General features: G+C 40.5%; 1 protein-coding gene across 1 annotated transcript; it reads right to left on the bottom strand.

The window, feature by feature from the left end:
• Nucleotides 1-313: 313 nt before the first annotated feature.
• On the bottom strand, nucleotides 314-163,831 carry LOC126176775 (sodium channel protein Nach-like). The gene is made up of 10 exons (XM_049923945.1): nucleotides 163,551-163,831; nucleotides 153,008-153,214; nucleotides 143,374-143,533; nucleotides 143,093-143,241; nucleotides 113,417-113,561; nucleotides 93,725-94,001; nucleotides 72,609-72,662; nucleotides 15,136-15,307; nucleotides 14,907-15,013; nucleotides 314-569 (listed from the first exon to the last, which is right to left on the bottom strand). Exons 1-10 carry the CDS (start codon nucleotides 163,724-163,726, stop codon nucleotides 361-363), a joined length of 1,656 nt encoding a protein of 551 aa, XP_049779902.1. The 5' UTR covers nucleotides 163,727-163,831; the 3' UTR covers nucleotides 314-360.
• Nucleotides 163,832-243,793: the final 79,962 nt, after the last annotated feature.

Below are 243,793 nucleotides of genomic sequence, written 5' to 3'. Positions count from 1 at the left end.
TGGACTCTTTAAGTTGTGAAATGATTGAAGGAGTATGGGAGGAAGGGTTGCTGAGAAATAATTATTGGGTTACAAAATATGAGAGGTACACTCATTTCTTGGAATAATGTGGTGGTGAGAAGACAGAAGAAAAACAAGTATAGCAAAGTGCTTCAAATATCACTTCTGTATCTTGCATCCAGTAAAATATTGCATTTCTTTTAACATCTGGAAAGCAGGTTATTATGTGCTAGATGCTTAAATCAATGAAAAGATTAAACTCTAAAATTGTTTATTTTTACATACTTTATCAATATTAATTCACATTCTTGTACTTAAAACTAAGATATTTCTAAAAATTTGGTCACTAGTAGGCAGCACTCAAGAAAGTGATGTAATGTGCATGGAATGCTGGTTCTGTTTATGATGTTTATATGTAAGGCACTTTTCAGCTGCTTGTGTTGGCTTCTTGTTAGATTTGCGTTGTGAAGTTAAATGAAAGAAAATGCGCAGTGTGAAAAAGTAAACTATCTCAAAACCATTAATCAGGCTAAATCCCAGCATAAGGCCAAGTATTCCACCCACAGTAGCTGTTGGGAAAAAGATAATACAGGAACATGAGATCAGTGGTAGTTCTTCTTTGTTTAATATAAGCACACTTTAAAATACAAGATGATAAATTAAATGAGAGAATTGTTGCAAATAATATCATTAAAGATGCAGTGATGAAATTTCCGTACAAACTGTTCAGACTTGCAAAATCTTCAATATAATGAATATGGTACACAGTGGCAGTTATGTTCATGACAAGTAAGAAATCTGGTTTCGGGCCTCTGTCTACTGCAAATGTCCACTTGTCATTACAAAATTACTCATTATGACAAGTAAGGCTCCAACTACATACTTCTCAAAAAGATTTTTGCTTAACCCTCACTTGCTTGGGCTATGCATGTTTTGTACAACTTACATAACCTTTCCTTCATGTCCAAAGACGCTTTTTTCCATGTTTAGTGAACTTTTTATTTTATTTAGTTATCATATTTCTTTGTTGGTAACCTTTTACCTGTCCCCAGTCATCCTTTTTGTTTATTCATCATGCTTTTCTCAGCATTTAGTGATCTATTTTTCTTTGGTTATCTCTCTTAATTGCTTTGCAATCCACTTTTTTTAGACAGAAATCCACGTCCATGGTCAGTCTTCTCTCTTTATTCTGCAATAATTTTTTCCTCATTTATCAATGAATTTTCCTTTTTCGGCACCCTTTTTCTGCATTTAGCAACAATCTCCCATTTCTTTTCAGTTGTATTTGCATTTCAATAGTATTTTCAGTACATTTAGACTCTCTCTCTTGTTACAATTATACTGTCTATTTACTGAACATCTGCATAATTAGGTCAGAGCAGGGTAGAAGATGTTGAATCGAACTAAATTCTCAAGTTAACCATAGGTCATAAATACACAGTCCTGGAGTGACAGCTTGAAAATAACTATTGAGCATATCTAGTAGTGTGATTTTGCCCAATTAAGCTGCTGATTTGTTGTGCTTTGATGGATGTGCTTCACTGCACTTGTTGCCATGTGCTGTACTGGGTTGTCATCATCATGAAAATGTACACAAACTAGCTATTTGATAACCACATTTTTTTTAACAGAGCTGGGGGTGTAAGAAGATGGCAAGCTGAACATTTCTCAAACATAAAACCATCAGCAGCCAATATCTCTAGGCCTGTGGATGACTGCTTGAGGGAAAGAGATGTGTTTGACCCAAGAAAGTCAATACAGGATAGCAAAGAACAGTGAGAACTCTAGAACTGGATGAAGATGTACCCCAGCATTCATCCAGAATCAGAGTAACAGTTCACAAAGTCTGTGTTACTCTTTGGCTTGTTTGGAATCAAACAAAGGAAAATGCTTTACACCCTTACTGTGCACAAAGGATCATACCTTTGGAAGTAGAATGTCATCCTATACGAGCAAATTTTTGTGTCTGGGCATTAAGGCACTGACAGCACCAGTGTCCCAACAACGTGAATTTTTCCTACTTCATCTTGTTTATGTATGAAGCTATTTTTACTAGGGAATCAGTATTTAATGTCAACAACCATCACTGGGGAAGGGGGAGGAGGGTGGGGTATGAAAGTTTCCATTACATTTCAGAACATGGTGACCTTGATTGGTTTCCATTGAATGTATGGACAGAAACTATCAGTGACAACTTGCTTGGACCTCTCCAATGAAATAGGACACAATAATTTACAATTTTTGCAAATGAAATTGTCCAAGTTGTTGGGAATCATTCCTCTCCACATGCATCCAAGGATGTGATTCCAGCAGGCTGCCGCAATCCCACATTCGACTCTGACAATTGGCCATCAGTTGAATTAAGTGTTTGGATGCAGTTTGCCTAGTTTTGACTGTTCAGTTAAAATCATTATCTTTGGATAATTTAATTAGTAACTGCAGTCCTTAAATATAAGCTTGAGCAAGTTAGTTTAAAAGCACACACCTCTGCGCATTCATCATTGATTGGCTATGGTGCATTTCCAGCCTATGGTTATATGGCAAATTTTGCTTAATTTGATGTCTTCTTCCCTGTATTGACCTTATTATCAGGTTGTCTTGTTGTTAGTTGAATACAGTGCAGTGCCTCTCAAATTGTGAACAGAACAATGCAACTGAAGTACACTGCTCTCTATATCAACATGCTTCAAAGCACTATATCAGGCATGGACAATATATGCTATGTCACTTTATGGCAACTAGATTTTTCATCAGGGGAATTTCCAACTGAATTGGCTTGCACCACATTGGTGTCATCAAAAGATTTAAAACCTGTATTGCATTGTTCACTCATGCTCAACAACACCAGCTGATGACTACTCCAACAAATTATGGCTCTTAACTACTCTGAGTAGAAGGCAACAAATTTTGTGCTTGGTTTCTGTGTCAACATTAATGACATCCAGTCATCTCTATATGATCAAATTGACTTCTAGGTGGCCATTATGAACACCAGAAAAAACATCCAGTGCCATGGTGATTGAAGATATTGAGCAAGGGAACACCTGAAATGGAACCCAGATCATTGACATCAGGTTCTCTTCACAACTGATTGATTTGTATGATACCTGAAATCATCATGGAAATGAGGGGAACTAGCTAGGTACTCTCACAACATCTCAGGCATTAAGTCCCAAGAGTTAAACAGGGAGGTGCCCCAATCATGTTTTAGCCTGGCATCATGTATGGATATCATATTCCAGGAGGCAGAAATCAACCAAATGGAATAGCCTGTGCTGTGTTTGAAATGAACCCAGTTGAGTGTGCTTGGGATTAGTTGAAGCTTGTAGTGTGTCATTCCAGAAACCTTCCTTACCTACGGGGTGATAAGGGAGAGTTGACATCAAAGGAAGGGGTAGCCTTGAGTATCAGTGTCTCAAGCACCTTCTAGATGGCATGCCAAAAAGGATTCAAGAATGTTACTGTGCACAAAGTGGAGCTACACATTATGAATGTTACACAGCAGCAAATTTTTATCTCACAGATGGACAACGATATCTACTTTCAAACAAACTGCCTTCATTTTGGATAAGATTTTGCTTTTATTTCTATTTCATATAAAGTTACTTTATACACTCCTGGAAATGGAAAAAAGAACACATTGACACTGGTGTGTCAGACCCACCATACTTGCTCCGGACACTCCGAGAGGGCTGTACAAGCAATGATCACACGCACGGCACAGCGGACACACCAGGAACCGCGGTGTTGGCCGTCGAATGGCGCTAGCTGCGCAGCATTTGTGCACCGCTGCCGTCAGTGTCAGCCAGTTTGCCATGGCATACGGAGCTCCATCGCAGTCTTTAACACTGGTAGCATGCCGCGACAGCGTGGACGTGAACCGTATGTGCAGTTGCCGGACTTTGAGCGAGGGCATATAGTGGGCATGCGGGAGGCCGGGTGGACGTACTGCCGAATTGCTCAACACGTTGGGCGTGAAGTCTCCACACTACATTGATGTTGTCGCCAGTGGTCGGCGGAAGGTGCACGTGGCCGTCGACCTGGGACCGGACCTCGGCGACGCATGGATGCACGCCAAGACCGTAGGAGCCTACGCAGTGCCGTAGGGGACCACACCGCCACTTCCCAGCAAATTAGGGACACTGTTGCTCCTGGGGTATCGGCGAGGACCATTCGCAACCGTCTCCATGAAGCTGGGCTACGGGCCCGCACACCGTTAGGCCGTCTTCCGCTCACGCCCCAACATCGTGCAGCCTGCCTCCAGTGGTGTCGCGACAGGCGTGAATGGAGGGACGAATGGAGACGTGTCGTCTTCAGCGATGAGAGTCGCTTCTGCCTTGGTGCCAATGATGGTCGTATGCGTGTTTGGCGCCGTGCAGGTGAGCGCCACAATCAGGACTGCATACGACCGAGGCACACAGGGCCAACACCCGGCATCATGGTGTGGGGAGCAATCTCCTACACTGGCCGTACACCACTGGTGATCGTCGAGGGGACACTGAATAGTGCACGGTACATCCAAACCGTCATCGAACCCATCGTTCTACCATTCCTAGACCGGCAAGGGAACTTGCTGTTCCAACAGGACAATGCACGTCCGCATGTATCCCGTGCCACTCAACGTGCTCTAGAAGGTGTAAGTCAACTACCCTGGCCAGCAAGATCTCCGGATCTGTCCCCCATTGAGCATGTTTGGGACTGGATGAAGCGTCTTCTCACGCGGTCTGCACGTCCAGCACGAACGCTGGTCCAACTGAGGCGCCAGGTGGAAATGGGATGGCAAGCCGTTCCACAGGACTACATCCAGCATCTCTACGATCGTCTCCATGGGAGAATAGCAGCCTGCATTGCTGCGAAAGGTGGATATACACTGTACTAGTGCCGACATTTTGCATGCTCTGTTGCCTGTGTCTATGTGCCTGTGGTTCTGTCAGTGTGATCATGTGATGTACCTGACCCCAGGAATGTGTCAATAAAGTTTCCCCTTCCTGGGACAATGAATTCACGGTGTTCTTATTTCAATTTCCAGGAGTGTAGTTTCATAGAAAAATCCAGGATGGAAAGTAACTATATTATGAGAAGGAAAGTGGTTACTCACCATATAGCAGAGATCCTGAGTTGCAGATAGGCACAACAAAGAGACTCTCACAATTATAGCTTTCGGCCGTTAAGATCTTTGTCAACAATACATGCACGCGCGCGCACACACACACACACACACATGCACAAGCGAGCGATGGCACGTGCGCAAATGCAGCTTACACTCATGACTGCAGTCTCAGGCAACTGAAACCACACTGTGAGCAGCAGCACCAGTGCACGATGGGAGTGGTGACTAGATGGGGGTAAGGAGGAGGCTGGAGTGAGGAGGGGAAGGTATAGTATGGGGTGGGGGGGGTGCCAGACAGTGAAGTGCTACAGGTTAGACTGAAGACAGGGGAGAGGTGGGGAGGAGGCGGGGAAAGTAGCAGAAAAGGACAGACATGAAAAAAAACTGGGTATGGTAATAGAATGACAGCTGTTAGGGAATAGGGAAGGGGCTCGGTGGGTGGGTGAGGTGAGGACAGTGACTAATGAAGATTGAGGCCAGGAGTGTTACGGGAATGTAGGATGTATTGCAGGGAAAGTTCCCACCTGCGCAGTTCAGAGAAGCAGGTGTTGGTGGGAAGGATCCATACGGCACAGGTTGTGAAGCAGTCAATGAAATGAAGGATGTCGTGTTTGGCAGTGTGTTCATCAACAAGGTGGTCCTCTTGTTTCTTGGCCACAGTTAGTTGGTGGCCATTCGTGAGGACAGACAGCTTTTTGCTTGTCATGCCTACATAGGATGCAGCACAGCAGTTGCAGCTTAGCTTGTAGATCACATGACTGGGTTCACAGGTAGCCCTGTCTTTGAAGGGATACTAACCACCAGAAGTACCTCCTCTTCGACAGCTGCCACCCGTGGTTGTCGCATCAGCAGTGACAAGCAGTCTCTCTCGAAATCTACCGAGGGTCTCTCTGATCGTAATTATCCAACCAACTTTTTACGAAAACAAATCTCCCGTGCCCTATCTTTCCAATCTCCCACTTCTGCAGCCACAGAGGAGCATTCCCCTCATAACTCAGTACCACCCAGGACTGGAGCAACTGAATTACATTCTCCACCAGGGTTTCGATTACCTCTCGTCGTGCCCTGAAATGAAAAATGTCCTGCCCACTATCCTTCCTACCCCTCCCACAGTGGTATTGCACCGTCCACCAAACCTACACAATATACTTACACAACCCCTGCTCCGAATCCCTTATCTCATGGTCATACCACTGTAATAGATCTAGATGCATGACCTGTCCTATACATCCTCCCTCCACCACCTACTACTCCAGTCTGGACTCAACGTCACCTACCCTATCAAAACCAGGGCTACTTGTGAAACCAGTGCAGATATAAAGCTGATACAATATGTTTTTGAGCAGTTACTTTAATTTTACATCACATAAATAATAATATGTGGACCCCAATGAGTAAGTCAAACATGTAAACTGTAAAATGACCTTTGTTACCCATTGTTAAAGCTATCAGTGGCTCAGTGAGGAGTTCAATACACAGCAATAAAAATGTTTTATATTTGTCCTATAACATAAAATGTCTGACAGGTAGCAAAGAAAGTTTTGAATCCAATTTAAAATCATTTCTCTTGGATAGTCCTTCTATTCTACTAAAGAATTTCTACTTAAAAACTGGTAGCCAGTAAAATTTTTATATATGTATATATATATATATATATATATATGGCTGAAAGCAAGAGGAAACTACAGACATAACTTTTCCCAAGAGCATACAGGTCTACTACCTGGATAAATGATGATGGCATCCTCTTGGGTAAAACATTCCAGAGGTATAATAGTCCCCTATTCAGATCACGGGGCAGGGGCCAGTCAGCAGGATGTCATTATCAGGAGAAACAAAACTGGCATTCTATGGATCAGTGTATGGAATGTCAGATGCCTTAATTGGGCAGGTATACCATGTGACCAAAAGTATACAGACACCCCCAAACACACACGTTTTTTTCACGGACTTCAAACATGGTCAGGTGAGTGGGTGTCATACGTCTGTATGTGAGATTTCCACACTCCTAAACATCCCTAGGTCCACTGTTCCCAATGTGATAGTGAAGTGGAAACATGAAGGGACACATATAGCACAAAAGCATACAGGCTGACCTAGTTTGTTGACTGACAGAGACTGCTGGCAGTTGAAGAGGGTTGTAATGTGTAATAGGCAGATATCTGTTCAGATCATCACACAGAAATTCCAAACTGCAACCGGATCCACTGCAAGTACTATGACACTTAGGCAGGAGGTGAGAAAACTTGGATTTCATGGTCGAGTGGCTGTTCATAAACTACACATCAAGCCGGTAAATGCCAAACGATGCCTTGCTTGCTGTAAGGAGTATAAACATTGGACAATTGAACAATGGAAAAACATTGTATGGGGTGATGAATACGATACACAATGTGGCAATCCGACGGCAGGATGTGGGTCTGGCAAATGCCCGGTGAATGTCATCTGCCGTTGTGTGTAGTGGCAACAGTGAAATTCAGAGGCAGTGGTGTCATGGTGTGGTCATGTTTCTCATGGAAGGGACTTGCGCCCATTGTTGTTTTGTGTGGCACTATCAGAGCACAGGCCTGCATTGATGTTTTAAGCACCTTGTTGCTTCCCACCGTTGGAGAGCATTTTGGGGATGGTGATTGAATCTTTCAACATGATTGAGTACCTGTTCATAATGCATGGCCTATGGTGGAGTGGTTACACAACAATAACATCCCTGTAATGGACTGGCCTGCACAGAGTCATGATCTGGATCCTATAGAACACCTCCGGGATGTTTTGGAATGCTGGCCTCATGCCAGGCCTCACTGACCAATATCAATATCTCTCCTCAGTGCAGCACTCTGTGAAGAATGGGCTGCCATTCCCCAAGACACCTTCCAGCACCTGATAGAAAGTATGCCTGTGAGAGTGGAAGCTGTCATCAAGGCTAAGGGTGGGCCAACACCATATTGAATTCCAGCGTTACCGATGGAGATTGCCACAAACTTGTAAGTCATTGTCACCTCGGTGCCCGGATACTTTTTATCACGTAGTGTAGGTCAGAAAAAGGAAAAGAGAAATGAGCATACGGTGTTAGTGGCCAGGAGTTCCCAGGTGGGAAGTTCGGCCACCAAGTGCAAGTCTTATTGAGTGTGACGCCACATTGGGTGACTTGCACATCGACACTGGGGGTGAAATGATGATGAGGACAGCACAACACCCAGTCCCTGAGGGGAGAAAATCTCCCACCCCAGCTGGGAATCAAACCCGGGCCCCTGTGGGTGGTAATCCAATGCGCTGACCATTCAGCTAATGTGGGGACATTTAAAAAGGAGATGGATAGCTTAAAATTAGATATAGTGGGAATTAGTGAAGTTTGGTGGCAGGAGGAGTAGGACTTCTGATCAGGTGAAAATGGCTCTGAGCACTATGGGACTTAACATCTGAGGTCATCAGTCCCTTAGAACTTAGAACTACTTAAACCTAAGGACATCACACACATCCAAGCCAAGACAGGAGTCAAACCTGTGACGCACGGTGAACAGCATAGTGAATGCATTATTGTAGAGAAGATAGATATGAAGCCCACACCCACAGCAGTAGTACAGTTTATATGACAACTAGCTCTGCAGATAATGAAAAGATTGAAGAAATTTATGATTAGATAAAAGAAATTATTCAGATAGTTAATGAAGATGAAAATTTAATAGTCATGTTGTTGTTGTCTTCAGTCTTGAGACTGGTTTGATGCAGCTCTCCACGCTACTCTATCCTGTGCAAGCTCCTTCATCTCCCAGTACTTACTGCAACCTACATCCTTCTGAATCTGCTTAGTGTATTCATCTCTTGGTTTCCCTCTACGATTTTTACCCTCCATGCTGCCCTCCAATGCCAAATTTGTGATCCCTTGATGCCTCGGAACATTTCCTATAAACTGGTTGCTTCTTCTTGTCAACTAGTGCCACAAACTCCTCTTCTCCCCAAATCTATTCAATACCTCCTCATTAGTTACGTGATCTACCCATCTAATCTTCATCATCCTTCTGTAGCACCACATTTCAAAAGCTTCTATTCTCTTCTTGTCCAAACTATTTATCGTCCACGTTTCACTTCCATACATGGCTACATTCCATACAAATACTTTCAGAAACGACTTCCTGACACTTAAATCTATACTCGATGTTAACAAATTTCTCTTCTTCAGAAACGCTTCCCTTGCCATTGCCAGTCTACATTTCATATCCTCACTACTTCGACCATCATCAGTTATTTTGCTCCCCAAATAGCAAAACTCCTTTACCACTTCAAGTGTCTCATTTCCTAATCTAATTCCCTCAGCATCACCCGACTTAAATCGGCTACATTCCATTATCCTCGTTTTGCTTTTGTTGATGTTCATCTTATATCCTCCTTTCAAGACACTGTCCATTCTGTTCAACTGCTCTTCCAAGTCCTTTGCTGTCTCTGACAGAATTACAATGTCATCGGCGAACCTCAAAGTTTTTATTTCTTCTCCATGGACTTTAATACCTACTCCGAATTTTTCTTTTGTTTCCTTTGCTGCTTGCTCAATATACAGATTGAATAACATTGGGGAGAGACTACAACCCTGTCTCACTCCCTTCCCAACCACTGCTTCCCTTTCATGCCCCTCGACTCTTATAACTGCCATCTGGTTTCTGTACAAATTGTAGATAGCCTTTCACTCCCAGTATTTTACCCCTGCCACCTTTATAATTTGAAAGAGAGTATTCCAGTCAATATTGTCAAAAGCTTTTTCTAAGTCTACAGATGCTAGAAACATAGGTTTGCCTTTCCTTAATCTTTCTTCTAAGATAAGTCGTAAGGTCAGTATTGCCTCACGTGTTCCAATACTTCTACGGAATCCAAACTGTTCGTCCCCGAGGTCAGCTTCTACCAGCTTTTCCATTCGTCTGTATAGAATTAGCGTTAGTATTTTGCAGCTGTGACTTATTAAACTGATAGTTCGGTAATTTTCACACCTGTCAACACCTGCTTTCTTTGGGATTGGAATTATTATATTTTTCTTGAAGTCTGAGGGTATTTCGCCTGTCTCATACATCTTGCTCACCAGATGGTAGAGTTTTGTCAGGACTGGCTCTCCCAAGGCCGTCAGTAGTTCCAATGGAATGGGCCTTGTTTCGACTCGGGTCTTTCAGTGCTCTGTCAAACTCTTCACACAGTATTGTATCTCCCATTTCATCTTCATCTACATCCTCTTCAATTTCCATAATATTGTCCTCAAGTACATCACCCTTGTACAGACCCTCTATATACTCCTTCCACCTTTCTGCTTTCCCTTCTTTGCTTAGAACTGGGTTTCCCTCTGAGCTCTTGATGTTCATACAAGTGGTTCTCTTATCTCCAAAGGTCTCTCTAATTTTCCTGTAGGCAGTATCCCTAATGAGATAAGCCTCTACATCCTTACATTTGTCCTCTAGCCATCCCTGCTTAGCCATTTTGCACTTCCTGTCGGTCTCATTTTTGAGACGTTTGTATTCCTTTTTGCCTTCTTCATTTACTGCATTTTTATATTTTCTCCTTTCATCAATTAACTTCAATATTTCTTCTGATACCCAAGGATTTCTACTAGCCCTTATCTTTTTACCTACTTGATCCTCTGCCGCCTTCACTACTTCATCCCTCAGAACTACCCATTTTTCCTCTACTGTATTTCTTTCCCCCATTCCTGTCAATTGTTCCCTTATGGTCTCCCCGAAACTCTGTACAACCTCTGGTTCATTCAGTTTATCCAGGTCCCATCTCCTTAAATTCCCACCTTTTTGCAGTTTCTTCAGTTTTAATCTACAGCTCATAACCAATAGATTGTGGTCAGAGTCCACATCTGCCCCTGGAAATGTCTTACAATTTAAAACCTGGTTCCTAAATCTCTGTCTTACCATTATATAATCTATCTGATACCTTCTCGTATCTCCAGGATTCTTCCATGTATACAACCTTCTTTTATGATTCTTGAACCAAGTGTTAACTATGATTAAGTTATGCTCTGTGCAAGCTTCCTCTTTCATTTCTCTCCCCCAATCCGTATTCACCCACTATGTTTCCTTCTCTCCCTTCTCCTACACTCGAATTCCAGTCACCCATGACTATTAAATTTTCGTCTCCCTTCACTACCTGAATAATTTCTTTTACTTCATCATACATTTCATCAATTTCTTCATCATCTGCAGAGCCAGTTGGCATATAAACTTGTACTACTGTAGTAGGCATGGGCTTCGTGTCTATCTTGGCCACAATAATGCGTTCACTATGCTGTTTGTAGTAGCTTACCCGCACTCCTATTTTTTTTATTCATTATTAAACCTACTCCTCCATTACCCCTATTTGATTTTGTATTTATAACCCTTTATTCACCTGACCAAAAGTCTTGTTCCTCCTGCCACCGAACTTCACTAATTCCCACTACATCTAACTTTAACCTATCCATTTCCCTTTTTAAATTTTCTAACCTACCTGCCCAATTAAGGGATCTGACATTCCACGCTCCGATCCGTAGAACGCCAGTTTTCTTTCTCCTGATAACGACATCCTCTTGAGTAGTCCCTTGCCCGGAGATCCAAATGGGGGACTATTTTACCTCCGGAATATTTTACCCAAGAGGACGCCATCATCATTTAACCATACAGTAAAGCTGCATGCTATTGGGAAAAATTACGGCTGTAGTTTCCCCTTGCTTTCAGCTGTTCGCAGTACCAGCACAGCATGGCCGTTTTGGTTAATGTTACAAGGCCAGATCAGTCAACCATCCAGACTGTTGCCCCTGCAACTACTGAAAAGGCTGCTGCCCCTCTTCAGAAACCACACGTTTGTCTGGCCTCTCAACAGATACCCCTCCATTGTGGTTGCACCTACGGTACGGCCATTTGTATCGCTGAGGCACACAAGCCTCCCCACCAACGGCAAGGTCCATGGTTCATGGGGGTAGGTTAACAGTCATAGGGGACTGGAATTGCATAATAGGACAAGAAAGAGAAGGAAAATTTGTAGATGAGTATGGACTGGGGAAACTAATGTAAGAGGAAGCCACCTGGTAGAATTTTGCACAGAGCATAATTTAATCATCACTAATACTTGATTTAACAATTATGAAAGAAGGATTTATGTGTGGAAGAGATCTTGGAACCAGATATTTCCAGGAACAGATGTGGACTCTGACCAACTTATTGGCTATGACCTGTGGATTAAAACTGAAGAAATTTCAAAAATGTAGGAAACTAAAGAGTTGGGCCCTGGATAAACTGAAATAACCAGAGGTTGTAGACAATTTCAGAAAGAGCATTAGGGAACCATTGAGAAGAACAGGGGAAAGGAATACAGTAGAAGAAGAATGCGTAGCTTTGAAAGATGAAATAGTGAAGGCAGCAGAGGATCAAATACATAGAAAGGACTAGCAGAAATCCCTGGATAACACAAGAGATATTGAATTTAACTGATGAAAGGAGAAAATATAAAAAATTCAGTAAATGAAACAGGTGAAAGGGAGTATAAATGAGATTGGCAGGAAGTGCAAAATGGCTAAGCAGGAATGACTAGAGGGCAAATGTAAATATTTAGAAGCATATTTCACTAGGCGAAGGACAGATACCACCTACAGGAAAATTAAAGAGATCTTAGAAGAAAAGAGAAGCATCTGTATGAATATCAAGATGGAAAATGAGTCTTAAGCAAATAACAGAAAACTGAAAGGGGTTGGAGTATGTAGAGGGTCTATACAAGGAACATGTACTTGGAGACAATGTTATAGAAATAGAAGAGGATGTAGATGTAGATGAAGATGAGATGGGGGATACAATATTGCAAGAAGAATTTGACAGAGCACTGAAAGACCCAAGTCGAATCAAGGCCCCGGGAGTAGGCCCCGTTAGAACTACTGATAGACTTGAGAGAGCCAGCCACGACAAAACTCTTCCATCTGGTGTGTAAGATGTATGAGACAGGTGAAATACCATCAGACTTCAAGAAGAATATAATAATTCCAACTCCAAAAAAAGCAAGTGGCAACAGTGGTGAATATTATTGAACTATCAGTTTAATAAGTCATGGTTGCAACATACTAATACAAATTCTTTGTGGAAGAATGGAGAAACTGGCAGAAGCCGACCTCAGGGAAGACCAGTTTGAATTGTGAGAAATGTAGCAATGCGTGAGGCAATACTGACTCTATGACTTCCCTTAGAAGATAGGTTAAGGAAAGGCAAACCTATGTTTACAGCTTTTGACAATGTTGACTGGAATACTCTCTTTCAAAGTCTAAAGATGGCAGGAGTAAAATACAGGGAGCAAAAGGCTATTTACAACTTCTACAGAAACCAGACAGCAGTTATATGTGTCAAAGTGTATGGTGGGGATGCAGTGGGTGAAAATGGAGTGGGACAAGTTGTAGCTTATCCCTAGTGTTATTCAACCTACACATTTTGCAAGCAATGAAGGAAACAAAAGAAAAATTTGGAGTAGGAATTAAAGTTCATGGAGAAGAAATAAAAACTTTGAGGTTTGTTGATGACATTGTAATTCTGTCAGAGACAGCAAAGAACTTGGAAGAGCAGTTGAACAGAATTGGCAGTGTCTAGAAAGAAGGATGTAAGATGAACATTGAGAAAAGAAAAATGAGGATAATGGAATGTAGTAAATTAAATCAGGCAGTGCTGTAGAAATTAGAATAATAAATGAGACACTTAAAGTAGCAGATTAGCAGATGAGTTCCACTATTTAGTCAGCAAAATAACAGATGATGGGCAAAATAGAGAGGATATAAAATGTAGCCTGGCAATGGAAAGAAAAACATTTCTAAAGAAGTGAAGTTTGTTAATTCTGAGTACAGATTTAAGTGTTAGGAAGTCCTTCCTGAAAGCATTTGTGTGGAGTTAGTCATATATGGAAGTGAAACATGGATGATTAACACTTTACATCAGAATAGAATATAAGCTTTTGAAATGTGGTGCTACAGAAGAATGCTGAAGATCAGTTGGGTACATTATGTAATGAGGAGGTATTGAAGAGAACTGGGTAGCAAAAAAAAGATTTTGGCACAGTGTAAATAGAAGAGATGAGTTGGTAGGACTCATTCTGAGACGTCAAGGGATCACCAGTTTAGTACTGGAAGGAAGTGAGAGGGGTTGGGGGGGGGGGGGGGCAGTAAGAATCACAGATCACAGGTGCATATGTGTGTGTGTGTGTGTGCGTGTGTGTGTGTGTGTGTGTGTGTGTGTGTGTGTTTCCACATCACTTTGATAAAAATGAAATGTGTAACTAACTAACTTCACTTTCTTTCTTGAAATTTTTCCTCTTTTATTTTTAATTTAACACATAAAAACAAACTGAAATCTACAACCAGTGACATATTATTAAGCAGTCAAATTTTATTCACATTGATTGGCATTTATCAAGGTTTAATTTCTCATCTTAAAGTACTTTTAGTTTCCGACATGATGAGCTGCTATCCACCTGAGTAACATTATTGTGATGCTATAGCAATGTTTATCATCTGTAAATTAAATCTGACACACATTAATCGGACTACATTCAACCCATACTTAGATTTGTGGCTGATTGTGATGTCAGTTTCATTTTATTTTCTTGTTTTACTTGGGCACAACCAGGTCAGACTCAAAATGCTTGTTTCCAGTGGGATACATCTAATTCCTATTAATTTGCTTTTCCAAGTCTACATTTGTACAGTCTTTGACCTTTTTAGTATTTATTTCAGTATATCTAATTTTTTGTGCCACACAGTAATGTTTTACGCTCTTCATTTAACTAAGTGACAGATTTGCCAACTTACCCACAAAAGCCTGCCATTCAAGGAAGATATCTGTTCGATATTCATTAGTTGTAAGATCTATGAAGAATATGTGGATGATACTGTGCCTTTCAGGACTCAAATTTCCACTGTAAAGTAAAAATGCTGGTAAACACTACAGTGAGTCATGATATATGAAATATGTAAAAAACTAAATACTAGAAACATCAAAACAGTACAAAAAGAGCTATACTTCTCTGAAAGAGCTTACAGGAGTAAATTTGAAGAAAGCAAACTGTTTGTTGAAATAGCATTGGTTGTGGTCTCAACAGTATAAATGAGACTTGAGCAATCTGGCAAACAGTTACATGGTTCATCATTATATTCAATGTCATATTTTATTGTTTTGTCATATTTTCCTCTGTGAATGGCTTGAAGTACCTCTGAAACAAATACAATACAATGAAAATCATTATAAATGTGCAAGCAAGTGAAAACATAATGTTATTGTAGCAGAAATGAAGATAGCACTAAAAATAGTAATTGAAAGTACAAGGCAGAATGACCATAAGTATAGAAAGGACAAAATGCTACTCACTTAACAATTCAAGTTTGCTAAGTTAGTTTACGGTCAGTCTGTAGCAGTTCTTCTTCTTCTTTTGTGAAAGTTGAGAATGTCTCTACAGTCAAATGTATTATTGTGGTTCATGCACAATGTTTCAGTAATATTTGAAAACATTAAAAGCATACTAAAGTTCACTCAGATAAAATGCAGAATCTGTTGAGATGCAATGTAACAACACAATTCTTAAAGTCCAAATCACATAGTGCCACAGAATAGAACATGTGTAACAAATGCATCAGTGTCAGCAGTATATATAAGGATGTAATCTTTGGTGCACCACAGGGAAACATGACTGGAATGCTCACGTTGTCAACACATAAAAACACACTTGTTAAGTGAGCAGGAATTTGAGATTGTTTTTCACCACTTCTGCTGTACATGAAAAAGTATTAAGACTGCCAGGTAATTTAGAATACTACAGTAAAATCTAGTTACATGCAGGATTAAAAAGGGTGCTACACCAGTACTGAGAATCTCTCTGATTTTTGTGAAAAATGTTACATCAGCGAGTTATTTACACACCAAAAAATGTGTTGCAACCACAATACCCATCTACATAAGTTTTATAAAGTGATATAGTATGGGAGACTACAAATGGCAGAGGCTGCAAAGCATCCATTCTAGCTGTGTGCTGTAATTCTGTTCTGCTACCAGGTTGTCAACCTTGATGCTGGCCACAATTTGGCAATGGCCATTCATTCAGGTGGACAGATGGTTGATAGTCATGTCCACATATAAGATGGTGCAGGAGAAACAGCAGAATTGATATGCGACTGCTTCCATAGGTGACACCCTCTCTCCTAGGATAGAATATGCTTTTAATGATACTGGATTATGGTGTGGGTCGTAGAGCAGATTCTGTATCTGGATCTTTCCCTGGCTTGTAACACATGTGACAAGTGATTGCTCCTGTCCCCATTTTTGAGTGTCAGTAATTCAGAGCTGATTCATTCCACACCACATCATATGTGAGACACATGTCCATCAGTTCCTCATTGCTGCACTCCAGGATAAAGCTAGAGAATTACTGTCTGCTATGTAAAGCATCACTATAATTCTTATATATTTTGTGCATGAGGTGCTCCATGCCTCTTAAGCACTTGGAAAAGAAGAAAATCATCACCATGAAGATGCCTTATTATTTTATTTATTCAATTACTAGTTTTGATAACATTGTCATCCTATTACTAAAACATCTAAATTCAAAAAGGTTACACACATTCCATAAGTGGCAATATCTAAAAACAATTTTTTTTAAGTTTCAGGTTATCTACAAATATAGATACTTACGAGATATTTGTACTGCTTTTGAATCAGGATTTTGAGTTAACATGTCATCTATGATGATGATATTGATGATGATAAACTAGTTTTTGAATAAATAGTCACTTTGCAGCTTCTCGTCAAGTGTGTCTTCTCGTTTCATCTATTTGTATTTTTATGTACTGGTCATTTGAATGTCTGTAATTGACTACTTATTCCTCTTCAAAAACTCCTCAATGGACAGAAAGAGTTGCTAAGGAAGTACAACTTTATTCTACATCAAGTGAAAACACTTCTGCTGTCTGTAAGACATTTTATTTTCATGGACAGATTATCAATGAATTTTATGGCAGTGTATTTCACTACTTCCTGTGTTGAAGTTAGATTCATTAGAAGGAAGTGCAGATGCTTTTCAGTTCTGTGATTGATTTAGGGAATATCTCTATTAATCTGAAGTTGCAATGGCTTCGAGACAACAAATGTCACCAGTGAATAAATGTAAGTGAATCTGTGGTTAATATTCCTAATTGTTTATACAGATTTCTACATGAAGTACATGTGTAAATGTTGCACTTAATTCTAATTTCCTTATTTTGCACAGTGAATACTTTCTGCTTAAATTTGGAGTCACCCTGTAATCTATATTATTAATTGACTAATGGTTCATGGTCCCAGTTGTAGGTTGCCTATCCAATGTCTTCCAGAGGCAACAAAAATTGCATTTTCAATATTTCATATAATTTTTGACCAAATTTAAAATGCTATCATAATATACTCATCAAGATGTATAGTTTTAATAAAGATTTAACACAGTAAGACAAGTATTACATTTAGAAACTGTGTATAAGTTTTGAGGCAGTGTAGCTCATTACATGCAAATTACTCTGACTAAATTCATCCTATTTAAGAAGGGAAGCATTTAGTGTCTTCCCAAAAACTTTAAACATAATTTCAAATCTTAATGAACTTTTCTCTCACATGCATGCTTAATGTCAAATATTTTATACATCATCTCATTAGTAAAGTAATCAGGTGTCTGAAACTTTCTTACATGGGGGAAACAGCTATGTACAGATATCAGTGAATAAAAATGGGCAAAATTTATTAACGTAATCAGTTCTGTATTACCAAACCTGGCAATTTTTCTTATGAAAAATATAGCTGAATCTACACACTTTAGTTGGGCTATTACATGCTGTACCAGTCCAAGTTTTCATTATTATGTACACTTAGGAACTTAAAATTTTCTACCCTGCTTATTATTTTTTGTTGGTACTCTAAAATGATAGGTACAATATTTCTAGTAGAACAAAACTGAATGAGCTATATTTTTCAATGTTCAAATCTATTCAACCTGAAAAAAATTAATAACTTAGTGGCATTTTCATATAAATACTTTTTACAAAACATCTGCAAGAGCATGAACAAGAGCTGCCAAGGAACATAGATAATCAACAACTTAATGACATCTAAGAGTAAAGAGCATCTAGGGATATACATTGATTTGCAGTTCATAATAAAATATTTGCTTTTTTGCTCTTTACCATATTCCCCTTCCGCTGCCAAATATTAATGGTACTTTCTCCTGAAATGGCCACAGAATCCAGTTCATACGATGGTTGATGGAGGAGTAGGTAAGTCTGCAAAGTCTGTTGTGAAATCATCAGGCATCTTGTCCAGTTAGTTGTTGCAATGTCAGTGGTGCAGAAAACTGTTTTAATGTAGCAATGGAAATCTGGTGTAGGTAGCATTGATATAAACCTTAAATGCCTCATCTTTCCACTAAAAACTGTATAGAGTCCATCATATCGTGACTGTAGGGGCTCATGCATGACAGAGACCAGTTTGCATGTCCAAACAACAGAAAAAAATGAATGGGTGGTGAATATCATGCTCCCTTGGTGCAACTGGCTTAAGTTGGCAAAAGGTATGAATGTAAGTATTGAACAAAGTTTTACAACTTAATAAAGTGAACAGGCATAATGTTGAAGAATTAATCAGGTACCTGAATTGGTTGGCAATAGCCCAGTTCTGCTGTTGTAGTGTTATAAATCTTCTTGGTGGTAGTGCAAAGACCCAGTAGGACAATAGATTGTGTTTCTGTCCTGCTCTGTGATTTGCGACGTCTTAAAGACATTTTTAATTGGCTGTATAAATGCTCAACCAAGCTGTTTGTTGCTAGGTGATAAGCTTCAGTCAGAATATGCTACATGTCTAACAGTCAGGACTCTGAGACAGGATGAATCAAGGACCAACGAGATTACCTGTTGACAAAAATTCACTATCACAAAGGTGGTGCACTTGATGTGGAAACATTGCAAAACAATTTTATGTTAAATGGGATTGTTGGACACAATAAAGCTGCAAAATGGATGAGTTTGCAAGGAAGTCTTGTTGTTATGTTGCTGAATCAAAGTGAGCAAGTCCAGTCATATTTGTTTGGAATTGTGTTTATTCAGAAAAGTGTGTCTGCCAACGTCCCAGTCCTCTGTCAAAATGGATAATATGAGTCACAAATGATGCTATATAATTGATACGTAACACTTGTTGTGCCAACGTCTTGTATATCCACTGACACAAAGCATAGATAAAGCCTACTTATAATGTTTCAAGAACCGGTTTTAAATAATGACTCTAGGAATATACTGTAGCCCTTTATACTGTATATTGTTTCAATGGGGATCATGAATACAAGATTAGATTAATTACAGCATGCATGGAGGCATTTAAACAGTCATTCTTCCTGTGTTCCATACGTGAATGGAACAGGAAGAAACCCTAACAACTGCTACAATGGGAAATACCCTCTGCCATGCACATCATAGTGATTTGGAGAGTATAGATGTAGATGTGAATAGATTAGCAGCTTGTGATCAATGTAAATTGTTGTCCTTCAAGCTTATATCAGAATTTATTTATGAAAGCAAAAGCTACATATGACTTGCAGTCATATTTTGACCATCTCTGCATTGAAGGAGACAGTTTTTGTTGGAAGAGTGCCAAGGGATGACATTGTTGCTTTGCCTGTTGCTGGGGTGCACCACTTGTTGCAGTTTTAGGTGTGTCAGCAATCAAAGCAAATGGCACTTGCAGAACGGCGTATGCAAAAACTACAACCTCTGTGATAGCACTTGTTAAAGATGTTTTCCTGCTTCACTAGGCCATTACAACTTATTTCCTGGTTCCAATGAAACCTGTAAGAAATTATTCAGTGGAGTGACACACAAAGTGAGTGTTTGCACATGAAGTAGTAGTTAGTAAGTAGCAAGGCTGAAAAATCATCACAACTCATGAACTGTTGTAGGCTGTGGGTAGTTGGTAATGGCTTCCATTCTGTCTTTTAGCAGCAAAATTCCTTATACATTGATGATGTAACACAGGAATTGAACTTCTTGTGCTACAAATATGCAATTTAATCAGTTGATGACATATCAGCGTGAATGACGGTGTTTCAAGACTTGTTGTAACTGACACAAGGGTTCAGTGTCACAGCTGGACATCATAATAAATATCAGTAAAGATGTAGCAGAAGGCAAAATCATGCTTGATTTCATCCCTAAAGCACTGGAATGTCTATGTAACATTGTATAATCCAGAAAGCCCCCTAGTCAATTCAAATAAGCTGAATAGATTACAGACAGTGGTCATAGGTACCTCTTCTTGGGCAAAGCGAATCTGGTGGAAAGCAAGTATGCGTTCTGTTGCTGAGATGGCACGTTTGCTAAGGAAAGTTAGTGAGAATTGTTCAACAAGTAGAACTTAGTACTGACCAGTAATTGTTCTTCTACTTAAACTGACAGTTGTCATAAACAGGTTGCCATCTATCGGTCTTTTTTGGAATGACATGGAAGGGCATGGCCCAGCTGCAGTGAGAGTTGATGAGTGAGCATAAAATGTGGTTGGATATGAAGTGACAGACCTAGGATTGTTAAAATGTAGTACATTGTCAAATTCTGTGCAGGGAGTGGGCAGCTGCTGAGAGGTCTCCTGGAAGTGTCAAAGGAATTCCAGATATAGAGAACCACCAGTGATTACACACACAGCTGTATTTCTACAGTGCATAAATAGCCATAGCTACTCACTTCTGGTTTTATCAAGAAAGTGATGGTGGGTAAAGTCTAAAGCAGTTTGTAAAAAAATAGAAAATCTGCTTCAAGAATGGGGTATTCAACATCTGCCACTATGAGCTGCCACACAAGCTCATTGCAAAAGCAGTGGTTCAGTGAGGATGTGACACAGCCATTTGTCTTGATTGTGAACACCATGGCAACATAAAAACAGTTGAGAAGATGGATACATCAATACACTGGCACCTGTGTTCGCTAGAAACTGCAATTTTGTATGATGTTCAGTGACACACAGTTAACAGCTGCTATTATTATCAGTTACCAGACATGATTCCCATCTCACATTGTGGCAGGAATCATCAAGCTTCTGAGATAAATTGCCTATGGTACCCATGCATTGTTACAGTTGAAGACAAATACTGGTGTATTTTCAGTGAGCATCGGCACTGTGGTGAACAGCTGCAAAGTCATGCTTGAAAAGCAGCGACTTATTTGATTTGAGATGCTCATCAGTTTATGCTTTTAATGTGCCCAGGGCACTGTCTGATTGGGGAAAGACAACTGCAGCACATAGAGACAGAGGTAGCTTGGTGATATTCTCCACCATTTGTGCAATGGCATCAGGATTGTCAATGTCTGTGGTGAATATTCTTGTGTATTAGGTTATAAGTGCAACAGCCAGCTGTTTAAGAGAATGGCTTTATCAACAGTATTGTCCACCAGGGTCTAAAGGCAATGCAGCAGTTGGAAAGGATTGTAATTATCTAACTCATCTATGTGGACTATCTTTTCTAGTCATTTGGCTTCAGACTGGACAAGTGTTTCATTAGTGCATATTTAATGGCAACGTGTATGTATTAGTCTCAGGTATCTTGGACTTCAGTGGCATGTCCTTGTTTAGAACAGCAACAACATAACTATACTTGGCTATGTCAGAAGTTATTTTACTGTCTGTCCCTTCCCAACAATATGTGGCTTTAGGCTTATTGTAAATGGCACTAAAGTCGATATTTTCAAGTGTTGTCTAAAAGCCTCCTCTGTTTCATCATTAATCACATAACACTCCCCACCCCCCAGCTCGCCACTTTTTGGTGGGTTTGTGATTGGCTACTACAGGGCCCTAGCCATTGTAACATTTTTCCCTTCCATGCTGCATGTCTATCCTATTGCTATTCTTCCTCCCCTCCCTTGGGGAACATGTCTGGGGTGTTATTGGGAATGTTCTGCATTATCTGTCACTGACATAAGAACAGTCTCTCCATTGTTTTTTGCTCTCTTTTCCTTTCTTTGTTTCCCTTCTCCTCTCGTTCCTCTGCTTTGGCATTTGAGGTTCCTCTTTTTCTTCTTCCTCCCTGTGCGCTCCTGAAGGTTGGCCCATGCATCTAACACATGGTGACTGGGTAACACATAATTCCCAGCCCTGGATCGACTGGTAGGGTTTGCACATACCCCCTGGTACAGGCCAGGCCAAGGGAAGGGTGATTGCCTGAGCTGCAACCTTCCAAAATTGCTGATTGGTTACTCTGTCAGGTGTTCAGGAGGTGTGAACAATCACCTAAGTCAGGTGTGCCCCCTTGTGAAAGGGGCCCCCAGTTGGAAGGAGTGTGCCATCTGAGGCACTGGCAATCATGGAGGATTTTCTTGCAATGAATCAATCATCTTCACAATCAGTGTCTACAAAACATAAACACAATGAGGCTAATGATTCAAAGACCCTTCCCACTGCACCACAGTTCCTCCTGGTTTCACGTACTGTAGACGGTCAGCCCTTCACCATGGTAAATCTGTTTATTATTCAGAAAGGTGTTGATGCAATTCATCCTGCTCTCATTTACCGAATAGCACTTTGCCTTTGGAGAATAGTTTTGATTCTCAAGCACAACAACTGCTTGCCCCCCTCATTTCTCCATGGCTACCCTGTTCATGTCGAGGACCATAGAACTTCGAATTCTTCCCATGGTCTTATTTACACTTGGCCTCTCAATTGTCTAACTGAGGCCAAAATCCAATCTTACCTCTCTGATCAGGGTGTCATTGCCATCTGTCGTGTAATGAAAAAGGTAGATTCCTCCTGAGTGCCTGAGCTGTGGTAAAAATTGCTGTTTTGAAGAGTGTGCTGCAGCGCATTGTGTGAAGCAGTCACCCTCTGTTTCTGGCGGTGGCGCCACTGTGGCAATCGCAGCCTTGGTGTGTCCCTCTGGTGGGAAAGGGGAAAGGTTGTCTGTTCACGTGCATTTAAGGGGTGCTATGAGCTAGGCGGTTTGCCACTTGGAGTGAGTCTGGGTCAGTCTCGCGTCACCAGTTGCTGGTCTGCCTCTCGTTCTCATTTGAGTGGCAGTTAGTGTCTGTCTGTCGTTGGAGTGCCAGTATGCCTGTCATTTGGATCAAACTTTAAAGCTAGCAAATGAGAGTCTTGCCACTCCGCCAGTTACAGAACACAGCTAGTGGTCACCCGGTCAGGGCTGAGTTCCTGCATCTGAGTCTGCGCGTTAGGCCGCCGGTCTGCTCGAGTTGCTCGGGCAATGGTCATTGGCGGTTGGATCGATCGGTTGGTCGGTCGCGCACTGAGACACAAGATGACTTGTCCGCCTTGAGCGTCAACGCATGTGTGGTCGCCACATGAGTCCAGTGGGCCGCACTGTATAGCGAGGGTTAGTGGCTTTGCGGTCGACACGAGAGCAACAGGAGTCAACCCTTGACATCGGGCTGGCCAGTGCAAGCTGCAACGCTGTGAGATGGGTGATCAGCGTGCATTCCTGCGTCTGTTGTAATGGCTAGCAACAGATGGTTTGGGAGAGCATTGCAGGTGCTGTGGCAGGTCTTCACCAGACATCACAGTTTATTAGAAGTTAAGTGATTCATGATATGTTGTTTCATTTACTTGTTAAATTCTACTTGTTTCTTTGTCAGCTTGCTCGTCTGTCTCCTGTCCACATTTGTTAGGCAGTTATTGTCTGTCTGTCTGTCTGTCTGTTGGTCTGCCATATGTTAATAGCTGCCTCTGTCATGTTTGTTGGATTCGGTGTTAACGAACTTATTCCTTGAAGTGTAATGGCCAAATTCCTGAAATATGTTTTTATCTTGCCTATCATCTTGAGAGGCGGTATATGTGTAATGTAGAGCATGTTTGTATATTTTATGTAAGACTGCATTTCATCAGTTTTTATTTAAATGGTCATTTTAGTATATAAAGTTGCCACCCTACCACCGTAAGAGTTTTTTTTTAAACTCAAGTTGCACCTTCGGTGGCAAGTTAATTTTTCTAATGTTAGTGTTTTGTACCATTTCCATCCCTCCTAGGGGATGCATAGTTTATGTGCTTGTGTGAGTTGTTAAATTTTTTAGTTTAAAGTAATCTGGTGTGTTGCAGATTTGCACCAGTGTAGTCTTTCAGAGGTTGTTGTGAGCAGTCGTGACTACGGCAGTGTCAAATTGGAGTGGTAAGGTTCTCAGCCCAAAAGCTCATACTGTCAAAATTTGTTCTTTCTGCCTCTGAATAAATTGTAACTTGATATTTAGAGGGTGCTTTCTGATTATAATTTTAAATATGTTTAAAAAAAAAGGGGTGGGGGGGGGCTTTTTGGAATAAAATTTTCATTTGTTGAAAGAAATTTAATTTGTTTTCATCAGTTACCCACTGGCAACTACTTCCACGGTCACATAGTATGATTAAATGTGTTAATGTTCTTGCTGAATTGCTAGTAAATAAAGCAAATTCTTAAGAAAAGGTTTTGAAAGTAAATTCATGGTTCATTACTGGTAGCAGAGCATAGTCAGCATTCTTGTTACTACTCTTTGCATAACTGACGGAATTATAGTTGTGCTTATTTTATAGTTTAGTAATATTTCGCTTTGGCCAACTCACTGTTTAGCTGCATGTTTCAGGTTGTCAATTCAGCCAGAGAATGTCCAGGATTCGGCCTGTTGCACAAAAATCAAATATTATATGAGTTGTGCATTCATAATATAAACTAACAAGGCACTGTTCCTGAGTTGCTTGCGAATTTAAAAGATGCCTTGCTCAATCCGGTCAAATTTCACCAGAAGTTATTGGTTCCTTCCCGACAGCCATGGCAGCAGCAGCAGGAGAGGTCAGTGAGTTCCAACAACATTTAGAATGGTTTTGTGTTGATCATCTGAGTCATAAGCAGTTAGGTAGACTATGCACGCATTTGGTGCACGTTTTTAACCGGGTCTGTGATTTAGAACAACTTGCTGTAAACGAGGCTGATCATAAGGAAGTGGTTGAGTTGCAGTGAAAGGCGGCTGCATTGCAGATTAGGTTAACTGGGTTAGAGTCTAGCTTTGAAGAATCTAGTGGGCAGCTCCAAGTTGATCTGGCACAAACAGGAAGCAAACTAAATAACCTAAACCATGGAATTGAATCTAACTTGGAGTTTTTCACAAAGCTACCTAACCCGATTGCACTTCTGTTAAAGGATGTAGGAGAATTAAGTGTAGAATCGTTGACGAAGATACAGGAAATTCTGTGATTACTGGTTTATTCTGAGCAGCATTCCTGTGCTTTTCAAATATCTCACTGCACCCTGTTAGCTCTGCTATACCCGTTAGCAAAGGGGAAGTGTAACAAATTCATTTCTAGAGCTCTTTCTGAGGGGTTCTTGTTACGACAACTTAGGCCACTAATAATCGCTGAGAGACTCACAGAGGGCTTTACGAAACATCTGGAATGTCAGTATATTTGGTAGGTGCAGGCCGCTAGTGAAGATTTGTCAATGTATGTGGAAAGGGTAAGGGTAGCTTTGCAGGCCTTGTTAAGTGATTTATCGGAAGAACAAGTAGTTTTGGAAGGGATGGCAGGCAGCTGCTGACAAAATAAATTTTATATTCAAGTCACCCCCAAAGACCTGGAAAGAACTCTCTGTTGTTGTTACTTCTGCATCTGCACTAAAGTTAAGCGACGACTCGAGGAATGTTAGTGTGTTGGGACAAGCGAAGGAAAATTTTGGAGTGGAGAAAGATCATCTGAGTACCGTATTTACTTGAATCTAAGCCGCACTCGAATCTAAGCCGCACCTGAAAAATGAGACTCAAAATCAAGGAAAAAAAAAAATTCCCAAATCTAAGCCGCACCTGAAATTTGAGACTCGAAATTGAAGGGGAGAGAAAAGTTTTAGGCCGCACCTCCAAATCAAAACAAAGTTGGTTTATTGTAATATGAGACACAATTTAAGTCAAATTAATGACGATACAGCTACAGTAGTTTGGTTCAAGTCGTAAGCTTAGCAGTTAAGCTTTACCAGGTAGCCATTGCTGTGCGTCAGGCGCTCTGTTCATATTTATACGGATACCCTATCTTTTTCACATGCTTCATCTGGTTCGAATCGCTTGCTTATTTTTCTTTGATCTGATAAGGGCCGTTATCTTTGTTATAGGTGCTTACGTCACGCTAAGCTGAAAATGCATTATTGTACTGTGTCATGCATTGTTTGTCGCATTCTGATAATGAATGTTTACGACCTTTTGCCGCTCGCGGCATGGCTTGCTTTTGTACGCACTGCCGCCACTTACAAGTTAAAAAAAAAAAAAAAAAAAAAAAAAAAAAAAAAGAAAAAAAAAAAAGAGGAATTGTCTCATTAGCAGCGAAACAATGGCAAGAGCAAGAGACTGCTATTTGTTGTTACTTACACTGCTGCTTTCTTTGATAATGATCAACAAGAACCAAATAATAGACTGCGTATGATAGATGTTCCGAACGAGAGTTTAGCTAAAATTTTTCTCCATTTGAAAATCTTTGCAGACGCCTCTTTTGTACATTACATTCTGCACAGAAATTAGAGTCATCTTAGATTTAAAAATCTAGTCAACTGCCGTGCTTCATTTCTGATCGTATCACTATTAGGCATAAGAATAATACGAATATAAACATGACATGATATGTATATTCTTCCACATTTGCTGTTGTCTCTCACTAGTTTCGTAGTTCATTAGGCAGACAAGATTTAAATGAGATAGCACCAAACACAAATGAATACATGGCAAAATGTTTACATTCATATTATTCTTATGGTGAAGAGAATACTGCATGTGACTCACAATTCATAAAAGTTCCTATTAGCAACCATCTCTTCTCACTGGTAGGAAAAAATTCAGAACGTAGAGTTGGCCATATTGACAAACATCCCAAACTGTCTTGCCAGTCGGATTTTCGTAGTACATTGGAATCCTGCTACATTTGAAGATGAACAATATGGAATTTGTATTTACTTCATTGGATAATGTATGAAAATGCAAAGGTCAAAGCTTGGGGCGGAGAAAAAAAGCTCGTCTTCCACCTTTTTTTTTTTTTTTTTTTTAATTTATTTACTAATGCAGAGGCTTTGGCACCAGTATTTATCTTTGGGCCTGCAAAGCATGCCTGTGTAGTGCTACATATATTCGATGGCAGAAGTTAGTTGTGGCGGCACCTACCATCATTTTTCAGAACTTCCACTTACTTTTTGCACTCGATTCTAAGCCGCAGGTGGTTTTTTTGGATTATAAAAGCCAGGAAAAAAGTGCGGCTTAGATTCGAGTAAATACGGTAGTAATTATCAAGGTGTACACAGGAAATGTTTTCAATGTGGGGATAGTACGCATTTGGTTAGGAGTTGTCCGGTTTCATGTGGGACAAGAAATACTAAACGACATAAGGACAGATGGCACGTTTCTGGTAGCAACTTATTGTTTAGCGAGGGGCGTGCTATAGTTGCCAGTTCCCGGTTACGCCTACCTTATATTTGTCTTAATTTGAATCAGGAACCTCTGTGTGCTTTATTGGATAAAGGTAGCACATATTCCTTGCTTAATGAGGCTTGGTTTCTGGAATTTGGCAATCTTACCAAACTGAGACCTGAAAAGATCCCTTTTCGGAGATGTCGTACGGCCAGTGGTCAGGTGTTGCCTCTGGGGGGGTGGGTTAAGGGTAGTGTTACCATAGGACAGTTTTGGTGGCGAATGACCTTTGCTCTAGTTGCTAGCTTGCTGGTAAATATGGTGCTGGGTTGTGATTTCATTTCTAAAACTCAACTAGTTTTGGATTATTCTGGGGGTAAGTTTTCTTTTAAATTTGCATCAAATCAGAAGTTTGGATTTTGTGAATGTCAAGCGGCGTTAACATCCACGCCTCCTTCCTGGTCAGTCACTCCTATTAATATTGATCTCTGTCATCTTTCTCCGCAGCAGGGCCAACAGGTCCATGAGTTGTTGGATGCATTTCCTGGCTTATTTAGTGATAAACTTGGGGTAATGAATAAATTATAATATGATATTTGTTTGACTGACAATATTCCAGTTGGACAGTCCCCATATCGTCTCTCACCACCTAAGATGAAAATATTGTGGGAGAAGGTACAGAAGATGTTAGATCAAGGGGTTATCCATCCCTCAACTTCTCCATATGCCTCTCCAATATTCTTGGTACCGAAGGATCATGGTAGTGATTTCAAGGTGGTGGTAGAATCCCGTCATTTAAATGAAAAGATGATTTTGGAATCAGTCCCATTGCCTGATCTACACAATTCCTTTACTTTGTTTTCAGGTGCGCTTTGGTTCATGGTTCTTGACTTAAATCAGGCTTATTACCAGCTCCTGTTGACAGAGGAGTGTAAACATGTCACAGCATTTTGCACCGATTGGAATCCATTTGAATTCAACCAGGTGCCCTTTGGCCTGGCCACCGGAGCTGCTGTTTTGACTTGTTTATTAGATAGTATACTGGGTGAACTTAAACTACACTTTGTCTGTAATTACCTGGATGACCTTGTGGTATACAGTAAATCATTTGAAGAGCATTTGAGTCATTTGCACCAAGTATTTACTAAACTTCAGCAGGCTGGTCTAACCATTAAACTCTCCCAGGCCACACTTGTGAGGCCCCAGATTTTCTGCTTTGGCCATATTGTTTCAGGCAATGTGGTTCGGATCGATCAAGATCGTACTAAAGCCTTGCACGTTCTCCCAGCACCGACTGATAAGCAGGGAGTCGCTAAGTTCATTGGTATGGCAAATTATTTCAGGAGGTTCGTTCTGAATTTTGCGGCCTTAGCTGCCCCTTTGAATCATCTTCGTAAAAAAGGAGTTAAATTTACTTGGGGTCCCACCCAGCAGGCGGCCTTCGAACAGATCAAAACTGCCATTGTTAATCCACCAGTGCTTGGGGTGCCTGATTTTGATAAGCCTTTTATAGTTCAGATGGACATGTTGAGTGCGGGTGTGTCAGCCGTCTTAATACAAGAATGGCAAGATCAGCGGCAACCTTTGGCGTATGCCTCACGCCGTTTGAATGATGCTGAGGCAAAATACTCAGTCTATGAATGTGAGGCCTTGGTGGTCCTATTTGCATTAGAAAAATGCCGGTTTTGCCTTGAGCACAAACCTTTTTTGCTGGAGACTGATAACCAAGCCTTGAGTTGGGCCTTGGCTAGGCCACATAAGACCAGTCGGATCACACATTGGGCCGTGAGAATCTCAGCCTTTAAATTTAAGGTTAGGCATATCAAGGGTTCTGAGAATGTGGTCGCTGATGCCCTCAGCCGGATGTTTGACCCACCATCCGATTGTTCGGAGGAGCACCACCAGGGCCCACTTCAGGGTCAGCTTTTGGCTTTGGGGGAAGTACTCCAACTGTTTAGTAATCTCAAAGAAAACCGGGAACAGGATGTTGAATTGGGTTCCATCAAACAGCAGATTAGGTCAGGTGAGGTAGTTGAAGGTTACAGCTTGAGGAAAGGTATTCTGTGTAAGGCAGTGGGTCGAGAGCAGCAAATCCGAATTTGTCTGCCACAAATATTAATCCAGCCAATATTCCAGTATTATCATTGTTCTTCAGTGGGAAGTCACTTAGACACATATAAAACGATTCAGAAAATTAAGCAGTATGTGACCTGGCCTCATCTTGAGCGTGACATTAAGAAATTAGTAGCCGGTTGTCATTTGTGCCGGGCCGCGAAACCTAGCAATGCCCTATACCAAGGTCTATTGTCTTCGGAATGTGAAAATTATCCGATGAATCGTCTTTATATCGATTATGTGGGTCCGTTGCCACATTCCAGTAGAGGGAATTTGTATATTTTGGTGGTAATTGATGCCTTTTCTCGCTTTACTTGGCTTATTCCCAGTAGAAGTAATACTACCAACATAACTATTTCTCACCTTACTAACATCTTTTTGATCTTTGGGCCTCCTAAGAGCTTGGTTAGTGATAATGCCCCTGCTTTTGTGTCAGATAAGTTTAAGGCCTTTTGTTTCAGGAATGGCATCAAGCACATAAACATAACACGGTATTATCCTCAGGGGTCCTTTGCTGAATGTGTGAATCGCAACCTAAATTCAGCTTTAATAATTTACCATCAAGTTAAACCGAGTAATTGGGATACTAAATTACCCTGGATTAATTTTGCGTTTAACACTGCGGATCATGAGGCATTGAAGATTTCTCTGGCCTCTCTCTTATTGGCCTATCCTACCAATTCGCCTTTGTCTAACGTATGGCACATCCAAGACTTACTTCCTGAGCGGGTATCCCCAGGGTTAATTAGAAAGAACTGGAATCGGGCTTGTCTCAATATAGCGGCTGCCCATGGTTGTCAAGCCGTGTGGTACAACCACAATAGGCATCCTTATCAGAGAAAACCGGGTGATCAAGTCTATATTAAGAATGTTCAGGGTCGAGGAAGGATGAGGGGCTGAGTAGGGAAGTTCAAACCCCACTTTATAGGTCCATGCACGGTGCTCTTTGTGTTGGGGCCGGTTAACCTGTTAGTCAGACATGATCAGACCGGTAGGGAATATTGAGTCCATTTGAGCCAGGTGAAGTCTCAGGGTTTGGGCACCTGTTTTAGTTTGAGGGGAGAAGGTTGAACTGTGGTAAAAATTGCTGTTTTGAAGAGCGCGCCGCAGTGTGTTGTGTGAAGCAGTCGCGCTCCGTTTCTGGCGGTGGCGCCTCTGTGACAATTGCAGCCTTGGTGTCTCCCTCGGGTGGGAAAGGGGAAAGGTTGCCTGTTCATGTGCACTTAAGGGGTGCTATGAGCTCAGCGGTTGGTCAGTCAGAGTGAGTCTGGGTCAGTCTCGCGTCACCAGTTGCTGGTCTGTCTCTCGTTTGCGTTTGTGTGTCAGTTAGTGTCTGTTTGTTGTTGGAGTGCTAGTATGTCTGTTGTTTGGATCAAACTTTAAAGCCGGCAAATGAGAGTCTTGCCACTCTGCCAGTTACAGAATGCAGCTAGTAGTCGCCCGGTCAGGGCTGAGTTCCTGCATCTGAGTCTGCGCGTTAGGCTACCAGTCTGCTCGAGTTGCTTGGGCAATGGTCATTGACAGTTAGATCGATCGGTTGGCCAGTTGCGCACTGAGACACAAGATGACTTGTCCGCCTTCAACGTCGACACAAGTGTGGTCACCACGTGAGTCCAGTGGGCCGCGCCGTATAGCGAGGGGTAGTGGCTTCACGGTCGACACGAGAGCAACAGGAGTCAACCCATAACATCGGGCTTGCCAGTGCGAGCTGCGATGCCGTGAGACAGGAGATCGGCGCGCCTTCCTGCGTCTGTTGAAGTGGCTAGCAGTGAATGGTTCAGGAGAGTGTTGCGGGTGCTGCGCCAGGTCTTCGCCAGACATCACAGTTTATTAGAAGTTAAGTGATTCATGATATGTTGTTTCATTTACTTGTTAAATTCTACTTGTTTCTTGGTCAGTCTCTCGTCCCCAGCTTGCTCGTCTGTCTCCTGTCCACATTTGTTAGGCAGTTAGTGTCTGTCTGTCTGTCTGTTGGTCTGCCATATGTTAATAGCTGCCTCTGTCATGTTTGTCAGATTCTGTGTTCACGAACTTATTCCTTGAAGTGTAATGGCCGAATTCCTGAAATATGTTTTTATCTTGCCTATCATCTTGAGAGGTGGTATACGTGTAATGTAGAGCATGTTTGTATATTTTATGTAAGACTGCATTTCATCCGTTTTTATTTAAATGGTCATTTTAGTATATCATGTTGCACCTCCGGTGGCAAGATAATTTTTCCAATGTTAGTGTTTTGTACCATTTCCATCCCTCCTATGGGGTGCATACTTTATGTGCTTGTGTGAGTTGTTAAATTTTTTAGTTTAAAGTAATCTGGTGTGTTGCAGATTTGCACCAGTGTAGTCTTTCAGAGGTGGTTGTGAGCAGTCGTGACCACAGCCGTGTCAAAAGGGAGCAGCATGGTTCTCAGCCCAAAAGCTCATACTGTCAAAATTTGTTCTTTCTGCCTCTGAATAAATTGTAACTTGATATTTAGAGAGTGCTTTCTGATTATAATTTTAAATCTGTTTTTTTTAAAAGGGGGGGGGGGGGGGGGGAGGGTTGGAATAAAATTTTCATTTGTTGAAAAGAATTTAACTTATTTTCATCGGTTACCCACTGCCAACTACTTCCATGCTCACATAGTGTGTTTAAATGTGTTAATGTTCTTGCTGAATCACTAGTAAATAAAGTAAATTCTTAAGAAAAGGTTTTGAAAATAAATTCATGGTTCAGTGCCCAACCACACTCTTTTTCTTACCTTTGATAGAGTGGTGCTTCTGTCTAAGATCAAAGCATGCTATGAAATTGTCACAGTCCGGCCATAAATTCCAAACCAGTGTCCTCATTTCAACCACACTAGAACATCTTGTTGACACCCAGCCAAATGTGTCACCTGTGGTAGGGGTGCGTATGAGTGTGATTGTCCGCCTCCTTCTCCCCAATGTATCAACTGCAATGGCAGCCATGCTGCCTTCTCTCGGGATTGTTCCGTGTATCTTGATGAGCGGACTGTCCAAGAGATCTGGGTAAATGAAAAAGTACCTTACCCAGTTGCTCGCAAGTTATTGGCTAGTCGCAAACCCTGCATTCTCCTGTGTTGCACTTATAATTCTGTTCTTGTTACCCCTCGCTCCATGAAGGATATGGGCACATAGACATGCTACCTCCAGTTCAGCTCTGAGGTGGTGAAATTGCCAGTGTTTAGGTAGCATCACCATCCTCCAGTCCAGCTGTGCAACAAGCCATCAACTCTCGCCTCAAGGGGCAAAGCCACCAGCTAAACAACCGGTAGGCCAGAAAGGACAGAAGGTGTACTCCTGTGAACACTTCCTATGACCTCAGCTCGGCTGGCCTCCATGTAGCTGGTGTGCACCACCAACCATTTTTCAGTGTTTGACTCCACTGATCAACTGCACAAGCAAGCCGGTGCTTCTGTGGACACCATGAAACAGGATCTCCCAGCTTCTGTGCCCTGTAATAGCAACTCTTCACAGGCTGTCACTCGGTAGTGGCCAAGGTGACTCACCTACATCTCTCCCTCATCCTGACTCTCCTCCAATGGAACATTCACGGCCTTTGGTCCCACAAAGAAGATGTATGGCTGCTTGTAGCACTGCAGCATCCTCTTGTACTCTTCCTTCAGGAAACAAAATTGTGCCCTGACGACCACTTTGAGTTTTCACATTTCTTACCAGTTCGTTCTGACCTTCCCCCTGAGGTTGGCATTCCATCTCATGGGGGTGTCATGCCGCTCATAAGGGATGACATTCATAGTTAACCCATCTCCCTGACTGACCATCTTCAAGCTTATACAGTTCGCCTTCTCCTTCCCCACCTGACTTTTACCCTCTGTACCATTTATGTCCCTCAATTATTCGATGTCACCAGGGCAGACTTCCTTCAGCGTATTGGGCAGCTACCTCCCCCATTCTTGCTACTCAGTGACTTTAATGTGCATCATCCCCTTTGGGGTTCTCCCAGGACCTGTGAGAGAGGTGCCTTCTTTGCTGACCTTCTTAACCAACTTAACCTCTTCTGACATAACTTTGGTGCACTCACTTTCCTTTCCGACTCCTCACACACCTATTCCCATTTGGACCTATCCTTCTGCACTGTCCCACTTGCTCATCATCTTGAGTGGTCCATTTTTTCTGACATCTACTCGAGCGACCATTTCCTGTGTGCTATCCATTTGCTGACTCCTACCCCATCTGCGTGCGCACTCAAAAGGCAGCTTACTAAGGCTAGCTGGCAGCTTTACTCCTCCCTAGTGACCTTTGAAAAACAAGATTTCCCCAGTTGTGATGACCAGTTGGAATATCTCACAAATGTTATCCTTACTACTGCAGAACATTCCATTCCTCACACCTCCTCTTTACCACATTGTGTCCCAATCCCTTGGTGGACTGAGGCACACTGCGACACAATTCGTGCACAGAGATGTGCTCTCTGCATTTTTAACCATTGTCTTACGATGGCAAACTGTATCCATTATAAACAGATGCAAAGTGTTATCGCATTCTTCAGGATATCAAAAGAACTAGATGGATTTCATTCACCAGTTCTTTCAACAGTTCCACCCCTTCCTCTGTCCTGTGGGTCAACTTCCGATGGCTCTCTGGAACCAAGATCCATTCGCCAATTTGTGGCCTGACAGTAGCACATGATGTTATCGTGGACCCTACTGCTATCTCCAACACCTTGGGCTGCCATTTTGTGGACATTTCGAGCTCTTCCCCACTATCACCTTACCTTCCTCCATGGGAAATGAGTGGAGGCGGCTCAGGCGATATCCTTCTCTTCTCCGAATTGTATTACAAGCCACCTTTACTATGAGGGAGCTAGATCATGCTCTCAGTTCATCCTGACCCTCTGCCCCAGGGCCAGATGCTGTCCACATTCAGATGTTGCAGCACCTCTTAACAAGTACAACCACATCTGGGCAGAGGGCACATTTCCTGGACATTGGCATGAAGTCGCCGTCATACCCATAACAAAGCCTGGTACAGACAAAAACCTTCCTTCTAGCTACCACCCCACCTCTCTTACCAGCTGTGTTTGCAAGGTGAATAGAATGTATGATTCTTGCCTGGCTGGTATGGTGACTTGAGTCTCGCAATTTACTGACAAATGCAGAATATGGATTTCGAGCATGGCGTTCTGCAGTTGACCATCTCATTACCATGTCCACTCATGTCATGAATGGTTTTTTGCAGAAATCCCAGACTGTGCCCATGTTTTTTGATATGGAGAAGGCCTACAACACTTGCTGGAGAATTGGTATCCTCTGTACTCTTTACATGTGGGGCTTCTGTGGCTGCCTGCCCCATTTCTTGGGGAATTTTTAAAAGTCCGAGTTTTCAAGGTGCTTGTGGGTTCTGCCTTAGTGGACACCTTTAGCCAGGAAAATGGTGTGCCTCAGGGTTCCGTCCTGAGCGTCGTCCTCTTTGCTCTCACCATTAACCCTATAGTAGCCTGTCTCCCGCCGGGCATCTCCAGTTCCTTTTTAGTTGACCATTTTGCCATCTATTGCATTTTGCATTTCTCCACTGACCTGTCTCACTGAGCGGCATCTTCAGCGATGTCTTGATTGTGTTTACTCCTGGAGCATCAACAACGGCTTTCGTTTTTCCACTGACAAAACTGTCTGTACGAATTTCTGATGGTGCAAATGGTTTCTCCCACCACTGTTACACCTTTGGCCTGTTTCCTTCTGTTCATTGCCCTTCTGCTCATTGAAACTACAAAATTCCTGGGGCTCATGCTCAATAAGAAACTCTCTTTGTTCTCCCATGTGTCTTACCTGGCAGCCCGCTGTATGTGGTTGCTCACTGTCCTACATGTCCTCAATGGTGCTTCCTGGGGTGCCAATCGAACCACCGTCCTCCATTTGTATTGGTCCCTTGTCCGTTGGAAACTCTACTATGGGTGCTTCGTTTATGCATCTGCACGTCCATCCCTCTTATGCTGTCTCAACACCGTTCACCATCGAGGCATCCATTTTGCCACTGGCGCCTTTTACTCTAGGCCGGTTGAGAGTCTGTATGCTGAAGCTGCTGATCTACCACTGTCCTGCTGCCGTGACTTTCTCCTTAGCAGGTACGTATGCCATTTGTCTGTGATGTGTGGCCACCCATCCTATGCCTCCTTTGATGATTCCTTTGATCACCAGTATGGGGCACATCCCTCTTCTCTGTTACCTCCTGGAGTCCGCTTTCGTCACTTGCTACGGTGGCTTAAGTTCACACTACCTGCAGCTTTCCCGGTGGGTGTGAACTCATCACCACCTTGGCTTCGTGTAGTGGCCCATGTTAACCTTGGCCTTCATTCACTTCCTATGGACACTACTCCCGCCTCACTCTATCGCCTTTAGTTTCATGACCTTCAAATGGAACTTCGTGATAGTACCTTTCTATACACTGATGACTCTTGGACTGACTGTTGGGTCAAGCTCTTTGTCCTGTATCAGGCCATGGAGTACATCCAGCAACACAGCCTTTTCAATTGTGTCCTCTGCTCAGACTCACTCAGCACCCTTCAAAGTCTATGTGTGCTGTACACCGCACATCGCTTAGTGCAGTGGGTCCAGGAAAACTGTCACTTGCTCACTCTTGGTGGAGCCAGTGTGATGTTTCTGTGGGTTCTTGGTCAAGTCAGTCTGCCAGGAAACGAGGCTGCTGACGCTGCTCCCAAGGCTGCAGTCCTTGTACCTCAGCCCACTAGTTCCTATATTCCTTCCGACAATCTCTGTGTTGCCATCTGTCAGGAGGTGATGTCCCTTTGGCATCACCAATGGTCCTCCCTTCATGGAAATAAGCTCTAGCTTATTAAGCCTCTCACAGAGGCTTGGATGACCTCCTCCCAGCCCTCCACTGGGAGGAGGTCATTTTAACCAGGCTGCGTATTGGGCACTGCCTTTTCAGCCATCATCATTTGATAAGTGGCGCTACCCCAGCAGTTTGTACACAGTGCGCCCAAGTTTTAACTGTCCGCCACTTCCTGACGGAATACCCTTTTTTTAACCATTTATGCTCCTGCTTGGGTTTGCCACCTGAGTTATTGGCTGTTTTAGCAAATGACATGCACGCTGTCAATCATGTTTTCCTTTTTATCCACCAAAGCAATATGGCAAAGGCCATTTAATTTTTAGTTTTTGGACCTCCGTTTCTGTATGGTGTCTTTTTTAGCCCTTTCTCCACATGCCTGTTTTTTTGCTGTCTTCTCTTGTGTCAATTGGCACTGATGTACAGTCGTTTTTGAACTCCTCTGTCTTCGTGTTCCATAGTTTTGACTTGGGTGCATTGTTTTTTGCATCCTAAAACAAAACAATACAAAACAAAACCGAACCTAACACTTTTCTTTAACTGTTTGTGGCCTGTAAATATAAGTAAGTTACATAAAGTAACTAACTGTGCATAATGATCTGACAGTCCATTTGTCACAGGATAGGCATGTGTTTGTTTAACTTTTGTTCATAGCATATCTTAATGCCTTTAAAAAATTTACATCAAAATTACCCTAATTTTACAACCACTTCTTTATATTTGCCACACAACATGGTTAGGCACCACTTTTAACATTGTTTTGAAAGAGGGCTATATAAATTACAGAAATTTAATTAAGGAATAAATATACTGAGAAACAGCGGTTGGTATACCCAGTTCTTTGATCAACATTTTAATAGATTTTCTTGGATTGACACACAAATAATTGGTATTATACACTTTTGGACCTGGAAAAATGTGAAGTTAATTTGATGGGTTGCCCTAAAAACATATATTTTATGACATTTTAGAAGTACATGGAAATGGAAGATTTGAATATATTTGCAAAACATGAGGAAGAATTTTTCAACGTAATGTTCCTAGGGAAAATCATCACACTGTTGTAACTAAAATGACAGCATCAATAATTTTTCATCAGCATGCATTACAGTCAATGAGAAATAATTTCCATGCAAAAAAAAAATATACTTAATGTACAAGCAGTTAAGGTAAATTAAAAGAAATTGAAGATTTAATAAACAGTAATATTATGTGTCACTGAGCATATCAGGAGGCCTTCTGAAGAAGAGTATGTTGTTTTAATATAGTTTACATTGGAGGATCACCTCTTGAATCAGATTCAGTGTTGGAGTGATCTGCATAATTATAAAAAATGATACTACTGCTTTGCCACTGTTTTTGTGCTATTTAAATAGTACTCAGAAAGACATAGAACTGTTTGTAGTAGAACTCACAGACCTTACCTTTTAGTAATACTAGTTCACACATCATTGTCTGCCAAAATTAACTTTTTTTTTGGGATTTGGCCTCAGCAATAGAAAATTGACTTAAAGAAAATCTTTAAGTATCTCAGTCTCGGGTAATTTCAATATAAATTTTCTCTCAGAATACAGTAGCTATTAACTTTAAGAAAAATTATGAAATGCTATGACCTTGACCCGAAGGCTAAACCTTCAACTAGTCTAATCAACCACATTATACCCTATCCCAATAAACTAACAAGTAACGTGGATTGCATTGTATATTTTGTAAACTTAGGATTCCCTGACCCTTGTGCATTAATTATATTACTAATGTTACCAATGGTCAAATGACAACTCAAAGAAACTAAAATCAAAGCAGAAATGTTTATGGATATACATTACACCTCTGTCTACCTCATATGCAAAAGAAAACTGGCGGAATGAGTACCAGTTTCATTCCGTGGATAGCAAATTTGAAGTTTTTTTCAACATTCCTTCATGTAACTTTGACTACCACTTCCCTTGGCAAAGTAGGAGTACATGCATCATTAGGAAATCCTCCAGACTACATCAGCAAGAAGAGACACAAACATCCTCACTCAAAAAGGATTCTTTTGAAAATTAGTGAAGTTTTCAGTCTTACTTATGTACCTGCCAGTAGCTCAACATTGTACTGTTAGTTGAGTAGGGTGGTCCACTTTGCTCTTGGCCACGATTCTGTGGTGGCTGTTCATCCTAGTGAACAACTGTCTGGCAGCCATACCAATATCAAAAACTGAGCAACGATTGCACCAGAGCTAGTATGTGACATGGATGCCCCTGCGGCAAGGGGTTTGGGATTGGAAGTGGCATAGGGATGAAGTAGGATGTTGTGAATATTGGTTGAAAGATGGAACACCATTTTAGGAGGTAGTGAGAAGGATCTTGAGTAGGATGTCCATAATTTCAGGGCATGATAATCTTTAATAAAAGCCTTGATGAAGGTTGTGGATCAGTTGCTCCAGTCCAGGGTGGTATTGCGTGATGAAGGATGTGCTCCTTTGTACCTGGTTCTTGGGTGGTGGTGGGAGGATTGGAAGTATGTGAGGATTTGTCAAAGGAAATCTGTTCATGGACTGGACTGAGGGATAGTGCCTCTCTGTGAAGGCCTTCAACATACAGGGCAAGGGACCTCCCATCACTGAAGATACAAAGTCCCTGGGTGGCCAGGCTGAATGGGAGGGATTTTTTTGTGTGGAAGAGATGGCAGCTGTCAAACTGCAGATATTGTTGCTGGGTGGTGGGTTTAATGTGGATAGAGGAGCGGATGGAGCCATCAGAGAGTAGGCGTTCAACATCCCAGAAGGTGGCACTCGTGAGTTGAGAATGACCAAGTGGGTGTCTATGGCTGTGCCGCAAATTTGTTCACATAGCTTCCCTTCAAAGGACATGTAATTGTGTGTTAGGATACAGTTAGCAACGTGTATGACAAATGAGCTACTGGGTTTGGAACTGGAAGGATGCTGGTAGGGGTAGTGTTTAATACTAAGTTTAACCATGTTGGAATTTTTGAAGACCTACTCTCCTTCTTGTGATCCCTGCAACAAAAACACTTTTTGTCACCAGTCCCGTCACCAGTCCCTCCAACCAAAGCCAACCAAATCCCAAAACTGTACCCTGCCTCTCCCAGTTCATACCACCATGCAACTGTGACTCCCTCCTCCCACCTAACCACCTCCTGGTCATCTTCCAGGAATTCTTTACCACCGATGTGGCCTCACCACCCTTTCCCAGGTCTCTTCCTAAGAACATCAATGTTTCAGCAGAAGAAAGAACATGCATAAAAAGCCTGAAAACAAATCCTGATGTAATTTTTCCACCTGCAGACAAAGGTTCCACCAGTGCCATTATGTATCATAGTGACTACCTGGCAAAAGTCCTCTGCCAATTGCCTGACTCCTCCTCCTATAAACTCTACCAGAATGATCCTATCCCAAAAGCCCAACATAACCTCCAATCCATGCTTAAAGGCTTAGGCCTCCTCAGAACCTCTCCCCTAAATCCCTCTCCCTCCTCACCCCTACAATACCCCACAAATCCACCTTCGTCATGCTCCCCAAAATCCAGAAACCCAACAATCCTTCCCACCTATTGTATCTGATTATTGTGCTCCCACTGAAAGAATTTCAGTCCTCGTTCAACAAACTCTTCCAACCTACTGCCCAGAATCTAGTCTTCCTCACCAAAGATACCAGTCACTTCATTCACTGATTCTTCGCCATCCTCACTCCTTCACCTCCTGAATCCTTACTCATCACTGTTGACACCACTTCCCTAAACACCAACATCCAACATGCATGTGGTCTAGCCACTATTGAACGTTACCCCTTTCCCAATGTCCAGTCTCTGAACCCACTACTTCATTTGACACACAACTAACTAACCATACCCAAACACAGAATTACTTCTTCTTTTAAGGGAAGGTTTACAAACAAATCTGCAGCACAGCTATGGGCATCTGCATGACACCTCCTGTGTCAACTTGTTAATGAGTCATCTAGAGTAACCTTCTTAGCCTCCCAAAACTGCATATCTCTAATCTGGTTCAGGTTCACTGATGATATTTTCATGATATGGACTCAGGGCCAGGGTATCCTATCTTCTTTTCTTCACGACCTCAACACCTTCTCTCCCACTCACTTCACTTAGTCCTACTCTACCCATCATGCCACCTTCATGGACGTTGACCCCTCCTCATTGATGGCTCCATCCATCGGTACTGCCCACATTAAACCCACCATCCACCAACAGTACCAGCATTTTGACAGTTGTCATCCCTTCCACACCAAACAATTCCTTCCATGTGGCCTGGCCATCTGGGGACTGCACATCTGCAGTGACTGGAGCTCCCTTGTCCTGTATGCTGAAAGTCTCATAGAGGCCTTGACAGACAGGCTGTATCCCCCAGACCTATCCACAAATAGATTTCCTTTGCCGTGTACCCACACACTCCCAATCTTCCCAGCACCCCCAAGAACCAGCTACAAAGGAGCACTCCGTTCCTCACCTGTACCATCTTGGGACTTGAACAGCTGACCCACACCCTTTTTCAGGGCTTTGATTATCTGTCATCATGTCCTGAAATTAAGGACATCTTATCCAGGATTGTTCCCACTCCTAAAGTGGTTTCCCATTGCCCATGCAATGTCCATAACACCCTACTCCATCTGTAAGCTGCTCCCAATGCCAACCCCTTGCCACAGGAATCATATTTTTGTGGAAGGCCCAGGTGCAAGACCTGCCCAATCCACCCACCTAGCACATCCTGTTCAAGTCCTGTCACAGGGTTATCCTACCCCATCAGCAGCAATGTCATATACCAGCTCTGTTGCAATCCCTGCTCAACTTATTACACTGAAGCACCAAAGAAACTTGTATAGACATCCATATTCAAATACAGAGATATGTAAACAGGTAGAATACGGCACTGCAGTCAGCAACATGTATATAAGACAACAAGTGTGTGGCGCAGTTGTTAGATTGATTACTGCTACTACAATGGCAGGCTATCAAGATTTAAGTGAGTTTGTACATGGCATTATACACTCCTGGAAATTGAAATAAGAACACCGTGAATTCATTGTCCCAGGAAGGGGAAACTTTATTGACACATTCCTGGGGTCAGATACATCACATGATCACACTGACAGAACCACAGGCACATAGACACAGGCAACAGAGCATGCACAATGTCGGCACTAGTACAGTGTATATCCACCTTTCGCAGCAATGCAGGCTGCTATTCTCCCATGGAGACGATCGTAGAGATGCCGGATGTAGTCCTGTGGAACGGCTTGCCATGCCATTTCCACCTGGCGCCTCAGTTGGACCGGCGTTCGTGCTGGACGTGCAGACTGCGTGAGACGACGTTTCATCCAGTCCCAAACATGCTCAATGGGGGACAGATCCGGAGATCTTGCTGGCCAGGGTAGTTGACTTACACCTTCTAGAGCATGTTGGGTGACACGGGATACATGCGGACGTGTATTGTCCTGTTGGAACAGCAAGTTCCCTTGCCGGTCTAGGAATGGTAGAACGATGGGTTCGATGACGGTTTGGATGTACCGTGCACTATTCAGTGTCCCCTCGACGATCACCAGTGGTGTACGGCCAGTGTAGGAGATCGCTCCCCACACCATGATGCCGGATGTTGGCCCTGTGTGCCTCGGTCGTATGCAGTCCTGATTGTGGCGCTCACCTGCACGGCGCCAAACACGCATACGACCATCATTGGCACCAAGGCAGAAGCGACTCTCATCGCTGAAGACGACACGTCTCCATTCATCCCTCCATTCACGCCTGTCGCGACACCACTGGAGGCGGGCTGCACGATGTTGGGGCGTGAGCGGAAGACGGCCTAACGGTGTGCGGGACCGTAGCCCAGCTTCATGGAGACGGTTGCGAATGGTCCTCGCCGATACCCCAGGAGCAACAGTGTCCCTAATTTGCTGGGAAGTGGTGGTGCGGTCCCCTACGGCACTGCGTAGGATCCTACGGTCTTGGCGTGCATCCGTGCGTCGCTGCGGTCCGGTCCCAGGTCGACGGGCACGTGCACCTTCCGCCGACCACTGGCGACAACATCGATGTGCTGTGGAGACCTCACGCCCCACGTGTTGAGCAATTCGGCGGTACGTCCACCCGGCCTCCTGCATGCCCACTATACGCCCTCGCTCAAAGTCCGTCAACTGCACATACGGTTCATGTCCACGCTGTCGCGGCATGCTACCAGTGTTAAAGACTGCGATGGAGCTCCGTATGCCACGGCAAACTGGCTGACACTGACGGCGGCGGTGCACAAATGCTGCGCAGCTAGCGCCATTCGACGGCCAACACCGCGGTTCCTGGTGTGTCCGCTGTGCCGTGCGTGTGATCATTGCTTGTACAGCCCTCTCGCAGTGTCCAGAGCAAGTATGGTGGATCTGACACACCGGTGTAAATGTGTTCTTTTTTCCATTTCCTGGAGTGTAGTTGGCACATGGGTGATGGGACACACCATCTCTGAGGTAGTGATGAAGTGGGGATTTCCATTTCACAAGTGTACCATGAATACAGCAATCTTGTAAAACATCAAATCTCTGACATCATTGCAGCTCGAAAAAGATCCTGCAAGAATGGGACCAATGGCAACTGAAGAGAATCATTTAACATGACAGAAATGCAACCCTTCCACAGATTACTGCAGTGTTTCAGAAGAAGGCTTTGGCCTAAAGCTTGTATATAACAAACAGTCTTTTCATTTTGCCTGTCTGCAGCTCAGTGTGTCATCTTTACGGTGAGCAGCACTCTATGCTTTTCATAATATTGCCAAAAAAATCCTAGGTTTTAAATATTGTAATTCCTCCAAAACAACTAATAGAATTTTGAAGAGTGCATGTGTACATTCAGTAGATTGACTGGCAGCACACACTCACATTACTGAATTTACTTAGCACTTGTCTCGTAAATATATGATCATACATTCACATAAAATAACTCTTTACTACACTGTGTCTCAATATTTTTTAGTGCCTGAGACATCTCTTACTAGTATCATAACTATAATTAGAGCTTTGTGGTACTTGCTTATGAAAAGTAACATTTCCTAGTCAGATGTCTTTTGATTTGCATTATAACAGCAACAATTATTTATCATTGCTGTTACTAATAAATAAATATGTAAAAAATGTTTAATATTGAAGTATTGGCCTTAGTGCAAAATGTAAACAAACAGCATTGTTCCATTGTCACATGACAATACCAGATTGAATCAGTTGAGTCACTAGCAATGCAAAGATCTGTATTAATGATGATACAGCATTGTGATGGTCTCATTTAACTCCACTTTAAGCAGGGAAAGAAACATATTTGTATGAATATTTTGAAAAATAGCAAACATAAATATATTGAAATATAAACATATAAATTTTTACATGAATTCGCGCAGGCAGAAGACAGAAAAGTGTTACCCACTGTAATTGTAACACTACCTTATAAAAATGCCTCGATTCCTAAAACTGTTGTAAAATAATGGTTGAAACTGTGCACCTAAAATATAGTCATCCACAAATATATAATGCTATTAGCCTTTGCATGGGTAATTTGTACTGATATTTAATGTTCTGTGTTCATCTAATAATAATTTTGTGTATTAATACCAGTAGAAGGATTTGAATATTATAATGCAAAATGGGCAAGAAAGAATTAAGTAGTTGTTTTGATGAGCAATTGCTGTTCCAGTTCATGGAATATATTAAAATAAGAATGATTGTAATGAGAAAATATAATAATATGTGACAGAATCAGTGTGCACAGAACTGTATAAAGTATTTGGTTTAAGTATTTATTGTTATTGTTGTGGTCTTCAGTCCTGAGACTGGTTTGATGCAGCTCTCCATGCTACTCTATACTGTGCAAGCTTCTTCATCTTCCAGTACTTACTGCAACCTACATCCTTCTGAATCTGCTTAGTGTATTCATCTCTTGGTCTCCCTCTACGATTTTTACCCTCCACGCTGCACCCCAATGCTAAATTTGTGATCCCTTGATGCCTCAGAACATGTCCTACCAACCAGTCCCTTCTTCTTTGTCAAGTTGTGCCACAAACTCCTCTTCTCCCCAATTCTATTCAATACCCATTTAATCTTCAGCATTCTTCTGTAGCACCACATTTTGAAAGCTTCTATTCTCTTCTTGTTCAAACTATTTATCGTCCATGTTTCACTTCCATACATGGCTACACGCCATAAAAATACATTTAGAAATGACTTCCTGACACTTAAATCTATACTCGATGTTAACAAATTTCTCTTCTTCAGAAACGCTTTCCTTGCCACTGCCAGTATACATTTTATATCCTCTCTACTTTGACCATCATCAGTTATTTTGCTCCCCAAATAGCAAAACCCCTTTACTACTTTTAAGTGGCTCATTTCCTAATCTAATTCCTTCAGCATCACCCAGCTTAATTCAACTACATTCCATTATCCTCATTTTGCTTTTGTTGATGTTCATCTTATATCCTCCTTTCAAGACACTGTCCATTCTGTTCAACTGCTCTTCCAAGTCCTTTTCTGTCTCTGATAGAATTACAATGTCATCGGCGAACCTCAAAGTTTTTATTTCTTCTCCATGGATTTTAATGCCTTCTCCGAATTTTTCTTTTGTTTCCTTTACTGCTTGCTCAATATACAGAATGCATAACATCGGGGAGAGGCTACAACCCTGTCACACTCCCTTTCCAACCACTGCTTCCCTTTCATGCCCCTCGACTCTTATAACTGCCATCTGGTTTCTGTACAAATTGTAGATAGCCTTTCACTCCCAGTATTTTACCCCTGCCACCTTTATAATTTGAAAGAGAGTATTCCAGTCAATATTGTCAAAAGCTTTTCTAGGTCTACAGATGCTAGAAACATAGGTTTGCCTTTCCTTAATCTTTCTTCTAAGATAAGTCGTAAGGTCAGTATTGCCTCACGTGTTTCAATACTTCTACTGAATCCAAACTGATCGTCCCCGAGGTCAGCTTCTACCAGTTTTTCCATTCGTCTGTATAGTATTAGCGTTAGCATTTTGCAGCTGTGACTTATTAAACTGATAGTTCGGTAATTTTCACACCTGTCAACACCTGCTTTCTTTGGGATTGGAATTATTATATTTTTCTTGAAGTTTGAGGGTATTTCGCCTGTCTCATACATCTTGCTCACCAGATGGTAGAGTTTTGTCAGGGCTGGCTCTCCCAAGAACATCAGTAGCTCTAATGGAATGTTGTCTATCCCCTTGTTTCGACTTAGGTCTTTCAATGCTCTGTCAAACTCTTCACCCAGTATCATATCTCCCATTTCATCTTCATTTACATCCTCTTCGAGTTCCATAATATTGTCATCAGGTACCTCGCTTTTGTATAGACCCTCTATATACTCCTTCCACCTTTCTGCTTTCCCTCCTTTGCTTAAAACTGGGTTTCCATCAAAGCTCTTGATATTCATGCAAGTGGTTCACCTTTCTCCAAAGGTCTCTTTAATTTTCCTGTAGGCAGTATCTATCTTACCCCTAGTGAGATAAGCCTCTACATCCCTAAATTTGTCCTCTAGCCATCCCTGCTGCTTGGCCATTTTGCACTTCCTGTCGATATCATTTTTGAGACGTTTGTATTCCTTCTTGGCTGCTTCATTTACTGCATTTTTGTATTTTCTCCTTTCATCGATTAAATTCAATATTTCTTCTGTTACCCAAGGATTTCTACTAGCTCTCGTCTTTTTACCTACTTGATCCTCTGCTGCCTTCACTACTTCATCCCTCAAAGCTACCCATTCTTCTTCTACTGTATTTCTTTCCCCTATTCCTGTCAATTGTTCCCTTATGCTCTCCCTGAAACTCTATACAACCACTGGTTTAGTCAGTTTATCCAGGTCCCATCTCCTTAAATTCCCACCTTTTTGCAGCTTCATCAGTTTTAATCTACAGTTCATAGCCAATAGATTGTTGTCGGAGCCCACATCTGCCCTGGAAATGTCTTACAATTTAAAACCTGGTTCCTAAATCTCTGTCTTATTATTATATAATCTATCTGATACCTTCTAGTATCTTCAGGATTCTTCCATGTATACAACCTTCTTTTATGATTCTTGAACCAAGTGTTAACTATGATTAAGTTATGCTCTGTGCAAAATTCTACCAGACGGCTTCCCCTTTCATTTCTTACCCCCAATCCATATTCACCTACTATGTTTCCTTCTCTCCCTTTTCCTACTCTTTAGTTCCTGTCACCCATGACTATTAAATTTTCATCTCTCTCCACTACCTGAATAATTTCTTTTATCTCATCATACATTTCATCAAATTGTTCATCATCTGCAGAGCCAGTTGGCATATAAACTTGTACTACTGTAGTAGGCGTGGGCTTCATGTCTATCTTGGCCACAATAATGCATTCACTATGCTGTTTGTAGTAGCTTACCCGCACTCCTATTTTTTTTATTCATTATTAAACCTACTCCAGCATTACCCCTATTTGATTTCGTATTTATAACCCTGTCTTCACCCGACCAAAAGTCTTGTTCCTCCTGCCACTGAACTTCACTAATTCCCACTATATCTAACTTAAACCTATCCATTTCCCTTTTTAAATTTTCTAACCTACCTGCCCGATTAAGGGATCTGACATTCCACACTCTGATCCGTACAATGCTAGTTTTCTTTCTCCTGATAACGACATCCTTTTGAGTAGTCCCCACCTGGAGATCCAAATGGGGGACTATTTTACCTCTCGAATATTTTACCCAAGAGGCTGCCATCATCATTTAACCATACAGTAAAGCTGCATACCCTTGGTAAAAATTACGGCTGTAGTTTCCCCTTGCTTTCAGTCATTTGCAGTACCAGCCCAGCAAGGCCATTTTGGTACATTGTGAAAAGTGTTTATAAACGAATGATGGTCTGGTATATGGATGTTAATTTGGCTAGAGCAGTGTGTCACATGAAAAATGCAGGACAGAGAAACAAGACAGAGCCTTTTGTGTGCTTCTTGGAGCCATCCAGGTAAGGTGGGCTAGAGTGGCATGGGGCCACATGTGTGTTGATTCCAAGGCAGGATCAGGCCTATAGGAGTTTTCAGAAGCTAGTCTTCAGTTTATAAGTTTCTTGCATTATATAAGTTTATTGCATTATATATCTTGTGTTGCTAGTCATCAGCCATGGCCGATGAGATGCAGAAACTTTCAAGTGAATGCAAATCAGAGGATATTGGGAGCGATCATAGTAGCCCTAGTATCCCAAAGAAGCATAGTTGGGTGCCAAGAAGTGAACTCATTCAATTATTGAAAATATTGAGTGAGAAATTAGTTGAAAGTTTAGATTCAAAATTGGAAAATGTAGAATCTGGACTAGAGGCAAGTATAAAATCCGAAATTGCTGGTTTAAAAATTGAATTTCAAGATACAATAAATGAAGTAAATCACAGGTTTGAGATGGTGGAGAGCAGATTAGAAAAACTTGTAAATAAACTAAAAGTCATGAAGAAACTGTTGAAGGCATCACCAAACAAACAGACAAAATAGAAAAGGAGCTGTGAATCAAACTAGAGACTGTAGAATCTGAACTTCGGAGATGAACTGAAGCACAGGGGAAGTAGTGTAGGAAATGCTGAACTAGAATTAATAATAATAACTGGTAATGAAAAGTTAAAAGAGAAGTAGCAATTATTCAAGGGAAGACAGACAATCTGAAGAAAACCATAAGTAATGTAGCAGCTGGGTGGGCAGGTATGAGAGGGTGGCCCATGGCAATTGGTAGTTCTATAAAGCCATTCAGTGGTGAAAATGTGTACCATGCAGTAGATTTCTTGGCTGTGTGTGAAGATAGCTTTATAACAAGGATGAGTGAGGAGGCAAAAGTAAAGTTTGTAAAGAGAGAGCTGGAGAGACCATCTCAGACTTCAGTTAACCAATACACGGAGGAATTTGTGAACTACAAGAAATCTGAAGCAATGTTCTTGAATAAATAGTGGGTTCAGGCTAATCAATTAAGATCGCAAGATGACTTCTTAAATGGGCAAAATTACACAAGTGGTAGAGAAACTATGAGAGAATTCTGCATGAGGGAACTCAACCAACTGTGGAAGTGACAAGTCGATAGTCGACAAGACACTGAGAGATTCTCTTTGCGAGTGGGGTTCTTTGGAGGACCGACCAGTGTTCGTTTCCTGCGTTAACGTATGTATCTATTCTGTTTGTGTGGTACAATAAAGGTGGTCGTTCACAGTATAAATTCCACACAAGTGTTTTCTTTTATGTACTGAAATTATTCCTACATAAGTGGTGACCCCGTAACTAAGCAGTGTGACAGTAGGCAAGTTTCTCTAGATATTTTCCGCGACCTCTCGTATCGACATGTCGTCTGCACAAAACATCTACCGTGACACCGACAGCATCATCCAAAATATCAAGAAGGAGCTCGACACGATGCAGCAAAACCCTCAGTTCACAGTGCCATGGACGCCTACATCTCAAACCGACTTCGCCCACGATGTTACGTTCCCAACCACGCCGCGTGTGCCGGCAGGTCCCATGCCGCCGCCACAGTATATTGCCTCGCACAACCAGCCTGCAGGACACACCGATATCAGACCAAAAGTGCTCCCGTTTTCATCACCCGCGTCGGTACCGCTCCCACGAGTTTCGCATTTTCCATTCGCCAGTGATCGTGGGCCACCCGCGTCGCGGTTTTAAATTCGGCCCCCACCTTTCATTCCCGAGCGTGCGGAAATTTGGTTCACTATTATGGAGAACATTTTCGTGCAGCAACGAATAGTCGACAATTTTGAACAGTTCACACTAGTGATATGCAACTTGGACCAACGTGCGTTGTCAGTGGTATTGGATATAATTATGCGACCCCCACCACAACAAGCCTATGTCACTCTCAAGACGGCTTTAATTTCACGTTGTACAAAACCTGTGTACCAGCGGATAACACAGCTCCTGTACCACGAGAAACACGGTGACAGGTCGCCTTCAGACTTTTACCGGCATTTACGTGCTATGGTGGACCCTTCCGTGTTCTCAGACACATTACTTTTGCACATATGGCAACAGCAGTTACCTCCGCAGGTGGGCTTAACTTTAATTGCTTACGAGGGCCGGCCATTAAGTGAGTTGCTGCAAGTGGCCAATAGAGTGCACTCCCTGTTTGACTCGCGTGCCACAGTGGCCGCCGCCGCAACCACCTCGGCCAATGACACCAGCCGAGCACGGCCGGAGCCGGTTGACGCGGCGCATCCAGCTTGTGCTGCCATGACCGCATGATGAGCGCCGGACGCGCTGAAGATTTCCGATCTCTCCGCACTGCCATCGATCAGCTGACCGCCCAGCTGCAACGGCTAGAGCCACGCGACGTTGTGGTGGCTGACACACACACGCGTCATCGCCAGCCGATGCGCCCATCGCGTCACGCAAACAACAGCACTGGTTATTGCTGGTTCCACCAGCGCTTTGGCGCGCAAGCTACGAAGTGTAAGGTGCTGTGCTCGCACCCAAATGCACCCCACGGCCTGCTTTAGGCGCAGCCGATCGTGACAACAAGCAACTGCACCTAAACTCACAGACGCATGGAAGGGGAACACCCCCATTTCAACACGGTACTACGTTATGCAGATCGACGCCCCCCACAGCTGTAAGGTACGCTGCTTCACAAAGACTTTTCGTTCCCGATCGCTCTACAGGATGGATGTTCTTGGTTGACACTGGCTCAGATGTCAGCACTCTGCCTGTAAATTTCTTCCCTTCAGACAAACGCACTGAAGAGACCACTTTGAAAGCAGTCAACGATTCAGTCATCCACACATATGGACAAAAAACACTGCCAGTGGACACTGGGCTACCAGGAAAATGCAACTGGACCTTCGTTATGGCCGATATCGACCAACCTATACTAGGTGCTGATTTCCTGGCAAAACATGCATTGTCCGTGGATTTACACAAGTCACAACTCGTCCATTCTGCCAATGGATGGGTTATTCTGGGAATACAAGGACGTCCGACCTCTCATGCATGCCAAAGGGTAGATAACCTCAGTGCACCCACCTGGGAGGACACCATAGCAATGAAGGAATCTGACTGGCAGATGGCTCAAACAACATCAAAACAGTTGACGACACAACAACAGGCTCCTGCTGTTTCAACCACAAAGGCGACACCCAAACCACAACAGGGAACAAGAAAGAGCAGAGCGAAGCATGAGACAGTGCACCACATCCATACAACTCCAGGCCCACCAGTCTCCTCACGTGTTCGCAGGCTTGCACCTGATCGCTTGTGGGAAACCAAGGCCATTTTCAATGAGATGCTACAGGAAGGAACTATACAGCCATCCAACAGTCCATGGTCCTCTCCTCTGCATCTCGCCTGTAAAAAGAATGGGTCATGGTGCCCGTGCAGTGATTATAGAGTTTTGAATGCCTGAACTGTTCCAGACAGATACCCTGTGCCACATATACAAGATTTCACCCATTCACTGGCCGGGGCAACCATATTCAGTGTTTTGGATTGCCGTAAGGCTTATAATCAGATCCCAATGGCAGAGTAGGACATACCAAAGACTGCACTGACAACCCCATTCGGACTGTTTGAATTTTTGGTGATGCCATTTGGACTGAAAAATGCTGCCCAGACATGGTAACAGTTCCTAGACAACGTGCTAAGAGGACTACCATATTGTTTCGCCTATTTAGACGATATTCTGGTGTTTTCGGGGAATGTTTCTGACCATGAGAAACACATAAGCGAGGTGCAAAGCAGGCTTAGTGCTCATGGAATAACACTTAACAAGGACAAGTGTGTGTTCGGGGAACCCGTGGTAAACTTCCTGGGTTATAAAGTGTCAGCTCAGGGCATTTCCCCACTGCCAGAGAAGCTGGAGTTGTTGCGTACCCTACCATGGCCTCAAAACTACCATGATCTCCGACAATTCCTAGGGATGATAAATTTCTATCGCCGCCACCTCTCCGGAACAGCAGCAATCCAGATGCCACTGAACAATGCCTTGGCCGGACACAACAAAATTGGCAAGCGCCCACTCCCACGGACACCCGAGATGGACTCGGCTTTCAAGGCACTGCAAAACAGCCTTCACAACGCAGTGGGGCTTGCACACCCTGCACCAGGAGCCCAGCTAGCCCTAGTAGTGGACGCAAGCCAAGTTGCAATCGGTGCAGCACTGCACCAGAGAGTGAAGGGTCACTGGCAGCCACTAAGTTTTTTCTCACAAAAACTACAGATGAGTCAAACTCATTGGAGTGCATACGACAGGGAACTCCTCGCAATGTATGAAAGCGTCAGTCACTTCCGCCCGTTCGTTGAGGGCAGGCAATTCACCATATACACCGACCATAAACCTCTCGTGGCAGCTTTCCACAAAGACAGCGATTCATGTTCCCCCCGCCAGGCCCACCATATAGAGTTTATATGCCAGTTTTCGACAGACGTGCGTCACATCCATGGTGCCGACAACATTGTGGCAGACTATTTCTCACGTATTAATGGAATAAGTCCAATGTTGGATTACTCTGAATTGGCAAGGGCTCAGGCTTCAGATGCGCAGCTGCAGTCCTTGTTGGTGGACCTGTCCACTGGCCTATGTTTACAACTTGTAGACGCCCCCCTGCAGCCCATGGAAGGTATGGTGCGACACCTCCACGGTTAGACCACGCCCATACATCACCCCCCAGTTCTGACGAAAGGTATTTGACAGCATTCACAACCTGACACACCCGGGAACCAATGCCTCAGTGAAATTAGTGACGGATCTTTTTGTGTGGCCTTCAATCAAGAAAGATTCATGGGAGTGGGCCCGCAGCTGCTATCAGTGTCAATGTAGCAAAGTGGGACGCAATGTTCACGCTCCAGTAGGACAATTCCCAAACCAAACGGCATGTACACATTGACTTGGTCGGACCCCTCCCCCCTTCAGAAGGTTACAGGTACTTGTTTATGGCAGTGGATCGTTGCACACGGTGGGCAGAGGCTACACCAATCAGGGACATTTCTGCAGAGACTACTGCACGGGCATTCTTGGAAACTTGGCTGGCTCGTTTTGGGTGCCCATTTTTCGTTACCACTGACCAAGGATGACAGTTCGAGTCAACACTGTTCCAAAAACTGTCAAAACTCTGCGGCTTCCAACAAAACCGTACTACTAGCTACCACCCGGCCAGCAACGGTTTGGTGGAAAGGTGGCATCGGACTTTAAAGGCGGCCCTGATGTGCCACGAGGACTCATGGACTCAAGCATTGCCATTGGTTTTGTTGGGGTTACGGACCGCATTAAAAACAGACATCAATTGCTCCTCGGCAGAGTTGGTATATGGAGAACCACTCCGTGTTCCAGCAGAATTCCTTGCATCAGTTCCTCTCCCAGGTGACACACAACTACCCCATCTCTTGCAACAAATGAGGAAGCAGGCAGAGACGATACGTGCAGCCCTGACGTCTCAGCACGGCACACACCCAGTGTTCATACACAAGTCCCTCGATACTTGTTCCCACATCATGCTCCGCACAGACCTGGTACGTCATTCGTTACAGCCACTGTACACTGGACCATACCAAGTGCTAGGACAGGACACACACACAATGGATATCCTACTCCAGGGAAAGTCGACCAAGGTTTCCATTGAGTGAGTGAAACCCGCTTGGACAATGACAGCACCGACTACAGTCTCACAGACGACTTCAGACACAACTTGCAACGAACCCACACCTTCCGCAGAACCAGACACCTGTGACCCATGGGAGCCCCACACCAGGGGACCTAATGCAGCAACGGAATCATCAAGCAGCACCCACACGCGCACTATCCGCACTCGGGCAGGCCGAGAGGTGAGGTTTAAGTACCCCACCATACCGGGTGCTCCGCACTTCGGGGGGGGGGGGGGGGGGGGGGGGGGGGGGGGGGGGGCTGTCTGGGAGTGACAAGTCGATAGTCGACAAGACACTGAGAGATTCTCTTTGCAAGTGGGGTTCTTTGGAGGACCGACCAGTGTTCGTTTCCCGCGTTAACATATGTATCTATTGTGTTTGTGCGGTACAATAAAGGTGGTCGTTCACAGTATAAATTCCACACAAGTGTTTTCTTTTATGTAGTGAAATTATTCCTGTGGTTCATGGTGTGGGTTCCTGTAGTCATGTCCTAGTTCATGAACCACGGGCAACGTATGAGTGGCCAAGTAAGTGGTCCCGACAGTCGGGATACCAGTTACTTTGGAATAAGGCTGGGCATCTCGGACATATTCTGAGTCATGGTCACCTTTGTGCTCATACGGCAAAGACTACCAAATCCACCGGTTAGTCCCTCAGCCATTAGGGGTAAAACCCAATGGGACTCGGGGCAAGTAAGGCTAGCAACCTGCTTCCCTGGTACTTTAAATATGATGCTGGCAACAATCAGAGCAAAATGCCTCGGACCTTTGGAGGTGACGGAGTCCCACCTCTAACTGACAAACCAGGGACTCCTAAGGTAATGAGATGGGGAGCTATTAATATCAATGGGGGCTACTCTGGGAAGAAGGTAGAGCTGGCAGAGGCTGCAAGTAAGATGGGGCTGGACGTTTTAGCTGTTAGTGACATTCGGGTAAGGGGTGAGAAAGAAGAGGAAGTGGGAGAATACAAGGTCTACCTGTCAGGAGTCAAAGCAGGAATAGCACAATGGGGTGTAGGGCTTTACATCAGGAAAGAAATGGAACCCAGCATAGTTGCAATAAGGTATGTAAATGAACAACTGATGTGGATAGATTTGACAGTGTCTAGCAAGAAAATTAGGATTGTGTCAGTATATTCGCATTGTGAAGGGACGGATCGAGATAAGATGGATAGTTTTTATGAGGCACTCAGTGATGTAGTTGTTAGAGTAAAGGACAAGGACAGTGTTCTGCTCATGGGTGATTTTAACGCCAGGATTGGAAATCGAACAGAAGGGTATGAAAAGGTTATGGGTAAATTTGGAGAGGATATGGAGGCCAACAGGAACGGGAAACAACTCTTGGATTTCTGTGCCAGTATGGGCTTAGTAATCACAAACTCCTTTTTTAAATATAAGAACATTCACCGGTATACTTGGGAAGGCAGGGGAACCAGATCTGTCATTGACTATATAATAACAGATCAGGAATTCAGGAAGGCTGTGAGGGACACACGTGTATTCAGGGGATTCTTTGATGACACTGATCATTATTTAATCTGCAGTGAAATTGGGATTGTCAGGCCGAAAGTGCAGGAGGTCAGGTCCATATGTAGGAGGATAAGAGTGGAGAAACTTCAGGATAAGGAAATCTGGCACAAGTACATAACAGCGATCTCAGAAAGGTACCAGTTAGTTGAATGTAGTCAATTACAGTCATTGGAAAAGGAATGGACAAGGTACAGGGACACAGTACTAGAAGTGGCTAAAGAATGTCTTAGAACAGTAGTGTGTAAAAGTAGGATGAAGCAAACAGCTTGGTGGAATGATACAGTCAAGGCAGCCTGTAAAAGGAAAAAGAAGGCGTATCAAAAATGGCTACATACCAGAACCCAGGTAGACAGAGAAAGTTATGTTGAAGAGAGAAACAAAGCCAAACAGATAATTGCAGCATCGAAGAAGAAATCATGGGAAGACTTTGGAAACAGGTTGGAGACTATGGGTCAAGCTGCTGGAAAACCATTCTGGAGTGTAATTAGCAGTCTTCGAAAGGGAGGTAAGAAGGAAATGACAAGTATTTTGGACAGGTCAGGAAAACTGCTGGTGAATCCTGTGGATGCCTTGGGCAGATGGAGGGAATATTTTGAAGAGTTGCTCAATGTAGGTGAAAATGCGATCAGTAATGTTTCAGATTTCGAGGTAGAATGGGATAGGAATGATGATGGAAATAGGATCACATTTGAGGAAGTGGAAAAAATGGTCAATAGATTGCAGTGCAATAAAGCGGCTGGGGTGGATGAAATTAAGTCGGAACTCATCAAATACAGTGGAATGTCAGGTCTTAAATGGCTACACAGGATAATTGAAATGGCCTGGGAGTCAGGACAGGTTCCATCAGACTGGACAAAAGCAGTAATCACACCAATCTTTAAACATGGAAACAGAAAAGATTGTAACAACTACAGAGGTATCTCTTTAATCAGCGTTGTGGGTAAAATCTTCTCAGGTATTGTTGAAAGGAAAGTGTGAGTATTAGTTGAGGACCAATTGGATGAAAATCAGTGTGGGTTTAGGCCTCTTAGAGGTTGTCAGGACCAGATCTTTAGCTTACGGCAAATAATGGAGAAGTGTTATGAGTGGAACAGGGAATTGTATCTATGCTTTATAGATCTAGAAAAGGCACATGAGCGGGTTCCTAGGAGGAAGCTATTGTCTGTTCTACAAGATTATGGAATAGGAGGCAAACTTTTGCAAGCAATTAAAGGTCTTTACATGGATAGTCAGGCAGCAGTTAGAGTTGACGGTAAATTGAGTAGTTTCAGGGGTAAGACAAGGCTGCAACCTGTCTCCACTGTTGTTCATATTATTTATGGATCATATGTTGAAAACAATAGACTGGCTGGGTGAGATTAAGATATGTGAACACAAAATAAGCAGCCTTGCATATGCGGATGACTTAGTTGTGATGGCAGATTCGATTGAAAGTTTGCAAAGTAATATTTCAGAGCTAGATCAGAAATGTAAGGACTATGGTATGAAGATTAGCATCTCCAAAACGAAAGTAATGTCAGTGGGAAAGAAATATAAACGGATTGAGTGCCAAATAGGAACAAAGTTAGAACAGGTGGACGGTTTCAAGTACTTAGGATGCATATTCTCACAGGATGGCAACATAGTGAAAGAACTGGAAGCGAGGTGTAGCAAAGCTAATGCAGTGAACGCTCAGCTACGATCTACTCTCTTCTGCAAGAAGGAAGTCAGTACCAAGACTAAGTTATCTGTGCACCGTTCAATCTTTCGACCAACTTTGTTGTATGGGAGCGAAAGCTGGGTGGATTCAGGCTACCTTATCAACAAGGTTGAGGTAACGGATATGAAAGTAGCTAGGATGATTGCAGATACTAGTAGATGGGAACAATGGCAGGAGGGTGTCCACAATGAGGAAATCAAAGAAAAACTGGGAATGAACTCTATAGATGTAGCAGTCAGGGCGAACAGGCTTAGATGGTGGGGTCATGTTACATGCATGGGAGAAGCAAGGTTACCCAAGAGACTCATGGATTCAGCAGTAGAGGGTAGGAGGAGTCGGGGCAGACCGAGGAGAAGGTACCTGGATTCGGTTAAGAATGATTTTGAAGTAATAGGTTTAACATCAGAAGAGGCACCAATGTTAGCACTGAATAGGGGATCATGGAGGAACTGTATAAGGGGGGCTATGCTACAGACTGAACGCTGAAAGCCATAATCAGTCTTAAATGATGATGATGATGATGATGAGTGAAATTATTCCTACACAGCTAATACATTTAGATAGATCCTTAGGGGTACTAACAGAAATATCAGCATTAAAATGTATGAACAGGTGGTGACAGGCAACTTTCTATTTTGGTCATTTGAGCAGCGTGACAATGACAGGGACTGGAGAAACAGGCAGGAGAGAGAAGAAAGAAACCGTTTGGTGTCTGGAATGTGATTGAGTTGATGCTGTAAGTTCACAAGTAATATGGTAGTGATAAATGAAGACATTTATGTTCCAGTATATTAGTTGTTTGTGTGTAATAGGTTATGTATATTGACGTATTGTTAGGTGTATACTTGTAAGAAATGTTGGAGAAATTATGGTCTGTGTTGGGTAAATGTAACTGTTATTTTAGGGGTTTGTTCAGTAATTGTAGGCAGAAAGCTTGTGGGGAAATAGGTTGTTTCTTAATATGGTGAGGAAAATTGTACACACAGCTTGTGGCAGGTGCATGGGGGTGGTGCCAGTAGTGAGCTGGCCAAAATAAATAAATAAAATGTCACAGCAGGGCAAAATATCTGTAATTTGAAAAAATATTGATATAATTATAATTAGAAAATATATTCAATGAAATGGAATTTAATGTTTTCTGGGTGAATTGGCACATAATTTACCTGCTTAAGTAGAGTATTTATGAATTACTAAGTCTGTGGGTGTGATTAGGTTCTGAGATTGGTTGACAAGAAATTTGCATTTGTTTGTAATTTATCCATGCACTTTGCTCTGTGCTTCAAGATCTTTCACTTGTTAACTGATAAAGTGAACACGTGGTAAACCATGGAGGGTTTCAATAGTCTAATCTGCTGGGAAGCCATGGTGTCACAGTTACAGGCAACTTTTATTTTGGTCATTTGACATTTGTCTGTATATGGCTTGCCTGACATGGAGGACAAATCACTGGTGGCTGTGCTTTAATGTGAGAGAGATGGTGTGCTAATGCACAGATGGAGCTGGAATTCAAGGGGGTGGGGGTGGGGATCCTTGCTGCGGCAGCAACTGGAGGACTGCAGTGAGTGCATAACCAGTGAAGTGATGCATAACAACACAGAGAACTGAAGATAGGCAGTTCCATTCAAATTTATTTGATTGATGACCATAGAGACCAATTATTGAAATTATAAATGTGTTTAGAAATTAGAGATCACTTACAATTTAGATGTATACTTGCTTGCATATCTCATTTTAATGCCAAAATTTTTGCCACATGAAGTTCTTATCCAGGTTTCAGCACAGTTTATTTGAACTCACATTTGGTTATTTATATGTACAGTAGTAGAATGAGTGTGGAAGTTTTGGTGCTACTTCTTGTAGCCATCACAGATGTGGGGGTATGTAATGTAATAGGTGCAACTGTGTACCTAATCATCCGCAAATACATAGAGCTATTAGCCTTTGCATGGGTAATTTTTACCAATATTTCGTTTTCTACATTCATTTAATAAAAATTTTATGTACTAATACTAGTAGAAGGATTTGAATTAAATAATGCAAAAAGAAAGAATTAAGTAGTTGTTTTGATGACCAGTTGCTGTTCTGGTTCATGCAATATATTAAAATAAAAATATAATAGTATGTGTCAAAATAAGTATACAAAGAACTGTGTAATGTATTTGGTTTAAGTATTTGTACATTGTGAAAAGTGTTTATAAGTGAATGATGGTCTGGTATATGGATGTTAATTTGACTAGAGTAGTGTGTTGCATGAAAAAACACAGGACAGAGGTGCAAGACAGTGTCTTGTAGTATGGGTGCTATGTGGGTAAGGTGGGCTAGAGCAGAATGGGGCCACATGTGTGTTGATTCCGAGGTAGGGTCAGGTCTATAGTATTGTTCAGAAGCTAGCCTTTGGTTTATAAGATTGTGAGCTGTGAACATAGTGGAATTACAGTGACTGATGTAGTGAACTGTTATTGCCTGCCATCCACTGTACTAAAACTCTTTACAGATTCGATTGGACCATTGTGTGTAGGACCATCATTCATAGCTAAGCAAGTTTCTATGAATAAAGCAATGATATAAATCTAATTTGTGCTAAACATACATTAATATCCATAATTGTTTATTTCATTGCACAATTTACTCTTATATATCTGCATTTCACTGACTAACCTCATAGGCCACCTTAATAATTGTTTGTGTAAGGGCATAAAGCAATGGTGTGCAACAAAACTCCTGTGTAGATGTATCATTTAGCAGGTTGAGCACTTGCCCCTGCTGAATTACTAGTAGCAGTAGCTACCACTAACCACTGATGACGTCACTGGACTCGCATTCGGGAGGACGACGGTTCAATCCCGTCTCCAGCCATCCTGATTTAGGTTTTCCGTGATTTCCCTAAATCGTTTCAGGCAAATGCCGGGATGGTTCCTTTGAAAGGGCACGGCCGATTTCCTTCCCAATCCTTCCCTAACCCGAGCTTGCGCTCCGTCTCTAATGACCTCACTGTCGACGGGACGTTAAAACTAACCACCACCACCACTGATGACGTTGCACTGTATAAGGCTGTAATAATAATGTGACTGTATAACTTGCTGTCAATCAGTTAATAACAACAACAGACATCAACATATTGGTAAATGTTTTGTTGGCCACATCTTGCCTCCTCAACTTGCTCCTTCTTGTTTTGTGCACTGGCCCACCCTATGCTGTCAGTCTGCTAGTACCATGTAGTAGTGCTATTCATTGACTAATGAGTTAGTGGTCATTCTTCACATTTTAGTGTTCCTATTAATACTAATTTTGAAAACAAATATTACACTTCTTAGACCCCCCAGGGGGGCCACAGTCCTTTTGTGGGTACATGTGTGGCGTGTACTGGGCCCCGAGCTATTGCAGTCTCCTTTCCTTTCCTTTGAAGGCTCCATTACCACCCTGTCCCTGTCCTTGCTCCTTTGTCCCTGCCCCTCTTTTCCCTCTTAGTGGACTTCTTTAAGTCAAACTGACTATCCTCAAGGCTTTGTTTTGGTCTGTGCTATTGTTTAGTTTGCTGTTTCCATGTCCTTTTCAGCGTTTTTGGTCCCCTTGGGGTTTGATCTCTATTTACAAAATTTTCCATTCAGTGTGAGCCATTTGGGGATGAATTCCCTACCTAGCTTCCATGGTGCAGGTTCCTCTCCCCCTCACCTCCCCTTTCCCTTTGCACCCTGGCCCCCCTCCTGCTATGTCACCAGCACAGTAGCTAGTCCATGTTGTGGAGCTATTAAGTACCCACTTGGCTGAGCTCCCTGAAACCACAGGGATCACACTACTAGTACCTGAGCTGTTAACACCTCGTGTATGCCCAGGAGTCGATGCTCATTGTTTTGGGGCACCAGAACTCCCGGCAATGGCTGCCGTGCCAGATGGCCCTTGCTGTGGCTGGGTGGCAACCACAGAGTGAGCCCCTGATTGGAGTGGGTGGTACTAGGGTGGACGCTTGCACATGAAGTGACAAAAGCTTCACCATCCTGGCCATTCTGTGGCCGTCTCTAAGAGTGGTAGCAGATGTGACACTCCTTCTTCTGATCCTTCGGCCTTCCCCTCCGTGGCCACCCCCTGGGAGGAGGGGCAAGCTCGCCGGCTTGGATTGAAACCTTTTGCTCAGTACCTGGTTTGTACCAGGATGGATGGCGGTAGTTTTGCCACGACCAAGCCTTTGTTTTTCATGGAAACGATTGAAGATAAGTATGGCAAAGTTGAATCGATGAGTAAAATGCGGGTCCAGTGCTTTGCTCATCAAGACAGCTTCTGCTGCCCAATCTGACACCCTGCATGCTTGTGACCATCTCAGTGACTTCCCAGTCTCTGCTACACCCCACCAATCTTTGAACTCAGTACAGGGCATTATTTTCCACAGATATCTTCCTCTGCAAACTGACGAGGAGCTCCGTGATAACCTCGAGCGGCATGGAGTTCATTTTATCCACTGTGTGCAGCGAGACCCTCCAACCAATCACATCGCTACTGGTGCCTTTATCCTGGCCTTTGTCCTCCCAGAGAAGTCAAGGTAATGATGTATCAGTGTGATGCAAAATGTTGTATTTCCCACTGATGAGCTGTTTTAAATGCTTAAGGTTTGGACACATGTCTTCCCACTGCACCACTGATCCCCTCTGTTGTGACTGTGGGCGCCCCCTCCATGAGGGGAGTGCCTGTGCTCCCACGCCAATGTGTGTAAATTGTAATGGACAGTATTCTCTATGCTCGTCTACATGCCAGGTGTTTGTGAAAGAAAGAAGGATTCAAGAGTACAAAACCTTAGATTGGATCACCTACACTGAGGCTCATCAAAAATATAACCAGCTCCACCTCTACTTTTGCTTCAATTGCATCCATTCCCCCTCCTACCCCCTCCTCTTTCAAGCCCCACCCCATTTGCCCCATGCCTTCAACCTCCTCCTCCCCCCTCTCCGACTCCACTCCCCCTCCCCCTCAGTACCCATACCCACCCCTTCAGGTGCTGCTCACCCTCCCCCGCCGGAGAAGTGCTCCCCTCCTTCAGCAGCCCTCCCTCCCGGGACTCCTCTTCCCGCCCCCCCCTTCCCCCCCCCCCCCCCTCGAAAGGCGATCTACTGCTCCACATTGGCAGCATGATCCACAGCCGGTGGGTGCCAAGATTGTCCTGTGTAATACCATGCCTGTCCTCACTGAAATCTGCCCTTCTCTTCCTTCCCAAGAGAAGAAGCAGAAATGCAGGAACAAGGGCAAGGTCCGTCCTGTGCCCCCTGAGGTGCAGCCTCCCCTCTAGAGTCAATGAACCAACGTAGTCTGACCCCACCTTTCTTACTCACCCGCCCTTCTTGGGTTCCACACTTTCTGTCAGAACTGAATTGGCCCCTTGCGGGCACCTTGGTCTGCAAGGACATTGTTAGTAAATGGGTTCCCCTCCATACCACTCTGGAAGCCATTGCTGTCAGGGTCCATCTGGCCACTCCAATAACAATCTGTAATCTTTACCTCCCACCTGACAGGCCACCCCCATCCCATGCCCTAACCACCCTTCTTCAACAACTCCCTTCTCCCTTCCAGTTATTAGGGGTCTTTAATGCCCACAACCCTCTTTGGAGTAGTCATACGACTACTGCCCTGGGCAGGACAGTTGAAGTTGTTCTGGCAGGGCTTGACCTCTATTTACTAAACACAGGCGCTCCCACACCCTTTAGTGTGGCACACAGCACTTTCTCAACCACTGATCTCTCCATCTGCAATCCTGGCCTTCTTCCCTCCATTCAGTGGGGTGTCCACAATGACTTACGTGACAGTGACCATTATTCGATTGTTTTGACCTTCCTACAGTGTCTCTTGCTCCGTCACCCTCCCAGGTGGGCCATATCTAAGGCTGATTGGGGTGCCTTCTCTTCTGTTCCCATCCCCTCTATATTGCCACACGTCAGTATTGATGAATCTACTCAGACCTTGACTGCCTCTGTCCTTTCAGCAGCTGTTTCAGCAATCCGTTCTTCTTCAGGTTCCCCCCACCGGAAGATGGTCCCTTGGTGGACTCCGGAAATTGCTGCAGCCATAAATGACTGCTGCCATGCTCTTCAACACTTCAAGCGGCACCCTTCTACTGCTCTTCTTCTGGTCTTTAAATGATTCTGTGCCCGGGTTTGCTACCTAATCAAAGTTCAGAAATGAATTTGCTGGTAACAACATGTAGCTGCCATAGGACCCCACGCCCCCTCTTCACAAGTCTGGGCAAAACTCCAGCGAATTTTTGGCCACTGTCCTCCCGCCAGGGTTGTGGGAATTTCTGTGCATGGTGTTGTCCTTACCAATCCGGACTTTGTGGCAGAAAATTTCACTCAACACTTTGCTCAAGCTTCAGCATCGGCTCAGTATCCACCCACGTTCCTTCTCCTGAAAGAGCATTCAGAACAACTGCCTTTGTCTTTTGTTTCTCGCTGCTCATAACCATATAATGCCCCTTTTAGCAAGTGGGAATTTGCCAGCGCCCTTGCCCTTTGTCCTGATACCGGATTGGATACATAAGCAAATGCTCCAACACTTATCAGTGGCTGGCCACCGTCATATACTGACCCTCTTTAACCGTCTGTGGGGTGAGGGAGTATTTCCTACCCAGTGGCAAGAAAGCATTGTTGTTCCAGTGTTGAAGCCAGGGAAGCCATCACTTCAGTTGGACAGCTATCATCCAATTAGCCTTACTAACACCCTCTGCAAGCTCCTTGAACACATGGTGAGTAGATGGCTGTTTTGGATCCTTGAATCCCGCGACCTTTTGTCATCAACTCAGAGTGGTTTTCGCTGTGGCCACTCTACGGTGGATAACTTGGTCCACCTGGAGTCTGCTATCTGGTCAGCTTTTGCTCATCAGCAACACCTCCTTGCAGTCTTCTTTGATCTGCATAAAGCCTATGACACCACCTGGCACCACCAAATCCTCACCACCCTTCACGAATGGGGTCTTCGTGGCGCTCTGTCCATTTGTGTCCATAACTTTCTTTCTTGTCACTCTTTTTGGGTCCAAGTTGACTCCTCCTACAGCTCTCCCCATCGGCAAGAAAATGGGGTTCCACAGGGTTCCATGCTGAGCGTCCCTCTCTTTCTCATAGCCATTAATGGTTTGGTGACAGCTGTTAGGCCGACAGTGTCCCTCTCTTTGTATGCTGATGATTTTTGTATCTACCTCACCTCCTCTGTAATGGTTGCTGCAGAATGCCATCTACAGGGGCAATATGTCGGGCCCACTCATGGGGTCTCTCTCCCAAGGCTTTAAGGTTTCGGCGGCCAAGACTTGTGTCATGCATTTCTGCCGTCACCGTACAGTCCATCCCCATCTGGAACTGTTCCTTGATGGCCAGCCCCTCAAGGTGGTGGACACCCATCACCTCTTGGGTCTGGTCTTTGATGCCCGGTTGACATGGCTCCTTCACCTTTGCCAGCTGAAGAGGACGTGCTGGTCCCATCTCAATATCTTTAGATGTCTGTGCAATACCACCTGGGGTGCAGACCGCTCTGTTCTCCTGCGATTGTATCAAGCGTTGGTCCAGTCTCGTTTAGACTATGGAAGTCCTGTCTATGGTTCTGCATCACCTTCAACACTGCAGATACTAGACCCCAACCACCACTGTGGGGTCCGACTTGCGACTGGTGCCTTCCGGAGTAGCCCGTACTTATCCTTCTCGCAGAGGTGGGGATTTCACCACTGCGAGTTTTGTGCCAGCAACAGCTGATATCTTCTGTCTTGTGGGCCCCTACCACCATGGCACAGTGCATCAGCGCATCCCCAGGTTGCGGATAGGGGATATGGCCTTCAGATATGAAGGGTAGCTGTGAATACAAAAAATAAGCAGTCACGGACAGCCGGTGGGGAGCAGGCGATGGCATGATGAACTATCCCTGTTCTTCTTCTCTTACTGTCAAATCTATACATCAAGAATCAGCACCATTAATGGGCATGGGTCCCTTTGAAATAAAATATTCTGGAGGTAAACTAGGTTCCCACTTGGATCTCCAGGCAGAACCTACTTCGAAGAGATTCAGGCCGAAAGGAACTTTCAGGTTGGGAACATGGAACGTTAAAAGTTTTAACAGGCCAGGAACGTTCCAGACATTATTAGATGAATTAGATAGATACAATGTAGACATTACAGCTATTCAAGAAACTCGGTGGCAGGGGGAGGGTAGCATAAAGAGGGGTAACTATACATTTTTCTATGGAGGTGCGGAGGCTCACAGTTTCAGAACAGGTTTTGCAGTACAGAGAAAAGTGCTTCACGCAATCAGAGATATATGATTCATTAGTGACTGACTATCAGTTATAGTGTTGTCTGGCAGTTGGAATAGACTAGTAGTAATTAATGTACATGCACCAACTGAGGACGCTGAAGAAGTTGTTAAAAATGGCTTTTATGAAGAATTAGATCAACTGCGGGATGAGTTCTCCTCGTATGATACAAAATTAATCATAGGTGATTTTAATGCAAAGATAGGGAAGCATTCCGGCCAACAATTGGGAAAGAAAGTTTGCATAACATTTCGAATGATAATGGCACAAGGGTGGTTAATTTTGCTGTTTCAAAAGACATGATTGTTGAGAGCACATATTTCAGAAAGAAGGACATTCATAAAGCAACTTGAGTCTCCCCGGATGGACACACCCGAAACCAAGTTGATCATGTTCTTGTAGATTGGAGGTGGCACACCAGTATAGAAAATGTTAGGACTTTCAGGGGAGCAGACTGTAATTCTGATCATTTTCTTGTGGTTGCCAAAGTTCACCAACAGCTATCTACAGCAACATCAAGGTGTCACAATGCAGAACTTGTTAGGTTTGACACTGACAAGCTAAATGATGAAAACTTTAGAAGATAGATGATAGAAATTTCAAATAGGTCTGATGCTCTCAGGACACATGAAGATCAAGACGAGGATGCAAATAAACAGCGGACCACTGTGAGGAATAATATCAAAGAGGCAGCGAAGGTCACAATAGGTACAATTAAGAAGAACAGGAGGAAACTGTGGTTTGATGAGGAATGCAGGAAATTGGTAGAGGAAAGGAGAAAAGCACGATTAGATTGGGATAGAATGGGAGACAGAAAACATCAGGAGTTCTTGAACATGAGAAGGGAAGTTGGTCGTAGGATACGGGCAAAGACGAGGGATTATTTGAACAATTAAATTAAAAAATGGAAACAAACAGTAAAACAAAAACATTAGGGAACTTAACCTAGACATACATGGGTATAGGAAGGGGTTCAAGGCTAGGACAAATGCACTTCAAGGGAATACCGGGAGAATAGTGACAGACCCCAGTGCTATATGAAGTGAATGGAGGGCGTATTTTGAGCATCTACTAAATGTACACCAGGAAGCAGGAAATGAGCAGGCATATGAAATACACACAGCAGAACCTCAGATACCTGAGCCAATGTTAAAGGAAGTAAGAGATGCAATCAACAAATTGAAAAACCATAAGGCACCAGGATCAGATTGCATAACTGCAGAATTAGTTAAAAATGGGGGCCAGAAATTGCTGGAAGTAGTTCACAAAGTGATAACTAAAGTATGGAACTCAGAGATGATACCTGAAGAGTGGCAGGAGTCAATTCTGATCCTAATTTTTAAGAAGGGTGACAAAATGGATTGTAGTAATTATAGAGGGATATCACTATTACCAGTATGTTCCAAAATTTTCTCGAATATTCTGCTAAGTACGCTTACACCATATGCAGATAAAATTGTGGGGGATTACCAAGCAGGCTTTCGGAGGAACAGATCAACTATAGACCAAATATTCACCCTGCATCAAATTTTGGAAAAGAAATGGGAATACAATAAACCAGTTCATAATCTTTTCATAGATTTTACAAAAGCATATGATTCAGTATTGCAATCAAAATTGTACAGAATTCTTTTGGAACTTGGAATACCAACGAAATATGTTAGACTTATAGAAGCGAGTTTGAAAAACACAAAAGGTAGAGTACGCATGGGGAAATTGGAGTCAGAAGAATTTGTAATAAAGAACTGACTTAAGCAGGGAGATGCCCTGTCTCCACTACTTTTTAATTTAGTCCTAGAATATATTGTACGAATGGCAGCAGATAACTCAGAGTGTGTGAAGTTAAATGGAAATATTAAGATATTAGGGTATGCAGATGATCTAAACATCATTAGCGATAGGAAAGAATCTGTAACAGCAAAAGCGAATGCGTTAATCAAGGCTAGTGAAGATGTAGGTCTGAGGATAAGTGAAGACAAAACTAAATACCTGGTTACTACTAGAATGCCAACAGCACCAGATCAGGAAATGTTAAGAGTTGGAGACATGCAGTTTGAAAAAGTGAACACATTTAAGTATCTAGGCGTGGACATCACTTTGAGAAATGAGATTGAATCCGAACTGAAGAAGAGATTACGGGCGGGAAATGCGTGCTACTTCTCACTGAATAGATTACTTTCATCATGGATATTGTCTAGGAATTTAAAGATTAGAATATATAAAACTATTATTCTACCAGTTATTCTGTATGGGTGTGAGACTAGGTCTCTCACTGTGCAAAATCAAAAGCCGTTTCGAGTATTTGAAAACAAAATTTTGAGGAAAATTTTCAGAGCAAAAAGGGATGACATTAGTGGGGAGTGGCGAAAGCTGCATAATGAAGAGGTTCACAAACTCTATTCAAGCCCTGACATAATCAGTATTTTAAATCACGTAGGCTGCAATGGGCAGGTCACATAGCTCGAATGGATGGGGGTAGGGCAGTGTGCAGAGTATTGCTAGGGCACTTATAGGGAAAATGTCCTGTGGAGAGACCGAGGCGTAGATGGGAGGACAATGTGAAGACTGATTTGAGGAGACTAGGTATTTAAGGTGAATGGAAGGAAATAGCCCAAGACAGGGACAGATGGCAAAAATACGTTGCTGTGGTAATGGACTCTCGAGTCCGGTATGACCAGTGAAAAAGAAAGAAACAACTGATATCTTATGCGCTCTGCATTCACTACACCCCAAAGCACCCTAATTATGGTCTCCTCTATCCAGACACGGAGATCACCCTGCCGCAGTGGCAGCCACATTGTGGGCTTACCATGGCTGTCCGCATTCAGTCACTCTTTTCTGAGCTCCAGCAATTGCCTTTACCACCTCTCTTCCCCACTCACACACATACCCCTCCATGGTGTGTCTCTTTCAATCGATTCAAAGGACTCTGTCCCTCTGATGGCTCTATCCCACCAGTTCTCTCGTCTCCTCAGTTCCTTTCAGGGTTCAGAAGTGATTTGTACTGATGGCTCCATGGTTGCTGGCCACACTGGTTTTGCTTACACCTATGTGTGACACACAGAACTTCACTCCTTGCCAGATGGCTGTAGTGTTTTTACTGCAGAATTGGTAGCCATCTTACGTGCATTGGACTATATCTGCTCCTGCTCAGGACTATCCTTCACTATCTGTAGTGACTCATTGAGCGGTTTGCATGCTGATGGCCGGTGCTTCCCTCGCCACCCATTGGTCATTGCTATCCAGGACTCCCTTTCTCTCCTCACTCAATGTGAACGCTTGGTGGTTTTCATTTGGACCCCAGGCCATGTTGGGATTTCTGGCAATGAACTTCCCGATCAACTGGCTAAATTAGCTACTACCAGGCTGAACAAGCTCAGGGGCAATGAAGGATTCTACAACTCCATGGCGGTCCTCCTTACAGGCCTCTCATAGGGCCTCTGTCATCCTTTGCCGGCTCCGCATCGGCCATACTTTTTTGACTCACCATTATCTCCTCCGTCATGAGAACCCCTCTCTCTGTCATTGTGGATCAATGTCGACTGTGGCTCACATCTTATTGGACTGCCCCAACTTAGCCACCCTACAATGGACTTTAAACTTTACAGAATTGCTACCCCTGGTGATGGCTGATGATGCCTCAGCAGTGGATCTCGTTTTAAGTTTTATTCATGATGGGGTTTTTATTGCTTTATTTAAAGGAGGGGCCTTCCACCTTATCGGTGAGTGGAGGGGATGGCAGGCTTTCATGCTCCCCCCTCTTCCTGACTGGATTGGCTTCAACTGGGCTTGGTGGTTCATCCCAGCCCTCTGCCTTCCCTCTCCTTTCCTCATGAAGTCTGTTATGTGCTGAGCACCTCTCTTGTCTCCTGTGCTTCTTCCTTCATGCCCCTGTCATTAGTCACTTTCTTTCCCTCACCTCGTCTTCTGTCCTTTTCCTTCCTTCCTTGTCAATAGTTCATCATTTTATGGATGTTGTAGTTCCCTCTTTTAATATGAGATTTTATCGGTTTTTGTTAATCTCAGGTCGGAGGGACAGATGACCATGTAGTTTGGTCCCTTCTCCAACCAACCAACCACTTCTTGGAACACTGGCAGACATACTGATGGAAGATGTGGTACTACCAAAAAGTGTCATTACATCTGTTTCCAGCAAAGGTGTTGCCAGCAGGAAAAACACAGCATATCCAGCTTGTCTTGTATGCTGATGATGCAGCAATCTTCTGCTACATCACGAATTCCAGCACTCTCCAACGTCAACTGCATTTGCCTCAAACAACCTGCACACCTAAGCCTTCAAGTGGTGCCATAAATTCATTGCTACCAAAATGCAATTCTTGGTAGTTACTCACTATGCCATTGCTATAGTGCTGCCAACCATCAACAACACAGGCAGCCCTGTTCCACAGAGTGACATTGTGGGATTTCTTGGTGTCACACTAGCCTGCCATCTAATGTGGCACCAGCACAACTGAGATATGTCAAGAATGAAGTCAGCAGTTGGCTCTGCAAGGTGCACCCATTACTGAATCTACTTCCACCCTACTGCCACACCTTGGTGTCACAATGTACAAGATGCTGCTCTATCCTGTATTGGAATATATTGCTGTTGTGTGGGGTCAAGCTGCTGAAATTCACATACAGACAATAAAAAGAGTGCAGAATTACACACCAAAATTGGGTCTGCACCTATCTAGGACATTTGTGACAGTTCAGCTGTCCTCTGGCAGGGAATCAGTTGTCCTCTGCCAGCTGCGCATTGGCCATACATGGGTAACACATGGTCACCTACACCATTGCGAGGACCCACCTCTGTGCCGCTGTGACTCCCAAATGACAGTCATCCACCTCTTGCTGGACTGCCCACTTTTAGCGGCTCTTCAGCAGACTTTTAACTTCCTGAGCTCCCTACCTTTGGTGTTGGGTGATGATGCCTCAGCAGCAGCTTTAGTTTTAAGTTTTATCTCTAACAGTGGGTTTTATACTTCTATGTAGGTTTTAGCGCATGTCCTTTGTCCCTCTGTGTCCTCCACCCTAGTGCTTTTAGGATGGAAGTTTTAATGTGTTGCAGAGTGGCTTGCTTCTCCTCTTTATTCTCTTGGTCGGCTAGCCACTGTAATCTACTTTCTTGTTTTACTCTCTTCTGTTTCTAGCGTCTCTGTTTTTTCTTGTCCTCTTTTGTTTCTTTTAGGGTTCATTGCCTTTCCTTTATTCTTGTGGTTTTTCCTTTCTCTCCGTTTTGTGTTACATGTCTTGTCTGTTTTATTCTCACACTTGTGGCATTGTTTTATTAGGAACGAGAGACCGATGACCTGGTAGTTTGGTCCCTTCCCCCCTCTTTTAAACCAACCAATGAACAGTTCAGCTGTATGAAATGGTTGAGACCTCATGCCGAAGGGACTATCTTCTGCGAGAAAATGCAGTGATCACACAACGTGAAAAATTCATGTGCTAGGCTGAGAAATTCATTGTGGTATCCATTCAAAATGTCTGCAACAGCTAACTGCATAGGCAGTTGCTACTGGTCCGAGGAAAATTGGCTAAACAAAAAGACTATCACACCTGACATTTACAAAAAATCAAGAAAGAATAGGAGAAAAAAATATATACAAAGCAAACTCCAAAAACAGCTAGAGAATTACACACAACTCTCTGAAGACCCATCATGTGCATGCATGCTCACTCTCATTGTCTGCAAATCAGCCAACTCCATGTTCTGATTTAAACTGACAATTGCCTAGACAAAGAGATGATATTTATGGATTTTGCTGGATAATGAACTGGAATGCTCTTACTGTTCTGCAAGTCAACTATGCCTCTTTGTGAGATTGCTAAGAGTGAAGTTACGCTTCAGCATATATGGACTGTATACTTAGACAGTGTAGTGAACTAACTAGCCATTGCTGTGGTTTCCACCACTGTCTATCAGTATCGCCACACCTGTCTTTCTATCCAAAAACTTATCTGTGTTCAATTTATTCAGCATGAATGGTGAATTATTTTTGAGAATTCTTTTAATTTACTTATGTCCAGAACAACTGTTTTATATATTGTGAACGTATTTACTTTTTCATGTTGCAGTGTACTTATACAAGTGTAATAAATACCTGCTGCAATAGAAGAGATAGTAACAAAAGCGCTTGACTACTTTTCACTGCTCTGTTGAATGCACACACGAACATCTGCTATTAATTTTTTTTTTCTTTTTGTAACTAAAAACAAAATTGATGTCTGCCATTGATAATGGGCACAGCTTGAAATGTGACAAAAAGAATATTTGTTTGGACTACACAGTGCAAAATCTAAATAGCAAATAACTGCCAAAACCCCATAGGAATTGCAACTGACACTTGTAGGAAAGACATCTAGGATAACAATTTTCCTGCAATAATGGCCAATATTCAGGACTTACAGGACTTTAGATGTAATATAAGGTAATTGCTAATAAAACTCCGCTTTTATAACATATAGGATAACTATCTTTGACTAAGGTTTTCAAATATTTCTTGGTTAGGAAGCTTAGTGTTCCTTATTTGTGTTCTTATTAACATTTTTAATTATTTCTTCTATATGCTCTTTTGCTATACACTTTTTTGCAAACTGATGCCTGGTGCACTATACAAAACACTCCTTTAACGTATGCTTTATTTGATTCTCTGTTATGCATATTTGAATCTGCTGCAGTTTTTATTCTCAAATTCAACAGTATTATGAATACAATAAATTGCTACTCACCATAAAGATGACACACTGGGTTGCAGACAAGCACAATTAAAATACTGTTCTGCACTGAGCTTTCAGCTGAACCTTTTTCAGAAAGGAAACACACACACACACACAAATCAGAACATTTCAAATAAACATGACCACTGTCTCTGGCTGGAGCAGCTGGAGATAGTGGTCATATGAGGTGTGCTTGCTTTGTGTGTGTGTGTGTGTGTGTGTGTGTGTGTGTGTGTGTGTGTGTGTGTGTGTGTGTGTGTGTGTGTGTGTGTGTGTGTGTGTGTATATGTGTGTGTGTTGAGGGGGGGAGGGGGGGGGGGAGCTTACAATGCAGGCTCTTTTCTTATCAAAACACCAATATTCCATTCATTATTGTATATCAGTCCAGCACATGAATGCACGAATAGTGTAGTGGTCCAGTTCCAGGATCATTTCCCATGCAGTGGGCAGCTGACATTCCCAGTTGTCTAGCCATTGGTCATCACCCCTATGGATCTGGATGATATACAGGAGGCCCCCAGTCTGCACCAGGTCTGTTGTCAGATCACAGCCTGCTCTGGAACTGGCAGCAAGCCACAAGTCCGAACCTCCATTGCGTACAGCATGCACTCCAGCACTTGCCCCCCCCTCCCCTCCACCACTCCTCCCCCTGACACCAGTCACGATGGTTCCAGTCTTATGGTCCAGTTCAAGGGCGGAAGGCAGGCATATGACAAATCACTCGATATAATACTATACACATTTGTCAAGTTCACTAGTCATGGCATGGAAGGATACATCTGCCAGTGCCTGGTCACTTGGCAAACGCACACAGATATTTAATGGCTACCACAGACCATCATGCAGTCACTTGTCATCCAGCCTCAGTTTACAGCAAGTTTTTTAGTGTATATATTGACAATGACCCTGCACTACTTTCTCCTGGACAGTGATTAGAATTTTTTTTTTTTTTTTTTTCCCCTATTGACAATGTGGGACTATCACATGGATTTGCCTGTCTGCCTAATGTATCACTGTCTTTACTCACTGTTCATCTGTCCATTCTATCTGCCATTAACAAACTGAAGGCACGTGGCTGCATGGAAGTATGGTTCGTATCTGAGAGCTTCACAGTTGAACTTACAAACAGTGATTTCCAGCACTGTCATGTGACTTATTCAACAACACACATTCAGAGCACTGTACTGGCCATCAGGTATCCAGCTCCAGAAGTCTCTCATTTTGTGCATTTGTGCAGGAGTCAAGAACTATTTATTATCTTCTGTAATTTAACTGTAAATAAGTTGTGCTTAAGAAAACCAGAGTTGTTGAAGAAACAGACTTACAACAACTTACTTCTGTTTTTTGACAAGCATGGAATATCCAAGAAATTACATGTTCTTCTAGTACCTGTAACAAACAAGTAAATAAGACAGTCAATTAGAAATGACTTCTGTTTGGGAATAGATTAAAATATGTTTCTACTGCATAGGGGCAAATGTGTATTCATTTTTAAAATGTGTTTGCTTTTCAGTATAATAACCACACACTACGACATGTACATTTGTGACTGTGCAGTCAGATTCCTGCAGCAAATGGAGCATGCACGAATGTTGAAGATAATACTTGTAGTACTTCAATAATAAAAATTAATCTAACCTGAATGAATAAGATATTGGCAGCCACTGAATATTTTTGTATAGATGCTTTTGAGGTAACTAGATACTGGCAGTCAGATCTAATTTAATTTATAAAATCAAAGAAAGGAACAATGTGTTTCTGCAACTGTCTGCCAATCAGGTTTGTTCAGCAAATTTTTGTAAAAGTATTAAGCAAATTAAATACCTTAGAACCCAAATGTTAATATTTACTTTCAGGTAGTTTGACAAAAAATGCTCATACATTCTTATCAGAGTGAAGAGAAGGAGATACAAATATTAGTGAATACTACAAACTTCAGGACTGTACTGTGATTTATCTGAACAGTTAGTGTAAGTTACTTTGTAATATGTAATATGTGTGGATGGATATGTGTGTGCGCGAGTGTATACCCGTCCTTTTTTCCCCCTAAGGTAAGTCTTTCCGCTCCCGGGACTGGAATGACTCCTTACCCTCTCCCTTAAAACCCACATCCTTTCGTCTTTCCCTCTTTCCTGATGAGGCAACAGTTTGTTGCGAAAGCTTGAATTTTGTGTGTATGTTTGTGTTCGTTTGTGTGTCTGTCGACCTGCCAGCACTTTCATTTGGTAAGTCACATCATCTTTGTTTTTAGATATATTTTTACTTTGTAATTATATGAATATAACAGAGGGAAACATTCCACGTGGGAAAAATATATCTAAAAACAAAGATGATGAGACTTACCAAACAAAAGCGCTGGCAGGTCGATAGACACACAAACATACACACAAAATTCAAGCTTTCGCAACAAACGGTTGCTTCGTCAGGAAAGAGGGAAGGAGAGGGAAAGACGAAAGGATGTGGGTTTTAAGGGAGAGGGTAAGGAGTCATTCCAATCCTGGGAGCAGAAAGACTTACCTTAGGGGGAAAAAAGGACAGGTATACACTCGCACACACACAAATCCATCCGCACATACACAGACACAAGCAGACATTTGTAGAGGCAAAGAGTTTGGGCAAAGAGTTTTGGCTCTGCCCAAACTCTTTGCCTCTACAAATATCTGCTTGTGTCTGTGTATGTGCGGATGGATATGTGTGTGTGTGTGTGTGTGTGTGTGTGTGTGTGTGTGTGTGTGTGTGCGAGTGTATTCACTACCTGAATAATTTCTTTTATCTCGTCATACATTTCATCAATTTCTTCATCATCTACAGAGCTAGTTGGCATATAAACTTGTACTACTGTAGTAGGCATGGGCTTTGTGTCTATCTTGGCCACAATAATGCATTCACTATGCTGTTTGTAGTAGCTAACCCGCACTCCTATTTTTTTATTCATTATTAAACCTACTCCTGCATTACCTCTATTGGATTTTGTATTTATAACCCTGTAATCACCTGACCAAAAGTCTTGTTCCTCCTGCCACTGAACTTCACTAATTCCCACTATATCTAACTTTAACCTATCCATTTCTATTTTTAAATTTTCTAACCTACCTGCCCGATTAAGGGATCTGACATTCCACGCTCCGATCCGTAGAACTCCAGTTTTCTTGCTCCTGATAACAACGTCCTCTTGAGTAGTCCCCGCCCGGAGATCCGAATGGGGGACTATTTTACCTCCAGAATATTTTACCCAAGAGGGCACCATCATCATTTAATCATATAGTAAAGCTGCATGTCCTCGGGAAAAATTACGGCTGTAGTTTCCCCTTGCTTTCAGCTGTTCGCAGTACCAGCACAGCAAGGCCATTTTGGTTGATGTTACAAGGCCAGATCAGTCAATCATCCAGACTGTTGCCCCTGCAACTATTGAAAAGGCTGCTGCCCCTCTTTAGGAACCACATGTTTGTCTGGCCTCTCAACAGATACCCCTCCGTTGTGGTTGCACCTACGGTACGGCCATCTGTATCGCTGAGGCACGCAAGCCTCCCCACCAACGGCAAGGTCCATGGTTCATGGGGGAGGGCGGGGGGGGGGGGGGGGGGGGGGGTGGGGGGGGGGGGGGAAGATGGAGTATAATGAATAAAATATTACAAAGTCAGTGTGAGCATGGTGGGTGGGTGGAGGATCTGAGGGTGGCCTTTTTAAGTTTTTCTTGACTATCTCAGAAATTGCAGCATCTAGTAAAATTGTTTAAACTATATTAAATTTCCTACAAAAAAAGGCTTATTCGTTTTTACTTTAGGACTAATTGCAGGGGATGGAAAAATTGCAGATTGTTAACAATATTAATTTATTGGCGTGAAATTAATGTCTATTGTTAAAAGTAGTGGGTTAAGAATGAACATCAAATGCATGTACCACACATGACAGCAGCAGAATAATGTTAAAGGATAAATTGCGTTCTGGGGGTGTAACAGGATGGAAAGGCGGGGGTGGAGGTTACAAGCGTGAGGGAAAGGAGGTCACCAGATTGTGGTCATGCACTGCCCTCCTTCATAGGCTTGCAAAATGAAGATCGAGCAGGCAGTTCCTCGTTCTCTGTACTGCATTTGTCACAAAAAGCAACTACAGGCTATTTCACAAAGTTATAATGACCCTACCACAGCTCACCTTTGGAATCACTGGTGATCAAGTGCACAGACACTCCCAAAGGGAAGGTTATTTATTTTCCACAAATTGTCTTAACACTACATTGAATACAGATGAAGTTGTTGTGGTCTTCAGTCCAAGGACTGATTTGATGCAGCTCTTCATGCTACTCTAAACTGTGCAAGTATTTTCATCTCTGAATAACTACTGCAACCTACATCCCTCTGAATCTGTTTACTGTATTTATCTCTTGGTCTCCTTCTACAATTTTTACCCCACATGCTTCCCTCCAGTACTAAATTGGTGATCCGTTGATGCCTCAGAATGTTTCCTACCAACTGATCCCTTCTTTTGGTCAGGTTGTACCCCAAATTTCTCTTCTCCCCAATTCTATTTAGTATCTCCTCATTAGTTGTGTGATCTATCTATCTAATCTACAATGTTGTTCTGTAGCACTACATTTCAAAAGCTTCTATTCTCTTCTTGTCTAAACTGTTTATTGTCCATGTTTCATTTCCATACATGGCTACACTCCATACAAATACTTTCATGAAGGACTTCCTGACATTTAGATCTATACTTGATGTTAGCAAAATTGTCTTCTTCAGAAATGCTTTTCTTGCTATTGCCAATCTACATTTTATATTCTCCCTACTTTGACCATCATCACTGTTTTGCTTCCCAAATAGCAAAACTCATTTACTACTTTAACTGTCTCATTTCCTATTCTAACTCCTTCAGCATAAGCTGATTTAATTCAACAACATTCCATTATCCTCATTTTGCTTTTGTTGAAGTTCTTGCTATATCCTCCTTTCAAGATACTGTCCATTCCATTCAACTGCTCTTCCAAGTCCTTTGCTATCTCTGACAAAATTGCAATGTCATCATCAAACCTCAAAGTTTTTATTTCTTTTCCCTGGACTTTAATTCCTACTCTTAATTTTTCTTTTGTTTCCTTTACTGCTTGCTCAATATACAGGTTGGATAACATCTGGGATAGGCTACAATCTCCCTTTTGTGCCCCTCGATTCTTATAACTGCCATCTGGTTTCTGTACAAATTGTAAATAGCCTTTTGCTCCCTGTATCTTACCCCCTGCCATCTTTAGTATTTGAAAGAGAGTACCCCAGCCAACATTGTCAAAAGCTTTCTCTAAATCTACAAATGCTATAAACATAAGTTTGCCTTTCCTTAACCTATCTTCTATGAGAAGTCATAGGGTCAATATTGCCTTGCGTGTTCCTCCATTTCTCTAAAATCGAAACTGATCTTCCCTGAGGTCAGCTTATACAATTTTTTTTGCATTCTTCTGTAAAGGATTTGTGTTAGTATTTTGTGGCTATGACTTATTAAACTAATAGATCGGTCACTTTCTTCTTGAAGTCTGAGGGTATTTCACCTGTCTCGTACATCTTGCTGTCCAGATGGAAGATTTTTGTCATGGCTGGCTCTCCCAAGGCTATAAGTAGCTCAAACGGAATGTTGTCTACTCCTGGGGCCTTGTTTCGACTAAAGTCTTTCAGTGCTTTGTCAGATTCTTCAGGCAATATCATATCTCCCTTCTCATCTTCCTCTATGTCCTCTTCCATTTCCATAATATATCCCTCAAGTGCATCTGTCTTGTATACACCCTCTATATACTGCTGCCTCCTTTCAGCTTTCCCTTCTTTGCTTAGAACTGATTTTTCCATCTGAGCTCTTGATATTCATAGAGGTGGTTCTCTTATCCCCAAAGGTCTCTTTGGTTTTCCTGTAGGCAGTTTTTATCCAATGCCTAGTGATATATGCTTCTATATTTGCACATTGGTCCTGTAGCCATTCCTGCTTAGCCATTTTGCACTTCCTATTGGTCTCACTTTTTAGACGTTTGCATTACCTTTCATCTGCTTTGTTTATTAGCTTTATATATTTTCTCCTTGCATTGATTAAATTCAATATCTCTTGTGCTTCTCCAAGGATTTCTACTAGCCCTAGTCTTTCTACCTACTTGATCCTCTGCTGCCTTCACTATTTCATCTCTCAAAGCTACCCATTCTTCTTCTATTGTATTCCTTTCCCCTGTTCTTGTCAGTCAACCCTAATGCTCCCTCTGAAACCCTCTACAACCTCTGGTTCTTTCAGTTTATCCATGCCCCACTGCCTTAAAATCCTGCCTTTTTGCAGTTTCTTCAGTTTTAATCTGCAGTTCATAACCAATAAATTGTGGTCAGAGTACACGTCGGCCCCTGGAAATGTTTTACAATTTAAAATCTGGTTCCTAAATTTCTGTCTAACCATTTTGTAATCAATCAGAAACCTTCTGGTGTCTCCAGGTCTCTTCTCTCACGATTCTGAAACCAAGTGTCAACTGTGATTAAATTATGCTCTGTGCAAAATCCTACCAGGCAGCTTCCTCTTTCATTCCTTTCCCCCAGTCCATATTCACCTACTACTTTTCCTTGTCTTCCTTTTCTTAGTATTGAATTCCAGTCCTCCAAGATTATTACATTTTTGGCTCTCTTAACAATCTGAATAATTTCTTTTTCCTCATCATACATTTTCTCAGCCTCCTCCTCATCTGCGGAGCTAGTTAAACATGTACTACTGTGGTGGATGTGGGCTTTGTGTGTATCTTGGCTACAATAATTCATTCACTATGCTGTTCATAGTAGCTTATCCATGTTCCTATTTTTACTCATTATTAAACCTACTCCTGCATTAAACCTATTTGATTTCATATATATAACCCTGTATTTACCTGACCAGACGTCCTGTCCCTCCTGTCATTGAACTTCACTAATACCCACTATATCGAACTTTAACCTCTCCATTTCCCATTTTAAATTTTCTAACCTATCTATCCGATTAAGGGATTTGACATTCCATGCTCTGATTGTAGAACACCAATGTTATTTCTCCTGATGACGATGTCCTCCTGAGTATTCCCTGCCTGGAGATCTGAATGGAGTACTATTTTACCTCAGGAATATTTTACCCAAGAGGATGCCATCATCATTTAACCATACATTAGAGCTGCATGCCCTCAGGAAAAATTATGGCTGTAGTTTCCCCTTGCTTTCAGCTGATCACAGTAGTAGCACACGTGAGGTCCAAGGCGCCTTGCCATGGTTTGCGCGGCTGCCCCCGTTGGAGGTTCGAGTCCTCCCTTGGGCATGGGTGTGTGTTGTCCTTAGCGTTAGTTTAAGTTAGATTAAGTAGTGTGTAAGCCTAGGACTGATGGCCTCAGCAGTTTGTTCCCATACCACAAATTTCCAAAGCACTAACACAGTAAGGCTATTTTGATTGATGTTACAAGGCCAGATCAATCAATCATCCAGAATGTTGCCCCTGTAAGTACTGAAGAAGCTGCTGCCCCCTTCAGGAACCACTGGCCTCTCAACAGATACCCTTCCGTTGTGGTTGCACCTACCATACAGCTATCTGTATTGCTGAGGCACACAAGCCTCCCCACCAACAGCAAGGTCCATGGCTCGTGGGGTGAGGGGGTGAATACAGATATGAGTTGCTAGTAATACAAATGAATGAAAAGGGTATGGGCAGATCTATATAAATCTTTGCACACTGTTCTACACTGCTTCAGAATTCTTAGTCCTAGTCATTCTGTGTGCCAGTTGTAGCATTCTTTTGAGAAAGATGACTTCCATCATGAGTGCTGCATGCTTTTCAGTTTACAGACAGACTATATCTCCCAATCATTTCCTGTCCAATTCTGTTACATAAGTAGATAAAATAACTTGAGCTGATGTTATGTAGTGGAGTTATTTTCAACATGCTGAGCTAAGCAAGCACCATTGTTCAGGGCCAACCAGCAAAATGATTTTCAAATATATTGTTGTAGTGCTCTTCTGGAAAACCTTTTTTTTCCAGGTCATGAAGAAGGATGCAATGATTAATAGTTTTGATCAGTTAAATGGCCATCTTCAGACATTTTGTATTTAAGCCAGTACTTTTATTTCTGTTCATCTGCTCATTGTCCAGAATTAAATGCACTGTGCCTTTATATGTACCTGTTTACCCTTTTTATATAGCATTTCTAACTGCCTCAGACACATGTACTACGTCAAGGTCAGAACCTTCAGTTTTGTATATTTTCTGCTGTTTTTCAGACAAAAACACTGACTTGCACTTAAGTGTAGCCAGTAGCTAAAAGAAGAGCTGAATCTCTACATCAAAAATAAGGAAGACCCTAAGCCATTATGTGAGTAGCCATCAAAATGATTTTGTTGTACATAGTAGTAGCGTGCACTTCTAGATGGAAAGTTACCCCAGTCTCCCTTTCTTCTTCTTTCGTACAACTCTAAAACCCATGAAAGTACAGACCTATTGCCATATGAGATGATATATGGATGGAAAATGCCAACACCATTTGAAGTAATCAAACCACAGGTAGGAAAAAATTATAAACCAGTAAAAAATTTCTTGAGAAAATTTTGAGAAGTGTGGAAAGAGATAGAAAGAGCTTACACTTTGACAACAAATAGAAATTTTCTCCTCGACATCACCTTCTAGTCTATAGAAGAATTTTTATCATTGTAATGAGTAAAAGGTGGTGAATAGGAATTATTAACTCATATCTGTAGCCTTTTTAAATTGCAATTTGAATGTAAAATGACACATTCCACTTTATTATGATTTATCATGGAAATGATCCTTGAAACAGGAAACTAACTAACTACACTCCTGGAAATTGAAATAAGAACACCGTGAATTCATTGTCCCAGGAAGGGGAAACTTTATTGACACATTCCTGGGGTCAGATACATCACATGATCACACTGACAGACCCACAGGCACATAGACACAGGCAACAGAGCATGCACAATGTCGGCACTAGTACAGTGTATATCCACCTTTCGCAGCAATGCAGGCTGCTATTCTCCCATGGAGACGATCGTAGAGATGCTGGATGTAGTCCTGTGGAATGGCTTGCCTTGCCATTTCCACCTGGCGCCTCAGTTGGACCAGCGTTCGTGCTGGACGTGCAGACCACGTGAGACGACGCTTCATCCAGTCCCAAACATGCTCAATGGGGGACAGATCCGGAGATCTTGCTGGCCAGGGTAGTTGACTTACACCTTCTAGAGCACGTTGGGTGGCACGGGATACATGCGGACGTGCATTGTCCTGTTGGAACAGTAAGTTCCCTTGCCGGTCTAGGAATGGTAGAACGATGCGCTCGATGACGGTTTGGATGTACCGTGCACTATTCAGTGTCCCCTCGACGATCACCAGTGGTGTACAGCCAGTGTAGGAGATCGCTCCCCACACCATGATGCTGGGTGTTGGCCCTGTGTGCCTCGGTCGTATGCAGTCCTGATTGTGGCGCTCACCTGCACGGCGCCAAACACACATACGACCATCATTGGCACCAAGGCAGAAGGGAATCTCATCGCTGAAGACGACACGTCTCCATTCGTCCCTCCATTCACGCCTGTCGCGACACCACTGGAGGCGGGCTGCACAATGTTGGGGCGTGAGCGGAAGATGGCCGAACGGTGTGCGGGACCGTAGCCCAGCTTCATGGAGACGGTTGCGAATGGTCCTCGCCGATATCCCAGGAGCAACAGTGTCCCTAATTTGCTGGGAAGTGGTGGTGCGGTCCCCTACAGCACTGCGTAGGATCCTACGGTCTTGGCGTGCATCCGTGCGTCGCTGCGGTCCGGTCCCAGGTCGATGGGCACGTGCACCTTCCGCCGACCACTGGCGACAACATCGATGTACTGTGGAGACCTCACGCCCCATGTGTTGAGCAATTCGGCGGTACGTCCACCCGGCCTCCCGCATGCCCACTATACGCCCTCGCTCAAACTTCATCAACTGCACATACGGTTCACGTCCACGCTGTCGCGGCATGCTACCAGTGTTAAAGACTGCGATGGAGCTCCGTATGCCACGGCAAACTGGCTGACACTGACGGCGGCAGTGCACAAATGCTGCGCAGCTAGCGCCATTCGACGCCCAACACCGCGGTTCCTGGTGTGTCCGCTGTGCCGTGCGTGTGATCATTGCTTGTACAGCCCTCTCGCAGTGTCCGGAGCAAGTATGGTGGGTCTGACACACCGGTGTCAATGTGTTCTTTTTTCCATTTCCAGGAGTGTAAATAACTGCCAGAGCCCTTGAGTGTCAAGAAAGAGTGGGACAATGCAATGCTAAACTACAAGAATATCATGAGAGTCAGTGGGTGATTCTGACAGATCCGTATACCTCAAAATATTAAACAGAAAGATTTGTCACCCAGTACAATTGTCCATCTTGGGTTGCTGAGATGACCTCACCAGTGAATGCTAGTCTGCAGTTGCCAATGCATGTGACCACTGTGCATGTCAGACTTATTCATCCTTTCAGAGGTGCAACAAATTCATTGCCACTGGTAACAGCAGTCCTCCCAAAAATGAGAAGGAGGAGGTACGAAGTACAAGGACAAACCTGACACATCCAAGCAATCTGCATGCATAATTTCATATGCATTTAGATCACAGAATAAGTAGCAGTATGTGTCATGTACCACAGAAACCAAAGTGTATGGGCTCTTGATCAACTGGTAAGGGAAAATGTGATATCCTAGATATTAATTATGAATAATAATGTATGTGTTGTGTTGTGAGGAGGGGGGGACTGACCAATGAAAAGTTAGTGGTTAAGTGTCATTGTGTGGTAGAGTAAGAATATTTTTGGGGATGTCATGTCTATAGTTCTCTTAGATTAACTTACTGTATTGACTGGGTAATTCAGGAGTTATTGTGTTATAAAGGAGCATCACATGATGTGAGTAGAGTTTTTTTATATTTATTTTGTGGGGAATAAAGACAAGGGTGTTATTTGCAGATAAAGGATTTGGACTGAGGAAGGGCAGAATTATTATGGCTTCCTTCCTCCAGGTAATATCATCAATAATGATGACTTTGGGGTGCATCATAATTCTGGCAGTGATGCACCTCTACAGCTGTAAGGGGCTGAGTGACTTGTAGCAGTGACCACTGGAGCGAGGAGCATTTTTCTCCAGGCAGGAAGACATAATCCTAACCAGCCACCAGAGGATGTTAAAACTTACTTATAATGTATGACAATTGGGAAATATGGTACAAAGGCTCAAAGAAGCTTCCTTGAAACTACACCTTGAAGCTGGGAAGAAGAAGCATTAGGAGAGATACAGGAAGAACATTGATTACTGCAACTCTCCTATGAATGTCTCTGGGACCAATTACAGCAAGCTGTGGACTTGGTGCCACACAAATTGAGGCAACAGAAGAGGAGATCATTAAACATGTGATGCAGATTACAGAAAATAGAATTTGGGGCCACAAACACCAATGATATATGGAAACTTGACAACACACTTATGCATGTACAGAGGGAGACAGAAGGTACTAAAAATCTGATGAAATTACACACAACACAACTAACAATGCTAGAGCAAGGAGTTCTGTACAATATCAGAATACCACAACAACAGAACTAACAAGATATGTAAATGTAGTCACCACTGTGTTGAATTGAGATTTAGGTATTACACAGATCCAATTAGACCTACAGATACCAAGTTAGCTGTAGCAAGACTTCTGCAAACACTGGTCACCAGTGTAAGGGATACCTGGGCTGAGATAGTGGAATTGTGCTAAGCAATACACCACACAATGCATGGGCAACTAACACTTATCCTGTTACCATCAACATAGCTTCAGGATGGCCTTTGTAAGGTCGAGATGATCTGCCAGCTACATCAGAGCTTATTACTCCTCAGGACAAAAAAAACCTGTCACTATTCTAGCACCTCACAACAGTAACAGTCAACACTGACACCTACATGTGCTAGCCCAGTTTCCAATAGCAAGCACCAATGCCTGATACAAGTGCTATAAATTCTCCCATACTCAATGAGAGAGGAGAGTGGGAAAATTCATGCAAGTCAGAACAAATGAGGTGCTACTGATTTTGTCAGGCGGTAAAACTAGACCCTAATATCAGCAGATGAAGTTCATCACTGCCATTGAGAGCAAGTCACCATATGCCTATCCCATTTCATTCAGACTGCTACAGAAGCGTAGTAGATGTACTACCTGCCTAATACTTGACCTACCTTCTAAATTATCGGGACAGGCTAATAGCAGTGTATGAAGGGGCATATCAGGGCTCAGTAAATGCTTCAGCATCTACAATATTGCAATAATTACAACCATAAAGTCATGGCAAAAGCATTTAAATCTCAGGTGCCATCTTGATTGTGACTCTCATCTGTGTGGCCTCTCACTATCTATGGCAAAAAATAACCAACCTCCTGTACACTATAACCCAACCAAGTGGGTCACCATTAGAAAATAATTACTGATTTATTATACCAGTTATTAAACACTGTTATTCAGGCTGGAATAGTCAAATAGAAACCTGAATGAAAATGTACACAACTGTAGAAACATAAGATATATATTGTTAGCAATTTTCAAAAATAATACCAGTCTGTGATCTGGTGGACCAAATCTTCCAATGAGGGAAGAAGTGTTGCACCACTGCCTTTCAAATTGACATCTGACACCTGTGGCCAAATGAGCAGAAAGCTGTCAGCATATTTCTCTACCAGAAGCTAAAAAGAGGCCAATATTACATAACAAACATCTCCATCCTTGCAGAAAACAAGTCTGTTTGCCACGCATCTAGCCTCACTAAATGCTGCTGGGGCTGGAACACTTTCAACTCACCAGAGAATATTAGTGCAAATTATAACAGTGGAGACCTGGATTATGCCACATGTGAGCATGGCACTGCACTGCTTCTGTGGTCTTTGCAGTCAAAAATGAGTTCTTGTCATAGCAGGGTGGTCAAGCAGCCATAAATAACACCCACTCCATCCATGCAGTGTTTCTCATCATCTGCAGCCTCGCCAGTTGTTAGGCCTGATCTGGATCATTCTGTATTACTTCTACTAGGCACTGGCTCTGCTAGATGTGGGTCTGTGGCCTGCGCCTAGTCCTGATGCTGAGTGGAGCTGAAATGGTGCCTACCAGCTGGGAGCCATCTGCTGTATGCCTTTGTATGGCTTAAGAGGCCTACTTGGGCTCCATAGTTTCCAGCACCAGGCATCATCTGCACCTGATTTGCAGCTGAGCTGTCACCTACCCTACCCTGTGTCTAAGCACTCTGCTAACAGAGGTTTGCATCTGTGGGCTGCTGGTACTGCATCCTACACCACCAGTCCTTGGTTTGCAGCCGTGCTTGGGTACTTTCTGCACTGGGCCCACTGCTTGTTGGTAATGCATTTGCACCAAATGGTGTGACTGTCTTAGTTCGAAGTTTGCTGCCACACAATCATTGTTATCTGCCCAGCCTGGTGCAGCTCTATGCACCTGCTGATGAGCTGACTTGGCTCCTGCACCACATTGTGCCTATACATCCTTGTAACTGTGTGCACAGGCCACTCCTGCTCCTGCATACTGAGCTAAGCAAGTGTTACTATCCAGGGCCAGTCAGAATTGCTGGGCACTAACCCAGCAAGACAATGCCTTCAAATTATGGTCAATAAAATTGTTTTATTTATCACTGCCCTCTGTGATCCCATGACAACAGAACGTCTGGTTCTACGAACTTGCTACCCTGGCAACCATCGTCCATCACCTTCATGAGCTGGAACTAGTCAATGAATGCTTGAGTCATCCTGACCCCACTACATTGGCATAAGATTACTACAGACTACCATGGTGTCACCACTTGGTTGGATCTATTTATCATTAGCAAGCAGAATGCAGAATACAATTGGCTCAGGGCTTGCTTGAGCAAATGTGATATGATCTGTGGAGCAAGTGTGTCATTAGTTTGGCTATGGTTTTATGTTGTGGACTCTATTTTCTCCTAGCCAGAGCTCTAACATGGTGTAGACTGGCTTTTGTAATATGGACTTAAAACAGTTTGCATGGTTTCTTAGGAGCATTCAGTGTAAGTCTCTTGTTGTTAGTAAACTGGGGCAATTTCCCACTAATTTTGCATGTAACTACATTTTTATGAAATTTGTGATGAAGCAAGGTGGAATATTTTTAATTCCCCTCTTGTTTTGCCATCTGTCTCCTTAAATTTGTTTTTTCTCTATGAACTAATTACCATTAACACACATACATGAGTATAAACTACTTTTTCATAAAAGGGAAAGATTGACCCTTCGTTTTAAAGAATATAACACCAGATCTAGTTCTGTGCTTAGTTTTATGTATGGAACTGATTTTCTAATTTATTTGGACTATTCCTTGTTAGTATCATTTGTTATAGGGTGAAATCAGTAAGTGTTTCATAACTTAAATTCTGTTGTTGACGTATAAACAAATATAAATTCTGTACTAAATATAAATGTTTGGAAGACTAAATACTAGTAATCTTAAAGTATCTGTTTGGCTATATTCAAAAACATGTTAGTAAAGTCAGCCCTTAATTAATTCCAAAGTAATTAACAGTTTTGTCACAAGTATTGTTTACATAACTATATTTGTTAATTTCATGATTTAAACAAATAATTCAGCTTAACCCTTATAGTAGAAGAAACTGTTAAAAAAAAAACAGTTTTCTAATGTATTTAATGAGTTAAGTTTTAATTGTAATTTCTATAAATGTAACTTTAAACAATATATAGTTTCAGTATCTATTATTGCGATGATACATAAGAGCCCGAATTTTGCTCATGAGAAAGTTAGTGCACCGCCAAGTTTCAGACAAGTAACCTGTGCTGGTTAGAACAACAAAAATGCTTCAAATTAACTTTGGAATATGTGTTAAACAATTAGGCCATGTGTAAAAACAGTAACGGTGTCTGCTCCAAATGTACTTGATTATTCTTCATCAACTGTGAACTTTGTGGTTAGGTTTTACTGGTTGTAGATGTTCACCAGGGTACTATTGTAGCAGTATGTGGATGTTCACCTGCAAGCTATTAATGAGGCTTATGGAAAGTTAAAAAATAGTGCTCTGGCCATATAAATGTGTCTTTGGGAGTTGTGAAAAGTGAAAGTAAAAGACAGTGAAATGCAACTGTGCATCTATCAGCTACATTATTTACAGTAGTCAGTGTACAAATTACAACCCTATATGTCAGCTAGTACGTCAACACTGAGGACAACAAATGAAGAAATAAAAGCTGGTGGAACCGCTACAAATTGGAGATGACTTGGGATGCACGATGGACCCAAATGGAACCTTCATAACATATTTGTACCTACAACTACTAACACAAAACGTGCAGTTGTCAAGAGCTAATGATGTATATATTACAGGCACTGCAAGCATGAGCAAATGTAGTAGGTGCATGTCCTGGGCTGCCTGTGTTTATAGCTTTTCCAGTATTTAATGAACAATGTGAGGAGTAGGACACTTACCGCTTTCAGGTTGTCATATTTTTGATAAGAAGAGACAGAAGGCCATGTTATTTTCAGGAAAGTGTATCATCCAATACAAAAATTTAACCATTAATGAACCCAACAAAACTTGAATTGTCTAGAATATTTTCTGTATTGCAAGAATGTCTTACAGCGAAGAAACATATTATTACAGACAGAACAGAATTTTGGCAATGGAAAAGGGCCCTAATCAATTGTATTTAGACTCAGCTATTGACCTACATGGATTAAACTGAAACTGAAATGCCAAGTGTTTTGATCAGGGAAATCATAATGCATTTTAGTTCTGACTTAGAAGTGAGAAAAGACTGCCTGTATGACCTCACAAACAACCACACCTGGGCGATGGGCCATGTCAGAGGCAGCACTGCTGCCCAGCTCTAAATGTTGCTTCTTTCATCATCCATGCAGTGTCTGACATGCCACAAGTGCGGTGTTGTAATAATTCTGACACAGAAATGTCCCAATCTATGGAAGTGACAGAAGTGTAGATTTGTCAGGATGCAACCCATCAAACATACTCAGAGGTGTTTATAGGCAAACACCTGTCAATACATCTGAGTCCTGTTAAACAAATCTACTTACATTGCAGGCAGCCAGAACAAATCTTTGGCCATATGTATGTCATAACGTGACCTTGCCAGGAAGGTTTCCAATTTCACTCACTCACAACCAAGTGGTTGGGACAGATTTTTCCATGCTTTTGGATTTATGATTCATAAAATAGCAAAAGGACTAAAATGCAGCCTGTGCAAGCGTTCTTTCATGTGACTGGCCTTGACAGATTTGCGGTTGAACCTCATTACCAATTAACTTGAACAAATGAAAGATTAATTTGTGGTCATTATGCTCAAGGAAATGACATCCAGCTTCTATATGAGATTCTGAAGAATACACGAAACAGATAGCTGTACCTTAGGTGCAACCACAACGGAGGGGTATCTGTTGAGAGCCCAGACAAACGTGTGGTTCCTGAAGAGGGGCAGCAGCCTTTTCAGTAGTTGCAGAGGCAACAGTCTGGATGATTGACTGATCTGGCTTTGTAACACTAACCAAAATGGCCTTGCTGTTCTGGTACTGCGAATGGCTGAAAGTAAGGGGAAACTACACCCGTAATTTTTCCCGAGGGCATGTAGTTTTACTGTATGATTAAATGATGATGGCGTCCTCTTGGGTAAAATATTCCGGAGGTAAAATAGTCCCCTATTCGGATCTCCGGGCGGGGACTACTCAAGAGGACATTGTTATCAGGAGTAAGGAAACTGGTGTTCTACAGATCAGAGCGTGGAATGTCAAATCCCTTAATCGGGCAGGTAGATTAGAAAATTTAAAAAGGGAAATGGATAGTTTAAAGTTAGATATAGTGGGAATTAGTGAAGTTCAGTTGCAGGAGGAACAAGACTTTTGGTCAGGTGAATACAGGGTTATAAATACAAAATCAAATAGGGGTAATGCAGGAGTATGTTTAATAATGAATAAAAAAAATAGGAGTACAGGTAAGCTACTACAAACAGCATAGTGAACGCATTATTGTGGCCAAGATAGACATGAAACCCACACCTATTACAGTAGTATAAGTTTATATGCCAACAAGCTCTGCAGATGACAAAGAAATTGAAGAAATGTATGATGAGATAAAAGAAATTATTCAGGTAGTGAAGGGAGATGAAAATTTAATTGTCATGGGTGACTGGAATTCAAGAGTAGGAAAAGGGAGAGAAGGAAACATAGTAGGTGAATATGGATTGGGGCTAAGAAATGAAAGAGGAAGCCGCCTGGTAGAATTTTGTGCAGAGCATAACTTAATCATAGCTAACACTTGGTTTAAGAATCATGAAAGACGATTGTATACATGGAAGAACCCTGGAGATACTAAAAGATATCAGATATATTATACAATGGTAAGACAGAGATTTAGAAACCACGTTTTAAATTGTAAGACATTTCCAGGGGCAGATGTGGACTCTGACAACAATCTATTGGTTATGAACTGTAGATTAAAACTGAAGAAACTGCAAAAAGGTGGGAATTTAAGGAGATGGGACCTGGATAAACTGACTAAACCAGAGGTTGTACAGAGTTTCAGGCAGAACATAAGGGAACAATTGACAGGAATGGGGGAAAGAAATACAGTAGAAGAAGAATGGGTAACTCTGAAGGATGAAATAGTGAAGGCAGCAGAGGATCAAGTAGGTAAAAAGATGAGGGCTAGAAGAAACCCTTGGGTAACAGAAGAAATATTGAATTTAATTGATGGAAGGAGAAAATACAAAAATCCAGTAAATGAAGCAGGCAAGAAGCAATACAAACGTCTCAAAAATGAGATCGACAGGAAGTGCAAAATGGCCAAGCAGCAGGGATGGCTAGAGGACAAATTTAGGGATGTAGAGGCAAAAAAGGGGAAGAAGAAAGGTGGAAGGAGTATATAGAGGGTCTATACAAGGGCGATGTACTTGAGGACAATATTATGGAAATGGAAGAGGATGTAGATGAAGATGAAATGGGAGATACGATACTGTGTGAAGAGTTTGACAGAGCATTGAAAGACCTGAGTTGAAACAAGGCCTCCGGAGTAGACAACATTCGATTAGAACTACTGACAGCCTTGGGAGAGCCAGTCCTGACAAAACTCTACCATCTGGTGAGCAAGATGTATGAGACAGGTGAAATACCCTCAGACTTCAAGAAGAATGTAATAATTCCAATCCCAAAAAAGCAGGTGTTGACAGATGTGAAAATTACTGAACTATCAGTTTAATAAGTCACAGCTGCAAAATACTAATGCGAATTCTTTACAGACGAATGGAAAAACTGGTAGAAGCCGACCTCGGGGAAGATCATTTTGGATTCCATAGAAATGTTGGAACACGTGAGGCAATACTGACCCTACAACTTATCTTACAAGAAAGATTAAGGAAAGGCAAACCTACGTTTCTAGCATTTGTAGACTTAGAGAAAGCTTTTGACATTGTTGATTGGAATACTCTCTTTTAAATTCTAAAGGTGGGAGGGGTAAAATACAGGGAGCGAAAGACTATTTACAATCTGTACAGAAACCAGATGGCAGTTATAATAGTCGACGGGTATGAAAGGGAAGCAGTGGTTGGGAAGGGAGTGAGACAGGGTTGTAGCCTATCCCCGATGTTATTCAATCTGTATATTGAGCAAGCAATAAAGGAAACAAAAGAAAAGTTCGGAGTAGGTATTAAAATCCGTGGAGAAGAAATAAAAACTTTGAGGTTCGCCGATGACATTGTAATTCTGTCAGAGACAGCAAAGGACTTGGAAGAGCAGTTGAACAGAATGGACAGTGTCTTGAAAGGAGGGTATAAGATGAACACCAACAAAAGCAAAACGAGGATAATGGAATGTAGTCAAATTAAGTCAGGTGATGCTGAGGGAATTAGATTAGGAAATGAGACACTTAAAGTAGTAAAGGAGTTCTGCTATTTGGGGAGCAAAATAACTGATGATGGTCGAAGTAGAAAGGATATAAAATGTAGACTGGCAATCACAAGGAAAGCATTTCTGAAGAAGAAAAATTTGTTAACATCGAGTATAGATTTAAATGTCAGGAAGTCATTTCTGAAAGTATTTGTATGGAGTGTAGCCATGTACAGAAGTGAAATGTGGACGATAAATAGTTTAGACAAGAAGAGAATAGAAGCTTTCGAAATGTGGTGCTACAGAAGAATGGTGAAGATTAGATGGGTAGATCACATAACTAATGAGGAGGTATTGAATAGAATTGGGGAGAAGAGGAGCTTATGGCACAACTTGGCTAGAAGAAGGAATTACACTCCTGGAAATGGAAAAAAGAACACATTGACACCGGTGTGTCAGACCCACCATACTTGCTCTGGACACTGCAAGAGGGCTGTACAAGCAATGATCACACGCACGGCACAGCGGACACACCAGGAATCGCGGTGTTGGCCGTCGAATGGCGCTAGCTGCGCAGCATTTGTGCACCACCGCCGTCAGTGTCAGCCAGTTTGCCGTGGCATACGGAGCTCCATCGCAGTCTTTAACACTGGTAGCATGCCGCGACAGCGTGGACGTGAACCGTATGTGCAGTTGACGGACTTTGAGCGAGGGCGTATAGTGGGCATGCGGGAGGCCGGGTGGACGTACCGCCGAATTGCTCAACACGTGGGGCGTGAGGTCTCCACAGTACATCGATGTTGTCGCCAGTGGTCGGCGGAAGGTGCACATGCCCGTCGACCTGGGACCGGACCGCAGCGACGCACGGATGCACGCCAAGACCGTAGGATCCTACGCAGTGCCTTAGGGGACCGCACTGCCACTTCCCAGCAAATTAGGGACACTGTTGCTCCTGGGGTATCGGCGAGGACCATTCGCAACCGTCTCCATGAAGCTGGGCTACGGTCCCGCACACCGTTAGGCCATCTTCCGCTCACACACCAACATCGTGCAGCCCGCCTCCAGTGGTGTCACGACAGGCATGAATGGAGGGACGAATGGAGATGTGTCGTCTTCAGCGATGAGAGTCACTTCTGCCTTGGTGCCAATGATGGTCGTATGTGTGTTTGGCGCCGTGCAGGTGAGCACCACAATCAGGACTGCATATGACCGAGGCACACAGGGCCAACACCCGGCATCATGGTGTGGGGAGCGATCTCCTACACTGGCCGTACACCACTGGTGATCATCGAGGGGACACTGAATAGTGCACGGTACATCCAAACCGTCATCGAACCCATCGTTCTACCATTCCTAGACCGGCAAGGGAACTTGCTGTTCCAACAGGACAATGCACGTCCGCATGTATCCCGTGCCACCCAACGTGCTCTAGAAGGTGTAAGTCAACTACCCTGGCCAGCAAGATCTCTGGATCTGTCCCCCATTGAGCATGTTTGGGACTGGATGAAGCGTCGTTTCACGCGGTCTGCACGTCCAGCACGAACGCTGGTCCAACTGAGGCGCCAGGTGGAAATGGCATGGCAAGCCGTTCCACAGGACTACATCCAGCATCTCTACGATCATCTCCATGGGAGAATAGCAGCCTGCATTGCTGCGAAAGTTGGATATACACTGTACTAGTGCCGACATTGTGCATGCTCTGTTGCCTGTGTCTATGTGCCTGTGGTTCTGTCAGTGTGATCATGTGATGTATCTGACTCCAGGAATGTGTCAATAAAGTTTCCCCTTCCTGGGACAATGGATTCACGGTGTTCTTATTTCAATTTCCAGGAGTGTAGTTGGTAGGACATGTTCTGAGACATGGAGGGATCACCAATTTAGTATTGGAGGGCAGCGTGGAGGGTAAAAATCGTAGAGGGAGACCAAGAGTTGAATACACTAAGCAGATTCAGAAGGATGTAGGCTGCAGTAGATACTGGGAGATGAAGAAGCTTGCACAGGATAGAGTAGCATGGAGAGCTGCGTCAAACCACAACAACAACAAGTAGAGTCAAGGAGAATAGCACCTGAGAAAGAAAAGGTATATTGTTTCATAACATCGTAGGATGTCTCTTGGAATCACAAAATCTCTTCTCCTTATGAGTTCTTAACACTGTTCTGAATGGACAAATGAAGTTTTTTATGGACTAGCTTCACCTAGAGACTCTGTGGAGAAGCAGAGAATATGTTTCATTAAGCAGTTAGTGGACTATGAAAGGTGAACTGAAACGTAAATAGTGTAGACAAAAGTAACCATTGGAGTTAAAGTGTAGTAGTGTATATCAGTTATCATAGTGTCTATTCCCAGGATTCATGCATAGTTTTCAGGAGCAGTTAGTGACTAGAAAATACAAACTATAGAGACTTGATGTTCCTAATAGTGTCTGAGTATGGTACTACCTATACTTCATCGTAGCAGCACCAAGCTAAATTTGAGGACTGAATTTTTCTAAGGAAGGGAGTTGTGGTGTGGCACCACCATGATATCTGGGAAATTCAGGACACAGTGTTCCAGTTGTTGTCCCAAATGCACACAGCTGACAATACAGCATACTTGCCAAATCACGACACATAACATGAATGTGTGGCAAGTTTCATAATGGTCCAGGCACTGTGGCAATAACTGACATTTTGAGATATTTCAGTGGCATTTGGTGAACCATGTACAAGACTTTAACCATAACAAGACTTGTCCACCCCTCCAGGCTGGCATGTTGAAACAGCTGGATTTTGAATTGGCATCCACTGTGTGCTGACTACTGCCAGAAGACCCCCAATGTTCTTCCTACTGGCTGTTGCTGCTGCTGGGTGGGGTGAGGGTAAGACCTATGTCCTCCTAGTTGAAGGGCTGCAGAGTGCCTGCAAGCATCCAACACTAATTTTAGATGGGTGGAACATAGCTTCCCCACCAGCAGCATAACAACAACATAAGGCCTCTGCATCTGAAATAGCACTGCTGAGGTATGCTGACTGCATCTTTGCCACACTGCTTTTCACCATCATGGGCTGCATGACTGCCCATGGAACATGGGTGCTATGGGTCAACATCAGGCCACACTAAAAGATTAGGGCAACACCTGTAACTACTGTAGCTTGTTGTAGTGATAAAGAGTTTACACACACACACACACACACACACACTGCCTATCTTGCTGCAGCCATCTTCGCCTCCAAAGGAATCCCATAGCCCTTAATAACACATCGAACCACAATTCTGAGGTGGGAGTCCCATTGCCCTCCTCACCATCAGAACTTCATCTTTTTCAGCTCTCTGTGTCAGTCATTGCATTCTGACCCACTACATTTTGGTGTCCAATGTGAGGCCCCACCAGTCCACTACAGGACTTATGATCAAATACTTTCATCATTTTCAAAAATTTTGGAAAAAAACAGCTTCATTCATGAATATCCAACCTTTCCTTCATAATCATACTTAATCATAACACATATTTATTTATAAAAATACTAAATTAAAGTGAAAAGAATAGCAATGTGCATCTGAAGGACATATTAAATATGTCTTACCTGTAGTTGGATAATGATATGAATGGCATCCACACAATGCAACTGACTTATTCTTTTGGCATTCTGTGAAACAATTGTGGTAGGTGTACATTTTCATCACCTTTGAAAATCCTTCATCTTCAAATTGACAGCTGCGAACTTTGATTGGCATGTCTCTCACGGAATCCGTAGCATATGTCTGAATTGCTGAAATACCAGCAAACACTTGCATTCCAACTGATATTACAACTTCAGCAGCTGCTCCACTGGGATATGCAGCAGGATTGTGGATTAAAATCTTGCAAAAAAGACAACAGATTATTATAAGAGATTATAAGATAGATTTCTATATTAAATTTTTTGGAAAACAAAAGTATAAAAAAATTGTGTGGTTTCAATCAATACAGATCAAATATTGTGTGTGTGTGTGTGTGTGTGTGTGTGTGTGTGTGAGACCCCTAGCTCTGGAATTCTGGAGAAATTTCAGTCAAACTTGGTACACAAATGACTTAGTACCAGGAGACAGTTACTATTAGGGTAAGACATCTCTAACTCACCCTCTGGCATGTAAGTGTAGCTCTGAAACTGGGGAAATCTCAACCAGTCTTGGTATGTATGTGCCTTACTATCTGGAAAAAAAAAAATACACTGTTGGGGTAAGATAACCACAGCATCTTGAACAACCTATTAAATTTTATGTAGGTAACATGGTGGAGTTTGAGACTGACTTAAAGATTTTTCTGAAGGGCAATTCCTTCTACTCAAGGGCTGGCCATGGTGTGTTGTACTTCACATATGCAGCATATCTGGGCTGCGGGCAAGCTGAGGCCCGGCCTGTGACTTGGCTTTGCTTGGTCCTTCTCAAAAGTCCATGGAACAGTGCAACATTTCATTTAGCATTGTAGTGTGACATTTTTTTGTGGCACAATCATACTGTCAGCCTTGTTTAACCTTTTGCTATTTGTCCATAGTGTGAAAGACATTCACAGGTACTGTGGTTGTTTGCAAAAAAAGAGGCAATCTAGCAATTTATCTTTGCAATTCTTTAAAATGAATGGAAATGACAGAAGAGAGGGATGAGAATTCTCAGTTTGCATAAGTGAAAGGTGCTACATATTTGCTGTGAAATGACGTTACAATACAATGGATAATGAATTTAAACACTTGGTTGACAATGAAACAGCAAAAAACTACAATGATTGACAGACGGGATTCATTGTTCTGGCCATCAAAAAGCACTTTGTGCTAAGTTTGCAGGCCCAGAGCATGTGAAGAAATTGGTGGTACAAATAGTAAAGCTTCTGAAGTCACATGGATTGTTCCACAAGCAGTTGCAACACTTTCCAATGGAATTGAATGAAAAGTATGGATACTTCATCTATTACTGCAAAGTACAGTATGTGATCAAAAATATCTGGACACCCCCAAAAACAAGTGGAAATGTGAAGGACACATACAGCACAGAAGTGTACAGACTGACCTCGTCTACTGACTGACAGAGACTGCTGACAGTTGAGGAGAGTCATAATGTGTAATAGGTAGACATTATCCAGACCTTCACACAGGAATTCCAAACTGCATCAGGATTGACTGCAACTACCATGACAGTTAGGCGGGAGGTGAGAAAACTTGGATTTCATGGTCAAGCGGCTGTTCATAAGCCACACATCACATCAGTAAATGCCAAACAATGCCTCGCTTGGTGTAAGGAGCATAAACATTGGACGATTGAACAGTGGAAAAATGTTATGTGGAGTGGCGAATCATGATACACAATGTGCTGATCCAATGGCAGGGTGTGGTTACACTGAATGCCCTGTGAACATCATCTGCCAGCGTGTGTGTTTCCAACAGTAAAATGTAAAATTCAGAGGTGGTGGTGTTATGGTGTGGTCATTTTTTTCGTGAAGGGGGTTGTGCCCCTTGTTGTTTTGTGTAGCACTATCACAGCACAGGCCTACATTGATGTTTTAAACACCTTCTTGCTTCCCACTGTTGAAGAGCAATTTGGGGATGGTGACTGCATGTTTCAACACGATCGAGCACCTGTTCATAATGCACAGCCTGTGGTGGAGTGGTCACACGACAATAACATCCCTATAATGGACTGGCCTGAACAGAGTCCTGGCCTGCATCCTATAGAACACCTTTGGGATGTTATGGAAAGCTGACTTTGTGCCAGGCGTCACTGACCAACATCAATACCTCTCCTCAGTGCAGCACTGTGTGAGGAATGGGCTGCCATTCTGCAAGAAACTTTCCAGCACCTGACTGAACATATGCCTAATAGAGTGGAAGCTGTCATCAAGGTTATGGGTGGGCCAACACCATATTGAATTCCAGCATTATCGATGGAGGGTGCCATTTTCAGCAGGTGTACTGATACTTTTGATCACATAGTGTATATTAGTTAAGTTAAGGGGCCTGCCTGGAGCATTTTTTTTATTTATTTAAAAGTCGCTATTGTTGAATTTATGGACAAAGGAGTGCAAGAACAAGAATTAGGATATCTGGAATTGAGTGTAGACTTTGAATTTTAAGTGGACTTGGCAGCACACTGCCCACAGTAAGACATTCCATAGTAACTTCTTTCTGATTTGATGAGGATGCATTTAAAAAGAAAATCATTTTGGAGAAGAGACACATTTTGACAGAGACAGCCCAGCTCCATAAACTCACCGGCATTAAAGAAAACACAATGTTTGAAGAATCCATTGTGGCCTTGAAGGAATTACAAAGATAGTTTTATAAAGATTTTGAGGACACTGTCAGTCTTACATCTGTTTCTGAGTTGTTTTCAAGACCATTTGCTGTTTCAGTTGAAAGTGCCACTGTGCATGTGCAAATGTAACTGATTGTCCTGCAAGAAAATTCCAGTTCTGATGAGAAATCTTTTTATATTAATACTGTCCAGAACATCTACATTGTTTTTCTCAGGTAGAGTTTTTTAAGTCTCCACAATGAGACTGCAAAATTGCTTCAATTTTTCAGTCAACATATTTGTGCGAAAGACTTTTTTTTCGATTATAAAACTAAATAAGTCATGATTATGTGACAACTTGAGTGGGAAACCCTGTGAAGTTGGCTGCATCTGTTCTTATGCCAACCATCTGTATTAGATAAAAATTATATTATGTCTTCAGTGCACCAAAAAATAATTAAATAATATTGAAAATTTCATTTGTTGAGAAATATGAAATATAAAACCAAGTAGTATGTAATGTGACTGTACTGCCATTTAAATGTGGGACATTCATAGTTTTCCTCTCTTCCCCCTCCTTATGCTCAGACAGTGTGACTTGGCAGTGGGGAACATGTGAAGCAAGGCTGAGAGGTTTGACACTTGCATCCGGGCACAGCCCACAAACCGAAATCTTGCCTGGCTCTGTTTTATTCCATTGAAGAGCACCTTCAGAGAAACTCTTGAATTCAGTGTTTTAGGTTATTTTACAGTTAGAATTAGCGCTTTAAAAGAGTAATATAAAGCAATTTCACTACATTTCAGTTAAATTAAATGTACATCTTGGACTTTTGTCCACATCCCAGTGACCATCCTCTGTGAGATCCACTGAATATAACTGCTTCAATGTTTGGCAGTGGGCTGTAGGTGTGAAGGTGGTGGCATGTAAAAATAATCAGAAACAAAGAATATTAGTGCTAAACACACAGTTTCTTGTGTTGTTAGGCTGATTGGTGCTTGTCCTGATAATACATAGCATGTGATTTGGAGTGTGTGTAGGACATTTAGTGTTAATATTCATGTTAGTTTAGGTGTGGTGAGGGTGCTTAGCCACCTAGTGTTCATTATGGCTGACATAAAGCAAACATGACAAGTATTGCATTAAAAGATGAGAGTGTTGCTTTCCAAGAATGTTTTTTTAGGGAGAGTCAGAAATACAAACAGTGGCATGATTTGGTATTCACCCCAGCAATGCCAGATACCACTGTAGGTAACAGCTAGAGTATGAGGAGTGGGACAGCCAGAGAGCACACAGGCAACACCACCTAGTGTGCTCCATTCTTCTCTCTGCAGAATGCATCACACAGCTACCTGGTTATTAGCACACCATTATAGGGGCAGATTTCAAACACTATTGAACTTTAAAAATTACAGAGGAGAAAGGAGTGTAAGCACAAAAAAGGCCAGGAAGACTATGTTACCAACTTCTCTGTACGCACACACATCTCAGAGAGAAAATGAAACTGAAGAGGAGTCACTCACATCGTGACTCCTTCCTCCACTGTCATTGCCGCAGGCCTCAGTATTCAGACAGGGTGAGAACTGAATATATCTGTCGCCTGGTAGCCTGTTGCAGATGCTGACTTCACTAGTAACTGGTGAGAAACTGCTATTGTGCTCAGTTTTTTTATATAGGCCCCTCGTGGTCTCGTGGTAGTGTCCTTGCTTCCCGGCGAGGTCAGGGATTTTTCCTGCCCCGAGATGACTGGGTGTTGTGTCGTTTTCATCATCATCGTTCATCCCCATTACGGTCGGAGGAAGGCAACGGCAAACCACCTCCATTAGGACCTTGCCTAGTAAGGCGGTGCGGGTCTCCCGCGTCGTTCCCCTGTGCTCTGTAAAGAAGCATGGGACTTCATTTCCATTTTTCCATGCTTTGCACAATTGCTTAATGGCCAAGTGTTTAAGAGCAAAGGCCCTGAATTGTGTATGTAAGTGGGTGTATTCTAGACAAGGCTGGAATTGTCTGTATATTTTCCTGGTAGAATTTTCAACATAACTACCGTCAATAACTTAATGAGAGAAAACTCTTGAAGAAGGCATAAGGATACTCATTTTCCTAACCTTAGTGGCATAAGCTCAATCTTCAGTTACCTTTGTGCCAGATAATGAATGTTCAAACAGTAAATCCATTTCTATAACATTTCCCGACTCATTGTTTGATCTCCTTTAGCTATCCTTAATGATATGACTACGGCTACCAAAGTCAGCGGGTGCCTGGTAAATAAAGAAGAGTGAACTAGGACCAGAGTTGATGTGCAGTAGAGTTAATATTTCATTTCTTCCAGCTATTCACTGGTGCAACATCAGTTACAAGGAGCCAAAGATTTACGGGTGTTAGTAAGCAGGCAGGTACATCACACATTCACATGAAATGTCACGATCAAAATGTGGTTAAATACAGCTATCTGCATTAGTCTAGTCCATGTCACCTCTGCATAACTACTGCAACCTATATCCATTTAAATCTGCTTACTTAGTCACACCTTGGTCCTCTTCTACAATTTTTACCAGTTACATCTCCCTCTCTTAGCAAACTGGTGATTCCTTAATGGCTCAGGATGTGTCCAGTTAATGAATCCCTACTTCTAGTCAATTCCACCATAAATTTCTTTTCTGCATAATTTGAGTCACCATCTCTTCATTACTTACCCAATATGTTTATCTAATCATCAGGACCCTTCTGTAACACTTACTTCAAAAGTATGTATTCGCATCTTCTCTGAATCATTTACTGTCCCTGATTCACTTCCGTATGTGATTACACTCCAGACATATGCACATAGAAAACCCTTCCTAGTACTTCAATTTCCATCCAGTGTTAACAGATTACATTTTCTTTCTATTGCTTGCCAGTCTGCATTTTATATTATCTGTGCCTCAGCCATCTTTACTTATTTTGATACCCAAGTAGAAATTCACGTCTATTACTTTTAGTGACTCATTTCCTAATGCAATTACTTTAACAGCATCTGACGTTGAGGTAACTATTCTATTCCATTATCCTTGTTTTACTTTACTGTGTCCTGATTAGTCCAGTCAGTCAAGACACGTTGTCACAATTTTTTCCATGGTGCTGGAAGGGAATGTCATGAACAACATATTAAAAATCTTGTCAGTGAGGTGAAAGCATTGTGGGGCAGGTGGATTTAAAGATATCTTTTTTATGTTTTTCTCGAATAATTCAAAACAATGGTTCCTAGCAAAAATGTTTCCAGTACAAAATTAAAATACATTAAATTTCCTGCAGAAAATGTCCAATTCATTTTAAACCTGGGACTAACAGTTTCCCTGCTCAAGGGATGGAAAAATCACGGATTATTACAAATACTCCTGTAAATAGAATAAAATTAAAATTTATTTTTAAATGAAGTAGGTTAAAAACAATGTGTGTACTACATCTAAGAGCAGGAGAACCATATTAAGGGATAAATTGTGTTCTGTGACTGTAACAGGATGGAGGAGAGAGATGTGTGGTAGAAGTGTGAGGGAAGGCAGGTCACTGGATTGTGTTTGTGCACTTCTCTCCTGCATAGGTCTGCAAGTGAAGGCCAGGCTGGTGATTCCCCACTCTACCTACCCTCTACATGACAAGAAGCAACTACAGGGTGTTTCATAAAGTTTTACTGGATTTCTGCAGTGTGCTTTATGAATCACTGATGACATAGTGCATAGACATGAGTGGGGAGTATTTATTTTGTACAATGCATTAAAGCCACATGGAATGCATTTATAAGTTACTAACAACACTAATGCTAGTAATTCATATGGACAGAACCTACATAAATCCCTAAACATCGTTCTACAGTGCTAGAGGAGAAATTGATTCTTAATAATGTACGTCAGTTATAGTGTTCTTCTGAGAACAATTTGAGTAGATTAGCACTAGTCAAAATTTTTTGTTAGTGTAGATTAAAGAGGTAGATATCAGAGGCTGCTTCTGCCTGTTAATGTGTAACTTGACTCATTCCACATCCATGAAGTCTACTCTCCTTCATGATGGATTTATGGAAAACAATGTGTGAATGAACAAAGCAAATGGATTAATCAGGGAAAAATCATTTTTGTGTATATATTAATGCCATAACATAACCACAAAACTTGATGTTTGTGAACTGTGCTGATGAGTGATGACACATCAATGATTAGCTGATGTTGTACTGAACTGCTAGCAGTGCAAAATAATAAAGAGAACTTTAGTCTGATCACGGAATATCTAATTATGCAAAGCAATAAGACACCTGTGATGAAGCTCTTGTAAAATTACAACCAGTGTCAACTGGACATAAATATTAAATCACTGACTAAAGCTGAGACATCTTATAGACATAAATTTCTAGACATTGTAAATAACAAAAAATGTGAGGTCATCTACATGAGTGCTAAAAGGAACCCGTAAAACTGTGGCTACCTGATAAATCAGTCAAATCTAAAGGCTGTAAATTCAAGTAAATAACTAGGAATTACAATTACAAACCACTAAAATTGGAAAGAGCACATAAAATATGTTGTGAAGAAGGCAAACCAAAGACTGTGCTTTACTGGCAGAACACTTAGAAAATGTAAAATCTCTACTAAAGTCTGCCTACACTATGCTTGTCTGTCCTCTTTTGGAGTACTGCTCTGCAGTCTGAGATCCTTGCCAGATAGGATTAATGGAGTACATTGTGAAAGTTCAAAGAAGAGCAGCACATTTTGTATTATCACAAAACAGGGGAGAGAGTGTCAACTGACGTGGTACAGGATTTGGGGTGGGCATCATTAAAACAAAGGAATTTTTTGTTAGGATGGAATCTTCTCATGAAATCCCCATTACCAACTTTCTTCTCCAAACCTGAAAATATTTTTTTGACACTGGCCTACATAGGGAGAAACAATCATTATAATAAAATAAGGGAAATCACAGCTGACATGGAAAGATATGGGTGTTTGTGTTTTCCACATGCTGTTCAAGATTGGAATAATAGAGAATTATTGTGAAGATGGTTCGATGAACCCTCTGCCAGACATTTAAGTGTGATTTGTGAAGTATCCATGTAGATACAGATGTCCATGAATTTAGGACCAAGGGAAACCATTCCTTGAATAACAAAAGTACTGGGTCATCAAAAGGTATACAAAAAAGAACGAAAATGTGCTACCTTTTGGAAACATCCTTTAAAAAGCTAGAGCCCCTCCTCCCCCCCCCCCCCCCTACACGCACCAGCTCAACACACAATGCCAGAGGTGTGTCAAGTGGGGTGGATAGAGGGGGAAAGAAGCAAGAAGCAGACACGGGAAACAGAGGGAGGGGTTGGGAATTGTTAGGGAGTGGCTCAGAGGGAGGCAGTTTGTGTGCAGGATAGAAATGCTGGAAACGGAGGTAACAAGCTTATGGGAAAGAAATGCAAAGTACAGGCACCGGAGCCAGTGAGTTCATGTAGAGCATAACGATGAGGACATGAAGGCATGGAATGGGAGTGGGTGACACAGCAAAAGGGGAGGCGGGCTGTTGGCGTAGGTTAGAGGAGACTAAGGCCAGAAGGTTTTGTGAGAGCAAAGTATGTGTTGCAAGGATAACAACTGTCTGTATGGTTCAGAAAAGCTGGTGCTGCCAGGAAATGATCCAGATGGCATGAGTTCTGAAGCAGCCACTGAACTTGAGCATGTTGTGCCACACTGTGTGTTGTGTCACTAGGTGATCAACACTGTTTTTGGCCATAGTTTGGCAGTGGCCTTTCATTCTGGTGGACAGCTGGTTGGTAGTCAATGCACAAATAAAACGCTCTGCAGAAACTGCAAATGAGTTGGTGTATGATATGGCTGCTTTCAAAGTAGCCCTGCCTCTTATGGATAGGATAAACCTGTGACAGGATTGAAGTAGAATTTGCTAGGTGGGTGAATCAGGAAGGTCTTACACCTAGGTCTTCCATTGGGATATGACATCTGTGGCAAGGGGTTGGGAGTGGGAGTGGGTGTGGCATAGGGATGTATGATGATGAGTAGATTGGGTTTGCACCAGCACACCACTTTAGAAAGGGTGGTAAGAATCAGAGGTAGGATCTCCATCGTTTCCCGGCATTATGATAGATAGTCAAAGCCCTGGCAAAGGACATGCATCAGTTGTTCCAGTCTGTGGTGGTCTTGTGTGATTGGGGTGGGGGTGCTCCTTTGCAGCTGGTTTCTGGGTGTGGTGGGAGGAAGTGGTATGTGAGGAGAAGGCACAGAAGATCTTTTTGCAAACTAGGTGTGGGAGGTGTTCATGTGTGGAGGTTTTTGTAAGACCCTCAGCGTACTGGGCAAGGGATTTCTCATCTCTGCAGATAAACCATCCACAAATGGCCAGGCCAAATGGGGACTTTTTTTATGTGTAAGTGGCAGTAGTGGTCCAAATGCAGATAGTGTTAGTGGTTAGTGGGCTTTGGATGGACAGAGGCATGAATGGAGCCATCAGAGGAGTGGAAGTCAACATTCAGGAAGGTGGCACATTTGGTCGAGGATGACCAGTTGAAGATGCTGCAGGAAAAGGTGTTGAGGCTGTGGAGAAATGAGATTAGGGTGTCCTGACGCTGTGTTCAGATCATGAAAATACCATCATGAACGAGAACCAGACAAAGGTTTTGGGGTCTTGGGAACCTAGGCAGGTTTCCTCTAGACAGACCATAAACTAGTTGCACAGGAAAGTAACATGCAGGTTCTCATGGCTGTACTGTGGATTTTTCCCCCCTCAAAGGAGAAATCGTTGTATTTGAGATTATAACTGGAAAGGTGTATAAGGAATCAGGTTGTGAGTTTCATGTCAGAAGGGTGTTGGGACAGGTAGTGTTGATAGTAGCAAGGCCATGGGCATGAGGAGTGTTGGTGTATAGGGAGGTAGCATCAACATTGACAAGTAGGGATCCAGGTGATTATTGGTATGATAAAAAGTTGCTGAGGGAAGTGGTTTGTATCTTTGATGCGAGAAGGTGGGCTGCAGGAAAATATTTGGAGGTGCTGGTCAACATGAGTGGAGATTCTTTCATTGGAATCACAGAAATCAGCTACAATGGGGCTTTCAGGACTTTTTAGTTTAGGTGTTTTTTGTTGCTTGGGTGTTCAGGGTCTTTGTGGAGAGGAGGGAGATGGATTCAGAGTATAAATTCTAGGATGAGCCTAAGGATTTGACAAAGGGTTGGAGGTTTTGTTGAATTACTGGGATGGGATAACTGTGGCAGAACTTCTAGGTGGAGGAGTCCAATCTCTTTCCACCTCTATCCACTGCACCCAGCACAATCTCTCATCTCAGGTTTTTGCTGTACTGCAATCCTGGCAATGTCTGTTTAGCCAGTACAATGTAGCTGCACAGGTGTTCATCCGTTGAGGTACTGGAGACAATAAATTATCCAGGTAGTTAATGCACCCCAGCAAGGAGGACATGAGTTGCTGCAAAAGTTGTTAGAAAATAAAAAGGGCAATAGTTATGCTGAGTGACAGGAAATGGTATTGGTATAACCTGAAAGTGGTTTCACTACAAAGATATGTTTGGAATTGTCATTCAGAGGCAGTTGGAAGTAGGGGTCTGACAAGTATATTTTGGAAAAATATTGGCCCCTGGAATGCTGAGCTCTAAGAATCCATCAAGACAGGTGAGGGACAGATATTGATAATAGACTGTGAATATACAGACTTCTTCAAATCACCACAGAGCCAAAGGTTGCCAGTAGGTTCTGCAACAATGTCCAGAAAAGGCAGGTGTGACAACAGTCAGGGGTGTAAATTGATCAAGTTCTGATTTGACTTGTTCCCATGAAGGTGTTGGGATCAGGCAGGCATGAAAAAAATGGGGGAATGCCATTGGTTTCATTGTGATATAAGCCTTCAGATTGGTAGCTCACCTTAATCCTTACAAAAACAGCGAAGAAAATGCCAAGTAGAGCACATCCAGTTGTTGGTTTGGAATTTGATCCAATACCAGATGCACTTCATCAGAAACAGAGAATCCAAAAATTTTGAAGGTGTCTGACCCAGATAAATTTTCAATGTTGGCATCATCCACCACTAGAAAGGTCAAAGGCCAAACAACAACTTTATACACTACAGGAGTGGAAAACTGTCCCGTTATGAGTATTTGTTTTTTGTTGTAATTCAGCAGCAAATGAGAGACAGGGGACAATGCTTGTGCTCCAAGACCCACATAGGTTTAAAAATTTAAGAAAGTCACTGTTGCACCTGTATTTACTTGCATTTTTAACATCTTGTCCATAACACGTACTTCCATAAAGAGGTTGTTTGGTGATACCATCACTTGGGAAACACTGTTTATGTCCAGTGAATGAGAATGAGAGTTGCACACAGATGCAGTATGTCCCATTTTTTACAACGGTTGCACATTGCCCATTTGGGCATGCGGCATGCTCATGTTGAGTAAAACAATAAGGTGAGGAGGAGAAGCAACAGCAGCTACTTCACATCAAGCTTCTATATGATTTCCTGCTACCCTAGATACTTAAAAAGACTGGGCAATGTTCAAAACCTCTGTGAGAGAGGAATTTTTCCATTTTAAAGTGTGTTCATGAACTTCTCTATCAGGAGTCGAGCTTATTATACCATCATTAACCATCAAATCAGCTTGTGAATCCTAGTAAGCTTCAGTAACAAATTGGCAATTGTGGCTAAGCCCCTGAAGTTCCACCATCTAAGCTTTGTATGACTGTTGTAGCTGCTTTTGACAACAGTATAACTCTATGCAGCAGCAATAAACGTGAGTACATTTGCAGTGATAAGTAGAGAGCAACTGACACATTTCATCAAATGAGAGATGGCAGTTTCTTAAAGAGGAGCTAACTGACACAAAACATAATAAACGTGAGGATAAATTCGTGATAGAAAGAAAGCCTTACACATGTTGGGCTCAGAGACACCAAATGCTTGGAAACGTTGCTGAAGGTGTTTTTCACGTACGTCCCAATCTTCCGTAGCATCATCATTCGGAGGAATCAGTGGGTTTTGCATCAATGTTGTGAACCATAATACAGCAAGGATGCTGCCAAATTATTTAGTGCCAAGGAGAGAGCCTACTGCTTGTTTTTTGAAACCTTGCTGCTGTTCAACAAGAGTTTGAAGAATTTCTTACACTGACGTATTGGCCGTAGTGAACCATCACATGAAACGTACCGAGTAGAATACTGCACTCATCACCAAAAATATTGTAACATTGCACAACACAATATCAGAATTTCCACCAATTAACTTTTATTCCCCTTTCACATGAAGTGTATACTGAGACACTGAATAAAATAGTGATCAGCACAAATGCACTTAACCCAGAAGTACATTAAGTCACAATCTAACAGTGAATCTTACATTAGTCAAATCAACATCAGTCTGCCCAAATTCCTGGTGCACTGGCTCATATAAGGCTGTTTTGCAATGCACAGTTGCCTCTTTAGGCTGCCTGTGGAGGCAGTTGCCCTTTAATTATGCGTGCTCATGGTATTGGGTCACAAAAATATGCTAGATAAAGGAGAATGAAGACAGCAATAAAAAGAGCTTATATGACCTACTGTGACATCAAAAGAGGACTTAGCATAAACATAAACACCACAGTACACTGGTTATATAATGTAATTGGATAGATAAAAAAAATTTACCCGCCAAGTGGCAGCAGGAGAACACACACAGGAAAGAATGTTATACCTATACAAGCTTTTGGAGCCAGTGGCTCCTTCTCCCGGCAGAAGGGTTAAAGTGGAAGGAAGAGGGGTGAAGGGGAAGGACTAAAGAGGTTTAGGAAAAGAGGTAGATTTTGGAAAAGTCACCCAGAACCGCAGGTCAGGGGAGACTTACCGGACGATATGAGAAGGAAAGACTGAATCAGCCTTTCCTTTTCATCTTGTATAACATTCTTTTATGTGTGTGTTCTCCTGCCACCACTTGGTGAGTGTTTTTATATCTATCCAGATGCATTATATTGTCAAAAATTTACTATTTTCATTGTTACACTACACTGGTTGTACGCCAAAACAGGAAGTCTGACACAATTATGCAACAAATTAGCCTTTGCATAAGTAGTTTATGTTACTGCCATTTATTTATTTATTAACAGGAAATCCTAGTACTGTAGTGAATGTATCATTTGACTAAAGCAGTAATGTAAAACATGTAAATTAAATTGTGAACTTGATTAGATTCCAGCAGTTCCAGTTCATAGTATCAAATACTTATCCAAATGATACAATTTCAGGTATATAGGAAATTAATCTGTGTAATATTGGAATTCAAACATAATGTAAAAATTTTATCTCAAGTGTTTAATATGAAGTATGTCCAAAAAATGTGAATAATTTGGAATTGAGATATAGAAGTTAAGAGCTAATATGACACAAGTAGCGATCATATGGCCAAGCTGAGAAATAAGAGAGCAGAGATGGTCTAGTGGTCTTTTGCCAGTATCCTTGGCTGGTGTAAGAAATGAGTAGCAAATAGCTGCTGGTGAGCTTGTGATAACATGGTAGGCAGTTTGAATTTATTCATTTACTGTAAAAATACTTTGCAGTTGTGGAGACATGTTTTATTTGTTGTGATTTAGAATTAACAACTGTATTGATGTTTATATGAGACTCTGTTAACACAATAGACTGTGTAAACTAGATAAATGTGGGGAATTAACCTACATTAGTGAGTTTAGAGTACTTGACCATGCCATTGGTCAAGTAAAATATTATCTGTATAGGAACTGCTTTGCTTTGCTAAAATCATGTTTAATTATTTTGAATATTAGTTTCTGTGCAACTACCAACTGAAGGAAATGTTTCTTGACTGTAATGAAACTAAAGTTAAGTCAAAAATTGTTTGAGGATACATGACTACTCAAATGGACCATTCTAAGTTTATTTGATGTTCCATATTTTTGCTCTAAATTGCTAATTGACTGTTTGTTAGGCTGGGTTATTGTTATTGAATTTAATAGGTCACAATGCAATGGTGCACAACCAGCCCCTAGTTCAAAAGTTGAGCCATTAAATGTGTTAAATAGTTGTGTGCCTGCCTGCTGGTACTTGTACCAGATACTTCACCATAGGTTGGTCTCATCAGCAAGCAGTCAGCAGTAGCAGATAACATTATACAACCAAAGGCAATCTAATCCCAACATTGAATCCTGTTGTGACCTTCCACTCCTCCCACCTAACTATACCCAGGCCACATTCCAGAAATATTTTACCTCCAACTTGGATTTATCATCCTTCCTCAGGTCTCTTCTCAATAACAAAAACATCACAACAGAAGAAAAAAAGCCATTCATAATACCAGACAGCCCCTTCTTTAATCATCCTCCCTGCAGACAAAGACTCCATCACTATCATCACAAATCAACCTCCCCCCCCCCCCCACTCGTGGGTCCGGGGCTAAGAATAGGCCTGATGAGGTATTCTTGCTTGTCGTGAGAGGTGACTAAAAGGAGTCTCACATGTTTCAGCCTTTATTTGATGGTCCCCTGTGGGGTTTGACCTCCATTTTTCCAAATTTCCCCAAAGAGCGAGCCAATTGGGGAAGGGCACCTTACATGGTGCATCATGTCCATTGTGCACTGAAATCTTTAGCCCACTTTAATATCGTGGATTTGCAGTTTCTCCAGCTCTTGGGTGAGGACACCTTCCCAGGTGCCTTTTCCTCCATCCACTGTGCAGTGTCTTTTTCTGTGCTGGCAATGATCATGGACTTCTTTGCACCTCACATCCAGCACAGTAGTCAGTTCATTGTGGTGGGGCCGCCATGTACCATGTTTGTTGTAGCCCCCTGACTACACAGGGATCACTCTGCAGATGCCTGCGCCGTTAACTCCCCACATATGCCAGGGACTAGATGCCCATCCCCCTGGGGCATTGGGACTCCCAGCAATGGCCATTCTGCCAGGTGGCCTTTGCTGCAGCTGGGTGGCACTCATGGGTCAGGGTGGCATCAGGGTGGATGATGAGCCATGAAGCATGCTACATCATCACTTGCTGATGATCAAACACGAGAAGTCTCTAAGGGTTCCAGGTCTCAGTTTAATGCACGGCAGTATGACCCCAAATCACTTCCCTCCCTGCCCACACCATGGGAGGAATGCAAGGCTATGGATGGCAGCAAAGCTTATTCACCTTGTTACCTCATATGTATGAGAGTTGGGAGAATCCTTTGTGCTGATGAAGCCTCAGTTTTTTGTAGAGCATTTAGAGGGCAAGTTTGGGGAGGTGGAGGGATTGTCCAAAATGCAATCTGGATTGGTCTTGATAAAAACAGCATCCTCTTCCCAGTCATGGCCATTACTCACCTGTGACAAGCTAGGGATGTTTCTGTTTCCATCATGCCCCTTAAGAGCTTAAATATGGCCCGGGGTATTATATTCCATCGGGACCTTCTTTTGCAGTCTGATGAAGAGCTGCACACTAACTTAGAGTGACCAGGTGTTCATTTTGTTTGGCGCATCCATCGGGGTCTCAGTGACAATCAGGTTGCCACCGGTGCCTTCATCTTGACCTTCGAGGGTGACTCATTACTCAAGAAGGTCAAGGTGATGGTCTACCACTGTGATGTAAAGCCATATATTCCTCCCCCAATGTGGTGCTTTAAGTGCTGGAAGCTCGGGCATATGTCTTCCCACTGTACTTCCAGCATCATCTGTCGAGGTCGTGTACAGCCTTCACATTAGTACTTCATGTGCCCTGCCTCCCATCTGTGTCAACTGCTGAGAGCACCATTCCCCTTGCTTGCCAGACTGCAGGATTCTACAGAAAGAAAGGAAAATAATGGAATACAAGACCCTGGACTGACTGACCTACACTGAGGCTAAGAGAAAATTTGAATGCCTACATCTTGTGTGTATGACAACCTCTTACACCGCTGCTATTACAATGGCTCTAGCCCATCAGTTCTGCCATTTACAGTTGGCTCTCAGTATCGTAAGACTCCACCTGCCCCCTTGATGGAGGGGGGTACTTTTATCCCTGTTGCTCCTGCACCACCTGCCTCAGGAGCAACACAGCAACACCTCCCCCCCCCCCCCCCTTCCACAACCATTGGGGACATCAGTCCCTACTTCTAAGCTGGAGAAGCATAAGTCTTCTTCAGCTCATCTTAATAGCAAGGGGTCCCTTGGGTCCTTGGGTCACTCCCTTCCTAGGTTCTTACTAGTGACAAAGCAGACACCCGCCAGTGGCTAAAGCAACCATAGGTACCTGTTCGTAGTGCTTCACAGTCCTCCTCAGTTCCTGACACTGAATCAGTGAAGCCCTCCCAGCCAGAAAAACCAAAGGAGTGCCAAGAGAAACCCAAAAAAGAAGACCGCCAAGAACCCAAACATGTCAGTGGCACCCACACCACTGCTACCTACAAGCTCTGCATTTGAGGATGAGGTGGAGATTCTGGCGTCCCCTGAGAACCTAGATCTCACTGGACCCTCAGACACAATCGATGTTGATCAAATGGGTACTCAGTCAGTGGCAGCAGGTGACTCTGAGGAGTAAACTGCCTCCCTGAGCATTTCAGGCCGTCCTGGCCTCATGATAACATCATCCCCCAGTGGAACTGCTGTGGTTTTTTCCACCAACTGGCTGACTACGACAACAGTTATGCTTGACAACTGCTTTCTGCATTACCCTCTAGGAAATCTGGTTTCTGGCAATGTTTACCCCTGCCGTTAGTGGCTATAGTGGTTGTTACAAGAACCATAGTGAATATGATAGAGTGCCACGTGGCGTTTGCATCTGTGTCCTGAACTCGATATATAGTGTCCCTGTGACCCTTAAAACTCCAGCTGTGGCTGTCAGGATAAGGACGACACAAGAAATAACCATCTGCAACGTCTGTCTTCCTCCAGATGGTGCAGTACCCCTGAACGAATTGGCTGTACTAATTCATCAACTCCCTAAACCTTTCTTACTTCTGGGAGATTTTAATGCGCATAATCCCTTGTGGTGTGGCACCACGCTTACTGGCTGAGGTAGAGATGTCGAAAATTTACTGTCTCATCTTGACCTCTGCCTCCTAAATACTGGAGCTGCCACACATTTCTGTGTGGCTCATGGTACTTACTCGGCCATTGATTTATCACTTTGAGCACAGGACTTCTCCCATCTGTCCACTGGAGAGCCCATGATGACTTGTGTGGTAGTGACAACTTCCCCATCTTCCTTCACTTCCCCAGCATCATGCCCATGGATGCCTACCCACGTGGGCTTTAAACAAGGCAGACTGGGAAGCTTTCACCTCTGCTATCACCGTTGAATCTCCCCCACATAGTAATGTGGGTGTTATCATACCAACTAAAGATTGGTGTTTGGCCTTCTCTTCAAGGCCTCCACACTCCCTCCATTTTAACTCTCTCTCTCCCTTTCTTTGCATTTGTTTATCTTGGTGTTCATCTTTTCCCTTCCTGTGTTCATCTCACCTTGTCTTTTTGGGCTGGACATTTTAATCTGTTGCAGAGAGGCTGTCCCATCTTCTATTATTCATGTGATCTGCCAGCCCAGACCATCTGCTCTATGGTTTTAATACCTTCCTCTAATTTTCCATGTTGTGTCTGTTTTCCCTGTTTTTGTTTGTTCCTTTCATTTTCTCTTTCGGCATGGTCCCCCATTCCTTTTTGCCCTTCTACTTTCCCAAACATACTTTTGGTGCTGTTTTATCTTGAGCCTTGTTTGTGGCAGGAAAAAGGGACTGATGACCTTTATACCATAAACCAACCAATCAACCAACAAATCACAGTTTGACTCCTCCACAAGAAATCTCTGCTATAGTGATCCCATCCCAGGAGCCTAACATAACCTGTAATCACTGTTCATATCCTTAGGCTTATCCCAGAACCTCTCCCCTGGACCCATCTACCTCATCATCGCAACACCCTCCCTTACACCCCTTCTACATGCTTCCCAAAATGCATAAACCCAACAATTCCAGATGACCCAATGCAGCTGGTTTCTGTGCTCCCACTGAAAGAATTTCCACTCGTGTTAGCCATCACCTCCAAGCAATTTCCTGTAGCCTAGCCCCCCACACCAAAATTGCAAACCATTTCCTTCACCGACTCTGGCCCAGCCCCATCCCATTACCACCTGCACCCCTACTCATCACTGTTGATGCCACTTCTTTATACACCAACATCCCTCTTGCCCACGGCCTTGCTGTTTTCAAACACCTAACTAACATCAGCTGACTCAAAACTCACTGCCACTTTCCTTACACACCTTACCAGTTATATGCTTACACACAACTACTCCTTTGAGGGAAAACTTATGTAAACAAATACTTGTCACAACTATGGGCACCCAATTATATACTTACACACAACTACTTCTCCTTTGAGGAGTATATAGAAACAAATCCTTGTCACAACCATGGGCACCCACATGGCCTTCTCCTATGCTAACCTGTTTATGGGCCATCTATAGGGAACCTAGCTAGGCTCCCAAGACCACAAACTCCTTGTCTTGTTCAGATTCATTGATGATATCTTCATGATCTGGACCTATGTCCAAGGTACTCTTTATCCTCATTTCTCCACAATCTCAACAAGTTCTTCTCCATCATTTTCAGGCTGTCCACCTCAACCCAACATGCCACCTCCCTGGACATCAACCTCCACTCCTCTGATGGCTTCATTTATACCTCCGTCCATATCAAGCCCACTAACGATCAACAATGCCTGCATTTTGGCCACTATCATTGCTTATAATGTTACATATCCCTTACCATCAAAATGTTTGTAGATATATGGAAAGTAAATATCCTATGTTGAACTAACTATTCTTGTGTTGCCAACATTTATATAATTTCATAAGGGCAGAAACATTGTATTAGCAGATAAATTTTTCCTGCCTTGCTATGGCTGTCTCATTGTCTAGGGTGGCAGTTCCTTTTTAACCTTTCCAATTAATATGTTCAAGGTTTTTTTTTTGTTTTGTTTCAATAAAAGTTTCTGGAACATTGTTGCTTTTTACATCTTCAATATTTATTCATAAATTCTTGACACTTTCTACAATGCCATTTGTCAAGTAAACACATTGTGCAACATTTCAACACAACACAAAGCACTTCATAGTTAGAGTACCAATCTCAACAATAACTAAAACTAATATGGTGCATCTGGTGCCTAAAATTGCTGTAAGTATTACAAACCTACCTTCCAGATCCTTCTAGAACAGGAAGTAATTCAAATGAATTTTATTATGACTGTCTTAATTGAAATTACTTTTCAGGTGTAATTTACATAATGTTTTCTGGAAATAATTATTTACATAAATATTTATGCCTCTAATAATTAATAATGAAAGCTGCAGATTTTGACAATATAAAAACTATCAGTTTCCTGTCTTCATATAATTATTGACTGAATTATTGGTAATAAAATTAGAAATATTGAAAATGAAAACAGAAACTTTTGTTAGTTTCACTGTAAAATGGTTTTCGACTCATTTAAGCTAACAACTGTGATTACTAATTTTCATGGTTCAAGATCGATGTTGCTAAATGCAGTTATATCAAAAATAAAATTATGTTATCAGAAAAATTGTGTTTTGGTGGTCAAATATATGCAAAATTATCTTTAGATATGGATTAAGTATAAAAATTAACTCAAGTCAGGGAGAAATTTATAAGGAACTGATCATTTCAATTGAGGTACAAAAATTCTGAGGAGATAAGATTCATTACACCCTTCTGCACCAAAAAATATTTCTGTTAAGCCTGGCCACCTGAAGGTGGTATATCTACAGAGATGAGAAGTTCCTTGCCCAGTATGCTGAAGGTCTCACAAAGGACTTCACAGATAGGCACCCCCCATATGAAGCCCACAAACAGACAGTGGTACTTATGGTACTACTTGTTAGCAGCATGTGGTGCATAAAAAAAACACAAAAAAGATACAGTGATGGGGACTGATCATTACTATCTTGAGACTTAACATTTTCTTCTGCCCCATCAACTGCTGCAACATTAATAACACAGTTTTGTAGCACACAAAATATTTGTACCGTTACCTTCACTCCTTTTGAAGCAAGAACTGTTGAATGGTATTCATGTGGCTGGTTGTCCAGAAGAAGAGATAGTCCCATTTGAAAGCCACAAGTACTTGTCCTTTGGACTTTATCTATGTTTCCAGTTACAGGCACACTTTGTTGTTGGCTGAAAGATTGAACACTCTCTAACGTCTACAGTAGCTATATAATAAATTTTCTGTGAAAATTTATCAGGATTATTAATTCACACACAAAATATATCATCTGCTTCTCTTAAGGGACATCACATACTTTTTCTTTGCTATTTCTCAAAATAATTTCAGTTTTGTTCTTGTAGTGTTTAAGTGAAGTTAGCTCAAATAAAGATTGCTCATCAGGAACAACATTTAATGTCCAATGTGAACAGAAAAATCTTGATTTCATTATGGAAAAAGTGTGTTTTAAACTGTAATTTTATGTGTCTGATTGACAGAGTAACCAAAAATCAATCTGATATAACATTCTCTTACCAATATTATTGATTGTGACAACAAAACTCAAAAATAATCTGTGTTTCAAGGAGTGACCAAGCATGTTTGCTGTGCCACCTCGCACTGACTTCACATCTTTAACACACACTAGTGTGACTAAAACTTGAAAGCAGCACTGATTGATTGATCTTTATTTTGTCCCATTTGATTAAATTATGTACAGAGTGTGTACTTATAATACAGGATGATTCAAGTTAATCTAAAGTCTTGAAATATTCAGCCTACATATTAGAATATAAAGTATAAATTGGTAAATGTAATAGTAATATTACATTTTTCTCTTGATTTATATTTATGTCTTATGCCTCCCCCCCCCCCCCCCCCCCCCCCCCATGTTTTCTAATGTCATGTCATCCTTCTCATTGACTTCAGTATTACTTATAAAGAGGTTGAAGAAGAATCAACAATGTACAGATTCTTAAGATATGCCACACTTAATGGCCCTGATTACAGATCTGCATCCAGACTTTGTAATCTCATGCTGCTTTCTGTTGCCAGGCTATGATTTTATCCAATGTTCTGAATATCCACATAAGTTTTTCAGTTAGCGCTGAATGGGTGATTGTGTCAAAAGATTTACACAAATCCAAAAATGTAGCAGATACTGAGTTTTGCTAGTCTAATATTTTTGCTAGAGATTCTGTTAGGCTTGTGATGACATTTCTGTATATTTCCCTTTTTGGAAGCTGTGTTGTGCTGAAATCAGAATACTATATTTCTCTAGAAATGTTATCAATGTACTGTGTGTAAGCATCTCAAGACACTAGTCTGCAGTTATTTGGGTTTCTTGTGTGTTGACACTATTTTGCCTATTTTTAATTTTTCTGGACATTCTCCTTCTGTGAATGAGCAGTTTTCTGTACTTAATGCTGATACAGTTGTGCCATCAATGAGGTCGACACCAGCATCGATATACGTTTGTCTCTAGACTGTGCCGACCGTTCCACTTGCTCCGGGAAGCAGTAAACAAGCAACTGAGGCATCACCACCTCTTCCCGCGGTCACGTCCCCTCCTGCAACTGAACCTGCTGTGGCCACCGAACCTCGGTCACTGCCACTGGCAACGAACTTTCTGCAGGAAATGCAACCGCACTACCCATACTGTTACTTCCACACACGGTTTGGTAAGGTGGCACGGAACTGCAGACTACACTGCTACTTCCAAACGCCAATCGCAGGTAGGTTCGGGTGCCGCCTCCTGCGCACAACAGGACAGGCACCTCCAGTGCTCCATTCTGTCTGGGAACGACCAGATAATTGTGGATGACTTTACATTAAAGATATTTCATCAGGATACCTTTTCCTAGAGGACACAGGCGCCGATGTTTCATTGCTGCCCAAGTCCTTAGCCTTGTCGAACATCCGCCCTCATCATACTTCACTGCAAGCCGTGAATTCAACTAAACTACAATGCTCGGGTTCAACTTCACATGTTGTCTCACTCTCCGCAAACTGCAAACTCGAGAGGACTTTTTCAGTGTGTGAAATTGATGAATCTATACTAGGCATTGACTTCTTGCGACACCACAAATTTTCATCGGACCTAGTGCAAAACACCGTGTTTCACTATCCGTCCAAGACTCATTTCCCCTGTGCTCCGTCGAGCACCCCCCCCCCCCCCCTGACGGATCCTACCCCACCCCTCGCAGACAGCACCTCAAACTATGCAACTTCAGCCCTGTGTGCCACCGTGTGACCACTACTGACAACACAAACAGTGCACTCGCACCTAGTGCTTCGCCCGCGACCGCTCTGCCACAGGCCGTGCCCTTGGACAATGGACTCACTAACGGTTCACGAGCTCTACTGAGCTCACCTGACCTTGGTGCCACTGCTTTGGGCTGGCGGCCATCTTGTTGCATTGACTCCTGGAACACCTTGACACTTTGCTGCCTCGGCTCCCATCGGATCCGCCAAGTGGCTCCAAACACCACGACCACACCTCGCCTGCCCTGCCTGCCACACACTGTAAACAAAGTGCCTCCCGCACCACTGGCAACATTTCCGTCGTCACCAACAGCACGGTTCACAAACTTCTCCTCATGCCAGGTCCCCCGATCTCCAGTAAACCATGTCTACTTTGTCCTGAGCACCTCTCTGACCTTAAAAAGCAGATTTCTGAACTACTAAGCTCCGGCATCATTGAACCCTCTGCCAGTAGCTGGTCTATGCCCATACATATAACACCCAAGAAAGATGGGTCCTGGCGCATGTGCGGGAGACTACCGTCGACTAAACCCACGAACAATTATGGACACCTACCCCATACCCAACATTGCTGACTTTACCAGTTCCCTCGCAGGTGCGACCACGTTCTCTTTCATTGATTGCAAATGGGCCTACCACCAGATCCCCATGGCACCTGAAGATATCGAGAAGACAGCAATCACCACCCCGATTGGGTTATTTCAGTTTTGATTCATGCCCTTCAGCCTGAAAAACGCAACCCAGACCTGGCAACGCTTCATCAACGAAGTGCTATTCGACCTAAAATTCTGCTTTGCATATCTTGATGACATTCTTGTGTTCAGCTCCACCATCAAGGACAACATTCGACATGTGCAAACTGTTATGAACACTCTCGTGGCAGCAGGCATCATGACCAACTAGGGCAAATTGCAGCTACATCAACCTGCTGTCACTTTTCTTGGTTTTAGGGTCTCTGCCGACGGCATTTCACCGCCCCCTGAGAAGGTACAAACAATACTAAATCTACCCAGATGTGCGTCATTCAAAGAGCTCTGATGCTTTCTGGGGACGTTAATTATTATTGGTGACATCTGCCTCAGGCTGCGGAGATTCAGGCTCCACTGATTAACACCTTGGCAGGCACCCACACTTCTGGATCTCGGCCCGTTCCATGGACCCCTGCTATGACTCACTCTTTCACTGCCCTCAAAAATCTTCTTGCCGAGGCCTGCACCATCATGCATCCTCATCCCAATGCACAGCTTTTCATCACCACAGATGCGAGCGATACTGCCATTGGCGCTGTCCTTAGCCAGACAATCGACGGCCAGACTTTGCCTCTGCAGTTCTTCTCACGCAAGCTCACCAATGCACAATGGAAATATTCTGCATTTGACAGGGAGTTGCTCGCAGTCTACAAAGCATCACGCATTTTAAGACTGATGTTGAGGGATGCCCTTTCTATGTTTTAACAGACCACAAACCCCAGGCTGCGGCCATTACAAACCCGCCATCTGATCCGCCTCCTCGCCACTTCAGATACATGGACTTCATATCTCAGTTCACCACCAATGTCAGTCACATAAAGAGCACTGACAATATAGTTGCTGATTTCCTTTCATGAGTCGACGCCGTTCATTTGCTGTTAGACCTCTCTGAACTGCCAAACCTCCAACCCACTGACGAGGACACACGAAACCTGATTTCAGACTCTACCTCTTCACTACACTTCGTCCGTACCACCTTCCCTGGCATTTCTGGTGAGATCTGGTGCGACGATGGTACGGGCACGTTATGCCCCCTCATCCCAACTACGCTCCATTGAGCGTCTTCAATGCACTGCATAATTTAGCCCATCCTGGTGTTCGTGCGTCCACCTGCCTCGTTGCGGATCGCTTTGTGTGGAGAAATGCCAACAAGGACTGCCAGCAATGGACACACTCCTGCGTCGCGTGCCAACGCTGCAAAGTACACAAGCACACTTAACCCCCCCTTCGGAGCCTTTTCGATTTATCCTGGGCATTTCCAGCATATTCATATTGACACTGTCAGCCCTCCCCCCCCCCCCCCCCCCCTAACGGCTTTCGTTATGTTCTCTTGTCTATTGACTGAACAACTCGGTGGGTCGAGGCTGTCCTCCTCCCCAATATTATGGCAGAAACTGTTGCTTGAGCTTTCGTCAAGTTATGGGTATCGCGTTTCGGATGTCCAGCTATCATCACGACTGACCAGGGCAGACAATTTGAATTGGCCCTGTTCAACGAGATTTGTAACATCTGCGGCATCCGGCGCATCCATACCACGGCATATCACCTGCTAGTTGACCGGTGGCACCGCACTTTCAAGGTGGCTCTTCGATGGCACGACTCTCTATGGACGGAGGCCCTTCCCCTTGTGCTACTCGGCATTCATGCGATCTATAAAGAAGACCTCAAAGGCATAATAGCCGAGTTCGTATATGGCCAGAACATTGTTCTCCCTGGCGAATGTGTGATCCCTTCCGCTTCTCTCTCTCAGTCTGTCTTACCTTTCTTCATGGACCACATTAGACGCCACTTCATCAACCTCCATATCCCTCTGCCTGCCAGCTACTCCCACCCTAAGGTTCACGTCCTGAAATCTCTGGACAATTGTGAATACATCATGCTCTGAGATGACACTGTCCGTGCTCCCCTCCAACCTCCATATACCGTCCCGTACCGTGTTCTCCGGCGCTCAGCCAACACCTATGACATCCAGATAAAAGATTCAGCTGTTACAGTCTCTCTCAACAGACTTAAGCCTGCTCATGTTGAGCCCGCTTCCACCCCCCTTCACTGTCATGGCTCACAATGCTCTGACCATTCCCTCCACATCAGACTGATACACTCGGTCGAGTGAATTCCAGCTCCAATCGTCGAGCTCTTCTCCAAACTCACCCTCTACTCCAGTCTCAAGAACTCTATCGAGTGATCACATGCTCCCCACGTCGAGCTTACCTACAATCACGCCCTTGTCGACGGGCCCTTCGCCGGTCCCTGCGACCTCTCCCCCGTCGCCTGCCTCGCCCTGCCGAGGTTTCTCATGCCTCCCCCCCCCACCCCCCATCTTGAATGTACCCTCGCTTGAGGTGTTTGTGCCAGTCCTCCCGGACATAATCCATGACATCTCTATAATACTACGCGACGATACACTGTTCATTGTGTGTTTCCCTTCATCCGGTGCTCATGACACAACCTCCGCCATTCCCTGCCACCTGGTGAAATGTGTTCCCCTCTCACCCGACATTGACCTGGACATGCTTTGTGTGTTTGCCACTCCCACCGAAGACATCATCGTTATCGCTCCATTCCACCCGCAAACTGCCAGCCTCCCTGTTGCCACACGACCAGCACACCAAGTACGACGCCCGGCGCACTTCAACGACTTCCAGGTTTGGTGGCTGAGCCTTCCTTCATGACATCTACCCATGCAGCTCCCCGATGATGCTGTCGAGCTGACCATGGTCCGGCTTCCGCGGAACACCCCTACTGACGCCTTGGTCAGCCCCCCCCCCCCCCCCCCCAGGCCTCTCAAGAGTACTCCGTACTGCGATGAGGTCGACACCAGCATCGATATACGTTTGTCTCTATACTCCGAGCATCGTCTATGGACGCTAAGCTAAGATCATCTTTGCTCTCTTCCGTCATGTCCAGTTCTTTGTAAGCCTTTGATGTGTTTAGGTGAATAAATGAACTACCGCAAAATGGGAGTTTTGTTTGGTGTAACCGACCTGAACTTCCTCCTCTCAGTTATTTCTTCACACTCATACTTTATTAGATAATTTTATATTTCACCATCTCTTGCATAATTCTTGGATTTTAGCTTTTGAAATATTTTTATGATTTTTTTTTTATATATTTTTTATTGATTCCATGAACATGAAGGGAATGGTTGCCCATGTGTTCTAGGGCATACTGATACCTGATCATTTCCTTCACACTTTAAATTTTGTACAGCATCCATAACATTGTTGTTATTAGCAATTTTTGTTCCATCAGTAACTATTGCGTTCTCAATTTTCATTGATGTGATAATATTTATGTTATTTGCAAACTTTTCTCTGTATTTTTAAATGGCAAATGCTCTGTGGAGCTGATAATACATATATTCATTTTCATTACAAAGCAATAACATATATGAGGGCCAAGCACCTTTCTCTGTCTGACTGAGTTAGTATCCACAGGCTTGAAGATGAGGCCCATAAGTATCTATCACTGCCTCATCAGCTACCAGCAAATGGTATGTGGAGATTATGGCCTTCACTGATTCCAGCAAGTCTCCTATGATGTAGTTACAAGGTCTGAATAGTTATGAACTGCCAGTGTTTGTAATGAGGTTCATTATTGCATGGAACTGCATTCCACTAGAGACCTGTGCTACTAATATGAGTCTTACTGCTGTGAAGATTCTGTCACTCTTAATGCTGTACAACAAGAATAGGATGAAGCAGTCAGTGGAATGTGTTAATAGAAGCTTCAAAAATTGTTTAGAGGAATAGCGTATCCCTACATGTGTATAACTGATGTGTTACATCCCACTCAGTCACATCATATGCAGCTTGGTTAGCATCCAAATACTTCCAGTAGCAAACTACATATATGGCTAATTTCCAGAAGAATATAATCTCACCATAGTTGTAATCATTGCATCCAAGTGATTTACAGTTCACTAATTTATTCATCATATTTAGAGTTAACTCATACAGCAACAGGAAGGGCATCCAGCCATCCCTTAAAAATTAACACGCCAAATCCGGTTAACCATAACAGCAGACTCCGCAAGCCAGGATTAATGCTTGGAAAGAGAGATTTAGTGTTAACTCACAATGAAGGGGACTCTTCAGTGACATGGACTCAAGTCAAGATAGAAATTAACAAAGTGAAGCAGCTATTAGAAACAGTATTAATAATTAAATATCATTAACCACTACAACCTTTTTGTGCTTATTCGAATTAAATTCACCACAGTAAAATTATCAGCAGTGCCACTGTTATGAAAATAGCTACTGCTATTTGAGCTACATTAAATAGCTGCTGGTTATCTTCTAATATTAGTTTACCATTAACATTATCATACTGATATTTGTCAAGCAACAGCAGCTTTCCTTTTGCCATATGAACAGAGCCCTCTTTACTATAAGCATTGCCAGTTGTCAGGCAGCTAAAAGGAATCTTCATTCTGAACCTGCTGTTCCCCATGTCAAGTGGAGGCAAATGCAAAAGGATAGGAGTCCACTATGTGTCAGCAGCTCAGACATACAGAGAATAATGGTACCCCTTAGTGAAATGGCAGCAAAGGACAAGAAGGAACACCAGGTCCACTCAGTGTACTTGCCTGGGGGCCTCATTCAACATGTTGGGCAGCCACTGTGGGAACAGTGTTCAACCAACTGCAGACTGAAGTGCACATGGAACAAATAATGCCTTTCCTCTGTGCTCTGAGATCACACTTGGATCATTCTAGTGGCTGGCAAAGAAGGCTGAGAAGACCAGTCTTGCACACAGAGTTGAAATGAAGCTCACAATTTCTAGAACTGTCCCCAGAACTTACCATGGGCCCATGGTTCTGAGACAAGAATTGAACCAGAGACTTTGAGGGTTCTGTGGCAAGCATAGCTGTGACTTCTTGGACTTGCTCCATAGGTTCTGAACTCTAGGGTCCTAGTAAATGAGTCAGGGTGCACTAAACATCAGAGGTTGCTACCCAGGCAGCTGTCTGTGTGTCGTGTCCAAATAAGGCTTTTGTAGATTAGGCATCTTTCAATCCGATCTAGAGAATGGCAGCTGTAGAAGCCTTGGCAGTATTGATGTAAGATCCAAGGGGATGTCCCCCACAGGCAAGAGTATTAAAATCCTAGTAGTAAACTGCCAAAGCATTCATGACAAGGCGCCAGAGTTTTAATCATATCTGAAATGCAGTGAAGCTCTCGTAATAGCAGGTGCAGAAAGGGTTAAAACCTGAAGTTGACAACAGTGAGATTTTTGATGAAAATATAAGTGTACATGGAAAGGATAGGCTAATGGGAAATGGAGGTAGTATATTTGTCACTTGGTCACAATAGACAAGAAACTCAAATCCAACAAGATGTAAGTTGAAACTGCATTTGAGAATTTGGGGCAAGACTCAGTATCAGGGGTAAGCATAAAGTTACAATTGGATCTTTATATCCACCACCAGACTCACCTTGTGATGTAACCAAAAACTTTAGAGAAAGCTTCAGTTCACTGGTATGTAAGTTCCTCAGTTGTAGAGTAATCCACTGGTGAAGATCTTAATCATTCAGCAGTCAGTTGAGAAAGTTACAGTTTTGTTAGTGGTGGGCATGAAAAGACCTTATGTGAAACACTACTATATGCCTTTCGTGACCTGACCTCTTTGAGGATCTCTACTGTGAAGCAGGTATCAGTGACCATGAGGCAGTTGTAGAAACAATGATTACCCAAGTACAAAAGGCATCTAAACCTAACAGAAAGTTCAGAAACTAGATAAGAAAGCATTAGTGTCGTATCTCAATGAGGAGCTTGAAAATTTTAGTACAGGACAGGAACATGTAGAGGAACTATGGCTCAAGTTTAAAAGAATACTTGACCATGTGCTGGATAGATATGTCCCCAGTAGAACAGCTCATAATGGGAGGGACTATTCATGATGCAGAGTCACTATAAAGAAACAGAGTTTACTACATAATAGATGTAAAACAAAATACGGGGCTATAGATATGCTGGATGAAACACATTTGGCTGTCAATGTGTGAAGCCTGTAGTGACTATCACAGCAGAATATTATGAAATGGTCTTTCACAAAACCCAAAGAAACTCTGGTTGTATGTAAAGACTGGTAGGGGCACCAAAGTCATCGTCCAGTCATTCATGAACGACACAAGAACTGAAATTTAGTGTATCAAAGCAAAAGCAGAAGTGCTCACCTCCATTTTGAAATGTTCCTTTACAGAGGAAAACCCAAGAGAATTGCTCCAATTTAATCCACACACAATTAAAAATATGGTTGATATAAGTATTAGTGTCAGTGGCATTGAAAAAAGCTGAAACAATTGCAACTGAATAAAGCTCATAGCTCAATGGAATACCTATGAGATTCTGTACTAAATCTGCTGCTGGGTTAGCTCCTCTTTTAAATATAATCTATTGTAGATCTCTCAGACAGAAAATGGTTTCCAGCAGTTGGATGAATGCACAGGTCACACCCATCTACAAGGTGGGTCATAGGAGGGACCCAAAAAACTACTGTCCAATACCCTTGACACAAACTTATCATAGAATCTTAGAACATATTCTGAGCATAAACATAATGATGTACCTCAAACAGAATAACCTTCCCACATGCCAACCAGCATGGAATCAAGAAATACTGATCATGTGAAACCCAACTCGCACTTTTCTAACATGTCATACTGAAAGCTTTGGATCAAGGCAGTCAGGTAGACATAGTACACTGAAGCACCAAAGAAACCGATGTAGGCATGCGTATTCAAATACAGAGATATGTAAACAGGCAGAATACAGTGCTCCAGTCAGTAACTCCTATATAAGACAACAAGACAAGTGTATGGTGCAGTTGTTAGATTGGTTACTGCTGCTACAATGGCAGTTTATCAAGATTTAAATGAGTTTGAATGTGGTGTTATAGTTGATGCATGAGTGATGGGACACAGCATCTCTGAGGTAGTGATGAAGTGGGGATTTTCCCTTACAACCATTTCATGAGTGCACCGTGAGTACTAGGAATTGGGTAAAACATCAAATCTCCAACATCACTGTGGTTGGAAAAAGATCCTGCAAGAACAGGACCAATGATGACTGAAGAGAACCATTCAACATGAAAGAAGTGCAACCCTTCCACAAATTGCTGCAAATTTCAATGCTGGGCTTCAACCAGTGTCAGTGTGAAAACCATTCAATGAAACATCATCAATATGGGCTTTTGGAGCCAAAAGCCCACTTGTGTATCCTTGATGACTACACAACACAAAGCTTTATGCCTCACCTCAGCCCATGAACACTGACATTGGACTGTTGATGATTAGAAACATGTTGCCTGGTCAGACAAGTCTTGTTTCAAACTGTATCGAGCGGATGGACTTGTACAGGTATAGAGACTACCTCATGAATCCTTGGGCCCTGCATGTCAGCAGGGGACTGTTCAAGCTGATGGAGGCTCTGCAATGGTGTGGGGCATGTGCAGTTGGAGTGATATGGGACCCCTGATACATCTAGATAAGACTCTGACAGGAGACACATATGTAAGCATTCTGTCTGATCATCTGCATCCATTCCTGTCCATTGTGCATTCCGATGGACTTGGGCAATTCCAGCAGGACAATGTGACACCCCACACATCCAGAATTACTACAGAGTGGCTCTAGGAACACTCTTCTGAGTTTAAACAGTTCCGCTGGCCACCAGACTCCTCAGACATGAACATTATTGAGCATATCTGAGATGCCTTGCAAATGCTGTTCAGAAGAGATCTCCACCCCCTTGTACTCTTAGGATTTATGGACAGCCCTGCAGGATTCATAGCGTCAGTTCCCTCCAGCACTACTTCAGACATTAGTCTAGTCCAAGCCACATCGTGTTGCACCATTTCTGCATGCTCGCAGGAGTCCTACATGATATTAAGCAGGTGTCCAGTTTCCTTGGCTCTTCAATGTATTTCTCAATTTCTGAAATCTGTGTGACTCAGCACTACATCTATACTTAATATCAAAAGTTCAATCATCTGGGATATCAAGTGAAATTTGTGACCAGATAGAGACTTTTGGTAGGGAAGATGCAGCAAATTATCTTGGAAAGAGTCATCAACAGATGTAGAATTAACTTCTGGTGTTCCGCAGGGAAGTGTGTTGCTTTTAATGTTGTACATTAATGATGTTGTGGATGATATTAATATTAAGCTCTGTCTTTTTGCAGGTGATGCAGTTATCTATAATGAAGTACTGTCTGAAAGAAGATGCATAAATATTCAGTCAGATCTTGAAAGATTTCAAAGTGGTACGAAGATTGGCAATTGATTCAAATGTCCGGAAATGTAAAATTATGCACTTCTCAAAATGAAAAACTTAGCATCCTGTGACTATAAGATTAATGAGTCACAGCTGGAGTCAGCCAACTTATACAAATATTTGGATGAATAACTATATGGGGATATGAAGTGGAATTGACACAGTTGTGGGTAAAGCAGGTGGCAGACTTCAGTTTCTTGGTAGACTACTGGGGAAACACAGTCAATCTACAAAGGTGATTCTTTACTATTCACTCATGTGACCAATCCTAGAGTACTGCTCAAGTGTGTTGGACCCATACCAGGTAGGACTAATAGGGGATATTGCATCTTATACATAGACGGGCAGCATGAATGGTCATAGGTTTGACTGAACCATGAGAGAGTATCACTGAAATAAACTGAACTGCATGAATCTTGAAAATAGATATAAGCTCTTTTGAGAAAGCCTGCTTACAAAGTTGCAAGAATTGCCCTTAAATGATGACTCTAGCAATATACCACAGCTCCCTATGTATTGCTCCCACAGGGCTTGTAAGGGCAAGATTAGATAAATTACAGCACACATGGAGGCTGCTTCCTGCACACCATATATGAATGCAATGGGGAAAAAAGCAAATAACTGGTATAATGAGACATCCTTTTGCTATTCACTTCACACTGGTTTGCAGAGTATTGATGTAGATGTAGATGTAGAAGTATTGATGGCGTTATGCAGGCTTAAGTGGAAAAACATTATTTGTGGACACTTTAATATCAATTTGCTGCTTCAAAGAAATTAAAGAATATTCAAAAACTGTTTCTCCACCTGATGACTTAAAGATAATGAGGCTACAGACAAAGTAGCATGTCACTCTTTCCATAAACTTTCCAGTATTTATGTTAGACGAAAATTTATAATATCTTTTAAACTTGTCAAAAATAATATTCAATGAGAAATCAATCTCCATTTGAAACACTTAGGTAACTAACTCTACACATAGGTTAGACTGAACAGTATGAAAACTTACATGAAAACGGTACACAAACAAAACGAGTCATAAACTTCCATCATTCAACATTGAAGCATTATCAGGCAATAATTTACACATACATTCATAGGTCTATTACTAGCAGGAAGATGGTATAAAAACCATGATGTTGCAAATGATTGGCAGGTAATTCATTCAAATCATACAGATATCTGAGTCAGAGAAACAACACGAGAAGATCTCCACAATATCTTCTTGCATGGCATTTAGCAGTTGAGTTTGGCAACATAGTTCAGGCATTTAGCAACATAGTTCAGGCATCCAAAATCAAATACATATCAGAAACCATATGATTCTTAGGATGAAATCACAAAAGTAAAAAGAACAAAAAATTTAATGTACATAAAGCGTATGGAGTCACATGTAACAGGTACAAGATGAAATCAATATGCTAGAATATAAAATTAAGACATTACAACATTGTAATTGAGCCTGAAGCATTGAGGCAGATTATCAAATAAGATATATAAAAACAAGAAACAAAATTAGCCAGAAAAATTTTCAGGCTATATTGCACAGGGGAAACAAGAATGGAAAGAAAATCTTAAATACACACATCAAAAAAAGTTTTGCATCACCCTGGTTCCCAGAACTCCTGAAGATAGGCATTGACTGTGTATATTGTATTACAGACACAGAGATGTCACTAAACCCACCCAAAGATGCAAACAACCATGCATGAGCAGTGCCTATTAGATGGAGGGGGTCCGACAGCCGCTCGGTTCCAGTCATTCCACCAGGAAGGAGGTACACGGCTCGAGTTGTCTGTAGTTCAACCATGCCTACACAGTCAGTACTGAAGTTTGATTGCATCTGCATTGTTACTTTGTGCCAGGAAGGGCTCTCAACAAGGGAAATGTCCAGGCGTATCGGAGTGAACCAAAGCAGTGTTGTTCGGACATGGAGGATATACAGAGAGACAGGAACTGTCGATGACATGCCTCGCTCAAGCTGCCCAAGGGCTACTACGCAGCAGTTGACCACTGCCTACATATTATGGCTCAGAGGAACCCTGACAGCAATGCCACCATGTTGAATAATGCTTTTCGTGCAGCCACAGGACGTCATGTTACTACTCAAACTGTGCGCAATAGGCTGCATGATGTGCAACTTCACTCCAACGTCCATGGCAAGATCCATCTTTGCAACAACAACAACACCATGTAGTGTGATACAGATGGGCCCAACAACATGCCAAACGGACCGCTCAGAATTGGCATCACATTCTCTTCACCGATGAGTGTCAAATATGCCTTCAACCAGACAATAATCGGAGACGTGTTTGGAGGCAACCCGGTCTGTTGAATGCCTTAGACACACTGTCCAGTGAGTGCAGCAAACTGGAGGTTCCCTGCTCCTTTGGGGTGGCATTATGTGGGGCCAACACATGCTGCTGGTGGTCATGGGTGGTGCCATAATGGCTGTACAATAAGTGAATGCCATCCTCCAACCGATAGTTCAACCATATTGGCAGCATGTTGGTGGAGCATTCGTCTTCATGGACAACAATTTGCATCCCCATCATGCACATATTCTGAATGACTTCCTTCAGGATAATGGCATCGCTCGACTAGAGTGGCCAGCATGTTCTCCAGACATGAACCCTATCGAACATGCCTAGGATAGATTGAAAATGGCTGTTTATGGAAAATGTGACCCACCAACCACTCTGAGGGATCTATGGAAAATTGCTGTTGAGGAGTGGGACAATCTGGACCAACAATGCCTTGATGGATTTGTGGATAGAATGCCACAACAAATACAGGCACGCTTCATTGCAAGAGGACATGCTACTGGCAATTAGAGGTACTGGTGTGTACAGCAATCTGGACCACCACCTCTGAAGATCTCACTGTATGGTGGTACATCATGCAATGTGTGGTTTTCATGAGCAATAAAAAGGGTGGAAATGATGTTTATGTTGATCTCAAATCCAGTTTTCTGTATAGGTTCTTGAACTCTCAGAACTGAGGTGATACAAAACTTTTTTTGATGTGTGTATTATATAAAAAGTTGCAGTAAGAAAGGACTCAAAATTCATAGTCCTATTGTTAAACAGTACAATTTTATAGTTGCCAGAGGGATTGGTAAAACTTTCCCTGTGAAAGGCAAGAGCAACAATTGTCTCAAAACTGACAGAGACTTTCAGGAGTAGTTCTGATAGGAGAGATCATATGGAACAGAATTAGATAGAAAACATTCACCAGTCAACAACAGCTGATGGAAACTAAATATTAAATCTAATAAACCATGAATGGTATAATAAGTTTCATCAAGAAGATGAATAAATTTAAGAAAAAATCACATAAGCTAATTAAACAATATTATGAAAAGGTAAGTTGCCCCTCACTGTATAGTAGAGACGCTGGGTCACAGATAGCTACAAAAAAAAGACTGTTACAGAATAAGCTTTCGACCAAAAAGGCCTTTGTCAGAAATAGACACACACCACACATGCACACACAAGACTGCAGTCTCTGGCAGCTGAAGCCACTCTGTAAGCAGCAGTAGCAGTGTATGGTGGGAGTGGCAACTGGATGGGTGTAAGGAGGAGGCTGGGGCATGGAGGGGGAGGGACAGCAGCGTAGGGGTGAGGGACAGTGAAGTGCTGTGGCGAGTGTCCAGGGACAAGGTGGAGAGAGGTTACGGCAGCTACATGCAATCAGGAGGTCAGACAGAGGGAAGGGGTGTGGTGAGGGGGAGGGTGGGGGGTAGTGGAAAAGTAGAGAAGTAAAAAGCCTGGGTTGGTAGAATGAGGATTGTGTAGTGCTGGAACAGGAGCAGTGAAGGGGGTGGTTGGGTGAGGACAAAGTCTAACAAAGGTTGAGGCCAGGAGGGTTACGGGAACATAGGATATATTGCAGGGAGAGTTCCCACTGTACAATTAAGAAAAGATGGTGTAGGTGGGAAGGATCCATATGACACAGGCTGTGAAGCAGTCATTAAAATTAAGGATGTTGTGTTGTGCAGCATGCTCAGCAACAGAATGGTCCACTTGTTTCTTGGCCATAGTTTGTCAGTGGCCATTCATGTTGAGAGACAGCTTCTTCATTGTCATGCCCTGATAGAATGTACCACAGTGGTTGCAGCTTTGCTCATAGATCACATGACTAGTTTCACAGGCAGCCCTGCCTTTGACATGATAGCTGATGTTTGTGACCAGAATGGAGTAGGTAGTGGTGGGAGGATGTATGGGACAGGTTTTACATCTAGGTCTATTACAGGAATACGAGCCATGAGGTAAGGGGTTGGGCATGGGTGGTTCAGGGATGGACGAGTATATTGTGTTTGGTGGACAATGGAGTACCACAGTGGGAAGGGGGGGGGGGAGGATAGTGGGCACTTCTCATTTCATGGCACAATGAGAGGTAGTCAAAACATTGTCGGAGAATGTAATTCATTTGCTCCAGTCCTGGATAGCACTGAGTTATGATGTGACTGCTCCACAGGAGATTTGTTTTTGTACAAGGTTGGGATGATATTTACAGTCTGTGAAGGCCTCAGTGAGACCTTCAGTATATTTTGAAAGGGACCATTTGTCACTGCAGATGCAACAACCACTGGTGGCTAGGTTGTATGGAAGGAACTTCTTGGTGTGGAATGGGTGACAGCTGTCACAGTGGAGGCGTTGCTTTTGATTAGTAGGTTTGATATGGACAGAGTTACTGATGTAGCCATCTTTGAGGTCAACATCTAAGAAGGTGACTTGTTGGGTTGAGTAGGACAGATGAAGCAAATGGGAGAGAAGCTGTTGAGGTACTGGAGGAATGTGGATAGGATATCCTCCCCTTTGATCCAGATCGCAAATATGTCATCAATGAATCTGAACTTGTTTAGGATTATGTGTGCTTAGGAAGGATTTCTCTAGATGGCCCATGAATAGGTTGGTACCATGTGGGTTCCCATAGCTGTAGCATGGATTTGTTTGAAGATAATACCTTCAAAGAGGAAGTAATTGTGGGAGAGGCTGTAGCTGATCATGGTGACTAGGAAGGAGGTTGTTGGTTTGGAATCCAACAGGCATTGGGAAAGATAGTGTTCAACCGGTAAGGCCATGGGCATTAGGAATGTTAGTGTAAAGGGAAGTGTCATCAATAGCAATGAGCAGGGCACCATGTGGTAAAGGGACAGGAACTGTGGAGAGTCGGTGGAGAATGTTCAAATGGCTTTGAGCACTATGGGACTTAACATCTGTGGCCATCAGTCCCCTAGAACTTAGAACTACTTAAACTTAACTAACCTAAGGACAGCACACACATCCATGCCCGAGGCAGGATTTGAACCTGTGACCATAGCGGTCGCGCGGTTCCAGACTGTAGCACCTAGAACCGCTCGGTCACACTGGCCAGCTGGTGGAGGAAGTGGTTGGTATCTTCTATATTGGAGGGTAGGTTCCGGGTAATAGGCTGAAGGGTTTGGTTTATGAGAGCAGATATTCTGTCAGTGAGGGCACAGTAACTGGCCACAATGGGGCATCCTGGGTTGTTGGTTTTATGGACTTTATGAAGTATGTTGAAGGTAGAAGTGTGGGGAGTGGTAGAGGTGAGCAGAGAGATGGTCAGTGGGGAGAGGTTCTGGGATGAACCTAAGGATTTGTGGAGAGACTGCAGATCCTGCTGGATTTCTGGAATGGGGTCACTGTGGCAAGGTTTGTAGGTGGATGTATCTGACAAAAAACAGCAGTGGTGGAGCCTTTGTCCACAGGTAAGATTATAAATTCGGGATCCCTTTTAGATGGTAGACTGTGATTCTTCTCTCAAGCCATAAAATTCCCCTACTATGCAATCCCAAATTCCTGGAATCCATAACACACATAGAAACTCTTGCCCTCCATGAACTAGAGCAACATACACATTGCCACCTCAAAAAACTCTTCACCCTCTCACTTCCTACTCCCACTTTGAAGCACGACTGTCCACCAGCTTTACAACAACTTCCAAACCTCCCCCATGTCCCCTCATGGCTGACAAACCCTGTCTTGCAGACCTACTACATTTACCCCACCACCACACAGAACCCATAACCTAAACAGACCTGAAACACAGTCATGAACCTTTCCTCCAGAAACCTTACCCCCACAGAAATATCAGTCCTTTCCAAAGGCCTCGCCATTTGCCCCACTCCCAAATTCAATCATGCAGGACTTGTTAAAGAACTTCTCTCCTTCTCCCGGTCCCTACACTGGAAACACCTTTCCGCCACCAACCCTACCAGTCAGACTCAACCAGAGACCAATGTTGAACCCAGCCTGTCTCAATTCACTCTTCCATCCAACTGTGAGCCACCCTCACTGCCCCCAAATCACCCCCAGTTAACATTTCAATATTTCTTAACCTCGAACCTTGCCTCACCATCATTCCCCAAATCCCTCCACTTGCAACTAACCTTACGTTTGCAGAAAGAGCCACAGTCTACCATCTAAAAACTGTTACCAATCTCATAATCCTACCTCTGGACAAAGGCTCCACCATTGGTGTTTCGAACTGCAAGCATTACCTGTCAGAAGGACTCCTCCAGCTGCCAGATACAGCCATCTACAAAACCTTGGCACAGTGACCCCATTCCAGGAATCCAGGAGGATCTCCAGTCCCTCCTCAAATCCTTATGCCCATTCCAGAACCTCTCCCCAGAGTCCATCTCTCTGCTCAGCCCTACCACTCCCCACACTTCTACCTTCTATGTGCTTCCTGAAGTCCATAAACCCAACCTCCCAGGACACCGACTGTGGCCAGTTACTGCTCTCATAGACCAACACTTTCAGCCTGTTACCCAGAATCTACCCTCTGATATAAAAGATACCAACCACATCCTCCACCAACTCTCCACAGTTCCTGTCCCTTTAAAACATGGTACCCTGATCATCACTATTGATGTCACCTCTCTTTACACTGGCATCCCTAATGACCATTGCTTTACTGCTATTGGACAATACCTTTCCTAATTCCCAATGGATTCCAAACCAACAACTTCCTTAATAGTCACCACGACCAACTATATCCTCACCCACAATTACTTCTCCTTTGAAGGCATTACCTAGAAACAAACAATTCCAGGGTACAGCTATGGGCACCTGCATGGCACCATCCTGTGCCAATGCCGGAAATGCATATCCTCCTATTTCCATCTATTGTACTATAAATTTGTTTTCCTTATTTTTGTTACCTGAATATATAACATTTCTGTGTCTTCGTATATTGTAATTGTTTTACTATTTGTATATATATATTTATGCATTTATGTCAATATATAATGGATTTGTTTCGTAAATATTATTTGTATTTTTATGCTGGGTCTTGCCTAGGGAAAACTGCTATCGAACGATTACATCGATAGGTCGTGTGAAGAATCAAAATGTGTAGGATCTTTGGTAGTGTTAACTCTGCCGCGTGGAGCGCGAGCAGGGAGAGTCTGGGTGGAGTAGAGAGTGGAGCAGGTGTGTTGTGTGAAGCTCCCGCGAGTTGCCGCACTTTCAGGGTTTGGCAGCATGTAATTGCGCTTGACTTGCGATGATAGTTTCTGACATGGTGTCGCGGACGGGAAGCATTAGCTGGCGCACATCATGAGCCCGTTTCGTCCGGTGACCGTGTCGAGAAGAAGGACCGACCAACATCCAGCTTCTGCAACAGCGACAGCCGACAATGAGTGACTGTCGCCACCTCCTCGATCGATGGCTTCAAACCTTCAATCAGCCAACAAGGAAGACTGGAAGCACATAAAGTTTTAGAACTGTATGCCAGACCTCAGCTTCTCAAACTTTTAAAATTGTTGCATCACAAAATTACAGCAACTTAGCATGAACGTTTGTTGCTCATTGTCCCAATTGCATTACCAAGCAGGGTCCCTTCCTTTTCCGGAATGAACCCGAGTGTCGTTGAAATTCAAACGCCAGCATCATTCTATTTCACTGCTTTAATTTCAAAGTTCAGTTAAGGTATTCATAGCTGGTTACAATATTAAGATTACACAAGCACAAATTAAGAGTGCGAGTTTTGTTACCGTATTTTAGCTTACCTGTGACTGCAGCTCAGCTTGGTACGTACTAAATTTTACTATTGTTAATTGTTCAGAATCATTTAATTCATCTTTCAAAGTTAAATCTCTTATTTCTAAATTGCATAGATTCAAGTAGCTTTTGAAATGATTGTTGAGGTAGTCCAAGACTAACAGTATTTTACTGAATTTCGATGTGCTTCAGAAAGAAAGCTCACTATTAACTTCAGTCACTAAATTAACTTTCGATTTTCCAGTTTTATTAATTCTTTTGCTAAATTAAGTCAGAGTGTAGCGAAATTTATTACTTCTGACAAACTTTCAGTTTTCACACTACACGTGTCAACCTTCAGTTGCCACGATTCTAGTGCTAATTATATGTGTAATAACCTTTCTTTTTCAATTACTATACTAATTGTCCTTAGGACTGGCGACTGTAATTTCCCCCAAATCTCAAATATCTAATTACCGCTAGTTAATTGTTAACGTAACGGCCGCATATTTACTTTCTTTATTAACTTTACCCCTTTTCAAAATTAATTTCCACCAGTTTCATTTACATTTTTCTTTTCATTTAGATGTAACCCTTTCCTCCCTCTTTACCGACAGATTAACTTCGGTGACGATTGCTTTTCCCAAATTTACATTAGGTACACGCGGTTTAAATTTTCACTGTCATTAAGGTCGAAAAGTGAGGGGGAGGTTACACGTGGCGACCTCATGACAGCACAATCTTTGAATTTGAGGTTGTTCTGGACACGAATTTTGCATTGTGCAAATCTCGTAACAAAGTACTGGTTACGAAATGGCCGATACGTCAGCGAGAATATTAGTGTGAGGAATCCTAATTAGATTTGAGATTTGGCATTTATATTGAAAATTATTAAAATGAGTGAAGGCAACAATTGCCAAAATTTGGTAGACTTGGATAAAGAACAATCGGTCGAACAGTGGGAAACACGCACCGCGGTACCCATTGTTCAGGGGCAGGCGGCTAGCATGAAAGACGCGACCGCCGAAACGCAACAAAGAGCAGGAATGGAATTCCAAACTTTAGAAAATGTTTCGGAATCGGAAGTGAAAATCAAATCTGAATCCCTTGATGACGAATACGGGGGGACAATTAAAGAGGAAGCCGTTATGGAAGTAAAACCGGTAGTTTCCGGGAATTTAACTGATTTATTGAATATTTTGATTAACGAAATCAAGAGTCAATCGCCAGAAATTAAAGCTCTGTCTGCCAAGCAAGAAGCTCAGTCTGAAAAAATTGAACGAAAGCTAGACAATCAGAACAAAGCTATTAATGTTGTTAACAACAATGTTGGAGTTGTTAACACAAAAGTTGATAAAATCAAAGAAGATATTGTTGTGATTAATACCGAAATCGGTAATCTTAAACAGGAAATGATAGGCGTTCAGGCGGAAATTGTGAGCATAAATACTCGTTTTTATTCCGAAATTAGCAGAATCGAGAAAAGTGTAGGAGAAGCAGTTGCTCCGATCATCAAGAATAAGGTGACGGAACAAATTCAATTAGTGAAAAAAGAGGATCAACAGAAGGTGGAAACTTTAAAGGCTTTAGTGTCCGAGGTTGATGCTAAAGTGACGAAGCAGGCTAATACCTGCGAAGAGAAAAAAAGGGAAGTAGAAACGCTTGTGACAACTACTTGCCAAATAATTACGAGAGTTTCGGAATTAGAAAAGAAACTTGACGAAAAACAGAGCTACGTGCCAATCTGTGCACATAGTTCAGAATTGTTGACGAAAGAGGAGCGGTTCGACCCCTTGAAAAAAGGCAGTATACATCCGACGGATTTCATTAAAAATTGAAAAAGAGTTTTACCTAGATCATGGACTAATGAGAGGAAGATTAATGCGGTTATTGACGTGTTGGCTGGTGATGCCAAGCGTTGGGGCTTAAACCTCGACATTACAAACCTGACTTTTGACGAATTTAAAAATTTGTTTCTGGCTGAATACTGGTCAGTGCAAAAACAACAAAGAGTCTGGCGCAAATTTGTCGTATCCAGGCCTTTCGATGCGAATTCGCGCGGCTCGATGAAGGAGTTTTGTGAGGGCTGGATCCACAAGTTGGAATATTTGCGTAATCGCCACACAGAATCCGAAATAGTTTGGGAACTCTACAAGAAGCTTCCAGACGATACAAAACGCTATGTAGGAAGCAATTACAGGACAATCAATGATTTCCTGGAAAGAGTTGAGGACGAGGACAATTGGCGCAATAATCGCGACAGTGGTAGAGGCTGTGGTAACAACAATGGGTACCACAGCAACCAAAACAACGATAACTATGGAAATAATGCATACCGCAATCTTGGCAGCAATAACAATAGTGGTTCGGGCCGTAATGACAATCGGTACAATGCAAATAATAACAGGAATGATGGAAACCAGTATCATACTAGCGTGATACGGGCTTCGCAGAATAGTAATAATGCCAGAGGGCAGAGGGTGTGATCAGCCGCCTCAGCAGCATCCGGGGGGCGTATCTGCTGGGACGAGACAGGGAAACCATTAGCCGTGCCGGTGAGGGGCCGACCGGGCGTGGAGAAATTTTGGAGGCCCAATAACAAGAGAAAACCCAGGTGTCGTCGTTATGAAAATTCCGTATGGAATAATCAACGGTGGTAGAGTGTGCCAGTGTTAAGAGAAAGGAGTGCGCCCACAAGTAGTAGATCAGCTGTATACACGGCAGTAGAAAATACATTCACTGTCAGTGAGAACAATTTAAGTAGTGTTCCAGAAATCGATTATAAAGTGGCAGCTGTAATACCCACAGCGGAACTGGAGATTAAGTTTAAGAATGATTTGCAAGTGTTGAGAGAAGATCAGATGTCGGATAAAATGTCCGTCATCGAGCGAGGGGATGCAGAGAGGGATGAGGTCTGGTTAAGGCAGTTCGGTCGCTTATACGACGAACTAAGAGATTATAGGGGCCTGTATGGGAGAAGTGTTTATGGGGAGCGCGGGCAGGATTTGCCGCATCTCGTCTCGCAGGAAGATAGTGTTTGTGAAATGATAGGAAGTTCTGGCCCTAACCGGCAGACTTTACCAGAAACAGTTGATGTTAATGGGGAGCACGAGCAAGATTCATAGCGTTTCGTCCTGCAGGAGTTAGATGTTGAAGTAGTAGTGGAAAGTTCTGGCCCTAACCGGCAGACTTTACCGAAAGTTATAGTGGTAGGAGTAGCCGACCCATCCGACACAAACCTCCAGTTTAAACATTGCGAGAGTATTAAGGAGAAAGACTGCGAAAATTTTAGTGATAGCCGGACACGATTGGTAGAAAAGCACATAGATTACAGCGTGTATGAGGTTAGAGCTGACGTACGGTCAGATGATAGCAGTGTGGGTTGCGTAGATCTAGAGGAAGTAATTGCAGATACTACTGGGCACATTTCTCCAGGTAGATTGGCAGATGAGATCAATCTGACCAAAGAGGAATCAACGAAGGTGACAATTAGTGAATTGATAGCAAAGCAACACTCACTAGTTGACGAGTTACAGGAAAAGGTTTCGGTATTGGAGGCGAAGCTACAGACTAAGCCTCAGGACAAACGTGTTGAAATTAAAACTGTATGTGAACAGAGGCTGAAAAAGCCGCCAGATAAGCAAGATTTAGGATCAAAGCCGGATGGTTTTTTCTGGAATGACCTGGATACAGACGAGGATTTACTGTGGGAAAATAAAGAAACAGTCGAGGACAAGTGTAGACAGATAGTAGTGTCTGTTAATATGCACGACCTACCACTAAACGTGTTGATTGACACCGGTGCAGAATTGAGTGCTGTATCTGGGAAAATATTTGAGTTACTGAAAGACAGACCTGGCATCGTAGTTATGCCAGTAACAGGAGTGAAAATTATCGGTGCTACTGGGAAGGCCAGTAAACCGGTCACAAAACAGATTTTTGTCAACTTCGAGATATGTGGGGCACGATTTGAACAAGAGTTTGTCATCGTGCCAGACTTAACTATGGAAGTAATTATCGGGTTAGATTGGCTATTAAAGTATCGTGCAGTGATTAATTGCGAAAGCAAAACTTTGACATGTACGTCACAAGATAAAACAATAGTAGTTAGTTTTGACGAGGCAGGAGACGGTGTGCATAGGCAATACCAGCCTATACACATTGTTAACTGGCCAGATGGTATTGACATAGGTATGAATCTGAACTACTGTAATGTGAAGAATCTCGGCATTGACAATAATGTAGAAAGTTAATTGGAAAGTATTGTAGACGGTGTGTCAAACGTAACACACGAACAAAGACGAGGCCGACTTTCCCGTACCTATTGCCATCACAACCATAGGGCATGGGACAAATATGAAGCAGAATTTAAGAGAATTATGAACATCTTGAGACATGAATCGACGGGATTTTCTCCAGAGGAAATCCTGTTGGATGACAGAAGTAAAAGTTTAGTGGAAGAGATAATCAAATTCCGCCACGGATTAACATTAGTATTAGTGTGAAAAAAGATCGTTTGTGAGAAGTAATGAAGCTAAAAGCCGATGCTCGCATACGTCATCATGACGCTAAAGCGTGTTTTGCTAAGTTTGCAATCGGAGACTTAGTACTTGTAAAAGCTCATGAGAAATCGAGCGAGATAGACCATGAAATCTCCAAATTTAAGTTTGTTTATAATGGACCATATAAAGTCATTGGTATACCTCACACAAATGCTTATTGCTTAGAGTATCCAAGCTCTGGAAAACTATTAGGTATACGGAACATTGTAGACTTGAAATTGTACCAACCTAGGATCGATTAATACAACACAATGGGTAATTTGTACAGTATGTAAAACAGAGTGTAAGATTTAACGATTTGCTAGATTGCCATGCTTTTGACTGACCAAGGTCATTAAAGAAGTTGTAATTAATAAGTAATTAATGTTGATTAAATGATTTAAGAGTTACTGAATATTAATCAATTTAAAAATCCAAGCTGCTAGTTTAAGTTTTCAGCTGAGTCACAGTATATTAAGGAATGTAAATATGCTTTTGTAACTAACTGTCAGATTTCATGAATGTGTGTTTTACTAGTCATTGCCGATGTACTTAGACGCTGTTTTAAGTTTCAGGCTAGTACATGCGTGTGATGATGGACAGTGTTGAGTTATCCACTGTGATAGTATTAAGGGACTCCTTGAGATGACTCAGGAGTGAGTTTTTCCTAAAGAATTCCGTGAAACGGACGTTCTGGAAATGCCGTTACACAGGCGAGTGAGATCAAGCGTGCCGCACAGGCGGGTGCAACAATACTGGCAAGGCGGAGCCGTTGTCGGCTCTTGTGTCGCTGTCGGCTCTTGTGCCGCTGTCGGCATTCTTTGTACTTGCGAGTATGGAAGGCGGAATTGTTTTTCTTCCTGGACAGCTGAAAGAATTCTACTGTCAATATTTATGGTTTTTTCGATCTGCTGAATATTATTTTCTTGTTTAGCATTAAGTGGACTCTCATGGCGAGAGTATTAATTATGAAAAGGTTATATAAAATATGTATTCTATGTAATTAATAATTAATTTGCGTATTTTGATCTACCTGTTTTTATGACCATGTACTCTGATTAATTTTGTAAATCATATTCCATTTCTTGATAGTGTTACGGATTTTGACGATTTTGGAATAGCTAAACCATTTTCTATATTTTCTATGAATTTTAATATGTTGTCAACCTGTTTTATTTTGATCAAGATGACAGAGTGGAATAAGATTAGGAGTGTCTCCAATCAATTATTATCGTCTAAAAATTGGTTTATGGTTAATTAGGCGAATGCTAAATTTTGTTGATGTTTTGAGCATATGCATTTCCGCTGTTTCTTTTTTGGGACATTTTCTGAGTCTGTTTAGGTTACACGAACATCCTCAGACAATGTGGGGCACGTGTAACGCCGGAAATGCATATCCTCCTATTCCCATCTATTGTACTATAAATTTGTTTTCCTTATTTTTGTTACCTGAATATATAACATTTCTGTGTCTTCGTATATTGTAATTGTTTTACTATTTGTATATATATATTTATGCATTTATGTCAATATATAATGGATTTGTTTCGTAAATATTATTTGTATTTTTATGCTGGGTCTTGCCTAGGGAAAACTGCTATCAAACGATTACATCGATAGGTCGTGTGAAGAATCAAAGTGTGTAGGATCTTTGGTAGTGTTAACTCTGCCGCGTGGAGCGCGAGCAGGGAGAGTCTGGGTGGAGTAGAGAGTGGAGCAGGTGCGTTGTGTGAAGCTCCCGCGAGTTGCCGCGCTTTCGGGGTTTGGCAGCATGTAATTGCGCTCGACTTGCGATGATAGTTTCTGACATGGTGTCGCGGACAGGATAGCTGGCGCACATCATGAGCCCATTTCGTCTGGTGACCGTGTCGAGAAGAAGGCGTGCCACATCCAGCTTCTGCAACAGCGACAGCCGACAATGAGTGACTGTCGCCACCTCCTCGATCGATGGCTTCAAACCTTCAATCAGCCAACAAGGAAGACTGGAAGCACATAAAGTTTTAGAACTGTATGCCAGACCTCAGCTTCTCAAACTTTTAAAATTGTTGCATCACAAAATTACAGCAACTTAGCATGAACGTTTGTTGCTCATTGTCCCAATTGCATTACCAAGCAGGGTCCCTTCCTTTTCCGGAATGAACCCGAGTGTCGTTGAAATTCAAACGCCAGCATCATTCTATTTCACTGCTTTAATTTCAAAGTTCAGTTAAGGTATTCATAGCTGGTTACAATATTAAGATTACACAAGCACAAATTAAGAGTGCGAGTTTTGTTACCGTATTTTAGCTTACCTGTGACTGCAGCTCAGCTTGGTACGTACTAAATTTTACTATTGTTAATTGTTCAGAATCATTTAATTCATCTTTCAAAGTTAAATCTCTTATTTCTAAATTGCATAGATTCAAGTAGCTTTTGAAATGATTGTTGAGGTAGTCCAAGACTAACAGTATTTTACTGAATTTCGATGTGCTTCAGAAAGAAAGCTCACTATTAACTTCAGTCACTAAATTAACTTTCGATTTTCCAGTTTTATTAATTCTTTTGCTAAATTAAGTCAGAGTGTAGCGAAATTTATTACTTCTGACAAACTTTCAGTTTTCACACTACACGTGTCAACCTTCAGTTGCCACGCTGCTAGTGCTAATTATATATGTAATAACCTTTCTTTTTCAGTTACTATACTAATTGTCCTTAGGACTGGCGACTGTAATTTCCCCCAAATCTCAAATATCTAATTACCGCTAGTTAATTGTTAACGTAACGGCCGCACATTTACTTTCTTTATTAACTTTACCCCTTTCCAAAATTAATTTCCACCAGTTTCATTTACATTTTTCTTTTCATTTAGATGTAACCCTTTCTTCCCTCTTTACTGACAGATTAACTTTGGTGACGATTGCTTTTCCCAAATTTCCATTCGGTACACGCGGTTTAAATTTTCACTGTCATTAAGGTCAAAAAGTGAGGGGGAGGTTACACTATTCATGGGCCATCTAGAGAAATCATTCCCAAACACCCATAATCCTAAACCAGTCACTTGGTTCAGATTCACTGATGACATATTTGCGATCTGGATCAAAGGGGAGGATATCCTATCCACATTCCTGCAGTACCTCAACAGCTTCTCTCCCATTTGCTTCATCTGTCCTACTCAACCCAACAAGCCACCTTCTTTAGATGTTGACCTCAAAGATGGCTACATCAGTAACTCTGTCCATATCAAACCTACTAACCAAAAGCAATGCCCCCGCTGTGACAGCTGTCACCCATTCCATACCAAGAAGTTCCTTCCATACAACCTAGCTACCTGTGGTTGTTGCATCTGCAGTGACAAATGGTCCCTCCCAAAATATACTGAAGGTCTCACTGAGGCCTTCACAGACTGTAAATATCATCCCAACCTTGTACAAAAACAAATCTCCTGGGCCTTGTCTTTCCTATCTCCCACCACGTCCCAAAGTCTCACCGACTGGCCACAGAAGAGCAGTCACATCATAATTCAGTGCTATCCAGGACTGGAGCAACTGAATTAAATTCTCCGACAATGTTTTGACTACCTCTCATTGTGCCATGAAATGAGAAGTGCCCACTATCATCCCCCCCCCCCCCCCCCTCACACTGTGGTACTCCATTGTCCACCAAACCTACACAATATACTCGTCCATCCCTGAACCACCCATGCCCAACCCCTTACCTCATGGCTCGTATTCCTATAATAGACCTAGATGTAAAACCTGTCCCATACATCCTCTCACCACTACCTACTCCATTCTGGTCACAAACATCAGCTATCACGTCAAAGGCAGGGCTGCCTGTGAAACTAGTCATGTGATCTATGAGCAAAGCTGCAACCACTGTGGTACATTCTATCAGGGCATGACAATGAAGAAGCTGTCTGTTGACATGAATGGCCACTGACAAACTATGGCCAAGAAACAAGTGGACCATCCTGTTGCTGAGCATGCTGCACAACACAACATCCTTCGTTTCAATGACTGCTTCACAGCCTGTGTCATATGGATCCTTCCCACTAACATCATCTTTTCTTAATTGCACAGTGGGAACTCTCCCTGCAATATATCCTATGTTCCCGTAACCCTCCTGGCCTCAACCTTTGTTAGACTTTGTCCTCATCCAACCACCCTCTTCACTGCTCCTGTTCCAGCACTACACAATCCTCATTCTACCAAACCAGGCTTTTTACTTCTCTCCTTTTCCACTACCCCCTACCCTCCCCCTCACCTCTCCCCTTCCCCCTGTCTGGCCTCCTGACTGCACCTAGCTCTCATAACCTCTCTCCATCTCATCCCTGGACACTGTGTGTGTGTGTGTGTGTGTGTGTGTGTGTGTGTGTGTGTGTGTCTGTCATCTATTTTTGATAAAGGCCTTGTTGGCCGAAAGCTTATTCTGTGACAGTCTTTTTGTTGTGCCTATCTGCGACTCAGCATCTGCCCTATATGGTGAGTGGCAACTTTCCTTTTCATAATATTGTTACATTTTATCCTGAATTTTCCATTGTCTGATAAGCTAATTAAATTCATTTGTGTTCCTGAAGGTTGACACAATGGAGTAAAAATAAATAAATAAATAAAATTATTAACTTCTTCTAAATTCATGAATATTCTACTTAAAACATCTAAATTGTCTGTGATAATTTAGGCAATATTTGATATGTGAATCGTTGTTGCTTTCTTATGACATATTACAGCTACATCTACATCCATACTCTGTAAACCACTGTGAAGTACTTGGCAGAGTGTGAAGCATAACAGTCTAATTGAAATTAACTTAAACACATAAATTTAGCCATGAACAGTAATTTCTGACATAGAGGTGTGTGAAAATAAGTACTTGTGAAAAAGTTACGAAGAAAATAATTACAGAATCTTGATTACACTAATGTGTAGAAGCCCGTTAATTGGTAGGAACATCTTATATGATATGAATCTTCTGTAATTAGTAAATATAACAAGTGTATTGTTAACATTTAACACCTAAGCATTTATACGCTATACAATTAGTATATAGACTAGAATTCACTCATGTGTTTAATATATAAGAATCTAGGTAATCATTGAACAGTATAATTTGTTTTAGGATGAGAGTTTCAATTGTTAATTAATGAAATAATAATTTTAAATAATGTCGAGGATTGTTCGGGATTGTTAAGAAAGTATAAATACTAATTGCCATGTTGGCATAGGGAGTCAGTTTGGTTTTAGTTTTTGAGCAGTGAGCATGTAGCTGCTCCTTTTGTATTGTAAGTATTGTCTGCCTTTGTATTAATATTTTAATTTTGTTTTGAAAGTATAATAAATGTATTTAAAACATAAGACAAGATTAATTTTAAATTTAACTTTTCCGAAGTTAAATGTTACAGTGACTGTAAATGTACTCAGGACCACGACTGCAGCAGATAAAGAGTAACGATGATCAACCCCATTATTATAAGTAATCAGAGAAAAGTTATAAGTGTATTTTCCATTGTAGCATTTATTTAGAATACGAAATGCCATAATTTTTGGACATATAATGTAAGTTATTAATGAATTCATGCCATCAAATTTTTAAAAACTTTTGTATGATGGGGACAAGATTAGACTAATTAAACTGTGTGCATTGGGCATTTATACAATCCTTTGCCCTACACTCAGTAAATGATACAATGGAAAGTAACCTCTGCCATGTACTTCACAGTGGTTTGCAGAGAATGGGTGTAGATGTAGCTGTAATAGTCCATAAGAAAGCAGTAACACTGATTCTCATATCAAATTATTACAGTGCTGTTCTGCATATCAGTAAATGTCATTTACATAAAAACTCTTTTAAGACTGAATACTGCACAATGAAACAAGTCTCTTAAAGAAAAAAGAGTGATTTACTTCATAACTTCTTCCAGATATCCATTGTAGTTGAATGAACAGCAACGCCCTTCAGTAGTTGTTATATCTTGGAACATCTTATAGCAATTATGTACAAAGCGTCCCTTCCATGTGCAGTTAGCAATGAGTTGCTTGCACTGTGGAGCTAGCTGTAATTTTAATTGTATATGAGTTTAGATTATAAATATTATGTAAGTTTTTGTAACAAAAGTGTATAAATAAAAGTACATCTGCATAATTAAAGTTTTTGCTTTTTAATTGAGATATATATAATTACTTACGTATTTGGTTAACATTCTGATTGAAATATTATTTGCATCAATTGTCTCCTGTAAGTTAATCAAATCATCTCTCTGCTTATAAATATTTGGGTTTAACAGTTGTGTTACTATCTGCAAGTTTTTGAAAATCTGTTGATGTGTCACGTTTTTCGGTAATACCCTGAAGAAAATGGACAATTAAGAACAGGTGCTAATTTGAAGACAACAGATCTAAAAGAAACAAATGGTCGTACTAAATCTCATAAATATACTTAAACTAGAAAGAGTTAAATGTAAAACAATCAAAATTAACATTTATTTCAATATTTAGCAGCAAAAAAGGTGAGTGAAATACCAAAAAAGGTGAGTGAAACACCACATATGCTGCAAACTGCAAGTATCTAATAATAAACATAAACAACATCAAGTATCTACATAATAATAATATTCTGATTAAAAGGGAGAACACAAATTTGCAATCAAGTGTGTAAGGAGACAAAAATGACATTTATGTAATTCTGGTGTTTTCATTGATCAATGTCATCATTGGTAATGCAGTGGTGGATACAGAAAAACCTCAAGGAAGGGGTGCTAAAGATATCTTGAGCTACTTTTTCTTTTACCATAATAAAAAATAATCGAGTCACATGCAAAATTTAAGAAAGTTTTACTTAAACAGTTTATACACATATACAAGACAATGCCATCGTGTTGTTGTTGTTGTTGTTGTGGCCTTCAGTCCTGAGACTGGTTTGATGCAGCTCTCCATGCTACTCTATCCTGTGCAAGCTTCTTCATCTCCCAGTACCTACTGCAATCTACATCTTTCTGAATCTGCTTAGTGTATTCATCTCTTGGTCTCCCCCTACGATTTTTACCCTCCACACTGCCCTCCAATACTAAATTGGTGATCCCTTGATGCCTCAGAACATGTCCTACCAACCGATCCCTTCTTCTAGTCAAGTTGTGCCACAAACTTCTCTTCTCCCCAATCCTATTCAATACTTCCTCATTAGTTATGTGATCTACCCATCTAATCTTCAGCATTCTTCTGTAGCACCACATGTCGAAAGCTTCTATTCTCTTCTTGTCCAAACTATTTACCGTCCATGATTCGATTCCATACATGGCTACACTCCATACAAATACTTTCAGAAATGACTTCCTGACACTTAAATCTATACTCGATGTTAACAAATTTCTCTTCTTCAGAAACGCTTTCGTTGCCATTGCCAGTCTACATTTTATATCCTCTCTACTTCGACCATCAACAGTTGTTTTGCTCCCCAAATAGCAAAACTCATTTACTACTTTAAGTGTCTCATTTCCTAATCTAATACCCTCAACATCACCCGACTTAATTCGACTACATTCCATTATCCTCATTTTGCTTTTGTTTATGTTCATCTTATATCCTCCCTTCAAGACACTATCCATTCCGCTCAACTGCTCTTCCAAGTCCTTTGCTGTCTCTGACAGAATTACAATGGCATCGGCGAACCTCAACGTTTTTATTTCTTCTCCATGGATTTTAATACCTACTCCAAATTTTTCTTTTGTTTCCTTTACTGCTTGCTCAATATACAGACTGAATAGCATCGGGGAGAGGCTACAACCCTGTCTTACTCCCTTCCCAACCACTGCTTCTCTTTCATGCCCCTCGACTCTTATAACTGCCATCTGGTTTCTATACAAATTGTAAATAGCCTTTCGCTTCCTGTATTTTACCCCTGCCACCTTTAGAATTTGAAAGAGAGTATTCCAGTCAACATTGTCAAAAGCTTTCTCTAAGTCTACAAATGCTAGGAACGTAGGTTTGCCTTTCCTTAATCTTTCTTCTAAGATAAGTCGTAAGGTCAGTATTGCCTCACGTGTTCCAGTATTTCTACGGAATCCAAACTGATCTTCCCCAAGGTCGGCTTCTACTAGTTTTTCCATTCATCTGTATAGAATTTGTGTTAGTATTTTGCAGCTGTGGCTTATTAAACTGATTGTTCGGTAATTTTCACATCTGTCAACACATGCTTTCTTTGGGATTGGAATTATTATATTCTTCTTGAAGTCTGAGGGTATTTTGCCTGTTTCATACATCTTGCTCACCAGATGGTAGAGTTTTGTCAGGACTGGCTCTCCCAAGGCCGTCAGTAGTTCCAATGGAATGTTGTCTACTCTGGGGGCCTTGTTTCAACTCAGGTCTTTCAGTGCTCTGTCAAACTCTTCACGCAGTATCGTATCTCCCATTTCATCTTCATCTACATCCTCTTCAGTTTCCATAATATTGTCCTCAAGTGCATCGCCCTTGTATAGACCCTCTATATACTCCTTCCACCTTTCTGCTGTCCCTTCTTTGCTTAGAACTGGGTTTCCATCTGAGCTCTTGATGTTCATACAAGTGGTTCTCTTATCTCCAAAGGTCTCTTTAATTTTCCTGTAGGCAGTATCTATCTTACCCCTAGTGAGATAAGCCTCTACATCCTTACATTTGTCCTCTAGCCATGCCTGCTTAGCCATTTTGCACTTCCTGTCGATCTCATTTTTGAGACGTTTGTATTCCTTTTTGCCTGCTTCACTTACTGCATTTTCATATTTTCTCCTTTCATCAATTAAATTCAATATTTCTTCTGTTACCCAAGGATTTCTACTAGCCCTCTTCTTTTTACCTACTTGATCCTCTGCTGCCTTCACTACCTCATCCCTCAAAGCTACCCATTCTTCTTCTACTGTATTTCTTTCCCCCATTCCTGTCAATTGTTCCCTTATGCTCTCCCTGAAACTCTCTACAACCCCTGGTTCTTTCAGTTTATCCAGGTCCCATCTCCTTAAATTCCCACCTTTTTGCAGTTTCTTCAGTTTTAATCTACAGGTCATAACCAATAAATTGTGGTCAGAGTCCGCATCTGCCCCTGGAAATGTCTTACAATTTAAAACCTGGTTCCTAAATCTCTGTCTTACCATTATATAATCTATCTGATACCTTTTAGTATCTCCAGGGTTCTTCCATGTATACAACCTTCTATCATGATTCTTAAACCAAGTGTTAGCTATGATTAAGTTGTGCTCTGTGCAAAATTCTACCAGGCAGCTTCTTCTTTCATATCTTAGCCCCAATCCATATTCACCTACTACGTTTCCTTCTCTCCCTTTTCCTACACTCGAATTCCAGTCACCCATGACTATTAAATTTTCGTCTCCCTTCACTATCTGAATAATTTCTTTTATTTCATCATACATTTCTTCAATTTCTTCGTCATCTGCAGAGCTAGTTGGCATATAAACTTGTACTACTGTAGTAGGTGTGGGCTTCGTATCTATCTTGGCCACAATAACGCGTTCGCTATGCTGTTTGTAGTAGCTTACCCGCATTCCTATTTTCCTATTCATTATTAAACCTACTCCTGCATTACCCCTATTTGACTTTGTGTTTATGGGGGGGGAATGCCATCTTATGATACAAAAAAGTTACAAGTTCCTTAAATGATGAATTTTATGCGCCTATTCTTTCTGGAAAATTGGTTAATTACATCGTCAATAGGATAATCAGTGTCAGGGTGAGTGTTCAACAGAGCTAAGCCATTAAGTCGATCATCCTCCATTGTCGAACTCAGCCATGTGTTAGCTGTCTATGTGCGAGACAGAAACATGTGAAATACGATGACGCGGATGCGCATACTACATAGGAAAGTATAAGTACTCAATAACTCGATTCAGTTGAGTTGACTGATGAAAGAAACAAATGAATAGCGTGCAGAATGACTGGCAGGGGTGGTGTGGGTGGCAATGCAGGCAGCCCTGCAAAAGGGAGAAGCAGGGAATCACGCACGCTGCGTGCATCCCATATGTATCTACCACTGGTGTAATGTACAAGAGGATTTTATACAGAAATCTGACACAGTAAAAAATTTACTTACTCACACTATAGTATTACATATAGCTTAAGTACATATTTCATTTTATGAAAGAAGGTACCACACTCAGTCTTAACTTATGTTTATTGTAGCAGATCTAGATTTTGGTCAATGAGTGACCATCTTAAATGCAGCAGGTAAAGTTAATACATTTGAACCATTATTTTGCATTTACTCAATGTAATTTGAACTCTTGGCTTGTATAGTCCAAATGGGTCTATGCCAAATAATGGCTGAAATGTGTTAACTTTATCGGTTGCATTGAAGATGCTCACTCAGTGACCAAAATCTATATTGCTACAATAAACACAAGTTGTGACTGATTGTTGTACCTTCTTTCACCAATTCTTAACTTACTTACTAAGTTTCACACAATAAACGAATATGGGACATACATAAACATTTCCTAATGTTGTTAAAAGTAAAATGTAAGTTGAACACCATTTAGCTACTTGCATACTCATTATATATGCAAGACTAGGCTGAGGAGAGTGGCTATGAGGGTACCTATAAAAGTCCACAATTCACATCCCAGTGCCATTACATTATCTTTCTTAGAAGTCTTAAGCCCCAGAATATTCTGCAACAGTAGAGAAGTAATTTCATTTCCTCATTACCAGAAGGTCGTAAATTCAGAAATTTTAATAATAATGGAGATTCTAAGATGCAAATAACCTAATAAAAATGACGTAAGACAATTACTCACTTGCAGATGACTGCTGAGCAAAACATAAATACATGAAACAAATCACATTTTGGTCCTTCACTGTTTTCATACCCTAAGTACAAATACACACACACACACACAACATCACAGCATGTTTGTGAGTGTTGTCTAAGAAAAAATAGCTAAGGCTTGAAATATAGTGGACTATTTTCATTTCTGTTTCTTAGTTCAAAATTAACGTAAAAAACTCATGTATTAATGAACTTTGAGATTGGAAAGGAATATTTACTTAGAAGTCACTGAAACTGGAACAGGGTTGAGACACTCAGTTATATCCCCATCTTTCACATTTTTAATAAGTTTCTTCAGGGAGAGTAAGGGGGAAGACACAAAACAAGAGAAACTAAGAATGGCTAGGATGTTCAAGCACATTTCTCATGTTCATATGGCTTGGAGCAATCCTCTTTTTCTCCCCATCCCCTGTGTGAGCAATTCTTTTAACAAAAATGTTCATTCAGCAGAAATGAGAAGTAAGAATACTGTGTAAAGTAAACAATCATACATCTGACAGAAGCCTTTCTAAGATCTCGGAACTCTTACACTAGGGTGTCCATTCGTCCCGTTTTTCCCGGGACAGTCCCGTTTTTTACCTAAATGTCCCGCTGTCCCGAAACTTTTTTGGGGACGCTCAAATGTCCCGTTTTCTTTTTTTTATGATTCCGCTTGGCTAGAGTATTTTACGCTACTGGTTGTTTGACTTGCTATTAACTGCGCAATTATTTACGCTAGGGAGCGTGTGATGACTTTCAGCATACCTCAAACATGTACCGAACTGTCAAAAATCGCAAGTAATTTTAAACGAACTATAGATTACGAATAACAACGAACATTCTTCTCTTCTAAATCGATCCACTGAATCCGTCCTTTCGGTCCAGAGATACTCTACACCACTGATACTTGCTCGATTCATTTTTGTAATGACTGATACATCGAATCATCTGGATTTGAAGTTGGTTCCTCTCCTTCACCCTGAATGTGGCATCACGGTGAAAGTGCTTGAATTGGTTAATTTAGCTGGAGAAACTTCAGATTTACTTCAGAATTATGTGCTGGAGGTTTTAAAGAAATATGATCTTGAGGGAAAGGTGATTGCAGTTTCTGCAGACAACACTAACACCAATTTTGGTGGTAAGCAGAGGAAAGGAAAAAACAATTTGTTCTATAAACTGCAACAGAACACAGCCAATAATGTTTTAGGTGTTGGCTGTCCAGCAGCACATTTAGTGCACAATTCCATACAAACTGGCTCAGATTGCCTACCCATCGACTGCCAATTAATTGTAAACAAAATCTACCAGCATTTCCACATATATACAGGAAGGGTTGAATCTCTGAAGTCATTCTGTAAGTCTACTGAAACTGAATACAAAACTGTACTTGGGCACACCAATACAAGGTGGCTATCTCTGCTACCAACATTGGAAAGAATTGTAGAAATATTTCCTGCTTTGAAATCATATTTCATTTCCCTTGATAAGTGTCCTGTTATCCTTAAACAATTCTTTGATAACTATGTGTCTACTGTTCTTCTACATTTTCTTGTTAGCCAGCTAAAACCTTTCTCCACAACAATTAAATGTATTGAGAAACAAGAAATCACAGTAGTGCAAGTTTATCAAGAAATAAACAAATTATTGGGCAAATTACAATGTAGAAAATCTGAAAGATATCTCACATCCTTTGTACATGAGACTCTAAGGAAGCTGGAAGAAGAGGGTGAAATTACTGTAGAATGATTTCATATTAATGCTGACAGCTTCTATGACTCTTGCATTGAGTATATTAAAGAATGGTGTTTACCATTTCTCACACCTTTTAAAGCATTTGACTGGGTTATTACTGAAAAGGAGCAGTTGAAATATATTCAGGACTGTTGTGGTTTTGTTAAAAGTATTGTACCAATTTTTCCTGTTGATGAAGACGAACTGTTCGATGAATTTTCATGTGCACAGAACTTTATAAAAAGTGAAGAAGGAGACAAAGAAAGTGTTAGTGCAACGTGGTGTAAAATATTTGCTTATTTCAAAAGTAAGAACATTAACATGAAAAACATGATTCATTTGGTGGAGTTTTGTCCAGCAATTCCTAGGTCAAATGCTGCTGTCGAACGTGTGTTTTCGTTAGTGAACTCTTTGTGGTCAGATGAAAAAAACAGAATGAATGTTGAAACAGTGAGGGCCTTGCTCATTGTCAAAACACACTTTAATGGTGTATCGTGTACTGACTTTTATGATACAATTTCAAACAAAAATGCACTTCTTGATAAAGTACATAAAAGTGAAAAGTACGGTGGTAGTGTGGCAGAATAATTGTAAAAAGTGATTTGGGATCATCTGAATGCACGTTGTAAAGGTAAACTTGTATGAGTATTAAATTTAGTCAATACAATATTTATGTCCCGTTTTTTTTCTTCATTGACCCAGGTTTTTCTCTAATTTATTTTAAATGTCCCCTTTTTCAATGAAAATGAAATGGACACCCTATCTTACACTCATTTCCCAATATTTTTATCTGAAATGGTTTTTGTTGTTGATAATAAAAATCATTTTCAATAGCACTCTGATATACATAGTCACAATTTTCATGTAGACATGTGTAGGGTTCAGAATACAGTTATATACACTGGTAAAAAATTATTTAAAAATCTTCCATCTGACATAAACCAAAAAAACAAGAATGCCTACCAATTCAAAATAAAATTAAAAACATATCTCATTAGTCACTCTTTCTACAAATCATCTGCATATCTAGATTCAGTAATTGAGAGTTTCTGTTAGCTGCAGACTAGCAGCAGTGTTTATTATAAAGATATATGACAAGTAATAATGCACTATAACAGGAGTCAGTATTTATAAATGTAAAAATATTTTCTTTGAAAAATACAAATGTATTCCAATAAATATTAAGCTAAATCAAACAATGGAAAATCCACACACACACACACACACACACACACACACACAAATGCAGCTCATACACCTACATGACCACTGTCTCTGGCTGTCTGGGCCAGACTGAAAGTAACTATGCATGATGGGAGAAGCAATTTGAATGGTGGAGGTAAGAAAATGGCTGGGGTGGACAGGGCGAGGGACAGCATGGTATGGGTGGGGTACGGTACAGTGCTGCTTGTGGGAGGGTACAGGGCCAAGAAGGAGAGAGGGTAAGGCATGTAGGTGTAGTCGGGAGGTCAGACAGAGGGCGAAGGGGAGAGGGGGCGCAAGAGGAGATGAGACAGAAAAGGAGAGAAGTAAAAATACTGTGAATGTGCTTGTTGAGTAGAAGGCTATGGTGTGGGAACAGGGAAGGGGCTAGGTTTGTTGAAGGAAAATGTCTAGCAAAGGCTAAGGCCAGGAGGGTGACAGGAACATAGGACATATTGCAGGGAGAATTCCCACCTCCACAATTCAGAAAAGCTGGTGTTGGTAGGAAGGATCCAGATGGCACAGCTGTGAAGCAGTCATTAAAATGAAGAACATTATGTTTGGCAGCATGCTCAGCAACTGGATGGTCCAGTTGTTTCTTGGCCACAGAATGTCAGTGACCATTCATTAGGACAGACAGCTTGTTGGTTGTCCTGCCCAAGAAGAATGAAGCACAGTGTTTGCAGCTTAGGTTCTAGGTCACACGACTGGTTTCACAAGTAGCCCTGCCTTTGATGAGACAGATGATGCTTATGACTGGACTAATGTAAGTAGTGGAGGATGTATAGGACAGGTCTTACATCTAGGTCTATTATAGGGATATGAGCCATGAGGCTAGGGGTTGGGAGCAGGGACTGTGTATGGATGAATGAGGATATTGTGTATGTTCAATGGGTGTCAGAATAGCATGGGAGGAGTAGGACGGATAGTTGGTAGGACATTTTTTCATTTCAGGATACGACAAGAGATAGTCAAAACCCTGGCAGAGAATGAGAGTCCATTGCTCCAGTCCTGCATGTTACTGAGTCATGAAGGGAATGCTCCACTGTGGCCGAACACAGTGGGACTTTGGGAGGTGCTGGGTGACTGGAGAGATAAGGCACAGGAGACCTGTTTTTGTACAAGGTTGAGTGGCTAATTATGATCTGTGAAGGCCTCACTGAGACCCTTCGAATATTTTGAGAAGGACTGCCAGTCTCTGCAGATGCGATGGCCGTAGGTGGCTAGGCTGTATGGAAAGGTCTTCCTGGGAAGGATTTGGTGGCAGCTGTTGAAGTGGAGGTATTGCTGGTGGTTGGTAGGTTTGATGTGGATGGAGGCAGTGATGTAGCCTTCTCTGAGGTTGAGGTCAACACCAAGGAAGGTGGCTTGTTGGTTTGAGGAGGACCAGTTGAAGTGAAAGAAAGAAAAGCTACTAATAGCAGATAAACAAAAGCTATATAAAAAAAACTTAGAATTCAGCAGCTTTTCTCAAAGTTGCAGCTTATGTGCTAATTTGTTCAGTTAAACTTAGGTGACATTAGTGTGACTGACTCATTCTATCCCTGAAGGTTCCACTTCTTAATGGTATCCATGGAACATGTAGGATAGATTACACATCATCATTGCCTTTAATTTCATTTCATTCTGCTTTCATGAATTTTATGCAACAAATTCTAACTAATGTTAAATCCTCATCTAAGTTGTGCCTAGCTCTAGCCTGTTTACATAAGTCTCCTAGTTTTCAGACTTTTGCGGTCAGCCCGTTCCATTTCATAACATCTTTTTCCTCTCCCTCTCTCTCTCCCCCTACTTGATGCCACTTTCATGTCAGGTACTTTAAGTGTAATTGCGTCATGCAACTGATTGCAAAGGGTACATGTACTGTGCAGCATCATGTTTGTGTTGTTACTGATAGGGAAGGGATATCATCTGCTGCCTGCTTAAAGCATGTGTCTCTCAAACAGTACCACACAAACGTCACATAAATTAACTCTCTTACTTCCACTTCCACATTTCATTTGAGAATTTAATAGCATAGAAGTGACCACCTGGTCAGTAGTGCTACTGAAATTATAACTGACAGGAAAAGTTTTCAAAAGATTTGATATTATGATTACATTTTTTTTGACAGTTCCAGAGCCCTGGAACGAAGCACTTGATTGGTGTTGCATATGGTAACTGCAGGGAAAGGTATATTCCATATTGGATAGTGATCAGTTTCTAGTGTTGTTAAAGTAGGATGCCGTTCACTTAAATACCATGCTACATTGACCATATATGCAGCTGTTATGATGGAGAGGCCAATGACAGTTAGCCACATAAATCTGAAAAATAAATGAAAGCATAATTACATTTCTTTCTATTAATTGCTTATTAATTAAATCAATGACTGATTCAGCATCCAGTGTTTAACTGCCAACTTAATTAAATCAGTAATGTGTGAGATTCTATATTATAATTGGCATTGCATGACAATAACATTTGCCTAAATTTTTCACAAATCAGAATTGTTCAATAATAGTAAGTATTTACATACTTTCAAATATTTTTTCTTATATCTAGATACTTTCGGTATTGAAAATTGCCCACAAAAGATAACATTAACATGACAATGGATTTTTACAAAGTTGAACATGAAGTATAGCTCTTTCTAGTTGGTATTTTTGTTTGTAATCACTTCAAAAATCCAAGTGAATGCCAACATGTTCATCATATTATACAGGGTGTTCATTTTAACTGAAAACATTGAAATATCTCAAAAATTACACATCAAATCGAAAAAAGTTATAGTTCCAATTTGTTTGTCTCGGAGGCTGACATCCAACAAATACACTACATGCAGTTCAGAACTTGTAAGGGGTGTCCCACGAGTATGTGCCTGACATACGATGACAAGCAGATAGAAGAAGTGGACAGCGTTAAATTCTCGGGATTGCAGCTTGATAATAAATTCAACTGGGAGGAGCACACCACAGAACTGCTGAAGTGTCTAAACAAATCTCTATTTGCAATGCGAATTGTGTCAGACATAGGGGATATAAAAATGAAAAAGCTGGCATATTATGCTTACTTCCATTCCATAATGTCATATGGGATTATTTTTTGGGGTAATTCATCAAGCCAAGCTAAAGTTCTCTGGGCACAAAAACATGCATTAAGAGTTATATGTGGTGTGAACTCAAGAACATCCTGCAGAAGTGTGTTTAGGAATCTAGGGATACTAACTACTGCTTCCCAATATATTTGTTCCTTAATGAAATTTGTCATTAAAAATATATCACTTTTTCAAACCAACAGCTCAATTCATGGAATCAGTATTAGAAATAAGAATAACCTTCACAAGGATTTAAAGTCACTTAGTTTTGTACAAAAAGGTGTGCATTATTCAGGAACACACATTTTCAATAACTTGCCAGCAGCCATAAAAAGCTTAACAACCAATGAAATTCAGTTTAAGTGAAGTCTAAAGGATTTATTGGTGGCCAACTCCTTCTACTCCATTGATGAATTTCTCAGTAAAACCAATTGATTTGTGTGTATATATGTAAGTACAATATAACTTCTGTGCAATTTCAGTGCAGTAATGTTTTCATTGTAAATAAGTATTACAGTAGTTGTATTACACTTTTATTACCTTATAAATAAATATAAAATCTTTTTTATTTTAAATTCAGTGCATTAGTATTTGTAAAATGACTCTTTCATATAGTGTTCATTAAAAAATGATGATAATTCCACTTGGGACCTGTGGAATGGTACATTAGCCTATTTGTTTTAGTTGTAAATATTTGTCATGTATTGTCATTTTTCTGACATGTTCTACATCCTGGAGGACCTCCTAATTACGGATCAATCAGAATGAAAGTAAAATCCATCCATTCATCCACACTCGACCCTTCACCTCAACCTACATCTGTATGTGGGTGGCAGATGGGCAACTTTGAAATCTTCATTGGAAACCGTCATTCGTTAATTGGAGATTACAATTCAACAGCAAACTCTACATAAGTTTTTCCCAAAGCATTTTCTTTGTTTTGCCATGGATGGTGCTGCAATTAGAGGAATAGAAATGGGAACACAACCCTAATTTATGAGGTGCCACTCAATGGCCATTGAATATTCAATGGCATGTGGGACTCCACCTCCATTCTGTGAGAGTAGGACAGGCTAGAATTTTATAACTTCTAATTGGAAACCCCATTTGCAGTATTTTGTTCCTCTGATATATTGAACATGGGAACATTTGACACATGACCATGGCCATGTAGTAAACTACAACGTATCATAATAGGCAATGCACTGTGACTGGAGCTCACGTATCATGCAGAGGTAGAAGAGATAGAACAATACTTGAACAGTGTTCATTGCCTGCAAACTACCTATCATTTGGTGAACAGATGAGCAAGTGGACGATGAATGTTACAACCACAGAGGAAGAAATTCAATTCAATTCAATTCAATTTATTAGCGTCCTTGTAGTACATCATCAAAATGACATAGGACTTGTCAATAAACATTACAATTTAAAATACATGTACATGAAAATTTATAATTGAATTTACTTGTCACTTAGATATTACAATTTTAATAGAACTATAAGAACATTAACATAAAAACACACAAGTAGGATAAACACGTACAAAAAAGAAAAAGAAAAAAAAAAGAGCTAGTGGTTCTCACATCAAATATTATTTCCATTCTTACATTAACACTGTTTCACACTTTCATAGAAACAGCAAATATTTAAATGTGAGCAATTACACATATTTATTATGTCAGGGAAATATTAACTGCACTTTTATTGTCAATGATTCATAAACTCTTCAATACTGTAAAAACTATTGCTCAATAACATGTTTTTTAATTCCCTTTTAAATATGTGCAGTTTTGGTATTATTTTTAGTTCTTTGGGGGGAGCACTGTAGAGGATTTTGGGTTGGTATAGTACACTTTTGTGATACATAGCTCTTTTATGAATTTCTCTGTGGAAATCATTCCTATTCCTTGTTTTATAGTTGTGAAATTCTCTGTTTAATGTAGAAAATTCCTCGTGTTCTTTTAAGAAACATATGCTTTCATTATTGTAATTTTGTTGTAAATTAATGACATATTCAGAAGAATGTGTCTTGTGTATTGCACAAATAACTTTAATCATTACTGTTTCTTTGTACATGTGCAATGTACCATTCGATGTTGAATAAAGCTATTATTATTATTTCTTTCTATTCTCAGACGTTATGTCTGGTCAAAAATGGACAGTGACGCGGACCTTGATCAAGCGTGACTTCCTTTTAACTGTACGGTATATGTTATATTGCATTTAGGAACTTTCGGGTCATTGAACATGTATCAATAATTACAGATTTTTGTAGTTGTATATATATGTTTGGATGTAGCTGTATTGCATTGATGTACTGGTGGATATTGTGAGGTATGACTCCTGTAGTTGATAGTATAATTGGTATAATGTCGACTTTATCCTGATGCCACATGTCCTTGACTTCCTCAGCCAGTTGGATGTATTTTTCAATTTTTTCTCCTGTTTTCTTCTGTATATTTGTTGTGTTGGGTATGGATATTTCAATTAGTTGTGTTAATTTCTTCTTTTTATTGGTGAGTATGATGTCAGGTTTGTTATGTGGTGTTGTTTTATCTGTTATAATCGTTCTGTTCCAGTATAATTTGTATTCATCATTCTCCTGTACATTTTGTGGTGTGTACTTGTATGTGGGAACGTGTTGTTTTATTAGTTTATGTTTTATGGCAAGTTGTTGATGTATTATTTTTGCTACATTGTCATGTCTTCTGGGGTATTCTGTATTTGCTAGTATTGTACATCCGCTTGTGATGTGATCTACTGTTTCTATTTGTTGTTTGCAAAGTCTGCATTTATCTGTTGTGGTATTGGGATCTTTAATAATATGCTTGCTGTAATATCTGGTGTTTATTGTTTGATCCTGTATTGCAATCATGAATCCTTCCGTCTCACTGTATATATTGCCTTTTCTTAGCCATGTGTTGGATGCGTCTTGATCTATGTGTGGCTGTGTTAGATGATACGGGTGCTTGCCATGTAGTGTTTTCTTTTTCCAATTTACTTTCTTTGTATCTGTTGATGTTATGTGATCTAAAGGGTTGTAGAAGTGGTTATGAAATTGCAATGGTGTAGCTGATGTATTTATATGAGTGATTGCTTTGTGTATTTTGCTAGTTTCTGCTCGTTCTAGAAAGAATTTTCTTAAATTGTCTGCCTGTCCATAATGTAGGTTTTTTATATCTATAAATCCCCTTCCTCCTTCCTTTCTGCTTAATGTGATTCTTTCTGTTGCTGAATGTATGTGATGTATTCTATATTTGTGGCATTGTGATCGTGTAAGTGTATTGAGTGCTTCTAGGTCTGTGTCACTCCATTTCACTACTCCAAATGAGTAGGTCAATATTGGTATAGCATAAGTATTTATAGCTTTTGTCTTGTTTCTTGCTGTCAATTCTGTTTTCAGTATTTTTGTTAGTCTTTGTCTATATTTTTCTTTTAGTTCTTCTTTAATATTTGTATTATCTATTCCTATTTTTTGTCTGTATCCTAGATATTTATAGGCATCTGTTTTTTCCATCGCTTCTATGCAGTCGCTGTGGTTATCCAATATGTAATCTTCTTGTTTAGTGTGTTTTCCCTTGACTATGCTATTTTTCTTACATTTGTCTGTTCCAAAAGCCATATTTATATCATTGCTGAATACTTCTGTTATCTTTAGTAATTGGTTGAGTTGTTGATTTGTTGCTGCCAGTAGTTTTAGATCATCCATGTATAGCAAATGTGTGATTTTGTGTGGGTATGTCCAGTAATATTGTATCCATAATTTGTATTATTTAGCATGTTGGATAGTGGGTTCAGAGCAAGACAGAACCAGAAAGGACTTAATGAGTCTCCTTGGTATATTCCACGCTTAATCTGTATTGGCTGTGATGTGATGTTATCTGAATTTGTTTGGATATTAAGTGTGGTTTTCCAGTTTTTCATTACTATGTTTAGAAACTGTATCAATTTAGGATCTACTTTGTATGTTTCCAATATCTGTAGTAACCATGAGTGGGGTACACTATCAAAGGCTTTTTGGTAATCAATGTATGCGTAGTGTAGGAACCTTTGTTTAGTTTTAGCTTGATATGTCACCTCTGTATCTACTATAAGTTGCTCTTTACATCCTCGTGCTCCTTTGCAGCAGCCTTTTTGTTCTTCATTTATAATTTTGTTCTGTGTTGTATGTGTCATTAATTTCTGTGTGATGACTGAAGTTAATATTTTGTATATTGTTGGTAGGCATGTTATGGGGCGATATTTAGCTGGGTTTGCTGTGTCTGCTTGATCTTTAGGTTTCAGATAGGTTATTCCATGTGCAAGTGTATCAGGGAATGTGTATGGGTCTGCAATGTAACTGTTAAATAATTTAGTTAGATGTGAATGTGTTGAGGTGAACTTCTTTAGCCAGTAATTTGCTATTTTATCATTTCCAGGGGCTTTCCAATTGTGTGTAGAATTAATTGCTCGGGTGACTTCATGTTGCAAAATTATCACTTCAGGCATTTGTGGTATCATCTTGTATATGTCTGTTTCTGCTTGTATCCAACGTGCATGCCTGTTATGTTGTACCGGGTTTGACCATATGTTGCTCCAGAAGTGTTCCATGTCTGTTATGTTTGGTGGATTGTCTATTTTAATGTGTGTGTTATCCATTGTTTGGTAAAATCTCTTTTGGTTTGTGTTGAATGTTTGGTTTTGTTTCCTTCTATTTACACTTTTTTTGTATCTTCTAAGTCGTTTGGCCAATGCTTGCAATTTCTGCTTTTTTTCATCTAATTGCTCTATTGCTTCTTGTTGTGAGATTTTACCTAACCTTTTTCGTTTTTTGTCTGATATTTCATTTCTTATAAATTGTGTTAGCTGTCCGTTGTCTTTTCTCAGTTTTTCTATTCTGATCTGTAGCCTGTGTTACCATGCTGGTTTTGTGGGTTTCTTCTGTGTGTTGGTTTGTTCTGATCTCTGCCTAGTGTGTATATTTAGTGTAGTGAGTGCTCCTATATAAACCAGTAGTTGTAACTCTTCCATAGTTGTGTTTTCATTTATTTTGTTGTGTATGATTGTGTTGATAGTTTTTATTGTTGTTTCGACTTGTGGGTTATTTGGCGGTCTATGCAAGAATGGTCTAATGTCTGTATTTGTGTCTTTGTATTCTATATATGTCAGCTGAAATTTCTCTTCTATATCTAACATGTGTGTCTCTTTGTGTTCTATTTGTGCTTGTTCTGGTGGCTGTCTTAAGATTTCGTTTTCCTCTGATTGTTTAATTGATGCGTGTTGGTCTTTGTTTGTTTGCTCTGGGATGTTTGAGTCCATTACTGTATTTTCTTCTTCTTCTGATTGCACATTATTTTGTTCCAGTATTTGTTGTACTTGTTGTTTGATGTTTTCTAATTCTGACTAGGGTATCCTGTTATTTTTTATTATTACACGGATCTGATCAGCTAGTCGTTGTTCTGTTAAAAATTTTAATTCCGGGTATCTGGTAATAAATGTTGTGTATACTTGTGATCTGTATCCAGTTGTGTTGGTTCCTAGGTTTGTTGCTTGGTAATAACAGAACATGAGGTGTCGATTAACTTCATCTGACCATCTCATCCTCTGTCTTTGTTTTCCTTCTAGGGTGGTTGCAGGAAGCATATCCTGCAAAACACCTCTATTTGGATTTAAATCATTTTCCAGTTGGCTAGCAGTGTCGTTACCATTGTGGGCGGGCATAGGGTTCAAGCGTCGCCCCCGACCATGACGGCGCTTGTCCGAGGCTTCTTTAGTTCTGTCCTGAACCAAGTAATCACACTAAAAGGGGGGTTAGCCCTATTAGTGGTTTGTTCTTTTCGTCGCCTTTTACGACTGGCAGAACATACCGGAGGCCTATTCTTTTCGCGGGCCTCCACGGGAATTATTATTATTATTATTATTATTATTATTATTATTATTATTATATGTATAAGGATGGTAGTGTCATGATTTTTAATTCTTTGAAAGCATGCCTATAAGAGTCTCTATATCCTATACCTTTTATTATTCTGACTGCCTTCTTCTGTAGTCTAAATGAATGTTTTGTTAGACTGTTGTTCCCCCAAAACTGTACACCATATCTTAATAAACTGTGCATGAATGAGAAATAAACACATAACACTGTTTTAATATTACATGAGCTTTTAAGCATTCTAAGTATATAACATGTTTGACTTAATTTTTTGTTCAATGATATTACATGCTTTTCCCAACTTAAGTGTTCATCAAACCGTACTCCCAAGAATTTAGTGTATGATGCTTGTTCAATCTTACACTTACCCAGTTCTACTGTAAGGTTAGTTTTTATTTTATTTGTAATATGTCTGAAGTTAATCCACATCGTTTTTTTGGCATTCACAATGAGCCTGTTTTCATTGAACCATTTGTCTGCTTCGTCTGTTGCTAATGTGACTTTTTCCTGTAAGTCAGCTTCACTATTTGCTTTAACAAACAAACTTGTATCGTCAGCAAACAGTACTGCCTCTGCTTCAGATAGTTGACTTGGTAGGTCATTGATAAATATTAAAAACAGCAATGGCCCTAATACAGATCCCTGGGGTACTCCGTACAAAACTCTCTCGAATCTTGATGAATATGTCCTATCTGCATGACTTATCTCCACCTTCTGATACCTGTCTGACAGATATGATTCAAACCATTTGTGGGCAACTCCACATATCCCACATAGGCATATAACTTCCTAAGCAGTAACTTATGGTCAATGACATCAAAGGCCTTTGATAAGTCTAAAAACAATCCACAATTTAATTCCTTTCTATTTATGGAATTTAAAACAAGTTGCAAAAACCTGAAGATAGCTGTTTCAGTTGATTTATTTTTACGGAAACCATATTGCGCATTAACCAATATTCTCTTCTTAATAAGAAATTTGTATAGTCTATGATACATTATCCTTTCCATTATTATTTTTGAGAAACCTGACAACATTGATAAAGGCCTAAAGTTACTAATGTCATATTTATCACCGTTCTTGTAAAGTGGCTTTATGGTTGACATTTTAAGTTTTGATGGAAACACCGCTGTCTTAAAAGATTCATTTACAATTTCAGTGAGATGTGAGGCTATGTTTCTTGCACTTTGCTTAATGACTTTGTCAGGAATCCCATCACACCCACATGACATTTTATTTTTTAAAGTATTTATAGCATTTAGTACCTCTGATTCAGTTACTGGATAAACATGTCATTCATGGGGATTTTTACCTTGCTATTGGAATTGCATTTAGTTTTAATTAAATTTATGGCTATATTTGTGAAATGTTTGTTAAATATGTTGGCAATCTGAAGTGGGTCCTTAACAGTTTTACCCTCACTTTTAATGACAAAGCTGTTATCTTTTCTTTTGTGTCTACCTATATTTTTATTTATTACCTCCCAAGTTGACTTCATTTTGTTGTTACCTTTCTCAATATATGAATCATTATCAAGCTTCTTAGCTGCAATTATTACTTTCTTGTACAGGCTTCTATAACATTTCACATGTGCTTTCAGTGCTACATTCTTCCTGGCTGATTTATTTAACTTGAAATGGTATTGATTTATGGAGAATGTAGGAGAAATGTTGTGGCTGCTGTTGCCTTCTATGCCAAGTATTTTGAATTGAATGCTCACCATCATTTTTTCCTCACACATTTGTGAAAACCTTTATGTCTAATGATAGCATCCAGACTGGCAAAAGGAAATGAAGCAAACATGTTACAGGAGAAGCTAATGAAATAGCTGTACAAGAAGCAATGTGCCACAACCCACAGATAGGCACACGGCAGTTACACTATGGTCCCGATATGTCCATAAGTAATACTGACACAAGTATCATCCATACCATATGTCACTGCATCAAGAACTTCATAGCGCCAATTTCCATAACCATGCAGTGTCTTGTGGATGGGTATATCAACAAATTCAAATGACTCTCACTTTCTTTTCCAGGGTACTATTTTCCCACGAGTCTAAATTCACAAAACATGTTAGCATTAACTGGCATAACATGCATTCCTGGAGTGTAGAGAATTTCCACTGGGCACAGCAAGTTGACCAATAGTGTCCTTGGTTGGTTAACATATGGTGTAGCATCATGGGGAATAAATTCATTGGTCTGTATTTTATCAATGTCACATTGAATGGACACAAATATCAAATGTTTTTGGAACAGGGGCTACCAGTACTACTGCAGGCTGTTGCCCTGGATGTTCAACAACATATATGGTTTCAGCATGATGGTTGCCCAGTGCATTATTCAATTGAAGCACAGGAAGTTTTAGACTGTGTTTACACTGGTCGGTGGATCAGCAGAGATGATCCTATTAATTAGCCCACTCAGTCACTGGATTTGATGCCACTGGATCTCTTTCTGTGGGAGTACTTAAAAGATAAGATGTACCAGCAAGTGACAGTAGGCCATGAAGATATGATTGACCACATTATAAACACGTGATGACATTCCTGCAGATATGCTTCTGTCCTGTATATGGTCATTTGAAGAATGGATCACTATGTGTATTGAAGTTGGTGGTACTATGTTTCAACACTTACTCTAAGTGGAAAAATAGAGTAGTGTTCACATCAAGCCACAGTGGCACCTCAAGTAGTCCCCTGTTCAATATATTGGAGGAATACAACATTGCAGCCTGTCCTACCCTCACAGCATTGAGGTGGGACTTCACATCCCATTGAATATTCAAGGGCCATTGAGTAGCATGTCTAAATTATGATTGTGTACCCTTTTCTATTCTTCTGATTACAGTGCCATCTGTATGAAATGAAGAAAACACTTCAGACAAAATGTATGTAGATTTTGCCATAGAATCATAATTTGCAATAAAAAATGGGGATTCTCATTGGAGATTTCAAAGTCACCCCCTCCACCCACGCACAGAGTAGTGGGTGGAGGGGGGGGGGTGTCAAGTGCAGTGTCATTGGATGTCACCTTTTGAGACAAACAAATTGGAATTATGACTTTTTTGATCCAATATGTAGCTTTCAAGATATTTCAATGTCTTCAGTTAAAATGAACACCTCGTTTAATAAACAACTTGCTTCTAAAAAACTCAGTACTGTGGTAGGCTTTATGAATTGCCTACAGCATCTCAGCGCTTTGCACACCAACTTTTCATGATCATGAATGACATTCTATAGAATATCTGTGGATATTTTAATGTGTACTTTTATACATTTTAATGTAAACTAATTTGCACTTCAAGCATCCAATTGTCTGACACATAGTTTAAGCTACTGTGCAATATTTTATTACATTATGTTCATTTGAATTCATATCTGAAGAATACAAGTTAGGAAGCAACAGTTAATAAGATCAATACTTTAAAAATAAGCCACTGATGGACACTGACATTAAAACTGATTTAATTCTCAAAAAATTTTCTTGGAATTCTAAGTAATACATAATGCCATAGTGTATAAAAATAGTGTTGGTATGGAAAAATTCCATTAAAAGGTATTATGTAATCAGCAAGATACAGTTGCTTCTTTCTAATGCCAATGCCAACAAATAAATAAAACACATAGATGTGAATGGTTTATACTTGCTTTTCCAACCAGTGTTGATGTTGCAAAACAAGGTATTTATAACCATGCTGCGCAGTACAATTGCAAAAATCCCTGACCCACAGTATTATCCACTTTTTAAAATCCATTGCAACATTAGTATTCTGTTCACCATCTCTCTGCATTTTTAAAATTATATCTTTTTTCATGTTATACATCAGCACTGTGAAGCATGAAAATTATTTCAATGATTCACATAATTTGTGCTGTTTATTAATTTACCATAACAATGGGAAATACAGTCTCATTATGATATTATCTGTTACAAATATGCCACAAAATGGAGGAAGGTAAACTGGTTAAAATCCAATGCTAAGTACAGCACACAACAGTCTGCTGCAGTAATCAATAGTCAAGAGTTTAATTATTAATTCATTACACATGCTCAAATGCTGATGGCCTTTATAGATTACCTAACAGAGACATGAAACCAGAAATGAGAATCCTGTAAATAATATACTGCCATATTCTTAATACTAACATTGTTTTAACACTGATGATCTTGAACTGTCATTAAATATGCTTTATGATCAATACATAGGTAACCAACTGTAAGAAACCTTCGAGGTAAAAGCTAAAACCTGTTGTTAACATGTAACACTATAATCTTCCATTACTTCATAACACATGAAAAAAGTCTGACATAGCATTTCACCACAATTGGCACTATTCAGATTGCTGTGTAACTGAATTACAGTCATGATGCAAAATTATGTAATGTACAAAAAAAGAGCAACAGATCCTTAAGAGCACTTAAAAATCAATGCTGACTGTTGAAATCCCCAACCATAAGCTCTCTTCTCCGAATGTTAGAAAAATAATAAATACATGGCCCTGCAGCAAATAAGTGAAAACTTAGATCTGGAGATACAAAATAGGCACATGGGAGGAACGCAACATTAGTTATGGCCCACATTGTTCAATGACTTTTTACTGTAGAGGAAATTAATAAATGATGAAAATATTTTGTGACTTTGTCAAAAATTATGTTTATGTAAACCATAAAGAACTGAAAAAAATTCTGCATTATAGTATGCATGACATTAACTCTTGCATAAGTCACAGCTTTTCTATCAAAGATAATCTAAAAAGACTTAATTTATTCGTTTTCAACCAAACACAAATGATCCATTACTGAAAGAAAGAAATATTTGGGGTCATATAGTGCGTGAAACATTACGTACAAAATTTTTTGGAGTTTCTTGCAAAATAATCTAATATGTAGGAAATACAAAGAAAAACTATACATGTATCTCAGACTCATATCGTATATTTTGAACTTACATGAAGCTCTTCCATTCTGTTGCCTTGAAGGTAAGGATGTTGGCTTATTTTACATGCTTTCACCCCTTTATGTACGGATTTATCTTCTGGGGAACTGCAGCTAAAGTAAAAAAGTATGCATTTAGCCAAAGTTACCATACAATTACCAAGCGAAGGAAGAAACCAAACATCTGGCATGGACTGCTTGAAAACTCTTGGAAGTCTTATACTCACTTAACTGTAAATTTACTCTTTAATGATTTTGTAGCTAACTGTGATTTAGGCACACAACTACAACATAACATGGCAAAATGTTTTCATATAGACTTTTTCTTCTTGGCTATGGTTTACTTTTAGTATTAACAATATTATGAAAATGTAAGTTGCCACTCACCATATAACGGAGATGCTGATTCACAGATAGTGTGAGCGTACAAGCTGAGGCGGGAGTTTAGAGTGGCAGTTTCCTGCCACAAAGTGCCAACTCACATCTCTGTGTCACGCTTAGTTCTGTTTTTATTAATTTTTCTCTGGCATATAAATTTCTCCAAGTGTGCAAACACAAGCATATGTACCCCTGCCAAGTGTCCACTTGGATTTTTCCAAGGCCATGTAAACACTAGCTGCTCACCATGGCCCCATAGCAACTGTCAGCCACATGCTCTGTGGCAGAAAACTGCTGCACTTAACTCCTGCCACAGCTTGTACGCTCACAATAGGCACAACAAAAGACTGTCACATATAACAACTCAGCCTCTCCACTATATGGTGAGTGGGAACTTCCCTTTTCATAATATTGTTACATTCCATCCTGGATTTTCCATTGTTTGATTTTCATATTTAGTATTCTGGTGCAAAGGGCTTCAACAAAGCACGTCTGATATAGAGCAAGAAATTGAGAATCCATCTACATTCAAAATATAACTACAAACATACCTAGTTAGCCACTCCTATGCATTATGATTATTTAAAGTCTATAACTTCAGATTCTTGTTAGGTGTTTGGCAAAAAGGATTGTAGGATTGTTCATTTCCAAAGTGTTCCACTCTTAAATCATACCGGTTTGTATTATTTTATGGAAGATATCAATGTGTTCAAGTAGCTGTTGAAGTAATTGTACAGCACTACAATCAAACAACATGAATCACAGATAGTATTTAGTGTAACTGAGGGAGCAGCAACGTGTTCTGAAGTAACATTTTGACAGTAAATTTTACTATGTTAAAATTACCTTGAGTAAGCACTGTTAGTGAGCAGGTAATTATCAGTGTAGTATCTAACAGCTGCTCCACATTATTGTTGTACAGGGTGGGTCTGAAGTCTTTGTACAATTATTAACATTTATTTTACAAAAACTATGGGTTTTGAAAATTTGTGATTTGTAACAAATAAAAAACAAATCACAATGGTTTTGTTATGATGTCAATAAGCTTCAATATGTGCACCATTTGTTGCTCAAAGAAGCCTAATCAATATTCAATTTCATGCCATATGTCTAACAACATTCCTGATGTAACAGCATCAAATGCATCCATTATCCTTCTTCTTAATGTATCCAGATCAGGTATTCATGTAGCATAAAATGAGTCCTTTACATAGACCCACAAAAAGAAATCTAAAGGCATTATCTCTACTGATCTTTGTTTTATCAACAAAATTTTTAACCCCAAAGTGACGGAGCACAATCTTGTTGGAAAATCAGTCAAGCTGCAAATCCTTCAGTTGCAGTTTTACAAACTGCTCTAGCATATCCAGACATATGTTACCTGTCAAAGATTTTTCAACAAAAAGAAAGAGCCAATTTGTTGTGCATTAAATTGCACCAGACATTTATTTTAGGGAAATCCCTAAAGTGATCTAAGGCAACATATGGATATTCCAGACCACATAACCTCACACTGTGCTGTTTAACTTTACTAATATGTGGAAAGTAGCCCCATCTGAAAAACAAATTCATTGAATTACTTTCCTATAGACAGAGTTTACAATCAAGTAGAATTTTTAAAGGATATCATATTCACTGTCGACTGCAGAAATTATTTATTTCACCATTGCAGCTTTGGCCTTTGGGCCACATTCAAGTGGCACTACAGAATTCATTGAAGGTACTCATTGCTGGTATCAATTGAAGCCAATATCTCAGTCACAAAAGCTGATCGACATGCCCCGTCATATGATTGTAAGTGTGCCTCATCTGGAACTTACATGCATATAGATGCAATGTATTGCATAGAATTCTTTGAATTGTGCTCCTAGGAATCCCTAAGTCACCGGATATTCATTGAGTGGATTTGGGAGGGCTCAATAATAACACTTGTTGCGCAGCTCCAACACTTCATTCTCTGACTGAAGGCCACCCTATTCACGGAAGACCCAACACACTGTAAGTCTATTTAAGCTTCATGTAGCATACAACAACACTCTTTCTATCTGGTGCTTTGGTACCATATTGTCCTTAAAATTTTGCTGCACAGTGATTAGAAATTTTTTATTGTGATGCCATAGAACACACAGTGTCTACTCCCATGTGACACCATTTTACAACAAAAGCAATTACAGTGCTCTCTACTCAGCTTCTATATGCAACAAAGATATGCAAACAAACTTGATGATTTAGTCTTTCATTTGTCACAAAGAACACAATTTGAAAGTTCTACAGTTTTTATAAAATAAATACTGAAAATAGTACAAACACTTTAGGCCTGTTTACAGCATTTGACACCTCACATATTGTCCACCATGCAACCACAACATTGGCTGCTAATGGCAACAGGGGCAGGACTGTAGGTATCCAATGACGAGCACAGCATAAGGCAATGGAGTGTAGTTGAAATGCTTAGTTAACAGGTAACTCACAACAGTGCTACAGTGCTCATGGTGTTGGTGTTGATACAAAGCAGAGCAATGCCAGTGATAAACAAAGCAAACATCATATTATACCTGCAGCAAGAGTAGCAACTTGATGTTTTGTCAGACAGGAATCCAAGGAATTCCACAGAGTGAGAAAGAAGTAGTAGATGAAATATTAATTTTTCTGCAAGATGAGTCAGTGGAATGAGTGATGTTGTATATGATTGACTGTGCTGACAATGTACATGAGAAATACAGTGGTAATGATACATGCTTACAAATGAATTGAAAGAGGTGTCAAGCCATGTAGTTCATCATCCTTGTCAGATAGGGAGCCACAAATTCTATCTCCAGTGAAACATAGTAAAGCACAATCATGTCCAAGGAGTGGATACTAAACATAATTACATACATGGAAGATCATCCATAGCACAGTACGGAACAATTATGAACATATTTGAATAAGTCCGCAGCAACATGATTGTGTAGTGTTTAAGATAAACTACAGATATTCAAAGGAGGACAAGACATACCTGTTACAAGGACTGGTGTTTGCACATTTCAGTTATGCTCGGAACAATTAACTAGATGTGCATATAATGTTATGCACATCGAACCACATGCAAACATAGGTTACAGTGATTTTGAGGGAATCAGTGGGTGGTTGCTTAACTTGAGACAGTACTACAGAAATGGAAGACATAATATAATGAAATTTTGAACAGTGCATCAATTTGATGATGTGGCTCAAATTTTGGAGATGAGATAAACAAACTTATCCAATTGTTCAGTAAAGAATTTGTTTTCAACTCTGACCATTTGGGATTTGAAGAGGAAATGCATATGAAAGGAACCCTGAAAATTAGAGGTACCAAGAGAGTCATATCAAGATCAACTAACATCAACACCTTAATGCATTCATGTACAATTATGATGACTGTTAATCTGCATCTTAAGTTGGCTGGAAAGTTATTTATTGTGCTGTGAGAAGTTGGAGGTGCTCTGCTTCTATGGTTCCTTCTTATGTTCATTATCTTGCAAGGGAAGTAGGGAATATTCACATCACAGCAAGCAAGAGTGGGAAAATGGGCATAAGAGAACTACAACTATGATATGAGCACTGCTTTTAGTCAATAGCTTGTCAAAATAACTTGCTCTTGTGTGATTTCTGGTCTGTCAGTTTACACCATCTGGAACCACTGGTCAAATTTGGCTTCTGGAGTTTTTACTTTTCTGTGCCTATAAAATATATTATCACACTATGTGCAGCTATGCCTTAAAGGATAGTCAGTTTCATTATAAGCTCCATGACAGACTGTTTCACATTTGGTTGCATGTCATCACACTCCATCAGTTCCTCCATATGCATTTTTTAAGAGTGGATACCTAACTGAATGCCCTGCATGGTTTGTAGCTCCCAAGGAGTTCACCTTCAATCTTGATGGTGCAAACCTTTGCGATCACTGTGGAGCATCATTTTTCACTTGATGTCATGGTGCAAGTTAATGGTTTGCTTTGAATGTTACTTGTATATGAGCAATATCCATTTTTGAAGTGTAATATGAACTTCCCATAGAAAGGTGATCTCTGCACCTCCTAGGCATTCATTTACTGTTGTCTTCCTGATGCACATGGTGAGTCATTAGCAGCTAATATTTTTCCTGTCATAATTGTTACCCCAATATTTTCAAATGACTCTTACTACAGATTGAACGTGTGACCTCATGCCAGCCGGAGTGGCCGAGCGGTTCTAGGCGCTATAGTATGGAACCACGTGACCGCTACAGTCGCAGGTTCAAATCCTGCCTCGGGCATGGATGTGTGTGATGTCCTTAGGTTAGTTAGGTTTAAGTAGTTCTAAGTTCTAGGGGACTGATGACCTCAGAAGTTAAGTTCCATAGTGCTCAGAGCCATTTGAACCATTTTGTGACCTCACTCTCAATGGATTCCTTGTTGGATTATTCTTTTAGATCAAGAAGAAGAAGCAGTGTCATCACCAGCAGAAGAAGGAGTGTCATCACCAGCAGAAGAAGCTGTGTCATCACCTGCAAAAGAAGAAGCTGTGTTGGAGATCACACAGGTGAGATACGGGAAGGAGAAAGAACAAAGAAGCAAAAAGATCTCAAGAAGCAGGATTTTTTGTACCATCAGATAAAAAGAAAGATGCCACAGAAAACCAAAACACCAACACAAATATTTTCAATATAAGAATCTTGCAGCATAATGTACTGTACACATCCAGTAAATTAGAACAGATAGAAGTACTAGTAGCTGCAGAGTTACCACATATATTTATTATGTCAGAACAAGGACTGAAAGGAAGTGAAATTAATGTTTACAAAATACAGGAATATAAAAAAGTTGCTAATTTCTGCAGCTCTGAACATAATGGCAGAGGGGTGGCAGTCTATGTGCACAGTAAAATAGAGGGTATCATTCCGTGGTCAAAAGACAACCATACAGAAATACCATTTGAAGCAGCAGCAATACTGAGACAAACCTTCAGTTTGAGAAAGAAACCAAAAAACATATTTCTAGCTTATTACATCAGCATAAACAGCTATTGGTTAAGAATTTTCAACAGTCAGCAGATTATTTAACTGTACCCAATGTGAAATGTCAGCTATCTTTATTGCATCAAAATATTCGAGGACTGAGAAATAAAATTAATGAATTAATTATCTGCATAGATGAACTAGAGTCTTCAAACCCAGCTGACATAATCTGCCTCTCTGAACATCATGTGACTACTGGTATAGAACTTTTAAGTGTTACAGGGCTTAGGTTAACATCTCACTTTTGTAGATTAGAAATGGAGAAAGGAGGAGTTGCCACATTCATCAGGAACTGTTATAAATTTAAGAACATAGTCATTATTAATTTTGCCTAGAACAGCATATGGAAGCATGTGCAACAGAAGTAGAATTTCACAAAAAATCCTTCATAATATTAAATGTATATCAAGCACCTGCAGATAACTTTAATCTGTTCATAAACCACCTTGAAGCTGTACTGGCCCATTTAACAACCAAAAACAAAGAAATAATGGATGCTGGTGATTTCAATGTAGATTTCCTTAAAGACTCTCCCAGTAAGAACCTATTTGACATAGTAACACTATCATTCAACTTAATTCCCACTGTTAAGTTCCCCACCTGGGTAGCCAATTGCTCACAAACAGCCATTGTTGGTATCTTTATAGAAAAGTCTAATGAGCAAAATTATATTACAAAACCAATAGTCAATGGCCTCTCAGACCATGACATGCAGCTCCTTCTGTTAAATGTGAATACTGAACAGGATACAAAATCTGTTAAATCTGACCTCAAGAGGGTAATCAATAAGCCAAAACTGATTATTTTAGGCCACTCCTCAGAGACATTCACTGGACTGATGTTTACAGTGCTCATGGCATGAATGAAAAATATAACACTTTTGCTAATAAAGTGCTTATCTTATTCGAACACTGTTTTCCCCCAAAACTTACCAGGGTTAGAACAAAGTCTACAAAGAAGCCATGGATTACTCAAGGAATAGGGGTATCGTGGAAAACAAAAAGAAAACTGTATCTGTCAATCCTAAACAGTTCCAATGTTGATGCTATAGCACATTACAAGAAATACTGCAAAATATTAAAGACATAATACGGACATCAAAGCAAATATATCACAAGGAAAAGATAATCATATCAGATAACAAAATAAAGACTATATGAGATATAGTTAAGGAGGAGACTGGTAGAACCAGACATGAAGAGGAACAAATAGCATTAAGAGTAAATGATACATTGGCGACAGACGTGTATAGTATAGCAGAACTTTTTAACAAACATTTTATAACTGTTACTGACAAGATGTGTTTGTCAGGTTCTGTAAATGCTGCTACGGAATACCTCAAACCAGACATTTCAAGTAAATTCCATAATATGAATTTGACCCTCACTACCCCAGCAGAAATAACATCCATCATAAAATCTTTAAAATCAAAAACATCTCGTGGGTACAATGAAATATCAATAAAGTTAATTAAAGAATGTGATTCTGAGTTAAGTAACATATTAAGCTATCTGTGTAACCAGTCATTTATCAGTGGAATATTTCCTGAATGGTTGAAATATGCTGAGGTTAAGCCACTATTTAAGAAGGGAGATAAAGAAATAGCATCAAATTTCCATCCAATTTTACTTTTGCCAGAATTCTCAAAATTTTTAGAAAGAGTAATGTACAGTCGGCTTTATAACCATCTTATCTCAAATAACATTTTGTCAAAGTCACAGTTCAGATTTCTAAAGGGTTCTGGTATTGAGAAGGCTATCTACACTTACAGTGAAAATGTGCTTAATTCATTAGACAAAAACTTGCAAACAACTGGTATATTTTGTGACCTGTCAAAGGCATTTGACTGTGTAAATCACAATATCGTTTTAAGTAAATTAGAATAGTGTAACAGGAAATGCTGCAAAATGGTTCAAATCTTATATCTCTGGCAGGAAACAAAGGGTGTTATTAGGAAAGAGACATGTATCAAGCTATGAGCCATCATCCAACTGGGAACTAATTACATGTGGGGTCCCACAAGGTTCCATTTCAGGACCCTTACTTTTTCTTGTGTATACCAATGACCTTTCATCAGCAACATTACCAGAAGCCAAGTTCATTTTGTTTGCCGAAGATACAAACATTGCAATAAATAGCAAATCAAGTGTAGTCTTAGAAAGGTCAGCTAATAAAATATTTGTGGACATTAATCACTGGTTTCTAGCCAATTCTTTGTCACTAAACTTTGAAAAAACACACTACATGCAGTTCAGAACTTGTAAGGGGTGTCCCAAGAGTATATGCCTAACATACGATGACAAGCAGATAGAAGAAGTGGACAGCGTTAAATTCGCGGGATTACAGCTTGATAATAAATTCAACTGGGAGGAGCACACCACAGAACTGCTGAAGTGTCTAAGCAAATCACTATTTGCAATGCGAACTGTGCCAGACATAGGGGATATAAAAATGAAAAAGCTGGCATACTATGTTTACTTTCATTCCATAATGTCATATGGGATTCTTTTTTATGGTGATTCATCAAGCTAAGCTAAAGTTTTCCAGGCACAAAAACATGCAGTAAGAGTTATATGTGGTGTGAACTCAAGAACATCCTGCAGAAGCCTGTTTAGGAAACTAGGGATACTAACTACTGCTTCCCAATATATTTATTCCTTAATGAAATTTGTCATTAAAAATATATCACTTTTTCAAACCAACAGCTCAATTCATGGAATAAATACTAGAAATAAGAATAATCTTCACAAGGATTTAAAGTCACTTATTCTTGTACAAAAAGGTGTGCATTATTCAGGAACACACATTTTCAATAACTTGCCAGCAGCTATAAAAAGCTTAACAACCAATGAAATTCAGTTTAAGAGAAGCCTAAAGGATTTATTGGTGGCCAACTCCTTCTACTCATTTGATGAATTTCTCAGTAAAACCAACTGATATATATAACTTCTGCACAATTTCAGTGCAGTGATGGGTTTGTTGTAAATAAGTGTGTGTTTGTGTGTGTGTGTGTGTGTGTGTGTGTGTGTGTGTATGTGTGTGTAAGTACAATCTAACTTCTGCATCAGTTCAGTGCAGTAATGTGTTCATTGAAACTTCCTGGCAGATTAAAACTGTGTGCCGGACCAAGACTCAAACTCGGGACCTTTGCCTTTCGCGGGTAAGTGCTCTACGAACGACTCACGCCCCGTCCTCACAGCTTCACTTCTGTGAGTACCTCGTCTCCTACCTTCCAAACTTTACAGAAGCTCTCCTGCGAACCTGGAGAACTAGCACTCCTGGTAGAGCACTTGTCCGCAAAAGGCAAAGGTCTCGAGTTCGAGTCTCGGTCCGGCACACAGTTTAAATCTGCCAGGAAGTTTCATATCAGTGCACACTCCGCTGTAGAGTGAAAATTTCGTTCTAGAATGTGTTCATTGCAAATAAGTATTTAGTAGTTGTATTACACGTTTACTACCTTATAAATAAATAAATAAAAAACTTTTTTATTTTAAATTCAGAGCATTAGTATTTATAAAATGATTCTTTCATATAGCATTCATTAAAAAATGATGACCATGCCACTTGGGACCTGTGGAATGGTACATTAGCTTATTTGTTTGAGTTGCAAATATTAGTCATGTATTGTTGTTTTTCTGACATGTTCTACATCGTGGAGGACCTCCTCACTACGGATCAATTGGAATGAAAGTAAACCTAATCTACAGACAACATATTATGGGGGAAAATGGATGATAATAGGTATCTACAGATACCAAACAGTCAGATAAATGGCATTCTAAAAGAGTTAGAAGTACTATTAGATAAAGCTAGCAGGGAATTCCTTATATAATTGTAGCTGATGGCCTAAATATTAACACACTAAAAGACAACTGTTCCAAGATCTGATTAAAACTTATGGACTTTATTTAGCAGTAGACAGTCCCACAATGTTGTTGTTGTGGTCTTCAGTCCTGAGACTGGTTTGATGCAGCTCTCCATGCTACTCTATCCTGTGCAAGCTTCTTCATCTCCCAGTACCTACTGCAACCTACATCCTTCTGAATCTGCTTAGTGTATTCATCTCTTGGTCTCCCCCTATGATTTTTACCCTCCACGCTGCCCTCCAATACTAAATTGGTGATCCCTTGATGCCTCAGAACATGTCCTACCAACCGATCCCTTCTTCTGGTCAAGTTGTGCCACAAACTTCTCTTCTCCCCAATCCTATTCAATACTTCCTCATTAGTTATGTGATCTACCCATCTAATCTTCAGCATTCTTCTGTAGCACCACATTTCAAAAGCTTCTATTCTCTTCTTGTCCAAACTATTTACCGTCCATGTTTCACTTCCATACATGGCTACACTCCATACAAATACTTTCAGAAATGACTTCCTGACACTTAAATCTATACTCGATATTAACAAATTTCTCTTCTTCAGAAACGCTTTCCTTGCCATTGCCAGTCTACATTTTATATCCTCTCTACTTCGACCATCATCAGTTATTTTGCTCCCCAAATAGCAAAACTCCTTTACTACTTTAAGTGTCTCATTTCCTAATCTAATACCCTCAGCATCACCCGACTTAATTCGACTACATTCCATTATCCTCGTTTTGCTTTTGTTGGTGTTCATCTTATACCCTACTTTCAAGACACTGTCCATTCTGTTCAACTGCTCTTCCAAGTCCTTTGCTGTCTCTGACAGAATTACAATGTCATTGGCGAACCTCAAAGTTTTTATTTCTTCTCCACGGATTTTAATACCTACTCCGAACTTTTCTTTTGTTTCCTTTATTGCTTGCTCAATATACAGATTGAATAACATCGAGGATAGGCTACAATCCTGTCTTACTCTCTTCCCAACCACTGCTTCCCTTTCATGTCCCTCGACTCTTATAACTGCCATCTGGTTTCTGTACAAATTGTAAATAGCCTTTCGCTCCCTGTATTTTACCCCTGCCACCTTTAGAAATTGAAAGAGAGTATTCCAGTCAACATTGTCAAAAGCTTTCTCTAAGTCTACAAATGCTAGGAACGTAGGTTTGCCTTTCCTTAATCTTTCTTCTAAGATAAGTCGTAAGGTCAGTATTGCCTCACATGTTCCAGTATTTCTACGGAATCCAAACTGATCTTCCCCAATGTTGGCTTCTACTAGTTTTTCCATTCGTCTGTAAAGAATTCGTGTTAGTACTTTGCAGCTGTGGCTTATTAAACTGATTGTTCGGTAATTTTCACATCTGTCAACACCTGCTTTCTTTGGGATTGGAATTATTATATTCTTCTTGAAGTCTGAAGGTATTTCGCCTGTTTCATACATCTTGCTCACCAGATGGTAGAGTTTTGTCAGGACCGTCTCTCCCAAGGCCGTCAGTAGTTCCAATGGAATGTTGTCTACTCCGGGGCCTTGTTTTGACTCAGGTCTTTCAGTGCTCTGTCAAACTCTTCATGCAGTATCGTATCTCCCATTTCATCTTCATCTACATCCTCTTCCATTTCCATAATATTGTCCTCAAGTACATCGCCCTTGTATAGACCCTCTATATACTCCTTCCATCTTTCTGCTTTCCCTTCTTTGCTTAGAACTGGGTTTCCATCTGAGCTCTTGATGTTCATACAAGTGGTTCTCTTATCTCCAAAGGTCTCTTTAATTTTCCTGTAGGCTGTATCTATCTTACCCCTAGTGAGATAAGCCTCTACATCCTTACATTTGTCCTCTAGCCATCCCTGCTTAGCCATTTTGCACTTCCTGTCGATCTCATTTTCGAGACGTTTGTATTCCTTTTTGCCTGCTTCATTTACTGCATTTTTATATTTTCTCCTTTCATCAATTAAATTCAATATTTCGTCTGTTACCCAAGGATTTCTACTAGCCCTCGTCTTTTTACCTACTTGATCCTCTGCTGCCTTCACTACTTCATCCCTCAAAGCTACCCATTCTTCTTCTACTGTATTTCTTTCCCCCATTCCTGTCAATTGTTCCCTTATGCTCTCCCTGAAACTCTGTACAACCTCTGGTTCTTTCAGTTTATCCAGGTCCCATCTCCTTAAATTCCCACCTTTTTGCAGTTTCTTCAGTTTTAATCTACAGGTCATAACCAATAGATTGTGGTCAGAGTCCACATCTGCCCCTGGAAATGTCTTACAATTTAAAACCTGGTTCCTAAATCTCTGTCTTACCATTATATAATCTATCTGATACCTTTTAGTATCTCCAGGGTTCTTCCATGTATACAACCTTCTATCATGATTCTTAAACCAAGTGTTAGCTATGATTAAGTTATGCTCTGTGCAAAATTCTATCAGGCAGCTTCCTCTTTCATTTCTTAGCCCCAATCCATATTCACCTACTACGTTTCCTTCTCTCCCTTTTCCTACACTCGAATTCCAGTCACCCATGACTATTAAATTTTCGTCTCCCTTCACTATCTGAATAATTTATTTTATTTCATCATACATTTCTTCAATTTCTTCGTCATCTGCAGAGCTAGTTGGCATATAAACTTGTACTACTGTAGTAGGTGTGGGCTTCATATCTATATTGGCCACAATAATGCGTTCACTATGCTGTTTGTAGTAGCTTACCCACATTCCTATTTTCCTATTCATTATTAAACCTACTCCTGCATTACCCCTATTTGACTTTGTGTTTATAACCCTGTAGTCACCTGACCAGAAGTCTTGTTCCTCCTGCCACCGAACTTCACTAATTCCCACTATATCTAACTTTAACCTGTCCATTTCCCTTTTTAAATTTTCTAACCTACCTGCCCAATTAAGGGGTCTGACATTCCTCGCTCCGATCCGTAGAACGCCAGTTTTCTTTCTCCTGATAACGACATTCTCCTGAGTAGTCCCCACCCGGAGATGCGAATGGGGGACTATTTTATCTCCAGAATATTTTACCCAAGAGGACGCCATCATCATTTAATCATACAGTAAAGCTGCATGCCCTCGGGAAAAAGTCCCACAAGATACTGTAAAAATACAGAAATATTAATAGATCTTGTGATACAGGTCATACACACAACCACTGCAGACCACTATGGGGCGGTAGTCGAATTAGCAGGCAACATAGGAAAGCCAGAAAAAATATTTAAAGAGTTTAGACAAACTACGCACACAAACATAGATAGGCTACAAAGGTTACTGGCAACCAAAGACTTTAACAGAAAACCTGGATAAAGGATGGTAATAATTCTGCAATACATTAGGCCATTACACATCCATTAGTATGTAGAGAAATAAATGAGAAGAAGAATAAAAACTGTATCACAGTAGAGGTAAAAAGGAAGAGGGAAGAGGTATGTATGAAAATTGTTGGTTAAAGCCAACCCAAGGAAATAGGGATGCGTATACGGAAAAGTAGAAAACATACACCTAACCAATAAAAGAGACTAAATCGACATATTATGAAAACAAGATAGCAATCTCAACAAATATCACTAAAACCATATGGTCTCTCATAAAAGAAAAGAGGAAAGGTGTAGGTGTGGAAAACACTGATAACATAACACTTGAGGTAAATGGGAGGAAACTCAGAGATGCACAAAATGTGAGCAATACTTTAAACAAACATTACATTGAAGTTGTGTACAAATTAATAACTCAAAATGATACTTCCAAAATAAACACAATAAACATTCCAATGAGACAAAATGCTTATTCCTGACCCCAACTAATGAATCAGAAATTCTAAAAGTAATACATAATCTAAAAACACTCAGGAACTAGATTGCATATCCACCAAACTAATTAAATGCTGTTTACAATGGGTAGTAAAACCAGTAGCCTGTCTGATAAACTTATCTATAGAAAAAGTAATATTTCCAATGTGCCTGAAAAAGAGTAAAGTAATCCCTATACATAAAGGAGGCTGCAAAAGAGACCCAGGAAATTACAGACCTATAACTATTACATCTGAACTCTCTAAAACAGTAGAAACCATAATAAAAGACAGAATATTAAATTTTATACAAACATGCAATTTTCTCAACAATGAACAACATGGACTCAGAAAGAGCAAATTTACCAAAACAGTAATAGCTGAATTTATAACTCTTGTAACTAAAGTACTTGATGAACAGAAGAAACTATGTGGCATGTCTCTGTACCTATCTAAAGCATTTGATTGTGTACGCCATGACATCCTATTAGAAAAGCTTCATTGTTATGGTATAAGGGGGAAAGCAGTAGATATAATTACATTGTTTTTGGAAAATAGAAAGCAGTATGTAGAAATAAAGCAAGAAGTTAAAAATAACATTACAAGTGTCTTCTCAAATTTTGAAATTGTGAAATATGCGGTTCCTCAAGGATGCATCCTTGGTCCACTACTTTTCATTCTGTATGTCAGTGATATGACCAAAACATCTGATGGTGTAGTTATATATGCAGATGACACTTCATTTGTTGTTACCAGTTCTACAACAGATGACCTGCAAGAGAAGGCTTTGCTAAATATGAAAAGTGGAAACAATCATTTCAGGGACGACAATCTGTTTATAAATGGAAACAAAACAACATATATGTAGATACATGCAAACAAAAATCACACTTTGGACAACATCACAGTCAGGCTTTGAGACCTAGAACTAAAGGAGACAGCTATAAATATCTAGGCATAACAGGGGATAGGTACATTACATGGGAGAATCACATAAATAACATGTGCAGCAAAATAGGTTCAAGCATATTTCTGATCAGAAAAATGTCTAAGTCAGTAAAAAGACACACTCTACAAACAATGCACTATGGACTTGTCCATTCACACCTCTCACATGGCATCCTGGTTTGGAGAAATGCTACAAATGTGCACACTCAAAGAGTATTTAGATTACAAAAGAGAGCCATATGATGCATCGCAAAAGTATCACCTTGAGAATACTGCAGAAATAAATTCAGGGAGCGAAAATTTTTAACAGCAGCGTCAGTATAAATATATAAAACAGTTATCTACTTAAAAACTAACTGCACTGCATTGCTAAATGGAGAATATCAGGAACATAATACAAGAATAAAAAATGACTATAATAGAGAAGGAAGTAGGCTAAAATTAACAGACAAAGAACCTGTAAATGCTGGCCACATACTGTACAACAGTTTACCACAATGTATAAAGATAATAGAAAGTAAGTCTCTTTTTAAAAGAAAATTAAAAATACATCTGATCAATATTTGCCCTTACAGTTTTAAAGAATATCTTCAAATAAAAAATTAAATAGTGTGTCAGTATACATTTTTGTAATGTACTATTAATGACTAAATATATGTATATGTACTATCTTTTTGTAAATAGCAAATATATGTTACAGATAGACTATAAATGCAATCATATATAAATTGTCCGCCTCCGGTGGCTGAGTGGTCAGCGCGACAGACTATCAATCCTAAGGGCATGGGTTCAATTGCTGGCTGGGTCTGAGATTTTCTCTGCTCAGGGACTGGGTGTTGTGTTGTTCTCATCATCATCATTTCATCCCCATCGACGCACAAGTTGTCGAAGTGGCTTCAAATCGAAAGACTTGCACCAGGCGAGCGGTGTACCCGACGGGAGACCCTCGTCACATGCCATTTTCATTTCCATATATAGATTGATATATATCACTATATTTTTCCACTATGTATGTGCAAGAGTTATATAAACATGAAGTGTCCAAAATTGTTGTAAGAAATGATCCATGGACAAATAAAGAATAAATAAATCTGCAGACACTGCCAGTGATGCTGATGCCATTATTACAATTTCTAACTCTAGAATGTAACATTGATTGGTACACAATAAGTACTTGAAATGAGAATATTCCACATAAAAATCTTTCATTTCAGTGTTGAGACAATGTTGTATATGTGGGGACATCAATATCTACGAGCATCGCTGGTGTGTGAAGAGTTTCAGGTATTTTGCTTGTTCGGTAAATCGTGTATCAGTACCACTGTTTCCATCACATTATTGGTACATTGCTACTGTCTCATAGAGAATTCTATCAAAGTTGTGACCCTGGGCACAACCGTGACATGCAATATGTGAGCTTTCATTGCAAATGGCCTAATACATATTAACAATGCAGATATCTTTTGTTGAACTCCTAATGAGGCCAGCACCATCCAATGCTGCAGCCAGATTATCTCATGAGAAGTGTACTGACTGTAATTAATGTGCTCAAAATCACTCAGTGATAAAACACAACAGCACCACAACATTAAACTATACACCAACTGCCAAATCAACAACCACCACACCATGACAATGGTCAACAACATGCAACCTATTGCTAGACCTTGAACAAGATTCCCCTGTGAATCCACACCTCAGTGCAACAAATCAACATGTGGCACAGTGTCTAATAGCAAACTATTTCATGAAACTGACACATTTCCTGTGACACATGTTTTGCTTGAACATTTGCACATTCTGCATCTGCACCCATGAACAATCAGTAACTATCAACATCACTGTGTACCAAACCAACAAGTGAAACTTGCTGGTAACTGTGATACGTTTTGCAAATCATCAATGCTTCCTGCACCGTGTGATACTTCTGAACCATTGCCCATCTCCCACCTACCAACACCAACAGCTGGACAGCTGGGTGTGATGAGCATCTGGTCCTGCATTCATTACCTCACCACAACCACCCGTGTTTTCAACACTGAATTAGTCAACTGTGGTCACACCACCCTATGTACTTTAGCCTTTGCTCAAACTTTTGTCTGAACTGAGACTACCACCATTCAGGACAGAACAGCTGGTGATATGGCTTGTCACTGCTAAATGTGTTCAGTTTGCTTAATATTATTGATGACACCAAACATGTCATGCTCATCAGTAGTCTTGCAGAACATTGTGACTTAATCAGCGGTGACAGCTGTCTCCACCACCAAACATAAATGCAACACAGTCACAACAGTGCTGTTGCAAAGCCTATCTAAAACACCAGAGCAATAATTACAAGCCATGTATGATGAACAGCTCAAAGATAAGATACTGCTGCAGCTTTTACACTGTCTACAGTTGACATGAATCTCGTGACCAACATCAGTTTGTGGATGCTCTAGTTTGCCAAACTATTACAGCAGGCACAACTAAATCTGATACAAAATGAAACAGACCTACTAGAGACAAGTTTGGCCCTTGCCAATAGGTTGTTTATGTTATTACATCACAGGCACCATATCAAGCAACAAGCCACAGTACCACTGCGCCACACCACAAATCAGCAACCTGTGCCACACACAGGACAGTGCCGAGCACAGCGAAATTCCATCAATGGTGATGTTACTGCCAATGCACAATGGCAGACCACACATGGCACCAACCTCACTCCAGATAATGCAGCAACAGATGTGGTAGCCAATTCGAGTTACTAATCTGTGGTACCACAAATAGTTTGGCGACATTGCACACAAATGCCATGCCCCATATGACTTACCAAACTAAAAGCAAGAGCTGTTGTAGGCGTGCTGGTCCTCACAACTACACCAAGTTGCCACCAATTGCTACACATGTCACAAACACACACACACTCATTCAGCAGGCATGTTATACATCATCAACCTCAACTCTAGTGAATACTTCCTCATCATTCATTGACATTGGATCTGACATCAGCTCCTTACCATGAAATGACATGCCGACAGCTGACAATATGCAGTCTCTCCAGCTCTGTGATCAGAGTGTGATCTACAACATGTAGTCCATGCCTCTCATGTCAACACCAACTCACATGGACATTCTACATCACCGATGTCACTTAATGTGTGTTGGGGATTGATTTTGTTGACATTTCTGATTTTCACCAGACATTACAAATGCTTTGCTCATACAATGTGATACCAAAGAACAAATCAGAAGGTTTTTTGCCCTGATTGCACCTCCACTTAACAATCCAGTCCACTGTCCTATTTAGCAAAATTACAACATTTCTACACATGATGACATAATCTGTGAACTTCTTGTAATCCATCAGTGATCCAATTGCCTCACTGATACTAACATGCAACATGCAGAAAATGCTTCCCTACTCCAATATAACAATGACACTTCAACTGTGAAGTGAACAGTTACAGCATACTTTGCTCATGCATGGCATCAACCATCATACAGACACACCCACATATGCCCACACTATCTGATTGCACCCCACCAGCCTCACTGCACAGCGTGAAGGTTGGTGTCATGCTATCTGCTTCACCTCATGCTGCCTCACACATTGCCACTACTCCATTCTCCAAACCTCACATCAGCCAGACTAGAGCATGTGCAATCAGTGATGACACTGTACACCAGTCTTAACCATACAGCATAAAGCATACAGCATACCATATGGCATCAGCTAACTTACATGCTGATAAAGAAGTAATTAACGAGATGTTGCAGGCTAGCATCATTCATCCATCTGACACCACATTAGCATTGGCAATCAAAATAGTACCAAAACAAAGATGGCATTTGATGCCTCTGTTGTGATTAAAGAGCCCTCAGCAACTGCACAGTGCATGACAGTTAGATAGTACCAAGTATACAAGACTTCACTCATGCAATAGTGGGTGCATCCACCTTTAGTGTACTTGACTATAAAAAAGCCTGTTTACAAATCCCTATGCACACTGACGATGTTGCAGAAACAGAAATTATCACATCCTTCAGCCAGTATGAATATCTTTTCATTCCATTCATGTTGAACAATGCAGCACAGACATGTCAGCAATATACTGACAAGCTCCTCTTCTGCCCCTATCATTGCTATGTATACCTTGACAACATCCTCACATTTTTCGCAACCCCTGAAGAACATGAGGTACATGTCAACCAAGATCTCAGAACCTTACGGGACAGAAGTGTGTTGATCAATCATGATAAATCTCAACTACATCAAAAAGAAGCCACTTTCTTTGGACACTTAGTCAGTGCCACAGGCAGCAAACCAGTAGCAGAAAGGTACACACTGTACTGGCCTGACAGTGAAAATCAATTGCTGGAGCTGAAAAAGCAATATAAGCACCACACAAAAAAGGATGGACTGCATAATATGCTCTCAGAACTCAATACAATACAATATGTAAGTCAGCAAAAGGAAAGTTACATAAAATACTACATCATAATATTGAATACATTGGTAACAAGAAACTAGAGGCAGAAGTAGACATATGCAAAACATAATCATACATACTACATGAAACTTTAACAGTTGTATATCAAAATGTGCAGGGACTAGAAAGTAAATTAGCTGAAATAGAAGTTCTATTAACTGACTATCTAAAAGACATTAACATACTATGCATAAGTGAGCACTGGGTAAAAGAAATGCAAGTGTCTAGCATAATTATTCCAAATTTTGAAATGATTAGCAAACTTTGTAGAATCAACCATAAAGGGGGTGGGTCATGTATTTATGTTAGGAGAGGGGTAGAATCAAAAGAAATTAAACGTAAACTAAAATGCATAGAAAAAGATTTTGAATACAATAGATGTGAGCTAACCAAATTAAAAATTACTATTGAGTGTTTGTACCAATCACCATTGGGCAACTTTGCCATTTTTATGGAAAACCTTGAAGGTCTACTGCATGAACTTAAACATAATGTAATTGTTCTTGGTGCTTTTAATGTCAACTTTAAGAATGGTTGTAGTAAACAACAGCAACTGTGCAATCTGTTGTTGTGTCATAATATGATGGCAACTGTAAATGAAGTTACCAGATGCAGAAATATGTCTGAAACTATAATAGATCAAGTATTTATAAACAAGGACAAGTGTGAATATAACACTGAAGTAACTGACATGGGTTTCTTGGATCACAAGGGTATCAAATTGAGTTTAAATGTCACATCTTATGAGGACCCTGTTATCAATAAAGGAGATTTATAAATGATGACAGCATAAGAATTTTTAATTACATTCTGGAAAATAAAAAACAAACATTACTAAGTTATCAAAAAAAAAAAAAAAAAAAAAAACCAGAATCATGTTCTTGAAACCAGTCACAGAAGATAAATTGTGGAAAACTATACATAAATTGAAGTCCAAGAAATCTGCTGGAGATGACAAAGTGTCAAATCATATTATAAAGCAAATAATTGAGCAAATAATCTCACCATTGCTGGACATGGAAAACAGCTCTTTCAGAGACAGAATTTTTCCAGAAAAATTGAAGATAAGCAGGTGATACCAGTGCACAAGAAAGAGGATAATGATGACCCCAACAACTGCAGGCCAGTATCACTGATATTAAGTTTCTCAGAAATCATGAAAATGCTTATGTATAATAGATTAGTTAATTATCTGGAAAAATACAACATTCTTATACCATCACAGCATGGTTTCAGAAAGAGTAAATCTATGGAATCAGCAACTGCCAGTCTGACAAAATATATTATACAGCCCTTAGATGAAAAACAGGTTGTATCTGTGATGTTTCTGGATCTCTCCAAAGCATTTGACACTGTTGGCCATGAAATATTGATACAAAAATTGGAAAATTATGGTAGGCCTATTTGAGGGAAAGCAGGTGAGTGAGTAGAATCATACTTATGCAACAGGAAACAATGTGTGCATGAATAGGGAATGCATATCAGTTAGAAACCAAAGCCATCAAATATGGAGTGCTGCAGGGATCCATAATGGGGCCATTGCTGTTAAATCTGTTTATTAATTATATAGGTGCTGAAGAGGACGAGAAGAAAATTTTGTATGCAGATGACATGACAATACAAACCAATGAGCAAAATGTGGTACAGCTTGAGAGAAAAGCATACACATCTAAAAAATACCACAGCTCAGTGACTCCTGGAAAACTGACTTACAATAAACCTAAAAAAGACTATGTATGGAGTGCTCAGAAATAAAGAAAAGGCTGTGCAAATGCATTTAGAGGTGAATGAAATGAGACTGGAAGAAGCATAAACCATTACATTCTTAGGTATTTCTCAGATAATGAGCTAAAATTGAAACAACATATTAATTCTGCCTGCAAGAAACTCAGCTCTGTCCTATTCATAATGAGGCAGCTATCTTTATTTATTTACTTCATTATTCATCTTTAAGCATTTACATGCAATCGATGTCGTCATGAGTAATGTAAAATTTACATATTAAGAAATATAACTATTGTGAGGTATCACACTAAGCTAAAGTATACATTTTAAAAGAACATACATAATAAAGGAATACATTTGATACATAAAGATATCCCACATAACTAAAGTGTGCATTTTAAAGAATGTGCATAATAAAAGAATACATTTCATACATAAGGATTTCTCCACATGTTTAACAGTTAAATGTGGAACTACAGAGACAAAAAAAGCTTAGGAAGAGGTACAAACAGAGTTGCAAGTTGTTTCGTACATCAGGTCTATTTTTGAAGAGTTTTCAAATTCTTTAACACTGTAAAAAGCTTTGTCTTTCAGCCATTTTTTAGTCTTACTTTTAAATATATTAAGAGAGACACAATGTGCCTGAACAGGTAATGTGTTGAAAAGCCTTATTCCCATGTATTCATAACTGTCTTGTGTTTTCTTGAGTCGAGTTGTTGGTATGTCTATCTTAAATGTTTGACGAGTGTTATGATTATGAACGGACTGCCTAAGGTTGTAACTGTTAAGGTTTTCTTTTATGTACAAAAGGCAGCTGTATATAAAAAGAGAAGGGACTGTTATTATCTGTAATTCTTTGAAGTATGACCTACATGATATGTTATTTTTGGTAATCCCAGAGATGCTCTTTCTGGCTTTCTTCTGCCAAATAAAAATTTTCCTGGACCATGGAGAATTACCCCATAGAAGAATACCATAGCTAATATGGCAATGAAAGAAAGCATAATAGGAATTAATCAGCAGGCTTTCAGAAACACAGGTGCGTAATTTTTTCAGTAGATAGATAACTCGCGAAAGCTTTCGAGATATGTTGTCTATGTGACTCTGCCAGGTTAATTTCATATCTAAGTATATACCAAGAAGTTTGGTAGAAGTGTACTCAATATCAGCATTGTGACTTTTGACCATTGTAGCTTACAGTTTGCTTTCTGTTACTGAGATATGATTTAATGAGGGAGAGTTCCAGATCCCTAATGCCATAACACCATCGTTTTTCCAGCAGTATTGTGTGGTTTACACAATCAAATGCTTTGCTTAAGTCCACTAGTGTGGCTTCAGCAGATAATTTGGATTCAAAAGAAGATTGCACAATAGAAACAACATTTTCAGCAGCATTAATTGTTGATAACTGGGCCCTAAAACCATATTGAGACTTAGTCAGTACATTGTTTTTTGACAAATGCATGTTAATTTGCTTTTGTATACAATATTCGATTATTTTTGAAAAAATAGGTATCAGAGAAATTGGACAATAATTATTAGTGCAGTTTTTATCACCCTTTTTGTGTAATGGAATTACTACTGTCTTCTTTAGACATTCTGGAAAAATACCACTGTCAAATATCCAGTTTATGAGTGTGCAGAGAGGGAATGATATCAAGTCGATTATTCTTTTAATCACAAAATTTGAGAAGCCATAAATATCTTCTGATCTGGAGTCACTTAACTTTGCCACTGATTTAATTACATCACTTATTTCCACGTGTCCCCATTTACAGGTTGGCACAGTATCAGCAAAGTTTTGTAAAAACTGCTTTATATAAGTAGATTTTGAATTTGATTTTGAACTCTTCTTATAAGGAGATGAGGGATTAGGGTTTGCTGCACTGATAAAAAAGAGGTTAAATTCATCTGGGGTGACATTAACATCAGTTGTAACTTTTACACTATGACTACCTGTACCTAATACTGCTTTAATGACCCTCCACGCAGCCTTACACTTATTATTGGAGTTTTTAATGAAGATATAATTTGCTCTACATTTTGCTAATCTGATTTGTGATTTATAGTGTCTCTTGAGGCTAACATACGTTGCATTGTCAACACTATCATTTTTTACCTTATCATAGCATATCAAAACCATTAATCTTAGCTTCTGTAAATATGGTGTGAACCACCTATGTGGAGTAGTTCTACCATGCCTTCTTGCCATAGTTTTGTTTCGTTTGGTAACCATTGGACAGGAGGTATTGAAAATTTCAGATAGAGTACTAACAAACCTGCTACAAGCCACCTCAACATTGTTGGAAGCATATATCATATTATTCCAGTTTAGTACCTTCAGCTTATCCCTGAAGCTATTTATGCTTTTATCATTTAATAACCTGACATACCGCATTGGTTCACAATCCCCCATTGTTTCATTAATTGTTAGTTTTACCCATATACCTTTGTGATCTGTCAGATGGTCGACAGTATGCAGACAGACAGCTTCTGTACACAGTATAGCATGGAGACTTCAAACCATACCTGCAGGAAGGAGTGATCCTGTGGTGAAACTCAAACATTCCACAAATAAAAAGGGTGTTCAAATTACAAAAAAAGCAATCAGAATCATATTAAGAAGAAAGACTCCTGAAACATGCAGAAACTATAATACATGTCACAAAAGATAGTGCAGAGTGAACTACAAGTGCTAGTATACACACCCCCAACACACAGAGGAATAACGGCATATGAAGCACACCCCACTGATTGACAATACCTGAAAAAGGACCCAGTTCTCAGGTATCACTTTGCCCAAAAATACTGTGTGACAGTGTACATGACACCAAGTTTTCAAAACACCTCAAAGAATATCTGGTGGAAAACCAAGTTTACAGCGTTGAAGAGTACTTCACCTACATCTGCATTTATCTCATACTCCGCAAGCCACCTAATGGTGCATGCCAGAGAGTACTCTTCGTGTCACTAACTGAGCCCTCCATCTCTATTCCAATTGTGACTAGTTGATGGGAAGAATGATTGTTGTTAAGCCTCTATATTGGCTCTAATTTCTCAAATTTTCTCCTCATGGTCATTGTGCAAGATGTACGTCGGGGGAAATAATATGTTGTCCGACTCTTCCCGGAAAGTGCTCTCTTGAAATTTCAATAGTAAGTCTCTCCATGATGCACAAAGCCTCTCTTGTAACATCTGCCAATGTAGGGTGTTGAGCATCTCCGTAATGTTCTTGTCCCAACCAAACAATCCTGTGATGAAACATGCCTCTCTCTATTGGGTCTTCTCTATCTCATCTATCAGCCCTAGCAGATCTTCTCTATCTCTTCTATCAGTCATATATGGTAGGGAACCCAGATAGATGAACAATACTCAAGAATGGGTCAGACAAGCATCTTATAAGGCACTTCCTTCATGGAAGGCAGAGTAGGATAGCCACACGGTCTGAGGCACCTTGCTACGGTTCGTGTGGCTACCCCCATCGGCAGTTCAAGTCCTCCCTCGGGCAGGGGTGTGTGTGTTGTATTTACCATAAGTTAGTTTCAGTTAGATTAACTAGTGTGAGCCTAGGGACTACTGACCTCAGCAGTTTGGTCCCATAGGAACTTTCACAAATTCCTTAAGAGTCTTCCTATGAATATGAGTCTGGCATCTGCTTCTCTCGCTATTTGTTTTCTATGGCCATTCCTCTTAAGGCACTCCAGATAGTTACCCCTAGATATTTTATGGCAGATACTATTTCCAGTGGCTTGTCATCAATAGTGTAGCTATACAGTAGTGGATTTCTTTTCCTATGTATGCACAATATGTTACATTTATTGATGTTTGGGGTCAACTGCCAGAGCTGCACCATTCATCAATTCTCTGGAGGTCATTCTGTAAACTGTTACTATCTTCTGGCGTTCATACTTTGTTATGGACAACTGCACCATCTGTGAGCAGTCTTAGAAAGCATCTGACACTTTCTCCCAGATCATTTGTATACATTGTAAACAGTAATGGTTCTACAACACTTCCTTGGGGTACATAGGAAATTATCTTTACATCTGTCAATTTTGTTTCATTAAGAGTGAGATGTTAAGTTCTGCTGCAAGGAAGTCTTGAATCCAGTCGCAAATCTACTCCAATACTCGATAAGTTCATATTTTTTTCATTAAATGGCAGTGCAGGACAATGTCGAATGCCTTCTTGAAGTCAAGGAAAATGGCATCAACAGGGCACCATTGTCTACAGCACTGTGGGTCTCATGGATGAACAGAGCAAGCTGAGTTTAGGTCGATCTCTATTTGTGGAATCCATGTTGATTTTTAGAGAGGAGATTTTCCTTCTCCAAGAACGTCATAATTCTTGAGCATCGCATAAAAGTTGTATATATTGTTACTTATAATTAGTGGTGTTAGAATGTAAGAAAAATGGTTAGGAAGTGTGCGATGATAATCTTTCCTATTTTTGACATGTCCTATATTAAATGTGTATATACCATGTAATCCGACAGAATCACATAAAATTCAAATACGAATTGCTGATTTCTTATCAGGGGTTAAGACCGTCTCCCTCCACCTCTGCTGGAAATAGCTACTCCACGCAACACAGTGGTACCAGCACCACCAAACTACAATGCTACAATGACACCAACCTCAAAATTGAAAGCTCACTATTCCAGGTGGTGGAACATCAATTCTTTGTGACCTCTCTCTCAACAAAATTCAATGGCTTGTACCACTAACACTGTGCATAAAATCTTTAACCAACTGCATGACCTATGACACCCCAGCATCTGACCCATGGTCTGCCTAATCACTGAACATTTTGTGTAGCACAACAGTAAGACTGCTGCACCTGGGCACAGACATGTGGATATTTTCAACATAGCAAGCTAGGATGACACACTTAGTCCATTTGAGACACCTAAAGCTCACTTCAACCACCTCCACATCGATCTTGTAGGACCCCTTCCCAAGTCAGAAGATTAGAAGTTCCATCTCTCCATCATAGACAGGGCTTCACGTTGGGTCGAAGCATCACACGTCAAAGACATTACATGCAAAATGACAGCATGTGCTTTTGTCAGTACCTGGATGTCAAGCTTTGGCGCACCAAAACCATCACGAAAGATGAGGGCCAGCAACTTGAATCAGTGCTCTTCACAGTACTTCCCAATCTGTGTGGTATTAAATGTACCCGCATCACCGACTACCACCCGCAGAGCAATGCCTTGGTCAACAAGTGGTACAGGACTTATAAGGCTGCTATCATGTGCCACGGTAGATTTGAGACCTCTGTTTGGGTCCTTCTTGGAGTGCCTACAGCCTATAAAGAGGTCCCGCAAGCATTGTTGGCCAAAATCTTATACAGAGAATCTCTGGTCCTTCCTGCTACTGCCAACACAAAACAATGAGTATTCAGTCCTATTAGCATTGGCAAAACACATCAAAAACACATCTGATCCTTCCCTGTACCACCACCCGCTTCTCACAACACACCTACATTATTTGTGTGCAATGTCCTTCCACATTATGAATATGTTACGCTGCATCGTGGTACAGTGTGGCTTGTGCTCCAACCACCTTATTCAGGCCCATACAAAGTCATCAAATGAAATATACACACTTTTGATATCACTGTCAACTATAATGTCACTATTGTAACCATCAGTCAACTAAAACTAGCATTCCTACTTCAAGAAAGCAATGCTCCAGATGATTCGAACAGCTTCAAGAGTTACCCACCTCTAACTACCATGCAGACAGCCACACCCAATGCAATAACATCTATCACCATCCAGCTCAATGTTGCTGCCTTTGACCCAAATGATGTTTCCACTGAACACTTGGACAACTACATAACTATAGCCAACCTTAACAATGATTCACCTCTGAACAATGCTGCATGTATTCAATGACTGGAACACTCTTATTTCCTTCCAGATGACATTGATCTCACAACCATCTCATCCGAAGTTTCCAGGGAGGGCATCCTTACTGTTACATGCACTTGGACCACACATCAACAATCAATCCATTCACACACTACACAAAATGCGCCAGATGCATCAGCAGGGATGATTACCCTCCTAACACCTCCTTTGACTCTCCTGCATCCTCCAGCATCTAGGTATGGACACTCCCTATGACTCCCTCCACATCTGCAAACATACCATCGGTTTAGCATAAGCATTGCACCCAACTCCACAACACTTACCATCGAGAAATGGTCAAACTATGCCTTGCACTAGTGCCCCTCATGACAGTCGGTCGTGCGCATTTCAGCCAACTATCCCCAAGAAAGTCCAACCATGCCTTGCACCCATGCCAGCCACAACACGGTCAGTCATGTGCATCCATGCTACTGAACCCATGCTCCAGCCATCTCCACACCAACTGGCTTGTCTGTGAATGCATCCACGGACATTCTCCCTTCAGTATTCTGGATGAAACCCTGGCAAAGGTAGAGATGTAGTCAATTTTGGAAGACTAGCACTGAGAGGGACCATCAGGAGAACTAGCATCTTGACCATAATGAAAACTGAGGAGTCACAAAATTGCTTAACAGACTGCAGACAGGATCTACAAAATCCAAAGAAAATCTTTTGAATTCAAGACAACCCACCATGTGTATTCCTATGCTGATTGCTCCGTTCAGTGCAGCCTCAATGACCTCATGTCAGCAATTCATAATGAATCTGACTTTGCCTGCTTCTGTAGTAAATTAGTTTTCAATTAATTTGCTCTCTTTTTTAATGTATTTACTTGCCTTACTTTCTGGTGCTTGTCATAGGTGTTGTAAGAGCCATAAGTATAGAACTAATAAAATAATATCAAAGGGTAATTGTGGAAGATGTCTTGAGAAATAAATTGAGGATAGGATCTCATATCCTGAAATTTCACGTAACACCACTAAGGAGTGTCAAAGTTATATGGGTCAGCACTTGCAGATACACCACACTTACAGCTGTTAACTTGAGTTTGTATGCTCCACAACATTGTTGTGACAGGGTGGATGTGACTGCCACCACGTAATGTCCTAAATGCCATCAAGCCCATTGTGATGAGTTCTGTTTGCTTCCATAAGCATATTAGTATGTATCTGCAGACCTTAAACAACAATCTTAGTTTTAATCTGTCAGGCAGTTCATAGCTGCATTCATTCCACTACATTTTGGAAACAATTGTTAGGCCACTAACACATCACTCATACACCACATTCTTTCTTCCTGGAGTACTATCCTACTGTATTGTATATTTATTGGGCCATTTCTACCATGTACTTCAAACTGTCCAAACAATATTGGAGAAGCTAGAGGAACATGCCATAAGGTAATGTGTGAAATTAATCATAGGTCCACTAAATCCAATGCAAACACACTTTTACATCTTTAGAAATTTTTTTATGGATAAGAAAAAGTGTTTTATTAAAAATATCTTTAGCTGGGCTCAAATTCTGGCCCTGAAGAAATTTGCATTTCTGCTAAGTATATATTGTATAACGTAGTATTAAATTAAATTGCACTTTTCAAGGTAGTGTAAATGTGTATATACTTGTTGTGCATTAATTTATCAATTTTTAGGAGATAGTCCTTGTTGAATGAAATAGGCCTAGTTTCATAAACAAAAATACAATAAGGTAAATGTGTATATCCTTGTGAATCAATTTATCAATTTTTAGGAGATAGTACTTGTTGAATGAAATAGTTTCATAAACAAAAATACATTGGTCATTTAGATGCAACTTCATTCTTTTTGTATATTTCAGTAAAATAGCAGACAACATAATAAAAATAACTGACATAGTGTTTGTACATGTCACCCCTAGTAAGTATTTAGGAATTGTAAATGTGTCAATGTTTCACCATAAAGCCTAAACACTGCAATAAAACTACAAATAGAATACATACTTCAGTTGAAATGGCAACAATGTAGACTTAACAGTTCGAAAAACTGGAAAACTTTCCAGGACCCCTAACTCAAGTAGATAATACATCCTTTTGCATTTGCAATTTTTTATAACCTTTCACAAGTTGCTAGAATTAACAGTACCCAAGTCCACAAAAAGAAGCTGGAAAATGTATTACCAATGCAAACCAAACTCATATTCATCACATTGACTGAAGGAAGTGAGGGTAAATGGGAAATGGCTTTATGGCCCCCCATTTAGCCAGTGTTTTGAGTGTCAACTTGGCTTGCATGGATAATAACAAACAGGCCAGTATCCCCGCTTAGGAAATCTTCAAAATACTTCAAAAATTGTTTTACAAAATAGACAGGTAAGCTGTGTTGCAAAATTCTCTTTAAGATGTGACCATCAGCAAAGATTTAGCAAAGTAGAAATGATGGCCATAGCAATATAGTAAAAACACTGAAGCACCATAGCATTATGCAAAAATACCACCACAAAACTGTTCAATGAAGTACCTCCTCAAATTAAATCTGCTGTCAATGATCTGTCAAAACTTAAACAGACTCTTGAGCAGTTACTATAAAAAATTGTGTATATACTTTAGATGAATATCTAAACAAACAGGAATATTTTATATCAAGCTTTGCTCAATCTGTGTCTCTGTATCATCTGCAGTAATATAATACTCATTATTTTGTTTTGATCTGGGAGGATTAAGTAGGAGCAACTTTATACCCACACACTTTTGACAGTAACCTCCACAGTTATTCAAGACAATATAATTTACTGCTATTCAATAGCAGCAATTTGTTATGAATGAAGTACTGAGGTCCACAAACTGTTCTTTATTTTTGAAAAGTCTCTATTTTCTTTCAAATATCTAGTAACCTCTTAATGAAAACCTCATCAGGGCCTGGTTGTGATCACTGTGTTTCTTTGAAGATGAATAGCTACTGCGATGTTTTACTTAGTTTCTAACACACAATTTCACTGCAATGTAATTAACCTGTCATCTCCTTAAGTCTTCTGGGTTCCTCCAGATGTATCTTCTTCACTTCTGATGTTGGAAAACTGTGTTTGCGGCACCTAATTGATGCCTCAAGCCAAACTCAATCAGTCAGGTTCCTCTTTCGTTCCTTCTCCCAAGCCCATAGTTGCTGACAATCCCCTGATTGATTGGTTGATTTTTATTTGGTCCCATTTGATTACGTTTTGTACAAAGTGTGTACTTATAATAGAAGGCAAGTCAACTTAAACCTATTTTCTTGCAATATTTAACTTATTTATTACAATTTAATACATTGATATGAATATAATAGAGGGAAACATTCCACGTGGGAAAAATATATTTAAAAAGAAAGATGACGAGACTTACCCAACAAAAGCGCTGGCTCTTTCCTGACGAGGCAACCGTTGGTTGCGAAAGCTAGAGTTTTGTGTGTATGTTTGTGTTTATTTGTGTGTCTATCGACCTGCCAGCGCTTTTGTTGGGTAAGTCTCGTCATCTTTCTTTTTAAATAAATTTAATACATTGAAGTGATAATACTTATAATAATGTTGCATACATTTTTCACCCATTTTACTAGGTCCTGAAAATTATTTACACACTACATTATACTCATATTTACATTTTTCTCCAGTATTCATCTTCTCAAGTTATTTACATAACATAATATGTTCAATTAGTTGCAGTACCTCTACAACAGTAATAATAGCATGTATCATTCATTGATACATATGCTCTTCTACACTATACAATTCTTTTTCCATTAAATAGTCCTTTAAATTTTTTTAGAATGTCTTTTTGCTCATATTGCTCTGTAAACTCTTTGGAAGACACTTTATGAGTTTGACATCCTATTATCGAGGACCTTTTTCAGCAGCTGTTGTATACTACTCAGCTGCCCTTTATTTCTCATTTCATATGTATGAACATCTGCATTTCTTTCTAGTACTGCAGTTCCTTTTATTAATGATATTATTGTTTTGCAAATGTATACAGATGGAAATGTAAGTATTTCTAGACTGCAAGAGTTTCTTTATTTCTTGTTCAAGATGGTTCTAACAGCTCTTTTTTCCAATGTAAATATTCTTTTTGTATTTTTGCTGCTGGAATTTCCCCAAACAGTAATTCCATATTGTATATGGCTCAAATAGAGCATGGTACACTGTACATAGAAGCGCCTTGTTGGCATTACGTGCAAACTGTTTCATAACAAATATTGCAGTGCTTAATTTACAGCAAACATTATCTGTATGTTGACCCCACTGGAGCTTATTGTCAACTGTAATCTCACAAAATTTTGTATTGGTAACTTCTTCCAGTCTTGTTTCATATGTGAATATATCTATGTGTTCTTCTTTTCTCTATTTGTGAACACCATGACCATTGTCTTTTTTACATTTAAAATTAAGTTATTTTGTATAAGCCACTGTACTGTATTATTTCTTGACATAAATGCACTTCTTTCCAGTGTTTCCAGACCTTTTTCTACATTCATTAGTGTTATGTCGTCTGCATATAGTATTTTTTTCATCTTTCTCACTGACATCAATATAGTTTACAAATAGGTTGAACAGAAATGAGCCAAGTACAGATCCTTGAGGCACTCCGTACTTATTTCTGATTTCAGGTCTGCATCCAGTTTCTGTTTGCACATACTGCTTTCTGTTGCTGATGTGTGATTTTATCAACTTGGTTGCAAGTCCACTAATACCATAGCTTTCAAGTTTTTCAATAAGTGTAGTATGGGTGATTGTGTCAAATGCTTTAGACAAATCCAGAAACATAGCAGACACAGAGTTTCTTTTGTCTAATGCATCTATAATGATTCTGTGAGACTTGAGATGGAGGTTTCTGTAGATTGCACTTTTTGGAAACCATGCTGTGCAGGAATCAGAATATCATGTTTCTCCAAGAATGTGGTCAACCCACTAAGCATGAGCATCTCTAGTATTTTTGAGAAACCATGGATTAAAGACACTGGTCTGTAGTTATCTGGATCATTTTTGTCTCCTTTCTTAAATATTGTTACTACTTTGCTTAGTTTTAATTTTTCTGGGAATATTCCTTCTCTAAATGAACAGTTTTCAATATCCAAATGAGGTTTGATTATTTATTCATTCACATGTTTTATTAAATAATTTGATACTTCATCATCTCCTGTAGACTTTTTGGGTTTTAATTATATATATATATATATATATATATTTTACGAGTTCTGCTTCTGTCATTGGTTCCAGGAACATTGAATGGGATGGTTGGCCATGCTTCAACTACTGATGATTTGTTTCCCTTTTTAACTTTTGTACAGCATCTATAAAGTTGTTGTTCAGTATATTAGCACTTTTTGTTCCATCTGTATTTATGTTGTTATCAATTCTCATTGACTTAATAAAATTGCTGTTTTTTACATTTTTTGGCTATATCTTTCACTGTTGATTATATCCCTGATGCTGTTTATATGCCTCCATATTCCCTGCTCATCTGAGTTGCTTCACTCTGGTCCTGATTTCATTTATTTCTTTCATAATCCATCACTTACTGTAACCCTGCTTTTTCTGATAGGCTACTCTGGGGAAGACAACATGACAGTGATGCATTAGTGTGTTAAGGAATGCATCATACTTCTCATTCCTACCTTGTGCTTGGATGGTTTCAGCTCAGTCTTCTTTCCTCAGTGTTGTTTTGAAAATGTTCATGTTTTGTATATTAATAATCCCGACTTCTTTCTTATCTTGCATTTCTTGTTTTTGGCTCCTATTTCTGAGGATGTGAATTTTTAATCCATGATGGTCAGAGATTGCTGTCTGTAGAACTTTTGCTTCCCATTTACTATTCTCAGTATTTATGATTATGTTGTCAATGATGGTCTGACCATGATCAGTCACTCTTGTAGGTATATCTATTATCGTTTTCATGTTACATTGTAATAATGTCTCTTTCAATTTTTGTTTTGGATTTGATTCTTTAGCCATATTTGTGTTATGGTCTCCATATATTACATCATCTTTCATTTTAATCTTCAGTAATAATTTTTCTAGGTTTTTTTTTTTTTTTTCAAAAATGTTGTAATATTAGCACTTGGGGATATGTATACACAGATAATTCTGAGCTCATCACTCATTATGCCAGTAATTTCAAAATCTTTTTCAATGCAAGCTGGAAGGTTTACATATTTGGGGTATTCAGTACCTTGTAGACTTCCAATTTTCTTCTTGTATAAAATGACACCTCCACCTTTATGTTTTGAGATACAAAAATAATTAATCAAATAATAGTCTCTTATTATTAGGCTGCTAAGTTCTGCTTCATTTAGCCCATGCTCACTGATGCATAATATATCCAGTAGTGCTTCATTCAGAACCACTTTCACTTCAAGTTTTTTGTTGCCTAAATACTGAATATTTTGGTACAAGATTTTAATGTTTTTTCTCTTTATGTGTCCTGGGTTGCTGAATATCTGTTGTAGTTGGAGCTCGATATGTCACTATGCTTTATTCATTATTATTTATCTTGCCCTTCTTCTCTTTCATTTGCTGTGGAATAAAAAAAATCTTTTGCTAAATAGTGGGAAACTGTTTATACTCTCTATGAAGTCCCTGTTGGTTTCCTTTCTATTTGTTCAACTTTAGAAGTTGTTGGTTGTATGCTTTGATGTATTTCACAATCTTTTTGTGGTGCTGTGTGTGATGGTCCTTTATCAGTTGTTTCTGTTGACACATCATGATCTTTCTGTTTTTTAAAGCATGTTTGTTCCAATAGTGCTGTTTATGTTGCATCTGCTTCTACTTTTGTTGATTCAATGTGGTCTGTCTTATTATTGGTCCATGATGGTCCTGTATTTCTGTGTTCCTGGTTTTTTGATTCTACAGAAGTTTTTCTACTTCTGGCATGATGGTTACTACTATGTTTTTCCCAAGCCTATGGTCTGCCTTTTGGTTGTTATTGCATACTTTAATTCTCTGCATAGTTTCTTTCTTCCTCTCCTGATTCTTCATCCATCCCTCATGACAATCAGGTCTTCTTCTCCCTTAAGAGATCTTATCACATTACTTATTTCTTCAACTATTTTCATTTTCTCAAGTACCACATGAAAATGATGTTGCTGGAACTGATCAGGTCCATCTATAACAAAGAAGAGATATCAACAGACATCCAGGAATTTATCATGGTTCCTATATTGAAGAAGGCAGCAATCACAAAACGTGAACAGTACCACGCCTTAAGCCAAATATTGCATCCATCAAAAATTCCCATAAATATAATTCTGAGGAGAATTGAATAGAAGAAGAGGATACGCTGTGTGAAGATCAGTCTGGAGTCAGAAGAGAATTAGGAAGAAAAGCCAACTGTAACACTGAAGTTACTTTTCAAAAAGGAAATACATAAAAGGAAACCAACTTATATTGCCTTTGTAGACTTGGAAAAGGCATTTGATGATGTTGTCTGGTAAGAGTTGTTAATGCTCTGAAGGCCGATCTGAACTACGAAGGCGTGTGAGTGATATTGAACTCCTATACAAATTCTCCCCATGAACCATGGACCTTGCCATTGGTGGGGAGGCTTGTGCGCCTCAACGACACAGATACCTGTACCGTAGGTGCAACCACAATGGAGGGGTATCTGTTGAGAGGCCAGACAAACACGTGGTTCCTGAAGAGGGGCAGCAGCCTTTTCAGTAGTTGCAGGGGCAACAGTCTGCATGATTGACTGATCTGGCCTTGTAACACTAACCAAAATGGCCTTGCTGTTCTGGTACTGCAAACGGCTGAAAGCAAGGGGAAACTACAGCCGTAATTTTTCCCGAGGGCATGCAGCTTTACTGTATGATTAAATGATGATGGCGTCCTCTTGGGTAAAATATTCCGGAGGTAAAATAGTCCCCCATTTGGATCTCTGGGTGGGGACTACTCAAGAGGTCGTTGTTATCAAGAGAGAGAAAACTGGCGTTCTACGGATCGGAGCGTGGAATGTCAGATCCCTTAATTGGGCAGGTAGGTTAGAAAATTTAAAAAGGGAAATGGATAGGCTAAAGTTAGATATAGTGGGAATTAGTGAAGTTCGGTGGCAGGAGGAACAAGACTTTTGGTCAGGTGAATACAGGGTTATAAATACAAAATCAAATAGGGGTAATGGAGGAGTAGGTTTAATAATGAATAAAAAAATAGGAGTGCGGGTAAGCTACTACAAGCAGCATAGTGAACGCATTATTGTGGCCAAGATAAACATGAAGCCCACACCTACTACAGTAGTGCCAACTAGCTCTGCAGATGAAGAAGAAATTGATGAAATGTATGATGAGATAAAGGAAATTATTCAGGTAGTGAAGGAAGACAAAAATTTAATAGTCATGGGTGACTGGAATTCAAGAGTAGGAAAAGGGAGAGAAGGAAACATAGTAGGTGAATATGGATTGGGGCTAAGAAATGAAAGAGGAAGCCGCCTGGTAGAATTTTGCGCAGAGAATAACTTAATCATAGCTAACACTTGGTTTAAGAATCATAAAAGAAGGTTGTATACATGGAAGAACCCTGGAGATACTAAAAGGTATCACATAGATTATATAATGGTAAGACAGAGATTTAGGAACCAGGTTTTAAATTGTAAGACATTTCCAGGGGCAGATGTGGACTCTGACCACAATCTATTGGTTATGAACTGTAGGTTAAAACTGAAGAAACTGCAAAAAGGTGGGAATTTAAGGAGATGGGACCTGGATAAACTGACTAAACCAGAAGCTGTAGAGAGTTTCAGTGAGAGCATAAGGGAACAATTGACAGGAATGGGGGAAAGAAATACAGTAGAAGAAGAATGGGTAGCTTTGAGGGATGAAGTAGTGAAGGCAGCAGATGATCAAGTAGGTAAAGAGACATGGGCTGGTAGAAATCCTTGGGTAACAGAAGGAATATTGAATTTAATTGATGAAAGGAGAAAATATAAAAATGCAGTAAATGAAACAGGCAAAAAGAAATACAAACGTCTCAAAAATGATATCGACAGGAAGTGCAAAATGGCTAAGCAGGGATGGCTAGAGGACAAATGTAAGGATGTAGAGGCCTAGCTCACTAAGGGTAAGATAGATACTGCCTACAGGAAAATTAAAGAGACCTTTGGAGAAAGGAGAACCACTTGCATGAATATCGAGAGCTTTGATGGAAACCCAGTTCTAAGCAAAGAATGGAAAGCAGAAAGGTGGAAGGAGTATATAGAGGGACTATACAAGGGCAATGTACTTGAGGACAGTATTATGAAAATGTAAGAGAATGTAGATGAAGATGAAATGGGAGATATGATACTGCGTGAAGAGTTTGACAGAGCAGTGTAAGACCTGAGTCGAAACAAGGCCCCCGGAGTAGAGAACATTCCATTAGAACTACTGACAGCCTTAGGAGAGCCAGTCCTGACAAAACTCTACCATCTGGTGAGCAAGATGTATGAGACAGGCGAAATACCCTCAAACTTCCAGAAGCATATAATAATTCCAATCCCAAAGAAAGCAGGTGTTGACAGATGTGAAAATTATCGAACTGTCAGTTTAATAAGCCACAGCTACAAAATACTAACATGAATTCTTTACAGATGAATGGAAAACTGATAGAAGCCGACCTCGGGGAAGATCAGTTTGGATTCCGTAGAAATGTTGGAACACGTGAGGCAATACTGACCCTATGACTTTATCTTAGAAACTAGATTAAGGAAAGGCAAACCTACGTTTCTAGCATTTGTAGACTTAGAGAAAGCTTTTGACAATGTTGATTGGAATACTCTCTTTCAAATTCTGAAGGTGACAGGGGTAAAATACTGGGAGCAGAAGGCTATTTACAATTTGTACAGACGGCAGATGGCAGTTATAAGAGTCGAGGGGTATGAAAGGGAAACAGTGGTTGGGAAGGGAGTGAGACAGGATTGTAGCCTATCCTCGATGTTATTCAATCTGTATATTGAGCAAGCAAAAAAGGAAACAAAAGAAAAGTTCAGAGTACGTATTAAAATCCATCGAGAAGGAATAAAAACTTTGAGGTTCGCCGATGACATTGTAATTCTGTCAGAAACAGCAAAGGACTTGGAAGAGCAGTTGAACGGAATGGACAGTGTCTTGAAAGGAGGGCATAAGATGAACATCAAGAAAAGCAAAATGAGGATAATGGAATGTTGTCAGATTAAGTCAGGTGATGCTGAGGGAATTAGATTAGGAAATGAGACACTTAAAGTAGTAAAGGAGTTTTGCTATTTGGGGAGCAAAATAACTGACGATGGTTGAAGTAGAGAGGATATAAAATGTAGACTGGCAATGGCAAGGAAAGTGTTTCTGAAGAAGAGAAATTTGTTAACATCGAGTACAGATTTAAGTGTCAGGAAGTCATTTCTGAAAGTATTTGTATGGAGTGTAGCCATGTATGGAAGTGAAACATGGACGATAAATAGTTTGGACAAGAAGAGAATAGAAGCTTTTGAAATGTGGTGCTACAGAAGAATGCTGAAGATTAGATGGGTAGATCACATAACTAATGAGGAGGTATTGAATAGAACTGGGGAGAAGAGGAGCTTCTGGCACAACTTGACTAGAAGAATGGACCAGTTGGTAGGACATGTTTTGAGACATCGAGGGATCACCAATTTAGTATTGGAGGGCAGCGTGGAGGGTAAAAATCGTAGAGGGAGACCAAGAGATGAATACACTAAGCAGATTCAGAAGGATGTAGGCTGCAGTAGGTACTGGGAGATGAAGAAGCTTGCACAGGATAGAGTAGCATGGAGAGCTGCATCAAACCAGTCTCAGGACTGAAGACCACAACAACAACAACATACAAATGATGTGGCTGTGATTAGGAATTTTTATCAGAAACAACAAGCAAACATTAGAAAAGGCTCAAGAAAAGATGTTCTCTCTTTGCTCTTATGTTCAATGCTTACATCCTGGAAACTACAGACCCAGTTTGCAAACCTTCTGAGGTGAGAAACAAAATTAAGATGGAAAATAGACATGCTGCATTACACAGACATATTGTTGCAATTATGAAGACAAAAAAGATCTAGAGAAGGTCCACAACACACTGGAAAGCATTTTCTGTAATAATTGTGATATGAAAATAAACAAGCAAAAGACCAAAGTGTGGTATGCAATACTGAAGAAGAATATGAACCTTTAAGAATAAGAATTAGAAGAGAGGGGCTAGAAGTGATAGAGGAATTTATATATTTGGGAAACAGAATCGTGAAGGAAGGCAGAAGGCCGAAAGAGATTGGCAGCAGAATACAGAAGGCCAAAATTGCATTTTATATGAAAAAGAATTTACTCTCCAGCAACATCAGTCTGGAAATAAGGAAGTGCATTATGAAAGCATTGTTTGCAGTATAGACCTACACAGGTATGAAACTTGGACAATAAGAAAAGATGGGAGAAATGACTAGAAGCCCTGGAGTTTCGGTGCTATAGAAGGATGATGAAGATCAGATGCAGAGACAGAGTTACCTGAGAAGAAGTGCTGCAAACAGTATAGGAGACCATATCTCTGTGGAGGCAAATCTGAAGAAGGGACAAACTCATAGGACACATTTTAAGACACATCAACATCATTGGAACAATTACTGAGGGAAGGAATTGCTGGGGATGGCCAAAGAGCATTAGGCAATGATGTGGAGTACACAATATACACGAAAGTGAAGAGGAAGGCAGGCATAAGTGGGGAATGGTGTGCTTTTGCTAACCAACCTCATGGTTGAACTCTTAAGAGAAGATGATATGTGGTAACCTATTTTATTTGTTCATATTGGATTCATTATTTTATGGTAGTCTTAATTATCCCCTGTAATGAATTGGTGTTAATTTTGTATTTCTTGCACCTTCCTGGAATCTGAAAACATACTTTTTGTTCATTACAGAGTTATCCTGCACTTATAGAAGTGGTCTGCAGACTTAGCAGTTCTAAGCATTTACAGGAAATATCGTACCTTTAGCAATTGATGTATAACATGTGTTTGTTTTGTTGTCTGGCTGTTCCTGAAAAATCATACAGTTGGTTTCAGTATTGTCCTATGGTCAAGGTTGTATGTGCCTTGTAACAGTGTTTGAAATAATCTTTGTAATTTTTTGACCCATTCTACAGCCAGCTGAATCACTAACTATATGCACTGGATTGAAATAAATATTTTTGAAATATAAAGGAAAAGGGATCAACTTTCCTTTGGGAATAGCAGAGTGAACTCCTTTCCTTTTAAACATTTGTACAACATAGCAAAGGAGTTGTGACAATACCAGTATATCATTTTATTTACATTTCTGGAGAAAGTGAATTCATATTTATGTTCTGGCAATCATGAATTTCTTTGGTAATCCAATACTGTCTCACATTTTCACTTGATTATGAGAGCCATCATCCTATATTGAATTATAAACTATTGCTGATCTTCTATGGGATGGTAGTTACAAGTGTCATGCATTTATCTTCTGTATTACTACACACTATTGATTTTATATTTTCTGAAGTCAGTCTGGACTACGCCACATCCAGAGTATCCATCAGTTTGAAATATTGGAAATATTGGTTTCCACAACTGAAACTTTGACAGCAATTGTAGGCTGATGATACTATGAGAAAACCGACATAGTGGTTCCAGATCCATACTGAGGTGATCCAGTGCCCTTGGCAGAACTGCTAAGTTTTGAATTGCAGACTAAAACTGAATAAATTAAAAAAGGTAGGAGATTGGGACCTGGATCAAAACTGCAGCTACCATAAGTTTTTGCAAGTTTCATAGGAAACATTAGACAGTGTTTTCTTCATATAGGGGAAATGAATACAACAGAAAATGAATGGTAGCTTTGAGGCAAGAAATAGTGAAGGCAGCTGAAGATCACAAAGGTAAAAGGGTAAGATCTTGTAGAAGTCCTTGGATAACTAAGGAGATATTGAACTCAATTGAGGAGATCGGCAGAAGAAAGTGCTAACCTGTAAGTGTGTATTTTTCAGTAGTACTTGCTGTATGTTTGTGTAAATTTAAAGGCAAGGTCATAAATACAACAGCACAGACCAATTTGTATAGCAGACAACATTTCCTTACAGTACACTAATACTTGTTCCGCAGATCAAGAATACGACATTTCATAATGGTGTGCAACATGTAAATTTAACATAAGTTTATATATATATATATATATATATATTTAAAAAGAAAGATGATGAGACTTACCAAACAAAAGCGCTGGCAGGTCGATAGACACACAAACAAACACAAACATACACACAAAATCTAGCTTTCGCAACCAACGGTTGCCTCGTCAGGAAAGAGGGAAGGAGAAGGAAAGACAAAAGGATATGGGTTTTAGGGGAGAGGGTAAGGAGTCATTCCAATCCCGGGAGCGGAAAGACTTACCTTAGGGGGAAAAAAGGACAGGTATACACTCGCACACACACACATATCAATCCATACATACAAGACACAAGCAGACATTTGTAAAGGCAAAGAGTTTGAGCAGAGATGTCAGTCGGGACGGAAGTATAGAGGCAAAGATGATGTTGAAAGACAGGTGAGGTATGAGCGGCGGCAGATTGAAATTAGGAATTAGCGGAGATTGAGGCCTGGCGGATAGCGAGAAGAGAGGATATGCTGAAGGGCAAGTTCCCATCTCCGGAGTTCTGACAGGTTGGTGTTAGTGGGAAGTATCCAGATAACCCGGACGGTGTAACACTGTGCCAAGATGTGCTGGCCGTGCACCAAGGCATGTTTAGCCACAGGGTGATCCTCATTACCAACAAACACTGTCTGCCTGTGTCCATTCATGCGAATGGACAGTTTGTTGCTGGTCATTCCCACATAGAACGCTTCACAGTGTAGGCAGGTCAGTTGGTAAATCACGTGGGTGCTTTCACACGTGGCTCTGCCTTTGATCGTGTACACCTTCCGGGTTACAGGACTGGAATAGGTGGTGGTGGGAGGGTGCATGGGACAGGTTTTACACCGGGGACGGTTACAGGGGTAGGAGCCAGAGGGTAGGGAAGGTGGTTTGGGGATTTCATAGGGATGAACTAAGAGGTTACGAAGGTTGGGTGGACGGCGGAAAGACACTCTTGGTGGAGTGGGGAGGATTTCATGAAGGATGGATCTCATTTCAGGGCAGGATTTGAGGAAGTTGTATCCCTGCTGGAGAGCCACATTTAGAATCTGATCCAGTCCCGGAAAGTATCCTGTCACAAGTGGGGCACTTTTGGGGTTCTTCTGTGGAGGGTTCCGGGTTTGAGGAGATGAGGAAGTGGCTCTGGTTATTTGCTTCTGTACAAGGTCGGGAGGGTAGTTACGGGATGCAAAAGCTGTTTTCAGGTTGTTGGTGTAATGGTTCAAGGATTCCGGACTGGAGCAGATTCGTTTGCCACGAAGACCTAGGCTGTAGGGAAGGGACCGTTTGATGTGGAATGGGTGGCAGCTGTCATAATGGAGGTACTGTTGCTTGTTGGTGGGTTTGATGTGGACGGACGTGTGAAGCTGGCCATTGGACAGGTGGAGGTCAACGTCAAGGAAAGTGGCATGGGATTTAGAGTAGGACCAGGTGAATCCGATGGAACCAAAGGAGTTGAGGTTGGAGAGGAAATTCTGGAGTTCATCTTCACTGTGAGACCAGATCATGAAAATGTCATCAATAAATCTGTACCAAACTTTGGGTTGGCAGGCCTGGGTAACCAAGAAGGCTTCCTCTAAGCGACCCATGAATAGGTTGGCGTACGAGGGGGCCATCCTGGTACCCATGGCTGTTCCCTTTAATTGTTGGTATGTCTGGCCTTCAAAAGTGAAGAAGTTGTGGGTCAGGATGAAGCTGGCTAAGGTAATGAGGAAAGAGGTTTTAGGTAGGGCGGCAGGTGATCGGCGTGAAAGGAAGTGCTCCATCGCAGCGAGGCCCTGGACATGCGGAATGTTTGTGTATAAGGAAGTGGCATCAATGGTTACAAGGATGGTTTCCGGGGGTAACAGACTGGGTAGGGATTCCAGGCGTTCGAGAAAGTGGTTGGTGTCTTTGATGAAGGATGGGAGACTGCATGTAATGGGTTGAAGGTGTTGATCTACGTAGGCAGAGATGCGTTCTGTGGGGGCTTGGTAACCAGCTACAATGGGACGGCCGGGATGATTGGGTTTGTGAATTTTGGGAAGAAGGTAGAAGGTAGGGGTGCGGGGTGTTGGTGGGGTCAGGAGGTTGATGGAGTCAGGTGAAAGGTTTTGTAGGGGGCCTAAGGTTCTGAGGATTCCTTGAAGCTCCGCCTGGACATCAGGAATGGGATTACCATGGCAAACTTTGTAAGTGGTGTTGTCTGAAAGCTGACGCAGTCCCTCAGCCACATACTCCCGACGATCAAGTACCACAGTCGTGGAACCCTTGTCCGCCGGAAGAATGACGATGGATTGGTCAGCCTTCAGATCACGCATAGCTTGGGCTTCAGCAGTGGTGATGTTGGGAGTAGGATTGAGGTTTTTTAAGAAGGATTGAGAGGCAAGGCTGGAAGTCAGAAATTCCTGGAAGGTTTGGAGAGGGTGATTTTGAGGAAGAGGAGGTGGGTCCCGCTGTGACGGAGGACGGAACTGTTCCAGGCATGGTTCAATTTGGATAGTATCTTGGGGAGTTGGATCATTAGGAGTAGGATTAGGATCATTTTTCTTCGTGGCAAAGTGATATTTCCAGCAGAGAGTACGGGTGTAGGACAGTAAATCTTTGACAAGGGCTGTTTGGTTAAATCTGGGAGTGGGGCTTAGCCAGCTTCATCCTGACCCACAACTTCTTCACTTTTGAAGGCCAGACATACCAACAATTAAAGGGAACAGCCATGGGTACCAGGATGGCCCCCTCGTACGCCAACCTATTCATGGGTCGCTTAGAGGAAGCCTTCTTGGTTACCCAGGCCTGCCAACCCAAAGTTTGGTACAGATTTATTGATGACATTTTCATGATCTGGTCTCACAGTGAAGATGAACTCCAGAATTTCCTCTCCAACCTCAACTCCTTTGGTTCCATCGGATTCACCTGGTCCTACTCTAAATCCCATGCCACTTTCCTTGACGTTGACTTCCACCTGTCCAATGGCCAGCTTCACACGTCCGTCCACATCAAACCCACCAACAAGCAACAGTACCTCCATTATGACAGCTGCCACCCATTCCACATCAAACGGTCCCTTCCCTACAGCCTAGGTCTTCGTGGCAAACGAATCTGCTCCAGTCCGGAATCCTTGAACCATTACACCAACAACCTGAAAACAGCTTTTGCATCCCGTAACTACCCTCCCGACCTTGTACAGAAGCAAATAACCAGAGCCACTTCCTCATCTCCTCAAACCCGGAACCCTCCACAGAAGAACCCCAAAAGTGCCCCACTTGTGACAGGATACTTTCCGGGACTGGATCAGATTCTAAATGTGGCTCTCCAGCAGGGATACAACTTCCTCAAATCCTGCCCTGAAATGAGATCCATCCTTCATGAAATCCTCCCCACTCCACCAAGAGTGTCTTTCCGCCGTCCACCCAACCTTCGTAACCTCTTAGTTCATCCCTATGAAATCCCCAAACCACCTTCCCTACCCTCTGGCTCCTACCCCTGTAACCGTCCCCGGTGTAAAACCTGTCCCATGCACCCTCCCACCACCACCTATTCCAGTCCTGTAACCCGGAAGGTGTACACGATCAAAGGCAGAGCCACGTGTGAAAGCACCCACGTGATTTACCAACTGACCTGCCTACACTGTGAAGCGTTCTATGTGGGAATGACCAGCAACAAACTGTCCATTCGCATGAATGGACACAGGCAGACAGTGTTTGTTGGTAATGAGGATCACCCTGTGGCTAAACATGCCTTGGTGCACGGCCAGCACATCTTGGCACAGTGTTACACCGTCCGGGTTATCTGGATACTTCCCACTAACACCAACCTGTCAGAACTCCGGAGATGGGAACTTGCCCTTCAGCATATCCTCTCTTCTCGCTATCCGCCAGGCCTCAATCTCCGCTAATTCCTAATTTCAATCTGCCGCCGCTCATACCTCACCTGTCTTTCAACATCATCTTTGCCTCTATACTTCCGTCCCGACTGACATCTCTGCTCAAACTCTTTGCCTTTACAAATGTCTGCTTGTGTCTTGTATGTATGGATTGATATGTGTGTGTGTGCGAGTGTATACCTGTCCTTTTTTCCCCCTAAGGTAAGTCTTTCCGCTCCCGGGATTGGAATGACTCCTTACCCTCTCCCCTAAAACCCATATCCTTTTGTCTTTCCTTCTCCTTCCCTCTTTCCTGACGAGGCAACCGTTGGTTGCGAAAGCTAGATTTTGTGTGTATGTTTGTGTTTGTTTGTGTGTCTATCGACCTGCCAGCGCTTTTGTTTGGTAAGTCTCATCATCTTTCTTTTTAAATATATTTTTCCCACGTGGAATGTTTCCCTCTGTTATATATATATATATATATATATATATATATATATATATATATATATATATATAATAGAGAGAAACATTCCACGTGGGAAAAATATATCTAAAAAGAAAGATGATGAGACTTATCAAACAAAAGTGCTGGCAGGTCGATAGACACACAAACAAACACAAACATACACACAAAATTCAAGCTTTCGCAACCAACGGTTGCCTCATCAGGAAAGAGGGAAGGAGAGGGAAAGACGAAAGGATTTGGGTTTTAAGGGAGAGGGTAAGGAGTCATTCCAATCCCGGGAGCGGAAAGACTTACCTTAGGGGGAAAAAAGGACAGGTATACACTCGCACACACACACATATCCATCCGCATATACACAGACACAAGCAGACATTTGTGACTCCTTACCCTCTCCCTTAAAACCCAAATCCTTTCGTCTTTCCCTCTCCTTCCCTCTTTCCTGATGAGGCAACAGTTTGTTGCGAAAGCTTGAATTTTGTGTGTATGTTTGTGTTCGTTTGTGTGTCTGTCGACCTGCCAGCACTTTCATTTGGTAAGTCACATCATCTTTGTTTTTAGGTATATTTTTCCTACGTGGAATGTTTCCTTCTATTATAACCATATATATATAAAAACAAAGATGATGTGACTTACCAAACGAAAGCGCTGTCACGTCGATAGACACACAAACAAACACAAACATACGCACAAAATTCTAGCTTTCGCAAACAACGGCTGCTTCGTTAGGAAAGAGGGAAGGAGGGGGAAAGACGAAAGGATGTGGGTTTTAAGGGAGAGGGTAAGGAGTCATTCCAATCCTGGGAGCGGAAACACTTACCTTAGGGGGAAAAAAGGACAGATGCACACACACACACACACACACACACACACACACACACACATATCCATCCACGCGTATACAGACACAAGCAGACATATACCAATATACCAAGATGATCTTGCGTGGGCTCCAGTTATTATTCTGATTACATGCTTTTGTACAATGAATACTTTTTCTCTTGATGATGAATTACCCTAAAATATGATACCATATGAAAGCAGTGAATTACAATAGGCATAGTAAGCTAATTTATTGATATGCTTATCACCAAAATTTGCAATAATCTTAATAACATAATTGTCTGAACTCAAACATTTCAGCAGACATCAATGTGTTTCTTCCAATTCAATTTCTCATCAGTGCACACACCCAGAAATTTTGAATATTCTGCCTTAACAACAGACTTTTGTTCAAAGTCTATATTTATCAAGGGTGATATGACATTTACTGTACAGAACTGTATACACTGTGTTTTCTCAAAATTTTGTGACAGTCCATTTGCAGAGAACTACTTAATAATTTTCTGAAAGATATTATTTACAATTTCTCCAGTTAATTGTTGTCTGTTGGATGTGATAACCATATTTGTATCATCATCAAAAAGAACTAACTTTGCATCTTCATCAATATTGATTGGTAAGTAATTAATATATATTAAGAACAATAACGGGCCCAAAGCCAAACCCTGTGGGAATCATTTTTTATACCTGCCCAGTTGGAGGACTCTGCTGATTTTTGCAGACAATTTGCACTGTTACTTTCAGTTTTCTACATTCTTCCAGTTAAATATGAATTAAAACATTTGTACACTGCGCAACTCGCACCACAATACTTGTGCTTATCTACAAGAACTTAGTGATTCACACAGTCAAAAGCCTTTGAGAGATCACAAAAAAATCCCAGAAAGTGATGTTTGGTTATTCAGAGCATTTAATATTTGATGAGTGAAAGCATATACAGCATTTTCTTTTGAAAAGTCTTTCTGAAAACCAAATTGACATCTTGTTAGTACCTAAATGAACATATGAATCTTCTTCCTGCCAGAAAGCGGTCCATTTGAAAATGCAACAGATAACATCATCAGATTAACCCTTATTAAGTTGAGAATTAGCACTTTCTCCTACCGACTCCTTTAGTTTATGAAAGGAGAAAATATAAAAATGGAGCAAATGAAGAAGGGGAAAGGATATACAGACATCTAAAAAGTGAGACTGACAAATGCAAAAACATTAAGTAGTAAGGGGCAGAAGACAAATGCAAGGCTGTAGACGCATACATAACTAGACGAGTGGTAGATGCAGCCTATAGTAAAATTAAAGAGACCTCTGGATATAAGGAAAGCAACTGTATCAATACCATGAGCTCAAACAGCAAGCCAGTGCTATGCAAAGAAATGAAAGCTGAAAAGTGAGAGGGCTGTGTACATGCTCTCTTTTTACCGATAGAATTAGCTTTTTTCCGCGGAGAAACATGACGAACTTTCGAGTTGGCGGCCATCTTACAATGTAATAATCTCTTTTAAAGACACTTTCCAATCTGTTCAACAGAAATAAACTTAAGATAATGTTTTAAAGATGGATGAGGAAGCAGGTGAAGATGAGGTGGGAAGTATGATAATGCAAGAAGAAATTAGCAGAGCACTGAAAGATATGAGTGGAAACATGGAAACAAGGACCCCAGAGCAGACGACATTCCCTTGAGACACTTGGAAGAGCCAGCCAAGACAAGGTTGTTCTACCTTATGTGCAGGACACATGACACGGGTTACATACACTCAACCTTCAGAAAGACCATAATAATTCCAATTCCAAAGGTGACAGGTTTGCCAGGTGTAAATACTACCAAACAATAAGTAATGGTTGCCAAATATTGACACGAATTATTCACAGGAGAACGGAAGACCTAGTAGTCGTTGACCTTGGGGAAGAACAGTTTGGGTTCCCTAAAGATATATTTATTTATTTATTCATCCAGTATATCTCTACTGATAGTGGAATGTTTTCATTCTATTTGATCTTGCTTTGGTAGCAGTAGCAGTTTTGGCATATTCTTGCTTCAGGTCTGTTGTACTTCACGTGGTTGAAGAATTCTGCCACTAAGTAGAAGCAGTGAATAATCCTAGAAGATTGGTCAAAGAAAGTGAAATCTACTGTTATAGCATTTGTGGATTTAGATAAAGCTGTTGACAGTGCAGATCTACCACACATCTAGTCATGTATGCTTCTTTGAAGTTTTGAATGTAGCACAGAAAAAATACAGTGACCTAGAGGTTAGGCCTATTTACAATTTATACAGAAACCAAACTACATGCATAAGATGCGAAGGAAATGAAAGGGAAATAGTAATTGTGCAGGGAGGCAAGGGTGTAGCCTATCCCTGATAGTCTGTACACTGGACATGCTGTGAGTGAAGCCGAAGAGAAATTTTGAAAAGGAATTAAAGTTCAGGAAGAAAACAAGAATTTTGTGGTTTGCCGATGAAAATATAATTCTGTCAGAGATGGCTAAGGATTTAGAGGAGCAGTTGAACAGATTGGACAGTGTCTTTAAAAGAGATTATTACATTGTAAGATGGCCGCCAACTCGAAAGTTCGTCATGTTTCTCCGCGGAAAATAGCTAATTCTATCGGTAAAAAGAGAGCATGTACAAATTGCAAGGACGAAATAACGAAGTTAAAGGAACGTGTATCGAGTCTACAATTTATAATCACTGCTATGAAAGAAGATATTTCGAAATTTCAGCTCAGTAAAAGTGAGCCGAATTCTCTAAAAGTTCCGAAAAACATGGCTGCTGCCAGTGAAAAGTGGACTAAAATCACATACAAGAAAGATACTCAAGAACTGCAAAATCGTGTGAATAGTAAAGGTAACGACAACGCAAGCATTGTGCATGAAAACGCTTTCGACGTGCTCTCAATTATAGACAGTGATAATACAACGAAATGTGTCGAGCCGCACGGGGAAAAAAGACGACGGAAACAAAGCACAACAAAAAAGCTTTAAAACTCAAGGAAAATACAATTCCACCGTGAGTGTGGTCGCCGACAGAGTTTAAAAATCAAGAACTTCTCAAGATGGATTCTCGACTACTGTGGACAAAAGACAAGAAACAAACTGTGTCAACACTCAACACAAAAATTCAGGTAGACCAAATCACTATCCAACAAATTCTGGGAAAATAAACCTGTTTGCCGACATTCAGGGGAGGAATATAGCAGCTGAATTTCAGTGTAGAAGCATTCACAGTATTACTAGTACAGTGAAACCTGGCGCAACATTTCAAGCAGTGACTTCTACAATTCATGTTGGGAAAACAGCATCAACAACAAAGACTTCACGTGTTCTTAGTGGGAACGAACGATGTAGCAAGAAATGAAACGAAAAGCCTAATGATCTCACTCAAAAGGAAGCTACATGAACTTGGAAACTCAAATGTTATCATCTTCTCGGTTCCGCATCGACACGACTTACCAAATTGGTCATGTGTAAATGAAGAAGCGCGGCGAGCAAATAAGGACACAAAATATATGCTCGAGATTCGAAAACGTAACATTTGTGGACATAATCAGCATAGGAAGAAGATTCCACACAATCCACAGTCTACACCTCAACAAACTAGGAAAAGATTTGGTTGTAACACGGATCGAAGAAATAGTAAACAACAAACTGAGTGTTATCCTACAGTGACCATCCCTCTCAAGGACAAAAATCAAGAATTCACGGATGAATCAACCACAAAATACAAGGTCAGTGATACAATACATCAGCAGGACAAAAGTGACGTTTTTTTTGGGACAGTAAAACTTTCCACCAGTGCAACCGCAGATGCGAGTGTACGCGATCCACATATGCCTCAAGCAGACCTCAGTTCAAACGAGTTCAATTTATCGTTTCTGCATTATAATGTACAGGGTTTAGGAAACAAAATAGATGCATTTGAAGCATTCATTACAAATCTAGCTCCACATGTAGTAATAGTCACAGAACACCAAAAACAGTAGACAATATTCATCATTTCAAATTAGAAGACTATAACCTAGCAACATTCTACTGTAAAACACAGAATAACGGCGGTCGTCCCGCCATTTACGTGAGAAAATTTAAGTTAATAACAGCCACAGAAAAAGTGTTATGGACAAAAAAATTCAATGCTGACAAAGATTTCGAAATTACAGCTCCTAAATTCACATTTTGTACTGTTTCATTCACTGTTATAGGTACATATAGAACCCCGAGTGGAATCTTTGACACGTTCCTGGAATCACTTGATGGAGTTCTAAGTAAATCAATGTCAGGTTGCAGAAATGTAAATGTTATCATACTTGGAGATCTCAACATTAACACCTTACTCGACAGCTGGGAAAGCAAGCATTTTGCAGATTGCATCCTCTCCTATAGGGCTAAAGACATTCTTGGACCAGTACCCACTAGAATGTCTAACACACCCACGTTAATTAATCATATCATTACAAATTATGACCATATCATCTCAGCAGATATCATAAATGGTCACCTTTCAGATCATTTAGGCCAAACACTAGTACTAAAATGTAATACCAAGTTCAAACCAAGAAAAATGTATGAGCACAAGCGAATACTAATCTGCAAATAACATTCCCAAGCTAAGACTTAGTTTAAGTCAGGAATCATGGGAATCAGTTATTACTACCAATGGGTAAACAATAAATTGAACGAATTTGTAGAAATCCTGACTGGGCACCTAAATAGAACCATGCCAATAACAAAAGTAAATATTCACAAAAACTAACCTTTCACATCAAAACCTGTACCATTAGACTGTAAAACAAAAGATCTAAAAGAAAAAAATGGAAAACATGTATCGCTTACACAGACTAACTGACTCAGAGGTACACAAAGAAACCAACAAGCAGTACAAATACAAGTACCACAAAGAAGTCAGAAAATTAAAAGTAGAAAGAATCTGCCAAGAGATAAGAAACTCAGATAATGTCTCAAAGTCTTGCTGGTCACTTGTAAATAAAATAAGAAATAAGGAAACAGATACCAAAATTAATAATGTAGAATTAACCACAAACAATAGTGTCATTTCTGATCCCTTTCTGGTCAGCAATATTTTCAATAATTACTTAATAGAAATTGTCGAAAATGATGTATGTATGAAACAGGATAAACAGCACATATTCACGAGTAGTGACAAACAGAACTGCAATAGTACACTACCCACAGTAAGTGCTTATGATATTTTTCAGCACATTGATAGCCTCAAAAACAACAAATCAGCAGAAATGGATGAAATTTCTACATATCTAATGAAGAAATGCAAACATGAACTGTTGAAACCACTACTTCATCTTATAAACTCTACACTCGAAGAAGGTGTGATCCCTGACAGGTTGAAACTGGCTGTTATTAAACCATTACACAAAAAAGGGGAAAGAAAGCACGTACAGAACTACAAGCCCATAGCCCTTATATCAACATTCAGCAAACTGATAGAAAAAATAATATTAAAAAGAATCCAGGAACACTACAATAATGCTGACGTACTAGGGGATTTCCAACATGGTTTCAGGAAGGGTCAAAGTACCATGTCAGCAGCTGTACAATTTGTTCACCATGTACTTGAAAACATAATTGAAAAGTCTCAAATGGCAGAAGTATTCTTGGATCTCTCAAAAGCTTTTGACAGAGTACACCATGATGTACTCTTGTCAAAAATTGTGAAGAGTGGTGTCACTGGTAAATTCATGCAATTGCTTGAAACATATTTAAAAGGCAGGCAACAGTGCACAGAAACCATATTTTACAACAGAGAAATACTAGAGCGGAAAAGGTAAAGTATAAGAAAAATACATTTTGGCGTTCCCCAGGGCTCCATTTTAGGTCCAGTCCTATTCATATGTTCCGTAACTGATTCCACAAGTTCTCTAGACAGTAAGCAATTGGTCACTATGTATGTCGATGACACATCTGGTGTCTGTTGTGCAGACAGTGAGACTGGCCTATTTGAAGAAATTCGTAGCATTATTGAAAAGGCAAGAGCACACTTCGAAAAAGACCATTTGAAAATAAACATGGAAAAAATAAATATCATTCATTTTAAACCCAATGGTATAAACAGGCACAACATTGAGACTAAGGAAACTCTGCCAAATAGCTGTTCAGATTGTAAATACTTCGGACTATACATAGACGACAGACTCTCATGGAAGCAGCAAGCTGACCATGTCTGCAAAAAAATAACATCCACTTTACATGTACTAAGAAGATTATCACCATATTTCAATTCGGAAACTCTAAGGACTGTTATTATGGGTTAGTATACCCTTTCGTGTCATATAGGATGGTGCTGTGAGGCAGCACATGTCAAACAAATATGAAAAGAGTCTTCATACTGCAAAAGCGAGCCTTAAGGATTGTAGCAAAAGTAAAACAAGGAAACTCTTGTAAAACACTGTTCACTAGACACAATATTCTTACAGTTTATGCCATATATATACTAGAAACCTTAATGCTAGTGAAAGAAGACACTAAGATCACAAAAAGAAATATGGACATCCACTACTATCAAACGAGACATAAAAAAGACTTTCATATGGTTACCAGAAGATTAACTCTAGCAGCTAAAAGTCCTTATATCCACAGAACTGTCTTCCACAATTCATTACTGGATGAAATCAAAACAGTGACAGGCCATACTTTCAAAAAGTGCATCAAGCAGTGTCTTATTAAAAAATTCCCCTATAATCTGGACCTAAATGAATTATGATGTAATAAGAAAGCAGATGTAATAAGAAATAATGTAAAAAGAAAATTCTAACTAAAAAAATTAATTTTATTTTTTATATATTTTATACACATTTATGACATAATAAGAAATTAATTTTTATTGTTTTATATACTTTATATACATTTATAATGTAATAATAAAAAATGTAAAATGAAAACTCTAGTTGGAAAAATTTCACTTTTGTTTTTTATATACTTTGTTAAAAAAGGCACATGCATGTAAAAATTACGTGTTTCTAGCAAATTAAATAAATGAGCATCAATAATAGTAAAACAAGGGTAATGGAATGTAGTTGAAGTAAATCTGGCAATGCTGACAGAATTAGATGAGACACTAAAAGTAGTGTATGAAGTTCGTCATTTGCGCAGCAAAATAATTGATTACGACCAACGTGCAGTAGAAATAAAATGCAGACTATTAATGGCACAAAAGGCTTTTCTGAAAAAGTGGAACCGCTAATATCCAATGTAAACCTAGGTATCAGGAAGTCTTTCCCGACGGTATTTGTCAGGAGTGTAGCCTTGTATGGAAGTGAAATGTAGGCGAAAGGCAATTCAGACAAAAATAATGTCTCGAAACGTTGTGCAATAGAAGAATGCCGAAGATTAGATGGGTAGATCGGATAACAGATGAATCGAAATGAAGGGAAAAAATGTAAGTGCAAATATACTAAACGAAGGGATCAGTTGTTAGTACACAGTCTGAGGCGTCAAGAAACGTTTTTTAATGGAAACAAGTGGGGGGGGGGCGTAAAACTGTAGAAGGCTTCAAAAAGTAAGCAGGTTCAGATGCATGTAGGTTGTAGTAATTATGCAGAGATAAGTGCTTCATGGGGTGCTGCATAAAACCAGTCTTCAGACTCATGACTCGCAGCAAAAGATGAAAAACACGATAAATTAAATGCATCATGTTGAAAATAGACTACCAAAAGAAACTGAAAATAAAAATCTGTCTTATTTTTTATATAAGCTACTGCACAATGATTTTAGTGTGATGTGTATTACATGGCATATTTTATTCGATCCTCTTAAATTATTAATAGTGCATAAATTATCAACTGGAATAAAACGAATAAAGATTATACGTTAAGTGTTGAGATCATATTCCTTTCCAGAAATTACGTTATTATTATGATTATAGTTTCCATTTCCTTGCTTTCAGCGAAATAAATTCATTGGTGCCAATGAAGCCAAATTTGGCAGCTTGTCGTATTCTATCGGCAAGACAACTGAATCTGCCACTTTACTTCATCTATACTCGGCCTTACATGGTTTGTTTAGTCATCTTTCATTTGCTGAAACTGCGTTGCAAAGATACTTCAGTCACTGGAGTTGTCCTAATTAATCTCAAAGTTATTTCGATATTTGGATTAGCATCTGATAACCCATAAAAATAGCGAAATGTGAAATTGTATCAATGCTCTTCGTCAGCTCTTCCAGTGGAATTTGAAAACCGCTATTTCATTAACTAGCACAGATGCTTTGATGTTTCCGCTTTATCTGACACCAAAATTTACAGTGTGCTTTTCGAAATACGATACAAAGTTCTCATTTAAGACGTTGCTGACAGATCTGTGGAACTATTTTATTACCGTTTCATGTACTTATTGTTAATTATCTGTTTTGAATATTTATCTGTCATTCACTGAACTATGTGGTTCATTTATCTTTTAATTGATCTATTAGGAAACTTCTTGTTGTTGTTGACATTTGTATCCATCTTGGATTGTTATACTGTAGTTAATAAGATTTGTCATATCGAACTTTATATTATTATTACGTTAACACTGACGACACCAATTGCATATAAATATGCTCAACGGTGGAATAAAACGTTTGTATTTGATCCCCATCGCATTATTCCATCAAATAATTTTAAGCTCTCTAGCTTAAATAGTTTCACTCCAATCCCAAGCTGGCAGAAAATAGCAAAATGGAGTTTTATAGGAGATTTGCTTCAGCACAGAATAGTCTACATTTGAGATGTTGCACTACAGTACCACAGCGAATATGATGCAAAAACTCCATTGTTGAACAGGAATAAACTGTGTAGTCAGCAGCAGTATTAACTAAGTGCGCTGTTGCAACGTAAGCCATGTCACGCTAGTTCGATAGTAATTTCGTTATGATGCTGCTTGGACGAATAGTCGTTGTGACCATGGAGGTAAGAATGGAGGGAGACGCTGTGACGTCACAGCTGTGAAGCTATGTGAAGCCGAGGGTAGCCATCTCAATCCGAACAAAACATTGCTGCTGTAAGCTTGTGTGCATAGGCTTGTCGCTCGCTTTTGGAAGGATTTTGCGCTATTATGGTGACTTGTGTGGTGTTCGGATGTACGAATCGTTCTGATTGTGATGCGAAATCGAAGGGAATAACATTTCATGTGTAAGTTGTCTCGTTAAGTGTGATTTTACAACTTCATTGTGAATGAACGTGTGCTACATCGGTACTTGTACTATAGCGTGTTTTTCTCCTGTATGATTTTAGATTTCCTAAAAATGAAAGTCGGAAAGCTCTGTGGGAGAATGCCGTGAGGAGGAAGAACTGGCGTGCGTCTAAATGGAGTACTATATGTTCTCAGCGTTTCCGAGAAGAGGACATAGACCGAACTTCCCTTTCAACAGTAAGGCTCCGAGAAAATGCTGTACTATCAGTTTTCCCTACACACCCAAAACATTTGCAAAAGGTATGTTAATTCAAAGAATTAAATTCTTAGTTTTCAAGTTCACGTTTCGGTATAATACGTACGTATCGTCGATAATCGAAGTGTTGAGTAACTCACTTTGTCTTCATCATGTACCAAATTAAAAGCTAACACTACATTAACTGGCGTAAAGTATACGCCTAAACAGGACACTGTGTAGATTTGCCATTCTATGTACCGTATTTCAGTAAATATTGGTGGTAATGAACAGTGTTTCCCAGTAGTGTAACGTAACTGAAATGTCCCAGTACGTACTACAAACAAGGTGTATTTATGGGGCTTTGGATGTAGGGTATAGCTAACTTAGTTTTCAGTTTCTATTATTTAGTTTATGATACACGTTTATTACTGAATTAACAACATTGTATCGTTTACATTGAAGGCTAGCTATTCGTAATATTACATTAAAAACTATTTTTAATCCGAAGAAACGCGGAATTTCGCCATTACGAGATTTTACTTTAAACAAAAACTTTGAAACAACCAATATACATGAGTATATGGTGCAATTAGCGACTGTAATACACGCAGCACTATAGCACACTGGCAATGTTTTGGTCAGAGTGTCATGGCAGCGAGCCACGCCCCCATGGCTTCAAAACGTAGTACGGCTGGGATACGTAGCGCCATCTCCCCTTATTCTTACCTCCATGGTTGTGACAACAGATGCGTTTACAATCTCTGGCTGAGTGAAACGCTTCTTCTCGTAGGCACGGCAGGTGAACTCAAGTTCTGCTCCCAGTAAATTCTTAAAGCCTCTTTTTTTGGGGGAGGCGCTCACTTTTTGCGTCCTCTCTGTACCTGCGCCTTTGGCGGGGGCCAATCTCGCCATGGTTTTGCTACAGCCCTGAGTGAATCAGGCTGTGAGGTGATTGCTGTCTCGAAACCAGCGAAACTCCCGGAGGTGTTAGCGATACGATAATATTGTGAATCATCAAAATATGGAATCACCACGTGTAGCCACTATTTTTCCTTCATAGTACTTTGTTCCTTCACATCATCGGAAAAATTGACAGAATTCGAATTATGTGTCACTTCTACTGTTTAATTATTACGAACATGAAACAACACACATCAGCAAAATTTAGTGTTTTTCTACCAACAAAATACACTATGCAAACGACGTGTTTCTGTTCTCCTCTGTTGCCAACACACAGTTACTTAATGGTTGCACTCGCCGACAATACTCAGCGCTAGCTGTTTACGTTGTTTGGCATAGCTGCAGTATGTTAATTGTGAGGCTCTACAAATTCAAGCTGTACTTACAAAGCTTGCTGTATTGTTTTATGCACTGAAATGACTACAGTATTCTCACATCTCTCCACATCTGAAAACTATTTTTATGCTTAGTTTTTCACATAGAATTAAATAAAATGTACTGAAAAGGTGAAGCAACGAAAGACGAAGAAAAAGAAAAGAAATTTCTAAACTCCACTAAAATTATGTACAAAGCGTACTCAGAGTGTGAGTCTTTAGTAGTGATGGGCAAACTCATTCATGTTTTGGAACTAGTTCACTGGTGATCATTCCTTTTCGTGAACTGTCCATTTTTTCTAGTTCGCTTATCCTTATTTATCTAAATGTGCGTGCTACGTCGGGATCAGATAAATTTTCTTAAAAAAACATCAAATACACGCAAGTATTACTTCTGGATGACAAATTCATTGATTGTCATAATACACACTCTTCTATATAAAACATTACTGATTTTATTAGATCTTGAAGTAATGCTCGTAAAAATTTTAACATTTTCAACATGATATATTATATTTAAAAAATAAAGTAAAATACTTCCCATGTGAATTTATAACTTATATATATATATTCGGTAAATTGCAAATTTTATAATGAGATAAAAATCCGAAAATGTGAAAAAAAACTTTTTCCTTTCCAGCTCCCCTGAAAGTTGCAAGCTGCAAGACTCTTGAGTGGCACTGTGGTCGAAGTGTTTGGTAATGCAAAGGAACCTAGGTAGGGTGTTGTTTTGCATCCTACTACACCCAAAATTTTCTTCCTTCGATTTTTTAAAAGATTCTGGGGTCTTATTAATTTTAGGAAAGCACACTGAGATGCCAAAAGTCATGGGATACCTCCTAATATTGTGTCACACCTCCTTTTGCCCAGCATAGTCCAGCAGCTCGACCTGCCATGCACTCAACAGGTCATTGCTTCCCTTTCATGTCCCTCGACTCTTATAAATGCTATCTGATTTATGTACAAACTGCCTTTCACTCCCAGTATTTTATCCCTGCCACCTTCTGAATTTGAAAGAGAGTATTCAAGTCAACATTGTGAGAAGCTTTCTCTAAGTCTACAAATGTTATAAACATTATCCTTTCCTTAATCTAGTTTCTAAGATAAGTCGTAGGGTCAGTATTGCTTCATGTGCTCCAATATATCTACGGAATCCAAACTGATCTTCCTCACGGTCAGCTTCTATCAGTTTTTCCATTCATCTCTTTAGTATTTACGTTAGTCTTTCCTTAATCTAGTTTCTAAGATAAGTCGTAGGGTCAGTATTGCTTCATGTGCTCCAATATATCTACGGAATCCAAACTGATCTTCCTCACGGTCAGCTTCTATCAGTTTTTCCATTCATCTCTTTAGTATTTACGTTAGTATTTTGCAGCCGTGACTTATTAAACTGATAGTTCGATAATTTTCACATCTGTCAACACCTACTTTCTTTGGGATTGAAATTATTATATTCTTCTTGAAGTCTGAAGGTATTTCGCCTGTCTCATGCATCTTGCTCACCAGATGGTAGAGATTTGTCAGGACTGACTCTCCAAAGGCTGTCAATAGTTGTAATGGAATGTTGTCTACTCCGGGCCCTTGTTTCGACTCATGTCTTTCAATGCTCTGTCAAACTCTTCACTCAGTATCATATCTCCCATTTCATCTTCATCTACATCCTCTTACATTTTCATAATATTGTCCTCAAGTACATCGCTTTTGTATAGGCCCTCTATATACTCCTTCCCTTTCTGCTTTCCCTTCTTTGCTTACAACTGGGTGTCCATCTAAGCTCTTGATATCCATACAAGTGGTTCTCTTTTCTCCAAATGTCTCTTTAATTTTCCTGTAGACAGTATCTATCTTACCCCTAGTGAGATAAGCCTCTACATCTCTACATTTGTCCTCTAGCCAACCCTGCTGCTTGGCCATTTTGCACTTCCTGTCGATCTCATTTTTTAGATGTTTGTATTCCTTTTTGCCTGTTTCATTTACTGCATTTTTATATTTTCTCCTTTCATCAATTAACTTCAATGTTTCTTCTGTTACCGAAGGATTTCTACTAGCCCTTGTCTTTTTACCTATTTGATCCTTTGCTGCCTTCATAACTTCATCCCTCAGAGCTACCCATTCTTCTTCTACAGTATTTCCTTCCCCCATTCCTGTCAATTGTTCCCTTATGTTCTCCCTGTAACACTCTACAACCTCTGGTTTAGTCAGTTTATCAAGGTCCCATCTCCTTAAATTCCCACCTTTTTGCAGTTTCTTCAGTTTCAACCTACAGTTCATAACCAAAAGATTGTGGACAGAGTCCACATCTGCCCCTGGAAATGTCTTACAATTTAAAACCTGGTTCCTAAATCTCTGTCTTACCATTATGTAATCTATGTGATACCTTTTAGTATCTCCAGGATTCTTCCATGTATACAACCTTCTTTTATGATTCTTGAACCTAGTGTTAGCTATGATTAAGTTGTGCTCTGTGCAAAATTCTATCAGGCAGCTTCCTCTTTTATTTCTTAGCCCCAATCCATATTCACCTACTACGTTTCCATCTCTCCCTTTTCCTACTACCGAATTCCAGTCACCCATAACTATTAAATTTTCGTCTCCCTTCACTATCTCTATAATTTCTTTTATTTCATCATACATTTCTTCAATTTCTTCGACATCTGCAGAGCTAGTTGGCATATAAACTTATACTACTGTAATAGGTGTGGGTTTCGTGTCTCTCTTGGCCACAACAATGCGTTCACTATGCTGCTTGTAGTAGCTTACCCTCACTCCTATTTTTTTATTCATTATTAAACCTACTCCTGCATTACCCCTATTTGATTTTGTATTTATAACCCTGTATTCACCTGACCTAAGGCCTTGTTCCTCCTGCCACCGAACTTCACTAATTCCCACTACATCTAACTTTAACCTATCCATTTCCCTTTTTAAATTTTCTAACCTACCTGCCTGATTAAGGGATCTGACATTCCACACTCCGATCCATAGAAAGTCAGTTTTATTTCTCCCGATAACGACGTCCTTTTGAGTAGTCCCCGCTCGGAGATCCGAATGGGGGACTAATTTACCTCCGGAATATTTTACCCAAGAGGACGCCATCATCATTTAACCATACAGTAAAGCTGCATGCCCTCGGGAAAAATTAAGGGTGTAGTTTCCCCTTGCTTTCAGCCATTCGCAGTACCAGCACAGCAAGGCTGTTATGGTTAGTGTTACAAAGCCAGATCAGTCAATCATGCAGACTGTTGCCCCTGCAACTACTGAAAAGGCTGCTGCCCCTCTTCAGGAACCACACGTTTGTCTGGCCTCTCAACAGATACCCCTCCGTTGTGGTTGCACCTATGGTATGGCTATCTGTATCGCAGAGGCACGCAAGCCTTCCCACCAACGGCAAGGTCCATGGTTCATGGGGGGATTTGATGTTATGTACTTGTAAACACACTCACTCCCACGAGTGAGCATGAAACACGTAAACGCAAGTAAATGTTTGGAATATGCTAATGATCTGGTAAAACAAAGTATCACTCAAAATACAAAATTGATAGAAAAGATTGATACATTTGAAGCAGAATCAAAACCTAGCTTAGTCTCACCAATCTATAAAATTTAAAGGAAAATTTACAAGCTAGTTATTGTAAGGGAGTTCTTTTCCAAACAAATTCATCTTGGATGCTGATGTAATTTATTGTGGTACTGGTACAGAAATGTACCTGCTGCTCTTTTTTCTCGTTGATTCAGTTACCTTCAAGAACACAACGGAAGAAGTTCATTTTTCTCACAGTGAATTTTAATTCTTAACAAAGTTAGAGCATATTTCACACAATCACTACACTTTTACCCCTAAGTAACCATATTGTTAAGTACTTTTCACAGTATATAGTCATGGTCTGTAAATAACAAGAATGAAGTTATCAGTTTATCACTTTCAAAGAAAAAAAGACAAGAACTGTTTCCATAATTTCAGTGACTGCAACCATTGAAGATATGAGCTGTTGCTTTAATTCGCAAGAAAGAATGGCCACCACAGTCACAAAGATATTCCATATTTTCAATCATTTCGCAGTTTTTTAAAGTGTTATGGTAATACTACGTTTCTTCTGGTAAACCTTACGGGATGTAAGGTCATGGTCCATGAAACTCTTCAGCTCCTAACGTTTCGTTAGGTTTACCAGAAGATATGTCATCCAGTCATGAAAGCCTTCATACTATAATACTACGTTTGTTATTCAGGTGTTCAAAGCACATATTATTTGTATATGTAACTAGAGAAAATAACTTTACACATATAGTACTCAAATGAGTAAACAAATCATTTAAAACTAAGTCAATGAATAGGTGAAATCGAATAAGATGAGGGAAATGTGACTTACCCTCTGGTATGCAGCCAATAAATTCGTTTGAAATTTTCAATACAAATGAGGCCGACACAATGAGTGGTTATTTGCAGACCATTTCTAAAATGAATGTAACACATTACTTTCATGCTTCGAAATAGTTAGGTATTCAAAACAGCAACCACGAACGTTGTTACTGATCGGAAAACTGCTATTACAAAAACGTTCCGTGGGTTGTGGCATACAGTACGCTCACCACGTTGATATCTCTCTGTAAACACAAAATGAACGACTGTTCCTTGGGAGCCTCGCCGCGTTCAGAGTCGATACGATAACGAAAGTCGATAGACGTCACCGATGGCTGAAACTGTAAATGTACACGTCATAGTGACGTCATGGAGAAGTGTTACTGAGGTTGAAGTATCACACTTTCTTCGGACGGTTGGTAACGAAACCGGCAACCCCTCTCTACTGTGCCAGTCGTCCGTGACGTCAGGCATCCGTCCAACCACTACCGAGATGTTATGAATCGCCCTAAACGTCGCCGACTAGGGGCCACCACTTCTCCACAGTGACAGTTGGCCGACACAGAAAGCCATCATGTGGAGGACAATTATAGTCCATGTCTATGTTGGTTCCACCTGCGTTTCCGTCCTTCCAGACGGAAGTATTGGCGGACATGCACGCTGTGCCCACAGGATGTGCTGTCTGCACCCAATCACACATCAGGGTGTATACACACTGGGACTCCTAAGAGATCCAGGAAAAACACGGAAGTTTTTTCATCCTAAAAAGAGAAACTGTTAATTTTTAGGAATTCCGACCATTTTTCATTGTTTTAGTTTGGAGTTATATTTTTGTAATTTTGCCTATTAAGGACTGATACTCTAATAAAGAAATTTACTTTAGCCCGCTACTGCAGGGCAATACTGTAGCAACATAACATAAATGAGAGAATAACATCAAAAAAATCTTGAGTTGTAATGAAAATGCACGATTTACAACAACAAAACACAATGCACACACACAAATGTCTGCTGACAGCAAAATATGTCGAAGGCTTTAGGATGAAGACGATACAATACTTTATAAAAACAAACTGCTTTCGATGTGGATCCCACAACTGTCATCGGCATCGTTCCGATGCGAGGGCCACGAGAAATAAAAGCATCACAACCAATTTCTGGCGTCACACTAGTCGGTTTGTCCGCCAACCCTATGGAAAATTAATACATAATTGAAATGATACCCATTAAAGGCCTTAACTTTGTCATGTGCTTACGAATGCTTGCATGCATGTAAATGCACAATCAAGAATTATCAAACTGGTCTGAAACGGTTACTTGCTCCCCACTGGAGACGGCTCTTGCCACTTGTAAGACCTACAGTGTCACATGCTGTGACGTACACGCCATGGCCTATCTTTATTGTGTGCATCGTTTTGATGAGCGTGTCGTCACAGTTGTTTACACTGCGATTCGTTTGAGCAAGGGGCTCACGTGCATGCGCAAAGCTAAAGTCGCATATGAGCAGTGCCTTCTCCCACTTCTGGCTACTTGAAGTGTGGCTGTTAGCTGTACAAGCAATAGCAGTAAGCAACCAGATCCTACACAAAAATTTTTCTGGCAGATTCTGCCAGATTCACATTCACATAATTATTGAAGACTAAAATATATTATTAGTTTCAGTTTTCTGATTTTATTTTATTTCTACATTATTGGCAATCAAGCATTAATCATCTTGCAGAACAAAGAAGTTATTTTTGTTGGTTGGCTAAAGAAATTTGCCTTAATAAATCTGTTTTGCAGATCCAGCCAATTTGTTTGAAACAAAATGTTTCATTCCACACAGTGGCTAGTTTCAATTGTTTGCTGAATTTCAAGCACACATTTTTATCTTTGGCATGTATGGCATAATGCCAAATATGAGGTAATAAAACTGGTACTCCAAGAAAATTGGCATCCTGAAAACCACACTGAAAAATTTAATACCAAGTAGGGGATTACTTAAGTGTGACTCTGGACATACAAATGTGCACTTTAAGGCGAATTTTGTATTTTAGTATGGTTTACGAAATTCTGAAGCTCTTGGAGTCTTCTGATGTCCTGGTTTTACATTATGTAAGACCTGTTAACGATATATACATATGAACATACATAAGAGTTCGCCTGAAGATGACTAAGGAGGAAAATTAATTCAGTAGTATTGAATAAAATGTTTTGTTTCAAATATACTGACAGCTTTAGCAAAATTTTACAAACCTACCTTCCTTGAAACACAAAGTTTTTTATCACAAGACATGTTCTGTCACTAGTCTGGTACCTCCACTACAATTGACATTATTCCTTAATTTGTGTTGTTTATGTCTTAATTTTACAGAACGCCAGTCTTTGCTAAATTATAGACTGGGCACCACACTTGTTTTATCATTGTCACTCCCCCAAAGGTTTTACGTTTGCTCCCAGAGTACAATATAAACTGTCAGTTGTACAGTTTCTTGGCTACACAGATAACCTTGTGAATTTTTCATACATTTGAAAAAGTCTTGAAAAATTTATTGTCCTTAGTTCTGTCATATATAAACAATTGTTTTTTATTTGTGTAAGAAATTTGTATTACTTATTACTAGGTTCTTGCGATGCTATGTGGATGTAAATCTGATTGGAAATTCTAGATAACAGTCATGTATAGTATGAATAAAAATAGTCTATGTTAAAGTCACCACCTAGCAAAATATTAGGGTACTTTGAGCTGTAGAGTAAAGTTTTGAAATGAATATTATATCAATAACAGCTTCCTTATTTTACCTCCCTTATCTGGAGAGGATGTGATAAAACACTTACCCTAAGTACAATAACTATGTATGCCCTCTCCAAAGTGTTACACTTGGTAACATGATACCTCAATTCACGAAATTTCAATAAGAAACACGGCGAAAGAGGTAAGAAGGAGAGCATACACCAAGCATGGACTTTCTACATCATCATAGCTGAACATGGCCAGTAACACTTACTTCATGGCACTCTCTGGCAACTGCTCAAATTTCTATTTCTAACAGGTCATAGGAAAATATATTTTAAGTAAATTTCCTTTTATGCAAGGTGAATTATACTACAAGTGAGAATGTGCAACGAATTTCTTAAATCATGGAGCATTTGACACTCATTCAAAATTTAATTTTTAGGACCAGCCCCAAAGAGCAGCCATTTATGGAATTATTTTAAATTTTACTGAAATACTTGTGTTTGATTTACCTTAAAGGTTAACATACTGCTAAAAATAATCAGTATTACATATGAAAGCTTAGCTTTTCTTGTAGCTATACTATATATATATATATATATATATATATATATATATATATATATATATATGAACCATTAATTTTTTCTGTTTGTGTATTCACACTACTAACAGTGAGGTTGCTATTTGCTGACTACCCCACGTGTCCTATGGGCTGAATATCTACTGTTATCAGCTGGTAAGACGACAAAAGTGAGATGACACAGTGTAAACTCGATTTAAGTGCTTCAGAAGCTACTGCGCTGTATTTGGTGAAATTCGCATTTATTGTATTGTAACAGGAAAATATGCAATGTACATGGTGCTATGTATCTAAGGTCTTCCCAAGACACATTGTCATTACATTACATTACATTTATCGTTATCCATGGATTCCTTGGAGAGGAGTCTCTGGGAAAGAGTCAACCTTTTTTTCTGCCTAGAGGTGCCATGAAGCACTGCGCCTATGTGTGAACCCTTTATGATTCAAAGGACTTGTAAGTTTCACAGCTCAGAGGAAAAATTTTCTGTCACTTAACATGGAAAATACGCATTTTCACCCAGGAAAAACTGTATTGTCACCAAAAAAGTGCGTTTTCACTTGGGAATATGTCTATTTTTAATTGTAAAATCTGGAAAAAAACAGGAATTTTTTGTCTGCAAATGAAACTCAAGACACCAGCCTCCTATATGACACAGCATATCTACCGACATGCAGGACAAACAACGATCATGACAATATCATACTGCAGCAAATACACCACACAGAGAACCATGGCACAGCTATAGTTAAGGGGACGTGGACATCTTGAGTGCCCAATAAATGGAAATTTTTTATTTAATAAAATTCTGTCACTCTTCTTGTGTCTAAAAATATACACTTTACATATAGTACTTCATCATTTTGGTGTTTAAATGCCTTTCTAATGCAGATGTGGCACCTGAATGCATAGCTGTCATGCTGCTATCAAACACAAAACCTTGCCTACACTGTCTTGCTTTTAATTTTTGCACCACTGTTTCCAAAGAAACTCATTTGTGTAATACAATTAAGGGGCCTGCACACATTCAATATTTGATGATAATACTAGTTTGTCAAACCTAGAATATACTGAAGTGACCTCACACTATCAATAACATTGACAAAAATTGTCAGTTGACAACGCAATTGTATAAGGTTAGGATGTTGAACAATCCGAAGGAAAGTGTGTACTGCAATAATACTAGCTACAGTTTTCAAGCAATAGAAAATAACGAAAAAGAGGATTGGTTGAAAAATGAATGACTGGTCACATGTTAATTTATTAACTGAAATCAGGATCACGAACCCTAAAATTTCATAAATTATTTGCCTATTAGCGTTGACAGAAGATAAAATAGAGAAGCAAAGTACGTTAATGAGAGAGTCAGTCACATTCAACAAGAGATTAGGGGTAACTTCAAGATGTCTGCTGAGGTTTAGTTCTGTGATATCAGCTAGCACAATTAGTAAAATTCTATGGAAACCTGTGAAACAATAGTATCTGCCTGCAAGCACCTGTTCAGGCAATTTCTGTAAAACATTTTTTTACGCTTTGTGATAATTTGGTGAAACTGACATGTAACACGATCAGTATCAAGCTATCAGGCATCATCCAACTGGGAACTAATTACATGTGGGGTCCCACAAGGTTCCATTTTGGGGCCCTTACTTTTTCTTATGTGTATCAATGACCTTTCATCAGTAACATTACCAGATGCCAAGTTTGTTTTGTTTGCCGATGATACAAACATTGCAATAAATAGCAAATCAAGTGTAGTCTTAGAAAGATCAGCCAATAAAATATTTGTGGACATTAATCACTGGTTCCTAGCCAATTCTTTGTCACTAAACTTTGAAAAAACACACTACATGCAGTTCAGAACTTGTAAGGGGTGTCCTACAAGTATATGCCTAACATATGATGACAAGCAGGTAGAAGAAGTGGACAGTGTTAAATTCTTGGGATTACAGCTTGATAATAAATTCAACTGGGAGGAGCACACCACAGAACTGCTGAAGTGTCTTAACAAATCTCTGTTTGCAATGCGAATTTTGTCAGACGTAGGGGATATAAAAATGAAAAAGTTGGCATACTATGCTTACTTTCATTCCATAATGTCATATGGAATTATTTTTTGGGGTAATTCATCAAGCCAAGCTAAAGTTTCAAAAATGGCTCTGAGCACTATGGGACTCAACTGCTGAGGTCATTAGTCCCCCAGAACTTAGAACTAGTTAAACCTAACTAACCTAAGGACATCACAAACATCCATGCCCGAGGCAGGATTCGAACCTGCGACCGTAGCGGTCTTGCGGTTCCAGACTGCAGCGCCTTTAACCGCACGGCCACTTCGGCCGGCAGCTAAAGTTTTCCGGGCACAAAAACGTGCAGTAAGAGTTATATGTGGTGTGAACTTGAACATCCTGCAGAAGCCTGTTTAGGGAACTAGGGATACTAACTACTGCTTCCCAATATATTTATTCCTTAATGAAATTTGTCATTAAAAATATATCACTTTTTCAAACCAACAGCTCAATTCATGGAATCAATACTAGAAATAAGAATAATCTTCACAAGGATTTAAAGTCACTTAGTCTTGTACAAAAAGGTGTGCATTATTCAGGAACACACATTTTCAAAAACTTGCCAGCAGCCATAAAAAGCTTAACAACCAATGAAATTCAGTTTAAGAGAAGCCTAAAGGATTTATTAGTGGCCAACTCCTTCTACTCCATTGATGAATTTCTTAGTAAAACCAACTGATTTGTATATAAGTACAACATAACTTCTGCACAATCTCAGTGCAGTAATGTGTTCATTGAAAATTTGTGTGTGCGTGTGTGTGCAAGTTTAATCTAACTTCTGCACCATTTCAGTGCAGTAATGTGTTCATTGTAAATAAGTATTATAGTAGTTGTATTACATGTTTATTACCTTATAAATCAATAAAAAACTTTATTTTAAATTCAGTGCATTAGTATTTGTAAAATGACTCTTAGTGTTCATTAAAAAAAAATGACGATCATTCCACTTGGGACCTGTGGAATGGTACATTAGCTTACTTGTTTTAGTTGTAAATATTTGTCGTGTATTGTTGTTTTTCTGACATGTTCCACATCCTGGAGGACCTCCTCACTACGGATCAATTGGAATGAAAGTAAATCTAATCTAATCTAATTCAGCAGACCTCTTACTTGTCACCGCAGATATTTGGCGTACTTTTCGAAACGGAACCGTTTTTCAAAACTGCTTTGTAGCACGATCTGTATTACATTTGCAAACTCATGAAGAAAGAAGTGTCATAGAGAATCACCCATTTACCATACTAATATGGCATATACAGGGTGGGGAAAAATTGTGTCACGAAATTTTAACCCTGGCTAGCTAACGCCAGTAGGAACTAATGCTTTGCCTACCAGAGATTGGGGCGACGGACGTTTGTATGTGTGAAACGACAACCATAGTGCTGCCCATCAATTGACGAATGGCAACAGGGCAACCCCATGGCCAATCGGAGAGTGTGGCGTTTAAAAATGGTGGATTGTCGACCTACACAACATTAGTAATTTTGGTTCCTACTGGCATCAGCTATCCAGGGTTAAAATCTCATGACAGTTTTCCTCCACCCTTTTTAATGATTACTCTTGCATATGCCAATTCTTTTGTGATAAAAGACTCCTTAAAATTGGATCTGAGTTACGTTATACACAATGGTGAATGGAAAAAGAAATAGTGTGCACTAACGCCATGTGGCTGGTTCCTTAAGATCTGTCAACATCTGATGGGAGAGTGTTCTCAAACTGTCAATATTTGACCTCACATGTTCGGTGTGTATTGACAATACTGAGAATATTTTGAGGTCCATCAAAGCTGTTTATCAATATTTTTAGTACTGACAATACGTCCACAGAGCTCAATAAATCATTGAACGTGTGAGAGCCCTTTTAAATAAAATATCAACTGTACTGTGAGAGGGATTTTTTTGTAGTCGATATTTCTGTCGACATAAATAGATTACTTGAGTTTACTTACGTTTTTCACATTAGTTCGTATTGTAACCTGTTTGTTGTGACTGCCTATTTCAACCATTTTACATTCCAACACGCCAAAAACGAATAAGCTTAATCGAAGTGAATTTTACGGTAATCAACACAAGCCTGATGTTGAAAATTGCATAAATGAAGAAATTGTGAGGTGAGGTTAGGCCTAAGACTTAGTCAGGAAGTGCTTCAGCACGCAGTTTGAAACATCTTACTGAAAATGGACAAAATGATGGTGTTGAAACTAGTGACACTGAGGGTTACATTTTAATTAGTTAGTGCAAGCTGTCAGAATTTCTTATGTCTGTGGGTAAATGTAAATACTGTAATAGTGAAGAAAAGTTTAGTGAGGACATAAGTAACGGAATACTATCCAGTAAAATAGTAGTGGAATGGGAAGTGTGTAAAGTAACAAAACATACAATGACATCTTCTGTAATATGCAGAAAATATAGTGAAGTGATTATTCGCCCTGCTTATGTTAAGAGGTGTGTTGGGAAGGGAAGAAAAACAGCCTGTATATTCTATGCTATGATGTATTTCCCCCCGCGACCTGGAGTGAATGCTTACATAATGCCCTAACATAAGTAAGTGAAGCATCCATGCCGAGGGCTGCGAAAGAAACAATGGATTTTTGTTAACTTTATGATATTGCTGCTGTACTGTACGGTTCCTGACAGAAGAGAGGACATAAATCGCTGAATGAAGTTCTCACAGTTATCTCTGCAGAAACAGGCAAGGTGCTGGACTATGAATGTCTGACAAAACACTGCCAAGTTTGTGCCAATAAGGTAAATGAAAACAAATGTGACAAAAACTTTGAAAGTTTCAGTGATGATACGGAAGCAAGGCGGCAGCCTCTATTTTTAGCAGGTCGATTGCTAGACATTGAGGCGAAACATGTGCTGTATCATTGTAAGAGGTTCAGAGGTGGGCGCATGTCCAGGACTTAATCCAGTTCACTACTGCCAGTGTCATCTTATCGTAACGCGCCTGTGCTTGACATACAAAGGCGTACACCATAATGTAAGAGGGGAATTAAAAATTAAAATAACTTTTCCAAAGTTCGTCAGTGTATGCTTCAGTATATTAATGTTAATACTGTAAGGTCTTAGAACAATTAAATGAATATGTCATACAAATATCGAAATTCAGAAAAAAGTAAGTGGCGCTAAATAATAAAACTAGAAAGTTAAAAACTGGTCAGAATACGCAAAAGTACGTCACAATTAAAATTTGCAAGTCTCAACTCGATCAGAGCAATATTTTGGCCAAAATCGGCGTTTTTACGAAAAATTGAAGGCGCTAAATATTAGGCTCAGAAAGATGAAAATTAGTACATAAGCTCAGTCTGGTATAAAAACCTATTTTATGTGTCATATATAAGCTACCACACTTAGTTTTCAAGTTATTTACTAAAAACTGGAATCGGAAAGAAAATGTTCTTAGTCATGATAAATTAGGTATCATTCGTATTTTAATAGAAATTTCTAATTACGGCATTCGATTACATTCAGATAATGTTACAGCTGCACCAAATTTAAGCCTGAATAGTAAATAATAATTATTACAGGGAATCTTAAAAGAGGCAGTTCAGAGGTCATGTTCTACTCTCAGTTTGATTCTAAAAATTCTAGCTGGTAAAGTTTAAATTAAGTCGAGATAAAACTTTTTCCATAAGTAAAACAAACTTAACTCTATTTATATAAAGATTAATAAAATTGTAAACTGTTAAACGACGGAGCTATTAATAAATACGTGTCCGAGAAAGGGACCATTTAGATACTAATACCTGTGCCTAAGGCTGCTGATACGCAAATGTTTCGTTTGATGATGTGCTGTGCCCATACATATATATGGCCACAGAGGAAGTGAGGAGAGGCACTTTGCACCAAGTATCAGTCTGTCTGATTCAGTCGAATGCCTATGTGTGTAATGCCTCACATGACATCAGAGCTGAACGGGCTTGAAGGCATTTTCGGTAAAAGTAGGAAGTGAACTCGCGAGCACTGTACACTTGATTGCTTAGATGTCACGGAAGTAAATGTTTGAGTGCCGTCCGTAATGTTGACAAAACCGTGTGGCAAGTGGCGCGATTATTTTCTACTTTTAAGACAAACTTTTGGTGATTAGAACTCAGGGACATGCCATATTACTTAAAACTTTCCATGGAGATCGCATCTGAACTGTTAATAGTGCTCTTTCCAATAGAAATATTATTATTTTCCTTTAGTGAGCTCAAAGGGTAATTTGGACCTGCAGATTGGAAATTACAGTGAGCATGTTCTTCATTGCTTTCTGCCTGACAGCTAAAATAGCTTTCAGTCTCTTGTAAATGGCGAAGGTAGATGTAAAGCACACACAGACAATTTGAGTAACTTTTTACAACGACACAACGAAAAACACCAACCATTGGGATACTTACCTCCAGCCCACAACGTGGTGTGCCATACACTCACTACCTTGGTGATGGTGATCTAAAAGCTTCAGTAGTGTTGTGGCTGCTAAATCATAAAGTGAAACTAGACATGTCCTGAAGAGAATGGGTGCAAGACCTGGAAAACTCTGCAAGAACAAGACAGGAAAAAGCTTTCTGATGGCAAAGCAGCTAGTGGACAAGACGAGGCAGACTCACCAAATTAGAAGCATAAAACTGCACAGAATATTATGGTCTAGTTATTAGGAGAAACAGCGAAAATGTCAGTGAGATAAGAAAAGCAATTTTGGCAACTCTGTCTCACAGAATATCCAGTGATGAGCATCCGCAGTATGGTCTCTGTCCAAAACGAAACACTTGGTACAAGTATAACAGGTGTGAAGCAAATAAACAGAAACATGCAAATGTACATCCCATGCCAGAAATTGTATTGATAGAACTAAAGTCAATATGCAGAGTGAGTCACTAACTATTGCCACCAAGAATAACTCCGAAAGTATGATAGGAACTGAAAAGTTTGTGGGACAAAATTTGCATGGGACAATGAGGACCACAATATGACGTTGATTTTTCGTTGCAAGGTGCAATAGCTTCAGAGATATGAAGGTCAAGTTTGTTTTTTTAAATGCAATGCTATCGTTTGGTACTCATTTTCTGATAGTGGCTATCGAGACAAATTCAATGATGTGTAACATGTAACCTCCCCCTCACTTATCGACCTTAATGACAGTGAAAAATTAAACTGCGTGTACCTAATGGAAATTTGGGAGAAGCAATCGTCATCGAAGTTAATCTGTCGGTAAAGAGGGAGGAAAGGGTTACATCTAAATGAAAGGAAAAATGCAAATGAAATTGGTGGAAATTAATTTTGAGAAAAGGATAAAATTAATAAAGAAAGTAATTGTGTGGTCATTACATTAACAATTAATTGGCGTTAATTAGATATTTGAGATTTGGGGAAAATTACAGTGCCAGTCCTATGGACAACTACTATGATAACTGAAAATAAAAGATTAATGCACACATAATTAGCACTAAAAGCATGGCAACTGAAGGTTGACATGTGTTGTGTGAAAACTGAATGTTTGTCAGAAGTAATAAATTTCGCTACACTCTGACTTAATTTAGCAAAAGAATTAATAAAACCTGAAAATTGAAAGTTAATTTAGTTACTGAAATTAATAGTGAGCTTTGTTTCTGAAGCACATCGAAATTCAGTAAAATACGGTTAGTCTTGGGCTACCTCAACAATCATTTCAAAAGCTACTTGAATCTATGCAATTTAGAAATAAGAGATTTAACTTTGAACTTGAATTAAATGATTCTGAACAATTAAGAATAGTAAAATTTAGTACGTACCAAGCTGAGCTGCAGTCACAGGTAAGCTAAAATATGCTAACAAAACTCGCACTCTTAATTTGTGCTTGTGTAACCTAAAGATTGTAGCCAGCTATGAATACTTTAACTGAACTTTGAAATTAAAGCATTAAAATGGAATGATATTACTTTAATGCTGGCGTATGAATTTCAACGACACTCGGGTTCATTCCGGAAAAGGAAGGGACCCTGCTTGGTAATGCAATTGGGACAATGAGCAACAAATGTTCATGCTAAGTTGCTGTAAATATAATTATGAAAATGGAACAGTTTGAAAAGCTGAGGTCTGCCATACAGTTCTAAAACTTTACGTGCTTCCAGTCCTTTTTGTTGGTTGATTGAAGGTTTGAAGCCGTCGATCGAGGATGTGCGACAGTCACTCATTCTCGGCCATTGCAGAAGCTGGATGTTGGCGCGCCTTCTTCTCGACACGGTCGCCAGGCGAAACGGGCTCTTGATGTGCGCCAACTAATGCTTCCCGTCCGCGACACCGTGTCAGAAACCATCATAGCCATTACATGCTGCCAAACCCCGAAAGCGCGGCAACTCGCGGGAACGTCACACAACACACCTGCTCAACAGCATTACTCCCGCCAGACTCCCCCTCTGCTCTGCCCGCGCTCCACGCGGCCGAGTTCACACTACCAAAGATCCTAAACACTTTGGTTCTCCACACGACCTATCGATGTATTCGTTTGATAGCATAGTTTTCCCTAGGCAAGACCCAGCGTAAAAATGCAAATAGTATTTACAAAACAAACCAATTATACATCGACATAAATTCATAAATATATATACAAATAGTAAAACAATTACAATATACAAAGACACAGAAACTTCATATCTTCATGTAACAAAATAAGGAAAAAAATTTATAGTACAATATATGGAAATAGGAGGATATGCATTTCGAGCGTTACAAACAGTAAGGTCTTTGAAGGTCAATGAAGGTCACAAAGGTGGCATGAACGTCCATTACAGACGGTGTTCGAACTGATGACCATTGGTATCAACGCAATGCTGCAATCTTTTTCTCATGGATTGAGTGGACTTATCGAAGCACATGCTCTGACAACTCTCTCTCACATATCGTCAGGTGTAGTTGGAATGTCTTTATAAACAATGTCTTTTACGAATCTCCACAAGAAAAAATCCAGAGGCATCAAGTCTGGCGAACGAACTGTCCACGACACATCTCCTCCGCGTCCAGTCCAAAGATTTTGGAATTGTCTCTGCAACTCATTTCTAGCCATCAGCGAAAAATGTGCAAGACACCCATCATGTTCATACCGCATTCTGTTCCTTGTTCCTAAACGTATTTCTTCCAATAACAGACCTAATGTTTCTTGCAGGAATGTGACATAAGTCCTACCATTAAGATTTCCATCGATGAAATAGGGGCCTATAATTCTGTCCTCCAGAATGCCACACCATTCATTCACCGACCACGGTTTTTGGTGTGCAACTTGCCGCACCAACATGGGTTTTCAGTTGCCCAGTAATGCATGTTATGCAAATTAACATTTCTATGGTCCGTGAATGCAGCCTCATCAGTAAATATAATCAAATTAATAAATGTGTCATCAGTTTGGATCTGAAGTTGAGCCCATCAGCAGAATTCAGTGTGATGCATACAATCTGTACCAGTCAATTTTTGGGGAAGACGGATATGGTAAGGATGATATTTATGGCGAGGCAGAACATGAACAACACTGCTCTGGCTGATGCCAGATTCCCTTGCGATTTGACATGAACTTGCACAAGGATCTCGAACCACAGTGGCAAGAGTACCAATTCTGTTTCCTCGTTAGTAACTTTCCTTTGCTGGATATGTTTCCGATGCGTTAAAGATTCAGTTGTTCTCAATTTATCATACACATATTTAAATGTACAATTTGAGTACACTGAGGATATCTTTCAGGGTAAAAGTCTCTAGCTCTCACTGAATTTCGTTGGCATTCTCCGTAAGCATATCGACTTGTTCTTTAAAGGAATACATCATACACATTCACTTGATTCGACGATACAAGTCTTGCCGTGCCTATTAGTGCTGTATTGCGAAACCGTAGAATGGTGTTTACATGTCAATAGCACTTTAGATGGATAAGCTGTATTCGGCGAATATTTACTATTTTCAAGATATACGAGAGAGAATTGTCAGAGTATGTGCTTCTATAAGTGCCGATGTGATAAGGAATATCACTCAGTCCATGATAAGAATATTGCAGCACTGCATTTATACCAATGGTCATCACTTCGAACACATTCTGTAAATGGTCGTTCATGCCACCTTTGTGACCTTCATTGACCTTCAAAGACCTTACTGTTACACATCATTGGATTCATCTCGATAGCTGCTATCAGAAAATAAGTACCAAACTATAGCATCCCATTAAAAAAAAAGTTGACCCTAATGTCTCTGACACGACCCCTCCTAGCAACAAAAAATCAACGTCATATTATGGTCCCTGTTGTCACATGCAACATTTGTCTCACAAACTTTTCAATTACTATCATACATTCAGAGTTATTCTAAGTGGCAATAGTTAGTGACTCGCCCTGTATAAAGATCTTTCAGATTCTATACTCTTGGAAAAATGTGTATGTGCCAAAACAGAGAACCTGAATGAAAGCTACAATAGCTGCATTTGAGAACGCTTGCCAAAGATTGTTCTGGTGGCATGTCAGCTTTTCAGATTGATGTGATGGATGCTGTAATACGTTTTAATGAGGGAGTTAGGCCTAAAAACTGGGGACAACACTAAAAGTGGGCTGCTATGAGCGGAAAGGCAAAGTGTTGCTGAAGGTGAAAAAGCTGTAGAAATCATGACAAAGGAGGCCAGAATGACAAAGAAAAGAAAGGAAAACAAAGAAGAGAAAGGACACTCAGAATCAACAAGATTATGTAGCTGGAATCTTTTGACATGTTATCATTGAGAAGAAAATGATATGCATAACTTTAGTTTCAGTTTCCCATAATTAGTGTTTTTACATAGTAGGTATAATTATCTCCTTCAGTATTAAAGCTACTAAAACGAAATTTTGCATGAATAATAATGTAGTATTTGTCTACACAGCGAATTCCATTATTCAACAATGTATTAACTATTTTAAGCTGGAGCAGTCATATATTCTTAAATTATTACAAGAAAAATGCACAAAATGAAACAAATTGGTAAATATTCCTGTTTTACTGTTTCAACAATTTAATCATTAAAAGAATGAAATTCGTTTTGACCTTTTATTTTGATTAGTATGGAAGTACAGTGAACCTAAAGAAAAAATTACATGTAATTCAGTACAAAAGATAAAAGTCATTATTCATTCCACTATGTATTCCACAGTTTTTAAATTTTTTCACCTAGAACTCACAACATACACTATCAGCCACAACATTATGACCACCGACCTATTATCGATAGAAACACGATCAAGCGATAACACCATCACCTGACGAGAAATGACACTAGTCAGACAAACACAGGGTGCATGTAATATCAATGTGTGTAGAATGGGTGTACAATATATCAGCAATTCACCTAGGGCAGATTATGATGGCCCAGAGGCTCAGCACGAGCATTTCGAAAACTCCACAACTAGTCGAGAGTTTGAGAAGTGCCGTGATGAGTATCCTCAGAACATGGAAGAAACATGGTAAAACCACATCCAGATGCTGTGGGGTTGGCAGCCACCCTTCACCACAGATTTTAGATGTCATAGATTTGGGCAGACTGGTAAAACGAGACAGGCAGTGAACTGTGGCAGAACTAAGTTAAGAATTTAATGCTGGGTAGAGTACACAGGTTGCCTGAACACACAGTGCACTGAGTTCTCCTAACAAAAGGCCTCCACGGCCATTGACGCATGCATGTGCCAACATTCACACCATGACATCAGCAACTCCGAACGAAATGGGCATGTGACCATCAGCACTGGACGTTGATGCAGTGGCAGATCACTGCATGGCCTGATGAATACCGATACCTGCTGCATCATGCTGATGGGAGGGCGCAAATACTTCATCTTCAAGGGAACAGCCCCTTGACACTTGTGCTGTGGGTCCATGGCTGTGGGGAACATTCACATGGGCATATGTAGATCCAGTGGAGCTCGTGCAAGGCACCATGATGGTACCATACACTGCTTGCAGACCTTGTCCAATTTTTCAATGATATGTTTCCCAATGGCAGTGGCAGTTTTCAACAAGTTCATGAGTCTAATGGTGTGGTTTGAGGAACAAAGTGGTGAGCTCCAATTGAACATTTAAATCTACATCCATACTCTGCAAACCATCGTGAGATGCATGGCAGAGGGTATGTCGCGTTGTACCAGTTTTTACAGTTTCTTCTTGTTCCATTCATGCATAGAGCGTGGGATGAACGATAGTTTGAACGCCTCTGCCCCTGCAGTAATCATTCTCATCTTATCCTCACGATTCCTATGTGAGCGATATCTGGAGGGGGGGAGTTGTTGTAGTATATTTCTAGAGTTCTTGAAACTTTGTTGATAGACTTTCTCAGGATTTTTTACATCTGTCTTCAAGTATCTTCCCGTTCAGTTCCTTCAGTATCTCTGTGATGCTCTCCATGGATTAAACAAACCTGTGACTCTTTGTACTACCCTTCTCTGGATATGTTCAATATTCCCTGTTAGTCCTATTTGATATAGGTCACACACACTTGAACAATATTCTAGAACCTGTCGCATGAGTGATTTGTAAACAATCTTCTCTGTACAGTGATTGCTCTTCCCCAGTATTCTATTAATAAATCGAAGTATACCACGTGCTTTACCCACGACTGAACCTATGAGATCATTCCATTTCATATCCCTACAAAGTGTTACACCCACGTATTTGTATGACTCACTGACTTTGTGGTCATAGCATACTAAGTTTTTTCGTTTTGTGTAGTGCAAAAGTTTACATTTCTGAACATTTAGAGGAAGTTGCCAATCTCTGCACCACTTTGAAATCTTATCAAGATCTGAGTGAATATTTATGCAGCTTCCTTCAGATAGTTTTATATTACAGATAACTGCATTATCTGTAAAAAGCCTGATGTTACTGTTAATATTGTTTGCAAGATCATTAATATACAACATGAATAGCAAAGGTCCCATACAATTCCCTGGAGCACACCTAATGTTAGTTCTACAGCTGCCGATTACTCTCCATGCAAGATAATAAGCTGTGTCCTCCATACCAATAAGTATTCATCCAGTCACAAATTTCACTTGACACTCCATATGATCGTACTTGTGACAAGAAGTGTAGGTGTGGTACTGAGTTAAATGGTTTTCTAAATGAAGAAATGTAGCAGCTACCTGACTGCCTTGACCCAAAGCTTTCAGTATGTCATGTGAGAAAAGTGTAAGGTGGGTTTCACATGATCTATGTTTTCGAAATCTATGCTGGTTGGCATTGAGTAGGTCATTCTGTTCAAGATACCTCATTATGTTTGAACTCAGAATGTGTTCTTAGATCCTACAACAAATTGATGTTAAGGATATTGGACAGTAGTTTCATGGATCATTTCCACTACCATTCTTGCAGGCTGGTCTGACCTGCACCTTTTTCCAAGAACTGGGCAAGGTTTTTTTTTTTTTGAGGGATTTACAACAGATTATAGATAGATGAGGGGTTTACTCAGCCGCAATCTGAATATGACAGGGCTTTCATTTTCATGATCTCAGCTGTTTCTCAGCACCACGGCACTGATGTACTGGTGTCCCAACTCGCCAGATCTGAACCCGATTGAACACATCTGGGATGTGATTGAATGTGGGCCAGAGCTCGTCGCCTCCTGCCCTGAATTATAGGAATTAGGTGACTTGTGTTTGTAGATGTGGCGTCAACTCCATCCAGCGGTCTACCAAGGCAGCATTTCTTTCAAGCCACCATGCATTGCGACTACCAAAGGTGGACATACCGCCTATTAGATAGGTGGTTATAATGTTGTGGCTGATCAGTGTACTAATTATTTGGTTAAAGTTTCATCCCAATATCTATTTAAGTTATTAAATTTCAAAATACTGGTAAAAACTACAGGTCATGACATCTATGTCCCCTTAAGTTACTTTCAATGTGTGATAGCTGTATCACCAAAATAAACGATGTGCTAAACTTCCAAGATGGGAATTGCATGTACAAGACACAGTCGAGCCATGCCTGGTCCCTTCCCCAGCCACAGCACTTTTGGTCAGAAGAGAATCTCACTAATGAGGAACAGTCCAGTCGTGCTTTGTTCCTACTCTAGCCACAACACGATTGCCCAGGAAGATCTGTGAGAAGACTATGAGTTACCATCATTGTCTTTCTCCCACCTGTGCTCCGCACTAGCCGAGGGAGCGAGGGGGTGGGGTGGGTGGGAAGCTGTATGGGAACAGCAACATCGCTGTCAAGCGAGACCAACTGTATGGGCTCTTTCTATCTAGTGCATACTATGCCTTTGTCATGTCCGGATGATCTCTGTATACTTGCATCAATAAATTCGTTATTACTCTGTATATGTGTCATGTATCGTGTATCCATGTACCATGCATGTCAGCAGGGGACTGTTCAAGCTGGTGGAGGCTCTGTAATGGTGTGGGGCGTATGCAGTTGGAGTGATATGGGACCCATCAAACGTCTAGATACGACTCTGACAGATGACACGTACTTAAGCATCCTGTCTCATCGCCTGCATCCATTCATGTCCATTGTTTATTCCAACTGAGTTGGACAATTCCAGCACGACAGTGCGACACCCCACACGTCCAGAATTACTACAGAGTGGCTCCAGGAACACTTCCCTTGCTCACCAAACTCCTCAGACATGAACATTATCGAGCAAGTCTGGAATGCCTTGCAAATGCTGTTCAGAAGAGATCTCCACCTCCTTGTACTCTTAGGTTTATGGACAGCCCTGCAGGATTCATGATATCAGTTCCCACCAGCACTACTTCAGATATTGGACGAGTCCATGCCACGTCGTGATGCGGCACTTATGCGTTTTCGCAGGGGCCCTACACGATATAAGCAGGTTGTCACAGAGTGATGTACTTCTCGCAAGTGAGAGACTGTTTGTTTACTCTTTGGACAATGTATCTTTGACTTGTTGTATTGTATGTTCTGTGACTATGTAATAAAGTGGTTGGACTGCTAATCGCTGCTCTATTGTGATTCACGACATAAGAATTTGGTACCGAAACCCGGGACAGACTTTGCCGGAGACAATTTCCACGATTGCCGTTGTGAAACACGAATTCTGGACGCACGTCACGCGGCAATACTACGACGGGGTTTACTGCAGCGATTTGTTACACCATGCAACAAGCTCTTCGACGACAACCGCCATCATACACAGCTAAGTTCAACTGAATTATCACGCAACATGTTTTGTAGTGCCATTTGTAAAGGCAACTGATTACATTATTGCCGCTGTGTACTGCTATTGTAGCTGTTCGATTAGCGCTTTAACGAATTATCAGATCCTACGCTACGCCTACATATTGTTTATGACTAGTGCTGCCATCTAGCGACCATCAATTGAACTACTTCGACTAGCGATCCAAAGATAACGCCTTACTAGGACCAGCTGATCGCTAGCCGACACTGTTTTAAACTTTGGAGTAATTGGACGGAATGGACGTGCCAGACCACAAACCAGAAGCGCAATTACACTCTCTAAAGAGAAAACGTATGAGAGAAAGAGCAAACATTACGCGACTCGTGGCGGAAGTTGCAAGGTTGCCCGACACATCGGAAATCGCTGATTATAAATATTACAATGACAGATTGGGAAGCGTTCTGGACCGCCTCGTCAAATTAGATGAGGATATTCACGAGTTGTTAGACGATGGCGAATACGAAGAAGATGTTCCTAAATGCGAAGATTATATAGACACCGCGAAACTCACAATTTTCCGATTGTCTCACGAAATAGAGAAACAGCTTCCGAAATCGGTAGCAGACACAAAGATTCCCGACAATCCGCCGGCACAATCTGTAACAATGAGTGTTCCCACAGCTTCAGTAAAACTTCCGCCGATCAAACTTGAGCCTTTTTCAGGCGATATTGAAACATGGGCGCGATTCTGGGAGCAGTTTGAGCAGTCGGTTGACAAAGATCCGACGGTAACTACAATCAATAAACACATTTTTCTTCGCGGCTATCTCTCGGGAGAGCCAAAGCATTTAGTGGACGGTATTGCGGTGACGACCGAGACGTACGCAGAAACGAAGAGGATTCTCCGAGCGCGTTATGGCAACAAGGATCGAATAATTCAAGCCCACTTAGATTATCTCGAAGCCATAAAACCAATTAAGCTGACCACCCCAGAGGAACTTAATTCAACATTCATTGAATGCCAGTGACGTATTCAAGCTCTCCGGGCACTTGGGGAAGACGTGAAC

The sequence above is a fragment of the Schistocerca cancellata genome, chromosome 3 (assembly GCF_023864275.1).
Source record: "Schistocerca cancellata isolate TAMUIC-IGC-003103 chromosome 3, iqSchCanc2.1, whole genome shotgun sequence".
NCBI classification, from domain to species: Eukaryota; Metazoa; Arthropoda; class Insecta; order Orthoptera; family Acrididae; genus Schistocerca; species Schistocerca cancellata.
The sequence above is the reverse complement of the archived record's forward strand: the minus strand, read 5'-3'. Positions and strand labels throughout refer to the sequence as shown.

Coding starts and splice junctions, on each gene's coding strand:
- LOC126176775 (XM_049923945.1), bottom strand. CDS start 163,726: ATGTATAACATGAAAAAAGATATAATTTTAAAAATGCAGAGAGATGGT. Junction 153,215..163,550: donor CATCAACACTGGTTGGAAAA/GCAAGTATAAAC, acceptor TTTATTTTTCAG/ATTTATGTGGCTAACTGTCA. Junction 570..14,906: donor TGAATGGCAGGCTTTTGTGG/GTAAGTTGGCAA, acceptor TTTTCCCAACAG/CTACTGTGGGTGGAATACTT.